This window comes from Staurois parvus, unplaced genomic scaffold (genome assembly GCF_062004578.1).
Source record: "Staurois parvus isolate SC_StPar_1 unplaced genomic scaffold, SC_StPar_1.0 ptg000063l, whole genome shotgun sequence".
NCBI classification, from domain to species: Eukaryota; Metazoa; Chordata; class Amphibia; order Anura; family Ranidae; genus Staurois; species Staurois parvus.
Window position 1 is genome coordinate 1350163 of NW_028317859.1, and position 288358 is coordinate 1638520.

The following is a 288358-nucleotide window of genomic DNA, read 5'->3' on the forward strand; positions in this document are numbered from 1 at the left end:
CGAAGCTTGGCTGGCCGTTGCCGGGGCAACCGGGATGCGTCCTGCACCGGCTTAAGAAGACCGGCGTGGGTCCCAGTGGTGTGTGTGTGTGGTCCGTCCCCCGCTCGGGACATGGTGCTGTGCGGGGTCTGAGCTGAGGCCAGACCCCACAGCCAAGACCCTGCTGAGCCCCTGCAAGCCTGCTTTGTCCCTGACAAGCTGACCGCTGTGTTGGTTCCCTGCACGAGAGAGAGAGAGAGAGAGAGAGAACAGCTGTTGGGAGGTCTGAGCTAAGGTCAGACCCCACAGCCAAGACCCCGCCTGTGCCTGCTGTTGTCCCTGGAAAGCTGACCCTTGTCTGATGATCGAGTGTCCCTGGAAGCCACCTGCTACTGAGTGTCTGCAAGCCGCCTACCATGAGTGTCCCTACAAGCCGCGTGTTGCGGAGTGCCCTGAACTGCCCCTATTGTGTGCCCTATTATTGCCCCTATTGTATGTTCACATGTATGCGTGTTCACATGTATGTATGTATGTTTACATGTATGTGACTTCACATGTATGTTCACATGTATGCGTGTACACATGTATGTTCACATGTATTTTCACATGTGTGTTCACATTTATGTATGTTTACATGTATGTTCTTGTGTATGTATGTTCACATGTATGTGTCTTCACATGTATATTCACATGTATGTATGTTCATATGTATGTAAGTTCACCAGTATATTCTCACATATATGTTCACATGTATGTTCATATGTGTCACGGTCAACCCCCCTCCCTCCCCCTTGGCCTGCTGTCCCTCTTCCCCCCTTGGCCTGCTGTCTCTCTTCTCCCCCTCCCTCCCTCTTCTCCCCCTCCCTCCCCCTTCTCCCCCTCCCTCCCCCTTCTCCTCCTCCCTCCCCCCGCCGTCCCTCTTCTCCCCCTCCCTCCCTCTTCTCCCCCTCCCTCCCCCCGCCGTCCCTCTTCTCCCCCTCCCTCCCCCTTCTCCCCCTCCCTCCCCCCGCCATCCCTCTTCTCCCCCTCCCTCCCCCCGCCGTCCCTCTTCTCCCCCTCCCTTCCCCCGCCGTCCCTCTTCTCCCCCTCCCTTCCTCTTCTCCCCCTCCCTCCCCCCGCCGTCCCTCTTCTCCCCCTCCCTCCCCCCCGCCGTCCCTCTTCTCCCCCTCCCTCCCCCCCGCCGTCCCTCTTCTCCCCCTCCCTCCCTCTTCTCCCCCTCCCTCCCTCCCTCTTCTCCCCCTCCCTCCCTCTTCTCCCCCTCCCTCCCTCCCTCCCTCTTCTCCCCCTCCCTTCCTCCCTCCCTCTTCTCCCCCTCCCTTCCTCCCTCTTCTCCCCCTCCCTTCCTCTTCTCCCCCTCCCTCCCCCCGCCGTCCCTCTCCCCCTCCCTCCCTCCCTCTTCTCCCCCTCCCTCCCTCCCTCTTCTCCCCCTCCCTCCCCCCGCCGTCCCTCTTCTCCCCCTCCCTCCCCCCGCCGTCCCTCTTCTCCCCCTCCCTTCCTCTTTTCCCCCTCCCTCCCTCCCTCTTCTCCCCCTCCCTCCCCCCGCCGTCCCTCTTCTCCCCCTCCCTTCCTCTTTTCCCCCTCCCTCCCTCTTCTCCCCCTCCCTCCCCCCGCCGTCCCTCTTCTCCCCCTCCCTTCCTCTTCTCCCCCTCCCTTCCTCTTCTCCCCCTCCCTCCCCCCGCCGTCCCTCTTCTCCCCCTCCCTCCCCCCGCCGTCCCTCTTCTCCCCCTCCCTCCCTCCCTCCCTCTTCTCCCCCTCCCTCCCTCCCTCCCTCTTCTCCCCCTCCCTCCCCCCGCCGTCCCTCTTCTCCCCCTCCCTTCCTCTTCTCCCCCTCCCTCCCCCCGCCGTCCCTCTTCTCCCCCTCCCTCCCTCTCTCCCTCTTCTCCCCCTCCCTCCCTCTTCTCCCCCTCCCTCCCTCCCTCCCTCTTCTCCCCCTCCCTCCCTCCCTCTTCTCCCCCTCCCTCCCCCCGCCGTCCCTCTTCTCCCCCTCCCTTCCTCTTTTCCCCCTCCCTCCCTCCCTCTTCTCCCCCTCCCTCCCTCCCTCTTCTCCCCCTCCCTCCCTCCCTCTTCTCCCCCTCCCTCCCTCCCTCTTCTCCCCCTCCCTCCCTCCCTCTTCTCCCCCTCCCTCCCCCCGCCGTCCCTCTTCTCCCCCTCCCTTCCTCTTCTCCCCCTCCCTCCCCCCGCCGTCCCTCTTCTCCCCCTCCCCCCCCTTCTCCCCCCCCCTTCTTGTTGTGCAGGGTGCAGCTGGGCGTGGCATTGTTACACACGTGACATCGCAGTTTTAGATTGGCTAGTCCTTCTGTCACGAGTTTGGTGAGAAGGGCGGGGGTCTGACGCCGCGATCGTCACTATAGAGATCAATATTTTGGCCAAGATATTGGTGACCCGTCTTAACCAAGTTATTCTATCACTAGTACACCTGGACCAGTTTCATGCCGGGGAAAAACACAGTGATGAACATAAGGTGATTTTAAATGAACCTACAGGCTACTCATGACGAGGTTGGCACTAGGGGGGTGGTGACTTTGGACGCGGCTAAGGCATTTGATTCGCTTGAATGGGACTACCTGTAGGCATGTTTGGAGTGTTTTGGCTTTGGGCCCCAATTCATAAAATGGGTACAACTACTGTATTATTCTACTATTGCTAGGGTGGTTGTCAACGGGTGGGTCTTGGACATTTTTGGACGCCGGTCTTTGAGTCAGCGAACTAGACAGGTGTCAGGGCAGGAGCTGGGAAACAGACAGGCAGGCCTAATAACAATGTAACACACAGGCTGACGACAACCACCACCCACAGACCGAAGTCCCTCAGGGCACGGAGTCTAAGTCCCAGGCTGCCCTTCACCAGGGCCCCTGATGGTGGGGATGGACTTGACGCAGCCAGGAACCAGGTCGCGGCCCCCGAGGCACCCCAGCTGCGGTAATGGCCACCGCCAATGGCGTGTAGCTAGTGGTAAAGACAATAGAGTAGTCGGGCAGGCCGGGTCAACAACAACGAGACAAAACGGTACAGGACAGCAGACGAGAATCACAGGTCACGAGTCGGGTTCAGCAACGGAGGGTCAGATCAAAGGAGAACACAAAGAATGGTCAGGTCACAAGCAGAGTCAGATTCCAGGAGAGTCACGAGAGTCAGAACAGAGTAACAGCAACACAAAGACACAAGTGCAAAGAGCATGTGCGGAACACAGGCTTATATGTCATCAGCCACACCCCTCTGGGGGATGGACCTCAGAGACCTGAAGGCATAAAAGATTCCCACCATGCTCTGCAGAAATCCAAGATGGATGCCAGCACATGGAGTAACATAACCTCTGGTAAAAAGGTAGGACCTTGACAACAGGGCAGCCCCTTGTCCCCCGTTATATGCGCTAGCTGCAGAACCCCTGGCCTCACTAATACGGTCGCACACTGATATTCATGGCCTTCGGATTGGCTCCCTGATGGAGTCGGTTGGAATGTAAGTGGATGATATGCTTCTATATTTGGCTGACATGGGCCCCTCCCTAATTGCTGCCTTCCATACTATATTGGAATTTAGAACACATTCCGGTTTGCAAATTGGGCTAAATCTCAGATCCTCACACTAGATACCCACCCCCTTTCCTCTGATACAGCGACGCTCCCATTGTGCAGAGTCTCAGCGATTAGATACCTGGGGATATCAGTGACCAGGGAGCCCCGTGACTACAAGCTCAATGAGGAACCCTTATTTGTGCTTCAGGAGGCGCATGTCCAGTCCTGGGAGTGACTTCCTGTGGGTGTCATGGGCAGAATTAACTTTGTTAAAATGATTCTGTTACCAAAGTTCCTATATATGTTCTGGCACTCCCCAGTACAGTTACCCCTTGAAGGTTTTCAAAACAATTGAGCGGATCCTAAATTAATTTGTGTGGTAGGCGGGCAGACACAAGCTTTCCTGGCACATTTTGAAGAAACTAACGACACATGGGGGGGAGGCTTTGCCGGATTTTCAGGGTTACTATTTGGCTGCGCAGATGTCCTATTTTTATCACCTTAATAGTTCAGAGGCTGCCCGTTACCAGGCTCTGGTGTGTGGGCAGCCGGGTCATACCCTTTGCTCTCCCATACAGGTGGTGCTGAGCGATAGCGGCTCAACCACATGTCGTTTAGATATCTTCAGCTTCGTCACGCTTTAAGAGCTCAGTTTGGAGGGGAATTTCCATGTGTCCGAGCTTTGCTGGAGGTGACTCTGGGATCCGAGCCCACCAAATTGATCTTTACTTTGTACGCTGCTCTGCGAACCAGCACTGTGTCTGAGGTAGTATCTATGGCCAAATCACGTTGGGACTCTGACGTGGACTCGAAAACCTGGGACAAAAAGTGTTGGTAAACGTCAAAAAGGTCTACCCGGAAATATCTAATAGACTCACCCTTCTCTATATTCTGCATCGCGCATATATCTCACTCCATTGTGGGTTTCCTGCTAACGTCCTGGCCGTAGCCCCCTCTGCCCACAGTGTCAGATCTCCCCTGGTACTTTCACTCATCTGTTGAGGTCCTGCCCGATTGTCCAGACTTTTTGGCTACAAATCATCAAATTTTTATATGATCACATGGGCTCACCCCTTCTATTGGATCCTGGGGTGTGCCTTTTGGGCTCCCTCCCTGACATACCTGAAGACAAATTTTGTTATCCTTCTCCAGGAAACCCTATTTTGCGCAAGTTAACTCGTTAGCACGTTACTGGATGCAGACCACCGCCCCTGCTCTACAGTTGTGATTAATAGAGGTCAATTCCGTTTTGCCATATAAGAAGCTTATTTATGTACATAGAGGCTGCTCCATGAAATTTAATAAAGTATGGGATAGGTGGCTTGCCTCTTTGGCTACTTAGGTCGCTGAAGGAATGAGGCAATCTCCTGTAGAACGTATTGCGGAGGCTCTATTTCCTACTCTTCATCCTGATTTCATTTCCCTACTGGCTCTGTGATCCCACCCAGTGCCATGATCTTGTATACTGTTGCTTTCTTTTGCAATGCCACCGCACCTCTGTCTATGCTTGTATATTATTGTCTAAAAGTTTCCTACGTGTTTAATGTTATTATTTCCATTATGTCAGCCACTATTAATGTACCATGCACTTTATTTATACATTTAATACATCCTTAACTGGGGGCTTTTGTTTCCCCTTTATTCCCTATATCCCCCTGTAACAAGTGTACACACAGTGAAGGATGCAGCCCTCCATTTTGTTAAGAAATCTCCATTTTGTCCCATCATTCTCCCCCTTCCTCTCTGAGAGCCACAGTGACATCTGATTGGTGTGAGTGTTGGAAGTGTCACAGGCAGGCCAGAGCCCCGAAGTGCCTGGTTGTCCAAGAGAGCTGTGCAATATAACACCTCATAAAAGATAACGCAGACATTCCAAGGAAGCACGAACCAGATAACACTTTTAAAATCCATTTTCCCCCTATGTCTCATATCTTGGAATATGAGAAACTTACAGAAAAACTAGGCATATCTTCAAATTGGCCACGAGGAGGCAAATAGTTTGACAGGTCACTCTCCTTGGCTGGAATACATAGGAAAGCAGAAAAGTAGATCTCTTGAACCATTCAGTGTATAATTTCATATCTAATCATTCCTCAGATGTGTCTGCATAATAATCTACCCGCGGGTGGAATATCACTTGTGCAGATGGAAAGTTATGAGTCAAAATATGAACTAGAAGAGATTTTGGCTCTAGTTTAGGCCTACGCCCAGACGATGCCTCCCTAAAACGGGGTATTGGTCCTTGACTTCAGAGACACCCCCTGCTGGGGAACTAAAAAATGGGTTGTCAGGCCTAAGAGAAAAAGTTGAAGAATTCTCCCGTTTAACATCAGAACCAACTTGGGAGGCCGCCCTTTCGCTCTGAAACTTGATCTGCTAACCCAGGACTTTGGCAAGTACTTTGACCCTCTAACTCCTGTTATCTCTTTGCTGTGCTGTTGTTCTCTGTATATTTATATATATATTGGTTACATCTTTTTTATGTAAATATTTTTATTGCACCCTTTTGACCTTTGAGCAATAAATCTTTCTTTCTGAAAGTGTTGAACTGTTTCTATAGCGCTTTATTGCAATTTACGAATTTCTGCCTCTAAAAGAGCGCTACTGTGTTTGTTTAACCGGCCTGCGGTGACCGTGTTATACAGATTATTATCTAAACCATTATAGTGTTATAGCTGATATTGCCAAGTTTCCTCTTTCTCTGTACAAAAAAGGAGGTGGTGGCAGTGTGAACGGTTATATGCATAATTAACCTGACCCAGTAACAATCGCTCCCATGCTGCCAGTACCTAGATTGTGGTCCAATTAGCTGGAAAATACATTGTGCAGTGTGCAGCTGGGTGTGGCATTGTTACGCACGTGACATCGCGGTTTTAGATTGACTAGTCCTTCGGTCATGAGTTTGGTGAGAAGGTCTGGGGTCTGATGCCGCGTTTGTCACACCCCCTCCTCTCCTTTTTTTTTCCTACCTTTTTTTTAACATTGTTATACGATTGGTATATGCTGTATCCCTGTTTTACTTTGAAAAGTGACTTTATTGAAACAAGTTAAAGAAACTTGAGGTTTCTGGAATTACCATTATCTGGAGATGAAAGGACATGTTTTGATCATTGAAGCCACGGTTTGCAGGCTTTAATTACAATGGAGCAGCTGTCGGCACTCAAGGTGGGATTTGCTAGGTATATTACAGTGAGGAACAGAAGTATTTGAACACCATGCGATTTTGCAAGTTCTCCCACTTAGAAATCATGGAGGGGGTCTTAAATTCACATTGTAGGTGTATTCCCACTCAGAGACAGAATTTTTTAAAAAATTTCAGGAAATCACATTGTATGATCTTTAAAGAATTTGTCTTGCACTGCTGAACATAAGTTTTTGAACACCTAAGAAACAACAAGAATTCTGACTCTCAAAGACCTGTTACTGTGCCTTTAAAAAGTCCACCTCTACTCCACTCATTAATCTAACTTAGTAGCACTTGTCTGAACTCTTTGACTGACTGTGGGGTGGACAGGTGTCTTTAGACGCCAACTACTACCATGAGCAAGACCAAAGAGCTGTCAAAAGACACCAAAGAAAAAATTGTGGACCTCCTCAAGGCTGGAAAGAGCTACGGGGCAATTGCCAAGCAGCTTGGTGAAAATGGAAGAGGCTAAAGACAACTGTCAGTCTCCCTCGGACTGGGGCTCCATGCAAAATCTCACCTCATGGGGTATCACTGATGATAAGAAAGGTGAAGAATCAGTCCAGAACTACAAGGGAGGAGCTGGTCAATGACATGAAGAGAGCTGGGACCACAGTTTCAAAGGTCACTGTCGGTAGAACACTACGCCGTCATGGTTTCAAATCATGCATTGCACGGAAGGTTCCCCTGCTCAAGTCATCACATGTCCAGGCCCGCCTGAAGTTTGCCAATGACCATCTGGATGATCCAGAGGAGGCATGGGAGAAAGTCATGTGGTCAGATGAGACCAAAGTAGAACTTTTTGGTCTAAACTTCACTCCTAGTGTTTGGAGGAAAAAAAAGGTTGAGTTGCATCCCAAGAACACCATCCCTACTGTGAAGCATGGGAGTGGTAACATCATGCTTTGGGGGTGCTTTTCTGCAAAGGGGACAGGACGACTGCACCGTATTAAGGAAAGGATGAATGGGGCCATTTATTGTGAGATTTTGAGCAACAACCTCCTTTCCTCAGTCAGAGCACTGAAGATGGGTCGTGGCTGGGTCTTCCAACATGACAACGACCCGAAGCACACTGCTAGGATAACCAAGGAGTGGCCCCTTAAGAAGCATATCAAGGTTCTGGAGTGGCCTAGCCAGTCTCCAGACCTAAATCCTATAGAACATCTTTGGAGGGAGCTGAAACTCCGTGTTGCTCAGAGACAGCCCCGAAACCTGACAGATCTAGGAGGAGATTTGTGTGGAGGAGTGGGCCAAAATCCCTGTTGCAGTGTGTGCAAACCTGGTCAAGAACGACAGGAAACGTTTGACCTCTGTAATTGCAAACAAAGGCTTCTGTACCAAATATTAACACTGATTTTATCAGGTGTTCAAATACTTATGTTCAGCAGTGCAAGACAAATAAATTCTTTTTAAAAAAAATTCAGGAAAATCACATTGTATGATTTTTAAATTCTGTCTCTCAAAGTGGGAATGCACCTACAATGTGAATTTCAGACCCCTCCATGATTTCTAAGTGGGAGAACTTGCAAAATTGCAGGGTGTTCAAATACTTCTGTTTCTCACTGTATAACAGCTTCTGCTCTATTGCCTGCTTTAGAAAACATATAATCCTCTGTAATGCTAGTATCACATATGTTTATTTGTAAAGCAAAGATTTAAAACACACAAAAAAGATACACACTCACCAGCCACTTTATTAGGTACACCTTGCTTGTGCCAAGAAAATATCCCCCACACCATTACACCACCACCACCAGCCTGAACTGTTGATACAAGGTAGGATGGATCATTGCTTTCATGTTGATTACCTCAAATTCTGACCCTATCTAAATGTCACAGCAACCAGTCTGCCCATTCTCCTTTGAAATCAACAAGACATTTTTGTTCACATAACTGCCGCTCACTGGAGATGCCTCGATGCATTGCGTTTTGCTGCCATGTGATTGGCTGATTAGCAATTTGTGTTACCAAGCAATTGAACAAGTGTACCTAATAAAGTGGCCCAAATTATTATTGGTCACCGAAGAAAATAACAGTAAGAATGCCCACACACACAAGAATTCTTGGTTGTCATAAATTATAGGTTTATTTCCAGAAGCAGGGAGACTTCATTCACCGATTCACAGCATCAAAAACAGGGTCACAACAAGGTTATTATTATAGTAACATTACTAATGTAAACAATATAGGGACAGTGATGATTTCTGGCTACAGTGGGCCAAGCTCATAGTACTTAAATTGCTTGGACTTTTTTTTTACCCTCTTAGAATTCCAATAAGGTTCAAACCAGCGTCAGTTAAGTGTTTACCTATCTTCTGCTCAAAGAAAAAACAACCATTTGACGCATCAAACAGTGTTCCACTTTGTATTTTACACAAAACTGTCAGAATCTCTTGCTTCCCAAAGCAATATGGTAGATTTAAAGGAAGAATCAAATTCTTTTCAATGGACAACAGTTCTTCAGCCCTCAAAATGGTTGCTCTTAGGCTTCAGCAAAATGGAAGATGGGTGCACCATTTCATCTTAAAAATCTCATATTCGGAATCCATTTTTATATTGGTTTTGTAAAATGGACATATTGCAAATGGACATTCCAATTCTGTAGAACAAACACAAGTCAAAGTGCTGAACATTTATCACAGTAACCTAGAAAACATCATGTACTTCTATTTGATGATAACCAACTTGCCACATGAACATTCTGCTGTGGACTCTTTGGGTACATTTACAAGAAATGTAATTAAATACTATTGTCATGTCAGTACTCAATAGTTTTTATTACCCCCTCCCAAGCCCCAAAAATCTATGGTGTGAGCGAGGATATAACACGGTCTTGTCAATTATCAAGCGTAATTGCATGAGGTTATTACTGCAATAATACAATTACTACCGTGTATCATTAGTGAACAAATAATGAGGTAGAAATTGGTAAGAACAGAATAAGAAAATGCAAGTGTGGGAGTAGATATTACAATCTGCAAATTATGAAACTGGTATTTTTCATCTACATTTGCCATGAACTATGTGATTTTGCCAACACCTCATAGCAGGCTTCCCATCCTCCATTTTTTTAGTACACTAATTTACTGAATAGAAGGGCTCTAACAAAACAGTTGCCAGGTACCAGTCTGTGAAGTACGAAGGATGAGGTTTCACACCAATGCATCATGACAGGAAAACAATATAGGGAGGGTAAGGAACACATCTGATGAGGAACTTAGTCGTCAAATTTGCCCTCTCGAATGCTCTCAAATGAAAATGGCAAGAATTTGAAGCCTGTTCCAATGTAGAATTTATTCTGAAATTCCACCCTGAAAAAGAGAATATGTAAGGAGGATATTTGCAAAAACATAAATATCAAATGGTAAGACTATGATCGTAACAGCCACATACGTTTTATTAACTCATAGTAGAATATGGATAGAGAAATTCTACACTGAAAGCAATATAAACCCGTCAACTGAGTTTCCGGAAGAGTCGAGCAAATATAGCGGATTTCTGAGGTCTCACATTTCCCATGCCTTTGTTAACAGAGTTTTATAAATAAGTATCACTGTATGTGCTTCTTCAGCACTGCATCCAGCTAGCTCAGAGAAACCATAGCAAGCAAAGTAGGTGGTATTCAAGTCTGCCAGCTCCTACCTTATCAACTACTTTTCTAAGGTCTATAAGATTTGGGAGGGATGATGAAGAGCCTTTGAAAAATCTAGTTTAGAATTCTGGTTTTACTTTAAAAGAAACACAGAGGCTGCCCTTTCTGACCTCTCCCTGAAAAACTCAACTGGCTGTCCAACTAAACCTCTTGGTCAATACATAAAATCATGAACACAGAAGAAGCATGCAGATAAGAACTTTCAAATGTTTACATCTACATACTTGTTCTTCATCAGAGACTTGCAAAAAACAATTACAATTTTCAAAAGGGAGTTTGACCATGGCAGCCTATTCATTTGCCTATGGCAGGTGTACTTTAAAAGAAATCTGTACTGAAAGACCTGGAGGTTACCACTGCTGACAGTGGCATGGGAATGGGAGAGCACACATGCACCTGGCTCAGACTCACTGTGAGCCACAAAGATGAGGTTTCCTTTAAATTGTATGGAAACATTAACAATTAACTTCTCTTATGTCCTTCATTTTGGGTTGTTAACATACCATTGGAAGTGTTTAGGTATATCAGCTTAAGTGCGAAAAGAATGTTGATCTAATCCAAAATTCAATGTTGTCCTGTGTCCTTTGCACACTTCCTGAGTTATTTCAAAGGCTTTATTCACATGGGTCCAGAGATGCATAGTCTGTGAATGGGTAGTGTGTTTTTGCAGTTTGAGCAGCTATATGCTGCATGTAGGCACCCATTTAAGTGTATGGGGACACAGCGCCTTCAGGAACACAGCCACTCATCCCAAGCATGCAGGTGTGGCTGAGTCCATGAATCTATACTGTCTGCATCTGAGGCCGCTCACCCGAACACTTGTCAGATTGAGAGGAGTCCAGTTGTCTGTGCAGTTGCTATACCCCCATACACTTACATGAGCTGCCTGCACACAGCACCAAGAGGCTCAAGCTGCGTAAACACATGGCCCCTTCATAGACTACAGGCCTCAGTGCCCATGTGAACTACAGAATAACTACCCTTTTTGTTGTAGAAATTCAGGAATGTAAAGATTTGGGTAGTTTAGCAATAACACTGATAAGTCCGTGAGCTGCTGTCAGCCCACTACAGGACTTTGCTGTACATCTCTGCAATACCTGTTGCTCTGCCAGATATGCACTCTACTGCTAAGTTTTTGGGGTTTTTTTTTTTGACGTGACATATGAGCTTTCTTCAGCACATGATAAAATGTTATGTGGATAGCAAGGCAAGAATGCTGGAGTTATGCCATGAATCTCTCTAGCTAGATCCAAATAAGGGAAAAGTCAATTTGCTACAAGTTTGGAAGAGCTTGACTGTGTTCCCGTATAAGGAACTGCTCTGAGCTGCTGGCTCAGTATTCAAGAGGTAGCATCATACTGTTCATCTTTCTAATTTCTCCCAGATAATCACAATGATGGCATGCATGCACATTTTGAACTACAAAACATTTATTCTGTGTACAATCTAAACCTGCGATCAGGGGCCCATGCTAGACGATTTGGTGCCCTAGCCAAAACCAGCTACTTGTTATCTGGTGTACTTCTGCCACCTAAAAGTCACTAAGCTCCCTACAATGGCATGTGCTCCATTGGCTGGGAAGAGGAGAAAGGGGTGTGGAGCAGAACAGGGGAGCAAACAGGGGCAAAGCGCAGCAGAAGGAAGAGGAAGCTGGATAGGAGGGATGGTATTTACTAGAACTATTCACCTGTATTTTCTTCCTGCAGTGTCTGAATGCTGGTGGGAGGGAGAGGAAGAGAAGATGACATTCAGCTGCTTCGGGAGGAAAATACAGGTAAAGAGTACCAGTAAAGTAAATCGTAAAATCTGGTCTGACTAATGTGTCCAGGCTTCAGCCGGACTGAAACCTGGGCACATGATACAAAACCTGGATTGTTCGAGTGAATCCCAGACAGGTCTCCCCAGCTCCTGTGGAAGCAGGAGTCCAGCAGAAGCTGTCAGGGCATGCTGGGAGTTCTGGTTCCACAAAAGCTGGTGGCTGACAGGTTCACTTTTCAGGTCATAGCAAGCCATCAGTGCCAGAACCCTGGATGTGGTGAGTGGAGGCTGTCTTCCTCAGCACATCTGTCATGGCATCTTCACACTGGCCCTAAACAACAGAGCAGAAATACCGTATATACTCGAGTATAAGCCGAGTTTTTCAGCACATTTTTTGTGCTGAAAGCGGCCCCCTCGGCTTATACTCGAGTCAACGTCTGCAGATGGCTCCCCCGCCCTTCCAACAGAAGGGAAACTACGGTAAGTACAGGGGTGGGCAGGGGGCTGCTGTCTCTTACCTGGCTCCGGTCCCACAACGATCCGGTCCAGGAAGCGCGGCTGCTCCTTCATTCGGTTCGTCCACTGGATGTTCGCGCGGCTGCTCGGCTCCGCTTTCTCACCGGTGATTGGCCGCCAGAACTGTAGCTCAGGAAAGGCACACAGGCGGCCAATCACCGGCGAGGAGGCGGAGCTGAGCGGCCCCGCGAAAATCGAGTGAAGGAGATGCAGGTAAGTGTGCCGTGCTTAGGTGCTGCTGCAACCACATATGCTGGCTGCAGCAGCACCATACTGGAACAGGGGTCAGCAAGTGTCAGTGGGAGGTATAGTGCCCCATCATTGGTGTCACTGATACCAATGATGGGGCATTATTCCTCCCACGGACACCAACGATGGGGCACTATTCCTCCCACTGACACCAATGATGGGGCACTATTCCTCCCACTGACACCAATGATGAGGCACTATTCCTCCCACTGACACCAATGATGGGGCACTATTCCTCCCACTGACACCAATGATGGGCACTATTCCTCCCACTGACACCAATGATGTGACACTATTCCCCCCCACTGACACCAACGATTGGGCACTATTCCTCCCCCCCCACTGACACCAATGATGTGACACTATTCCCCCCCACTGACACCAACGATTGGGCACTATTCCTCCCCCCCCACTGACACCAATGATGTGACACTATTCCCCCCCACTGACACCAACGATTGGGCACTATTCCTCCCCCCCCACTGACACCAATGATGGGGCACTATTCCACCCCCCACTGACACCAATGATGGGGCACTATTCCACCCCCCACTGACACCAATCATGGAGCACTATTCCACCCCCCACTGACACCAATCATGGGATACTATTCCTCCCCCCCCACTGACACCAACGATGGGGCACTTTTCCTGCCCCCCACTGACACCAACGATGGGATACTATTCCTCCCACTGACACCAATGTTGAGACACTATTCCTCCCACTGACACCAAAGATGGGGCACTATTCCACTGACACCAATAATGGGGTACTATTCCCCCCACTGATACTAATGATGGGGCACTATTCCTCCCACTGATACCAATGATGGGGCACTATTCCTCCCACTGACACCAATGATGGGGCACTATTCCTCCCACTGACACCAATGATGGGGCACTATTCCTCCCACTGACACCAATGATGAGGCACGATTCTTCCCACTGGTGTTCCCACCCTCGGCTTATACTCGAGTCAATAGTTTTTCCCAGTTTTTTGTGGTAAAATTAGGTACCTCGGCTTATATTCGGGTCGGCTTATACTCGAGTATATACGGTATGTCCCCTGGGAGTGAGGCATGGTCAACGGGGAGCGCAGCAATGGTCAGTGCAGGGTAGTGGATCACCTGGAGAACCTCCACCAGAGACCCCCACAAATACTCAGTCCACACTGAATATTGTGGCAACCCTAGGTGCGGCAGGGCAAGCAATCACAGGAAGGATGTCTTGTATGTGTCTCTCCCTGCATCAGCTGAAAGTCGATGGGAGAGGAGAACAGAGATCCAGGGCATCATTCCTGTGATAGCCCTGATCCCCTGCCTGGCTTGCTCACAACTGGATTTCCTTACTGTTTGGGTCCCTGTGTGCTTGCGAACCCTACAGGAGGACCGCTGCTACCCCGCGTCGGCAGCCCAGAGCAGCAGCAATCAGGACACCAGCACACCCTGCCCTCTCTGCAGTCGAGGTGATGAGCTGGGATCCGAGATAAACTCAGTAGCCAACAGTCCTACACCAGTCCTGTTCCCTCCAAGATGGACACCAGGAGCCTAGGGGGGTGGGGCAAGGAGGAAAAGGAAGTGGTGAGGCAAGGGTCAGCTGCACCCTAGATGGCAGTGCACCCTTGTAGTGTTTAGAAACATTTGTTTTTTTATTAGCGTTTTTACAGTACATGAAAAAAAATGCTAGTAAATGCATCTTTTTTTCCTACTGGGAAAAAGCTCTCAAACTCTACAAAAACAATTTTTTTTCTGCTCCTAAACACTGAAGCTTGAAAAACGCTTCTAGCATTAAATAGTATACATAGACAAACTATTAGCTTCTAGGAGCAAAACAAAAGGCTCATAATAGCTGCTAGGAGCTTAAAAAAATGCTAGTGTGCATGAAGCCTAACCATCATTTTGCCAGTAAAATAGCTAATGTGCAAAGCAATGGTGTTCGTACCAATGTAATTTACCAGCAATATCCTAGGGAGGGCTCTAAAAATGCACATTCAGGACTGCTGGGGAAATTATCTGCAGGTTCATTCATCATACTGTGAGAGATAAGGCAGCTGAGGTGATTATTATATGTGAGACTGGTGTAGGCAGCGCACAGGAGACAGCTGCAATATGCTGCTACCATGTTTCTTCCATTCACTGGAAGAATGACAGCTATGTCCCACAGTCTTGGGTTTCACTGAAATTCTCAGCTTTAATTAGCTGAAAAGCTGCGTGCTCACGCAGTCACTAGGAAGGGACACAGGACATGCATCCTCGGACTGGACTATAAATTTATGTGTGTGTTGTAAAAGGGTGGCTTTGATCACATTTCTTTTACCAGTGCTGTCTTAAAGTAAATCATGAAGTATGTCATGAGAAGGATACAGGGGCTGCCACTGCAACCTTCTGAAAATGCCAGGTGACTGGCCATTGCAGCTGGCTACAGAACTGACCTGGGACATGTAAATCAGCTGAGAAATTGTCACTTCACCTAGTGTCAATCTCTTTGGCTCCCTTCAGCTCTCACTTTTTGCTTCTTACAGATGAGTTTAATTTACAAATCCCCAAAAAAGGCTCTCTTGTCCAATCATGTGGCTTGTTCTGTCAATCCATCACATCTTGTATGCAAAACTAATAAAACTGTGTTGAATCAAAAGGGATATTCCCTGTGTTTTGTTGGAGAGAAAAAAAACACTAAGAAAGTATAATTGATTATGTGAGGTATGCTTTTTAATTAAAGTGGAAGTCAAGTCCACTTCTTAACTTGTACTTACAGGTAAGCCTATAATAAGACTTACCTGTACAGTGAATATCTCCTAAACTTGCACTGTTCAGAAGATATTCACACAGCATGCAGCTGGTGATGTTACCGGCACATGTGCTCTGAAGGGTCGGCACACCCATGCCGAATCTTCAGAGCGCTGTGCTGGGGCTCCCATGTGCATGTGTGGGAGTGACGTCATCGCAGCCCAAGGCCATACATAGAGCCAGAATCCGGGAACCCAGAAAAAATACTGGGTGAAGATGGATGCGCCCAGGAGCCATGGCAGCACTGTGCTGGAGGGCTCTGTGTCCAGGTAAGTCTATTATAATGTGCTATTATGCGGCGCATACTAGTACATTATGACTTAAACCTACAGGGGCCCTGTCACAGTTTGAGCTCTCTCCCCTCCGTTTGCCCGCTCAGGAATGCCCCCCTGCTGTCTCTCGTCCTGCCGCGGCTCTTTGAAGCCGAGCCACGCAGGATGAGAGGCGCGGCTCTCCTCACCTCTGCCACTAGCTTATCCCCAACCGGCGAGGCCGAAGGGGACAAGATAGCGAGGTTAACACCTCGCTGCGGAGAGGTGCAAACTGCCTGCAGAGATGTTCTGGACCGCGGCATCAGGCTGATGCCGCAAGGTCCCGGCATCCGCAGCGCGGGCACGAGAAGTTCCCCTGCTTGCGGATGCCTCCGGACAAAGGCCACGCTCACGAGAGCACGACCTGTGTCCAGAGGGGCGGGCCTCGTTGCCGAGCAACGAGGCACGCCACCCGCGCCCACCCACCATTGCCAGGACGACCGGGAAGCGTCCTGCATCGGTTTAAGAGACTGATTCCGGGCTCTTCCCGATCTCTCTTCCGCTGCCAAGCCACAGAGGGATCCCAGCTGAGGCGGGACCCTCGTGGCCATTCTGCATAGACCTCCCAAGGATAAGGGGGAGCCTCCGCAAGCTGCCGCTCTGCACACCCCAGGGAAGGGGGAGAACTCCGCAAGCTGCCACTCTGCAAAGCCCCAGGAGAAGGTAGAGATACGCCAGCTGCCCTCTGCAGTCACCCAGGACTTGGGGGGTGAATTGCTACCGCTGACACTCCGAATACTCCAGGGCTGGGAGTACTGCTGACACTCCGAATACTCCAGGGCTGGGAGTACTGCTGACACTCTGAATACTCCAGGGCTGGGAGTACTGCTGACACTCCGAATACTCCAGGGCTGGGAGTACTGCTGACACTCTGAATACTCCAGGGCTGGGAGTACTGCTGACACTCTGAATACTCCAGGGCTGGGAGTACTGCTGACACTCTGAATACTCCAGGGCTGGGAGTACCGCTGACACTCTGCTAATACTCTAGTGCTGGGAGTACCGCTGACACTCTGTTAATACCCTGGGTCAGGACTATCTGCTGTGGGCCCCACGATACTCTGCCTAATACTCTAGGGCCCGGATTACCCGCTGTTGCTGTGTGCTAGAACTACCCACTGTTGCTGTGTGCTGAGCAGGGTCACCCCTGCTGCCGTCCACTGTGAGCCAGGACATCCCTGCCGGAGCCGTGAGTGTATGCACCCGTTTTATTCCCCCTGGACTGTTCTTGAACTCTGTTCCCCCTCTGCTCCCTCCTTGGATTACAAATCACTAGAGAATCTAACTTGCCCCTTGGGGACGGATTACAATTATTTTGAGCCCTCTCCTTGCTATTTCCATACTGGGTCCTGTCCCACTCCCTGCAATCCCCCTATTGAGTGACTGTCATTTTTCTCAATAAAGCTTTGTGTGTTTGCCATCTGCCTTGTGTGTTCTGTCCTGCCTACCCGCCATCACAGCCCCATTTTGTTTTTTATTTTGGTGGCAGTTTACTACCGCTTTAAGTGTAAATATGCTACCTAAGCAGATAGCAAAATGATTTTATTGAATATGACTGAAAAAAAAAAGTCAGTCATCGGCACTCACACTAGAAAAAAACACAAGTATACATTTGCTATGGTTTGGCAATGGGAGGCAGGCAGGTGAAAAACAACCCTTGTGTTCCTTTTTATTTAGCTTTTTATGTACTTATTATCTACAGTATTTTATACCTTCTCTCCAATGAACTTTACAAAATGCAAAAAATAAGTGTTCAAAATAATTGAATAAGCGGTGTGTGTGTGAAATATCAAGGTGCTCATGCACTGTATGTAATCAAGTAGTATAGCATACAGTAAAATTTATAATATCCAGACAGTGGGAAAGCAGCACTCACCAGCCACATGGTAGCAAGAATGCATATTCACAAAATCTGTTCTACTTCGAGATCCAGAAACCACTCCCTCCCCATACATCACATGTGTCAAACACAAGGCCTGGGGGCCGAATCCAGCCCGCCAGACCATTTCCGGTGGCCCTTATACCTCTCTCCTGCAACACTCCTAGTCTTCTCCCCCACCTTGTCTCAGCAGTTGGCAGCAGAGAGGTGGACAGAACTCCTCCTCCAGATCTTGCGTTTCTCCGTGCAGCCGCAGAGAGACTTGTCTGTGTCGCCCCTTTCCACTATTTCAGCAGTCAGCAGCAGAGAGAACAGAACTCCAACAGAACCTGCACCTGTATGTGCAGCCGCAGCACCCCCTCATCACTGCCTTCCCTGGTTTCAGCATTAAGCAGACTCCAGCAGGTGACTCTTTCCCTCCTCCAGACCCTACACTTTCTTTTTTTCTAGCTCTGTCTCCATCTTCTTCCCAACAGCAGCACAAGGTAAAGGTTCCCTGTGATGTTAGGGAGAGTGGGGGACTCTTGACATATGGTGGGGGGACTCTTGACATTTGATGTAAAGGGGGGGGGGGGTGCTGGTGTGCTCTGGACATCTGCCTATAATTATTATGAAAATAATACAATTCTATGCCAGTTGAAAAGGAGAGTCGCACACAGCTAGCATCATCTAGAAGAAACTTTATTAGTTCTGTCGTGGTGTTCTATCGGTGCAGTCTCCATGTTCTGTCTGAGCAGTTTCTAATAACGATTCTTGTGGATGATAGCAGCTGTACGCTACCATCCTGTTCAGATTTGCATCATCTGCTGCATGAGTGTTAGTGGGCTCCATGTTGGTCTGCACCTGCCCTTTAGAGCTTAAAGAATGAATTAAGGTAAAAAATGTTTAGGCTTTAGAACCATTTTAAGTCTTAAGTTATTACTAAAACAAGTAGTAATCCAATGCAGAGGCAATTATTTAATATGACAAAAAGTAGATAAATTTATATAGTCCTAGAGATACAACCGACCCTTTGAGGGCAACCATAATGCCTAAGTGGCCCATAATAAAATCGAGTTTGACACCCGTGCCATGCAACGTTTATTTAATAAATAACATTTGTTGATAAAACTGTCTGCACTGCCAATAAGTCAACGGATACATGATGCATGGCGTACTTTGCACCCTTCGGACAAAGATTACACCTTTTACTCTGCGCCTCACAAACGCCATTCAAGAATTGATTATTTCTTTCTTTCGCAACAAGATTTATACGCCTTGAAGTCAGCCTCGATCGAACCGAAGATCCTTTCAGACCATCACCCGCTTATGATCTCTTTGCAATTCCTGGATACACCAAGTACTTCCAAAATATGGCGACTGGACCCATTTCTCCTAACGGACGCATCAGTTATTCTTCAGATCCGTAGTTCTTTGACGAACTACTTTCAAGAAAATGCATCCTCGGAAACATCCCCTCTCGTACGGTGGGAAGCGCACAAATGTGTGATACGTGGAATTCTAATATCTATCTCGTCTAAACGGAAACGTATGGCGCAAGCATCATTCAACGCATTATTGCACAAAGTCCGCACACTTGAGTGCTCCCATAAACGATCTATGGCATTAAGATCTTTTACTGAACTGGAGCAAGCACGTAAACAACTCAGCGAGGTAGTGGAAAAGAAATCTAAACGTAATTTTATTCTTCAACAAAAACTTTTCTACGAACATGGAAATAAGAGTGGCAAATTTCTTGCTCGGGCTTTACAATCCAAAAAGGCTGCTCGGCACGTATATCAGCTCCATTCCAAAAATGGACGCACACTGAAAACGCCGTCGGATATTGCAGCGGAATTTGAGGAGTATTACTTTAATTTATATAATTTATCCCTACCGTCCAAATCAGCAGCTGATACTAGGCCACGTGAGGTCATTATACAGTCATTCCTCACACAATATCTTCCTAAACAGATCTCTAGATCGCAAGCAAAAGATTTAGAGAGTGCTCTGACGTTAGCGGAACTACAACAAGCTATTACGCAGTTGAAACCTGGTAAAAGTCCAGGACCTGACGGTTTTACTAATTCTTATTACAAATCTTTTCTTGACGTATTAGCACTCCCATTTCTCCAGGCTTTCAATTCATTAAACACTCCGGGGCAGTCCATGCGCAATCTTTCCGAGGCTCACATTACGGTTATACCCAAAGAGAATAAGGATCCAACGTCCCCAGCGAACTACCGACCAATTTCCCTATTGAATGTTGATCTGAAGATCTTTGCCAAGATTCTGGCTAATCGTCTACTACATGTTATAGAATCCATCATACAGTCATGGCCGAAATTGTTGGCACCCTTGATATTTCTCCAGGAAATCATGTATTTCTCACGAAACGTATTGCATTAACACATGTTTTGCTATACACATGTTTATTCCCTTTGTGTGTATTGGGACAAAACAAAAAAAGGGAGGAAAGAAAGCAAATTCGACATAATGTCACACAAACCTCCAAAAATGGGCTGGACAAAAGTATTGGCACCCTTTCACAACTGCGGATAAATAAGAATGTTACAAGCATGTGATGCTCCTGTAAACTCACCTGGGGCAAGTAACAGGTGTGGGCAATATAGAAATCACACCTGAAAGCAGATAAAAAGGAGAGACGTTCACTTAACCTTTGCATTGTGTGTCTGTCTGTGCCACACTAAGCATGGACAACAGAAAGAGGAGACGAGAACTGTCTGAGGACCTGAGAACCAAAATTGTGGCAAAATATCAACAATCTCAAGGTTACAAGTCCATCTCCAGAGAACTAGATTTGCCTTTGTCCACAGTGCGCAACATTATCAAGAAGTTTGCAACCCATGGCACTGTAGCTAATCTCCCTGGTCGTGGACGGATGAGGAAAATTGATGAAAGATTGCAACGCAGAATAGTCCGGATGGTGGATAAGCAGCCCCAAACATGTTCCAAAGACATTCAAGCTGTCCTGCAGGCTCAGGGAGCATCAGTGTCAGCGCGAACTATCCGTCGACATTTAAATGAAATGAAACGCTATGGCAGGAGACCCAGGAGGACCCCACTGCTGACACAGAGACATAAAAAAGCAAGACTACAGTTTGCCAAAATGTACTTGAGTAAGCCAAAAGCCTTCTGGGAAAACGTCTTGTGGACAGATGAGACCAAGATAGAGCTTTTCGGTAAAGCACATCATTCTACTGTTTACCGAAAACGGAATGAGGCCTACAAAGAACAAAACACAGTACCTACGGTAAAATATGGTGGAGGTTCAATGATGTTTTGGGGTTGTTTTGCTGCCTCTGGCACTGGGTGCCTTGACTGTGTGCAAGGCATCATGAAATCTGAGGATTACCAAAGGATTTTGGGTCGCACTGTAGGGCCCAGTGTCAGAAAGCTGGGTTTGCGTCCAAGATCCTGGGTCTTCCAGCAGGACAATGACCCCAAACATACGTCAAAAAGCACTCAGAAATGGATGGCAAAGAAGCGCTGGAGAGTTCTGAAGTGGCCAGCAATGAGCCCAGATCTAAATCCCATTGAACACCTGTGGAGAGATCTTAAAATTGCTGTTGGGAAAAGGTGTCCTTCCAATAAGAGAGACCTGGAGCTGTTTGCAAAGGAAGAGTGGTCCAAAATTCCGGGTGAGAGGTGTCAGAAGCTTATTGATGGTTATAGGAAGCGACTGATTTCAGTTATGTTTTCCAAAGGGTGTGCAACCAAATATTAAGTTAAGGGTGCCAATACTTTTGTCCAGCCCATTTTTGGGGTTTTGTGTGACATTATGTCATATTTGCTTTTCTGCCTCTGTTTTATATTTGTTCCAATACATATAAAGGGAATAAACATGTGTATAGCAAAACATGTGTTAATGCAATACCTTTTTTGTGTGAAATACTTGATTTTCAGGAAAAATATCAAGGGTGCCAACAATTTCGGCCATGACTGTATCTCCGGATCAGGTGGGTTTTGTTCCGGGAAGAGAAGCCAGAGATAACACAATAAGGGCCATAAATATACATCATTGGTTAACCCAAAATCAACAGTCCGGATTCTTTCTCTCTTTAGATGCCGAGAAGGCGTTTGACAGACTAGCTTGGGATTACCTAGAGGCAGTTTTGATTGGCATTGGACTGCCTTTGCGCTTTTTGACCTATATTATGTCTCTATATAAAGCCCCCACAGCGCGAGTGCGAGTGAACGGACGCCTATCAGACTCTTTTCTGATCAGCAACGGGACCAGACAGGGATGCCCTCTGTCACCTCTCCTATTCATTCTTACACTGGAACCCTTATTGAATTGCATCAAAGATAATGCCAACATTAAAGGGATTTTGATCAACGGCAAAACGCATAAAGTGGCAGCCTTTGCTGACAACATACTGCTTTTCCTGACAGATCCTCATATCACGATACCTAATTTGTTACAGGATTTCAAATTATTTCAGTATTTGGCTAACTTCAAAATTAACTTTTCTAAATCCCAAGCGCTTAATGTATCATTAAAACCGGAGGTGGTTAAACAAGCGACATCAAATTTTCCCTTTACCTGGCAACGAGAAACTATCACTTATTTAGGTATCCAACTACCATCCCATCTTACCGAACTATATGCAACAAATTTTCTACCCCTCTTACGTAACATTTCCAAAGACCTTCAGATGTGGAATAAACCTTGGTTCTCTTGGTTTGGTAGAGCAGCCATACTTAAGATGAACGTGCTCCCCAGAATATTATATTTACTACAAACAATACCAATTCAATTACCAAATTCATTCTTTCAATCATATAAAACGCTCTGCTCCTCCTTTCTTTGGTATAATAAACGCCCAAGAATCAGCTTCACCCAACTCACTATGTCCAAGAAGAATGGAGGTATTGGATTACCGGATATTTCTCGTTACTACAGGTCTTGCCACCTAGCCAGATTAGTAGACTGGACCACGAATCACATTCATAAGATCTGGGTCGGTTTGGAGGCTGATTTTTCGAAGATACCACTTTCCACCTCCCCATGGCTGAAAACCGCCCATGTCCCTTCTGAATTTCGGATGCACCCACTTATAGGTCCCACTTTACGATGTAGCGCGCAAGTGTTTCAGGAAAAAGTACTTTCTTCCTCTCCGAGCCCTTTCACTCCGATCAAATTGAACCCGGACTTTATTCCAGGGATGTCTACGACCTTTCTCGCTGGGTATAGACGGGAAGATAACCTAACAGTACGTCACTTTCTCAAAGATTCTAAGCTCCGATCTAGAGAAGACATTACAAAGGCGTGGCCAGCCCTTACCTTAACGCCTTGGATGTATAGACAAATCCACCATTTTCTACGTAACTCCCCACATCTAAAGGATTATTCAAGACCGCTTACTGCTTTCGAAAAACTCTGCTTTACAGATCTCCCACAGAGGCATGTAATATCCAAATTATATTCCCTATTGGAAAGTTCCAATACATCTCACTCACTGAAGGCCTGTGCAGCCTGGCAGCATGATCTAGAAATTTCAATCTCACCTGAGGAATGGAACCACATTTACGATCACATGCATAAAGGTTCCATATGTGTTTCTACACAAGAAAGCAACTACAAAGTTTTTTCCAGATGGTATAGAGTTCCATCTGTGATTCATAAATTTGATCCTAAAGTGCCAGATTTATGCTGGCGATGCTCCCAGGCAAATGGTACTCTTCTCCATATATGGTGGGAATGCCCGCTGTTGCAGCCCTTCTGGAGACAAATTTTGGACATCATTAGACAAGTAACCACTTACACCCTAGACTTTACACCAGCACAATGTCTACTCCATCACTCCTCCCTTCCGGTGAGGATTTACCGTAAGTCCCTTGCATTACACATGTTAAATGCGGCAAAGCAGTGTATCCCTGTTCATTGGCGATCAGCCTATATTCCCACCGTACGAGAGTGGATTCTTAGGATCCAGAGGATTGCTGAAATGGAGGAACTGATCTCAGTGGCAAAAGATCACCCCGAGCGATTCAGGAGGACTTGGGCTTGTTGGACCCACTTCCAAACTACTGATACTTACCTTGGCTTGCTGAGGGATTGAACGAGAAAGATTTGGAGACACCGAAGGCCTCTAGAACTTTCACCTCGGCAATAACTCCATTAACGGTCATTCACTGAATTGTATCGCTAATTAAAAAGATGAATTAGATACAGCCAGGCTGTTACGAATAGATGTAACTGGTTTGGTTATGCTTATTTAAATATGAACCTGATCATCCAACCACTTCCCCCCCCCCCCCCTCTCCTTTTTTTTTTTTTTTTTTTTTTCTCTCCATCTCTCTCTCCCCATTCCCCCCTTCTATTTGTCATGTGCGTCTCCTCCCACCTCATTTTGATATCTCATCTCATATTCTTCCTCCATCCCCACGCTCCTCTCTTTCTTTTCTTTCTCTCATTTACACCCTCTTTTCTCATAGTCTAATTAGCTATTATTCTCATTCGGTACGGAACACCCATAGCTATACAGATGTAACAATATTCTACAACAGTAACCCACATTTTTTTTTTTGAGATGGAAATATATGTCATAGATGCCTTGAGAGGATACTTTTGACGACCACTTCAGAATCCGCTTATGTATACTTTCCTTACATAAAGCCTAGTGTATACCATAATTATCGAAAGTACATGCTACTGTCAGTATTGCTATGGTTACGTCTATCACTTTTGCCTTACTGTGGAACTCCGTCCTCTGATGTTATACAAATTAATATATTGTCTTGATCCCGTCTGCGTTACGGGAGAACGTACTAGAAACTTTGCACGGACTGCGATCCGTATCTGTCTATCATTTGTTTACCTTTCATACTTCAATAAAACGTTTTTTTTTGGAAAAAAAAAAAATAAGTCAACGGAACATTTACATATATGAAAATGATTTTTCCACTATATACAGGGAAAGACCAGCATTTTTAAGGTCTGTGGCTTTGGTTCATTATGGAGGTGAGGGTATCTAAGTGGAAATGTAGGCAGGCGGGGACAGTAACAGGATAATCCATAAGGAATAATTGCCATCTCAGTGCAGACTTGATCCCCCACTAAGATAGTTGGTCAGCTGCCTGAGCCTTCACAATGTTCCAGGATACAGGTCGGGCAGCATAAATAACACTTCTCTTGCACAGAGTTAGGAAGTGCTAGAAGCACAGGCTGGCTCAGGATTGGAAATTCTTATATTCTTAATTCTAAGAAAGACATGACAAAGGGTTTCAAGACTTACCAGTGGAGACGGAGGGCATGCAGGAAAGCGGACAGTCCCTCCATGATAAGCAGGATGGCAATAGTCAGTGCAGAGAATGCTGCAAACACCAGTACCAGGAGAATGCCTCCACCTATGCTTTTTACATGTAGGCCCACATGCATCACCATAGTCCAGAGGACCTCAGAGAGCTCTAGGGAAAAGATCAGAGAATACATATTTATACAGGGAGCTAACAAAAAAGTTAGCAACAACCTAAAACATATTTCACGTATATCTCTCCTGTCTGTAAATTATAATATTTCAGACAGATCCAGGAACTCAACTCTCACAGGCCAACTAGCATAACATCCTTCCTAATATAATACAGCACAGAGCAGAGATTGCCAGTCACTGTTCTGCGCTTGAAGTAGACTAAGAACTGAGCGATCAATGGTTATGTTCTTGAGCTCAGAGTTGGCATAACTCCATTCCCATATTTCTCCTCTATTTTTTTTTTTTTTTACTTTACTGTGCTTTCTGATGTGCTGTCTTTTTTCTATTACCCGTTTTCCATTTATTCCAGTATAATTCTTCCATCAATACAAACTGATGACGTATTAACTGTACTAGAACCAACCAGGTAGCTCTCCAGCTCCTTAAGCTTCATCTCTGTTCTGAATTCCAGACTTTTCTTTTGGAAATACAGTTATGTAATATTTTTTGGAAGCCCTACAGCAATAATTGAAAACTTATGCTAGTCATAAAGCAGGGACCAACTGGGATTCAAACCATATGTGGGCAGGCTGATTGTACCCAAGTTGATTGATCAACAGGGGGCACCTGCTACTCTAGTTACTCCTGCATTTCAGTGACAGGCGCGATTGTCACCCCAGTGCCTACACAAATGTTGTCTGCATCTTTTTCCACCCACCACCTGCAGTGCTTCTGTATTATTTAATCTGCTGGAGTCTAGTCTTGGCATCTTCTGACATCTTGTGTCCCTGCCTGCCGGTCCGCCCACCACCTATTAGACCTGTAGCACATATTTCTTTTAATGGGAGGTCATAGTTCCACTTCAAATATTCAAGTGCTTCAAGAACCAACACAGTATATGATACAGTTGTGCTCAAAAATTTGCATACCCTGGCAGAAATTGGTAAATTTTGGCATTGATATTGAAAATATGACTAATCATGCCAAAAAATGCTCTTTTATTGAAGGATGATGATCATATGAAGCCATTTATTATCAAATAGTTGTTTGGCTCCTTTTTAAATCGTAACAGAAATCACCCAAATGGCCATGATCAAACGTTTACATACCCTGGAATGTTTGGCCTTGGTACAGACACACAAGGTGACACACATGGGTTAAAATGTCCCACATCTGTGGATTTTTAAATTGCAATTAGTGTCCGTGTATAGTCAATGAGTTTGTTAGCTCTTACATGGAAGCACTGGCTAGGCTAGATACTGAGCCATGGGGATCAGAAAAGAACTGTCAAAAGTCCTGCGTACTTGACTTGGTATCAAGAGATCCCCGAACTTTCCACTTCCTAATAGGTGATTTAACAGTACTGACTGGCATATTCAAGGCTTTGGACATCTTTTTATGTTCTTTCATCTTTATAAAGTTCCATTACCTTGTTACGCAGGACTTTTGACATTTCTTTTCTGATCCCCATGGCTCAGTATCTAACCTAGTCAGTGCTTCCACGTAAGAGCTAACGAACTCATTGACTATTTATACACTGACATTAATTGCAATTTAAAAATCCACCGATGTGGGACATCAACCTCTAATTGGCATTTTAACCCGTGTGTGTCACCTTGTGTGTCTGCACCAAGGCCACACATTTAATATATTTTCAATATCAATGCCAATATTTCACAATTTCTGCCAGGGTATGCAAACTTTTGAGCACAACTGTATATAACACTGTTAACGCTATTTCCAAAAAGCAGAGCTAGGTTTCAAGGTAAAAAAATATGTAAACCCAACATTTCTTATTCCTGATATGTGCCTGCTGTACCATGTACTTGTATGAAAAAGTATCCTGTTTGTATTGCATCCTTTGTGTAAAAATCCTGGTGTTCCTGCCAGTCCCTCTGCTTTTCTATTAATAACTGACCACACTAGACATGAGAGCACAGCGTGGTCAGTCATCTAGCTGTGCTGAGCACTCAGCCTGCTCTCCTCCAATGGTCAGCCTTGTGCTGACATGCCGTCCCCAAACCCCCCCCCACGCATCCTTTTACTTGGAAGATCAGTGTACTGCTATTTCCTCTCCCCCAGCTCTTATGCAGCTGAAAACAGAGGGAATCTCGTATAAAAAGGAAAAAAATATAATTTTTTTTATATCTGTACACAGATGTTTTACCTTTCATTTCTAATTGAAACTGAATGGGTTGTTTTATAAAATAAGGGTTCACATATATTTTAAGTCATACATTTGTACAAACAAGATCATTATACTAGAATAATAAATTATATTACTTACGAGCATGGGCCAAACTCAAGGCCCAAAGTCGAAGATAAGAAGCGGTGTTGGAAATGCACCCCAAACAATATTCAATTGTATGAATGGCCTGGTGGACCACAACATCTCCAAAATTAAACTGCAGAAAAAGGAGAAAACCAAAAAATAGTTACAATGTCCTAAAATAAAGATGAGATTGTTTTGGATGAGAAGATACTTGGCAGGATGTCCCGACACATGTTCACCAGGTGCAGAGATGTGTTTGTGAACAGATAAGAACAGACAAAGTCCACTCCACCATTTTTGTGTCTGACAGCCTAAAGAACCAAATTATCCCGGAGCACTAATCATACGCACCCTGATGAAAAAATGTTTTAAAGATAATTTTTGGAAACCTAACGTGTACTACAACCTCCATTTACCTTATATATTTTAAAGAAAGAAATCATCAAAAATGGAGGCTAGGCCTTTTTATAGTAGGCAGATTTATACTTACAGTCTGAACAGCAAGCATAGCAACCTGACCTTCATCGTTATCTAACTCATCAGATGTAACCACTACAGAGTATTGTTGATAGGAGAATTGACTGGATAAATGGAAATGGAGGCGTGACATTGTATAGGGGTGAGACCATGGTGTGTCAACCAAAAAAAATAATAAAAGATATGTTTGGCTCTATTCAAAGAGTTTGAGAACTCTTATGAGTATCCAATCAGATAGGAAACATGGGAGATCCTGATTAGTCAATCTATAGTACTGCACTTAAGATTTGGCAACCTTTGTTGAATAAGACAAATGGTTGTATACCTATGATATTTTGTTTGCAGGCCTTTCGCTGCCAGATCCATTTTTGCATATTTTTGTTTGCACACGTTTAAAAAGATCATTTTAGGCCTGAAGATTACACAAAACCCTAAAACATTATATATTTTCTGAAGGCAGACACCCTAGAAAATAAAATAGTAGTAGTTCCAATTTTTTATGTCATACAATATTACCGCAAAGGTTTAAGAAATGCAAAATTACAGGAAAAAACACACTAAAGTGAATTTTGAACAAATGCAATATATTACCCAAATCTTTGCTAAAATATAAAAGACGAGGTTGCACCAAGTAAATAGATACCCAACATGTCAAACCTTATATTTGTGTGTGCCCATGAAATGGCAACAAACTTCAGTACCCTATATTTTCTATAGGCAATGCTTCAAAAGCCCCTACAGGTCATCAATTTAGTGTTAGAGAGGTTATCTGTGGCTAGAATTATTACTTTCATTCACACAAGCGCGGCGATATGCAACATGTGTATTGCAATCAGCTTTTTCCTGCGTAGGCACCCCTGACGCATGTGTTTATATTAGTACGTGCATATATGTGGGGTGGGGGAGGGGGCCTCAAAATTATTTTGGTGGGAGAGGTTATGAGCTTGGTTGTAACTTTATTTTTTAGCAATAAGAAAAACATTTTTTTGTTTAACAAAGTCCCCTATGGGATGATTATTAGGGGACAGGTTCTCTTTAATGAGACATGCTGGGTCTAAAAGAATGTATTGCAATGCAAATTGTATTACATCCTCCCCAACTAGGATAGCCAGGGAAAATGACAAGGTGGCCTGGAAGTGACACCATATGCAACGCTTTCCAGTTCACAGCAAGAAAGGAGGACAGCAGGAAGGGGGGGGGGGGTGTGGAAGCAATCCACCTGACAGGCAGAAGTCTGCTTATCAGTTTTACGCACAATCCCGATGGCTGTAGCCACCGGATTGTGTGTAATAACCCCCTCTGTCAGGTCCTAGCAGCAAAATAATTAATGGAGTAATGCCTGGTCTACACATTCAGTTTTTTTGTTCAACCCAGCAGGCTGAGCGCAAAAAGAAAAAAAAAAAAAAAAAAAAAAAAAAAAAAAAAAAAAAAAAAAGATCTCCCCTGCTGTGCCTTTGTGTTCTGACGGGAACTCGCCTGCCCTACTCTGCCAGAACACACTAATCAGCACTCACAGCCGTTGGCTGCCAACGCTGATCGGATGCTGGCTTTCCACCATGTCCCTTCAACATAAGCTGGTCCTTAAACCGGCTTCTATCTGAAACACAGCTGTACACATGGTCAGAACGTCGGCTGATTCCTGTTGAACCGGTCAATATTTGGGCCATGTGCACCCAGCTTAACAGCACTATTATGGATATGTTTTCCAAAATGCCTACATGACACCCCCAATCGGAAGATTGGTCCTCTTATTTATTTGGGCCATGAAGCATACATAAGTGATCACAAGCCCTTCCCAATTACCTCCACTTCGCTGTATTAAAGAGTCAATATTACAGTCACAGTCTCAGCAGCAGAGTGGTAGAAATGACAGTGGTAGGAGTAATGTCACATTTCTACATTTTGCTTCATGGTCCTCAAAGTTGTGCACCTCAGAGTACCACCTCATGAGGGACATACAGATTTGCTATCTACCTATCTATTCATCCATCTTTTATAGCCACATGATTTGAGTATCCCTATTTTTATAAAAGGAAGGTCCAATTATAGTTTTATATCTTTATATATATTTTATCCTGAATGGTATTTGTGAACATAGCCTCTTAAAGGTTCATTATGATGATCTAAAATAATTCTTCAGTCTCTTCTGGGGCTCACATACCAAAATATCAGAATAGTAAGATATCAAAGCACTCAATTCCTAATTAAAAAATGTTAACATGTTCTGAGAAAAGAATATATAACAAGAAAATGAAGTTGCCAGAGATACAAAAACAAACTGGAAGATTTCGGTCATATCTTCCAAGGATGGAGACTTGCAGAGACCATCTCTTCAGTAAATGCATAGCAAAGAGACTTAGTCACTGGTCACACCACTGCAATTTAAAATCTTGTGGTTTAAAATCTTGTGATTTGTGTGCAATTTCAGTGCAATTTCTGAAGACTTTATTGCTACTTGGGAAGATTTTCAATGATTTCTTACAATTTGCAGTGTGATTTCTCTAATATTCTATGTATGTGAAATCGTAGCAAAACTGCAGAAAAAGTAAAGCAAGAACTACTCTAGAAATAATGCTGCAGCAAATCGCAAATGTTAAGACACTGACATTCACATTCATTAGATGCCATTTCAATTCCCAAATCGCACTGGTATGACCGGGCACTTACTGCAAGAGGAGAATAGTGCAAACTCCCCATGAGTTTGAAGATTCTCTTTGCTTTATGAGCAGTCATTTTGGATTGTTGCGGGTAAAATAAGTATTGAACACGTCACCATTTTTCTCAGTAAACATATTTCTAAAGGTGCAACTGACATGAAATGTTTACCATGTAGGTATCACAAGCAATCCATACATACAAAGAAACCAAAACAAAAAAGTTCAGAAGTTAAGTTATGTGTAATAAAATGGAATGACACAGGGAAAAAGTATTGAACACATTAACTAAAATTTATTTACTACTTCATACAAAATCCTTCAAGACGCCTGCTGTATGGAGAAACTAGTCACATGCATTGCTCAGGTGTGATTTCGTCCCATTCTTCCACACAGTCTTTAAATCTTGAAGGTTCCATGGGCCTCTTCTATGAACTCTGATCTTAAGTTATTTCCATAGATTTTCAATTGAATTCAAGTCAAGTGATTGGCTGGGCCATTCTAGCAGCTTTATTTTCTTTCTTTGAGACCAATTGAGAATTTCCTTGGCTTTATTTTTGGGATCATTGCCTTGCTGAAATGTCCACCCTCGTTTCATTCTCATCATCCTGGTAGATGGCAGCAGATTTCTATCAAGAATGTCTTGGTACATTTTTCCATTCATCCTTCCTTCAATGACATGACATTTGCCAGTACCATATGCTGAAAACAGCCCCACACCATGATGTTCCCACCTCCAAACTTCACTGTTATTGTGTTTTTGGGGTGATGTGCAGTGCCATTTGTCCTCCAAACTTGGTGTGTACTATGGCATCCAAGAGTTCAATTTTGGTCTCATCTGACCAGACTTTATACTCCCAGTATTTCACAGACTTGTCTAAACGTTGTGCAGCAAACTTTAAACAAACTTCAGCATGCTTTTTCTTCAGCAAATGGAGTCTTGCGTGGTGAGCATGGATATAGGCCATGGCGGTTGAGTGCATTACTTATTGTTTTCTTTGAAACACTTGTGGAGATCTTCAGAAAGACCTGGAATTAGCAGTTACAAATGGTCCTTCGCTCAGGACAACTCTTCTTTTCACTCGTCTGTCAGAAATATTGCAAGAAGCACTTGGTCGTGTCCAGTTTATGGTGAAATGATGTTCTTTCCTCTTCCGGATTGTGGGGCTAGTAGTCCCACGCAACATGAAAAAATTGCACAGGCTGTTGCTTCTTTGTTGCTACCCACCATTACTCAGGCAGTAGACACAGCAGTAAATCAGGGTATAGAACAGCTCAGAAGAGATCTGGGGGAAAACGCCAAACGCATAACCGAAGCTGAACACCGCCTCTCAGACTTAGAGGACGAGTTTCAAGCTATGCAGGCGAAGTCTACACAATCCAAACGAGTGCAACAGACCATCCTAGATAAGTTGGATGACCTAGAAAAAAATCGCAGGAACAACCTCGGTGTTGTAGGCCTCCCAGAATCATACAATTCAGGTCTATTAACTGATATCTGCTCTAAACACATACCCGCAGCACTGGGGATCACGTCACCTTGCCAGGTCAAAAGGGCACACAGATTAGGTGCACCCTCAAATGATAGACGCACGCCGCGATCTACAATCATCAAATACCTTAATTACGCCGACCGGGTAGCCATTCTCAATTCATTTCACAACTCACGCTACCTACAACTGGACAGCTTTTACTGTTTGCCGACTACTCGCAAGAGGTATCTCGCAAATGCAAGCCGTTCCAGCAAATCTGTGCTACATTATTTCAAAAAGGGGTTAAGTTCACCCTTGCTTACCCTGCCACACTTCGCTTCACTACGCCATCAGGGGAATCCAAATCATTCACACATCCAGAAGAAGCCCTTCTCTACCTACAAAATCACCTACCTGAGTTCGTGCGCCCCCAACAATCACCACGAGACCCCGGCCCGCGAGATCAGCGCAGTCCACGAAAGGAACCACCAAAGCGCCAATGCGTCAATTTTACTGCAGCAAAACAAAGACCACCCTGAAAGTTGAGACTTTCCTCATTCGCATACCTACAAACTGGTTCTCAGGCTCTCTCTCATTCCCGTTTAAACTGTTGCAGTTGCATTGTTCATGCTGTGTTTTATTGCACCTTTTGGCTGCTGTGCTACCGTCGATGGTGGGGTGAACTGATCCCTCTTTCCCTAGTGGCTCACACCACTATAGGGGGCCTCCCTTTCCTAGTACCGGACATTGTAATTCTTCGGTACAGGATATACATCCAATCATATCAGGTAACGCAGGCTAAGACTAGGTGACAACATGTGGGATAATGTGAAGTTCAGGATAATTGTGCAGTATATTGTAATTTTTACTTTTAAAATAGACCCCTGTTGGGCCACCCTGTTATTTGTATATCTTCCTTTCCTCCTTTCTTCCCTTCTCTCTCTTCCCTCTTCCTTCCTCTTACCCAGAGACCCTACAACACCTTATCTTCTCATACAGCACTGAGAGAATATGGAACATAATGCTGAGTCCGCGGACCTCCCACCATTTCAAAAAGATACCAATTCCTTTCTAAATACCCTTGCACCAACGTATCCATGATTCGTGTGATTTCATGGAACGTTAAAGTTTGAGTGCCACATAAACGCATGGCAATTCTTCGCCATCTCAAACGCATGAAAACAGACATTGCATTCCTCCAAGAAACCCATTTAAACCAAAAGGACTTTACGAGTATGAATAAATTATGGGTGGGACAAGTGCTGGGATCACCATCACCCTCTGGCAAAGCAGGAGTAATCATCCTCTTACATTAGCGGCTCACACCCGACATTATAACAATCACCACAGATCAGGAGGGATATTATGTCGCTGCTCAAATCAAATTAGACTCCTCCCTTTTGGTACTGGTTAATATCTACGCCCCAAACTCCTCGCCCAAACCATTCTTGCAAGATCTGTCCTCGAAATTGTCGAATTTTATGCACCTTCCATTGTTGCTGGAAGGGGTTTTCAATCAGTGTATGAATATGCGGGAAGATAAATTAAAACCTTTTATTCCAAATTGCCCATCTACCTCCACCTCCCCATCAACGCTCACACTATTGAACAACTTTACAGAGGCCTTACAACTCACGGATGTGTGGCGGCTAATACATCCAGAAGGCAGAGAATTCACCTTATACTCTCCTGTACACCATACCCTATCCAGAATTGATTGCTTCTTCGTAAAACCACATGCTTTTACAAAACATCAAGGATTCTGCTGTACATGATATAGCAATCTCTGACCACTCCCCGATTTCCATATCCATACAACATACGCAAAGCAATCATCAATCACGTACCTGGCGTTTCCACTCGTTCCTAGCAAATAATCAGGTCTTGCTCTGGGTATTAAATACTGCCTGGAACGAGTTCTGTGAAACAAATGCAGAACACCAAAGAAACCCTAATCTTTTCTTGGAGACGGGCAAGGCAGTTCTACGGGGTAGAATAATAGGTTCGCCTCCACCTACAAGAAAAACCTTCTCTGAAACTACATAGTAGCAAGCCTCCGCCTAAGACAAGCACAGAAGGACCTCGCAGATTTAAATTCACACGAAAATACGAAAGCATGGTCAGAGGCCAAACACTACTTTGATACATGGGCAGCTGCCAAGGAAGCCACACATCAATTACATACCGACCTGCAATTTAATAAATTTGGCAACAAACCAGGAAAGCTGCTAGCACGACTATGTAAAAAGCCATTCACGCCTACTCTCTTTACATCTCTAAGGGATGCGCAGGGAACATTGAAAAAACGATCCTCTAGACATTTCCATTTTAGAAAACTTCTATAAAACTCTATATGGCCCAGATCCTATAGACACTACTAAAGCCACCTCCTTCTTAGACCATACCTCGTTGCCACAGTTGGACCCATCCCTACTCCAGGCTTTAAACGCTCCCATTACTCAGGCGGATGTATTGCTAGCTAACCCGACAGAACCTGGATCATATCGTCCAATATCCCTGTTGAATCTCGACGCAAAACTACTGTCAAAAATGATCGCTTCTCACCTGGCAATTATTCTACCAACACTTATCACCCTTCCCAAGTGGGTTATGTGCAGGGACAATCTGCAGCCACGAACATTCGGAAGATAATATCCGCCTTGAGTCAAGCCTCTAACGGTACACTCCAAGACACTTCTATAATCTCATTAGACACCGAAAAGGCTTTTGACAGCATGAATTTTGAGTGGCTTTTCTTAACATTAAGGAAATTTGGATTTGAAGGTCCTTTTATGCATTTGATTCAAACCATGTATTCATCTCCTACAGCCCGATTTATTAGTAGGTCACATATCCAACTCCACAGGGCACTAGACAGGGTTGCCCTCTATCCCCGTTACTTTTTAACTTGGCCCTAGAACCGTTAGCACGCTTCCTTCTATTCCAGTCTGAACTACATGGTATCACAATCGGGCGACAAGAGCTAAGGCTTGCGGATGACATTTTAATTTTTACCTCATGCCCATCCCTCGACCTGCCGTATATTCAGCATATCTTCTCCTCCTTCCGCCTTTGCTCAGGGCTCCGCATACATTTTTCAAAATTGAGGTGCTTCCATTATTCCACCACCGCCTCCCGGAATGGACGCAAAACTCGATGTTTAAAATCGCTACTAAACATATGAACCTATAAACATATAAACCTATTTAGGCATAAAGATATAGAAACTAGCTTCATCCTTATTTCAGCTAAATTACACGCCCACGATAAACAAAATTATTGGAGAGCTGGAGATGTGGAAGGACTTACCGCTTTCCCTCCTGGGCAGATCTCACCTTTTTAAGATGGTAAGTTTCCCGAAACTTCTCTACCCACTACAAACCCTACCTCTTCTCCTTAAACACAGCGACATAACGAGGCTGAATCGGGCAATATCAACGTTCTTATGGAAAGGCAAACGTCCCCGCATAGCACTTGCTAAATTGTTCCTACCAAGATGCGAGGGAGGCTCAAACCTCCCAAATGTTCGAATTTATAATCTCTCATGTCTGCCCCATATAGGCCTCGACTGGCTTACCCAATCTTCCAACTATTCCAATTACCACCTGGAATCCGCACTAGCACATCCCTATGATCTCCCAGCCTTATTTCACTCCAATGTCAACTCTCTGCCATCCCACCTAAAACATAACCCACTCATCCGCGATACCCTTATTGCATGGAGGGAAGTCAGGCGTAAACTAGGGGTTTCTCCGTGGCTCTCACGCTTTCTTCCAATTCACCATAACCCTTCCTTTCCTTCCGGGTTCCCCAAAATCTCTCAATAGCGTTCTACAAACCTATGGACTTCCAGCACACCATTTCTTCTATATGCTTCAAGTACGGAACTTTGTCAACTCCATTGCACCTACTAAATCTACTAGATTTCAATCGACGTTTACTGATGTCTTGGCGAACTCTTGAAAATATAACATCTCAAACATATACAAACCGCTGAACTTTCTATATGCCAAACCTTTCGACACCATTAAGACAATTAATGCTGTGAAATCCTGGGTCAAAGACTTCAATAACACAATTACAGCAGACCAATTATTATCAGGCTTCAACTCCACGTGTGCTTTCAATACAACGAATTCTGGCATGAACAACAATTGAAAATTCTACACCGTGCCTACATGCCTTGTCTCTACTCCAAAACTGACCCGGCACGGTCTACCTGCCCTTTATGCAAAACTCATAACCTTCAATACAACATAGATTCTGGCTCTGCCCTGCTATTTCCACATTCTGGAAGCAAGTGGTCAATTTCATATCCGTCATCACCACATTTCGACTACCCATCCACCCTCTTCCGCTACTCTTCGGCTTTATGGAACAGCCTGTCATTGGTCTTTTTTCTTCACAAACGTTCTCCTTTAGAAACAACAAATATTGGATATCAACATGCCTTCTAATAGCAAGACAGGTCATTCTCCGAAAATGGGTCTCCAACTGCCCTCGAACTATGACGGACATCAAACAAGAGCTCAACTCTCTTCTACGGCTGGACAGATTCTACCTAATCACCTCCCCGACTACTTCAAAAGAATCCCATTATTTCCGAAAGTGGAACTCCTATATTACAGGATCCCTATCTGTACAGGAGCAGGCCTTTTTTACTTAGAAATCCAACCTTCTAACCCATCCAATGAAACCCCCCCACGAAGCTGACAGATTCGGAACTACTATGTAGCCGACTAGCTGACCGAAGTTTTAACTACTAAGTTGGTCATATATAAAATGATTTACTGTCACTGATCTTCTCCTCTTCTGCCATAACTCCCTTTTCTTCCTCACCTAAACTTCATCTTGACACTTTACTTATTTAATTACTCTTTTGACTTAGGCTTATATACAAGCTCGACATTATCACCTCAACACAGACTCACATCAGGCATTTGGAGGGTGGCGTTGTCTCCACATTACGCATGGTGGAACCCATAGTTATTGGCTGGTGATTACTACTTGCTGGTCACCAGTTACTCACTACTACTCACGGATTTTCCTCTCCCTGTTATGCTTCCCCCTCAGTCTTTCATCTCTCTCCAGTCTACCTTGGCCCCCCGGGTAAATTTCTTTCTTTCTACTTCTTTATGTTCCTTGAATCCAGCTGCCACACCATCTTATTAACATTCTCCAACATTCTCCTCAACGCTGATTACCAAATCTGTTCACGCTCTCCCCCCTCTCCTATTTTCTCTTTTCCTACTTTACTTCCCCTTTATCATCTTCCCCTACTCCCAACCCCCAAACTCCTTGACAATTCTCCCCTCTTTCTCTTCTTTTGGACATATTATTGGTGGGCATCAGATGACATATACGTGCACCTTACTATTCCACATCATTTACTGACAATCCACAACATTAAAACAAACCTGGATTACATAATTCTCACTAGCTATTACTTTTACCCTATCTACACACAAACTTCTTATCTACCACTTTTTCATACTACTTTTTTCGCTAACCAACCCAACCTCGATACCTTAGTATTGTATCAATGCCTTTTTCTAATTGCTGCCATCACACTAAGGTCATTTTATTTTTATTTACCGTGCCATTATATCTTTGATTAGAAACAATGCATCATTGAGTCATAACTGTCTCACCATTTTACTATTGTTTTAACACGTTAAAACCCAATAAATATTCTTTAAAAAAAAAAAAAGCATCCTTTACAAATGTCTCTATATGTGCATATTCAAAACTTCGTATGTGACCAGAACAAACCACTCCAAAAAGCCCTTCCCACACACCCTTTGGTTTGTCAAAGTGGACAACAGGCTGAAACATGAGAATACTCTGTGCTATTGCCTTGTATCTGTTGTAGCTGAGAGGTAAAAAAAAAATAAATGAGGTCTCAGATCAGAGTCGCTGAAAGAGGACATGTCTGCAGTAGCCTGTCATGCATACAGGGGCATCAAACATATACAGTATTTCCTCATGTCCAAGGCTGTATTTAACATGCAGGGCTCCTGTGCTGTCATCTAACAGAAAGCTGGAAGAAGCAGCAGGACCCAAGGGCACACTGGCAATTCTACTTCAAGACAAGGACTTCAACTCAACCTAGAGGGTTGGCTTAAACCATGGGTGCTCAAGTTGTGGCCCTCCAGCTGTTGCAGAACTACAAGTCTCATGATGCATTGCAAGGCTGACAGTTACAAGAGTGACTCTGAGATAGCTGGAGGGCCACAGGTTGAGCACCCATGGCTTAAACTTCATAGCCTGAAACTCCTACAACATAACTTATAATTTTTTCATAGAAAAGGGAAAGATCAGTATCCAGTTGTATAGAAATGTTTAGAAAAAGTAAGAATTGCAGGTTATTGTACTGCAGCCATACAAGACCTAAGTGTCAATAGCAATGTTTAACCTCCCTAGCGGTATGATTATGTCCATATTTCTGTGCTCAAAGCAGTACATTTTTTTGCATGGAAATATGTATTTTTTTATTGTATGCCTGTAATTTTTAGGAATAACTCACTGAAATCTGTCCGAACAAGAGTCTAGTAAACATCCCTTGTTACAATTTGAAACATGAAATCATAAATTATAATTTAATAAATAATCATAAAAAATAATATAATAATAAATGTAATTCAATATTATAATCAAACCAAAAACACTGAAATTTGAAATATAGCGCCAAGTTCGCACATCACTGAGCAAAGTCGCAAAATCGTTTTCAGTGTCTGATGACGAATTTCCCCACGAATCATCACTCAATTCTGCAAGTGGTTCTAATTTACTATCGCTGTTCTCTAGCTGGTCCAAAACCGTTTTTGACATAAAAGGACGCTTTTTGGACGCCATGGACATTTCTCAGTTTCCAGGCAGAAAGAACAGTAAAAATGCAGGCAGGGCACAGGACAAAGAACTAGGGACAAAATGTATATGAAATGGTTTGATACAGTAATGTTTTACTATGCGATTTTAGTGTATTTAGTGAATGTCACTTTTTGTAATTTTCAAATTTGCCACCAGTTCCATCCCCTGTACGTCCCGACGCTCGCAGGGGACGGAACCCAGATGACAGATGCCGGCATCTGCCGGAGGACATTGCCTGGGGCACTGCAGGAGGGACATCGTGGGAGCGCAGGACAAGCTAAGTGAAGAACAGATCCTGGAGCGGCGCCGCATGGTAAGCCCAAGTGTAGCGCGGGGTTACCGCTTTTGGTACTGAAACTTTACCCCGAGCTACACTCGGGTATACCACCAGGGAGGTTAAAGGGTTTCTGCAATCCTAGTGTCCATATTCACATAGCTGACAGATGTAAAGAAATCTGCCAATTGGCAAACTTTTTATTTTGTCAAATGGTTTACTTTTTATCACAAAACACTGTGGAAGGTATTTCAGGACTTCACCTATTGATGACAGACATGGCATTCTATTATATTAAAGACAGATAAAGAAAAGGAATTAAAGATAAACAATACACTGTGCATGTGGTTCTCATCGAATACTGCCTCTAATGTAATTCTAGACATACACAGCTACACAGAGTTTTGTTCATCTGGCTATGTATATGACAATGCACAACATTTAGCAATGATCCGCAGCACGCATACTGCACCACAGAAGAAGTGAAAGGCCATGTACTGACACACAAAAAGCACTCTCAATCTAGCATGTTCTATGACACAAAATATACACATATCATATATACGTTACAATTTATATATATTATCTTTGCTTTAAATTGCTACAGTCACATTAAAATTGCAGCTCCCCTGCTTTCTTTTTCTCCATATAGCAATTTGTTCCTTTTTTCTAATTGCATGTTATCACTTTTCAACAACTATCCTCTGCAAATTAGGTCTATCAGGATGATGTTTCTGTAATTTTATTGTACACATAAAATCTAAAATATGCTTTTCAGGCCAATAAAAAGGAACTGCCTGTTTGTTCACAAAAGGTTTGCTTGGAAACTAAGGAGGTAATGAAAATTGTCTTTATAGAAAAAAAAAAAAACAACTCAAATGAATCAGATTCAGAGGAAAGCTGCAATTTTAGGTCAGAAATTGCTAAGCAACAGGATTAATGAATGAAATGAAAGATTGCAGAAATGTCATGGATTACTCTGGGAACCCTCGCAAAGCCCACCAAGTGAATGGAAGAAAATGGTTAAATTGTATAATGGTTAAATTAAAATGATGATTAAGCTATATTGCCAAGTCTTCTTGTCTGATTGAGGGCATGCATAACGGACTTTGACTCTTACCACTTCCTCCACGGCAGGCTTGAAATAATATAAATCCAGATTTAATACAGGTTTAAAAGAGAAAGAAATACAGGTTAGCCATAAATATTACTTTAAAACTTCAGTCCCTCTATGAAGGTTCTTAAAAAAATTAAGAGAAAACACATCAAGGAATCTACTCTGAATGTTACCTTACTGTATTTAGAAAAAAAAAATAAAAGTTGTTACATATAGAACTTGATAAACCCTTGTCTACAATGGAAAACAAACAGTGTTTGAATTGGTATCTTACATTGATTAGCAAAGCACGTGTCACTTACTACGATTAAGAATAGAGACTCTATAATTGTCAAGGGACAACATACAGTACTGAAATTACACACCAACACAAGACCAAATGATCGCTGCTTCAGATGTGTACATAAGTAAATATAAAAGGATACTATTATGAACACTATACATTTGTAATAAATTGATTTTATAATGAATTAAAAAAAAAAAACATTTTAAAAAGGAACATTTTAAAGTAGAACTAAAGTCAAAACTTTTTATTCATTTTGCATAGAGTAATGGAGAGGTATAATCCTTGGCAGGTTTTTTTTTTTTGCTTAATTTTTCTGTCCTAAAGCCACAACAGGAAGTAAAAGGAAATCTCTCTACAGTGGGGGATCTCTGGTTGTCACCAAAACTAGATAAAAAAATGGAAATGACGGGCAGGCGGTGGTTCTTTCGTTCTGGGAGGACGTCATATGACATCCTCCCACTCTAACTGCATGGAAGATCTTCACTCTATTCCTATTCTGGTAAAAACTGAAAATTTGGAATTTTCTTTCATTTTCGCTTGTTGATATTGGCCACCAGAACCAATAGAGAGGGTAAATCTCCTTAAAGGGGGCACAGGCTGCAATAAAAACTTGCCAGGTGTTCTAATCCCTCTCCATTCTAAGCAAATTATAAAATTTAAAAAAAAAAAAAGTATTACTTTTAAAATATACTTTAACCACTTGCCTACCGGGCACTTTCACCCCCTTCCTGCCCAGGCCAATTTTCAGCTGTCAGTGCTGTCACACTTTGAATGGCAACACTGTACTCATATGAAATTTTTATAATTTATTTTTTTTTAGACAGATAGTGCTTTCTTTTGGTGGTATTTAATCACCCCTGGGTTTTTTATTTTTTGCAAAACAAACCAAGAACAACTGAAAATTTTGAAAAATAAAAGTTTTTTCTTAGTTTCTGTTATAAAATTTTGTAAATACGTGATTTTTCTCCTTCACTGATGTGCGCTAATGAGGCTGCACTGATGGGCACTGATAGGCTACACTGAAAGGCAGTACTCATTAATGGCACTGATAGGCGGCACTGATAGGCAACACTGACTGGCACTGAAAGGCAGCTCAGATGGGCACTGATATGTGGCATTGATGTGCACTGGTAGGCACGGATATGTGGCACTGATGGGCACTGGCAGGTGGTATTGATGGACACCGACAAGTGGCACTGATGGGGCTACACTGATCATCAGTGCCCTGATGATCAGTGTACATTTCCCCTCTGAGGAATGCCGATTACCGGCTCTCCTCACGAGCTGTCAGCATGACAGCTCATGAGAAGAGGACTGCCGATAACCGGCATTTCCTTATTTACATGCAATCAGCTGTAATTGGACACAGCTGATCACATGACAGAGCCGACATCATCGGCTCTTTCCGCTGACCCGTGACCCGCTGTGTCCTAGGGAAACAGCGCACCACCAATCGACGCGCGGTTAGAGTGGGAGGATGTCATATGACGTCCTCCCAGAACAAAAGAACCCCTGCCAGCCAGCCGTCATTTCCTTATATGGCAGGCAGGAGGTGGTTAAGGGAAAAGGGAGTCAGTCAGGAGAGAAATGTTTAAGCTGCCAAGACTCCCATAGTTATTAACCATTAGCCGCCCGGCCAATGGCCGTTTGGCGGCTTCAAAAGTGTCTCTGCACTCCGGGTGCACGCCATTTGGCGTGCTCCCGCACATGTGCAGTTTGCGCTAATGCAGAGCGGCGCAGCAGTGCGATCTGTCACTGGCCGTGCACCTCGGACACGGCCGATGACAGATCCGAGTACCGGCTCCCGTTGCTGGTACCATGTGACCTGCTGTGACCAATCACAGCAGGTCACGACAGTTGTATACAATGGATGGCTTCATTCATGAAGCCATCCATTGTATACTAGTGCCTAGCTGTGAATGGTCACAGCTAATCACATGCACATGTCATGTGATTAGCTGTGACCAAATCACAGCTAAGCACAAAAAAAAAAAAAAAAAACCCTGAATGAATCGATTTCATTCAGGTAAATGCTTGCTTATAGCAAAGTAATTCTTTGCTATAAGCAAATTGTGTAAAAAAAAAAAAAAATACTGATCACTTCCCCAAAGTAGTACAATGTTACTTTGGTCATAGTAAAATATGAAAAAAAAAATCTTAAAAAAAATAAAAAAAAATGTAATAAAAAATTAAATATAATAAAAAAAAAAATATATATATATATATATATATATATATATATATATATATATGTCACCAGTCAGTGTCCCTGTTCACCGCCATGCCAGTTATATGATGACGCTGTACTGCACTGGTGACAGTATGTAAAAAAAAAAAAAAATAGTGAAAATAGTGAAAATAATTTTTTTCATTTTTTCATTTTCCTAAAAATTATGACAAAAACATACAACTTCAAAAAACTCGCCATGCCTGTTATGAAATATGTCAGACTGTCTACTCTGCAAAAAGGGGTCATTTGGGGATATCTGTACTGTTCTGACATTCTTGGACCTCAAGAAATTAGATTGGCTGTCAGTACTTCAGGATTGATCAATATTCAGATATATACCATAGTTTGTGAACTCTCTAACTTTCCTACAAACTAAATAATACATCCTAATTTGGGTTATTTTCACTAAAGACATGTAGCAGAATACATCTTGGCCTAAATTTATGAAGAACAATTATTTATTTGCAAACTTTTATAACAGAAACAAAGAAAAACGTGGTTTTTCTTAAAAATTTTTGGTCTTTTTTTGCTAATTTAGCAAAAAATAAAAACCCCAGTGTTGATTAAATACCACCAAAAGAAAGCTCTAGTTATGTGAAGAAAATGATAAAATTTTAGTTTGGGTACAATGTTGTATGACCACGCAATTGTCATTCAAAGTGTGAGAGCGCTGAAACCTGAAAAATGGCCTGGGCAGGAAGGGGGTAAAAGTGCCCTGTATGGAAGCGGTTAACCTAGGTATACACACACAGGGGATGATTTACTAAAACTGGAGTGTACAAAATCTGGTGCAGCTCTGCATAAAAACCAATCAGCTTACAGGGTTTTTTTTTTTGGCAAAATTTAATTGAACAAGCTGAAGTTAGAAGCTGATTGGCTACCATGCACAGCTGCACCAGATTTTGCACTCTCCTGATTTAACAAATCAACTCCATTATTTTCTTATGTTCAACTTGGTTCAACCTGGTTGAACGAAAAAAAAACAAAACAAACAACAGATCCCTGTATCAACACAACAATGTGTGAGGCAGGGATCTCTTCCATTCTGTCTTTGTATCCTGACAGGAGGACTCTCCCCCTTCCCCCTACTCAGAAGTCACAGATCAGCGCTTGCATCCATTGGCTGTGAGCACTGATTGTATGCAGGTTTCGTCAGAAGCCAGTTGTTAGACCAGCTTCTGTTTAACAGAGATCGGTATACATGTACCGAAAGCCGACCAGTTCCTGCTGAAACTACTGACTTTGTAAGTATTGTGTTTAACAAATAGCTGAAAAGTTCAATGGTGTAAGTGGAAACTTATCTGAGAAGCAGAACATGTTCATTGCTCAAGGAACCCCTAACAACCTCAGGAGGACCCTAGAGTTCCATAGAACCCTCGTTGAGAATCCCTGATCCAGAATGTACTATGCATACTGTTAGAGTATGTCACTGCATAATACCACATGCTTACACTGATTCTTTTCCATCAATCAAAATTATATAGCACTGTGTACATATGTATTTATATTTCCCTTGTTTGTAGTATAGCTGTGGTATCTAAAAGCTTACTGGCAACATAAAGAAAATCTACATAGAACATTTGAGGGACTGATATTTCAAAGCAATGTTGTTGTCGTCACACAGTACTAGGAACAGTATCTTTAAGCAATAAACTCCTTTGGTGGAAGTTGGCCTTGCAACACATTAGGAACTGATGCTCTGCAAGCTCCTCCAACAGCAAAGGAGTAAAGGACCAATATAATAAATGATTACCTCTTCGCCTTCTTCTGAGTGCATGGACAGCTGGTCGTGCTGAATAATTTCGGCATCTTCTTCTGTGGGCCCGTTACCAACGCGGATACCTCCAAAGTTATGCGTACCCTGGATTAGTGGGTGTGGGGAGGGGTATTTATAAATCAGGGTCAAGGCTCTCGGCCAATCAGCATGCTCTTTTTCCCCATCCCAAATGCAACCTCTCTTCACAACATAAAAATGTCATAAACCTCCCCCATAGAAGCAGTAATGGCTACAATTGGTTTAGATATAAAACTTTATCCATCTTTATAATGTAATACATATGATCCTATGTAATCAAAATGCTATAAAGAGAAACCCTGATTTATAATTTAATAGCGCCAACACTACCTGCCACATCTGAGATAAGAAGGGGGTCTGCCTATTCACACAGCTTAAGAGAAGTGTGTCCGAGTCTCTTATCCCAGAACATGGTGGTAGAATTAACCTTATTAATTTATAAAACACACCAGGAAAAGCTAACCCACCCTCTAGGAAAGAGAACATGCTGGAATACACAGACAGTTCAAGTAAAGTTCAGAGGAATTTAAAACAGCTGACAACTCTATTCCTTATAGTACAATGTTGGCTGCATATAAATGACATATACAGTGGCTAACAGAGGTCTCCCTGTCAGTGCCTTTATATTATATGAAACATTGCTTTCTACCGTGTTGGCCAACGGTCAAAAATATTTTGTTCTCATCAGAAGAATCTTATGAATAAGAATATATTTTGTGTGACACCTTTTAACAGCAAAAGGTAAAAAAGTATCCCCACCAATCAAGTCTACAGGTTGCAATATACTGTGGCTAACACCTACATTCCCAAGAGAAAAAGGATCAGGCCATGCTGGATATTTCACCTAAATTCTCATCTGTATTCTCTTTCCTACCTCCTCCACAGTCATAATAATGGATGCATGCCAAACGGAGGTTGCATATTTATAAATTTAAAGCAGAACTAATGTTTTTTTCTTATATTTTTTTTAAACATGAAATTTCTACACATCCCTATTAAATCGTGTCCAGGTTGGGCCAAATAAATTATATATTATATTCTGAACAAGCAATAAAAGCACTTTGAAACATTAATGCTTGTAGCTATAGGCATTGTGGAAAAAGACATCCTCAAAACTCTTTGTAACTTGGCTCTTTTTTGATTTCTTTATATCCATACTGCCAGCCCTCTAATGTAAACACACGATGCAACAGGAAGAAGGGTCAGCCGCACACTGGAGGATTGATGAATATAGTGTATATTTATTGATCTATTGGACACACAAAACACCAGGACATGAATATAGGACCTGATTAAGCACAAGATCGTGTGAAATGCATTAACAGGCCCTTTATTCATGTCCTGGTGTTTTGTGTGTCCTATGGATCAATAAATATACACTATATTCATCAATCGTCCGGTGTGCGGCTGACCCTTCTTCCTGTTGCATCGTGTGTAGTGGCGAGCCAGAGCCTGCACCTGTCGTGGATTGATCTGGATTGTTTGCCTGAGCAGTATACCTGTTCTAATGTAAACACACAGCAGATACTTCTAAGAGCCCAATCAGGTCCGTCTGTCAGTTTTTCAGGCGGACCTGATTGGCTGGTCCATGCATTCCTAAGGACTTGTGTCCTCTTACATCCACCAACTTCTGGGTCTGATCAGGCCCACTAAATAAAAATGGAGGAAGACTGCATTCTCTTCCATTTGGGTGGACCAGATCAAGGGCAGCCAGGTGTAGGTGACCGGATCAAGGGCAGCCAGGTGTAAACAAACAGCGAAGTCCATTTACCCCCAGCCGCCCATAAAGCAGAACGGGGTCTATCTGTGTCTACTCTGCAAAAATTGAGTAGACACGAACCTGTCATCTGTCCCGCTCAGGTAGATCCCATGATTGTCGAAACAGAAGGTGCCCTAAGCTGCTAAAAAGTGACTTAAAAACTTGACTTTAGAGTTTTTGCTGTTATCTTTGAGGTTTACTGAGAATGAAATGCTTCCTGGTACAAGAAGCAAAAGAAGTCAAGAATGGTTAGTTTTAAGACATGTTTACTGTTGGTTCATGTCACTATGCACCTATATTTGCATAAGAACAGAAGTATACACTGTACATAACACCGTGGTTCCTTATTTTCTAATTGTTTGTTGATGGGAGCATTTTGTAATGAAAGTTATGACTGACTGATGATAGAGTCAGAGAGAGGGAGGATTAGGGAGGTGATGGATTGCCCAATTACAAGCCCAGTTCATGGCAAAAATTTAAAAAAAATATTCCTACAGAGGACTTCTTGTGCAGGAAAAATAATGTCAGTTCCCTCAAATGATACCACCATGTCTGCATATCAACTTGCCCTGTTATAGCTATAAAGCAGATGGTGATACCACAGGGTATATTCATATGCTGAAAATCTTGACACTCTGTTAATTTTACATTTTTGTCATGTTTTTTTCTGCTATTTGCTTAATCCTTTCATGATCAGAGGTCATTGATGCCTAGATACATTATTCATCCTAAATACATTAAAAAAGTGTCAGCATGCACTGATTAACTAGACAACAAATTTGAATACTAAATTTAAATTTTTTTTTTTAGTATTTATATATCATGAAAGGAAATACAGTATGTTGCATTTGGTATATTATAAAACATGCTCACTTATGTATTATATGTGAAAAACCTGCAAAAATTAAAGTTTTTTCCTACACTAATCTTATTCTGAATTATTTACAGCGATCACATGATTGGGAGCTCTTGGATTCCAGATCATCAGCCTACCAGCACTTAATTTCTTTACAGCTAATAAGAAATTAAAACTGGTTGGATTGGACACTGCAATTCATATTCAGTATCTCATATTTATCTGACTCTAAAATTATATATTTTTAACTCCTGTTCATAAGGGAAAAAAAAAAAAAAAAATCACCATGCATTCCTTTTAATTAACACAAAAAATATATTGGACACTTTATTTACTCGATTCATCCTAAATACATTAAAAAATTGCCACTGAACACAGGCGAGAGACCAACTCTGATTTCCTGAAGGAGAGGTTGTTCCATCAGGGTGACTATGCAGCAACAGTTACTTGAAGTTCACAAAGTAACTTGAAGCTAACACACAAACAGAAAACAGAGAATTTTTTAAATGTTTCTGATATCAGCTCTATTATCTATCAATTTGTTTCTCTTGTTGCTTACAAAATATATTTTCTTTATCGTACATCATGGAACACAGAGCATGCTATTCATGACTATGTGGGTTATAGGCCACCTATAGGTCAATGGACACTGGCTGACCAATCACAGAGGAGGTAGTCCCCTATATAATCCCTCCTATACAGGAAGTACCTCCGTTTTTTCACCAGTGTCTGTAAGGTGGTTGGTCACTGAAACTGTTCTTGTGCTCTTAGAGCATACCTGAAAGTTCAGAATGGTTCCATTAGAGAATCAGGGATTTTTGGAAGGCTATGAGCTAAAATGGATGGTACCAGAGCCTCACTGGATAAGAAGAAGAATCTGCCAGGTTTTGCCTGTAATGCAGCCTTATGGTGCTGGACCCCACGCAGATGGAACCATGTGCAGTTGTAAATCTGACCAAGGCTCAACCAGCAGGGTGCTATGATAGTCCAAGGCAGTAGTCCCTCAGCATGGAGACCTCAAAGGTCTGTATGACAATGCCTGCCGTGATGGAAGTCAGATATTTAAGATAAGAGATCTCCTTTTTTTCCTCTCTGTAAGGAGAAACAAACAATAGCTCTAATTTGGAAGGAAAAGGAGAGGAGTGCAGCCAGAAACGGAAGTCGGCCATATCTGGTGGCCAGGACACATGTGGGCTGCTGAGAAATGTCTTGTGGCCGAGACACAGAACAGGCTATTCTGTAGGGGCATGTAAGTATTTCTAAAGGGGGAAGCGTGGACCAGTCAGTCAGGAGCTGCCCTAGGTGGCTCATAAGGCAGCATTTGCATTGAGTGTTTTTTCAGCACACTACTTGCATAGCTGTATCATTGTGATCTGTGTTACTAGTGGAGGTGCACAAGTTTGCGCTATCTGAAGTAATGTCTTCCAGAAAGTGGAGTGGGGGAGGTGCAGCAAGAAAAGGCACTAATGTACCACCACCAGGTCCTGAGGAACCTAGCCGAAGGTCTGCTGTAATACACTCTCCTGGCAGGCCAGAAGCAACTTGGCAGTCTGAGCCGCTGCGCCTATCTGGCATTGTGGTTTCTACTGGGGCTTCTGCCTCAGCATATGTAATGAAGGATGATCTTGCTTCAGCCCTAGCAGGTTTAGAAGATAAGATCGCTGGAGGATTGCATCAGTTTCTCAGGGGACTAAGAAGCAGGATAGATCCCTGTCCCTAGAACCACCAATCATGGAGCAGGAATGGGTGGAGCCTGAGGAAGAGCTGGAGGAAGGTCAGGAAGTATAATTTCTGTCTGAGGAGTCACAGTCTGAGAAGAAGCAGGAGGTCTCTGCCTCCTAGTCTTAGATTTTTTAGTCCAAGACCTCAATGATATGGTACGGTCTGGACAGGTTACCTCCAAGGTTACTTATTCTTTCATGGGCTCTTTGAAGCCTTCACAGATTAGGGGCTGCCTGTAGTGTATGCAGCTGTTTCATCCCTGAATAATTCTTTAACATGCCCTGTGGATAATGTCCAGGTTTTCAAGGACCCAGTGGATAAGGAGCTGGAGTCTCTCCTTAAGGCCTCCTTCTCCCTGGCAGGCTCTGCCATACAGCCAGCTGTGGCAGCTATTGGCATTTGCCAGAGTCTTTCGGACCATGTCAAGCAGCGGATTGGAAGACCATCAGTGCAGGGGGAATGCTCGGCTGAGGATTTGGAGGATGTTCTGCATGCTTTGTGTTTCGCGGTTGATGCTCTTAAAGTTTCAATGCAGCAAATTTCTCGCGTGGCCCTTATCAATGCACATGTGCAGGGTTTTGTGGCTGAAGAGTTGGTCAGCAGAACTGCCATGCAAAAACTGTTGGCACGTTTTGCCTTTTATGGGGGCCAGTTGTTTGGATTTCCTCTTAGAGGGTAGAAGAAATCCCCCTGAAATCTTTTTGTTTATATTTCCCCAAACACCCTTCTTTTAAAGGTGTCCGGGCTTCGGTTGCTGGCCTCTCATCTACCAGGCAGTTGTTTCGCCACACACACAGGTCCCAGCCTGCAGGTGCAGATCTCAGAGTCAAACCAAAGGAGGCCCTGGGTGCAAAAGTCGTCTAAAAGAGATCCAAAGTCCACCTCCTTATGAAGGGGTGCTCCCACTTGTTCGGGTGGGGGGAGGCCTTTGAATTTTGCGGCCGCATGCAGGGCTCTAATCCAAGACAAATGGGTCATTTCCACAATTTCTCTGGGGTACCGACTAGAATTTCAGGTATTTCCCTCTCCCCGGTTTCTAAGAACAAATGTACCAACAAATCCATAGAAAAGAGCTTTATTTCAGGCACTCGATTGCCTTTTGGCTCAAGGAGCAATCACGGAAGTTCCAGCGGGTGAAAGGTTTCAGGGGTTTTATTCAAACCGGTTTACAGTCCCAAAACCAAATGGGGATGTAAGGCCCATTTTGGACCTCAAGGGGCTAAATACGTTCCTAAATGTCTGATCCTTTCACATGGAATTGGCTTGGTCAGTAGTGGCCTCCCTACAGGAGGGAGATTTTTTAGCATCCATAGACATCAGGGACGCATACCTGCATGTACCAATATTGCTCCTGAGTTGGGGCTACTCAGAACTCGGGGAGTATTGGTCAGAAGTTATCTAGGCGATCTCTTGCTCAGAAAACGGTTGGTGCCAGATCTGAAGCAGGATGTGGTCCTCACGATGCAGATCCTGGAACAGCTGGGCTGGGAGCTCAATCTCAAGACATTGGCCCTGGAACCAGTGCAAAGGCTGGAGTATTTGGGGATGGTCCTACACAAGGTTCAAAGGTATTTCTGCCTCCAGGGAAGCGTTGCACCCTGAGAAATGAGGTTTTCAGTTTGAAGGCCAAGGGGTATCCTTCATTTTGCCTCTGTATGAGGTTGCTGGGGAAGATGGTGTCCTCGTTCGAGGCTATTCCCTATGCTCAATTTCACTAAAGACCGCTGCAACGGTGCATTCTGTCTGTTTGGAACAAAAAGATTCCGGCCCTGGATTACTACATATCTCTGTCTCCAGAGGTGCAGAAGAGCCTGCATTGGTAGTTGATAACTGACAATTTGGAGAATGGAAGATCCTTTCGGCCAGTGTTGTGAAAATTGGTAACCACCGATGCCAGCCTTTCAAGTTGGGGGGCAGTTCTGGAGGAGGCCATAGTTCAGAAACACAGGCTTTCACAGGAAAGGGTTCTTCCCATCAATGTCCTGGAACTTCGAGCAGTGAGGCTGGCTCTGAGGCATTAGACATCCAGGCTTCAGGGTTGGCCTGTAAGGATACAGTCCGACAATCCCAAAGCAGTGGCATACATGAACCACCATGGCGGTACCAGGAGACTAGGTGCTCAGAAGGAGGTGAACTACATTCTGACCTAGGCAGAGAGATATGTTCCAAGTCTGTTAGTGTTCATTCCAGGTGTGGAAAATTGGCAGACGGATTATCTCAGTCGCCGGCAGTTGATTCCAGGGGAATGGGCTTTGCATCCCCATGTTTTCAAGGAAATCTGCCAGCAATGGGGTTGCCTAGATGAATATCTATTGGCATCCAGGTTCAACAACAAGGTTGGTCTTTTTGTGTTCAGACCGTCGCGTGGCAGGGGTAGACACCTTAGTGATTCCTTGGAACCAGTTCTCACTGATTTATGCCTTTCCTCCGATCGAGCTGCTGCCGCATCTCTTATGCAGGATTCGGGAGGAGTCTATTCCGGTGATACGGACTGCTCTGTCCTGGCCCAGGAGGGCCCGGTACGTGGACATAGTGAAGAAGGCAGTAGACGGGCCGTATCCTATATTGCTCCCAGCTTTATGATCGCTAAAATAGAAGGCGTGGCTATTGAAACCAAGATCCTGAAAGATAGGGGAGTGTCAGATTCTGTCATCCCCATCATGTTGTGTGCTAGAAAGGTAGATTCTAGGAACATTTATTACAGGACCTGGAAGGCTTACATTGTCTGGTGTGAGGTTCACAATGGCACCCACGAAAGTATGTGATTGGCAGGATTCTGTAGTTTCTTCAAACAAGGTTGCAGAAGAATTTGTGTGTTGGTACCATTAGGGCCAGGTTTCAGCATTAGCTATTTTTTTTTCCCCCCAGAGGCCCATTGTGTCTCACTCCTTGGTCCACACGGTTTTAGAAGGAGCGATACGTATTGCTCCTCCTGTCAGGTTGCCTTTGTGTTCTTGGGACCTGAACTTAGTTTTGGAGGTTTTGCAAAAGCCACCATTTGATCCTATTGGAGAGATTATTTTGGTCCAGTTGACTCGTAAGGTGTGGTTTCTAGTGGCAATCACTTCTGCTCGTGTCGGAGCTGGCAGAACTGTCTTGCAGAGAACCATTTCTGGTTTTTAATCATGATAAGGTGGTGTTGCGACCTCCGTGCTTTTTACCAAAGGTAGTTTCTGCTTTTCAACTCAATCAGGGCATAGTTCTGCCTAGGCCTCAGTCAGCAAGAGAAGGATCTCTGCATAACTTTGATGTGGTTCGTGCTGTAAGGGTCTTCTTGAAGGCGACAGCACAGGTCAGGAGGTCAGATGGTCTATTTGTGCTGCCAGAGGAACCTAGGAAGGGGCAGGCGGCATCCATGGTGACTAGTTCTCATTTGGTTTGAAAGGTAAAGTCTCACCCTTTCGGGTGAAGGCACACTCCACCAGGAGTGTGGGGGCATCTTGGGCAATCCTGCATCAGACATTAGTGGCTCACGTTTGCAAGGCCGCTACGTTGTCTTCGGTTCACACATTCACAAGGTTCACAGGTGGATGTCCAAGCCACAGAGGATTCTGCCTTTGGCCGCAGTGTTTTAAGGACGGCTGAGAAGGTCCTGAGGGTTTATTGACGGTGGCTGTCATAGTGTCACCCTCCCCTCAAATGTATGATTGCTTTGGGACATTCCACATGTCATGAATAGCCTGCTCTGTGTCCCGTGATGTACAGTAAAGAAAATTGGATTTTGATTCTATATACTTTGAAAAAATGAGAAACTAGCGCTGCCTGGAGTATAATATGCACAAATATCTACCCTACAAAACATAATGAAGTGTGCATGAAAATGAAAATAAATGATGCCACGTGGGTGTGGCATAACACGTATGGAAGGATCAGGAAAGTGACAGTGTTTGATGCCAGTGGAGTGAACGCTGAGGGATGTATGATTATTGCTATCTGCGTGATGTACTACTGGCTAAATACCTATGTGGTCGGATCATGTGATCTATGGCTAGTTATTAACCTGGACCGGAGAGGCGCATGGGTGGAGCAGCTGAGGCTAGAGGTCTGCTGCTTCTGAGCGTTATTAGACCTGTCAGGTCTTACCCTGAGGTGAGAGGCCATCTATGAGTATAGTGGTTGTTTAAATGAAGATTCACTATTTTTGAGCACTAAGAGCATGCAGAGCTTTATTTCACATTCTTCATGGTGAAGCACATACAGTGGGGCAAAAAAGTATTTAGTCAGCCACCAATTGTGCAAGTTCTCCCACTTACAAAGATGAGAGAGGCCTGTAATTGGCATCATAGGTAGACCTCAACTATGAGAGACAAAATGAGAAACAAAATCCAGACAATCACATTGGCTGATTTGGAAAGAATTTATTTGCAAATTATGGTGGAAAATAAGTATTTGGTCACCTACAAACAAGCAAGATTTCTGGCTCTCACAGACCTGTACCTTCTTCTTTAAGATGCTCCACTGTCCTGCACTCATTACCTGTATCAATGGCACCTGTTTGAGGTTGTGGACAGGTGTCTTTTATACTGATAACAAGTTCAAACAGTCACACTCCAAACTCCACTATGGTGAAGATCAAAGAGCTGTCGAAGGACACCAGAAACAAAATTGTAGACCTGCACCAGGCTGGGAAGACTGAATCTGCAATAGGCAAGCAGCTTGGTGTGAACAAATCAACTGTGGGAGCAATTATTAGAAAATGGAAGACATACAAGACCACTGATAATCTCCCTCGATCTGGGGCTCCACGCAAGATCTCACCCCGTGGGGTCAAAATGATCACAAGAATGGTGAGCAAAAATCCCAGGACCACACGGGGGGACCTAGTGAATGACCTGCAGAGAGCTGGGACTAACGTAACAAAGGCTACCATCAGTAACACACTACGCCGCCAGGGACTCAGATCCTGCAGTGCCAGACATGTCCCCCTGCTTAAGCCAGTACATGTCCGGGCCCGTCTGAAGTTTGCTAGAGAGCATTTGGATGATCCAGAAGAGGATTGGGAGAATGTCATATGGTCAGATGAAACCAAAATAGAACTGTTTGGTAGAAACACAACTCGTCATGTTTGGAGGAGAGAGAATGCTGAGTTGCATCCAAAGAACACCATACCTACTGTGAAGCATGGCGGTGGCAACATCATGCTTTAGGGCTGTTTCTCCGCAAAGGGACCAGGGCGACTGATCCATGTACAGGACAGAATGAATGGGGCCATGTATCGTGAGATTTTGAATGCAAACCTCCTTCCATCAGCAAGGGCATTGAAGATGAAACGTGGCTGGGTCTTCCAACATGACAATGATCCCAAACATGCCGCCCGGGCAATGAAGGAGTGGCTTCGTAAGAAGCATGTCAAGGTCCTGGAGTGGCCTAGCCAGTCTCCAGATCTCAACCCCATAGAAAACCTTTGGAGGGAGTTGAAAGTCCGTGTTGCCCAGCGACAGCCCCAAAACATCACTGCTCTAGAGGAGATCTGCATGGAGGAATGGGCCAACATACCAGCAACAGTGTGTGCCAACCTTGTGAAGACTTACAGGAAACGTTTGACCTCTGTCATTGCCAACAAAGGATATATAACAAAGTATTGAGATGAACTTTTGATATTGACCAAATACTTATTTTCCACCATAATTTGCAAATAAATTCTTTCCAAATCAGCCAATGTGATTGTCTGGATTTTTTTTCTCATTTTGTCTCTCATAGTTAAGGTCTACCTATGATGCCAAATACAGGCCTCTCTCATCTTTTTAAGTGGGTGAACTTGCACAATTGGTGGATGACTAAATACTTTTTGCCCCACTGTATATGGATTTTAGTAACAAAAGAGACTTATATCCCAGACTTTCATTTTGGAGCATTTATCATATTCAACTATTTTTTTTTGCTTTTTAATGTTTTCAATATTTATTTTCATTTGAGGTGTCATTATTTACACTGTATTCATTGTATGCTAGATTTCTAGAGAGGCAGCGCCACACATTTTATTTGCTTATTTTTCTACATACATACCTGTAAAATCCATTTCTTGGAGTACATCACGGGGCACAGAGGTCCCACTCCTCTTTCTGGAATGGAATTGCTTGCTACAAAAACTGAGGTACTTCCTGTATAAGAGGGGTTATAAAGGGAAGGACCTCCTCTCTGATTGGTCGGCCAGTGTCCATTCACCTATAGGTGGCCTATAACCCACATAGTCATGAATAGCCTTGCTCTGTGTCCCGTGATGTACTCCAAGAATTGGATTTTACAGGTAAGTATGTAGAATAAAAATCCAATTTTTATAGCAACTAAACAGTGGCAGCCATCTTGTTTAATACAGTTGAAGCTTTTGTCTCTCTCTTGAGATTCATCATCATTTAAGCAGCTTCATTTTAAAGTCTAAAACCAAAACTTTTTTTTTTTTTCTGCTTTAGTTTTGGATAGAATATGGGATGGTGAAGACACTTGCTGAAGGGTTTTGGGGTTTTTGTGTGTCTACTTGGGGAGATTTTCTTTTACTCACAACAGGAAGTGAGAGATCTCTCCAAAGTAAAGGAAATCCTCTTAGACAGTAGTTAATGGAAAAGATTTGCCCTCTATTCCTGTAGCAGGGGCAGCTTAAAATATTAGAATTTTCAAAACTTTCAGTTTTGTTACAATGGTCACCTGGATAAACAGGAAAGGTACAGTACATAACCCCCCCCCCCAGCAGGGGCACAGACAGAAAAACAGGACATGACAGCATGTCATACACTTTATGGAACCTTGGACATAATTACTAACTGCTACAGAAACCTCTAAACAGACACTGTAAATGCCAATTAAGTCACTATTTGAATGCTGAGTTTTTTGTGTGCACATATCCCCAAAGACTTGCCTGCCAACTGAAGCATATTGATATCCATTACAGAAAAGTTGGATACCAGGAAACAATACCGTACTCAGGAAGATGCTTTTTGGTTTTTTTTTAATCTCAAGACACAGGGGGTAGGGTAGTCTATGAGTTCTGAAAGCCAAGACCTGAAACAATTACAGAGCCTATGTTATTGTAATAAATAGAACCACATCTTTACTGTGTCCTATATTGGATAGACTTCTGAATCTGTCCCTCTGTATAAATTTGTTGAACTGTTAAATGCTGTGTATCTGTTGAAATGAAAGAAATCTAAACAGAAAACAATAGAAGTTAAATGAAAATTTGCTAAACCAATTTCCATTTACTGATGGTGTCCCAGGGACATTAACATACACTGTATGATGGCCATCTAAAAACCAGAGAAAGTGACGATATTATCGAATGTGCATCTTGTGTATATTGCTACACTTAAAGGGTCCCACATTTTTTCTCTGATGTGTTATATACTGTTATGGGGTAATAAAACAAGTCTAATACATTATCCCACCTATTTAAAGTGGGAATAAGGGCAAAACCTAACTAATTCTAAACCTACTCCCACCCACATTTCAAGCTTGTAAAGAAAAGATCGCTATACCTACCTATTTTGTAGCTGCTCTGGTCCAGACCTGTGCTGAGCTGCCAGTGGCGGCTTCAGTGTGCAGAAGAGGCACAGGCCCCATAGTAACTATATGGGTAACGTCACTCTCCAGCCATTGTCGACTTTCTCCAGCACACAGAGGTTGCTGCTGAAGACCAGATCAAAGCGGTAGCAAAATAGGCAAGTATAGTGTTCTCTTTTTTTTACAGGGCTAGATAGATTAGGCTTAGAATGTGGCTGAGAGTAGGCTTGTAGTTAGTTAGGTTTTGCCTTTACTTCCACTGTAAAAATGATCTGTGATTTACCTTTATAGTTTCATCACAAACACAGTTTGCTTATTAGGGTATTCAGTGTCACCCACAATACCCATCAGTAGATTCTAGAGCTATCATTTATTTACCTTTAGAACTAAAGATAATGTTAGAATCCTTTTCACTTCACTCAAAACTGAAAATTCCAAATGTCACAACAATCAACAAAAATCCAGGATCTCACGTTACATAGAGATTATGTGGTCAGTAGACCACACAACATTGAAAGTTCACCTTTCGTAACAACTTACACCCATATTCAGAGAGTACCATGTTACGATCAGACCGCCCCCCCGCTCCATGCTTTGACAGCTAGCGGGGGGATATAGCTATCATTCACAGATTATGTGGTCAGTAGACCACACAACATTGAAAAATCTTAAATTTCTCAATGTGTTAATACTGTAATAGTTTACCAGTTTAAAGCTATATATTTTTAAGTAAAATGTGATTTTGGTTGTAAATCCTTGGACAACTGGGGTACATTTCCTAATGGACATGTTTGCTTATACATTTAAGGCTGGAGGGACAGTTAATGTGAGTTGGGGTAGATACAGCTTTAACATGCCCTGTACCTGTGATCACCATTAGGATGGAATATCGCTACTATCACTCTGAATTCTTTTCAACTGCATATAAATGCAGCAACAAGCTAAAAGTATTGGAGAACACATCCTGGCAAATAATATGAACACCTAAAGGATGAGTTCACCTTTCGTAACATGTTACACCCATATTCAGGGAGTAACACGTTACGATCAGACCACCCCCCGCTCCGTGTTTTGACAGATAGCAGGGGATCTAGCTGTCAAATTTAAAAAAAAAAAAAAGCCATGCAGGGCTCTGCCCACCCAGCTGCGTCACTCATTCACAGTCCTCTGTGAATGAGAGACTACAAGTCCCGACTGCCTTAGTGGATGTAGGCTTGTAGTCCTTGAACTACCACGGTGCTGTGGAGCACCGTGGTAGTGAATTCATTCTTCTGGTCAGTATATCTGCTTGCGCGTACATCCTGTACGGGTAAGCAGATATACTGACAGGTCTGCAGGAGATCTGCATGGCACCAGCGATCTGCTGATTGCTGGTGCAATGCTTTACAGACTCCTGCAGACAAATACAAATATTGGATTTTTTTTCTACATAACTTGTAAAATCAATTTCTTGGAGTTCATCACAGAACAGGCCATAATAATGACTGACTATGTGGGTTATATGCCACCTACAGGTAAATGGACACCAATCAAACGGGAAGTCCTCCCCCATATAACCCCTCCTACACGCAGTACTCAGTTTTAGAAGCAAGCAATGAAAATCCAGAAAGAGGGGAGGGACCTCTGTGTCCCATGATGTACTCCAAGAAATGGATTATACAGGTAACTATGTAGAAAAAAATCCAAATTTTCTTTATCGTACTTCAGTGGGACACAATGCAGGCCATAATAATGATTGGGGAATGAATGATGTGGGATGTCCCAAAGCAATAACCTTGAGAGGTAGGTGACATCACAACCACTATCAACATCCCAAATGGAGCTATTCAGCTGTTCGTAAAACACTGCAGCCAAAGGTAGAATCCTCCAAGGCTTTGACATCCACCTGGTAAAACCTTGTGAATGTATGAACCAAAGACCATGTAGCAGCCTTGCAAATCTGAGCAACTGACGCCTGGGGGTTTATTTACTAAAGCTGGAGAGTGCAAAATCAGACTCACTTCTGCATAGAAACCAATCAGCTTCCAGGTTTCATTGCCAAAGCTTCATTGAACAAGCTGAGGTTAGAAGCCGATTGGTTTCTATGCAGAAGGGAGTCTGATTTTGGACTCTCCAGCTTTAGTAAATAAACCCCCTGGTGTCAGATAGCTCAAGATTCCCCCACACTCCTGGTAGAGTGTGCCTTCGCCCGAAAGGGTAGAACCTTGCTTTTCAAACTATAGGCTTGAATGATTAACTGACTTAGAAATAGTTGATTAGGATGCCACCTGTCCTATCCTGGGGCCTTCCAGCAAAACAAACAAGGAATCAGCCTAAGCTGCGCCGTCATTCTCAAAATGACCCTTACTGCCCGAACCACATCCAGGGCATGCAAAGATCTCTTTTTGCCGACTGAGGTCTTGGAATGAATGAAGGCAGAACAATGTCCTGACTGAAAAAGAAACTAGAAACCACCTTTGGCAAAAAGGACGGATGAGGCCGTAAGACCACCTCATCCTGATGTAAATCCAAAAATGGTTCCCAACAAGAAAGAGCTGCCAACTCCAATGCCCTTCTTGCTGAGGTGATTGCCACCATAAACATAACCTTTCAAGTTAGAACAATGGAATTTCTCTGATAGATTCAAATGGTAGTTTCTGTAAAACTGCCAAGACCAAGTTCAAGTCCCAAGAACACAGGGGCTGTCTGACAGGAGGAACAGTACGCATCACTCCCAGTAAAAAAAAAAGTACAAACCAAAGAGTGAGAAGCAATCGGTCTTTGCAAGAAAACAGCCAAGGCTGAAACCTGACCCTTAATAGTACCAACAGCCAACTTTTCTACTCCTGATTGAAGAAAAGACAAAATTCTCCCAATCAAATATTTCCGGGGGTGTCAATTTCAATCCTCACACCAAAAAATATATGCCTTCCAAGTTCTATAATAATTGTTCCTAGAAACCAGCTTCCTAGCGTCAAGTTCAGCAACCTTAAAACTGGGTGCAATATAGGTCCCCGAGACAACGGGTCTGACCGATCTGGCAGAGGCCATGGATTGCCTACTGCTAGCCTGACAATGTACGCGTACCAACATCTAATGGGCCGGGCTGGTACCACTAATATCGCCGGAATCACCTTGCCTCGAAGCCTGTGTAATAGCTGCAGGAGTAGCTAAATCGAGGGAATGGCATAGTATAGGGAAAACTGATCCCATGGTATCACTAAGGAATCTACCACTATCGCAAGAGGGTCCCGCGTCCTGGACACAAACCTGTCCACCTTGCTGTTGAACCTGCATGCCAATAAGTCTACGTCCGGGTCAGCCCAACGCTGGCAGATTGCTGAGAACACCTCAGGATGCAGAGTCTATTCTCCCGGAAACAACAGCCGCCGACTGAGGTAGTCTGCCTGCCAATTCTCTATCCCTGGAATGAATACTGCTGACAGAACTGGAACATGCCCTTCTGTCCAAGCCAGAATGTGATCTTCCTCCTCTCCTCCTGAGCCCTCTGGCTCTTGGTACCGCCTTGGTGGTTGATGTATGCCACTGCTGTAGCATTGTCGGACTGGAGCCTGACTGGCCAACCATGAAGCCTGGTCATCCAATATCCTGAAGCTTCGATGCAGCTTGCCCTGAGATATTGATGGCAAGGATCTTTTCCCACGGCGACCTGGTCCCATTAGAACAGCCCCCCCAACCCTGGAGGCTGGCATCGTTTGTTACCAGCTTCCAAATCACTTGTGGGAAAGATCTTCCCTTTTCCAAATTCTGAGTTTCCAACCACCAATTCAAGTTTTGCGGCACCCGGGGGGGTGGAGACAATGCGGTACTTCAGCGCTAAAATCTTTTTGTTCCATGCCTGCCGATAGAATATTCTTCTGCAAAGGCCTTGAGTGGAACTGCATATAGGGCACTGCCTCGAATGAGGACAACAACTTCCCCATTAACCTCACACATAGTGACGAATGGAAGGATACTTCCTGCTCCTCCAAAGTATGAATTGCAAGGACCACATTTTTTCTCAGGCTTGGACCAGACTGACCCCTGAGCAGTAGATCATCCAGATAGCTCAAAATATATATATATTCCCTGCATTCTGAGCAGCCCCATAACTGGAGCCAGAATCTTTGTAAACACCCGAGGAGCCGTGGTTAGCCCAAAAGGTAGTGCCATGAACTGAAAATGACTAGTTTCTATCGCAAACCGCAGAAATGTTTGATGAGCTGGAAATATTGGCACATGCAGGTATGCGTTCTTGATGTCTATGGATACTAGAAAATATGCCTCTTGTATAGATGCGAATACTGACCAGACTGGCACCATCCAAAATGAACGAATCTTTAGGAACCGGTTCAGCCCCTTTAAGTGTAGAACAGACCTTACATCCCTATTCAGCTTTGGAAGTATGAATAGGTTTGAATAAAATCCCTGGAACCTTTCATTCACTGGAACTTCCACAATCACGCTCTGGGACAACAGCCAGTCAAGTGTCTGAAACAAAGATTTCCTTCTCAATGGCTTCATGGATACATTGGACCATAAGAAACGGCCATAAGAAACGGGGAGGAGGAATTCCCCTAAAACTCCAGTTTGTATCCCTGAGCAACTGTAGCAGTAGCAAGGAAACTGCCCTCAGTCACATTCCAACACCCCACGTGGTTTTCCTCATATGGCCAGCGGCCTTCTCTGCTATTACTTATATCAAGTGAGACCATTGATGACATCTACAAGTTTTGGCTCCCTCTGGTGGCGCTTTAATTTGCGCTATCTGGTTAGTGCAATCTACATTTACCCACCATACCACTGATGTCACGGTTGCCAACTGGTTATTGTTGATTGACTTATTTCACTATACGTACTTACACTAACCCCAGCGTGCTGTATAACTTTTTATTAAAGTACGAATCACCTGATTATTCGTTTTTGGGTCATCTTATCCACCTGAGAGACGTTAAGAATTAATGACCTACTACTAAGATCACAGCTGTATGATCAACATTGTTTACTCCAGCGCTGCATGCCATTTTGTTTTCCTAGAAAGTTTGGGGGTGTTGCCTTTCATGCCAGCTGCTTTGTTCACATAGATCCAGCGCTCGTTTTATTATATTAATATATAACTGTAGCAGTGACCCACTTGTCGTGGATCAGCTCTTTCCAGATTTCCGAAAAAAACAAGTCTTTCCCCCACCCTCACAAAAAGGGGGCGCCCCTTCATAATGAAGCAGACTTGGAATCTGACCTGGCAGGCTTCTGCACCCAGGGTTTTCTTTTGACCCTAGCCCTGAAATTTTCCCCTAGACGCAGAGCCCAGTGTATGGCGAAATGCTTACTTAACGTAAGAAGCACCAGCCATCGAAGTGCCTGGCCCCTTAAAGGTCGGACATTTGGACTCTCTTAAAGAGTGAACTTTTAGTCAGGGACCAACCTTCACCCATCACGGCAGGCCCTGTCCTAAAGACCTTCAAGGACTCAATCCCCCTTTTTAAATGGGGGCCACTGCCTTGGACCTGTATATCACCCTGCCGGAAGCGCCTCGGTCAAACCAAACTGCACAGGGTTCCAAAAAAGCAGTCCAGCACCGTAAAGCCGCGTTACAGGCAAAACCCTGAGAATTCTTCTCCTTATCCAGCAAGGCTCAGGTACCATCCATTTTGGCTAACAGTTTTTCTAATGGATCCGATTGAGGCTGTTGACTCTCAATAGAATCGTTCCAGACCTCCCAGTATGCTTCAAAGCACATGCAGCACATGTTCAGTGAATATCCACCTTACAGACACTGCTGTGTAGGAGGGGTTATATGGCGGAGAACTTCCTGTCTAATTGGTTGGCCAGTGTTAATTCACCTACAGGTGGCATATAACCCACATAGTCATTATTATGGCCTGGTCTGTGTCCCGTGATGTACAATAAAGAAAATGCTAATTTTTTTTTACCTGCAAAAAATGTGCATTTAATATTTTTTTTACTAAATGGTGAACTTATCCTTTATAGAATATGTAACCCAACATTTCCCATTCCTGATATGTGCCTGCCGTACCATGCACTTGTATGAAAAAGTATCCGGCTCTCATTGTATTGCCTCCTGTGTGTGAAAGCCCTGGTTTTCCTGCCAGTCCCTCTGCTTTCCTATTAAAAACTGACCACAGTAAGCAGGAGAGCACAGCGTGGTCAGTTTTCTAGCTGTGCTGGGAACTCAGTTTTCTAGCCTGCTTTCCTCCAATAATCAGACTTGTCCTGACACACCTCCCTCTGCCCAGCCTCTCACTGGGAAGATTAGTGTGTTGCTGTTTGTCCCCCCCCCCCCCCAGCTCTTAAGCAACTGAGAACAGAGGGTATGTGATCACTTCTTGAAATGTCTTTCATTTCTACATTTCTATTTTAAACTGAATGGTTTATTTTACAAGGTGAGGGTTTACAGTCTTGCTTCACACTACTGCGACCTGAAAGTCATGTGACTTTGCCAGGCGACCTCCTGGCGACCTGAGTACTACTTTGATGCGACTTTCACGTAATGCCTGGGTAATCTTCCTGAGACCAGATATAGTGAATGCAGGGTCCTGGGTTTAGTAACCCAGATAGAAGTCGCCTTGAGGTAGTACAGGAACCTTTTCTAAAGTTGGAGCGACTTCAGTAGTGCTAATTAAGACAGCTCTCATTGACTAACATGGGATTTCACATGATATGCGACTTGGGGTCTCACAAGTCGGATCCCAAGTCGCGGCACTGTGAACTGAGCCCAACACACAGATGCCATAAACTATTAAATATTTGAACGGTTTGTTTACTGTAACTTCATGCATTTCTATGATTTGTAAACAACTAACTGCTGTTCTAAATTATATGACTTTCTGCTATTTGTCTGTTTGGGATATGTATACACAAAGCAACATTCATAAAACACAAAGCCAAAAATCTAAGAACTGTAACTGTTTTAAACTCATAAGTGCTTAACATTAAAAGCGACAGGTATATAGTATTTAGGTATGTTAAATTCATACATATCACAATTGCAGGGAAAAAGAAATAGAAACTAAATTTTGATAAATGGACATACACAAATTATATATGCCCATTTCACGAAAAAACTTTGGCAGAAATGTTTATTTCCTAATAAAACTACATCCACCTAAAACAGAGATGCTGCTTATAACCATTCCGTGAACCCAGAAAGAATCCTTTCCAGCTCAGATCCCTTTCACTCACAACATGTTACTGTATATATGCTATGAATATAATGGGCAAGGCATTTCATATTGGTTTCCCCATTTATTCCTAATGGGAATGCAGAATGGAGAGAATGAACAAATTGCATGGAACAAAATTGTGCAATTATATACCGTAGTTTAATTTTTGACATCATGTAGTATAATAAGTTTAGTGAAGGGCAACTACTGATGAAACATTAAATTAACTGAATTTATTTGCACTTTTGGGGCAGGGACTGGTGAATAATGTTGGCTTCGATGTTCAAGTCTAGTGTAAGTTCAACTCGAACATCGGCCATTCATGTGTTCGGCGAGCAGCCCACCAAGTGCCCCACAATGCACAGTGCATTGTGAAAGCCATGATTGGCCAAAGTCATGGTGACTTTGGTCAATCATGGCTCACAGCTAAGTCCACGCCCCACACTATATAAGGCTGCTTACACAGCAGCCTTGTGTAGTGTGTTGCTGGACACTGCCAAAGACAGAGGAGAACATTCTCTCTGAAAACATTTTTTAAAAAAATATTTAAAAAAACAAATAAAAATAAAACAAAAAATACCAGGCCCTTTAGGTCTGATGGGAAAGTTAGGAAGTAAAAAATGTAAAAAAAAAAAAAAAAAAAAAAAAAAAGGGCACGGGGTTACCCCTAAAAGTTATACTAGGCCCTTTAGGCCTGGTAGGATGTTTAAGGGGAACCCCACCCCCAAAAAAGGGAGAGGAAGCATGGGGTGCCTCCTAAATTTCTACCAGACCTTTGATCCGAGCACAGGCATGGCAGGGTAGGAAAGGGGCGGGGGATGATTGAGTGCCACTCCCTCCATGTGTCCCCATGCCAATGGGGACAGGAGCCTCTTCCCCACAACCCTGGCCCAGTGGTTGTGGGGGTCTGCAGGCATGGGGGCTAATAAGCATCACGGTACCCCTTTAAATAAGGGGGCACCCTGATGCTGCCACCTCCCCCTTATGAATGAATAAGGGGTACTTGTACCCTTACCCATTCACTAAAGGGCTAAATTTAGAAAACAATAAAGGCGCTGATGTCACCGCTAGCTCCACCCAATTGTTTACATCTGACTGGCAAATGTCAGACCTGTCATATTGAGGCAAGTGTTTGGCAGCTGCGGATGAGTTGGTGGGTGTCAGGGTCTTTTTTATTTCGCCGAGTCAGCGGTGTCAAGATGAGAGGTATGTAAAACAGGTCACCAGAGAGGATATAGTGTATTCTATTGAATAGGTGCCAAATTTAAAATCTTTAGAGATCTTACAGTGTTTTCCATAGGGTCCCTGCAAAAGACACAGGGATGCTGTTTGAGACTAGCAAACATGTTTAACTATCACATACAATAGGTGGTTGTAGCTAACTCAGTAGAGTTCTTCAAAAAAACAGCTGGATGCATTTCTACGTTGACAATGCAAGGAGTTTTCTTTGGTTGGTTAAATGCTCAGATGTCCAATCTGAATAACTATGTGATTGTGCGTATAAGTTGCAGCTACAGAATGCAGATCCCAGGCAGCCCACTGGAGCCCCTCTGAATGTTAGAAGAAGCTTGTGGATTAAATCATTTGCTGGTAGTAACATAAACCTTAGCAGTCTGTTTTAGGTGGAAATACACAAAGGTCTTAGGGTCCATGGGTGGATGCAAAGGCACCATACTGATTTTGGAAATATTCTGCCTTTACACATGATCACTTGACAAATCTAAAAAGTTAAGAGCCATTCCCATCTGCAATGTCACTCTGTTCTTAGAGATAAGCAGACCCCATGTAACAGTGCAGAGGTAAGTAGTGGCTCAGTAACAAAACACACATTTTCCAAATACTCACCAAATGTTTCCTCCTTAAGTACTGTTGGCGTAGCATAAAAGGTTTTAGGACCAGCATCCACGGCACGCAGAGCATAGCACAAACAACCAAGAAACACTGCAGTCCTTTCTAGAAGACAAAAAGAACACAATCTGCTTTTAAGAACTAAAACACACACATAAATTGGAATAAAATTGTCTGACCCCCTGAAAGATCCTAGCTATTGTAAGACAGCAACCCCAACATGGTATTGGCCAACAAGGTAATAACAGTAAACTCCTGTGAAAAGCATGTGGATGTGTGGGTGTGCATCTGCCATGCAAATCTCTCAAGCACTTGTCCTGTATTTTTCTCACTCTGTCAGAGATTCACAAAAGACATTTATGCATGTGACTCAGGATGTGCAGAGAGAACTGATACTTGCAAGGTATAATAAAATGATCACTGGGTCATAGAAATTAGTGATATCTACACACTGGAAAATGTCTCCATCCCGGCTAGCAAATCACTAGCTTTTCATATACATTTTTCATGGTATGTGATCCTAAGGCTTCCAATAAATTGCTTCATAGAAACAATGCTCCCAATTTCAAGCACTCAAACATGAGTCAGGTAAGTACCATTATGCGTTATGGCAGGGAATTCCTAGCCCATCATTTTTGGGGATAAATGTTCATAGTCTCCAAATGCCAAGTACTGCACAAAAATACTCAGTGTCTGCAGGCAACTAAGGTGATGAGAAGTAGCCCAATTTAAAGGCAGGATACAGTTTTATATAAAGCGTACTACTAAATCACTGAAAACAGTCAAATCAAAGCTCTCACCTACTTTCCTTGTACAAGCAGCTAATATGAAACTCTGATGCTTGATATTTTCCCCTACCTACTACATCACAGCAGCACATTTTACACAGAGCAGAATATTATTGTACTGCCTCCTATTAATACAAATAAGAGACACTCCAGCTACCTGTACTAACACAAGGCTAATGCAAGACTGGAGAAACTCTTATTGCTTAATGGGATGAAGGCTTTGTTTTTGGTTCAGACTGGTTAGAATATGATGGGGAAGGCAAAGACACATGCAGGAGTTAAGATTCAAAACAGTGTATAGCTTTTCAGGGGGCACTGGACAGGCTATAAGATATTACACAGCATCCTCCCCACAAACCCACACCACTACATTGCAGCCACTCTGGGTTGTGTTTGCAAAAATGATACTTTTCGGGCAGTACTTCCCACCATTGTCAAAATGCAAAGCATCGCAGCATGGCATGTGTACACACCTTCGCTGCCTTTGCAGTTTAAGGGGAACTACTGCATTTGTTTTTTTTATGGCCTCCAATTAACCGATTAAAAGACGTAGAATCCCAAATTAATTTATGTATTGAAATAGATAAGTCCTTCCTAAAGTGCATCTGAACCCAAGAAAGAAAAATTAATGACAGCAGTTTACTAGTCCTTAGATGTGCTTGCTGCATTAGCTTTCCTTTTTCCACTTTCCTTTATTTTAACCAGGTGATCCTGCAAGTAACACATTTCTTATCTAAGGGTGACAACATTCACTCCGTAGTGTATGTATGCTGAAAAAGTGTTGTCATCCTAGGCTGCACTCCTGATTCAGACTGCAAACGCCTTATCCTCTCTTGTCATTTTGCAAGAGTTGTGTGTTCTTTAGTTAACAGAAGACAGCTTAGAAAGCTGAAAACATTGCTTGAGGTTTCAGTTGAGTGCACAGGAATATTAAATATTTTCTGAAAGCAGTAAACAGTGGTACATGCAATTGTTTATGCCACACAATATTTACAAAACTATTTATCCAACCATATTTTTAGTAAAAAACATGCTCAAAATAATTTTAGTGCGCACAAACACAACAGAATTCCCATTTTTAAAGAAAAATCTAAAAGATGAGATTGAGTTTAAAAAACAAAACAAAATCACACACACACACACTTTGGCCCATATATGGGCCAATTCTAGCTTTTTCAGGTATTTACCAAAACATATTCAAGCTATAATTATATAATGGATATGGGCTGAAAGTGCACACTCTATTTGAGGGTATGTACATCCAAATTGGAGGAAGGATTTAGCAAGTAAAGCTCTTAAGAGTAGCCATCCCCCCTTTTTCAAGAGACCAAAAGTAACTGGACAATTGAATCAAAAGCTGTTTCATGGCCGGGTGTGGGCTACTCCTTTGTCATTTCTTCATCAATTAGGCAGGTAAAAGGTCTGGGGTTCATTCTAAGTATGGTATTTGCATTTGGAATCTATCGCTGTGAACCTACATCATGCATTCAAAGGAGCAGTCCATGCAGTTCTGGAAAAGCATTCTTTGGATGGATGAAACCAAGATGAATCTGTATCAGAATGACAGTAAAAAAAAAAAAAAAAAAAGTATGGAGAAGGCTTGGAACAGCTCATGATCCAAAGCACACAACGTCATCTGTAAACCATGGTGGAGGCAGTGGGATGGCATGGGCATGCGTGGCTTCCAATGGCACTGTGTCATTGGTGTTTATTGATGATGTGACAAAAGACACAAGCAGCCGGATGAATTCTGCAGTGTTTAGAAATACATTGTCAGCCCAGATTCAGCCAAATGCAGCAAAGTTGATTGGACGGTGCTTCATAGTAAAGATGGACAAAGATCCAAAGTACACTGCAAAATCAACCCAGGAGCTTTTGAAGGAAGAGAAGTCGAATATTCTGCAATGGCCTAGTCAATCACCTGATCTCAACCCAATTGAATATGCATTTCACTTGCTAAAGGCAAAACTAAAGGCAGAAACACCCACAAAGAACAACTGAATGCAGCTGCAGTTAGAGCCTGGAAAAGTATCAGAAAGGAGGAAACCCAGTTATTGGTAATGTCCATGGGTTCCAGACTTCGGGCAGTCATTGCCAGTAAAGGATGCTCAAAATATTAAAAAATGAACATTTTATTTATGATTATATTCAATTGTCCAATTACATTTGAGCACCTGAAAATGTAGGGACTGTGTATAAAAATGGTTGCAGTTCCTAAAATTTGTACTTGATATTCATGTTAAACCCCTTGAATTAAAGCTGAAAGTCTGCACTTAAAATTCATTTGTATGGTTTTTTTTTAATTTATTATGGTGGCATACAAAGCCAAAAGTATGAAAATTGTGCCGGTATCCAAATATATATGGACCTGTGTGTGTATATTTTCAGCCTAAAAATTGTACATGAAACAGTGGAAAAAATATGATGCTCAAAGCGGTGCATAGATGATGCTTTAAACCTTTACAGACCATAAGTTAACCATAAATGAAAGACCTAGCATTTTCACACCACTCTTACGTGCATGGCAATGTGAAATATGTGCAACTGTCCTTTATATTTGCGTGTGATGCTGGTGTGGGGACTGTTCATTTGCGTGTGATGCTGGTGTGGGGACTGTTCATTTTATTACATTTATTGTTTTTTTTTTCCTTTAAAACATTTCTTATTACAGTGGGGCTGATAAGCCTGGTATGTGACAGCACTGGGCAGGTGACAGGTACTATTGTCTCCTCTGCTCCCTGCCTAAGCAGCTTGAGCTTAAAATAGCTTTACCTATAAAAGTGATCGGGTGGCTTTACAGCTGCGCAGACCACTTTTAGTTGAAAGCCAAAAAATCTGTTGATTACATCTAACACAAGCTCACAGCTGCAATAACGAGGGACACTTCCTCAGCAGAGAAAGGGTTAAAAACAATCCTCAAAAGTTAGTTATTTGATATGGTGATAAAGATCTGGATTTGACCCAAAGGATTGTGGAAGATATTGTAGATTTTCTGTATAATAAAATCCTGCACTTTATCTAGAGATGACAGCTTGACAAGAAGCAGGAAAGCCAAGGTAAATTTGAGAAATTATTAGGGGAAAATAGGCTTAGTAGCATAGACACTCACATAGATTAGGTTTTGGTTGTATGAATACAAGGCTTCCTGAGGCTGGCCAAGTCAGAGAGCATGACATTACCAACTTGCATCTCCGCTTCAGCCAATCAGAGGAAGCTTTAAAATTCATTCACAGTATACAAAGCTGCCTATGAATGGCTGAGTGCCGCTCAGATTGACTTTTCTTCCAGGTGTAAGATGGGAAGTGTCTGTCTCTCAGCCGGAACACAGTACTGTTTACTCTATGTAACATGCAGTGCTTAGAGCCAATGCAGCACTTAGTGAAGGAAATAGTTTGTTTTGGACCAAGCTGGCCTAAATGAACTATTTAAAGTGTCAGTAAACATGGAGATTGACTTTAATGTATGTGTCATTCTTCTGTATTCTTATCTGTGTACAATATCATTTTATTACACAATATTAAATGTCTCTTTGCTCTGCAACCACGGGAAAGGTTTATTATTGAATTAATGTACTTTTTGAGCAAGTATTATCAATGCTAATCTTTTTACATAGGTAAAGTGATTAGACTGGTAGGTCATGTGGTCATTTTACCCACAAATACTACTTAAATGGGAGTTCTTCAAGAAACTCCTTTGGTTTCTTATAACCCATTCCCATGTGAATACTGGTCAACTGTTGTGCATGCTGGGTATTAATCACTGTTGGTTATTACAATCAATAAATAGCACATAATATGCTGCAGTTTTACAATAAAAATACTTGCAATATCTTTAGTGACCTAAAAAGGCGAGTTGACCATTACTGACCTGTCCACTATACAGCATAGGAATATTGTTTTTGTTATCATTATCACTATTGTAGCTGAAGAGGAACATGTTGATGAAATGAATAAGAAGGCTGGGTGCTATCTTGGATGTTGAGGCATCATAAGCACACCACTTGTACAGGATGAGTATGACTAGGTATCCAAACAGAGACGCCATGAAGATCATTTCTGGGATAAATCCCAAGTAAATGTTGAATGGCTTCTTAAAGTATCTGAGAAGATAAAAAGGTTGATAAAGCTTTGTTGTTCACTCCATATTAAATTCAAATTAAAGGCTGACAATGTACAGTTGTTTTAGGACAAGCACTGTAAAATATTGTCAAAACATCCTATGGCACATGAATATCAATGGTTCATAGTGAGACGAAGCAAACATTTAGGGTAGTTATAGGATGTAACCATAATATGTAAGGCAAGCCATAGATGATGCAATTTTCTTTCCTTCAACATGGGTTGCAGGAAAGAAAAAAACACTTGAAATCTCTCCCACAGCATTATGTTCTGCTCTCAGAGAGCCTTCCAGCCACTAGCAGTGATCACATGCAAAAAATACAGCAGGCTAGTTGTACTGAACTTGATCAATGAATTGGCTTCAGTACAATCAACCAGTCTGCCCATAGATGGATTGAATCTTGGACAGTCCCTGAGGAACTGGCCAAGATTCGATCCATCTAGGGCTGCCTTAAGTGTCAAAATAGCAATCAATTGGATGCTCCTGGTTACTGTAAGGCTCTAAGCTGACTTTCCCACATGTATTCCCATACTAAATATATTATATTGCTAGAACACATTAGTTGTATAACATCTAGATATAATTTTGTATTACTTTACTGTATCAGAGAAAAAATACGTACATATGGTTTAGTAGGCTGAGAGTGACCCCAAAAAGCATATGTATGACACCCAGGACAACCGACATTTTCATCTTGAAGGAATTTAAGAAAGTAAGCTTGTTGGTTGCAATGCTCCAAATCTGCAATACAGCCATAATGTCATCAACGTTATGATAAACCTTAAATATACATCAACTCAACTCCAATAAATGTTCAGTGTTCTGCCCATATTGTTGAAAATAATGTATGTAATATACTGCAATGTTATGTGATGTGGCTGCCATCTAGTGGTCAGAGTTATTATTATGCCTAGTTATATCAGGTCTTGATAGGAAGTGGTAATTTTCACATAGAGACAGTAACCTTTAACCTGGAACTTCCTATCCTCCATTTCGTGACTGCTTCTGGATCTAGCAAGTAGCATACAGTGGAGTTCTGAGCTATTCCTGGACTTATGGCGGAATTGTCCGTGAGTACTCTCACTGATGGGATGAAGCGGTTTTATAATGTTTAATGTACTGACACATATGTTTTGTTTGTGCTTATGTTGTAGTTTTACAAAGTTATTCAGAACAAAGAATACATACAGATCTGATGTCTCACGTTTCTTGACTAATGAATTATTGTTAGACTGTCTGACTAGTGTTATACAACAGTTCAATAACGGGAAGCAAAGCATTCAGTATGAATAAAGGGGCAAGATCTTACCGGGTCAATACCAAAAGGATATGGGCCATTAAACACTCCATTTACATTTGGATCCAGCTGTAGAACTGGTGCATTCTTGAGAAGCTCTTCTCTACACAGCAAATAAACATGAAAATGAGATTAGTAGCTAATAAACCATTCTTATTTAATTACAGAAACTGAAATACAGTATCTTCGTCACAACACTTCAGTATATCTAAAATCAGTCTAACTCATTCAGACTTGTCAATGGACGTAAAAGGGCTTTAAACTATTCAAAGCAGAAAAATCTCTTTACCCATAAGTCATGTACCTTTCTTATGTAACAGGAGATGGCAACTGTTTGCCCTTGCGTTTTTCGCTTAGGTCTTTGGGTGGTCAAATCTATGGGCAGCTTTTAAGCTAATAATCACACACAGTTCCAACTACAGAAGTGAATCTATTGCATATTTGAAGTAAGCTTTCTGATGCATGTTCTATGATCAAGAAGTAACCATTGATCAGAGGAAAAACAAAGTTTAGTGTACGAGTATGAAGTGGAAGGGCAACACCAATGTTCAAAAATAAGGGTGGAACTCCTTATTTAACCACTTCAGCTCTCACACCTGTTCACCCCATACGGACCAGAGCACTTTTTACAATTCTGCAATGGACCCGTTTGTTCGGCCATATCTTTGTCATTACTTAGTCAATGTTGATTGGGAAAGTGAAGTAACAATACTCTATTTTTACTCCTTATGCTGCTAGCATTAGTAAAGATTTAGGAAGGTATAGTATATTTGTCTTAAACTTTATTTTTACATTTCTTCAGTTACTTCCTGGCTTCTATGCCTAGGCAAATGGTGTCATACATGGCAGGAGTCTTCGGGAGGGGAGAAGGGGCTTTCTCAGCTAAGCACAATATCCTGTCCTAAGCATGCTGTGCTAAGGCAATAAAGGAGAAATTATGGTGCACAGAGGTGAGGTGGTTCCAAAATAATACAGTATGGATTATGAACAAAGTGTCAGATGCCTGCAAGGCAAATTACATATGTATATATACTTTTAAACGTATACCTCCATGCTGGAGACAGGCACGGGTCAAATATAAATTAACACAGTTAAAAGAATCAATCATATAATGTCCATAGACATAATCAAGTCTTTAAAAAGTCACTAAGTGTCAAATAGCAGTAGCCATCCTATAGAGCAAAGCCAACTCTACACGCAAAGACAAAAACAAGAAAAACAGGAGGCGCCAGTCTAAGTGCAGTAATGAGGTGCTGTATTTAATAATATAGGAATAAAAACATTTACAAGAGGCAAGAAAATGACAAACTCATCTGTGTAGGGGGATGTGGTCACTCCTCTCCGTCCTGCAGGCACCGCCGGTCATACACCTAGGGTGCCATGGATGTAAGCTGGGACAGTGTGGAGCCATATATCCTGGTTGGGAGAGCACAGGGATGTCATGGGGTGCAGCAGAGCCAGTCCAACACCATTTGGATCAGGGAGAGCCCACATTGACCAGCGTGGAATGCACCGGCGGAAGGGACATAACCAAAAGAGGCAGATAGCCAGATGTGGAACACAGAAGATACCAGGAACACAGGCAAAGGACACAGGCTACGTGCTCGGAGCCTCTAGCTTCTTCTACAGGCTAGATTGTACATGCAAAAAGTGAAACCTTAAATAGAGACATGCCGTCATCGTAGAACAACAATACTCAGCAAAAATTAAAGGGGCAGTAAAGTAGCGGTGTTGAACAAGAACTCATCAATTGAGACAATATGTAAAGAAAGGGGAAATATATGAAAAGGAATATATAAAAGGAGATATATGTAATAAAATTAATAATGTATATAAAAAAGAAAATATAAATTATAAGAATGAAATCCAAAATTAATATTAACAATAATAGAGGTAGGACCACATTAGCGTCTATATGAAGAATGTACAACATGGATAGAGTTACAACATTAGATGAAATGTAGTACGAACTGCCTTATTATAGAGGGAATAAAGATAATGCAAAGAAATTCCCAGACACTGAATGTGACTTTTAGGGGTGGGGGAACCGCTTGGTCAGCTCATGTCCCCCTCATTATGTTTAACCCACCCTGTGCCTGTTTAAGGGGTACAGGGTGTGTATGTGAATGTCTGAGTCTTGTGTATAGTGTGTGTTCCTTTGTCTAGGCCACATGGCTGTCCATTGTCTGTTTGCCATGTGCTACCCCCCATTGTGCTGTGTCTTCCTGTCCAGCCAACTATTATGGGATGTACTGTTTGTGTATTGGTGTGGGGGTTGGTCAATATCCTTTGCCGCATGGCTGCATCCCATTGTTCTGTGTCTGGTTGGATGGGGAGGGGTGATGAGGTGTTTCCTGCCTATACTGTAGCCCTTCCCACTGATAGGGTGGGCTGATGATGTGTTTCCTGTCCCTGGTTGTCTTTCCCCACCCTCTGTATAAAACATGTTGTTTGTGTACAATAAAAGTAGTTGGCTTCCTGTTCTAGGAAGAGCTGGGTGCTGTCTGTTTTCCTGAGAGATTTCAGGGTGTGGTCCGTGGATGGTGTTTGGACAGGGGAAGCTGCGGGATAACGGAATATACCCAAGTGCGGTCGGGTACCGGTTCTGTTACACTGAATGTATACAAAGAAAACTCCCAGACACTCTGAATGTATAAACAGAGAAAATCAGCGCATACAGATTCCCAAATCCTATTGGCAAGGGGCACAAGATAAATGTTCATAAAGTCCAATGTCATAAATGCAATATAGTGCAAATGAGTCCATATAGCACTAGGGCAAGCTCTTGTAGCTGTAGCAGGCTTTGTGTGAAGATAAAAAAGAAAAAACAGTGCCTCTAAGTGCAGTTTGTAACAATATTTATTGGGAAGCAATGTAAAAGCACTCACATTGTGTAAAAAATAAAGCTCAGGGAAGTGGAGTAATAGCAGAGTCCATTGCAGCGAGGCACTTTTTTCTTTCTTATCTTCACTATCAATGTAGAAGCACGTTAGTGTGTATATTTTTTTTACAAACATCCATTATCCTAATGTCTTGTATCGAAAACCCAGAAATAACAAAAGTCAAATAGCCCCCAGATAGTTTAAACATATACCAGATGTCAAACCACAAATTACACTCAACCCTTTGATTGGAATGCATCAATGTACAAAGGCGTTTATATTTTATTTCTTTATATTCTCTCTCTCTCTCTCTCTCAAGTTTACATACCCTGGCAGAAATTGTGAAATTTTGGCATTGATATTTAAAATATGACTGGCCATGCCAAAAAATGCTCTTTTATTGAAGGATGATGATCATATGAAGCCATTTATTATCAAAATAGTTGTTTGGCTCCTTTTTAAATCAGAATTATAACAGAAATCACCCAAATGGCCATGATCAAAAGTTTATATACCCTGGAATGTTTGGCCTTGGTACAGACACACAAGGTGACACACATGGGTTAAAATGCCAATTAGAGGTTAATGTTCCACATCTGTGGCTTTTTAAATTGCAATTAGTGTCCCTGTATAAATAGTCAATGAGTTTGTTAGCGCTTACGTAGAAGCACTGACTAGGCTAGATACTGAGCCACGGGGATCAGAAAGAGCTGTCAAAAGTCCTGCTTAACAAGGTAATGGAGCTTTATAAAGATGGAAAAGCACATATAAAGATGTCCAAAGCCTTGAATATGCCAATCAGTACTGTTAAATCACCTATTAAGAAGTGGAAAGTTCAGGGATCTCTTGATACCAAGCTAAGGTCAGGTAGACCAAGAGAGATTGCAGCCAAAACGGACATAAGAATTGTCCGGGATTCAAAGGGAAACCCATAGGTAACCACGAGAAAAATACAATATATATGACGGAGGAAAGGCAGGACAGGACAGAACACACAGAGTGGATGGCAGATGCACAAAGCTTTATTGAGACAGACGGCAGTCCTTCAATACGGGGGGTGGCAGAGAGGGTGGATTTGCCACTAAATGGTAACGAGGGGGCCCCACCCACTTATAGTCCACCAGGAGAGCCAAGGGGGTGTCCCTGTAACAGAGGTAGTCCGACACAGGAGAGGGGTGCGAGGAGTCACCACCGCAACAGTTCAGGTAACAGTGGGGAAGCAGATACTCATGGATCCAACAGGGTGCCTGGTCTCCCAGGGGTAGAAGCAGAACGCAGGTACATGTGGAGTCCGGATCAGGCGGGTGGCCTCTGGCAGACAGGCTGTGGTAGTCTCTCCCCCTTCTGTGGGGTCTCTGTGAGGCTGGGGAGTAGACTTGCAGAGTCTAGTCAGAAAGGTCTCGCCGGAGCTTGAGATCCTTTGCTGACTGCACGACGGAATGAATAACGGAGCTCCTAGCATCAGCCTCTTAAACTGCTGCAGGACGCTCCCCGGTCGCCCCTTGGCAACCGGGAGGGGGGGAGGTAATACTAGACCCCAGGGAGAATCAGGCTGGTTACAGGGACATCCTGGGGGGCAGGGATGATGTCTGCATAGATGAAAAGTTGGGAGATGTGCAGAGAGCTCCCAGCCAGCTTGCCGGGAGGGAGGGGGCCCAGAGTAATTTGATTAGGCCATTTGGCCTAGTGACACAGGGGACAATTGGAACAATACATAGCAGGACTCTGAGGGCATGTGATACAAGGCATTAATGAGGGGATTAATAATTGGCAGGCTCCCATACCGTGACAATATATATATATATATATATATATATATATAATCCTTTTATATATGCATTTTCATATATTTCCCCTTTCTTTACATATTGTCTCAATTGCGGAGTTCTTGTTCAGCACCACTACTTTACTGCCCCTTTAATTGTTGCTGAGTATTGTTGTTCTACGATGACAGCATATCTCTATTTAAGGTTTCACTTATTGAATGAACAATCAAGCCTGTAGAAGGAGATAGAGACTGAGCACATAGCCTGTGTCCTTTGCCTGTGTTCCTGGTATCTTCTGTGTTCCACATCTGGCCCTCCGCCTCTTCCGGAATGTCACTTCTGCCGGTGTGTTCCATGCTGGTCAGCGTGGACTCTTCCTGCTCCAGATAGTGCTGGACCAGCTCTGTTGCACCCCATGACATCCAGGTGGTCTCCCAACCAGCATATACGGCTCAACACTGTCCCAGCTTACATCCCTGGCACCCTAGGTGTATGACCGGCGGTACATGCAGGACGGAGAGGAGTGGCCACATCCCCCTACACAGATGAGCTTGTCATTTTCTTGCCTCTTGTGAGTGTTTTTAATTCTATATTATTAAATACAGCACCTCATTATTGCACTTAGACTAGCGCCTCCTGTTTTTCTATTTTATGCCTGTGCTAAGGGCGGATGGATTCCAGGAAGCAAATGCTACATAAATAATCTGCCCTTAAGATGGTCACAGCCAGAATGGCTAAGGAGTGATTTTCAAAGTGATTTCTCGGCAAAATCAAGCATTGAGACATCAATGGATGGGGAGCTTGTTTTGATTACTAAAAATTAAATAGTGTTCTTGTTTTGTGGTGCTGAAATACAATGTAGATCCGTATTAAGATAACAAAGTAACATGTATATTGGGTTTTTTTTATTTTTTGGTACAAACAAGGCTTTTTTTTCTTGCAACTTTTTTTGTGCAATCCTTAGTCAATAAAACATAACGAATTGAAAGAAAATTAACACTTTTTTTTTTTTTAGCAGTGTTAATTTAAAAATAAACCATGTAACTGCTGATAAAAACATGCTAATTTTATTTGGTGCTTTGTCCTATTTAAAATGACACTAAAATTATGATTCTAATAGAAAGCATTGCAAAGTTCTTTACAAATGAAATAAAGTGTTTTTTCTTCAATTTTGCACTTTTTAAAATGTGAAACACATAAATATACAGCGGGTAAAAATATTGAACACGTCACCATTTTTCTCAGTAAATATATTTCTAAAGCTGCTATTGAAATTAAATTTTCACCACGTCGGTAACCATACATACAAAGAAACCAAAACAAATAAGTTAAATTAAAGTGGTTCTAAAGGCTCAAGGTCTTTAACCTTCATGCATTCTATCATGAAGGTTAAAAAAAACCTTCTCTGTGCAGCATCCTCTCCCAGCCCCCCCTAATATCCCTAAGCCCCCTCTCGATTCAGCGATGTGCACTGGAGTCTCTGCTATCCCGGGACTCCCTCTTCTCATCAGCTGAGACAAAAGCTGCTGTCAATCACAATTAATAAGAGACAGGAGGGCAGGGTCGAGCCACGGCTCCATGTATGAATGGATACATAAAGCAGCACTTGCCCACATAGCAAGCTGCTTGCTGTGGGGGCACCCGACAGGAGGGAGGGCCCAGGAGCACTGGCAGGGGACCCGAGAAGAGGAGGATCCAGGTTGTTCTTTGGAAAACACAGCACACAACAGGTAAGTATAGGACTTGTTTGTTATTTTTTCTTTAAAAAAAAAAAAAAAAGCTTTTAGAATCACTAAGTTATATGTGATAAAATGGAATGAAAAAGAGAAAAGGTATTGAACACGCCAGCTGAAATTTAATGCTTTGAATAAAATCCTTTGTTGGTAATGACAGCTTTAAGATGCCTCCTGTATGGGGAAACTAGTCGCATGCATTGCTCAGGTGTGATTTTGATCCATTCTTCCACACAAAGTCTTTAAATCTTGAAGGTTCCGTGAGCCTCTTCTATGAACTCTTTGTCACGATCCCTGCCACCAATATGTCACGATCGTGGCGTCAGACCCCAGACCTTCTCACCAAACTCGTGACCGAAGGACTAACCAATCTAAAACCGAGATGTGACGGGCGTAACAATGCCACACCCAGCTGCACCCTGCACAACGATTTTCCAGCTAACGGAGCACAATCAAAGCACCTGCAGCCTGGGCGATGGTTACTGGGTCAGGTTAATTACGCAATTGACCCTTCACACTGCCCCCACCTCCTTTTTGTGCAGAGAAAGAGGAAACTCGGCAATATCAGCTACAACACTCTAATGATTGAGATAATCGTCTGTATAAAATGGTCATAACACAGGCCTGTTATACAAAGGGTTAAACAAACAGTGTTCTCTTTAGAGGCAGGGATTCGTAAATTGAAATACAGAGCTATAGAAACAGTTCAACACTTTCAGAAAGAAAGATTTATTACTAAAAGGTCAAACGGGTGCAATAAAAATATTTACAGAAAAAAGATGTAACTAAGATATATATAAATATACAAAGAATCATAAATATACAAATAATTTAGAGCAAGAGGGCACGTATCTCCCCAGGTGGTATTGATGTTAAAAATGGGAGACGGTTTCAACTTCTTTCACTCTTAGGTCTGACAGCCTTTTTTGTAGTCCCCAGCAGGGGGTGTCTCTTAAGTCAAGGCCCAATAACACGTTTAGGGCGTGTAGTTATGGGCGGATGCCTCAACTAGAGCAAAAATCTCCCATAACTCATATTTGGCCCATAACTTTTCATCTGCACAAGTGACATTCGGCCCGCGGGTAGATTATTATGCAGACAAGTCTGAGGACTGATTAGATATGAATTATGAAAGTGTACACTAAACGGTTCACGAGATCTATTTTTCTGCTTTCCTGTGTGTCCGAGACAAGGCGAGTGACCCATCAAATTGTTCGCCTGCTCATCGTCCATTGACGATATGTTCGGTTTTTATGTAAGTCTCTCATATTCCAAGATATGAGACATAGGGGAAAAATGGATTTAACAGAGGTTATCCGATTCTGTCACCTACACGGAGTTAGGTTTTATGAGGTTGGAATCTCTTTCAATTCCTGAGAAAGCTTGTCTTATCTCTTCCGAGGTATGAAATGGTACAGCTTTCTGAGACAGCTAGGCACCTAGCTCAGAGATGCCTTGGCCTGCCAGTGACCTACAACCAGCACACACACGCTGGCCAAATGTCTCCTCTCAGAGAGGGAGGGAGTGAGGGGAGAAAATGGATACTCTTAACAAAATGGAGTCTGCGTCCTTCATTGTGTGCTGCGCACGTTTGCGACACTCTTATCTTTAGTTCTTTCCATTGATTTTCTATTGGATTCAAGTCAGATGATTGGCTGGGCCATTCTAGCAGCTTTATTTTCTTTGAAACCAATTAAGAGTTTCCTTGGCTTTGGGTTTGGGATCATTGTCTTACTGAAATTTCCACCCTTGTTTCATCTTCATCATACTGGCAGAGGCAGCAGATTTTTATCAAGAATGTCTTGGTACATTTTCCCATTCATCCTTCTTCAACAATATGAAGTTTGCCGTTACCGTATGCGGAAAAACAGCTCCACGCCATGTTTCCATCTCCAAACTTCACTGTTGGTATGGTGTTTTTGGGGTGCCATTTAACCTCCAAACATGGTGTGTATTATGGCATCCATACAGTTCAATTTCTTTCCACTTCCAAATTATGGTCCAACAGTGCTCATTGAAACTTTCAAAAGTTTAGAAATCCCTCTGTAACCAATGCCTTAAGTATGTTTTGAAACAATAAGATTGTGAAGGTCTTGAGAGAGCTCTTTGCTTTTACCCACCATGAGATGTTTCTTGTGTGATGCCTTGGTAATGAGACACCTTTTTATAGACCATCAGTGGAGACTGAACCAGCGAATAATAATTAGCACCGACAAGAGGCAGGATTGCTTTCTATTTATCATAGATTTCAGCTGATGCATTGGCTTTCCATGCTTTGTTGCATCTCCCTTTTTTCTTGCGTTCAACACTTTTTCCCTGTGTCATTCCATTTTATTACACATAACGTAATTTATGAACTTATTTGTTTTGATTTCTTTGTATGTATAGATTGCAAGCCTTGTTACTGACATGTGGTGAAAAGTTTGTGTCAATATATTCACTGAGGAAAATGGTGACGTGTTCAATACTCTATTTGCCCGCTGTATGTTAAATGTGTAAAAATATTAAAGACAAAAACAAATAATAAACCAAAAAAATTAGGTTAAACACAAATAGAAAACCTCCATATACACTATGCTATATCCATAGTTGAATATAAAAATAGGAAAGAACAAAAAAAAAAAAAAAAAAAAAAAAAAGAAGAATAGTGAGTTATTAGGGATGATTATAGTAAACTACTGGTTAATAAAGGGTTAAACAGAGGAACATTTTAGCAAACAAAAAAACACATCTGCAGATCAATGTTCATCCCTCTGGTCTGCAGATGAACAGAAAGATAGAAATGTGACAATATGTTACAGTGCACCATTCTATAGTCTGAACAAGTGTTATTTAGAAACACTTGGAATAATAGAAAAGAAGAAGCTCCCCCTGATGTCCAAAAGAATGCACTTTTGATGGTAGATTAAGAGGCATTTATTGAGAATAATGACAAATACATCAAACCAAAGCATTTCTGGAGAAAATACTCCATTCTTCCGGGCTGGTTTTTGCACTCTATTAAGTGGGAAATATTCTAATGCTGGTTCTTTATTTTACAGGTTTCGGAGGAAAAACTGACAGTGACAGCTGTCGTTTGCTGCCCCTGGAATAACAGCCATCACTCTGTCAGATTTCCTCCGAAACCTGGAAAAAATATAACTGGCATGGGAATCTTTCCCATTTAATAGCGTGCAGCAACAACCCTAAAGAAGGGAGTCTTTTCTCCTGAAACACGTTAGTTTGATGTACTTGTCGGTATTCTCAATAAATGCCTCTTAATCTACTATCAAACGTGAATTCTTTTGCATATCGGGGTGCTCCTTCTTTCCTATTATTCCAAATCTACGTGTGGAAACGGCTTTAAGGCTGTACCAGAAAGGCAGTAGCCCAAACCTTAAGAGGGTTTACAGCCAGTATCCAACATTGGGCACAACCAACTGAAAAGAGACATCTCCATACCCACCCACACAACCACCCACCTACAACCACCGACTGATCCGTCAGTCCAGTGCAATCTTCAACACAAACATGATTTATAAACACCGTCAGACTGTTTTTTGGGGGTTTTTTTGACAGCTGAAGCTGCTGACCTTTTCTGTGTACACAACAATGCTGGCTGACAATTGTTGTTTACTGGGATGGGGTCCTGGCAAACAGGCAGATTGACTAAGCCTGCTAAGCTCATCCTGTGTACAATGATAACCTTTTTTAGGGCGTGTTTAGCACACCCAAAGTTTGCAATTACGAGGAGTGTTAAAGTCAAACCGGGACTTTTTAGTTTATATAAAAACAAATTTCAAGGAGTGGAAACTGCATCTATTTTTCAACATACCCAGAGTTTAGCGAATGCCTGGAAAGCTTCAGCATAGAAAGATTTGTCAGTATACCTGAACCATTCAAGGACAACCTCCTTCAATTTATCATCAGTGCTGAAATGCTGACCTCCAAGGAACTCTTTTAGGGGTCCAAACAGGTGGAAATCACTCGGAGAAAGGTCTGGGCTGTAAGGGGGATGTGGCAAGACCTCCCAGCCGAGTTGCTGAAACGTGCACATAGTGCGTTGAGCAGTATGCGCTTGTGCATTGCCCTGGAGAAACAGGATGCCCTTAGTGATCAAACCAGGAGTTTTTTCCGCAGACGCGTATGCACATCTCCCAGAACACGACAGTAATATTCACTGTTCATAGTAGAACCACAGGTAAAAATCCACATGAATAACGCCACGTTTGTCCCAACAAACACATGCCATCACTTTAACTGCAGACGCAACTGTTCAAAATGTCTTTGATCGTGTTGAGTCCGCATGCTTCCACTGCTTTGATGCTCTTTTTGATTCTGGAGTGAAGGGATGTGCCCAGGATTTGTCACATGCAGTGATGTGATCCAGAAAATCCTGACCTTCCCAGTCAAAACACTCCTTCAACGCACTGCAGGCTTCAACTCTTCTGTGCTGGTCAAAAGTGGAAAATTGTCATGGTACCCAGCGTGAGCTATCTTTTAAAAAATGCAAATGTTCATGAATGATTGTGTTCACCGTTCCCATGGAAAGATTAGTCTCGTGTTCCTTACTGTACCATGAGCACACAAACACTGTTGTCTGATATCTTGATTAACGGTCTCTGGATTGGCTGCAACATGTGCACAGCCTATCAGTAATAGGACATACTTGCCACTTACTACTGCATGTAGTACCGCCATGCTAGCATACCTTTTTATACCTATAAAATTAAAGTCCCAGTTTGACTTGAACGCCCCTTGTAGTTAAAGAAAACCATACTTATCAATTACTTCCTGACACATACGTCCAGTTTGCCTTTGGGCTGGTGAACATTGGTCTAACACTCCAGGAGGAACCAAACATATTCAGAGCCTTGGAGAAGCAGTCATTGTAAATCAGGCCGGTGTAGACAGAGAACAAGCCCATCAGCAGAATGATATATCTACCACTGAACACCATGTTAAAGAGCTGTAATCAGAGAATAAGACCAGTTAGATTATAGGAATGACACACACAAACTACTTTTTCACATACAACATGAATTGTCATGGAGGTTGATCGTTTTGTTTATGGTACTGTAACAGCAACTGAGCCAACAGCACTCACAAAAATCAACAGCGTTAGGAAGACTTTACCTCTGTTTCCCACACACAGGTAAGCTTCAGTTAGAGATGCAAATCAGTGAGATAAATACAATACATATTGTTTTACAAGAGTAGGATAGACAAGATGGGCTATGGGGTAGTAGAACTCTACGAGAATTTAACTGATCTTAATTTAAGTTAATTGTATATTTGAAGGTGTGCATTAGTTATTTTAATTGCAATTGCTTATAAACATCACAGGGTTAAAAAGCAAAAATGTTAGAGCAATAATTTGGGCCTCTATTTATATGTTGATTTTTCCATTTATTTTAACCACTTGCCCTCCAGAGGATTTACCCCCCTTCCTGACCAGGCCATTTTTTGTGTTATGCGCTGTATTACTTTAACTGACAATTGCGTGGTTATGCAATGCTGCACCCAAATGAAATTTACGTTCTTTTTTTCCCCACAAGTTGAGCTTTCTTTCGGTGGTATTTGATCGCCTGTGCGGTTTTTATTTTTTGCGCTATAAAAAAAGACCGACAATTTTGAAAAAAAAAACAAATTTTTACTTTTTGCTATCAAACATGTCCAGTAAAAAAATTTAAAAAACAAATCAAATTTCACCATAAATTTAGGCCAAAATGTATTCTGCTACAATGTCTTTTCAAAAAAAAAAAAAAATCCCAATACATGTAAACTGGTCTATGTGAAAGTTATAGCATTTACAAAAGGTGGTATATATACACCGGGATTTTTTATTATTATTTTTACTAAGAATGGCGGCGATCAGCGACTTATAGCAGGACTGCGGCAGATATTCGACACTGGGGGGGGAACTGAATTGGTGTCACTGATATCCCTAGTGACACCAATACAGTGATCAGTGCTAAAAGAAATAACTGACACTGTACTAATGGCACTGGGCAGGAAGGGGTTAACATGTGGGGCGATCAAAGGGTTCACTGTAAGCACACTGCTTTGGATTGCTGCACATAGCCATCCAAAGCAGTGTGCTCGAGCTGACAGGGAGGAGATCCTTGGTAATCACGGGCCGGGACCCAGTGATTGACAGCCCCATCCGCAAATGACAGCTTGGGTAGGGCATATTTTATTTATATATATATATATATATATATATATGTATTTTTTTTTTTTTTAACTTTTGTGATAATTGGACCCCCCAAGAATGAGCTCAATAGGCTTTCTGAGCTAATTGAACATTTTTCAGGACACTAAAGGTCCCTTCACACTAGTGCAGTTTGTTTAACACAAGCGTGTTATCAAGCATTGTTTTAAGGCAGCCCATTAACATGAAGGGACTGCCTAACGCACCACAATGTTGCATTACAGGTGCATTGTGAAGGTGTGCTGATGTGCCATTCAGAATGCATGGCACCTAAGCATATCAACACATGTTACAGTAATGTAGTGAGATGAATGGGCCATATAGCTTTTTCATATATAATAATGCAGAATTTCTTAAACACTTGAAGACCACACCTTCTCCGACACTTTTTGTTTAAAAAAAAATATAGAATGTTTAGGGATTCTAAGTAATTTTCTTGCAAAAAAATACAGATTTTTACATTTAAAGTAGAGACCCTAGAGAATAAAATGTGTTGCAAAATTTTATCTCACATGGTATTTGCGCAGCAGTTATTAAAATACAATTTTTATAGAAAAAACACATTTTTTTTAAAATTTAATGCACAAAAACACAATATAATACCCAATTGTTTAGTAAAATATTAAAGACGTTGTTACTCTAAGTAAATAGATACCAAACATGTCCCGCTTTAAAGCTGCACATGCCTGTGCAACGGTGACAAATTATGTAAATGTTATTACCCATAGGCAACGGTTTAAAAGTCTTTACAGGTTACCACTTTAGATTTATACAGGAGGTCTGGTGCTAGAATTACTGCCCTCTATCTGAATTCACTGTGATACTTCACGAGCTGGAAGATCGCGGTTTATGAGCACACCTTTGCTTGCGAACACAGGGGGACGGGTGCTTTAAAATGATTACTTTATTGCTATCCCCAGTTGCAGATCCCCAGCATCAGGTACTATTTACTGAGAGATCTGGCTTCTATTAGACCCCATATGTCTCCTCTGCCCTTCATAGCATCTTATCACAACAAGACTGTTGTGATCAGATGCTTTCCCAATTTAAAAATGTTGTTGTTTACATCCTGCAAAACAGGAAGTGATGAATGCTCATTGCTTCTGGTTTCTGAGACCACAGAGATGATCAAAGCCATTCCAGTCTGGACCGCCAGCTGGACGTTCGGCTCTCCAGGTGGGATGGGAGCCATGGAAGCTGGAGGGGAAAGGGAACGTCCCCTACCATTGCTTGTAAAAGCAGACCAGCGGCTTAATAGCCACTACAATTGCTTTTATAAGAAAGCTGACCACTGGCTGAAAAAAGCAAGTGAGTGAAGGCGGGGAACTGTGTGTTACTTGGTTACAGAAGCAGATTGTGTAGGTCTGATCAGCAGCACCCTTTTTGTTCTACTTTGGAGCGGTGTGAAAAAAGATGGGTCTTCTGTGGTTTCAATGGGCTAAGAGAGTGGTGAAGAAATATTGGTTCGCCTGGAGCATCATTTCTTGGAGAAGAGCTTCATTGTCTAACAAAACGTTATTTGCTGTTCTATTCATTTAGACAGCAATTGGATCTGGTGAGTGTGCATTTAACTCAAGGTGGAGATCAAACACTATTTAAGTTATTGAAAAAAAGTCACAAAGAAAAAGACTGTCCTTGAATATTGTGTTATTATTTGGACTGTTCATTCCTTTTGTGTTATACACTTGTCACGGGTGTTGTTTTTATTTTACTTTCATTTATATTTTATAAGCGCTGCAAACCACTGTATTTTGTATTAGCCGCTACGATTGCTTTTACAAGAAAGCTGACCACTGGCTGAAAAAAGCAATACAGGGATGATGCCTGCAGCTGCAGGCATAATCACAGTATAACCTCTTGAAGTCCAGCAATGTTCCTGCACATTGTTGATCATCAAGTGGTCTGCCACCGCAACCATAAACATTAAAAGGAAGATGACTGATTTAGGAGTTACTACGTTACGCATGTTGCTCTTTGCTTTATACAAGTACAAATGCTACAATAACATGCTAACATACTACTATTGCTTTTCTCCTAGTAAATGCTGGTTGCCTGGCTGTGTGAATACCAAATAAGCTGTCACAGCCAGACAATTTGCATTCTCAATAGGAAAGGTCAGCAAGGATAGACAGCATGTTTCTCTCGTGATGACAAATTCCCTTCAAAATGGGCCTGAAGTTCTTGACTGAAAAAATAGGTCTTGGTACTCTCTCCATACAAAATAAAAACAGTGAAGTGTAGCTAAGAGCATCTTACTTCATTGTCAGATTTTTGGGACAGAATTCGACTTTCCCTCACGACCATCCATACTGCAAACAGTGTCATCAATGTGCCATGGCCAAAGTCACCAAACATTACAGCGAACAAGAATGGGAAAGTAATAATTGTATATGGAGCTGAAAAGAAAATAATTCAAGTAAATATACTCCATCAACTTACCCTACACACAGAATACTACAAGCATTTCTAGTCTTATTGTGCTTTTAGATAAGAATGGGATTACCTGGGTTTATTTCACGGTAACTGCTAATACCATAGGCATCTACCAGATTTTGGAAGCCATATGTGAACTTGTTTGTCTTATTGTAGGTTGGTGGGGTCTGATTTGTTTGCATCCTATTGAGGATGGAAGGGACAGTTGATCCACTGTGTTCCTAAAAGAAGGATGGATTTCTTTTAATCTGTTAATCACATTAAATTAACTCTTGCCAAATAAATCATCCAAGCACAATGCCCATCTATGTAAGATATAGGCACATGCACATATAGTTAGGCGAATGGGTAAAATAAATGTGTACTTACGGTCCCTCTCCGAAGAGCGAACTGAATGGAATCCAAATCGGCCACTGGGCACCATACTTCTGCGATCAGACACTTCTGTGTGACATCAATATTACAGAGATTCAAAGTATGGTAAATAGCTTTCATTTTCCGTACTTTGATGAACCATACTCGAATTGTTTTTGCTGCAGCCTGGAGGACACGCTGGCGATGGTCTTCTGTTTGATTGAGAACCTTGGCATTGCAAAAGAAGTAAGATGAACTTTGCTGTAGAATACTTAAGCCTAAACGTTAAATGCAGTCTTATTTAACCACTTCTTTAAATGCAGTCTTATTTAACCACTGCAGATCTTGTACCTTTATACCACTTATGGACCAGAGCAATTTTACATTTCATGAACGGTTTATTTTGCAATATTTTTGTCATTACTTAAGATAGCAAAGTCATACATAGATTGTATTTTGGGGACAAACTAGGCTTTGGTTTAGCAATTTTGTCTTGCAAAAACAGTTTCATTTTCTATGTAATTTTCAGGCAAAAAGAAAAAATAAACTTTTTTCAAGTTTTATTAGTGTTAGTTTTAAAACAGTAGCCTTACTGTAAGTATTAGTACACATTTTCAGTGACATTTTTCTATTAACGTTCATTGGCAAGATATACCAAACCAACATACTTCAACTTGGTACAAGCCATAGTATTCTTATGTGTTAAAAAGTGATGAGGAGGCTCATTAAATGATAATGGCCTAATATATCCCCTAACAACCACTAGGTACAAAAGGGGGATGATTCCCAAATTCAGAAGGACAGCTGGAGTGAACCTGCAAAGGGGACTCAGGAAGTGAAGGAGGAAGAGGACATAAAAGGGTGAGTGGCTGCATTTTGACAGTAATTATAGGCTAGGAATGGCAGCAGGGAGAGAGGAGGTGAGGAGAGAAGAGCTGAACCTAAAGATATATTCTAGAAACTTTGCTGAAGTTTTTTTTAGGGCATTATCTCCACTATTTAAATTCAAGAGGTTAATAATTTTGGTTAATAATTTACTGTTATTCAGCCTTTAGTGTAACTTCACCCTAAAAGGGAAGTGCTACTTTAACACCTTTTTCCCCCCTCCTCTCCCACTTTGAAGATCTGCTTTTCTTTGGGGAGCTGGTACTGACACCCACTTCTTCTCTGACCACATAGGCAATCAGAGCTGAAGTTCAGCTCCCCCCCCCCCCACCTTCTGGGACACGTCACAGGTCAAAAAGGACGCAAGTTCATTCACAAAGCGCAGCATGACTCACGCATGCAAATTGGGAAACAGGCTGTGAAGCCGCAAGGAGTCACAAGCAGCTTCCCTTAGTAAACATGCCGGCTGGAGACCCAAATACCGGCAAAAGTACGGGCCTGGGTGAGCACAGCGTTGAATCCTTGAACAGGTAAGTACCCTTTTTCTTTTTTTTTTAAGTCAGCAGGTACAGCATTTGTAGCTGTTAACTTTTCATATATGTTTTTTATTTTGTAAGTCTGAAGAACAACCTTAGGAGCCATGTAAACTGCATATTATATTTACAGACTAGATCTGCTTTGCATTTCCAGTGGCACTCCAAATTTCCTGAGATCAGAAGCACTAACCTCCACACTGACAAAAGTCTTGCCACTCATTCTTACAACTGCTACATCTTGGAGGTGAAGGATCACTTGAATGAAAGAACGAAAAGAGTGAAAGAACACAGCAGGGCGCCAGATCAGCGTGGATTAAAACAGTAGAACTTTAACACAAGAGCACTTAAAATTCTCCACAGTCAGCGTCCTGGATAAGTGCAGTGTACAGAAACAGCTCTCTCCAGGATAGTGGAGCCGACGATCGCTGCAAAGCATGGAGAGAGACCCACTGGAGATGGAGTCCACGGCAATGCTCCGTGCAGGCAGGATGGTAGGGAAATCTGACAGGCGCCGTAGATTGCAAGTGGGCGGGCCGCAACGTGTTTCCAAGGTTCTGCCTCCTTTATCAAGCAGCTCTCCCCAGGCCTTGCAGCAATCATCCGCTCCACTATCCTGGAGAGCGTTGTTTCTGTACACTGCACTTATCCAGGACTCTTGCATTAAAGTTCTCCTATTTTAATCCACGCTAATCTGGTGCCCTGCTGTGTTCTTTTTGCATGCTTCTGAGAGATTCCCCACATCCTTAGCAAGGAGCTGCTGGTGATTGTGTGTGCTTCAGTCCCATCGTCCACTCCTTCCCCACTCCACAAACCACTTGGAGGAACTGATCATTTGACATATGCCATTTCCTGATAAACTGTTAGTTTGGTCATATTGTATTCAGTGACTATTCTCACCATTTCACCAATCCCTGTGAACATTTTCATAAGCATATTATCTACACCATATTCCATCATCTTGTGAGCGCTGGATATGCTTGCCATTTGTACAAGGTGTTGTATATACAGTCCAAGTCCTTCTCAGCGTCTCAATGTCCTATATAATCCTTATAGTAAAACCAAACATGACATTTAGTCTTCTTATTCAGTGTTCTTCCTTCACCTGTGATACAACTTTCTTATTCCACTTGTAACCTCAAAAGAAAAATTAACCGCACATAGTGAGGTGACTTACAGTTTTACAAAATTAGGCTAGGAAAGGTTCCTCTGGCAAAATACTTTAGTAGGAAAAACACCCTCTAAAGCCTTACCATTTGCAGATCATCAATTCTTGTGTTTACTCCAGCAGCCATTTCTTTGCGCTCCTGAGGGGTCTCTGGACAAGGATAGAGAGAAGCACGGAACCTGTGAAAATCAAAAGGGATGTATTCATTTACAAAAGGTGCAAAGCAAATACCACAAAACATTAGAAAAGATATTGATATATCAGGGACATATTTAGAAAATAAATCAAAGTAAAGTAAGCTAGGTGCTAAAGGAGAAGTGGGTCCAAAGCTCTTTTGGCCACACTTCTCCATTAGGTCACAGGAATGCATTTAGTTCTGCACTCCTATAAACTGTATTCAGTTGACAGCGGGCTAAAGCCTGCTGTTGACAGACATCACTGAGCCGGTCCAGGCTCTGAAGAGATGCCGGCTTTAAAGTCGGGATCCACCCAGATTCCTGACCGGCAGCTAGCTGGCTCAGATCGATGCTTCATCTGATGTAGCTTTTTTTTTCTCTCGAGTTTCTCTATAAAAATTTGTTTTCCTATAATATTGTGTGACATGTAGATCAAGATTTTTTTCAATTATTAGCTTAATAAAACAAGAATAAAAAGGATTAAATCTAGCATAATCCACACACTCTTACTGACAGAATTAGGATTGCCAATTGTTTGCGTGTAGGCAACGCAATATTTCAGTAGATCTACAGTAGCTACAAATCTTCATGATTATTTTTTTTTCTAAATTGTATCTAGCTCTAGAGTTGCTGTGTAATTGTTTACAACTATATATGTATAACTGTTAAAGCTGGCAATATTTAGGCTAGTTTCAAACTTCTCAAAAAGTCACTCACCCAGCTACTGGGTTACATATTGCTGAAATCACTATGACTCAATCCTAAAAATAACCTTTTTTCGTTTGTCACCTTTTGGTCTGTTAAATAAATCAGCTTAAATGGTTTTTACATATTTTTTTCGCAAGAGCAAAAATGCCAGTTGTTCCTGCCAGAAATCCTGTGAGCTAACGTCCTGTGCTCTCTTGCCTTAGCTATACAGTAAAGCCGGCCATAGATGAGATGGAGCGATTTTCTTTACTGCAACCATGGATGGAAGGAAATAAAATAATTCAATTCCCCACGAACACAGTGTTGATGGGGGAAACCCTCCCACAGAGCCATTGTGTACTCTTGGGGGGGGGGGGGGGCGAACAGACAAGGGAGCCATCCCACCAGGGAAACAGTCATTAATGCTAGCAGCTATAATAGCAACGATCACATGTGAAGTTCGGCAGGCTGGTTGTAACTAAGCTGATCGATCAACATGCCCAACTGCCCACACATGGTGTGAATCTCGGCCAGTCCCTACTGAACCAGCCAAGATTTGAACAGACTATGGCCAGCTTTAGCATTGTTCCCAACTATGTTGAAGAACAACAAAACACCTCACCCATAGGTTATTGAGGAGAGGGGAGGTTTTCGGTTGCCCTGTCCCAGAGTGACAATGCTGCTCCTCCACAGATACAGTACAGAAAGTCAGCATTGTCACCCTAGTAAAGGAAGTTTGACTTTCATTATCAAAAGGTATAAATAAATGAAGTAAAAAAGCCTGAAAAAACGAATATAGTCACCACATCTAAAGACTAGTAAACTGCAATATATAAAATTTTTTGTCCTTGTGTTTAGATACAAATTTACTGTAGCTGTTACAATATTGTTCATGTGACATAGTTCTGTATCTTTGTGAATGTTTAGTATTGATAACAACATCAGCAAGATAATCTACGAGCACATAAATTGTAACTATCTTTTCCTTTTACCAATGCCTGGTGGTAGCGGTCTTTCGAAACATTCTCAACACTTTCAAACTTTTCAGCTCTCTCTTTTCCAATGTGTCAGGTTGAGGCCCCATTCACACATTTTGTAGCTTGTAGCTCAATGCTCAAAAATACTCAGTAAGCAAAATCCTATTCATTTCAATGGCCCCTGTTCACATCTGAGCATTCTGTCGCTTGCAGAAAAATGCCTGTCATTCCAAAAAGTACATGAGCTACTTTTGAGGCAGAATTGGTCATTTTTGCCGTCATAGACTTAAACAGGAATGCCTGAAAAAAAGCTTTGAGCGTTTTTTATCCTATGTTAACTGATCTCCTTCCCCTAGTGATTTCCATTGGCTAAAACAAAAAGCCTAAATGTGAATACACATGTAAAATGGCTGTATAACACTTGCAAAAACGCTCAAAAAAGCACATATAAAAACTCCTGAAAATTGTTCTGCCCAGGTGTGAATGTAGCCTGACTGTTGATATGCAGAAGGCAAGAAACCTGCCAAAACCCTGAGATCACTGGGATGAATTAAATGGTCACGATGGTCCAGGAGGTGGGACTAACTAGCGTGTAGGTCTGTGTGAGAAGTGCACTGCTTTTTGCTCATTATTAAAATCATACTGTGTATAGTCAAATGAACAGCTGGTATTTGGTTTAAAATAAATATAAATGAATAAAAAAATGCAGCGCAGCAATATGAACACAAATATAGTGCTAATAATATAAAATGTGCATATATGAATAGTGAAAACAAAAATTGTGTTTGTGACAAATATGTGCTACACCAAATGTCTTACCAACGCATACACATAGTTACCCATAGAACTGCACATACCAGTGCTGAAATGAATGGTGCACACAAATACCCAACAAAATGTTCTTAATAGTGGACTGTCCCTTTAGAACTCAAATGTCTTCACGTGTGCTTGTGTGGTATATCTCCTATCGTGATCGAATATCTGAGATTTAAAGGGACAGTCCACTATTAAGAACATTTTGTTGGGTATTTGTATGCACCATTCATTTCAGCACTGGTATGTGCAGTTCTATGGGTATCTATGTGTATGCGTTGGGAAGAAATTTGGTGTAGCACATATTTTTTGTCACAAACACAATTTTTGTTTTCACTATTCATATATGCACGTTTTATATTATTAGCACTATATTTGTGTTCATATTGCTGCGTGCATTTGTTATTGGATTTATGGTTTACATGTGGGAACGCATTATATGCTAGCCGCACTATTTGTTTTTGTAGTTCTATTGTGCTGAGGGTTCTCTATACACATTTGAAATAAATATGTTGACTGAGTGAGCTAAAAAGGTGTTTCTGCGTTAAACACAGAAAGCTGCAGCACAATAACAATACGCTTCCAATTTGTGATATATTGGATCATGTAGATTGTAAAACTAGAAAGGTTACACATTAAGGCTTACCCCTCACAGATCTTCTTCACTCTGTTCTTCAGCTGATCTCCTTGGAAGAATATGATGAAAACAGATTTGTGAACGCTGTCACCCTGTAAAATGTAAGCAAAGAAAAACATGACTATACATTGTCTCTGGGGCACCAAGACTTCCCTATGTAGGAAACATTCTCAATAGGCACTGTTTATTTTAGGGTCACTGAACAATGGCAGAAAAATTCAGGGACTTTTAACATTCTAGGCATACACTTTCTGTAATGTAGTCCACAGCAGTCTCAGATCGGCAGATATTTGCTGTATTCTACTTTTATCTGTTAAAACTGGTCACCAGGTCAGCTTAAAGCAGTATTAAACCCAAAAACAAACATTTAGTATTACAACTTACCAATTCTTAGAGGTGATGGCTGCATTCAATTTCTTTTTTAGGCTTTTTGCTATTTTCATCAGGTGCTCTGGCCAGTAAGTCTGTTGTTTTTCAACAGAACAAGCTCACTTGCAGTTACAGGAATGAGACAAACCATTTATCACTGGCAGGGCTGCTTACAATGATTAGCTTTTACTTATTTATGTAAAACATTTATCCCAAAAGGAAAAAAAGCAGTTTGAAGTAACAGTATTAGCTGGAGTTCAGCTGTAATTTGTTATTGTATTTAAATATGCTATTCCATCTAACACTCCTCTCCCCCCAGATTGACAATGCTGCGGTCCAAATGTGCCCATATGCTCCTTCATCCAGAATGGGGGTGCTCTAAAACAGGAGGAGCGTTACTGGCCAGGTCACTAGGTGAAAAAAAAGAGAAAAAAAGTCTAAAAAAGAAAACTAATGAAGCCACCACATCTAATGATTGGTAAGCTGCAATATATTAGATTTTTGGATTTGGGTTTAATAATTCTTGAACTCTGGGCTGCTTTGAAATGTACTCATGTAGTGGGGTCCTCCTCTGCACTGGAAATAGGTTAAACGTTCATATGGCTAGATAGGAGAGTACACATACTTCTCTTATTCCTCACTCCTGCAGGCCTCCTGGCTGCCAGCCAGTCTCAGCTCCATGACATCATCATGCCCACATTTAGGAACATCGGACAGCAATTTTTACTACTACTATCTGTTGTCCCATGAGAATATTTTCTCACAGTTTATGCTGAACTTTCATGACAAAGTAAAAAGAAAGGTTAGAACGTCTGTCATTTTTAAACTGCTCGGTCTCAATTGGCAATATATCTTTGCTTCCTTTTGCTTTACTATAGTGACACAAAATAAAAATTGAACATATTGCAGCTTACCTGTCCTTAGATGTGGTGGCTGCAGGAGTTTTAGGCTTTCATGTATTGTTGATTATTAGTAATTTTTTTATTCAATAAGAAGGAGTAAGAGCTCCTTTACATTTGTGGTTGACAGGACAGTATAAAGAGATGGCTGAGCCACGATTTTACTGCCCCAAGTCTCTTTCTTAAACTGCACAGTTGGGGGTGTACACATGCCACAGCCACCAGGCTTTGTGGCAAAAAAAACAAAACATCTGTCTTGTTTGGTGGTCAGTATCGACCAAACAACCCAATCAAGTGAATCGGCCTACACCACAACTGCCTGCAACTGTGGTGGTGAGGAGGCGCTATATGTATATATATATATATATATAGTTTCCTCGCTGCATATCAATTTTCCTCAGAAAGGCGATCTACTGTAGATCACTCGCTTTATATAGCCTCCTCACCGCCTGTTTTAACCCTGTAAATGCTGCACCCACATGTATTACACTCGCTTGTCTAAATGTGACCAAAATAATAAAAAAGAAAAAAAAAAAAAGGGGGGGGGGGAACCCAGGGGAGAGGTAGCATGGTAAACTATAGAGAGTCTGAATTAAAAGCAGGGGGCATGGAATTGGATCCACGTTCCTATACCCTACAGAAAATGTTAAGCTTTCCAAAGAACATGACTTGTGCAACCCATACTTGACTTCCATAATTGGCAAAGTCTGGGATTTCCAAGCACAGGCAATTCTCCATCTGGCCACAGTAAATATATGTGTAAGAAGTTTAAATTGGATTTTTTTGTACATACTTAAAAGGCGGTCTCAGGCCTCAGAAGGATTATTGTTAAAAGGTTAGACCGGTACCCATGTATGTCATTTGATAAACGCTGATCCAAAATTGCTGCACCATTAACCAGACCCACAGGATATGTTTAGAAGAATCTACAGCCTGACAGTTGCAAAACATAAGGGAGAGCAGTTTGGAAAATAATGGGAAATACATAAAAGGATCAGGTACTACCAAAGGAGGAGTCTACCAAGACGTGCTGAGTTACTGGCTGTATTGGGACAAAATCGGATTGCAGTCTTCAGCTGCCATATGCACGCCCAGTTCTCCCTCCCATTTGAAGGCATCAGAGAGAAAAATAGAAATGTCATCAAAATAAAATAGACTACTGTAATTGGTCCCAACCCCGTGGATTATTTAGCAAGACACCCTTTAATGCTGTGAGAAAGGAGAAATGTCAGGTTTTTCAGGCAACTGTGATTGGAGGAAGTGATTCATTTGGAGGTATTGAAAGACTTCCCCCTGCAGGGGTCGTCTCCACAGGGAGCCAACAGGTCAATCATGACCTCGGTTCTGCCTCCCCCTAGCCTCCGCCGAGGGGCCCCCCCCCTGTGGGAGGGGGGGGCTTAGGAGACACCATGAAGGGGGGGGGGCTTAAGAGACACCATGAGGGGGGGGGGCTTAAGAGACACCATGAGGGGGGGGGGCTTAAGAGACACCATGAGGGGGGGGGGGGCTTAAGAGACACCATGAGGGGGGGGGCTTAAGAGACACCATGAGGGGGGGGGGCTTAAGAGACACCATGAGGGGGGGGCTTAAGAGACACCATGAGGGGGGGGCTTAAGAGACACCATGAGGGGGGGGCTTAAGAGACACCATGAGGGGGGGGCTTAAGAGACACCATGAGGGGGGGGCTTAAGAGACACCATGAGGGGGGGGCTTAAGAGACACCATGAGGGGGGGGCTTAAGAGACACCATGAGGGGGGGGGCTTAAGAGACACCATGAGGGGGGGGCTTAAGAGACACCATGAGGGGGGGGGCTTAAGAGACACCATGAGGGGGGGGCTTAAGAGACACCATGAGGGGGGGGGGCTTAAGAGACACCATGAGGGGGGGGGGCTTAAGAGACACCATGAGGGGGGGGGCTTAAGAGACACCATATGGGGGGGGGCTTAAGAGACACCATATGGGGGGGGCTTAAGAGACACCATATGGGGGGGGCTTAAGAGACACCATATGGGGGGGGCTTAAGAGACACCATATGGGGGGGGCTTAAGAGACACCATGAGGGGGGGGGGCTTAAGAGACACCATGAGGGGGGGGGGCTTAAGAGACACCATGAGGGGGGGGGGCTTAAGAGACACCATGAGGGGGGGGCTTAAGAGACACCATGAGGGGGGGCTTAAGAGACACCATGAGGGGGGGCTTAAGAGACACCATGAGGGGGGGGCTTAAGAGACACCATGAGGGGGGGGCTTAAGAGACACCATGAGGGGGGGGCTTAAGAGACACCATGAGGGGGGGGCTTAAGAGACACCATGAGGGGGGGGCTTAAGAGACACCATGAGGGGGGGGCTTAAGAGACACCATGAGGGGGGGGCTTAAGAGACACCATGAGGGGGGGGCTTAAGAGACACCACGAGGGGGGGGGCTTAAGAGACACCACGAGGGGGGGGGCTTAAGAGACACCACGAGGGGGGGGGCTTAAGAGACACCACGAGGGGGGGGGCTTAAGAGACACCACGAGGGGGGGGCTTAAGAGACACCACGAGGGGGGGGGCTTAAGAGACACCAGGGGGAGGGGGGCACAGAGAAAACTACAGTGGGTGGGATTTTGATGAGAATAAGACAGGGGACTCTTCTTTGGGGGATGGGAAGGCAGAGGACAATTTGTGGGGGGAAGAGAACACTGCTATGGGGCAAGGTAGAGGACACTAAACAGTGGGGGGGGGGGTGATTTGAAGGGGGACAGAGGACACTAGTTTTGGGGCCGTATAGGGCACTACTGTGGAGGAAGGGAGCAAAGGACACAGCACTGGGGATACAGGACACTACTGTGGGGGGGAGGTGATGGTAAGGGGGTAGAGGACACTGCATTGTGGCAAACAGGACACTACAGTGGGGGGTGATGTAAAGGGGTACAGAGGACACTACGGGGGGGATATTTTTTTCATTTTTAAAGGGAGCTGCCTAGAACCCCAACCATCCCTCCCCCCACAGTATCAGTGGACGCAGCCATAGTGGCCACACAGGGTAGACTTCAAATATGTCTTATTTTTGTTCTCCATTACATGATGATGATGGATTGATGAGATTAGTTATTTACAAAAGAAAGATAAGATAGTTTTTTCTGTCTTTTCAGATCAATAAAAGTGACAAGGATACCACATTTCTGGCAAAATCAACAAGTATGTTCTGTACTCTCTAAAAATGGCATTATACCAAAAAAATAGAACTAATACAACTACCACATCTAGGGACTGGTGAGCAGAAACAAATTGCATTGCTGATTTTGGATTTACATATAGTTTTAAAAAAATCTGGAGATCTACTTTTAACACTGCAATTGGATATCGGCTGCTGTGGGGTCATAAGTTGAACTCTGCAGAATTTGAAACTTTTGAAAAGCCTTTTAAGTGCAGGGATGTGCCAAAAGCAGCATGTCCCATCTCTGGTGTGTGATAAAAATACAGACAACTGTATGATCTCTCTGAAGTACCACCAGTGCATATGCTAACAGATGTGATTTATCACAGAAGCAGCTGTGTGGTCTTCTCATACAGCAGAACACATCACAAATGCTGACATGTAATGGTCTCCAGCTATTGACAAGAACAATCACAATACAGACTACTATGCAGACAATCTCGAAGGCGAGGAAATGGTGCTTCCTTTTCACCTATTTAATATAAACCTACACTTTAAAACAAGCTTTTGGTTTGTCCTATGTGGTCAAAGCCCCCATCACAAAAGTACATAATTATCTTTCCTTTGGTCCCAGGATAACAAAAAATGGTACTTCCAGGTATTGAGGAGCATGTGACTCACTCTTTCCTCTCATTTGACTGGTGGCCGATGTTAGTACTAGCAAAGTCACGTGTGTGCGGGGACAGAGTCCTCCCCATACATAAGCTTTAATTGGAGCAACTCAAACCTACACAGTCTTACAAGGTTTACTTTAGGAGGAAATCCAGCCTACCCCACACAGTTAACAGACAAGTACCAGAATGCTTGTCTTGTTATATATAGACACAAAGCTGTAAGTAACTATGGGTAAGATGATTTGCTCAGTACTATGTCTTCCTGCCTGCTTCATATACAGTACCTCAACTGACCACCTCCCTCCAATGAGCACAAGATGCCCCATTCACACCTGAACCATGAGATTCCAAGTCGTTCAGGTGTGAATGGGGCCTAACTTGCAGAAACAAATACAGGCGTGTGTCCTTTTTAGCAGATCCCCATTTTGTGCTTTTATCATAATCCCTAAGATACTTGCCCACCTTCATGCAATAGTGCTAAAAATAGAGGAGAATTTATAAAAACTGAAGCAGATGTGCATGGCAACCAATCAGTTTCTATCTTTCATGTTCAAAGCTTAAAAGGCACTGTACACTTTCAACTGGTTTTGTTGTTTTAACTAGGTATTAGTGTTGTTATGTTCCCTGTGTTGTTTGTTTGCCTTACCTCATTTTGTGATTGCAGTTTGTAGTGAAATGGCTGATTGATTCTTCTATGTCCATGTATTAATTCACCAAGCTTGTCCCTATTTGTTAAAGGGAGAGGCCTCATGTTTGAGCGCAAACAGACTTCTGACACTGGAATGTGAAGATTTACTCTACTGTGGGCATTGTGTACAGGGCAACAAATGACACCATGCAACTACATGATCAATGCACATCTTATGCACGTAAAAAAACACAAGGTGTGTGTAGGAAGGTTAATAATGTCTATAAATGAAGAAGCTAAAAGGGAGAAGCTGCTGCAGATTCTGTGTGCTCCAGTCTTGATAAATTCCCCCCAAACTAGTGCATTTTGGGAATTATGTTTTTCGGGGGGGGGGGGGGGGGAAGAACAGCATTATTCTGGTAATTCTCTGTTGATTAAGGCCCTTTCACACTGATACATTTTTCCTGTGTTTGTACCTTGCAAGAAAAAATGCAAGAAAGTTGTTTCCCTTTAAATCCCAGGGGCTCTTCACACCATTGTGTCGCGGGTGCGGAGTATTTTAAAAAAAGTCCTGCATGCTGCAACTTTGGTGCGGTTTTAAAAACAATGCACCAAAAACACAGCTCCCTATTGAAATAGATGGAAGACGTGGCTAAAAGGTAACAAAAATACATCAAAAACACAACACGTTTTGCATTTTTGGCAACCAAAAAAAATACCAAAAATGCACTGGAAACGCATCTGAAACACATCAAAATCATGGTACAAATGCATATGCGCTTTTACCGTGATTTTGCCACAGAGGAGTATGAAAGGGCCCTAACAGTGTGGTATAGTCCTGCATAAGCCGGCATCTCAATGGTAATACAAATCAGAAGGATCACAGTATTTCATTTTTACTCAGGTATATTGATGCTCAATTTCTACGTTTAAAAACTAAAAGAATAAATTGGCTGGCTTCTGTCCTCAGATGAGGAAGCAGCTGCGTTAGCGCTACCCTCTACAAATCCTGATCCTACTACGACACATGACCTTGCATGTAACCCGATATGAATGAAAACCGTTACATACATATCAACACATATGTATATACACTGGCCAGTCAGTGTTCCCTGGCACTGTTCCACTAAACGTCTTATCTCCAGAGTCCGGCAGTTTATTGCACACAACTGAAAGCTTTGATCTGGCACTGGCTATGGGCACTACCCACCAAATGTTCTTCTCAGATAAGCAGTGTAATTACAATGACTCATACACAGAGAATTTCTCCTCTTTGTCAGATCCACAGATCTGGCTCCACTTCTATACTGTAATCCAGAAATAAAAACATACTAATTCAATAAACCTCTTTGCAGGTGCTGTTACTAAAGTGCCTAAAATGTGTGGATGCATAAGAAATGTATATTTTTTTTAGGAAAGACATAATATGCAAACACAGCACAGACACCATTGTTAAAATTACAGAAATCTGTAAACTACAAAACAGATAACTGTGTTTATTCTGAAGTTAGCAATACACCCCCCATTTTCTCTTGTTCATCCTGAAAATCAATAGAAAACTCCATCCGCACTGAACAACGTGGATGGAGGAATCTCCACTACCAATGAATGCATTCTGACATCCATAACACCAGCGCTGTCTGAATACCTGAACATGACTGCTTCCTATCAGATGATTTTCCACCCAGCTCTGTCGACTTTTAAATGTGCTTTTGTCATGTCAGGGTAGTGCCGACTGGGCCAACCTTGGCTGGAATTTAAGTCAATTCCTGAGAAATGGGCTGAAAGTTGAGCCCTGTGTGGGGCTTGCTACGAGGGATCATAAAGAAGAGGAGTCTGGAGCACCAGTGGAAGACCCCAGAATCAGATCAGTCTAAACAGAAAAAGGTTTACATCTTCAAGCCCATAGGCATGAATTTCTGTCTGTTTTTCATCTGAAAACTAACAGATGAAAAACCCGTGTGAAAGGGCCCCAACTTTTGGTAGGTGTCATTTCTAATAACATGTCACTGCAAAGAACAAATGCTTACCTCTCCTTCTGCATGTGCCTTCAAACGTGATGAAGAAGAATCGCTGAAGTCTCATGAGAAACTGACACTTCCAGTAGTGTACCCAATGTCCTGTGTCCACAGATGCACACAGTGATTCCTCCGATCAACCCCAATGTCAGTGCTGCATCTCTGCAGGGACACCTGGTATTAGAATTTTTGAGCATGCAATGCTTTAAAGTAGGCATCACTAAATGGTGGAACGCAGTCCCGATCCAGACCGAGTCACTGTCCCAACTGGACAGGCAGTCACACCATTTGGGAGCCAGTTCTGTCCCCCAGCCTTTGCTACTGTCATGATCACAGCAGCACTGCATAGAGGGTGGAAGCAGGAGCTGCCTGAGATAACTTTCCAGATTAACTAGCAGGTGATTGGTTGCTAGGATCACTCTGTGTCCTAGCAACCAATCACCAGCTTGATAATGCAAAGTTATCTCCAGCAGCTCCCACTCACGCCCTTCATCCGTGCTACTGTGCCTCTTGCTCTCAGTCTGTTCTGCCTCCCATTCTCTGCTCTGTGTACCTTTGTGAGGTAGCAGAGTGAGGGGGCACAGGTATAAGTGTATGTGCAGAAAGCTCTACTCTGTGAGAAAGGAGGGTCTGTGATGTGAAGAGGGCAGGAAGCACTACTGTGGGGGGGTGAATGTAATGGTGCAGAGCGCTCTAGTGTGTGTGTGTGTACTACTGTGGGGGAGAGGGGATGTGAAGGGGGGGGGCAAGGGAGGACACTACTGTGGGGGACAGTGCTGTGTGGGGGTGATGTGACGGGGCAAAGGACACTACTGTGGGAGTGGACCGATGTGAAGGGGGCAGAGGAGAACACCACTGTGGGGGATGGGGAGGGGGGCAGAGGGCACTGCTGTTGGGGGTTAATGTTGATGGGAAGGAGGGGTTCAATTCAATACTCTACTGTGACGGGGGTTGAGGACACTGCTGTGAAGTGGGGGGCTGTGATGTAAAGGAGAGGGGGGGGGGAATTGTGATAAGCAGGGTTGACGGAGGACTAAAAACTGTATTGTGATATAAGAGGAGAGGGGCTGTGATGTGAAGGACATGTCATTGGACAAACATGTGACTCAGACCTTTGCTGCAAAAACATTTTACTGATCAGATCTCTGTTAACTTTAATTAAATACGCCTGTTTTATAATGTAACTGTGGCCTGATTGTGGACATTAAAATAGTTACATGTTTCTTAACAAGCAGAAAATTATTTTTAAAAGGTTATCACTGCCCTCTGTAGCTGCAGGCACGTTACAGCAATTCATCAAATCTCATAGCAAAGGATTGTCTAAGCCATCTCAGCTTACTCACCCCACCAGGTCAACAGTGATAGCCTTTTAATCTCGAACAGAGAATAGGTGCTCTGGGAGGGGGAAGAAGGGTGACCTGAGCTGCCTAGGGAAGGAAACGTTTTAAGGAAAATTTGTTCCATAGTGCCTGCAGGTACAAGAGTCAGTGGTGGCTTGTTTTGAAGCGGATTTTCTACTCATTAAAAATATGAAAACCGTGAATGACCACAGCCTGGCCAGAGTAACATTTCAGTTTACTCATAATGCATAGTGTTCCCGCAAGTCATTCAATTACAGTAAATAAGGCTCATAAATAATCTCAAAGTTATTTTAAATATGCTACAAATCTCATACAAGACCTTAGTGTCTCTGATATGAAGACCATATATGTCAGTTACTAAGTAATGGAATGATATTAGAAAGAGGTTGTTGTCCATTGTCAACATCTGAGGTACAATCTTATGATTTATGAAAACTCACAGAGCAATAAAAGGATGACCCCTGGATTTTCTAAAAGCCAAAGAAGACATCAGGACAGTTAGGCCATTAGTTGTGATAATGACATAGTAAGGTGCCAGACAATGAGAAAATGTAACTTAAAAGTGATCCTGAAAAGTTATGAATGTAAATATACTAGATTAATTCCCCACTCCGTGCCATTATGGAGCCAGAAGTGCATGGAAGATTGCAGTTTCACAAAATCAAAACGAAGGCTGAACAACGCAGAAGCTGGAGCTTGAGACAATGCACTCCCATTTAATTTTGCCAATACTGGAACTGCTAGTCTAGACCCAGTACAGGTATATCCTGATAATTAATGTTGGCTGCAGAGAATGAATTTGGGAGATCATACAGCTCCTGTGTTCTTGCCCATAGCAGTGCTTCCTACAACAGTCACCCATTGGTATAATTTGGACTTTTTAAAATTGCAGTCCAAACCAATAAATATTTTGCTCCTCGACAGACTTTTAATTCTATGTGCATGATGATACACCAAACACAAAAGTGGGCTTTCCTGCCTGTTGCACTGCTATTGGGTCAGTGGGTGTCACTGTGCAACAGTGAGACCTGCTAGCATTAATCTGACAGCTAATGATCAGACCATTTTTTGTGTTATGGCGCTGCATTACTTTAACTGACAACTGCGTGGTCATGCAACGCTGCACCCTAATGAATATGTCCTTTTTTTCCCCCACGAATAGAGCTTTCTTTCGGTGGTATTTGATCTCCTGTGCAGTTTTTATTTTTTGCGCTATAAACAAAAAAAGGCCGACAATTTTGGGGGAAAAAACTATATTTTTGACTTTTTGCTATAAGCATATCCAATTAAAAAAATGTAAAAATCAAATTTTGTCATAAATTTACAGCAAAATGTATTTTGCAACATGTCTTTGCTAAAAAAAAATTTTTCAATACGTGCAAATTAATTGGTTTACATGAAAGTTATAGCGTTTACAAATGGCGGTATCTATACACTGGGATTTTTTTTTCTACTAGTAATGTCGATCAGCGACATATCAGGACTGCGGAGCGCATTCTGACACTGGGGGGAACTGACTTGATATCACTGACATCCCCAGTGACACCAATAAAGTCATCAGTGCTAATAAAAAGCACGGAAACTGTACTAATGACATGTGGGGCAGGGGTTGACATGTGGGGCAATCAAAGGGTTAACTGTGTGCCGTTTTACTTGGGACTGTGTCTGTGTGCTTCACTGTAAGCTTTGCAGTGTGCAGGAGCTGACGGGAGAGAACGGTTTTGTTTACCAACATTCCTCCTCCCCGTCGGAGATGCTTGAACATCACCGGGCGCCTTTATGCAAAATCACGTATATATACGTGATTTTGCGCACCCGTGCCGCCCTGTAGCAGTAGTTCTGCTATAGGGCGGACGGGAAGCAGTTAAAGCAGTATTAAACCCACATAAAAACATGTATTGCAGCTTACCAATTCTTAGATGTGATGGCTGCATTAGATTTTTTTTTTTAGGCTTTCTTTCTTCATGATCAACATGTATAAATACATCAGTGGTTCATATAGTGAACTTGCTGTTGAGTTATTCAACTTAAAGTCATCACAGAGAACAAGGGGGCTTTCTTTATGTCTGTAGGAAAAGAGATTTAATCTCCAAGTACGAAAAGGCTTCTTCACAGTAAGAGTTGTGAAAATGTGGAATAGAATCTCTCAAATGATTCCAGCTCAGTGGATTGCTTTAAAAAAGGATTCCTTTCTAGATACACATAATATAACTGGATACTAACATTTATAGGTAAAGTTGATCCAGGGAATATACGATTGCCTTTTGGGGGATCAGGAAGAAAGTTTATTCCCCCACTGGAGCAAATTGGATCATGCTTTGCTGGGGGTTTTATTTGCCTCTCTCTGGATCAACTGTGCGTATAGGATTATGTATATCCACTTAAAGCATAGTTCCAGTTGAAAAAACAAAAAGTGTAGCTGCTGACTTTTAAAATACAGACACTTACCTGTCCCTTGGTCCAGCGGTTTCCTCACCAAGACTGGTTTAACCGGCCGTCTTCTCTCCCTGGTGCCAGCATCTTCAGTGGGGGCACCTGGCTGAGACAGCTTGCAGCTTCACAGCCGGGTGCCCACTGCGGATGCACTAGAAGCGCTGCACTTTGTGAATGGCCCCGTAGTCTTCTGGGACCTGTCACAAGTCCCAGAAGACTACAGGGAGGAAGGGGGGAGGACAACTTCCATTTTCGATCGCCTTAGGAAATCAAAGTGGAAGTGGGAGCAGGTACCTGTTGAGTTCGAGTAGCTGCTCCACCCCCACTCCCCAAAAAAGGTGCCAATACTTAATGAGGAGTGGGGGACAAAGGCTTAAAGCAGAACTTCACCTTTTGGGTGGAGCAGGACCAGACTTTTTTCTAGCACTTTTTGTTCACAGAAAACACAAAAGGGTTTTTTTTTAGCTAGAAAATTACTTAGAACCCTAAAACATTCTCTATTTTTTTTAAAAGCAGAGGCTCTAGAGAATAAATTGATGGGTTTTGCAATTTTTTATGTTACACAGTATGTGCGCAGTGGTTTTTCAAACGCAATTTGTTGGGGAAAAAAAAACACTTTTTTTGAATTTTAATGCAAAAAAAACCACCATACCTAACCAAGTTGTTTTGTAAAATACAAAAGATTACACTGAGCAAAGAGATACCAAACATGTCACGCTTTGAAATGGAGTACTACAGGGCAAAGGCGACAAGTGATGTAAATTTTACAATCCATAGGCATCGCTTTAAAATCCTTTACAGGTGACCATTTTAGATTTACAGAGGAGATCTGATGCTAGAATTACTGCTCATGATCTGATGTTCGCAGTGATACCTCACGTGTGGGACGATTGCTGTTTGTGCTGCGGAACCTACACGTGTTCACCTTTGCGTGCAAGCACAGGGGACGGGAGCACATTTTTTTTTTTCCTCTTACACTGTCACTTTAAAAAAAAAAAAATTTCTGATCACTTTTATTGCTGTCGCAAAGAATGCAGACATCCCTTGTGACAGCAATAAGCATGTGACAGGTACATAACTGGACAGTCTTTCTGGAGGGATCTGGGGTCAAAAAGACCCCAAATCCCTCTTCAGCTCTTAAAAGCATTCAGTTACACCAAGATCAGTGTGACTGAATCCTTTTATTTTTAAGAAATGATGCCGTTTATTTCCGAGTATGTCAGGGCATCACTTCCAGTTTACAAAATATTGGAGCTGAACAAAGCCAGTCCAGTCTTCATTCGGCTCCGTGACCTGCCAGCGGCAGCGCCGGTTGATCAAGACTCATCGGGGGATCCTGTGAAAGCAACAGAAGGCGTGGGGGTGGGGGGTGCGGTGGTTACTTGGTTGGGGGGAATGTCCCCTCCCTCTGCTTGTAATAGCATTGTCTCAGTACAACCACTTGTAGACTGGTAGCATATCATGTACGTAACTGTTTGGCAAGTGGATATGGAGGTTTTCGACTTGTGTGTATTTTGTTTTTTTTCTCTGTCGGTTGAACTGCATGGACTTTTTTTTTTTTTCAACCTGATTAACTATGCAACTATCTTCTATTTTAACTTGTTGATATGGCCAGTAAGTCTTTTTTTTTTAAAAAAACAAGCTCTCCAGCAAATGTATCAGTTTACTGAGATGACACAAACCATTTAACAATGACAGGAGTGCTTACAATGGTCATCTTTTATTTATCCCAAAAGATAAAAAAAAGTTTGCTGTAACTGATTATACAGTGTGAGCTGGAGTTTGGCTTCAATTTGTTATTTTATTTAAATCTGCTAGTATATTTAACACCCCCCCCCCCCAACTGACAATGCTGCGGTCTGCTGTGCCCCCTGTGCTCCTTCATCCAGAGTGGGGACACTGATACAGGAGTTGTTTTAATGACCAGATCATCAGGTGAAAACAGAGAGAATAAAGCCTAAAAGAAAGAAAATTAAATGCAGCCACCATATCTAAATGATTGTCCAGCTGCAATTTATTACATTTTTGGTTTGGGGTTTAATTCTGCTTTAAGTAATTTTACTTAACTCCTCAAAAAGTATTTAACACTATAAACCAGTATCTATCATGCCACGTAGAAGCCATCTACAAATGAAGACAGATTCAAGGCTAAAAGCCACTTCTCAATATATCTGCATGGTGATGAATAGTGGCAGAGAATTGGGGCTCCTTAGAGCAGCTGCCTTAGTGCAGATAGACAGGATACTTTCCTGTGTTTGTGTGGTGGATACTCTGATAATATGGAAGGAAGTCAATCTGTTAATCAGTGGAGACTGACCTCACTAAGAAAGCACTTCCTCAGCTGCACAATGAAGAATATGAAATCTCACACAGAAAAGACTACCAGGCATAAACTGCACCATATACCTTGGCACTCATCTGTGCTGCAGAACAAAAAGCATAATTTCCCCAGTTACTTACCGGTATATTAAAAAAAAAAAAAAAAAAAAAAAAAAAGGCATAAATGAATCCTTCTGTATTAATACTTATGAAAAGAGAGTGATTGGGCAAGACTGAGCTATTAAATCGAAGAAGATAGGAAAACGGAAAAACAGTTACAATTAAGAAAAACCATGCTAACATTGACTAGGTCCTTTGCATGTGTAATTTATATAAAACATTTTAGTTTTCAATACTAAAAGGCTTTGCACTATGACAGGAAAAACCGCCCATGATTCTAATTGCCTTGGTGCCCAACCTGTGGCCCTTTGGCATTTTTTGTGCAGCCCTTGAGGCCCCAGTAAACACTAATTTGCATTTCTCTATTGCCCTGTTATAGCAATGATTGATGGCAGTCATATGTAAAATGCCTCCAGTCTATGACTGTCTTCTGAAGCATGCTAACAGTCTCTGAAAGCCTATCGCAGCATGTCCACAGTCTCGGAAAGCCTCCCGCAGCATGTCCACAGTCTCGGAAAGCCTCCCACAGCATTTCCACAGTCTCTGAAAGCCTCCCGCAGCATGTCCAAAGTCTCCGATAGTCTCCTACTGCATGTTTACAGTCTAAATGTCTTCCGCAGCATGTTCATGGTATCGAAGTCTTCCGCAGCATGTTCATGGTATCGAAGTCTTCCGCAGCAAGTGCGCAGTCTCTGAAAGCCTCCCGCAGCATGTCCACAGTCTCTGAAAGCCTCCCGCAGCATGTCCACAGTCTCTGAAAGCCTCCCGCAGCATGTCCACAGTCTCTGAAAGCCTCCCGCAGCATGTCCACAGTCTCTGAAAGCCTCCCGCAGCATGTCCACAGTCTCTGAAAGCCTCCCGCAGCATGTCCACAGTCTCTGAAAGCCTCCCGCAGCATGTCCACAGTCTCTGAAAGCCTCCCGCAGCATGTCCACAGTCTCTGAAAGCCTCCCGCAGCATGTCCACAGTCTCTGAAAGCCTCCCGCAGCATGTCCACAGTCTCTGAAAGCCTCCCGCAGCATGTCCACAGTCTCTGAAAGCCTCCCGCAGCATGTCCACAGTCTCTGAAAGCCTCCCGTAGCATGTCCACAGTCTCTGAAAGCCTCCCGCAGCATGTCCACAGTCTCTGAAAGCCTCCCGCAGCATGTCCACAGTCTCTGAAAGCCTCCCGCAGCATGTCCACAGTCTCTGAAAGCCTCCCGCAGCATGTCCACAGTCTCTGAAAGCCTCCCGCAGCATGTCCACAGTCTCTGAAAGCCTCCCGCAGCATGTCCACAGTCTCTGAAAGCCTCCCGCAGCATGTCCACAGTCTCTGAAAGCCTCCCGCAGCATGTCCACAGTCTCTGAAAGCCTCCCGCAGCATGTCCACAGTCTCTGAAAGCCTCCCGCAGCATGTCCACAGTCTCTGAAAGCCTCCCGCAGCATGTCCACAGTCTCTGAAAGCCTCCCGCAGCATGTCCACAGTCTCTGAAAGCCTCCCGCAGCATGTCCACAGTCTCTGATAGTCTCCTGCTGCATGTTTACAGTCTAAATGTCTTCCGCAGCATGTTCATGGTATTGAAGTCTTCCGCAGCATGTTCATGGTATCGAAGTCTTCCGCAGCATGTTCATGGTATCGAAGTCTTCCGCAGCATGTTCATGGTATCGAAGTCTTCCGCAGCATGTTCATGGTATCGAAGTCTTCCGCAGCATGTTCATGGTATCGAAGTCTTCCGCAGCATGTTCATGGTATCGAAGTCTTCCGCAGCATGTCTGCAGTCTCTGACAGCCTCCTTCTGCATGTCCACAGTCTTTGAAAGCCTCCCGAAGCATGTCCACAGTCTCTGAAAGCCTCCCGCAGCATGTCCAAAGTCTCTGATAGTCTCCTGCTGCATGTTCAGTCTCTGACCACCTCCTGTATTATGCCATAGTCTCTGACAATATCCTGTACCATGTTTTCAGTCTCTGACCATCACTTTATTGTATCCACAGTCTCTGCCATCTCTTCTATTATGTCCACAGTCTATGACCATGTCCTGTACCATGTCCACGGTCTGTGACCATCTCTTGTATCATACCCAGAGTCATTGACTATATCCTGTTGTGGGTCTGCTGTTTCAGACACAGATTATTCACATGTGGTCCTTTGGTGATGTCATATCAAGAAAGTTGACTACCACTGTGCTAATGGCTGCTTTTTCTGGAAGAACAGGCAGGTCCCATTTGGTAAACTGACAAAGAGCAAATCACTGTGAGAAGCTTCAGATTAAGGCTGTCATTCTCCAAACCCAGAAAAAGATATACAGCCCAGGAGTCAGAAAAGCTCTGAGGTTTCTCACACAGGTATTTTATTGTGAACTACAGTATTTCTTTTAATAACACCATAATACATACAAGTTACCTAAAAAAAAAACAAAAAAAAAAAGCCAGATCAATAAGGTTCTTTAAAATACAATGCCATCTAGGTTTTCGGAGTTGGCTGGGTTCAGTGGACACTCATGTTTCCTGACTTAGATTTAATGCCCTTGCTTCTAAAATGTAGAGTACTTATTCAACTCCTGCCACAAACACACCACAGTGTCAAAAATGCTACACTACTGTCTAATATTCAAAAAACACACTACAACAGAACACACTTAACAATAAACACATAAGGCATTCTCTTACCGTCACTGGGTCTTCCAATGGGTTTTCAATCTCTGCCTGTCGAAGGAACACATTGCCACGGCAAACGCGCCATAACATCCTCTCAAAAGTGGGGATCCGCTCTCGGTTAATGACTCCAGCAACAAAACTGTAAATATATCAGTTTATTATGAAATACACAGGTTACATTTTATTAAGAGGTGAGCTGCAACTGCAGTGATATACTTAAAATTTTAAAGTAAAAAAAAACAAAAAAAAAAAAAAAAAAACTTTAAATTAAAAAAAAGATTAGAAGAAGCAAACAGCTTGATAAGGTGAGGAACATATTCAAACTTTATAAAGAGAAAATTATATTTAGAAGACATGCTGGGAGAAAAGAAAAAGTTTGTTGCTGGATCAAATCCCTACATCCAACAGTCATGTTATATCTATAGTAGGCTTAAGTTCTGTGTAGTTAGGTATAACATGTACAGGGGCAGACTGACCATTCGAGCACTCGGGCAGTGCCCGAGGGCCCGGGGTCAGTAGGGGGCCCCATGAGATGCCCCAGGTACTTTTCATTGGCTTTTTCATAGGCTTTTTTGGGTGTGGGGGAGGACACAGGGGCCCCATGATCCCCTATTGCCCGGGGGCCCCATGAGTTGTTAGTCCGCCCCTGAACATGTATGTAAATAGTATAAATGTAAAGGACAATTGCACATACCCTAGTCTCAGCGGGGCTCCTCTTCCCATCTCACTGGGCTCCAGGAGAGATGACGACTCTTCAAGCAGGTCAGGATCCGCCATCTGCTGATGATGATGTAATTGAGCCTGAATTCACAAACCAATTAATAAACTAATCAAAGCAGTTAGTGGCATGCAGGGGCCATGAGGAGCAGATGTTACAGCCAGGAAGAAGGTGGGACACAAGGATCAGGGGGTGACATCTATGTATCAAGGCAAATGCACATTAGAATTTTTTTTTTCTAATGTATGCTATAATGCACATGTTCTATAGACTGGACAACCATGTGGAGCCAGATAGCCATTGTAACTTAAAATAAATAAATAAAATAAAATTGGTAGTACCCCTGGTACTCAGTTCAGAAGTTTATCTGGTCAGCCTACTTAAAATGGCTACTGGCTCTTCAAACAATTAAAGTAGAACTAAAAGGCAACATGTTTTCATTTTGGTTAGAGTAGAGCAGGGTTATAAACCATCAGGTTTTTTGTGCCATCCGAGTCCTTTCAGGGAGATTTTCTTTTACTTCCTGTTCCATAGCCAAAACAGGAAGTGTAAATCTGTCCAAAGTCAGGGAATCCCTGGTTGGTGACAACCCAAAATTTGGGATTTTCTTTCACTGTCACTTTAGAGGATAATGGTAAATAGGACAAACAAAGAGAGTTAATCTCCCTAATGGGCACAGGCAGCAACAACAACCTGACAGGTATACTAATCCCTCACCACTACAAAACTGAAAAGAAAAATTTTACCTAGTCATATTTTAACATACAGTGCCTTTAAAAAGTATTCATATCCCTTGAAATTTTCCACATATTGTCATGTTACAACCAAAAACGTAAATGTATTTTATTGGGATTAAATAGGTTAAATGATAGAACAACACAAAGTGGCACATAATTGTGAAGTGGAAGGAAAATGATAAATGGTTTGCAACATTTTTTACAAATAAATATCTGAAAAGTGTGGCGTGCATTTCTATTCAGCCCCCTTTACTCTGATACCCTGAACTAAAATCTAGTGGAACCAATTTCCTTCAGAAGTCACCTAATTAATAAATATAGTCCACCTGTGTGTAATCTATTCTCAGTATAAATACAGCTGTTCTGTGAAGCCTTCAGAGGTTTGTTAGAGAACATTAGTGAACAAACAACATCATGAAGACCAAGGAACACACCAGACAGGTCAGGGATACAGTTGTGGAGAAGTTTAAAGCAGGGTTAGGTTATAACAAAATATCCCAAGCTTTGAACATCTCACAGAGTGCTGTTCTATCGATCATCCAAAAATGGAAAAAGTATGGCACAACTGCAAACCTAGAGCAGCCAAGAGGCCCATGGTAACTCTGGAGGAGCTGCAGAGATCCACAGTGCAGGTGGGAGAATCTGTCCACAGGACAACTATTAGTCATGCACTCCACAAATCTGACCTTTTTGGAAGAGTGGCAAGAAGAAAGCCATTGTTGAAAAAAAGCCATATGAAGTCCTGTTTGCGAGAAGCCGTGTTGGGGACACAGTAAACATGTGGAAGAAGATGATCTGGTCAGATGAAATCAAAATTGAACTTTTTGACCTAAAAGCAAAAAACACTATGTGGCGGAAAACTAACACTGCACATCACCTTGAACACACCATCCCCACCGTGAAACGTGGTGGTAGCATCATGTTGTGGGGATGCTTTTCTTCAGCAGGGAAGCTGGTTAGAGTTTATGGAAAGACGGATGCAGCAAATACAGGTCAGTCTTAGAAGAAAACCTGTTGGAGTCTGCAAAAGACTTGAGACTGGGGTGGAGGTTCACCTTCCAACAGGACAACAACCCTAAACATACAACCAGAGCTACAATGGAATGGTTTAGATCAAAGCATATTCATGTGTTAAAATGGTCCAGTCAAAGTCCAGACCTAAATCCAAAGGAGAATCTTTGGCAAGACTTGAAAATTGCTGTTCACAGGCACTCTTGATCCATTCTGACAGAGCTTGAGCTATTTTGCAAAGAAAAATGAGCAAAAAATGTCCCTCTCTAGATGTGCAAAGCTGGTAGAGACATCCCCAAAAGACTTGTAACTGGAATTTTAGTGAAAGGTGGTTCTACAAAGTATTGACTCAGGGGAGCTGGATACAAATGCACACCACACTTTTCAGACATTTATTTGTAAAAAATTTGAAAACCATTTATCATTTTCCTTTCACTTCACAATCATGTGCCACTTTGTGTTGGTCGATCACATTTTGGTTGTAACATGACGAAATGTGGAAAATTTCAAGAGGTATGAATACTTTTTAAGGAACTGTATCTGTGAGACAGAAAAGTCAATGATATTGTTAGTAGGAGGAGTACAAATTTAGAATGTACTGATAATATGTACACGATATTTAAGGAAGTACTCTGCATTAATACATAGACCCGGGGGGGGGGGGGACTGGGGGGTTGGCATAGGGTACTTCTAGACAGTAAGGTGTTTGGGGCTGCAGAATAGCAGTGTAAAGGATTTGGGGAGAGCTCAAAATTATACCCATGAGCATACAAACGTAATTTATAGCTCATTTAATTGTTCATCAATCACTGAAACCTAATGTGTAGTAGAAAATGACTAATTTACTGTACTCAGCATCTAAAAGAAACATATAAGGCCAGAAATATGGGAGTTGAAACTGCTAACTTGATGCAAGGTTCAAGACTGTCATCCTAATCCTGATTCCACTACTTTGAGTCACTAATCTGGGAAAGGTATGTCATCCCAGATTACCAATTCTCTCTAGGTATTAATGCCAGGTTCTGGAAGACAATCTACAAACTTGCATGTTTATAACATACCGACAATGGTAGTTTCTAGATTTCTATCCTCACAAGGTAATTTAAAGATACTGGGAAACATTGTATAAATCCCTAGAGCCACCAAAAAGCAGTATGGTTGGTGTTTATGTCCGTTGTTAACCTGCACAACAAAAATGACTGCTAAAACCTAGCTCACGTAGACACCTCTACAATATCCTCTAAATATAGCCCACTGCAGCTATAAATAATCACTGTACCAACTTTACTGTATCATATAATCACTGTTTAGCAAACAATAATCACTGAATGTGAAGGCAGGAACCATTTTTGAGGTAAGATCGCCCCTCCGTATCACTGCGTTATGTTGTTTTGTTTCTTTGGCACTAACTTTAATTCTCTCGTGCTTTTAGGGCTTTTCTCTGATTCTTTAAAGCAGTATTAAACCCAAAAGCAAACATTTACTATACTGCAGCTTACCAATTTTTTGATGTGGTGGCTGCATTAGTTTTCATTTTTAGGATTGCTTTCATTTTCGCCTGGTGATTTGGCCAGTAAATCGGAAAGCTCTCCTGCAAATGTATCTGTTAAGGCCTCATGCCACTGGATGTTTGGCCATCTCTCCTGGACGCCTTTCTTCCAGGCAGCATCCGCACATGGACACATAGGCTAACATGCAGGGGCGTTAAGAGGCAGAAAAGAAATAAAGACAGTCAGCCCCAACGGCAGCATTGAAAACATCCAGTGTGCATGAGGCATTAAAGTGGTTCTAAAGTCTTAAGGTTTTTTTCTATGTATGAAGGTAAAGAAAAAAAAAAAACTCTGTATGCAGCAGCTCTTGCAGCCCCCTCAGCCCCATTCCGATCCAGCGATGTGCCTCGGCTCTCCCTCCTCATAGGCTGAGACAGCCATTGGCTCCTGCTGCTGTCAATCACAGCTAGTGAGCCAATGAGGAGAGAGGTGGTGGGGCCAAGCCGCAGCTCTGCGTGTGAATGGACATGCAGAGCAGCAGCTTGGGAGCCCCCATAGCAACCTGCTGGCAGGAGGAAGGGGCCAGGAGCTCAGGAGGGGAACCTAAGAAGAGGAGGATCCGGGCTGCTCTGTGCAAAACCACTGCACACAGCACCAAGTAGGACATATTTTTTTTTCCTTAATTTGCCTTTAATATCACTTTAAAGTGCAAAGACAAACCATTTACCACTGATGGGGGCTTACAAAGACCGGTTTTTATTTATTCATGTAAAACCTTCATCCCAAAATTAAAAAAACAAAACTGTTTGTGTAACTACTTCTGTGACTGCAGTATGAGCTAAAGTTTGGTTTCAATTTGCTATTGTATCTAAATCTGCTAGTACATCTACCCCCCCCCCCCCCCCTCCCCAACTGCCAATGCTGCTGTCCAAAGGTGCTCCCTGGGCTCCTTCATCCAGAGTGGGGGCACTCTTAATACAGGAAGTGTGGTACTGGCCAGATCACCAGGTGAAAGAATTCTAAGAATAGAAAACTAAATCAGCAACCACATCTAATGATTGATAAGCTGCAATATATTACATATTTGATTTTGGTTTTAATACCACTTTAGGCTGTTCACCTGGTCTTTCAGAGCTAGAAATGAAAGGAAAACCATTAAAGTGTTTCTAAATGCAATTTTTTTGTATTAAAATAATACACGTTATACTTACCTGATCTGTTGTATTGTATTGCACAGAGTGGCCCCAAACGTCTTCTGAGGTCTCTCACTGGCGCTGTCAGCTCCTCCTCTTCTGTGTCTCCTTGCTATGGGGGCAGATGTGCAGGCTTGCTCCTGAGCCAGGTTGTGTGTGTGTGTGTATTGACACAAACAACACACAGCGCGGCTCAGCCCCACCCCAGGCCTCTCTGCTCACAGGATTTCATTGACAGCAGGAGCCAATGACTTCAGCTGCTGCTCAGTCCTCCTGAGAGAAGAGACAGAGTAAAAGGACTGCAGCCAGGCACAGCACTGGATTGCAGCACGTGACAAAACATTTTTTACTTTGATACAGAGACTGCATTAAAGGTAAAACGTTTTCGCTGTAAAAGCGCTTTAAGGCTATATTCACACTAGCGTTGTGTGCAGGCGGCAGAAAGGCGTTTGGGAAGCATTTTTACCGCTTCCCAAACGCCTCGGACAATTCTGCACATTGCAGCACATGGTGCTGTTCTAACGGGAGCGTTAGCGTCGCGGCACGGCAAAATGGACGTCTCTGGTCGAATCAGGAGGCGTTGAAGCCTCCTATTCTAGTCTATGGTGCCGCTCCGCAAACGCCCGGCCGGCGTTTCCGGTGTGATTGCGACGCGGTTGCGGAAACACCATTCAAACTTCATTATAGGTGTTTGTAGGGCATTTTTAACGCTCGGCAAATGCCTAGCAACCGCCGCTGAATCACGCATGTGGCGTTTTCCGAGCGTTAAAAAACGCCAGACCAACGCTTGCCAAGCGCTATAGGGGCGTTTGGCAAGAGTTGGTAAAACAGTCAAGTGTGATTGAGCCCTAAGTGTAATGGGTCATCTTCAAATGTAAGCACCTCCCAATGTTATCAGGGAACCAGCTGACAATGTAAATTAAACAAAGTTGCACATTTGGCTTGTGTGCTGATCAGTACAAATATTACACCAGAAAACCTAGAGAAAAGTGAAACCTTTTCCCTTTGGGGCTTGCTCACACTTGACTAAATTTCTAACTGCTCAAAAACACCCTTATAGTGTTAGCATGGGCATTAGACAGTCGTCAATGAACGTTAGTAAGGGCATTTTACAAGCTTTAAAACCGCTCCCCAAACACCCTATGTGCGGTTTTTAGGCGTTTTACAAGTTTTAAAACCGCACCGCGATCGCCTATAATAAACTCTAATGGCATCAGATCCTCCTGACTCAATATGAGGCTTTAATTTTGAAGCGATGCTAACACTTCATGTTTTGATAATGTGAACAGCACTGTGTGTTGCCCATAGTATCATTTCCATAGGCATTTTGAGGAGTGTTAAAAAAGCCCCTGTGAACTAGGTCTGTTTGCAAGACCTAGTTCACACTGGCTTTGAAAGCAGATTCTGTTTCTACTTCCCAGCAATTAAAAGACTGATCGGTCTTTCTCCAGATTTCCTAATCCTCATTCCCAGAGGGTAGTCAAAGTTAACATTATAGACCAAGGTCATAGAAAGTATTTCTCATCAGAGGACATAAAAAAAAAAGCAATAAAGAATGGCAAATGCATTTTTTCATTGGCTGTAGTCAGATTCCAACTGCAGTAAGGACTATTAAACAGCTCCAGTCCAAAACAGTAAACATTTACATGAATGTATTGTAAATTGGTTCAAATATATTGTAATAATGTTGTTTGTAATTGCTAAAATCAACCTAAACCCTCAATATAGAAATGAGCTTCCCTGGCAATCCCGAGAACTAGAAATGTCTGTTTTTCAGCATGAGTTATGCTTTCCTGGAGAGATGAAGAAGGGAGCCATGTGAATACCAGCAGTAGTGTTAGGCCTCATGCTTACTAGGCTCTTCTGAAAGCCTTCCTGCTGACAGTAAACAGTGTTAAAGATGCACTTGGGCTAAAGTTCACACTAGCTTTGTTAGCAGGCGTTAAACAGGCATTTGGGAAGCTTTTTTGACGCTCCTCAAACGCCTATGAAAATTCTACACATGGCAGCACACAGTGCTATTCACACTGAAACGTTAGCATTGCGGCAAATTGGACGCCTCATGTCAAGTCAGGAAGAGTTGAAACCTCCCATTCACGTCTATGGTGATGCTCCTCAAACGCCAGGCAGGTGTTTGCGAGGAGGTTGCAAGGCATTTGTGGAGCGTTAATACCATTAAACTTCATTAGAGGCATTTGTGGTGTGGTTTTAACACTTATCAAACGCCCATCAAACGCCTCAAAAACATGCATCGGTCATTTAAGGAGCGTTAAAAAAGCTTCCCAAACATCTAACGCCTGTCAAATGCTATAGGGGTGTTTGGCAAGAGTTAGAAATTAGTCAAGTGTGAACGAGCTCTTGATGCTACATTTAGATGCGTTCAGGCACATCAAGTGTTTGGGTGTTCATTTCATGTCGGGCATTTTTTCTGCTCAAAAGCTCCTCTCCTGAATGCGGTTTTGGTACATTCAGATTTCTGCCTCTAAATGTCTGTATATGCCTATGTGTGCATGGACACAAAGGTTAGCAACAGGGCCGGTGCTAGACTATTCTGCACCCCAGACAAGACCAGCTACAGTGAAGGAAATAAGTATTTGATCCCCTGCTAATTTTGAATGTTTGCCCACTCACAAAGAAATGATCAGTCTAAAAATCGAATGGTAGCTGTATTGTAACACTGAGAGACAGAATAGCAACAAAAAATTCTAAAGAAATGCATGTCTAACAAATTATGCACTGATTTGCATGTTCATGAGGGAAATAAGTAGTTGATCCCCTATCATTCAGCAGGATTTGTGGCTACCAGGTGTCTTCATGCAGGTAACAAGCTGAGATTAGAAGCAGTCTCTTAAAGGGAGTGCTGCTAATTTCATTTTGTTACTTGTATAAAAAAAAAGACACCTGTCCACAGGAGCAATCAAACAATCAGATTCCAAACTCTCCACCATGGCAAAGACCAAAGAGCTGTCCAAGGATGTCAGGGACAAGATTGTAGACCTACACAAGGCTGGACTGGGCTACCAAACTATCGCCAAGCAGCTTGGTGAGAAGTGACAACAGTTGATGCAATCATTCGCAAATGGAAGAAACACAAAACACCTGTCAGTCTCCCTAGGTCTAGTGCACCATGCAAGAGCTCACCTTGTGGAGTGTCAATGATCATGAGAACAGTGAGAAATCATCCCAGAACTACATGTGAGGATCTTGTCAATGATCTCCAGGCAGCTGGGACCACAGTCACCAAGAAAACAATTGGTAACACACTACGCCGACAAGAATTGACATCCTGCAGTGCCCGCAAGGTCCCTCTGCTCAAGAAAGCACATGTCCAGACCCATCTGAAGTTTGCCACTAAACATCTGAATGATGCAGAGGAGGACTGGTTGAAAGTGTTGTGGTCAGAGGAGACCAAAATCAAGCTCTTTGGCATCAACTCAACTTGCCATGTTTGGAGGAGGAGGATTGCTGCCTATGACCCCAAAAACACCATCCCAACTGACAAACGTGGTGGAAACATTCTGCTTTGGGGGTTTTTTCCTGCTAAGGGGACAGGACAACTGCACCGCATAAAAAGAGACGGAGGACGGGGCAATGTACCGTCAAATCTTAGGTGAGAACCTTCTTCCCTCAGCCAGGGCATTGAAAATGGGTTGTGGATGGGTGTTCCAGCATGACAACAACCCAAAACACACGGCCAAGGCAACAAAGGAGTGGCTCAAGAAGAAGCACATTAAGGTCCTGGAGTGGCCTAGCCAGTCTCCAGACCTTAATCTAATTGAAAGTCTGTGGAGGGAGCTGAAAGTTCGAGTTGCCAAACATCAGCCACCAAACCTTAAGGACTTGGAGAGGATCTGCCAAGAGGAGTGCGCTAAAATCCCTCCTGAGATGTGTGCAAACCTGGTGGCCAACTACAGGAAACGTCTAACCTCTGTGATTGCCAACAAGGGATTTGCCACCAAGTACCAAGTCATGTTTTGTGAAGGGGATCAAATACTTATTTCCCTTATGAACATGCAAAATCAGTACATCATTTGTTAGACATGCATTTCTTTTGAATTTTGTGTCTCTCAGCATACACCCCACAAAAAAAAAAAAAAATTAAAAAAAAACCAGTAGAAAATATGAAATCAACAAAACATGAACCTGGTAAATTTCTTTTAATTTGCAAAAATAAGTGCCATAAGATGCTACCAGTACAAATATTAAAGGCAAAATATATATTAACCAAATATTATTAACTGTATTATCAGACAGAGAAACCGCAAAAGAAAAAAAAAAAAAAAAAAAAAAAGATAGAATTACAAAATTGCAGTGTTCAGCAGCTGCCAGCCAGCTTGCAGTAAGGGACTGAGTCTGAGAGAAACAGTGGAAGGAACAGAAGCTCAGCTGCTACACTGGCCCTAGACACCCGGCATCTTCCTCTGTCCTTTCTTCCTCCCCCTCTGCCACCGAAGGACACACGATCAATCCCAAACGGTCAATCAGCATCCGCTCCCCGCACACCGACCATTGTCCACCCCCCTCCTCCTCCTCCTGTCACCTCCATGACCCGCCATCCTTCTAGGCTCAGCTCATCTCTGATGGCTCCTGCCGGGGTGTGGAGTCCAGGCAGCCTCCCAGCATACCACCTCTTCCCTCTCATACACATCGGGCCCTGATCATCCTACTCACATAGGGTTAACCCTGCAACCAGAGCATGCCCCTGCCTATTGATTGGCTCGAGCTGTGTAGAAGATGGAGCAAGCGCTGGACACGCCCCATTTGGTCACTAGCCAGCTCCCTGTTACTGGGACGATGTACCAAAGATGTACGGACTGATCCGCCGATCAGACACTGTTGACCACCCCGGGGTCCTGGGCTAATGTTACCACTTCCCATCCTAGGGAGAGCCGTGCCACTGCTACATGGAATACTGTCATATATAATACGGAATATATATAAGTACTAAATGGTCATGTGTGTGGACAGGCTGTGAGACAATTGTGTAAAGATACCATCATTCCCAGAGTATGAGGAAAGAGGGACTTTGCAAAGAAATTAAGAATTCATACAAGAGGTTAATAAGCCACAAAGAGAGAGTGACGACCTGTGCTGTGCCCAGGCACCCCTGGGTGGCAGTGCACCCTAGGCAGCTGCCTAGTTTGCCTAGTGGAAGCGCTGGTCCTGGCTAAAAAAGTGACGTTTAGGGCCAGAAAAAACACTAGCAACATGCATGAGGTCTACCAGATAATATACTTTCTCTGTGAACAGAATCATATAGTGAGAAACGACTGTAAATAAGGGAGGTTAAGTTTAAGCACTTGATGAAAGTATAATAGTAAAAAAAAAAAAAAAAAAAGTTTAAAAAAATGTAATTAAAAACTATTTCATTTTCCCCACATACTGTCACCAGTCATTATCCCTGATCACCACCACACCAATTATATGATGATGCTGTACTGCACCTGTGACAGTATGTAATGAATACATAAATTGAAAAAAACTGATTTTATTTAATTTCCTAATTTTTCAAAAAAATGGTGACAAAAATTAAAACTTCAAAAAACTTGCCATGCCTCTTACTAAATACCCTAGACCAGCGGTTCTCAACCTGGGGGTCGAACGACACTTTCCCAGGGGTCGCCTAAGACCATCGGAAAACACATATTTCCGATGGCCTTAGGAACCGAGACACCGCTCCTCTATCCGTCTCCAGGTGTGGGCGGGATGACATGCCGTCCCTGTCATCTGGACACACCCCCGGGATCAATCCTCGTCGGTGATTGGCCGCCGGAACTGTAGCTCAGGAGAGGCGCACAGGCGGCCAATCACCGGCGAGGAAGTGGAGCTTGGAAAGGAGGAGCCGAGCGGCACCGTGAAGATCGAGCGAGTGAAGAGGAGGAGAGCGGCCGGAGAAGGAAGACATCTGACCGGTAAGTGTCTATACCATGGGAGAGGGAGGGAGCGAGCGAGCCCAGGCTGGAGCAGGGGTCAGCAAGGTAAGTATCATTGGTGTCAGTGGGAGGAATAGTGCCCAATCATTGGTGTCACTAATACCAACGATGGGGCACTATTCCTCCCCCCACTGACACCAACGATGGGGCACTATTCCTCCCCCCACTGACACCAACGATGGGGCACTATTCCTCCCCCCACTGACACCAACGATGGGGCACTATTGCTCCCCCTGATACCAATGATGGGGCACTATTCCTCCCACTGACACCAATGATGGGGGCACTATTCCTCCCACTGACACCAATGATGGGGCACTATTCCTCCCACTGATACCAATGATGGGGCACTATTCCCCCCACTGACACCAATGATGGGGCACTATTCCTCCCACTGACACCAATGTTGGGGCACTATTGCTCCCCCTGATACCAACGATGGGGCACTATTCCTCCCACTGACACCAGTGATGGGACACTATTCCTCCCACTGACACCAATGATGGGGCACTATTCCTCCCACTGACACCAATGATGAGGCACTATTCCTCCCACTGACACCAATGATGGGGCACTATTCCTCCCACCGACACCAATGATGGGGCACTATTCCTCCCACCGACACCAATGATGGGGCACTATTCCTCCCACCGACACCAATGATGGGGCACTATTCCTCCCACCGACACCAATGATGGGGCACTATTCCTCCCACCGACACCAATGATGGGGCACTATTCCTCCCACCGACACCAATGATGGGGCACTATTCCTCCCACCGACACCAATGATGGGGCACTATTCCCCCCACCGACACCAATGATGGGGCACTATTCCCCCCACCGACACCAATGATGGGGCACTATTCCCCCCACCGACACCAATGATGGGGCACTATTCCCCCCACCGACACCAATGATGGGGACTATTCCCCCCACTGACACCAATGATGGGGCACTATTCCTCCCACTGACACCAATGATGGGGCACTATTCCTCCCACTGACACCAATGATGGGGCACTATTCCTCCCACTGACACCAATGATGGGGCACTATTCCTCCCACTGACACCAATGATGGGGCACTATTCCTCCCACTGACACCAATGATGGGGCACTATTCCTACCACTGACACCAATGATGGGGCACTATTCCTACCACCGATACCAATGATGGGGCACTATTCCTCCCACTGACATCAGTGATGGGACACTATTCCTCCCACTGACATCAGTGATGGGACACTATTCCTCCCACTGACACCAATGACGTGGCACTAGTCCTCCCACTGCAAAATTACAGTTATGAAGTAGCAACGAAAATAATTTTATGGTTGGGGGTCACCACAACATGAGGAACTGTATTAAGGGGTCGCGGCATTAGAAAGGTTGAGAACCACTGCCCTAGACTGTCTACTTTCCAAAAGGGGTAATTTTGGGTGATATTTGTACTGTCATTTTCAGGCCTCAAGAAATTAGGCCATCAGTACATCAGGACTGATTAATTTTCAAATATATAACAGTTTGTAGACTATAAAACTTTCAAAGACTAAATACTAACTTTGGATATTTAAAAAAAAAAAAAAAAGCAGGACTACAATTTGGCCTAAATTTATGAAGAAAGGTTATTTAATAGCAAAACTTTGATAGAAAAATTAAGAAAAGCATGCTTTTTTTTCAGAATTCCTGGTGTCTTTTCATTTATATAGCAAAAAAAATAAAAAAGCCCCTGGTGATCTAATACCACCAAAAGAAAGCTCTATTTGCGTGAAAAAAAGGATATTCAATTTCGTGGGTACAGTGTTGAATGACTGCGCAATTGCCAGTTAAAGTAGCAGTGCTGAATAGCAAAAAATGCTCTGATCATGGAGGGGGTAAAACCTTCTGGAGATAATGTGGTTAATATAGTGTTGTGTGACTGCAGTGGCATGCACTAAAAATTTTTCTGCATCACAGGGACTGATTCATGTAGACTACCTAAAGATATAATATATACAGCTTTTTAGTTTTAAAACTTTGAGGGGTATAAATTTCCTTTAAACAAAGTATTCCCGGAATCCTTTACATTTTAGACTTATTCTGCAGCAATAAATGCCTTCAAATACAACACCAACACACAGCACGAAAGATAAAGAGATAATCTGTATTAAAGATAACATCAAATAAACAAAAAAAAAAAAACAGATTTTTACTGCTGTGCAAAGACAACATTGCTGAAATAAAATAAATACATAAACTATAAAGCAATAAATTATTAAGGAATCCAGGATATAGTTAGTAGAATTATTATTCCAATGATTGTTGGATATACAGACTTTTTGAACTCTGCTGCAGAATTCCTGCCTAGTAAACATTTCTCATCAAGTAACAAGAATGCAGAGAGAAAGACAACGTGTCAGCGGATTTTTTTTTGGTGGCTAATCCAAAAAATAGTCAGAAAAACACAAATTTGCCCCATTGTTTGAGGAATACTGCAATTTTTAAAAAGCGGATTTTAACTTCATTTTCTTATGCTAAAATCTCCTCACAATAAGGAAAAAATGGTTTCCCGAATTTGCCACTGCAGAAATTCAACAGGAAGAATGAATCTGCATGAAATGAATCTTAAAAAGCCGAATAGCAGAAATGTGCCTGGAAACCTTAATAGTAAGTGCTTGGACACAATATGATAGGCAAAAAGAAAAAAAAAAACACGACAGTGAGAGCACTGCTGTAGCAGCAAGTCAATGTTGTAAGTTCATAATGACAACCAATAAAAACATAAAATGGTAATAACGCAGCAGTATCCCCACACCTATAAGTGCTTAGAAAAAAAAAAAAAAAAGGGCACAAAGAGTTGGAGTCCCAACATTATCAATTTATCTTAGGTGCAGGGCTACAACTTCAGGGAAAAATGCCTGTAATGATATTCACAAAACACCACAAATACTATGGCAAGACAACGATACTGCATCCTAAAAACCCTTCAACACATCCAGATAATAACAGTTATATAATTTAACATGATGACCTGAATGCTTTAGGCACAAAATACACTATGCCTTAAGGAGCCAAGTATTCCATTCATTAAAATCAAGGAATGGAAATGTAGAAATATTACTGACAAATGTGAGATATCGTAAACAATCTCTTTATGCAGAAAACCAGAACTCTATTCTGGCTACTCTTCCCAGTTCTGTCATATGCAGAAGACATGTTCACTAAACCACTACCCCATAGCAGAGTTTCTCATTCTAGGGTAAATGTAGGTCCTTAGGTTCTTCTAACCTGCTCCTGCTTGCCCTATTAAACTCAGTATGGCAATTTGATGTATTAGTAAACAAAATCACATACAATACTAAATGGATGAGCTATATTTAAATAATTTATGGGACTTTATAAAAAAAAAAAAAAAAATACATTTTCTGGGCAAGAACAATAAATGCAACACACGAGATGGATCCAGTACAGAAGAAATGAGATGCCAAACTCCCGCAACAAAAAATGAATTGATCCATTAATCAACCTCTGCCCACAGGGGTTCAATAAAAGTTTTTAATAGCAGGAGTTTGGTATGCATCCTCCATTCTTTTGTATTGAAATTTTACAACAGGAGTGGATAAGCTGAGGGAACACCTGCACTCTAGGACAGTATGGAAGTACAAGTGGTCCACCATGAGTATAAAGACTTGTACGCAGGTAGCTTTGATGTGCATACAACAGATGGTGATAGTTAAATATTTGCTGTAATGTAGGGAGATAATAGAAAAAATTCCCCCTGCAAGGTTTGTTTGGTTTTTTTTTTAATTTTTACCAGTGAATTGTGGCAAGGAGAACAGCAATAATGAAGACTGTGGAATAGGGCCAAAGGGTCAAATGATTTTCAAATAAATTTATTTTATGCACTGTGAGCCAAATTATTGAAAATTCCTTGAACTAGAGAAAAAAAAAATTATCAGATCCCAAACAAACTATATTTAAAACTCCAAAAGCAGCAAACTCTTGCACCCATAGTTTAAGCGGAACTTCAGTCCGCCCCCTCTACAGCAATGCCATTATGGCACATGCGCAGATGTTCCAGCAGGATCTGCCTGTCCTACAGGTCCTGGCAGAGCCCACCAGCACATCTCCACACATGCAGATGATTTTCTGTGCATGCAGCTGGTCGAGGAAACCAGCACAAATGTTACATTTTCTCATTATAACCCTGTCACTGCCAGAGCCATTTTTGCACATGTTTATAAAAATCATAAGCCTGATTCAACAAAACCCCAAAACATATATTTTCTGAAATTTCAGACCCCTTAGAGAATAAAATAGTTGTAGTTACAATTTATGTCACACGATATTACTGTCTAGGTCTAGGAAAACGTACTAAAGTGAAATTTAGGACAACAAAAAACTTAATAAAACTTAATATTTGGTAAATCCTAAAAGATAAGGTTTCACTGAGTAAATAGATACCAAACATGTCAAACCTTAAATTTGTGTGCACCTATGAAATGGCGACAAACTTCAGTATCCTATATTTTCTATTGCTCTCACTCTGGCGTGCGCAATGATGTGACGTTTATCACAATCGATATTTTCACGCATAGGCACCCTTGCCGCATGCGTTTACATTCATACAAGTGTAAAAAATGTTTTCACTTAACTTCTTTTTTTCCCTCACATAGGTGACACAAAGTCCCCTATGTGATGATTTTTAGGTGACAAGTACTCTTTAATGAGACATGCAGGGTTTGAAAATCTGCACTCTGTTTTTATGTAGATTTTACACAGCATCATAACTTTTTTGAATTGAGGCTGTACTTTGACAGCTTTCTGTTGGCCTGTCCCAACTTTTTTTGAGACGTGTTGCTGCCATCAGTTTTGAAATTACCTTATTTTTTCCTTAAATGGCACATTTTATCAGTTTAAGAATTTGATATGGTTTCTGTTTTCTATTGTAAATAAAATATTGTATGAGTTTATGACATTTGCAAATCAATGCTTTCTGTTATGTAGATCTTCCACAGCATCCCAACTTTTTTTTGGAATTGGGGTTGTATTTCTAAAACACACAAAATGTATTCCTGCTGTCCTCCAGGCCTTCCTTTGTAAACGGATATCGAACGGTCTGCTATGGAATATAACACTTGGTAAAAATGTAATAAAAGGAGCCTGAATGTTTAAAAATGGTTGTTAGAGGCATTTCAGTCTAATACCGGTTCTAGAAAAATTGTTTATTTACAGGTATGTCTTTTTATATTCTGTGCTTTCTGCATTGGGATTGTCCAAGATCTCGGACCTGTGATTAAATATCACTTTTGTCCATTAAAAAAAAAAAAGAAGACTGCAAAAAAAAAAATGCCAAGAAAAAAGAAAAAAAAAAAAAAAAAAAAAAAAAAAAAAAAAAAAGAGTTATAAGGATGCAGCCTTCATTTTAAACTGATTAACTGAACTGCTTTATTAGAAGCAACACACAGAAAACAAGGATGAAGCAGTGAGGGGGAAAGGGGTGTTAGTGGTGAAGCCATAATGCCACCTGCATGCCATTAACCTCTTCCTCAAAAGCAACACAATCTATTTTGATTGGCCTGATCTGCACACCAATCAAAATAGTAATCTATTAACAAACCTTAATACTTCTTACAGATCTCAACCTGCTACACATATAAAAGCATTATCCTAAAACTGAGCAACATTCAGGAAATCTTACACAGCCATTAGCAAAGAGGGGGTTGGTGGGTGTTCATTCTGCACTTACCTTACATGAAGTTAAAACACACCCACCATGTTTAAACCTCCCTATAATACAACTAAGATTAGCAATCTCCGAAACATGAAAGCAAGAACATTAAACCCCCACAAATGTGCCTAACCTAAATATTACAAGTCAGTCCATCAAAATGTTAGATGCGAGTTTAAAGCCAATGTATATCCATTTTTTTCTTCATATTGGATTGAGTATGGAAGGGATAAACCCCTGTCAGATTATATCTTAGCTGTTTTGTACCACTGGGGAACTTTTTCTTCATCTCCTGTCCCAGAGACACAACAGGAAGTTAGAGGAAATGTCCAAAAGAATAGCCTTCTTCACCTAGCGGATTGAAATTTGGATTGGGCAGGCTGGTTGTACAGAAGTTGATCTGTCGATCGACTTCTGTAAAACCAGCCCGTAGGGTTTTTTCCGTCAATCAGTGTCACTGGCTATAGCCAGCAACATTGTTCACTGTATTCTGATAGTGGGGAAATCTCCCCGCTGTCTGAATACAATAGCGCCGCTGGAGAGATTGCTCCATCAACACAGAGTATGTTGATGGGGGAGTCGAATCATCTATAGCCTGCTTTAGACATTTGTCCCTTAAAATAGGTGTCCCCATTAAAAGACTTCTCCTTACCTTTTGTTCTGACCTATAGCTACACTTGATACACTTAAAGTGAAACTCCAGGCAAACAGCTAAAGATACAGCCAACTACATACAGTATATATGTGTACAATCTTACCTGCAAAAATTTTTTTTTTTTTTTTTTTTTTAATTCTGGTCAGCCAATCTTTACAGATCCAGCATCCTGGTTAAGCTTTGTTGCAGCCCAACTACAGGATAAAGTCTGTCCAGCTAGCTGGGAGCTGACCCAGGTAGTTGTAATGTTAAACCAGGAAGAGACACGTGGTTACCAAGATAGTACAGCTGTGTGTATCACAGGAATGGCTACCACCTGTTGATTCTGGCAGCACTTGTTCCCTGTTCTTGGTGGTAATGAGCTGTAGGCTCTTAAAGTCTCTCCAGTGTGCATGCCTCCGTTCATTTGCTACTTCTTCTGTCTACTCCCTGCTTACTGTGAATTTTACTGGCTACATTAGCAAAGCCCAGGTCAGAGGGCTAACTAAGCCAAAGGGGTTTACATGTAGTAGTGATGTTGCTTCAGCTTTTTTCCGCCCCCCCCCAGGCCATGTAGAGTGGAAAGGAGCAGTTGGTTGAGCTACTGATTCACCCTGCAGGCAAAAAATACTTGCCTGACAGCTCCACTTCACTCTGCATGGCCTGTGAGGGGGGAATTGAAAAAAAGCCGTAGCTACGCCACCAGGATGTGTGACCTGATCCAACTGAACCCAGCCCAACCTGGATTGAGCGGAGGTGAAGAAAAAACACAAAAAAAGTCATATGACCCCAGAGGCGAAAGATCAAAAAGGTATTACGAAAAGGCCCCTTTCACATGGCCCGGATAAGTTTTGCTCAGCGGGGGATCTCTCCACTGATCTGCTGCTGAGCTGAGTGGAGCAGCTGGATGACAGGTCCACGTACGCACTGCTTATACTGAGCTCACATGGACGCAGCCCGCTCTGCTCTATAGGCAGTCAGACGCAAACAGACCAGCTGTCCATTTACACTTGACTGCCCTCTGATCCGATCAGAAGAAAAGGAACAGATCCCCTTCCATTTATTTTTGCTGGATCGAAGCAGAGGTAGCAAGGTGTAAATGGACACAAGTCTGTTTACATCCGACTGCCCATAGAGAAGAACGGAGGGTCTACCTAAAAAACAGACAGGCCGACCCGATCAGAGAGCTTGTGTGAAAGGGGTGTTTCCTCTATAAATTAATTGCTGGTGGTATGCCCTATATTTTAGACAGGGGAAAACTATCCGGGTCTACAGCTACTTTGGAGATTGCAATGGGTTTAGTTCTTTCCTTGCTTCTTTATTCCTTTGCATTCTCAAGTTCAAGTAGGTTAGCAGTATCCTGATGTGATGACTATAACTAGTGTGCAAAACGGTCAACAATCACAGGTATCTTGCTCTAAGAGATATACAAAATAAATGTTTGGAAGTTAAACTTTCTGGATTCAACCATAAGCTTTAAATGACAGTTTTGGTGGACTGACCCTTTAAAACAAAAATAAAACCCAACAATGTAAGCATGAAAAGCTGTGGAGAAAGTAAAAAGTCAGTAATGCATGAACAAAAAGAAATTGTGCAATAACAATGAAAATGAGAATACAAGACATTATGGGGTTAATTTAAGCGCTGCATAGAAACCAATCAGCTACCAGTTTTGTTTTTTTGTCAAAGTTTAATTGAACAAGCTGAAGTTATGCAGGCCATAGATGGGTCGAAAATCGGCCGATTTTCGGATCGTTAGTGGGCTATTTTGGCAGATTTTTTTTTATCGGTAAAGTTGGAAAAAAACGGCCGATTTTACCGATAAAAAAAATCTGCGCATGAGCAGGGAAGAGGAGGAAGAAGAGGAGGAAGAGGAAGAAGAGGAGGAAGAAGAGGAGGAAGAGGAGGAGGAAGAGGAGGAGGAAGAGGAGGAGGAAGAGGAGGAGGAAGAGGAGGAGGAAGAGGAGGAGGAAGAGGAGGAGGAAGAGGAGGAGGAAGAGGAGGAGGAAGAGGAGGAGGAAGAGGAGGAAGAGGAAGAAGAGGAAGGAGGAGGGATGGTGAAGAAGAAGAGGAGGATGATGATGGTGAAGAAGAAGAGGAGGATGATGAAGAAGAGGATGGTGAAGAAGAGGATGATGATGAAGAAGAAGAGGATGATGATGAAGAAGAAGAAGAAGAGGATGATGATGAAGAAGAAGAAAAAGAAGAAGAAGTAGGATGAAAAATAAGAGGAATTCCAGTCCAGCAAAAAGTGTCCCTTTGCAACATTGTATCTATTTGTTTCCGAATAAAAACATCTGTATCCTAAATGGAAACAAATAGATACAATGTTGCAACCGCTGTAAAATGTCAAGGAACTGTCAAAGAACTGTCAAAGAACTGTCAAAGAAATAGCGGAGCTCTCTGCAGGGACACTTTTTGCCGGCTGTAGACGGGATGAAAATCGGCCGATTTTTTTTACCATTGATGGTAACGTCGGCCGCTTGAATGACCGATTTTTCGTTTTTTAAAAGAAAAATCTGCAGTTTTTCTCCCCGTCTATGGCCTGCATTAGAAGCCGATTGTCTACCATGCACAGCTGCACCAGATTTTTTCACTCTCCAGTTTAAGTATATCAACTCTTATATGTTGAGATATGTTGTATGTAGACATAGGGAAGGAAGCAAAAAATGGGAGAGTAAAATCAGTAAGCAGGCACCAAAGAGGGTGATTGGAAGGAATCTGGCAGAGATAGCAGGTGATTAAAGCGAACATGGATATCCAGAAAGGAGGAAAAAAAAAATTAAAAAATAAAGCAAGATACAAAATGAAAAAAAAAAAATGCAGACAGTGAGTTGATAAAACAGACCACAGGCAATGACAGAGATAGGCAAAAAAAAAAAAAAGAATGGGAGGTGGGAAAGCTAGAAAAATAAGATGCAGTCAATAAAAACAAGGGTACATGAAATGACCAGGTGGAAGGAAACATGAAGTGAGGTAAAAAAAACCCACAAAAAAACAAAAAAAAGTTACAATAGTGGAACCAAAATTTCAATAGTGCAAGATGAAAAAGTAGTAACATATCAGTAGTAAAAAAAAAAATTGGATTGAAGAAAAAACAAAATAAACACTCATCAAGACCACAGGAAAAAAGCAGAAGACATAAAGAAAAAAGTGCGACTGGAGCAGACAACGCTAGTGTGGAGTCACAAAAACTAGAGCAAAGAAAACTGGAGCAGTTGTCCCTGGCAACCAATGAAGTTTAAAATTTCAAGTTGTCTGCTAAGGGCACATGCACTGCTACAGCTTCTATTTTCTTGACTCTGGTTTTAGTACATGAGCAAAGCTGACACAGCGACCTGGAAATATACATAAGTAAAAACTAGCAAATATTTTAACATAAATAGTAATTAAGCTAAAACCAGTGCAATTCTGTCCCAACATATTTGTGAACACTTGATTGTTTAATTCTTTATCGCACTGTATCAAGTACACAGATATATAAAGATGATTCATTAATCCTCTGTCAGCTTTAGCACTTCTAATCTAACACAAATGACCTTATGAGAAATCAAAGTCTAGGACAAAAAGAAAGCAGTAAGTGCTAAAGATCAGGACACAATATAACAAGCAGCTGCAATCCTACATGAATAATTTGTAGTTCAGGAAAAACTTGCATATTTCATATACTCGTTTTCAATTGTTCTGGTGTACAGTAAGTTACTAAATTAGGAGACAAAAACGCTGACCTCATCAAAAAACTGCTGAGTTTTGCGCAGAATGTATTTCAACTCCGTCAGCTCCAGGAAATTTCTCTTCAGCGCCTCTTGATTTGTATTAATCTCTTTCAGCTCATTCTCAATCTTCTCAAAATTGGCCTGTTAGTTGAACAGACAATGATGGTATTATTAAAAAGAAAAAAAAAACTAAACTACAGACCAGTATTGTTAGTAACTATGGAATAAACATGCTGCCTTAATATTACTCCTTTATGTAGCGCTTACAGTTTTTCTGAAACATTTCATAAAAAACACTGAAATATTTTCATTAGACCAAAAGAAATATAGTAGCAACAGTAACATTTTTAACAGCACCCAAGACTGCTCCTGCTGTAACCTGCACACCTTAAAGTGGTTGTAAAGTTTTACCTGCAAGTAAGCTTATGATAAAGCCTACCTGTAGGTAAAATGAATATCTCCAAACGTGCACAGTTTTGGAGAGATTTGCTCTTTTTTAGAACTGGTGCATTCAGCTGTCCTGTGGCCCGAGACTCTGCGCGCTTCCAGAAGCAAGACCAGGTAAAGATGGAAGCCTCTGCAGCAGTGACAGCGTGCCGCTTGAGGGCTTCGTTTTAAGGCAAGTCCTTCCTTCATAATGTACTACTATGTGATGCATACTAGCGCATTAAGACATTACCTTGCAGAGGATTTTTTTTTTTTAAGCTGTGGATACTACCACTTTAAGGCTGGGTTCACACTGATGCAGTGCAGAATTTGCAGCATTTTCTGTGCGAATTCCGCACCGCATCAGAATTGCACCCCGTTCATGCAAACCGATGTGGGTGTGTATGTTAACAACACCCCCAAATCGATCCGCAAAACGTGGTGCGATGTGCAGAATCGGATCGCATAGGTGTGAATACCCATGCGATACGATTCTAGCGTAGACCCAAAAAGGGGTCCTGCACCTTTTTCCGGGTGCAGTGCAATTTGAGCCATACAAAAATGTCCTGTGAATCACATGCGATGTACCGCATCGCATTAGTGTGAACCTAGCCTAAGCCCTGGTTCACATACAGTTTCCCTGCATCTGCGCTACTCGTGCACATTACCCCATTCATTTGAATGAGCTGCTGTACCCACTGAAAAAAGGTCCATGCCCATTTTCAGAAAATGCGACCGCAGGGAAATTGTATGGTGCAGTGCAAATCCCAGTGCGGCTGTCGACCCTGTTCATTAGGCTACGTTCACACTAGCCTTGTGTGCAGGCGGCAGAGAGGCGTTTGGGAAGCGTTTTTACCGCTTCCCAAACGCCTCTGCCAACTCTGCACATTACAGCACATGGTGCTGTTCTAACAGGAGCGTTTGCGTCGCGGCAAAACGGACGCCTCTGGTCGAGTCAGGAGGCTTTGAAGCCTCCTATTCTCGTGTATGGTGCCGCTCCGCAAACGCCCGGCCGGCGTTTGCGGTGCGGTTGCGACGCGGTTGCAGGGCGTTTGCGGAGCGGTAACACCACTCAAATGCATTATAGGCGTTTGTGGGGCGTTATTAACGCTCGGCAAACGCCTCGCAACCTCCGCTAAACCGCGCATGCGGCGTTTGCGGAGCGTTTGCCGAGCGTTAAAAACGCTCCGCAAACACCGGACCAACGCTTGCCAAACGCTATAGGGGCGTTTGGCAAGCGTTGGCAAAACAGCCTAGTGTGAACGAGCCCTTATAATGACAGGTCACCAGTGGCCACATCTATTTGCGGCTGTTCGCACAGACAAGGATTACCTGCGGCGATTGCTGCACAACACTCTGATTTCTGCTTTTAGCCATAAGGAAAAATGCAGTTAACTGCAGATATTGTGAATAGGCCCTTAAAACACAAACCTCCACTGGGTTGCATAGTTAAATAGATTGTAACAAAGGTTTCTTTGCTGTATAAATATTTTTTGGAACCATTTTCTTACTGTGCATCAGAGGACAAAAGAAACGTTGTTATATTTTAACTTTTTTTTTCCCCCCCCACACAGTTATGGAAATTTACTAAAACTAGTGCACTCAGGATTTGGTGCAGCTGTGCATAGTAGCCAATCAGCTTTTAACTTTGAACAGCTCGTTCAAGTATTTTTGACAATACAACCTGGAAGTAGATTGCATTATTTTATATGTGATTGCCTATATTCCACTTTTTTTTTTATAAAGGATTTTTACATTTAGGTTTTTTCTAGGACCATCATAGTCATTCGATGTATAGATGTATGTGTACGATAGTATTTTAGGTTGTTCTGAATTCTGCCCTGTAGTCTGCTTGTAGTTGCTACTATGTCTGCTGGCCAAGCCCTACATTAAAACCACACTGCACTGCTCAATAATTATCCTGTTTAAAACTTCCATGTTACAGTCGATGGGCAGGCTTGACAAAAGATGATGTTTTCCTTGAAATGCATTTCCATGCCCATGTAGCACCGTTTACTACGCAATGTGAGTCCACAGACAATGTGAACGTATCTGATCCAGTGCTACTGAGCAGCTGTCATCCTGTGATCCCCTGTACACCATACTCTGTGGATGTTATCCATGATGGAAACAAGCTACTTCTGTGTATGTGTGTAATTGTTCTAGTCCAAATAAATGTACTCAGCTTTCAACTCCAATTCCTGTGCCATTGTTCAACTTTTCTCTTGTATCAGCTTTTGATCTCCCGGATTGGTGAAAGGAGCTGAAGGACCAGCACCAGGTTGAATCAAGTGCTCTTACTTCTGTTTTAGACCTGGCTGGCCCGTCCTCATTTTGCGCATGCCCACTATGGCCCGTTCATTCTTATAGGAGAGATAGAGCAAAACAGCTGAAGGCTGCCCATGAGAATGGCTACCCATAAAAATGAATAGGGCCATAGCACACGTGCAAAATAAAGACGGGCAGTCCAGTCCATTTAGACAATAAAATAACTGGGTAGAGGCTAAAGATAAATATAGGCCCAAACTGCATAAGCACAAGGATTTGGAGGTTTCATTGTCCTTTAAAGCACATTTTCTGCTTGTCCAGAATATGTAAATATTTAAAAAAAAAAAAAAAAAAAAAACTGTTGTAAAGTTTTTTTTTTTTCCCGAAGGTATTTTTTTCAAAAAAAATTTTTTTGTGCAGAACAGCCCTAAACCTCTTCTTCTAGGGTCCCCTGATGTTCTTCTAGGCTCCTCCTCCTCTACATGTTCCACCATAGGAAGCTACTTCCTATGGTGGCACACATGTGGGCTCGATCCTGAGCTGGGCTGAGGGTGTCTATTGACACACATAGCGTGGCTTGGTCCCGCCCCAGCTCTGTGGATTTGACTGACAGCAGCAGGAGCCAATGGCTCATACTGCCAAGCCTGTGAGAGACCGGAGAGAGGAGAGAAGACTTACAGAAGTGTACAGCGCTGGATTGATAAAGGTTTAGAAGCATTTTAGGTGTCCACAGTTCTTTTTATAAGCATTCTGTCCTTATTTGGCTTCTCTCTCTCCCCATATCAAACTTGCCAATCTTAACAATTTTCCACATTGATTAACATACTATAAAAATGCAGACCTATTAAAAACTTAAACTCACCTCAAGGTCAATCATGTCCCTTGGAAAGGGTACTTCTGGGTTCTCACCAGTGTCAAGAATGGGGATATTTGCCTTCTTTATCTCTTTCTCCACAAACCCTATAAAATGATATCATTACAATCATTGTACTTTTAGACATCTCTAAAACAAGGACCTTAGTGAAATTGGTAAACAGTACAAGTCTATCTCAGCCTGCTTTTGACAGAAGGGAATTAATAAACGTGATAAAATGGTACATTCTGTCCTAAGGACAGACCTTCAAGCTAATAATGTGTATGCAAATTCTTAAGAACTTTGCATTTGCTCACTTTTGATCCATTAAATATGCCATTAGAAGAAGTTTTGTCGGACAAAAAAAACAAAAACTGTTGATTTTATTAGAAATTCGGAGCGGTCCTGTGTCCTGTGCACACTTTGTGTGTTATCTTAACCACTTGCCTACCAGGCACTTATACCCCCTTATTTACCAGGCCAATTTTCAGCTTTCAGCGCTGCCGCACTTTGATTGACAATTGCGCGGTCATGCAACATTGTACCCATATGAAATTTTGATCATTTTTTTCTCACAAATAGAGCTTTCTTTTGGTGGTATTTAATCGCCACTGGGCGCTTTACTTTTTGCGCTATAAAAAAAAAAAATGCAAAAAATTTGAAAAAAAAAAAAGTTTCTTGGTTTCTATTATAAAATTTTTCAAACAGGTATTTTTTCTCCTTCACTGATGTGCGTTGATGAGGCAGCACTGATGGGCACTGATAGGCGGCACTGATGGGCACTGATAGGCAGTACTAATGAGGTGTCACGGATAGGCAGCACTGATAGGTGACACTGATGATGGGTACTGATAGACGGCACTGACTGGCATCACTGCTGGGCACTGACTGGCGGCACGACTGGCACAACCCCTGGGCACTGACTGGTGGCACTGACTGGCTGTACTGGTGGGTGGCACTGGTGGGCAGCACTGGTGGGTGGGCACAGGTGGGTGGCACTGCTGGGCACAGGTGGGTGGCACTGCTGGGCACAGGTGGGTGACACTGCAGAGTGGCACAGGTGGGTGACACTGCAGAGTGGCACAGGTGGGCGGAATTAGTGGGCGCACTGCTGGGCACAGGTGGGCGGAACTTGCGGGTGGCACTGCTGGGCACCGATCATCAGGGCACTGATCATCAGTGCCCTGATGATCGGTGCCGATCCCCGCTCTGACAACTGCCGGTTCTCGGCAGTACTTTCCTCACGATCTGACAGCGTGAGGAAAGTGCAGCCGAGAACCGGCACTTGCATTTCCCTCTGATCAGCGTGTCATTGGACACCGCTGATCAAGTGGTAAAAGGCCGCTGTGATTGGCCTTTTACCACATCACGTGATCAGCTGTGTCCGTAGGACACAGCGATCACGGAGATCGCCGGGTGCGCGCCCCCTGGGGCGCGCAGGAGAGCGCGTTCTGGGAGGACGTCATATGACGTCCACTCAGAACTGGCCGGCCGCAGTGCAGCCGTCATTCGGCTATCTGCGGTCGGCAGGTAGTTAAAGAGCTCCCTGATTTCATATATCAGATTACAGATTTATTAGTGTTATATTGTAGAGATCTGAGATAGTTTAGCAAAAGACACTGGGCAGGGCTGACACCATTCAGTCCACAAAAATGTGTGTTGTTAGTCCACAACAGGGTTTAAGAGACAACAGCATTTCTGGCAAATCACAAGGTATTTTTCTGTACCTATATCTCTTAAAAGGGACAAACCATGGGGTAATGTACATGTACTGGAAAGATATACTGCGGGGTTTTTTTTTTTTATTTTGCCTACACACTTTAAGTGGAACTTTACATCTTGAAATCTGGTGACATATGACTGTGATGTAAAATAAGAACCTGTGGAAAACACTAAGGGCTGGTTCACGCCACAAAAACACACTCCACATCTATTCCGGAAGCATTTCTGCATGCGCTTTTTAAACGCATTTTTGATGATTTCTGCGTTTCCGGATGCATTCTAGATGCTTTTTTGCTTCTATTTTGTGATTTTTTTTTTCACAGTACTGGGGTCCATTGCGTTTTCAATGTGGTTTTGATGTGTTTAAGTGTCTTCCAGTGCATTTTTTATTAATTTTACTGCATTTCAGTACAGTTCTGTGTAAGAAAAATGCAGCAGATTCTATGTTTTTTTTCTGGAATTGCAAGCACTGGTATGAACTATGTTATTGAAAACCATGTAACCCACTTTCTATGAGTTTTGGAAGCAAAAAAGAAAGCACTAGAATGCATGTGGTGTGAACTAGCTCTAAATTTAATTGTTAGCACTTTCCCTGCAGCTTATTTTCCCCTCTTATGGACTTGAAGCCTAACTCCAGACAACACTGAGGGGTTTTGGAGTGGTGTATAGCCAACATTTTTTTCATGTTTTTATAGCCATCTTCAACCCCACTGGGATTTAAATATTTTAAAAATATATGGTACAGTAGCAACAATATTTGATCCCCTGCAGATTTGCCCACTTACAAAGAAATGAAGGGTCTATCATTTTTCTTTATCATAGGTGTATTTTAAATGATAGAGACAGAATATCAACCAAAAGTCCGGGAAAAACACACGATACAAAATGTTACAAATTGAGTTGCAGTTCAGTGAGTAAAATAAGTATTTACCAACCAACAATAATTCTGGCTCCCACAGACTGGCTACGTGCTCATGTGCTACACAGATTAGTTCTGTCAATTTAAAAAGGTGCTCCTAATGACAACTCGTTATGTGTATAAAAAAAAGACACCTGTCCACAGAATCTGTTTTTTCCATTTAAACCTCACCACCATGGGCAAAGACCAAAGAGCTATCAAAGGAGGTCAGGGACAAGACTGTAGACCTGTACAAGGCTGGAATGGGCTACAAGACCATCAGCAAGACATTTGGTGAGAAGGTGACAGCTGTTGGAGCAATTATTTGCAAATGGAAGAAATACAAAATAACCATCACTTGCCCTCGGTCTGGAGCTCCATGCAAGATTTTGCGTCATGGGGTAAGGATAATCATGAGAAAAGTGAGGGATCAGCCCAGAACTACACAGGAGGAGCTTGTGAATGATCTCAAGGCAGTTGGGACCACAGTCAACAAACAAACCATTGGTAACACAATATGCCGCCATGGATTGAAATTATGCAGCACCTGCAAGATCCCTCTCAAGAAGGCACATGTACAGGCCCATTTGAAGTTTGCCAATGAACATCTAAATGATTTAGAGAAGGATTAAGAGAAAGTTATGAGACCAAATTGAGCTCTTTGGTATTAACTTGACTTGCATTGTTTGGAGGAAGAAAAATGCTTACAATGACCATTAACAACACCATCCCTAAAGTCAAGCACAGAGGTGGAAACATTATGCTTTGGGGCAGTTTCTCTGCTAAAAGGTGCAAGTTGACTTTGCCTCATTGAGGGGCCAATGAATAGGGCCCTGTATTGTAAAATCTTGGATGAGAACCTTTTTCCCTCAGCCAGAACACTAAAAATGGGTCGTGGATAGGTCTTCCAGCATGACAATGACCCAGCCAGTCTCCAGATCTTAATCCTATAGAAAATTCATAGAGGGAGCTGAAACTTTAAGTTGCCAGGCGACAACCAAGAATCCTTAAAGATTTAGAGAAGATCTGTAAAGAAGATTGGACCAAAATCCCTCCTGAGATGTGTGCAAACCTGGTAAAAAAAAAACCACAAGAAACGTCTTACCTCTGCACTTGCCAGCAAGGGTTTCTCCACCAAGTACTAAGCCATGTTTTGCTTGGGGATTTTTTTTAATCAATCATGGGTTATCTAAATGATCTCTTGCTCAGCGGTCGGTCAGTGCCAGGTCTGAAGCAGGATGTGGTCCTTACGATGCAGACCCTGGAACAGCTGGTCTGGGTACTCAACTTCAAGAAGTCTGCTAGGAGGCAGTGCAGAAAGGAGAGAAGAGAAGCACCTCTAAGTGCAGCAGGCCACTTTAATATAGCATAAAAGTAGGAACACTCACATGTAGGTAGATTAATACAGGCATGTTAAATGTAAGGTGTTGAACACCAGGTAGAACGGCTGTCACTGGTGCCCACTGTATCCGCATCTCACTGAAGCAGCGTGGTAGCAGGAGAGAGACAGCTGTGGAGCCGGCCGGCGTACACTTACTCCTCAATGGCAGCTGGAACGCACGCTGGAGCGCACCACCGGAGTGGGCATGATGACGTCAGTGACCAGGATGCAATGCGATGCGTTTCAGAGCATGTGCTGGCCTCTAGTGGCGGAAGCACGCTCCTTTGTCAAGCAGAGAGAAGGCATCTTTACTTATCAGACTGTTCCGGACTTGGTCCCAGTATTTGCGCTGATTATTATTTCTCTTTTTTCAGGAGCCAGTGCAGAGCCTGAAGTATTTGGGGATGGTCCTAGACACAGTTCAGACAAAAGTATTTCTGCCTCCAGGGAAACATTGCGCCTTGAGGAACAAAGTTTGCAGTTTGAAGGCCAAAAGGTATCCTTCAATTCGCCTCTGTATGAGGTTGCTAGAAAAAAAATGGTATCCCCGTTCGAGGCTATTCCCTATGCCTAATTCCACTCCAGACTTCTACAAAAGGTAAGTTTTGACTGTTTGGAACAAGAAGATTCCGGGCCTGGATTACTGCATATCTCTGCCTCCAGAGGTAAAGCGAAGCCTGAATTGGTGGTTGATGACTCACAATTTGGAGAGAGGAAGATCCTTTTAGCCAGCGGTGTGGAAGTTGGTAACCACCGATGCCAGCCTTTCAGGTTGGAGGGCTGTCCTGGAGGAGGCCACGGTTCAAGGAACATGGCTTCCACAGGAAAGGGTTCTATCCATCAATGTCCTGGAGCTTCAAACAGTGAGCCTGGCTCTGAGATATTGGACATCCAGGCTTTAGGGTTGGCCTGTAAGGATTCAGTCCGACAATGCCACAGCGGAGGCATACATCAACCACCAGGTTAGTACCAGGAGTCGAGGTGCTCAGAAGGAAGTCAACTACATTCTGACCTGGGCAGAGAGATATGTTCTACATTTGTCAGTGGTGTTCATTTCAGGCGTGGAAAATTGGCAGGATGATCTCAGTGATTGGCGGTTGATTCCATGAGAATGGGCTTTGCATCCTGAGGTTTTCATGGGAATCTGCCAGCGATGGGGTTGCCCGGGCATAGATCTATTGGCATCCATGTTTAACAACAAGGTCAGTCTTTTTTTGTCCAGGGTAAGAGACCCTCGTACAGCAGGGGTTGATGCCTTAGTGATTCCTTGGAACCAGTTTTCACCGATTTATGCCTTTCCTCCGATCCAGCTGCTGCCGTGCCTCTTATGCAGGATTTGGGAGGAGTCTATTCCAGTGATACGGATTGCTCCGGCCTGACCATGAAGGGCCTGGTATGAGGACATAGTGAAGATGGCAGTAGACGGGCCATGGTCCCTGCCGCATCGGCCAGACCTGTTTTTCAAAGGTTCTATATTGCACCCATTTTTACGGTCGCTAAATTTGATGGCGTGGCTATTGAAACCCAGGTCCTGAAGGATAGGGGAGCGTCAGATTCTGTCATCCCTATCGTATTGGGTGCTAGAAAGGTAATTTCTAGGAACATTTATTACAGAACGGGAAGGCTTTCATTTTTTGGTGTGAGGTTCACAAATGGCACCCACTAAAGTACCGTAAGTGATTGGTAGGATTCTGTCATTTCTTCCAGAAGAAATTGGCCCATTGTGTCTCACTCTTTGGTTCTCACTTTTTTTTTTTTACAGGCAGTGATGCGTATTGCTCCTCCTGTCAGGTTGCCTTTGTATCCTTGGGATCTGAACTTGGTTTTAGAGGTTTTGCAAAAACTACCATTTTGAACCTATTGGAGAGCTTTCACTGGTCCTGTTGACACGTAAGGTGTTGTTTCTAGTGGCAATAACTTCTGCAAGAAGGTTGTCGGACCTGGTAGCTATATTTTGCAGAGAACCATTTCTGGTTTTGCATCATAAGGTGGTTTTGCGACCTCATCCATGCTTTTTACCAAAGGTGGTTTCTAGTTTTCATCTCAATCAGGATGTAGTCTTGCCTTCATTCTTTCCTTAGGCCTCAGTCAGCAAGAGAAGGATCTCTGCATACCTTGGATGTGGTACGTGCTGTAGGGATCTTCTTGAAGGTGACAGCACAGGTCAGGATGTCAGATGCTCTATTTGTGCTGCCAGAGGGGCCTAGGAAGGGACAGGTGGCATCCAAGGTGCCTATTCCACATTGGATCCACCAATTGATCATTCAAGCCTATGGTTTGAAAGGTAAGGTCCCACCCTTTTGGGTGAAGGCACACTCTACCAGGAGTGTGGGGGCATCTTGGGCAATCTGCCATCAGGCGTCAGTGGCCCAGGTTTGCAAGGCTGCTACATGGTCTTCGGTTCACACATTCACAAGGTTCTACCAGGTCAATGTCAGAGCCACAGAGGATTCTGCCTTTGGTCGCAGTGTTTTACGGGCGGCCGAGTAAGTCCTGAGAGATTATTGATGGTGGCTATCATGGTTTCACCCTCCCCTCAAATTTCTTTGGGACATCCACAGTCATGAATAACCTGCTCTTTGTCCCGTGATGTACGATAAAGAAAACTGGACTTTTTCCACATACTTGCATGGAAAATCCATTTCTTTGAGTACATCACGGGGCACAGAGGTCTCGCCCCTCTTTCTGGAATTTCATTGCTTGCTATAAAAACTGAAGTACTTCCTGTGTAGGAGGGGTTTTATAGGGGAGGACCTCCTCTCTGATTGGTTGGCCAGTGTCCATTCACCTATAGGCGGCCTATAACCTACATAGTCATGAATAGCCTGCTCGGTGTCCCATGATGCACTCCAAGAAATGGATTTTACAGATAAGTTTGTAGAAAAAGATCCAATTTTTACTCACTGAACTGCAACTTAATTTATAACATTTGTATCACGTGTTTTTTCTGGATTTTTGGCTGAGATTCTGTCTCTATCATTTAAAATACATCTATAATAAAAATTATAGGGTAAACTTAAAAAATCTGCAGGGGATCAAATACTTATCTTTGCCACTGTATATTGGTAACACAGTACACTTTTAAAGAGGTGCTTTATGTAAATATAACAACTACTGATTCTTTCCAGATGCAGAATTAAGCAAATCAGCACTTTACTAGACTAGCAATCTCGAATAATTCGGCTTTGTGCCTGTCCACATTCAAATTTATGTAAATCCAAAAATTGTGAATTAGTATATTTGACATCATGTGAATTAGTATATTTGACATCATGTCTCCCTGTATACAGGTTTCCAAAGTATATAGTTTTTTGGGAACTGTAGCACAGTTTAGAGGTGTGCACGATGAAAAAATTAGTTTTGTGTCTTTTTTTTTTTATGTTAATAATTTTGTTTCATCATATATAATTATATTAGAATGATTTGTTTTCTGTTTTCGTATATTTTTGGATTTGGTATATTCAAAATTTCTATTCCTTTATTTTCTATTCTATTTTTTTCTAATCTATAAAGCAGCCTAAGTAAAAATCATATTTCTTTTTGTATACCTTACTGTACTTATTTCAATAGGTTTCCTTTTTTAATTCAAATTTATTTTCGAATTTGAATAATTTGTTTCAGATTTCGCTGAAATTCGTCACTTGCACATGTCTTACCCAGAAATGCTGACAATTACAAACTAAAAATGCTAACACACTGCCTCACCATTAGCAACAGGATGCCACCAGTGGTGTATTCATTTCCTGTGCCCTAGGCAACACAAGAATCGAGCGCCCCCCACTAGCAGTGCCCCCCCCCCCCCCAGAATTAACCTGCACAAGAAACAGCCAACCATCCCCTCCAGCAGCGTGCAGCCTCCTCACCAGGTCCCCGTCCCAGCCACTTCTTCCAGAGGTGGTGCTGCCCCCCTAAAAATTGCTGCCCAAGGCAAATGCCTTGTTTGCCTTGCAGTAAATATGCCGCCGGATGCCATGAAGGAGAAGAAATGGCAGGCTGACAATATTGCTGGAAATTATGAGGTAGGGGCTTAGCACTCTCAGCCTGCAAAAGGTAGTCCTGTTAGGGTTAGGTTCTACAGGCAAAAGATTTTGCAGTAGATTTCAGAAAAAAAAAAAAAAAAAAAAAAAAGGATTAGCTAAAAGATATAGGGTCATCTGGTAACACTTTTCAGACTGCTTACATACATAAAATGTTTGAAACTGGAATTCACTGATGCTGCCCTTGGTAACGCAATTCATTGTGTTTCTGTGGTTTCTTCACCCTCGTAAACTTTGAGTGTCAGAGGCTTTGTGTAGTATGCCTGTACTGGCTCTGATGTCACCAAGTGTTCAGCTGCAGCCTGTTTCCAACGCCTGAAGGTGCATTTGGGAGAGTGCCTGCACATTATCAGTGACAGCAGCGAGTTCAGTTCCTTAGTACAGGCAATGAAATCTCAGAGCGGTCCTTGCTATCATTCACAGCACTGGAGCCTTCACAGGCAGCAGCCAAATTCCATGTTGGGCCAGGAGGGGGCAGAGAGCAAAGTGAGGGCTGAACAGAATTATCACATTGAAGAAAGCTACATTGACAAAAAGTAATAGTTTACAATTTACACTTGCTGATGCGGTCTTATAAAAAAAAACAAAAAAAAAAAAACACTTTTATGTGAGCAGCTTGAAAAGTGCTTGATGACGACAATGTCTCTAAGAAAACTGGATCCCAAACCCACTCAAAAATACATTTAGGGTCTACATGCAGTTTAAAGAGACCCTTGTCACTAATCTAAATAATTGCAGGTATAGGTACATAAAATTAAGCATTTAAAATGCTTACTTGTAATGTTTTCCCTTTCCTCTGAAGGTATGCTGTGGTACCTGGCACCAAGCCGTCAGTAGCAGATCCTTTAAGTCCTGTAAGTTGCAAGGTTGGGCCTCCATGTATCGGACTTGTTTTTTCCAACACAGATACTCCATTGGATTTAAATCAGGAGAAATTGGAGGTCAAGTCAGCACCTTTCATTGCTCCATGGTCCATATCTGATGCTCACTGTAGGCATTTTTGGCTGTGGACACGGATCCCCATGGGCACCCTGATTGGTCTGTGGCTACGCAGCCATAAATGCAACAAACTGCAATGCACGGTGTGTTCTGACAGCTCTCAATTGGAACCAGCAGTAACATTTTCAGCAATTTGAGCTACAGTAGCTTTTGTAGTGGATTGGAGTACGTGAGTCAGTCTTCGCTCCCCTTGTGCATCAATGCACTTTGGCTGCCCATGACCTTGTCACCAGTTTTCCTTCTTTAGAACCACTTTTGGTAGGTCCTGACTGCTGCACACATCCCACAAGATCTGCCGTTCTGGAGATGCTCCCACCCAGCCGTCTAGCCATTACAATTTGATCCTTGTCAATGCTGCTCAAATACTGGGGCTGTGGGGAGCCCCCAATTTTAGTGTTGCCTAGGGCAGCACAAGGAATAAATACATCACTGCTGGTTGGACAATTGTGTCGGCTAAATAAAACAGTTTAATAACTTTCTTCAGTCCTACTAGGCAATAAAGAGGAGGCAACTGATCTACAGTCATGGCCGAAATTGTTGGCACCCTTGATATTTCTCCAGGAAATCATGTATTTCTCACGAAACGTATTGCATTAACACATGTTTTGCTATACACATGTTTATTCCCTTTGTGTGTATTGGGACAAAACAAAAAAAGGGAGGAAAGAAAGCAAATTCGACATAATGTCACACAAACCTCCAAAAATGGGCTGGACAAAAGTATTGGCACCCTTTCACAACTGCGGATAAATAAGAATGTTACAAGCATGTGATGCTCCTGTAAACTCACCTGGGGCAAGTAACAGGTGTGGGCAATATAGAAATCACACCTGAAAGCAGATAAAAAGGAGAGACGTTCACTTAACCTTTGCATTGTGTGTCTGTCTGTGCCACACTAAGCATGGACAACAGAAAGAGGAGACGAGAACTGTCTGAGGACCTGAGAACCAAAATTGTGGCAAAATATCAACAATCTCAAGGTTACAAGTCCATCTCCAGAGAACTAGATTTGCCTTTGTCCACAGTGCGCAACATTATCAAGAAGTTTGCAACCCATGGCACTGTAGCTAATCTCCCTGGTCGTGGACGGATGAGGAAAATTGATGAAAGATTGCAACGCAGAATAGTCCGGATGGTGGATAAGCAGCCCCAAACATGTTCCAAAGACATTCAAGCTGTCCTGCAGGCTCAGGGAGCATCAGTGTCAGCGCGAACTATCCGTCGACATTTAAATGAAATGAAACGCTATGGCAGGAGACCCAGGAGGACCCCACTGCTGACACAGAGACATAAAAAAGCAAGACTACAGTTTGCCAAAATGTACTTGAGTAAGCCAAAAGCCTTCTGGGAAAACGTCTTGTGGACAGATGAGACCAAGATAGAGCTTTTCGGTAAAGCACATCATTCTACTGTTTACCGAAAACGGAATGAGGCCTACAAAGAACAAAACACAGTACCTACGGTAAAATATGGTGGAGGTTCAATGATGTTTTGGGGTTGTTTTGCTGCCTCTGGCACTGGGTGCCTTGACTGTGTGCAAGGCATCATGAAATCTGAGGATTACCAAAGGATTTTGGGTCGCACTGTAGGGCCCAGTGTCAGAAAGCTGGGTTTGCGTCCAAGATCCTGGGTCTTCCAGCAGGACAATGACCCCAAACATACGTCAAAAAGCACTCAGAAATGGATGGCAAAGAAGCGCTGGAGAGTTCTGAAGTGGCCAGCAATGAGCCCAGATCTAAATCCCATTGAACACCTGTGGAGAGATCTTAAAATTGCTGTTGGGAAAAGGTGTCCTTCCAATAAGAGAGACCTGGAGCTGTTTGCAAAGGAAGAGTGGTCCAAAATTCCGGGTGAGAGGTGTCAGAAGCTTATTGATGGTTATAGGAAGCGACTGATTTCAGTTATGTTTTCCAAAGGGTGTGCAACCAAATATTAAGTTAAGGGTGCCAATACTTTTGTCCAGCCCATTTTTGGGGTTTTGTGTGACATTATGTCATATTTGCTTTTCTGCCTCTGTTTTATATTTGTTCCAATACATACAAAGGGAATAAACATGTGTATAGCAAAACATGTGTTAATGCAATACCTTTTTTGTGTGAAATACTTGATTTTCAGGAAAAATATCAAGGGTGCCAACAATTTCGGCCATGACTGTATTTGCGGCAGAGATCTCAGATTATCAGAATGGAATGGATAAGTGCACAATATTGTTTACTAGGGCTATGTGCCAAGGAATTTAGTAATTTTAGTGTACAAGGCCAGAGTACACTATTATTGCTGCCATTAAAGAAGCAGGGTGGTTAGGTAGTTAGAGTGGTCCCTCTGTACTTAGGAAAAGCCAAACAGATCTAAAACTTACGTAATTTTCGATCCATTTCTTCGCATCTTCTAACCTCATTGACAAATTTCCTTTGGAAAACATTGACATCAGGATTCAACTGACAAAAATTAAAAAAAAAAAAAAATATGACATGGAGAAAACAGATCTTAAAGTTAATATGCAATGCATTCATAAAATATTCAGACTCCTTCACTTTTTCAATTTTATGTTGCAGTCTGATACTACATTTTAACTTAATTTTTTGTTCTCATTAATCTACGCTCGGCACCCCATAATGACAAAGTGAAAACAGAATTTGATAAATGTTTTCAAATTTATGAAGAGGGAAAGACTGAAATATCACATTGGTATAAGTATTCAGACCCTTTTCAACAACACTTGAAATTTAGTTCAGGTGCCTCCCATTTTTCTTGATTGTTGCTGAGATGTTTCTACACCTTGATTGGAGTCCTCCTGTGCTAAATTAAATTGATTGGACATGATTTGGAAAGTCACACACCTCTCTATAAAAGGCCTCACAGATGACATTGCATAGTGTATAAGAGCAAACTCCACAAGGTCAATGGAGCTGCCTCCAGAACTCAGAGACAGGATTACTACAAGGCACAGATCTGGGGAAGGCTACAAAAAAAAAAAAAATTGTACTGCACTGAAGGTTCCCAAGATCACAAGGTCACAGTGGCTTCCATAATTCTCAAATGGAAGAAGTCTAGCACAACCAGAACTCTTCCAAAGGCAGTTCGCCCAGCCAAACTGAGCAATCAGGGGGATAAAGGCCTTAGTATGAGAGGTGACCAAGAACCCGATGGTCACTCTGACTGGGCTCTAGTGATCCTGTGTGGAGATGGGACAAAGTTCCAGAAGGAAAACCATCACTGCAGCCCTGCACCGATTTGGGCTTTGTCGCAGAATGGCTAGATGGAATCCTTTATTCAGTGCAAAACACTTTAAAGTCCGCTTGGAGCTTGCAAAAGTAGTATCAGGCTTCAGATTAACAAAACTGAAAAATGTGAAGGGGGTCTGCATAATCTGAGTGCACTATATTTTAGAAAAAAATAGAAGGAAGCAGAACAGAAAAATACATACTGAAAGCGTTGAATGTTACATCTACTGATATCAGTGAAACAATTTATTTATAACGAACATCCTTCTCCAGCTTCTTGCTAATTGCAAAATTAGATCTCCCATGGTTCCCTGCAGTGCTCCCACTGTACTACTGTTCTGTCTAAGGCAGTGTGAAAGAGCACATCCTCAAGCAACTTTTAAATGTGTGTTTCCCAGAGAGGGCAAAGACTTTCATTATGTAGTCTGATCATTACTTAAGCTTGGTAAACACATACTAAAAGTTGGCCGGTTGAGCAGGAATAATATTTTTTACATTTAGCAGCATTTTAAATAACTTATCGGTCTGGGATTAAATTAACACTTGTAGTATGACTGCGCTGAATGTTCACACAATTTTAGTACGTGTACCGTTGTCTGTTCACCAGAAGTCGGTCTAACAACCTGCTACTGTCAAACAGTCTTGCTTTAAAACCAGTATTTGATCAGCACTTGCAGCCAATTTCTGCGAGCGCTGATCAGTGTAATCTGATTGGGGGGGGTAAGGGAAATCCCCCCCCATCAGAGTACAATACCTTAGCAGGAGAGATCCCCGCATCACACATATTTTTTTTTTTTCTTTCAACCTGGTAATTGAAAGGAAAAAATGTGAATACCCAGTTTTACCCTTGTTGACTCTAAACTCAGTGCATCTGAATATGATGCTAAAAAAAAAAAAAAGGTAAAAGTATTTATGGGGACTATATGTACGGAGTATTTTAAAGAAACAGAGTGAAGCTATTAAAAACTAAAAAAAATTTTCTGTATGTAATTTTTGTGTCTCTACTGTAGAAGTTTGCCTTTGACCAGGCAACTTGTTGTAGAAATAACTGAGTGAGGAGAATTATCCCCAGTGGGGACAAAGATAACATTTAAAAGCTGCCAGAAGTTGAATCCTTTATCAATGTATCTAAAGTATATATCTTTTTTTATATAAATATATATAGTTGTAGAGACCAACTCAGGAGATACTGTAACATATTTGGGACACAAAAGGTACTTTATTATTTTAATAAAAAGGAAAAAAAAAAAAAAAAAAAAAAAAAAAACCACACCTATTAAAACATGTTATACTCATCTGCTCTGTGCAGTGGTATTGCACAGAGCAGCCGCAATCCTCCTCTTCTCAGGGCGGCAATCTTGGCTCCTCCTTTTAAACGTGTATCTCCATAGCAAGCCGTTTGCTATAGGGGCACACGGTGTTCGCTTGCTCCCGGGCTTAGCCTTGCCCCCACTTCCTCCTCACTGCATTTGATTGACAGCAGCAGGAGCCAATAGCTCCTGCTGCTGTTCTGAGTCCTGTGTGAAGAGGAAGAGAAGGGAGATTAGATGCCGCCATGCACAGTATTGGATTTATTCTGCCCTCTCTTCCTCTTCACACAGGGAAGGGAGAGGACAGATGAATATAAAACATTTACCTTAACACAAGGAATGTACTAAAGGTAAAAAAAATGTGTTTAGCTTTAGTATCACTTTAAACATGGCTGGCTGAGATACACCAAGACAAACATCAAAATGTCCTAGGAATGGTTTCAAAATGTTGAAAACTAAAAAGGGCTTTATTTGGCAGCTCAAAACCATGACTATGATCCTGAAAAGCTGCATTGAAACATGTTAATTGGCTGATTATTAGGACTACACAGAAATCAACTAAGCAGCTACAGATGTTATGCATGGTGACAAGGATTCACGTTGTCTGGAGCTGCGACTTCCTCCCATTACCAGTTTTTGACAACGGAGTGATGACTTGTTTAAATAGACAAATTAAACTTTATTTCCATTTCAGCAGTGGACATAGTATAACACTTTTCACATACCTACAACTGGAAACCCATTTATATCTCACGGGCTTTTGAAGTTCACCAACAGGATGACAGCATTTTATTGCATGAAAAATACTTTTCTCCCAATAAAGCTTTTCATTTAAGATCATCCTCCTAGCAAGCACAATGACAATAAAAGCAATTTATCACTCATCACTATGAGTAACAGGAAATGTTTTTCCTTTACATATTCCAAAGTAGTGTGAAGCATCAATTGACTATTGAGAGCTGTTCCTTTTTTTTTTTTTTTTTAAAGACAAGTCATTGTGTAGAGGGCATAACAAAAAGGCAATTATGAAGCTTTTACATTATAAAAAGTTTTTTTCTGATTAGAACAACTGATTAAAAAATACTTACATCTCGGAACTGCACTTTTCCCAGCTCGCCCAGTTCACTGACACAACAGTAGGCAGCTTCAGACTGGAGAAAAAGCTGTGCCAGTGTCATCTCTTCACTCCTGAAAAGTTCCCCCATCTTTAAAGATTTGTCTGCTGCTTATCCTAAAAAGGAAACAATTTACATGACTATGCAAGTTTTGCTGAACCACAGTATTAGGATGCAATTCTAAAAAAAAGGGTTTCCAGATTTGACTAAAAAAAAAAAAATTGACCCTTTCTTGTGGTTTCCCTACTTATACTTGAAAAGCAGGAGCCCTCGCACCATCAAAAATGAAAAATGGTGAACAAACATGGAGCACAATCTAAACACAGAAAAGTGACAATCCCTAGGTATTAATACAATGGACCGAGAGTCTGCAGGCACTCACGTCATCAGCAGACAAGTAAAACAAGTAAAAACAATGCATTGGATTAAAACCATAAGTAGATCAATCAGATTGTGATAAGGCACAGTGACCTTGGTAAAGGCAGCTATAGACCATGCGATTTTCTTTCACAGTCAGTGTTGATGGAGGAATCCCTCCCGTGCAGCTATTGTGTTCAACCCACCAGGGGAGTGGGGCGGGAGCAGTCTCTGAAAGGAGAACACAGCGATTATTGGTAGCAGCTATAGCCTCTGGAAATAAATCACATGAACAAGCCAACATGCTGGTTGTACCCAAGTTGTACAATTGAACTGGGTACAATCAGCCTGCCCATAGATGGTTCAAAACTCAGCTGAGATTCAAATAATCTATGGAGTGGTACAATTACCAAGGTTTAATTTTTTGCTTCATAAAAAAATAATATGCTACAAAAGGTCATCACAGTGGCTAAGTGGTTAGCACTACCACCTGGCAGTACTAAGGTCGTTGGTTCGAATCCAAACCACGGCACCACCTGCCTGGAGTTTGCATGTTCTCCCTGTGCCTGCGTGGGTTTCCTCAGGGTACTCCGGTTTCCTCCTACACTCCAAAGACATGCTGATAGGTTAATTGGATCCTGTCTAAATTGGCCCTAGTATGTGTATGTATGAATGTGAGTTAAGGACCTTAGATTGTACGCCCCTTTAGGGTTAGGGACAGATGTGAATGCACAATATATATATATATGTGAAGCGCTGTGTAAATTGACTGTGCTATATAAGTACCTAAAATAAATAAATAAAAGGTTAGTGGATTGATGGATCATCACATATCTACTTGCACTGGGGTTCCATTCAGGATAAAATGGCAACACATCACACCAACGCATGTATTGTCAATTGCCGCTTGTACTACAACGCAACAGTACAAATGACCCTAAAGGGAATCTGGTGGGACAGCTGTTATCTGTCATAGCCACCAGCTCTTACATAAGTAATGCCTGTTCCTGGACAAAGCACATGTCTGAAGCATCAAACATTGGATCTGAAACAATCGCCACTCCAGAAAAAAGGCAGCTTCAAGTGCTGTGTTCTTTGGTAAAATCCTAATAGGTTCTCTTTAAAGTTCATTTTCAGTAAAAAGAAAAAGCACAAACAAAAACAGAAACCTCATAAGTAGTTCAGACTTGAAAAAGAGATTGTTTAACTTTTTTGCCTGTTACAGTAATACTTGCACCCATGGAGCGATGACTGTGGTACAGATAGATTTGGCTAGATGAACAAAGACTTGTTTTATTGTCTTATTGTTGACTTAACCAAACTAACAGTCAACAGAATATCAAATTCTTCCCACAAAGGACCCCTACAGTACATCAAACCTATCAGATTTTACACCCAGACGACACTAAATCAAACTGTATCCCTTAAATTAATAAACAGAACCAAGCAGTGTGCTACATGAAAATAAATATCAGCAAAGTGGGTGTATGAAATATGAAAGTAGTTATATGGTCAATATTTTTCTAACTAACCATGTACAGGCATTCACTCTCCCCCATGCTTTTTTTTTTTTTAACCCATTCCTTTCCCACTTACCTGTTATGCCGAGTTGTTTTTGATTTACATACTCACCTGCCCAGAGAATCCAGCATTGTCCTGCTGTGACCTGCTGCTCAGGTGACACAACCTACAATGGATATAAAAATGTCTACACACCCCAGTTAAAATGTCAGGTTTCGGTGATGTAAACAAAATGAGGCTAAGATAAATCATTTCAGAACTTTTTCCACCTTTAATGTAACCTATAAACTGTATAACTCAATTGAACAACAAACTGAAATCTTTTAGATGGAGGGAAGTAAATTAAAAAACTAAAATATGGTTGCACAAGTGTGCACACCCTTAAACCAATACTTTGTTGAAACACCTTTTAATTTTATTCCAGCACTCCAGTCTTTTTGGGTATGAGCCTATCAGCATGGCACATCTTGACTTGGCAATATTTGCCCACTCTTCCTTGCAAAAACACTCCAAATCTGTCAGATTGCGAGGGCATCTCCTGTGCACAGCCCTCTTCAGATCACCCCAAAGATTTTTGATCGGATTCAGGTCTGGGCTCTGGCTGGGCCATTCCAAAACTTTAATCATCTTCTGGTGAAGCCATTCATTTGTTGATTTGCATGCATGTTTTGGGTCGTTGTCATGTTGAAAGATGAAGTTCCTCTTAATGTTCAGCTTTTTAGCAGAAGCCTGAAGGTTTTGTGCCAATATTGACTGGTATTTGGAACTGTTCATAATTTCCTCTCTTTCTTGACTAAGGCCCCAGTTCCAGCTGAAGAAACACAGCCCCAAAGCATGATGCTGCCACCACCATGCTTTACTGTTGGTATGGTGTTCTTTTGGTGATGTGCAGTGTTTGTGAGCCAAACATATCTTTTGGAATTATGGCCAAAAAGTTCAACCTTGGTTTCACCAGACCATAATACATTTTCCCACATGCTTCTGGGAGACATCAGATGACTTTAGCCGGGCTTGGATGTTTTTCTTCGTAAGAAAAGGCTTCCGTCTTGCCACTCTGCCCCATAGCCCAGACAAATTAAGCATATGGGAGATTTGTCACATGTACCACACAGCCAGTACTTGCCAGATATTCCTGCAGCTCCTTTAATGTTGCTGTAGGCCTCTTAGCAGCCTCCAAAACCAGTTTTCTTCTCTTCTTTTCATCAATTTTGGAGGGACGTCCAGTTCCTGGTAATGTCACTGTTGCGCCGTATTTTCTCTACTTGAAGTTGACTGTCTTTACTGTGTTACAGTGGAGCATATCTAATGCCTTGGAAATTATTTTGTACCCTTCTGACTGATAACTTAAGAATGAGATCCCTCTATGCAGACCGACCATGGCTTTTGCTGTAGGATGCGACTGAGAAAATGTCAGGAAAGACCTACTAGAACAGCTGAACTTTATTTGGGGTTAAGCAGAGGCACTTTAAAAATGATGGCAGGTGTGTACCGACTCCTATTTAACATGATTTTGAATGTAATTGCTTAATTCTCAACACAGCTACATCCCCAGTTATAAGAGGTTGTGTACACTTAAGCAACCACATTATTTTAGGTTTACTCCCCCCCCCCCCCCCCCCCCAAAAAAAAAAAGATTTCAGTTTGCTTTTCAATTGAATTGTACAGTTTATAGGTCACATTAAGGTGGAAAAAGTTCGGAAATGATTAATCTTTGTCTAATTTTTTTACATCACAGAAACATGACATTTTAACGGGTGTGTAGACTTTTTATATCCACTGTAGGTCTCAGCATCATTTTCTTCTCTGATGTCATTGGGAGCTTGGCTTCCTCTTCCAAGTTCAAACTGACACCCCCTGATGACGTGAGGCTGTTGTGTGTCCTGTTCATGCAGCACAGTGGCTAAGTGGTTGCACTTCCACCTAGCAGCATTAGGGTTATCGGTTTGAATCCCAATCACGGCACTACCTACATGGAGTTTGAATATTCTTCTGTGCCTGCGTGGGTTTCCTCCTGCACTCCAAAGACATGCTGGTAGGTCAATTGGTTCCTGTCTAAATTAGCCCTAGTATGTGTGAAAGTAAGTTAGAGACCTTAGATTGTAAACTCCTTGAGGGCAGGGATTGATGTGAATGGACATTATGTGCTGCATAAAATTGACATCGCTATATACACTATGTTGCCAGAAGTATTAGGACACCCCTCCAAATCATTGAATTCAGGCGTTCCAATCACCTCCATGGCCACAGGTGTATACAATCAAGCACCTAGGCATGCAGACTGTTTCTCCAAACATTGTTAAAGAATGGGTCGGTCTCAGGAGCTACACGAATTCAAGAGTGGTACTGTGATAGGTTGCCACCTGTGCAAGAAGGCCAGCTGTGAAATTTCCTTGCTACTAAATATTTCACGATCAACTGTTAGTGGTATTATAACAAAGTGGAAGCAAAATGTGAAAAACAGCGACTCAGCCATGAAGTGGTAGGTCACGTAAGATGACAGAGTGGGGTCAGCGCATGCTGAAGCGCACTTGTCAACTGTCTGCAGAGACAATAGCTGAAGACCCCCCAAACTTTGTGGGGCCTTCAGATTAGCACAACAAAAGTGCAGAGAGAGCTTCATTGAATGGGTTTCCATGGCCAAGCAGCTGCATCCAAGCCTTGCATCACCAAGTGCACTGCAAAGCGGCTGATACAGTGGTGTAAACCACGCCGCCACTGGACTCCAGAGCAGTGGAGACGTGTTCTCTAGAGTGACCAATCACGCTTCTCTGTCTGGCAGTACAATGGACGTATGTGGGTTTGGCAGTTGCCAGGAGAACGGTTCTTGTCTGACTGCATTGAGCCAAGTGTACAGTTTGGTGGAGGGGGGATTTTGGTGTGGGGTTGGGCTTGGCTCCAGTGAAGGGAACTCTTAAGGCGTCAGCATACCAAGAGACTTGGAACAATTTCATGCTCCCAACTTTGTGGGAACAGTTTTGGGATGGCCCCTTCCAACATCAGTGCACAAAGCAAGGTCCATAAAAACATGGATGAGCAAGTTTAGAGTGGAGGAACTTGACTGGCCTGCACAGAGTCCTGACCTCAAACCGACAGAACACCTTTGGGATGAATTAGAGCGGAGACTGCAAGCAATACCTGACCTCAAAAATGCGCTTCTGGAAGAATGGTCAAACATTCCCATAGACACACTCCTAAACCTTGTGGCCAGCCTTCCCAGAAGAGTTGAAGCTGTTGTAGCTGCAAAGGGTGGGCCAACTCAATAATGAACCCTATGGACCAAGTCTGGGATGCCATTAAAGTTCATGTGCGTGTAAAGGCAGGCATCCCAATACTTTTGACAATATAGTGTAAGTACCTGTAATAAATAAAATACGTGCCATTTATATGTCAGATTGCTTCAGGAGAGAGTAAGATGTCATTCTTGCATGGGTGAAAATGGTGAATGAGATGGACTGAAAAGTTAAAAAAAAGAAATAAATACTTTTTGCTGTCTTTGTGGAGGGAGAGGAGTGCAATGATGCCCAAGGCATCTATTCAGTGAAGGTCCTCTTTGATTAAGACATTTTATACCAAAGTTCTTAAAAAAGTGCATAAATAACTGTATGAAGGGGCATCATCAATTAAAATACATTTTACATTCTTACCTGAAGTTCAATTCCAGGCAATGGGGTTTTTTTTTCTAAAATCGGGAGAGTGCAAAATCTGGTGCAGCTGTTCATAGAAACCAATCAGCTTCCAGTTTTTTTTTTGTCAAAGCTTAATTGTACAAGCTGAATGGCTACCATGCACAGATGGATCAGATTTTGCAGTTTTAGTAAATCAAACCCTATGTATCAGGGAATTCCATTTAGCCAGCTTGCTAAACATGCACACATCTTTAGTCACAGCTCTGCACATACAGTAAGGCTCTTCACATGGGGCGGACCTGTCAGCAGATTCACTTGCTCAGCAGGGGATATGCCCACCTATCCCCACTGAGCAAGCAGATGACAGGTCTGTGTCCACTCCGCTTATGCAAAGCGGACACGTACACAGCCTGCTGGCCTCTATGGGCTGTCATCTGATCCCAACGGATCCCCTCTGTCTGTTTTTAGCACAGGATCAGATTGGATCCAGGCTGGTATAAAACGGACACATGTCCGTTTACATCTGTTACTCCAGAGAGAGCAATGGAGCATCCAATCGGATCCGCTTGAAAAAAAACGGACAGGAGGATCCGATCTTTCCACTCATGTGAAAGGGGCCTAAAGTCGTGGCCAGGCATGCACCGGTGCGCTTGTCTATTCATGTGCTTTGCAATGTGCATGCCTACATTCAGTGTTGTGCCAGATGGCCTAATTAAGGGATACTCTAGCTTAGTGTCGGTGCTGAATGGTCTTCAGCTTGTTCTTCATGATTTGACCTGAGTCCTGTACAAGATTACAGTTACTGTCCTGGCTCTTCCGTTACTGAATCTCAGCTTCATTCATGACCTTGATTCAGTTTAGCTTGTGATCTTGTACTGCACTGCCTGCTAATTGCTGACCCCAGCTCTCTTTGTGACTCCGCTACCATCTCTGATTCTGTTCTACGCAATCACCTACCGTGTTTCCCCGAAAATAAGACACGGTCTTATATTTTTTTTGGCTCAATAAAACACACTAGGTCTTATTTTCAGGGTAGGTCTTATTTTTTAATGCACAGTTTGGACGGGAGTGCAGAGGTGAATTGACAGGCAGTTGTGGATGAGAGTTACTATAGAGAGGGCCAGCTGATGACAGTTGTGAGTTGCAGTCAGGTGTTGCAGAGGTGAATTGACAGGCGAGTCTCAAACAGGGTGCAGAGATGAGCCACAGACAGGGTGCAGGGGTGAGTTGTGGACAGGGGATGCAGAGGTGAGCTGTGGCTGAGGCTACAGGGGCAAGCTTTGGACAGGAGGTGCAGAGCAGAGATGTAGCCTTGGGTTTGCAGAGGTGGGTTGAAACTCAGCTCACCTCTACACCCCCCCAGCTGCAGCTCACCTATGCACCATGTCTGCAACTCACCTGTAAATATACCTCTGCAACATCTGACTGCAGCTCACCTTTGCACATCCCCCCATCTTCCTCCACTTCCCTCATATGGTTAGCTAGCTTTACAAAAAACACAGCTGTCAGCAGCCGGCCCCTCTCTATAGTAACTCCCGTTTTAGGTCCTATCTTTCCACACAGTGCACCAAGTGCACTTACTCACCGCTCCACCACTTCCCCACTGGCCGGTGATCACCCCTGGGGCATTGGCTTCCATGCATTAGGCTGCAGGATGAGCTGCCCCACCCCTACACACACTGCATACTGCACCTGCAGATATCTGTTCCTTCCCTGTCCCACAGTGAGTACAGAGGTAGGGAAGTTCTGTGGGAGTGGATGGTGCTGTCACTTACAAGAGGGATTGCAACTTGCAAGCACAAAAGCTGCGTTTCTTTGTTTATAAGAGACAGTAGATATTGGTGTGCACAGGGCCAGTGCCGGAGGTGGCGGAACAGTATTCCGCCACGTTCTGGCTGAAAAAAAGCCCTGATCACAACTAGGTTTTTTTTTCAAGGTAGGTCTTATATTTTAACAATTCCCAAAAGTAGTACTAGGTCTTATTTTCGGGGTAGGTCTTATTTTCGGGGAAACAGGGTAGTACCAGCTCTGCACTCCTCTATAATCACCTACAGTTGTCAATACGTATCTCTGCTGCCTGCCTGATGGGATCATTGATGGATCTGAACCTGCAGCCTACCAGAGTTCCCCTTTAGGTTTTGCTAATTTCCATCTTGGTTCTGCTGATCCTTTGACTGACACTTCTAACTGTATGCTCTGCTGATCTTCCTAGTCAGTATCTCCAGTCCCAAGGTTTTGCAATCCACTTGTCTCTTGGCACCATATGGTTTACTCCAAGGATGCTCGAGCAGGTGATACAAGCGAGGCTACCCTTATGATTTCAGTCTCCTATCAGGTGCCTGGCAATGTGAAACTAAGTTGATGAGCACCTGGCACTATCCAGTAAAACACTGCAGCGGTTCTAAAAGCGTCGTTTAGAACAGCAGGTAAGAATCTATTGATTCTTTGCAGGCTGTGTGCAGGCCTTGTGAATGTAGACTAATGCAGGCCATAGATGGGGAGAAAAACGGCCGATTTTTCGTCCGAAAATAAAACCGGCCGATTATCTTATCGTTAGTGGACGATTTTGTCGGCCGTTTTTCGTGTATTTTGGACTTTCAGATTATCGGTGATGTTGGAAAATTTTCGAAAAACGCCCGACTTTATCCTCATTGATGGTCAAAAACGAACGATCGTTTTCCGAAAAAGGATCACAAAGGCCACAAAATGACATCATTTCCCGTTATAGGTTACTCATTAATCGGCCGATTTTCGTAATAATTGGTGGTCAGGTAAGTTTTTTTAGACCGACAGATAGTTCGTTAATCGGCCAAAAATCTGCCGTTTTTCTCCCCATCTATGGCCTGCATTATTCTGCCAAAGTCAGCTCACATGACAAATCAAGGACACTGCATTTCTGGTAAGATCATGAAGTATTTTATGTACTTGCTAAAAGTGTTCTTAGCCTGAAAAAAGAAAAACTAATGAAGCCATCACAGAGAAAAATGATACAAAGTGGCATAAAAAGTTTGGTGCCAATTAGTGTTGGGCTGAATGTTCGACTCGAACATTGACTGTTCATGTGTTCACTTAACACAAGAATATGGACGTTTGGCGGGCTGTTCACCTGCTGCGCTCCACAATGCACTGCGCCCTGACAGTGCATTGTGACTGGTCAAAGCAATGCGCCTGACCATTGAAATCAATGGAAACCGCTGCAAAAACGCATTAAAAAAAAAAAAAAAAAAACAGCCACAGTGCATTTTTGGTGAAGTTTTTGAGTCACATGACATATTAAAAATGAACCGCAGATGCAGTAAGCGAGCGTCAATAGCAAACATGCACTTTTTTCCGTGGATCAGTGTTAAAGTAGCCTTATAAAGATCCACATTTACCTAAACAGACATCTTTTTATGCATGTGCTTTGTTTAATAAAATCACCCCATGTATACAAGTATACAGAAGTTCATTAAAGTTAATTATAAAAAAAAAAAGGTGATCATTATATTCATTAGAGCATTATACACCTTAAGTAATAATACAATGAAACATTTCCTAGAAGTCTGGTGACTTCAAACATGCTTGGGACAAACATAAATCTATGCTCAGGCAAAAAAAAAAAAAAAAGTTAACTCCCCCCAAAAAAACACGGGCAAACTCAACAGACCACTAGGTAATTTTTCTGCCGTCACTTTTCTATGTTTTTATGACTTTAGGAAGGAAAATGAGAAACTATATGGACGATGTGGTTTTTAGTGAAAGCTGATAGTTTAAAGCAATTTCAAGGAAACAACTTTTAAGGCCATCCACAGTACATAGTCATCTTAATGTGCATCTTCTGCATAACCATATGAAGCAAGCTGTCCTGACATGTTTTGCAGACAAAAGGAAAAGTGTATAAACCAGGAATCTAAGATCACTTGAGAGCAGTGTGACTAACCAAACATGGGTAGGCCAGCTTGCTGCTGGGTATATAAAGACATCACATGTGCAGCAGCTGATCTCTCAAATAAATAGAAAGCAATTATCTGATTAATCACTGCTCAGCAGCACTGCAATCCAACACCATAAGCAATTACCAGTTGAATAATCATCCAGACATTTAGGCTACGTTCACACTAGCCTTGTGTGCAGGCGGCAGAGAGGCGTTTGGGAAGCGTTTTTACCGCTTCCCAAATGCCTCTGCCAATTCTGCACATTACAGCACATGGTGTTGTTCTAACAGGAGCGTTTGCGTCGCGTCGCGGCAAAACGGACGCCTCTGGTCGAGTCAGGAGGCTTTGAAGCCTCCTATTCTCGTCTATGGTGCCGCTCCGCAAACGCCCGGCCGGCGTTTGCGGTGCGGTTGCGACGCGGTTGCGGGGTGTTTGCGGAGCGGTAACACCACTCAAATGCATTATAGGCGTTTGTGGGGCGTTATTAACGCTCGGCAAACGCCTAGCAACCGCCGCTAAACCGCGCATGCGGCGTTTGCAGAGCGTTTGCCGAGCGTTAAAAACGCTCCGCAAACACCGGACCAACGCTTGCCAAACGCTACAGGGGCGTTTGGCAAGCGTTGGCAAAACAGCCTAGTGTGAACGAGCCCTTAAAATTAAGATTCTGATTGGTTAGCTTGTATGACTTGGGTCTCATGCAGACAGGTGAATGAGGGCAGATAGGTTGCTGCTTTCATATGCAGCAGCACTGTATGCTATGACCACATACAAACTGGAGTTAGATGTGGCCAGAAAGGCCATCCCTGGATGTAAACGGCCTTCATTCAGAGTCCGTGTTCTCATCAGTTTCTGGAACCTAAGCCTCCATCAGGTTTATTTACCTAAAGAGTAGAGGCTATTAACTTTTCACATTTTTTGTTAGTGAACACGCTGCTCTGTTTGAACACCCAATTATGTGCAAGGGTAAAAATATTATCAGTTATATACAGTATTTTTCTAGTATGGGGGGGAGGTCTTCAACTTTCTAAACAAAGGTTCAGTTTACAGTCCTTCAAGCTTTATGGGGGCCAGACTGTGGCCAATCAGGGTAGAAAATGTCCTAGGGCGATTTTTTGGTATCAGTGGGAGGAGTCATACCCTACAAAGGATGTCAGTGGTTGTAATAATGCCCCACCATTGGGTGTCAGTGGCAGTAAATAGGCTCCATTGTTGGTGTCAGTAGTTGCAATTAGTGGTGCACCCAAATGAAAATTCTGGTGCCGAAAACAGATACCGAAAATTCAGAATGCATGTGGCCAAAAACTGAAACCGAAATGTCTGCAAATGTGGGGGTTGGGAGGCTCAAAATTTTTTACTTTAATGTGTATTTTTTTTTTAACTTATGATTTTATTGCAATCATATAGGGGACCAATACTCCCCTATGCGATAGTATATGAGTGACAGGTCCTCTTTGTAGGGGGGAGGGGGTGGAGGGGTTAGTGTGTGCAAGGAGGGGGCAGGAGTGCAGCAGTGTAGACACTCAGGCTCCCTCACTGGCTGCCACTATATGTCAATGCCAGTTTTTAAATGTAATTAACAGCTTTTTTCCCCCTTCTAGAAAGAGCTGTCATTCTCCCCACCACTAAAGGAAACAAAAAATGGGCAGAGTCACCCAGTGATATTACCCAGTGACCCCACCCCTTTGTTTCCTTTAGTGGCGGGGAGAATGGCAACTCCTTCTTGGAGCTTTAGCGAAGGAAAGCGGTAGCTCACTGTATACATTGCTCCTCTTCTGCCTTTAAACAGCCGCCCCTCCCACCCCCCATTCTGCAGTACACACAGCCCCCTGTATCGGCTAAATTTTTCCTATTGGCAAAATGCCGATAGGGCTATTTTTGAACAATATGTTTCAGCCGCTGAACTTTTGGTGCATCCCTAGCTGCAATTATGGCCAATTGTTGGTGCCAGTGGGAGAAACAGTGCCCCATCATTGGCGTCATTGGATGGAATAGTAAATGGAAAAAATCCCCATCATTGATAGTACTTATGGCCAATTGTTGGTGCCACAGGGAGAAATAGGTCCTCATAAGTGGGAGAAATATTGCCCCAAAGGCAAGCAAAAGGCCACATCTGGCCTTTGGGCCGAAGTTTGGAGACCACTGGTCTATCCTGGTCTACCAGGATAAATTGTGCCTTTGGGCACAAATAAATGGTGATCCTGACAGTCCCTCATTTACTTTTCCAAACTAACCATGCTAAGCACAAAAACAGATATGTGCTAGCATGGGGAGTTGGTATTTCAACCGCATAGCCATACTTAAGCGCACACCCATACAAAGGGGCTGAACGAAAAAAGACTGAGGAGCTATTTTTTGTGGATCAGAATCACAGAGGTAATGCTCATACAAAAATCCCCGTTTAGTTCAGAGTTGTTATTTATAAAAAAAAAAGAGAAATTGATTATTTAGTGTGAAACAGATTGCTAAATAATTAAACATGGTTTAGACTACCTGCAATCTTCTACTTTGGAAATGACCACTGAACACATTGATAGTCACTGTATACAGCACATAAAAAGCCATAAGAGTTCCAAGGAGCCATGGTGCAGAAAAACAAACTACTGCCTAGAATCCATGCTGGAACTCAGCTATGCTCATTTCAGCATTAGTAATGGATTCTAACCTAAATTCTTTTATTAGGAAAAAAGAGGAACTGTTCAGTTTTCCAATAAAGCACAAACAACTATAACTAATGCATGGCATTAACACATACAATACCTCCATTATATTCAGGCCACTTCTTGAATCCTAGTTACTATTTCTGACTTGTTTCATCCAAAAGAAAAAAGGTTTTGTTTGACTAAAGCAGAGAACTCTATAATTACAAGTGTTTATAGAAGATTTATTGGTAGAATAAACGGATTTGTGAAAACATTACTAAAAAAAAACAAAAAAAAAAAAACTTTATACTGTGACAGCTGCTCTAAACCAGCTGTCTGAGTTTGCAGAAGAAGTCTTGTAAGACCTGTGCAGAATTTCTAGTGCTGCAGAAAATAAATATTTTAGAGGGTTAATGTGGTATTAAATCCAACAGCAAACATTTATTATATTGCAGCCTACCATTTCTTCGATGTGGTGACTGCATTAGTTTTCTTTTTTAGGCTTTTTCACCTGGTGATCCAGCCAGTAGGTCTGTTGTTTTTCAACAGAACAAGCAGTGCTGCAGATGTAACAGAGGGTTAAGATAAATCATTTACCATTGACAAGGGTGCTTACAATGATCAGCTTTTATTTATGTAAATCCTTTATCACAAAAAGGAGCAAAAAACTGTTCCTGTAACGGTTTTCCCAGTTGCCATCCGCCCTATAGTTTTAATGCTACAGGGTAGGTTCCCTGCGCAAAAATCACACACACAGCTCCGATCGTGGATAGGGGTCATGCGTGCCCGCCAACGCTGTGATTTGGTGCAGCACCAGTCAGCAGATTTAAGCCAGTGATGTTTGGCCTGGATCTGCTGAGTGATCACTGCCCTATCACAGATCTTTTTGTACCTGTGTTTGTATCATTTCCTACGCCTGTGTATTGTAATCTTCTCTCCCTGGGCACATTCCATTCCAGAGAAAGAAGATCCACTGACAGTAAAAGCACTGTAGGTTCCATTTAACCACCTGATCGCCACCAGTTAACCCCCTTCACTGCTCTGCCACCAGTGTCATTAGTACAGTGTACATATTTTTATTTATTTTTTTTGCTGATCACTGTATTCGTGTCACCGGCGACTTCAGCTAGCGTTAACGTCAGTTAGCGTCTCTCCCAGACAGCTCGCCACTACATCAATCACCACATTTAACTCTCTGATTTCCAGGAACACGCTCACATACACAATAAATCTCCATTGCTACTATAGTGTCTGAATGGATAAATATCTTTGATCAGATCAGAACTATATCAGCGTTCGCAATATTATAGTGTTCCCAAAAAAGCAGCATTAGCAGGATCAGCCCCAGCACCTGCTAACACCTGCGTTTAGCCCCTACACTTAACCACCCCCCCATTCTCCCCCAGCAAGTACAGTGTCAGTAGATCATTATCACTTGATACATTGCACACAAAACTGCAGGGTTAGCAAGATCAGACCTGATCTCTGCTTTCACTAGCAGGTACATTTTTTGTAGCTGTTCAAGCAGTCCCTGACAGCCAGGTGCTCTTTTTCCCGTGAGTCGCACTAGATACGTATAAATTTAGTGGCCAAAATGTCCAACGAAAGGTACACTACCGTACTATGTAGTACGTCCCAGGAGACAAAAGGATTAGTCTCCCTTTGCCTCATGCTCTTGCATGAGCAAAAATTCACAGCTGGTTCCCAAATCCAAGATTGCGATACCAGGGATTTGTAAAAATGAGAATTAACAGCTGTGGGAAAACAGCATTGGAATCCATGGACTGCTAAGTACCTGATTTTTAAAAGTCAGCAGCTACAGTGAAATTCCTCTTTAAACCACTTTAATACAGTGCTATAGCCGAACGATGGCTACAGAGTGGTTCTCTCATTCTGGGAAAGAGTCTATAGACATCCTTCCTAAAAACACGCATCAGACGCACTCTGTGACACAGCTAATCACAGATCGTGGTAAAGGGACAATAACGGGGGGGGGGCATGGCTAGCATCACATGCAGTAGGACGTGTGCCTAGATAGCTCTGCTGGGTATCCTGACTTTCCTCCTGATAGGCACCACGTTCTCCGACCAGATTTGCCTCCTTGGTCCCTGGGATAAACTCTGACTCTCCTGCTTTCATTTGCTGCCCCTCTTCCCCTATTCTGTAATGGCAAAGCAAGGAAAAGAGGCCCGAACCTTGCCTGAGTTGGCTGGGCAAGAAGGCGGTACCCTGCTCCATGCAGCAAAGGAGAAACAGAGGAAGGCTGCACATACGTTTTTTGCCAAACCGCTCACCAGAGAGAACTTACAAAAACAGCTCCTGGACTCCAACGCTGATCCGGACTTGGGCTCTACAGGTAGTGATTGGACCCCCTCAGCTCTAGCAGACCAGGAAACCCCATCCTGCAGCCCCAGAGTGAGTATCCTATCCTCCATGTCTAATATGGCACAGCCCACTTCACCTGGTGATGATAATCCTGAGCCTAACCTTAGAGAGATTCTCTCAGCGGTCACTACTTGCACCTCATCTATTGTGATCTTACTGGGGAAGTAAAAGGGATAAAAGTGGAACTGTCCCTGGTGCGTAAAGATATGCAAAAGCTGTGGGACCGCACTGCTGCATTGGAGGAGAAAGTGAGCACACTGGAGGATGACTGACAACCATTACACAGGGATGTGCGTTATGTGCAATTAGTCTCTTCTACCAACACCTCTAGATTGGAGGATTTAGAAAACAGATTACGCTGAAATAAAGTGAGAGCGGTCAGAATTCCGGAACGTGCAGAAGGTAAAAATCCTGTAGCTTTTGTTGAAGCCTGGCTAACCTCCACCTTTGGGAGTGATGCTTTCTTCCCCATGTTTGCTGTGGAGTGTGCACATAGAGCTCCTCCTCACCCCTGTTTTGCTTACTCAACTACTGGGACAGAGATACCATTCTTTTTAAGGCCAGCAGCAAAGGCAATATGTCGGTTGACAATGTTCAAATATCCTTATTTCCAGATTTCTCAGCAGAGGTTCAAAAGCAACGTTCAAAATTCCTGGATATTAAAAACCAGCTCCGGGCTCTAGGCCTTCAATATGCCATGTTATATCCGGCTAAAACTTAAGGTAATTGCTGAAGACACATCTCACTTTTTCGACAGTCCTAATGCAGCCATGAACTGGTTGGACGGAGCGGAACATCACCTTGCGAATCCTCCTGGAACATGATCTTGGGGACTCGGATGATCCTTGGTGCCTTGAACTCAGCTCAGTAGTACGGGGGGGTACTGCTACCAAAATTCCTTTTCCCTCATATTGGTGGTCTTTCCCCCATTTGATATCCCCACACCTAACCACTGAGGATCTATTCACAATTATTGGCTACTGTGCAGGATCGTGCTAGTCTCCGTGGTAGGACACAGTGGACCCAAGATATTGGGGATATTGCTGGAGACGCCTGGGATGCTGCCCTGGAGTCCGTACCGGTAATCTCTCTCTCTCTCCCTCACACAAATTATCACAATTATTTATTCTCCATCTGGTTTGTAGGACCATAGCAACTGCACCAGTGGGGCAGGAGAGACTCCCCTTATTGCCCAAGATGCAGGGTTGCTCAAAACTGTACAGGTACGGGAGGGAGGTCCTACAGACCATTTCTCTAGTATCACAATATACGGTTTCCCAAGATCTCTTAAACTTATCTGTTGGGTGCTTTGGATCAGGAGACACTACAACCCGGAACTTATACCATAGTTTCTAGGCTACTATATCTGTGTGGCAAGGCTGGTTAGATGTACCTGGGCTTGCCCCTTCTCAATTGTTAGTAGACAGGCTCTTGCAGGTGTGATACCCTACTCTAATGCAGATAACGCCATATATCCCTCAGGAAGTGATCGCGTATACCCATAGACCTTTTCACAGTGTCCCAGGTGAACTATTCATTTATTCAGGTTTCTATATTATGTATTGTCAAGGTAGTTATGGCTCCTCATATTTCAATGCTGTCTGTTTAATGCTTCTGATTTTCATATGTCACTAGATCTGCGCATCCAAGGTTTAACACCGTTTACTATGCTGATTGTATCTTCAAGATCCTGTAAGCATTGTTCCCATTTTTCATTTTCTTTGACAATAAAAGTTGTTTGGCAAAAAAAAAAAAGGGTCAATCACAGCGGCCCTTTACCATCTGTACAATCACATCTGATCACATGTAAATGGACTTGCCAGTTATTGGCAGTCTTTTCCTCACACACGGTCTGTGTGAGGAAGAGACAGCCAATACCCAACAAGACTGTTGGCGATCTATTTACACTGATAATCAGGGCACTGATCCTCAGTGTCCTGACAATCATTGCAGCCTATCAGTGCCGCCTTTCAGAGCTTCCTCATCAGTACATTTCAAAAATGAAAAAAGTTTGTTTTTTTTTCTAAATTTTTAGTCTTTTTTCATTTAGCAAAAAATAAAAAACCCAGTGATTAAATACCACCAAAATTAAAGTGGTTGTACAGGCTTTTTTTCTGAAATAATAAACATGTTATACTTACATGATCTATTCAATGCCTTCTGTATAGAGCGGCCCCAAACCTCTTCTTCTGGGGTTCCCTGCCAGCATTTATGGCTCCTCCTCTTCATGCAAGCCCCCAAAACCAGCCACTTGCTATGGGGCACATCCGTGTGCTCAATCATGAGCAGGGCTGTGCGCGCCTATTGACACATACAGCATGACTCAGCCCCCCCCATCCTGCTCATTGATTGACAGCAGCAGGAGCCAATGGCTCCCAGTGCTGCCTCTGGGAGCAGAAAGAGAAGAGAGCCACTGAAAATCGGCAGTGCTGGATTGAGATCAGGCTCAAGTAAGTATACAGATAGGTGAGGGATACATGGACATTTTTTTATCTTCATGCAGGGAATGCATGAAGGTAAAAAAATATCTAGCGTTTAGAACCACTTTAAACTGGCAATCTACCTTGCAATGATCCACCTTATTTCTCTATAGATAGCCACCCATACAAAGCCAGATCTTTTGCAGACTATAAATCTAAACGCCATATTTTTAGAAAAGGTGTAGATATACAGTATATGTACACTACACAGCATTAGATACAATTATAAGTCCTTTTGTGTTGCTGTAATAGCCAAAAAATCCTAGATGGATCAAAATGCCAGGATTACTATGAAAATGGTGCATCTGTGTTGACTTACAATTCTTGTCATCCTCATTTCAGCACAATTTACTAACTCAGAACATTTACTCAGCTCAGTAGTTTGCTTATTGATACAATGGTGACTGTGCCCTGGAGCTAAAAACAAACAGGAATGTCAGCTTCTGTATTTCTATCCTGAATAGTGCTCTTTAAATTGGAACTGAAGCAAGGATAAACATTTAAAACAATTTAAAGTGACCTAAACCCATCAATTTAACAATTTCAAAAATCACTTATTTAAGGCATGTCAGGAATGAAACTGCCACATTTGCTTGTGCTCTCAGCTAAACTGTCAAACCATCAAATGTCTGGTGTCATAACTGATCACATGTAACAATGCAACCACACCAGGAAGCAATAAACCATATAGGCTAATCTTCATATAATAAATAGGGCACTATATAATATAATGCAGGCCTCAAAATTTCCACTCACCTCGCATTTGGCGAGTGGAAATAACATGGGGGCGAGTGTGTACGCCGGGCTGCGTAAAGCAGCTGCAGCAGCTGGGCTGACCCTCGGGCCAGGGCCGCTCACCAAGTCTCTCCATGGCTGCTCAGTTCCCTCTATGGCCATTGGAGCAGGGGGTGGGAACTAGCAGTCACTAGACCCATGACTGTGAAGGAGGAGCCCCTATGGCCTGATGCCGGATAGCTGTCTCTACTGCCACCACACACACCACTGGGAGCTGGCCCAGACCAGAAAAAGTGAGTGAGCGCTAGCCTGCCAGTGAACACTTACTAGTAGAACAAAAATGTTAAGAATTTGTAAAAACTCAGTTTAACTCTGATGAGACATCATGAGAGGATGCTTTAGTGTACTTATAGAGCTGTCTGATCCTTCATTTTATCTTCTAACATGTTGTCCTCTGTTCAGCATCACTCACTTTGTGAGACAGAGAGAGTTCTTGCCAAGAACGGTCTGTCTCTTTCACAATGTGAGTGAAATTCTTGGACCCAACATGGTGACCGGCATTAAGGTTTGGCCCAGTTCACACTGCCATGACAGGGCATATTGCATGTGATTCGCGCAGAAATCACACTGCATTCCTGTACAAAATCGCATGCGAATTTTGCAGCAATGCAATTTGAGCCTATTCATTTTGTACGGCTCAAATTGCACCGCATCCCTACCAAAATGGTGCGGGAAACTTTTTTTGTCGCACCAGAATTGGATCGCATGGGTATGCACACCCATGTGATCAGATTCTGCAAATCACACTGAATGTTGCGAACCAATTTTGGGGTGTCGTTAACATACACACCTGCAGCGGTTCACGTGAATGGAGTGGGATTTTGATGCAATGCTGGAGATGCATAGAAATCAGCAAATTCCACACAGCATCAGTGTGAACCAGGCCTAGGCCTAGTTCACACTGATGCAGTGCAGAATTCACACTGATGAGGTGCGGAATTCGCACAGATTTTTGTGCTATTCCAGCACCACATCAAAATTGCACTTCGTTCATGTGAACCACATAAAACATTTCAAGAGATAATTTACGAGGGTGTGTTTAGGGGTGGAATTAGGGGTATAGCAGGGTAGGGGTTGGGTGGGACAACTGGTAGCAAGTAACTTTTAAGGCCTGGCTACTAGCTCAGGGCTTAAAATTTTGAGCCCCAATATAATGTAATGTAGTCTCTGGTCCCACTCTTATGGGCTGCTAGCAGTCCACTGGAGAAATGAAAATGGTCACAAAGAAAACTATATGTTGCACACTAATAATCAGAGGGTGTCCATGACTGTAATAAAGGGTGAGGAATAAATGATCAATCTTGCTTCCAGAGAAAGTCTATATAAAAGCCATTTCATGGCAGTAAGGCTACGTTCACACTAGCGTTGTGTGCAGGCGGCAGAGAGGCGTTTTGGAAGCGTTTTTACCGCTTCCCAAACGCCTCTGCCAATTCTGCACATTACAGCACATGGTGCTGTTCTAACGGGCGCCTCTGGTCGAGTCAGGAGGCGTTGAAGCGGCAAAACGGACGCCTCTGGTCGAGTCAGAAGGTGTTGAAGCCTCCTATTCTAGTCTATGGTGCCGCTCCGCAAACGTGCGGTTGCGGAGCGGTAACACCATTCAAACTGCATTATAGGCGTTTGTGGGGCTTTTTTTTAATGCTCGGCAAACGCCTAGCAACCGCCACTAAACCGCACATGCGGCGTTTGACGAGCGTTAAAAAACGCTCCACAAACGCTGGACCAACGCTTGCAAAACGCTATAGGGGCCTTTGGCAAGCGTTGGTAAAACAGTCAAGTGTGAACAAGCCCTTATATAGTCACTATAAAAATGCAGTCCTATGTAAACAAAAGATCACATCCAACCTCTGTACAAAAAAAAAAAAAAAAAATGTATCTCAGCACTGGTGGTGAAGGTGGAATCTGTGATCACATACCAGCTGGAAAGGACACACTGGACAGTAGCTGCTGAACCCTATGAGGATGTCGGAAGTGACGAAACGCGTCAGGGCCGGGACTGTGCAGCAACCGGAAGTGACGAAAGCGGAACCAGAAAGGATATGATTGGCGCCATTGTGTGACATTCGGCGGTGGGGAGAGCACTGCAGGGCTTCACTATCTGCAGCATTTTTGAGCTTGAATTTCTTTTATTCTTGTAAGTGGCTATTTGGGCTTCTCTTTTGTGTTCTTTCCCTTACATAACCATTTGGGAGGTGATCATAGAGGAGGAAGAAGGGTGTTTGTCACCATTTTCAATGCCTTTATATCTATTACCAACCAATCTATGGAATGATACCTGTGCATCCTGAAGAGAGTGACATCTTGATGTATGGGAGATGGTTATTGTTTTCTTTAAGTGATTTGGCCAACAATGAGTGTGGGGGGCATATTCATTTGATGAGTGAACACCCGAAAGGGGGGACATTTCATTTTGTACACGTGGTGAACATTCTTGGAGAACTTGAAGATTTATGTGGGTTTATTATGTACTTTTTTACATCAAAAGTCATATTTTGATATTTAGTTTTGTTTCATTCACTTTATGATGTTTTGCGCTACTTAACCACTTTAAGTTGTTCCTTTTTTTGGTCACACTGGCTGTTGAAGACCCGCAGAAGCGCTTCGTAGTGGCCCAGTGTGTAACAGCCCAAGGAGACACCAAGAAGATGGATGCTAAGTGTGGTATCCAAGGTCCGGGCGTGATGTAATCAGCAGCACCATGATCGTCGGGGGAGTGGTCATGGGAACTCTCTCACCAATAGGATGACGTGTTTCAAAGCACCAGGCTTCCTTATCAAATCCGGATAGGTGAGAGAACAAAGACATTAAGTAGATGATGCGAGTCACAAGGGGAGAAGAAAGGACCAGCTGATAGGTTCACTGACTCGTCCACCTTTGCACCCACTGAGAAAATACCTCTCTGAATTGTGCCTATGCCAAGCAAGCGGCCCCCTTTGGTCACCAAGCAGCAGGACCCAGAGGCTAGTGGCAATCCAAGCTGGAACCATGTAAATTGGAAAAATACCCACACTCAAATTTCAGCTGTAAACCAGCTAAAAAGATTCCAGGCGCATAAAAAGAAGAAGTGGTGTGCAAAATTGTACAATTCATTTTCTTTAGAAGTCAGCCACAGCCTAAGCAGACAAGCCTATCCCCTTCCAGCATACTGGTCCCCACCACGCAGTGGTCTCTCTGCAGAGGTCTAACACACACTCCTGTCAAGTCAAACCTATACCTAATCAGCAAGGTGTATGCTCCCTGCTGATTGGAGAGCTCTAGCAATGGCTCAGCAGGAGGCCACTGCTTCCACACAAATACAAGGGGCCCTTCTCCACAGCATGCTGCAAGAGGACAGGTTTTTCTACTTCGGTCCTGACCATTTCTGAAAAACACATATGGTAAGCTATTGTAGGCCTTTTGTTTTGATGCACCTGGAATTAGCCAATTTAAACTGAAAGTTCAGTTGAGCATTAAAAATACACATCTCAGAGGAGAGGCTTTTGTTTCCACAGCTAACAGTCTCTGAAGTGCTCCGACTTTGTTTACATGTCTTTCTGCTGCATAGATTTCAATGAGCTGCCCATACATCAATTCAGGGACAGACCAATGGAAAGCCCATTGAAGTTAAAGCAGACGCTTTGCACTTATGCCTTACTGCACCCAAGAAAAATACAAAGCTTCTGCACTATATAGGGTACCAGTAACTGGAATAAAAACGCCATATACCGGTTGTTGGTACATGTTGCATTAACAGACATTTCACTTTGCATTTACAAGTATTTTGTACTTTGAAATGTGCCTGCCTCCAACGTTTGGTTGTAACCCTTGAAGAGGGGAGCTGGTCTCCCATCCCTGGACACTTTCTGTGTATTGGTGTTGAACATTTTTTGAAATATGTATCTTTAAAAATAAAAATGCCACATGCTAGTGGACCAACAGAATGTTCACTTACTGTCTGTTCACACTGAACCCACCTTTGAAATCATGCAACTTACCTTGAAGTCACATAACTACATGTCAGTGCAACTTCAGGCGCAGATGTCTATGCAAGTCGCACCTGAAATTGCAAAAAAAATAAAAAAATAAAAAATAAAAAAAAAATATATATATATAAGTTCACCCAACTTGGCAAATCTCTTTGGGTTCACAAACCCAGGGCCAGCCTTCCTTTTTGGTGAGCCCCTACCACTCCCTCTCGTTACAGTAACCCATCTGCCTACCTGATAATCCTGATTAGCCCCTCTGCATCAGTCCCATTAGCTACCTGCTCAGAGAGCAGAAGACCCCTTTCAAGGTTGTCGGTTCTGCCCAGTGTTGCAACTTGCATCTCCAGATCTCTAATGCGAGCTTCCAGAAGGGCAACCCGCTCATATCTGTCGAAGTGGTATCTATCCTGGAGCTGTTACTCCATTGCTGCATACATGCGGCACACTGCACTGTACAAAACCTTCCACCCTGCTAGCACTCATTATCCCAGTTACAATATTACTAATAGGAAATATCAGTTGTCACTTACAGGTTAGCAGACTCCTGTTTTTTTTTTACGCCACTTAAATCAAATGTCCACTTTGTCAAAGGTCCAGAGAGCAAAATACAGGCAAGCTCAAGAAGAGTGAGCTCTACATGAAAGTCCTACGGACACAGCTGATCACGTGATGTGGTAAAAGGCCAATCACAGCAGCCTTTTACCATGTGATCAGCTGTGTCCAATGGCACAGCAGTTCACCGGTAAATGCAGTTGCCGGTTGTCAGAAAATAGACTGGCACTGATCATCAGTGCCCTGATGATCAGTGCCCAGCAGTGCCACCCACCAGTGCCAAGCAGTGCCGCCCACAAGTGCCCATCATCACTGAAAAAAATTACCTGTTTGCAAAATTATCTAATAGAAACAAAAGAAAAACTTTTTGTTTTCAAATTTTGTTGCTTTTTTTTTGTTGCAATTGTCATTCAAGGTGCTTCCAGCCAGCAAAATGTGCCAGACATTGAACCAGCAATGGTTCTAAAGGTTTAAGTTTTTTTACCTTCATGCATTGTATGTATGAAGGTAAAAAACCTTCAGCGCTGACAGTTCGTTATGAGAGGAGAGCCGGTAATCCGCATTCCTCAGAGGGGAAATGTACACTGATCATCAATGCCGCCTGTCAGTGCCCATCAGTAATGTCTGTGAATGCCCACCAGTGATGTCTGTCAATGTCCATCAGTGCCACCTACCAGTGCCCATCACTGCAGCCTCATTAGCGCACATCAGTAAAGGAGAAAAATTACTCATTTACAAAATTTTATAACAGAAACGAAGGAAAAAACTTTTTTTCCGCAAAAATTTTCAGTTGTTTTTGGTTTGTTTATCAAAAAATAAAAAACCCAGTGGTGATTAAATTCCACCAAAAAAGCTCTGTCTCAAAAAAATTATCAAAATTTCATATGGTACAGTGTTGCATGACCGCGCAATTGCCAAAGTGCGCCAGCGCTGAAAGCTGAAAATTGGCCTGGGCAGGAAGGGGGTGAAAGTGCCCGGTAGAAAGTGGTTAAAGTACTGTACAGTAAGTGTACACTAGGTGTGAATTCTTATTACCAAAGGTAAGTTAGTCTTGAGACAGATGCCAGCGATCCTGTGACAGGGATCAGCATTCTACTACTGGCAGAACTCTTCTCTGCTTTGTAACTGATTGTCTTCACAAAAAACAACTCAAACAGCCAGCCATCACCAGTGATGGGAGTGAGAACAGCAGGCCTGTCATGGCACAAATGGTGACCTGCACCTCTTTCAAACAGCAAGATACATTGACAGCTGCCACGAATAATCTTGTCCAAATAACTATATAGATGAAGCAGCGCATTTATATAGAAATCACCAAATTACAAATGTGACCAATAGGAATGAGAAAATGGGTCATAAACAGTACATACCGGTATAATGAAAATGCTGTGTTGGCTGATTACTTGTGGTATTTATCTTACTTTTCTTCAATCTCCAGGGCGACTTTCATGCAAAATTAAAATCCATGAGAGTCTAAGTCACATTGAAGTCACATCAAAGTAGTGCAGAAACCTTTTAAAAAGTTATTGCAACTTGAGTCACATTGAAACAGCTATCACTGAAATGACTGAGTTTTCACTTGCCATGTGACTCTATGGTGTTGACTTACGAAGACTGAAGAGAGCAGAATCTGGTGCAGCTGTGCATGATAGCCAATCAGTTTTTAACTTCCGCTTGTTTAATTATGCTGTGATGAAAAAAAACTGGAAGCTGATTGGTTTGCATGTAGAGCTGCACCAGATTTTTGCACACTCCAATTTTAGTAAATCAACCCCTATGCGTCACAAGTTGCATGCCAAGTCGCAGCAATGTGAACTGGAGCTAAGAGTGCATTATTTAACAGATTTAAATATTTAAGTTTTTCATGTTTTGCATTTAAAATTTAGGGTTTCATTTTAATGTTATTTTAGCACAATTTTTTTCACACACGAATGCTGCATTAGAGGAAGATTTTCTATGAATGAAGATACAGGGAAATATTGAGAATTTATAAAAAAACATTCCTAAGTTGGCCATAAATGGTTACAAATTCAGCCGCTTAAGCAGGAATAGGATGAATCTTGATCTCTGTTCAACAGGAGTCAATCGTTAGATTGACTTCTGTCAAACAGGAATGTTGGAAAACTTTCTGACAGAGTCCTGCTGTCACAATACAATATCCCAGCAGAGGGGATGATTCCTCTATATGCCTCATTTGGATGGTTGAATCAGTTCTTTTTTTCTCATTTAACCAACTGGCTGAAAAAAAAAAAAAAACCCTAGTCATAAAATAACATTAAAATTTTAAGTGCAAAACATGAAAAACTGAAATATTTAAAATCTGTTAAATAATGCACTCTTAGCCCCAGTTCACATTGCTGCGACTTGGCATGCAACTTGTGAAATTGGAGTGTGCAAAATCTGGCATGGCCAGCATCCACCTGGTAGGATATCATACATCTGTCATTCTACAACGCTCATATTAATCCCAACATGTTGGGAAAAAAAAAGTCCTTTGACATGCTGGCTGCATTAGTCTTTCAGTTATCTTTTCCTTTATGAAAAAAATAACGGTCACGTCTATACTAATTTCTCCATGGTTCCTGGAGCAGACAGGATCTGGTACAGCTTTGTATGGCAACCAATCAGCCTTTTTCTCTGCCTTTTTCAGCTAAGCTTTGAAAATGAAAGTTATAAGCTGACTGGTTGCCATGTACAACTGCTCAATTCCCCGGATTGTATTATTTGGAAAGAAATAAAACCTTTTATGAACGAGAACCTGAAAAGTGAGCTCCCTATGTCTAAGCAATTGTGAGAAGTGAAATGCGTTGGTGGTATCCTGGCACCAGATTGCCTGTTTGTGCATGATTTGGGTTTAATAAATTAGAAATGAGCTTTTATAGCGAGTGGCTCTCCATTTTGTTTTGGAGGAGTATTCAAAAAGTTATGTGCAGTAGCTCACAACTGTGGAAAGCCAGCTCCTGCATCCAGGAGATGAGAGAGAAAATTAGCCTGCAGCGGAGTTTTGTCTGTTTATACTATATTGGCAGAATTCATCTTTAAATGGAACTAAACCCTCCCATCCTTTACAGCCAAGGAAGATGGCATCTTAGCCTCAGTTTGATCTGCACGTGATCACTTATGACACCAGTCATTTGACAGTTCAGTTGAAAGCACAACCAACCATGTTTAGGGGAAACAGTTAAAGCAGAACTAAACTCATCAATTTAACAGTTTCAAAAACAGTAAAATTCACAGCATCCTGGGAATGCTGTTACATGTCAACCAAACTGTAAAACCATCAAATGGCCGGTGTCATAACTGATCACATGCAGCACCACGGCAGTTGCAGATCAGAAGGAGGCTAAAATGGCAGCTTCCTTGGATTAAAAAGGAGAGGAGGGTTTAGTTCTGCTTTAAACTCCAAAACAAAAACGTACCAATTCTAATGCTAGACAGACACTAGTCAAAAATCGTTTGAATGGGTTTTAAAAAAAAAAAAAAAAATTAAACACATGGTCATGAGAGTAAATAATATTGTCAAAATGTAATGACGAAATTTTGACCGGTTAATCATTCAATGGACATAAATGAATCAGTTTTTCATCTGTTATTCCTTCTGGGTCACATAGGTACAGTATCAACAGTTACATTTTAACGTGCGGGAAACACATTAACCTTTCAATTTATTGCCTGTTCAGCAGAAGTTTTGCAAACTTTTCCTTCCACTTTTTGGCTCAAACACATCACAATTGATTTGTGCTCATTAACTGGACAAAAAATGAACTAAAACCAAGTGATTCTGACGAGCAGCCAAACAAAAAAACAAACAAAAAAAAAGAAGAAAAACATTTTTCCACACTAAATCAACTTTTCACTGAGTAACTGAAACTACACACACACACTTACACGTACTCATAACATGTACACAGTGTAAACAGAACAAACACACTATGTGAAATATGAACTGTCCAAATGACAGATTTTTTAATGATTTTTTTGTCTAGTGTATGGCCACCATAAGATGTGGTGGCTGCAACTGATTTGTTTTTCCTTTATTTTCACTTGTTGATCTGGCCAATAGGTCTGGTCTTTTTCACTGTACCTTGAGGCCTCTTGCACCACTGCAGCTTGAAACAGCTCAGTACAACATTTTTCTTTATGGAGGTAAAATGTAGCTCATTATTTACAATGTGCCTTTGAACACAGGCGCATAAATAAGCGCTGTGTGTGACGAAACGTGGTGTCCCACCCCTGCCCTTCTCACCAACTCGTGACCGAAGGACCAGCCGATCTTGCACAGCGCTGTCACTTAACAATGCCACTCTCAGCTACGCCCTGCACAAAGATTTTCCAGCTTGCGGAGCCACAATCTATGTGCCAGCAGCCTGAGAGCGATTGTTACTGGGTTAGGTTAATTATGCAATTAACCCTTCACACTGCCACCACCACCTTTTTTACAGAGGAGGAGGAAACTCACAAATCCTAGCAGTAACACTATGATATTAGCATAAACATCTGTAATACACACTGTCACCACAGACAGGGTTATTCAGAGGGTTATTACATACAGTAGCACTCTCCAGAGACAGGGATTCTTTAGTTTGCATTAAAAGCTTTAGATACAGTTTCAACACTTTTCAGAATTGGATTTATTACAAAAAAGTCAAAAATGGTGTAATTAAAATATTTACAGAAATAGAGGTTACCAGGATATAAAGAGAACAATAAAGCAACAGAGAAAGGAGTTAAGAAGGCAGAATACTTGCAATGGCCTTGGTTTAAGCAGAGTCCAAGTGTCTGAGCAAAAAGGTTTCCTTGGCTCTCAAGTCCGTTAAGATAATCTTGATTGATGTTAAATGAGAGCTTCCTTCTCCAGGCCTGTCAGTCTTTTTCTATGATATTAAAAGGGTGTCGCCTGAGAACAGCTGACCAATCATCCAGTTTGGGGATGGGTGCTAGGCGGCCCCTAAGCTAATACCCAAGTCCCAACTGGAGTTTCATACTAATATTAATAACTTCCAGTATGTGCAGGTGGTATTCTAGCAACTGGCAGATTAATATTCAGAATTAGATTTCAAACCCAGGGATACCAAACACAGCGTTATCCTTGTCACTCAGGAAGGAAGAAACTGATTTCTTCTCTCTCCTAGGTGCTAATATAATCATTCATGATCTTGCTGGGCTCACATAAAAATTATATATCCAAATATATGCCTAATACTAATGTGCCCAGTTCCTGATGAACTTTATGAATTGTATGTGAAATGGTTATATGTGTAATAGACGTTTTATGGCACACTCTGTATCCTAGAGCCCTAATAGGTCATGGCTGACTAAGTTATTGTTTAACAATCGGGCAGAGGAAAGTGGTTTTCAAAGCAGACCTCCTGCACCAGACTAATAAGCGGTTTACAGCTCTGGAGCTCATCTATCTGTGTACTATTTAAGATAAGAGGCCCTTTTGCAGTCCATTCAACTTACAGCTACAAATTCAATTTCAAGAGGGAGGAGAGGAGAAACAAAATGGCTGAGGCCTAACAAGATAGCTGTTGTGTACAGCGTCCATGTCTCTATTGCGCACAATCGTCACACTGTGTATTCGGCATTAAAAAAAGTAAATAAAATCAATATTTTTGGTCAGTAATTTACACTGCCTACACGCATATGCACACAAATACGCGCATATGAGCATAAATAATAATGAATTTTTCCTAACAGTATACTGTGCACACAAATGCGGGAACGCACATATGCACAAAAATATGTGCAAATACACATAAAACAAGTGCCTGAAACTATGTTAAAAAATGTAGATGCTCAAACATCATTACTGTGTGCAAGAGGCCTAAAGATTGTTACCCCAACATTTTTTATTCCTGATGATGATGTGCCTGCTGTACCACATGCTTGTAAGAAAAAGCTTCCGATTCTTTTTTCATTCCTTTGTGTGAAATTCCTTGTGTTCCTGCCAGTTCCTCTGCTTTTTTATTAAAAACTGACTACACTAGGCATGAGAGCACATTCATCCCTGCATGGTCAGTTTTCTGGCAGTGCTGGGAGCTCAGCCATCCTGTACTACAATGGCCAAGATGTATTGTCAGGTTATATGTTATGCCACCAAGATTACAGACATAACACACATGTTGCTAAGCAACCTCCCCACCCCCTCAGCAGCTGTCAAATTTGTTACTTATATCTGTTCGCACAGCCGCATCCTTTATTCATGGAGTTCTGTGAATGAATAAACCGTGGTAGACAGACTTGTAATTCTCAGTTCAATACAAATGTAGTGATCACTGTACTCGGAATCCATTGACACTTCCTCCAGCTCTCCAACTGAAAGGCCATACATAAGGGCAGGGGAGCTGGAGGAAGAGCTTACAGGAGCCTGACCTGTGATCAATGGATCGCGACTGCAATGCTTTGCCGGCTCCTATGGAAAATTTAAATAAATACATATTTTTATCCTGCAAAAAATATGTGCATGGATTTTTTTTTTTTTTTTTTAAAAGGTAAACCTAGCCTTTAGCAGATCAAGCAGTCCAGAAAAAAATGGCAGTTAGAGGGTTGAGACAAAATTTACCATTGTCAGGGGTTCTTACAATGGTCAGCTTTTTTCACCTATGTAAAAAGTTTAAACTTGAAAGGAGAAAAAAAAAAAATGTACCTACTCAAAGTGTTAGCTGGAGTTCACAGCTTTAATTTATTAGTTAACACTGCCCTCTCCTCAGACTGACAATGCTGCTATCCAAAGATGTACACTTTATATCTTCATCCAGAATGCAGACACCCCAAGACAGGAAGGGGGTTATTTACTAAAACTGCATGGTGCAAAATCCGGTGCAGCTCTGCCTAGAAACCAATCAGCTTCCAGGTTTTGTTAAAGCTTAAAGTTGAACTCCAACCAAAAGGGGGAGCTCTGCTTGTCTTCCTCCCCCCCCCCTTCTCCGCTGCCACATATGGCACCTTTTAGTGGGGGCTGGGGAAGCAGGTACTTAGTTTTGACAGGTACCTGCTCCAACTTGTGGCGAACTGATCCGGATGTTCGGACCCCCCCCTTCTTCTGCAGACTGCGGCCCAATTACAAAGCACGCACATGCACAGTAGAAAATGGCAGTGAAGCCATGAAGCCACAAGGCTTCACTGGCAGTTTCCCTTAGTCAAGCCAGCACCCGATAGCCGATGAGTTTTAACTCTTGGGGTGGGGGTCAGAGCTCCTCTTTCATTAAACAAGCTAGAAGCTGATTGGCTATCATGTACAGCTGCTCCAGTTTTAGTAAATTCCTCCCAAAGTATGTTACTGGCTGGGTTACCAGATGAAAATAAAGGGGAAAAAAAGAGACTTCAAAAAGGAAAAACTGCTTCAGCCACCACATTTATTGGCTGGTAAGCAATGTATTTTTTATATTTTTATTTTGCATTTAATGCAGGTTTAACTATACAGTAATAACAAACACATGATCAGAGTGTCAAGTGAGACATGTAAAATGATAAGCAGATCTCATAGGCTGAAATTGCACTGCATCCGGATGGCATGTGAATTGCACAGGAAAGCACAATGGGGTTTATTTACTAATGCTGGAGAGTGCAAAATCTGGTTCACTTTTGCATAGAAACCAATCAGCTTCTAACCTTAGCTTAATTAAACTTTGGCACTAAAACCGGGAAACTAATTGGTTTCCATGCAGAAGTGAGCCCCGATTTTGCACTCTCCAGCATTAGTAAATAAACCCCACTGTGCTTTCCTGTGAGATTCACATGTAATCCTGGTGCAGTGCAATTTCAGCCCATTCATTTGATCCAATCCTTGTTCAGATTGCTCTTCAGAAAGCATTTGACAGACAGTAAGGTGGTGTACCACATCCTCACCACCAGTGTAACCGGCCGTTAGGCCACATTTACACTACTGTGCAGGCTAGTGAGTGCAGTGCTCACTTTTTCTTTTTTTTTTAAACTTTATTTGGAATGTCACATAGTGAGGCTTCATTCATAACACAGCACATTGCGCTACTGTACAGAAACATGCAGTGCCATCAGAGAAATGCAGACATGCTACATTTTACTTAACATCTCATCACACCACCAACATGGCATGAATGGGAAGAGTGTTTTGTATATGAGGTAGCAGTGTTCTGGGTTTATCTAGTGCAGAAAACCACCGGTGGCTGCACATTGTGCGAATGAGCCCTTACTGCAGACGTAATTATTTTATTTATTACAGGAACTTATCTAGCACCATCAATTTCTGCACTGCCTTTTCATATACACTATATTGCTAAAAGTATTGGGACGCCTGCCTTTACACATACATGAACTTTAATGGCATCCCAGTCTTAGTCCGTATGGTTCAATATTGAGTTGGCCCGCCCTCTGCAGCTATACAGCTTCAACTCTTCTGGGAAGGCTGTCCTCAAGGTTTAGAAGTGTGTCTATGGGAAGGTTTGACCATTCTTCCAGAAGTACATTTGTGAGGTCAGGCACTGATGTCGGACAAGAAGGCCTGACTTGCAGTCTCTGCTCTAATTCATCCCAAAGGTGTTCTATCAGGTTGAGGTCAGGACTCTGTGCAGGGCAGTCATGTTCCTCCACCTCAATCTCACTCATCCATGTCTTTGTGGACCTTGCTTTGTGCACTGGTGTGCAGTCATGTTGGCACAGGAAGGGGCCATCCCCAAACTGTTCCACCAAAGTTGGGAGCTTGAAGTCACTGAGCTCCAGAGAGCGACCCATTCTTTCACAAAGGTTTGTAGAAGCAGTCTGCATGCTTAGGTGTTTGATTTTATACACCTATGGCCATGGAGGTGATTGGAACACCTGAACCCAATGATTTGGATAGGCGTCCCAATATTTTTGGCAATACAGTGTATATTGTACATTTACATCAGTCCTTAACCCTCAAGGGGCGTACAATCTAAGATCCCTAACTCACATTCATACACATACTAGGGCCAATTTCAACAGGAGCCAATTAACCTACCAGCATGTCTTTGGAGTGTGGGAGGAAACCGGAGTACAAGCACAGGGAGAATGTGCAGCCGGTGCTGTGGTTGGGATTTGAACTGATAGACCCTAGTGCTGCAAAGCAGCCATGCTAACCACTTAGCCACTGTGCTCCCCCATATTTACTTTGATTTCATTTTGAAATTAAAAATGATGCCTTTAAATAGGTTAAAAAAAAAAAATCAATCAGGGAGGCCATGGAGAGGGTTTTGTATGTTGGATCTGTGAGCACTGATACGATTCTATGGATAATGTATGACATGGGATGAGGACACCAGATCTAGAATGGGCAGATAACCAGCTTACATCTAGGGGCCCCCAGACGACGTTAGGGCCCAATGCACCCGACTGCTGAGCCTTGTAGTCCCACACCTGCTGGTTTTAGGCCAGTGATGCAATATTGTACAATACAATGGTCAGTGCTCACACCCAGGTGACAGCCATAGGTGTATGTATAGACCGTGTACATAGAGTAGGGGAAGGCGCCCCCCAATATGTTCTCTCCCCCCATTTATTCTACAATAATCCTACCTTATAGATGAGAGCCCAGCATCAGCTGCTCCTTCCCCTCTTTCAGTCTACAGGACAGCCGCATGACGTCACCACACCAGCCCACAAGCAACAGCGCCGCCATTGGCTGTCAGGGAGAAAGGAGGCGGGGTGCTACTCGTCGAGCTTTAGGGAAGGTTGTCATGTCTTCCCTTATCATAGTGTTCCCGGACAGTCACCAGCTCAAGTTCTCCTGCGGGGTGGATGACCAGGGTAGAGTTATATTCTGCCTGCTCTGTGTGGGCAGGGATATAGCGAGACTCACACTCTTTTATCCAATATATGTATATCCGCCTGTCATGCCCATAACCAATATGGACGCTGGGATCAGAGAGGAAGGGTCACATGACAAAGCTTACCAGAGAAGAAGGGGGATGGGGATCTGCCGCATTGAGGAGGGCGGAGGTCACATGATTCACGCCAGGCTGATGACGTGATTAGCTGTCAGTTGTCGGCGGTGTGTGGAATGTGGGATTTCAGGACCTTACTGGGCATGTTTAAGGTGGTTGTTAATTAACATGTCAGATAAAACATTCAATCCTATAAATTGTATACAGATAGCTATTGGCTGATCTGCACTTCTCCAAAACACTATTGTACACAGTGAGCTTCTGTGCTGAGGAAAGCAAATGTTCTTCAGGTACTGGACACTTTCATTGCTTGATGTATAATGTGCATATTGTTGGTGAAACTGTCTACTCTGGTACTATGTCCTTATAATGACTGCGTGCCTATTCAAACAGAACTATGCATCATTTATACACACACGGGAAAGACAAAAAATACATGGTGCAGGTACAGGGCTGCTGTTAGAAACCATGGGGCCCCATACAGCCAACCTGGCAGCCCCCCCTTCCAAAAAAACACAGTTTACTGTGCTTCAGTTATGAATGTACATAGTGATTGGTACTGAGCACTCATGGTGTTCATTCGGGAAAGGAAGAGGCTGGTAAATGTGATCCTGAAAGATCTTATTGTGTGCTTGCAGCTGCTGAAATGTTGATAGGTGTGGTGTGGGGCAATTAATTACTGGAACTGATCCCTTGTATGGCTCTCTGTGCAGCAGCTGAAAGCCAGCGGGAGGGAGAGGAGAAGAAGCCAACTTTCAGCTGCTGCAGAGAAAGTCATACAGGGGATCGGTTCCAGTAGTTATCCCCTCCCACCATACCAATCATTCTCCCTGCCCACATCCAATTCACCCATCTGCCTGGGCCCCACTGCTGGCCTGGGCCCTGTACACGAGGACTGGTGGTTCCCCTCTTATCCACAGCTTTGTGCAGATGGAAAAGTGACCCCATGTTTCATGTTAAAAGTGGAAGTGATTTAACACACTACTTTGTGTGATAAGACTCACAGCTATCAGGTGGGAATCCTCACTTTCACCATTCACTTCATGCTCTACCAGTAAGACAGAGTCGTGTCAGATCTTACTGAGCTTCAAAGAGGGCAAATTGTTGGTGCCTGCTTAGCTGGTGCCTCTGTGACTGAAGTTACCAATTTATTTCCCATGTTGCGAGGTACAATATCAAAGGTTATAACAGAATATACCATTTCCTGGAAAACGTCTGATAAACATAAGCGTGGTCAATATGTCCAACTGACTGAAAGAGACAAAAGGACATTGTGCAGGATTGTGACCCCGGAATAAGAAAACAACTGCTGCAAAAGTGAGTGCAGAGCTCAATCTCAGTCTTCACGGGACAGAGATTGAGCTCTGCAGTCACTTTTGCAGCAGTTGTTTTCCTATTCCGGATTACAATCCAATGTCCTTTTGTCTCTTTCGGTCAGCTGACCATGTCGACAGTGCTTATGCTTATCAGACGACGTTTTCCCGAAAATTGTATGTCCCATCATAACCTTTCGTACTGTACCTCGCATCTCCTTCCCACCTGTTAGCTACTGTAGGTGTGTCATCACACAGGGGAAGCAAAAGAATGTTACATCACATTTCAACCGGAAACGTCATCATTTTCACACCTGCAAATCATGTAGTGTTATAATTTTATTGTCTAACCCAGGGGTGGGCAAACGTTTTGACTTGAGGGCCGCAATGGGTTCATATATTGGACCCGGGGGCCGGACCAAGAGTAGATGAATGATGTGTATGTGTCATCCATAGTAAGTATAGTAATATTCCCCCATAGTAATTAATCCCCCATATAGTAATTCATCCCCCATAGTAATTCATCCCCCATAGTAATTCATCCCCCATATAGTAATTCATCCCTCCATAGTAATTCACCCCCCATAGTAATTCACCCCCCATAGTAATTCATCCCCCATAGTAATTCATCCCCCATATAGTAATTCATCCCCCACAGTAATTCATCCCCCCTATAGTAATTCATCCCCCCTATAGTAATTCATCCCCCATAGTAATTCATCCCCCCTATAGTAATTCATCCCCCATAGTACTTCATCCCCCATATAGTAATTCATCCCCCCTATAGTAATTCATCCCCCCTATAGTAATTCATCCCCCATAGTAATTCATCCCCCATATAGTAATTCATCCCCCCTATAGTAATTCATCCCCCATAGTAATTCATCCCCCATATAGTAATTCATCCCCCCATAGTAATTCACCCCCCATAGTAATTCACCCCCCATAGTAATTCATCCCACATAGTAATTCATCCCCCATATAGTAATTCATCCCCCATAGTAATTCATCCCCCATAGTATTTCATCCCCCATATAGTAATTCATCCCCCATAGTAATTCATCCCCCATATAGTAATTCATCCCCCATAGTAATTCATCCCCCCCATAGTAATTCATCCCCCATAGTAATTCATCCCCCCTATAGTAATTCATCCCCCCTATAGTAATTCATCCCCCATAGTAATTCATCCCCCCTATAGTAATTCATCCCCCCTATAGTAATTCATCCCCCATATAGTAATTTATCCCCCATAGTAATTCATCCCCCATAGTAATTCATCCCCCATATAGTAATTCATCCCCCATAGTAATTCATCCCCCATATAGTAATTCATCCCCCCTATAGTAATTCATTCCCCATATTAATTCATCCCGCATATTAAGTCCCCAAGTCCCCCCTGTGTCAATTCACTTACCTTTGCTCCTCGCGTTCCTCTCGCCGTGTTCCCGCGCCGTTCCGGTGTAGCATGAAAATCTGTCTCCTATGAGGATCTGTCCCCCTCGACGTATCTGCGCATGTGCCAGTTTCAGGCATTAGCAGCCGATCGGCGATCTCCGGCACATGCGCAGATACGTCGAGGGGGACAGATCCTCATAGGAGACAGATTTTCATGCTACACCGGTCTTCAGGGCGGACTGTGAGAGGAGCCTAGCTCCGCGGGCCGGATTAAAAGGTCTGCCGGGCCGTATACAGCCCGCGGGCCATAGTTTGCCCATTGCTGGTCTAACCCCTATATATATATATATATATATATATATATATACACACATATATTGTAACAGTGCAGGGCCCTGTCACAGGATAAAAACAGGTAGAAGTGATCTGGTAATGGACACAGGGTGTGCACATGTGCGAAGTGCAGAACTGCGGAGTGTAGATTTTGAGTGGAGAAAACTGCTGTTGCAGGTTTCTCTGGATTTTGATATTTCTGGATGGGGTTCCATAGTTTGGAGATTTGAAAGTGCCTTGGGAGAGAAGAAATCTCCAATCCAATGTCCAGAGTTTGAAGTCAACCAGCAGGGTGTGGGTCCAGGTGCTCGCAGCCCATATAATGATGGTTTGCGGGGGGAGTGGAGTGTAGTTGGGGCAGTGGCTGTCACTGAGTGGCTCTGTGTGAGACAGATGCTGTGTCCGTTTATGGAGTCCAAGGCTGAGTGTATTAAAGGAGTCCAAGGCTGTGTGCATTCAAGGAGTCCAACGCTGTGTGCTGAGACTAGCCAGTGGTCTGGAAGACCCATATTAGCAGAGGTACTGCTAACCAGCAGTGCTGATAAGGAGTAGCCAGGAGGCTTGGTAACTTTTCATTTGTCTTTACCATTGGAGAAGAACCCCTGTGTGGGAAAGCTTATTTTGGACTTTTGTAATTTTTATTTCTTGCCTTTTAATAAAAGTGGGCTACCAAGCCCTGAAAAAGAGTTTGACTAGCGTGGACTCGCTTGGAAAACATCTACCACTAGAGCTAATCATCCCAGATATATATATATATATATATATATATATATACACACACACACACTAATTAACCATCCACCATAACCTCTCTGGTCATGGACTCCACTAGACCTCTGAAGGTATGCAGGGGTATCTGGCTCCATCAGTAGAGTGGGATCTTCATGGATCAGACTTGTTTTCCAGCACATCCCACAGATGCTTGATTGCTTAAGATCTGGAGAATCTGGAGGCCAAGTCAATACCTCAAAATCATTCTGTTCCTCAAACCATTCTTGAATTCATCAGACCAGGCCACCTTTTTCCATTGCTCCATGGTCCAGTTCTGATGCTCACCTGCCCATTGTAGGCACTTCTGGCTTTGAACATAGCTCAGCATGGGCTCCCTGACTGGTCTGCAGCTACAAACTGTGATGCATTGTATATTCTGACTAGTAATGGGAAGGCCTAGGGAAAAACACAGAAAAATCATAATAAAATGGGTTTGGGGGGGTCCAAAGTGTTTTTTTTTTCTTTACGGGAAAATTTTAACTAAATAACATGAAAGATTTCTAAGACTTTATGTAAAGTCTTAAATTATTGAAAGTTCTCTCCTGCTGAAGACAAGCAAGCAATGAAGGAAGTATTGCAAACCATGGCTTCCCAAAAATACACAATCCCTTCCTTTATGGAGAAAATGACACCTGAAAATCAGGAGAACATTGATCAAGCTCTGCATAGAGCAGTATATATATTATGAATAATGCTTTTATAGACCCTGCATTTCACCTTCCCATTGTAACAAAATTACTTTCAATTTGTAAAACTACTCCACACTGAATTTTTTTTTTTACTTTTCTGAAAACGTAAATTGTTTCCAGGAAAAACACAGAGGGAAAAAATGTTTGTTTATTTTTTTTAAAGGCTTCAAGATTTCTGGAAATTTTACATCTCTAGTGTCTGATACCTTTCTATTGGAACCAGCATTAACTTTTTTCAGCAATCCTAGCTACAGTAGCTCTTCTATTGGATCAGACTACACAGGCCAGCCTTCACTCCCCACATGTGTCAATAAGGTTTGGCTGCCTATGACCCCATTGCCAATTTGCTGGTTTCCTTTCTTGGACCACTTTTGGTAAGTCTTCTTGACCACTGCAGACCGGTAACATCCCACAAGAGTTGCAGTTTTGGAGTTGCTTTCACCCAGTCATCTAGACATTAAAATTTGGCCCTTTTCAGAGGCACTCAAATCCTTACACTTGCCCATTATATCTGCTTTCAACACATCAACTTCAGGGACAACATGTTCACTTGTGTCCAATATATACCACCCACTTTCAGTTGCCATTGTGACAAGGTTATCAATGTTATTCCCTTTACCTGTCAGTGGTCATAGTGTTATGGCTGATCAGTGTAAATGAGATACTGTACATAGATGTGAGATCTGGAAACACAGTAACAAATAACATCAAATACTGTTTTTAATATATACTTTTGTAGCACTACTCCCTTAGGAGTCGCTAAAAGATCTGGATCCCTCTATAGTCCTGCATAGCCAGGCAACACACACTTCCACATCCACACTTGCATCCAGAGTCAGAAATCAGTCCTTGAGCTTTGGCTTTGTAGTTTTTTTTAGGGGATTTGAACTAGGATAGGGTTAGTGGTATACTGGACGTCATCTCCTGTTTTCTGCTCCCCTCTTCCCCAGTCTGCATTCACCACTTCCATACACAGGATCTCTGTTCCTGATCCACCCATGTGTTCCTTTTCTCTACTCCCCCCTCCACAGCGTGCATCACTGCTACCATTCAGACAGGATCACAACTCCAAATCCAGCCATGTGCTCCAGCTCTCTGCTCCCCCCTCCACTATCTGATCACTGCTACCCTACAGACAGGCTCTGACCTCATGATTCAGCCACGTGGTCCTGCTCTGTGCTCACCCCCTCTTTCATTTGCATTCAACATTGAGATATACATCTGCCACAATGTTAATTTGCGGCAGAACTCTTGGGGACTGCTTGTGGAACCCAAGGGTTCTGCAAAACCCTGGCTGAGAAACACTGCTCTAGAGACACTGCATGCAGATACCTTTACACCTCAGTAATCTGAAATCTTTGCTTTGAACAGTACCACAATCTATCTGTTTGATTTCATTGAATTACTAGTATTCACTAATGTTTATAGGCCCCACCATTGCTAGCAGATGACAACGGATACTACCATATCAGGAACTTTAAACATCACAAGACTCAAGTTGCAATCTCTAGTTAAAGGGAACTCTTCCCTTTTAAGGCCAACGCTATTCAAATTGGGGTACTTATATCTATTTATAACGGAGTATAAGTTTACATAATTCTCTGCATTCCCTATTGTGGCGCTGGTGGTCTGGAGGGAGCTGATAAGTCAATAAGCCCTTTCTCCTACTGCTGGTTTTGCAATTAAATGGTTGAAGATTACTACTCATGACTATATATGTTAAATGTTGCCAATTGATTATTTCTATTTCCTATTTTATTTATTTGTATTCTGCTTTATTGTGTTACCTGGAGTTTTATATCCTAAACCCATTATTTCTGTAGCCTACTCTTTTCAACAATTTAATATAGAGGTGTTACTAAAGAACTGTATCTCTTGCATTATTATTCTATGCTGTTGAAATATGTTTGAACCCAGAGTGTCAGAGGTCAAGGTAACCACTGGGGACAAGCATTATAAAGCGGCCCGTGCGGGGGGAGCCTTACATGTACTTTTATCACATAGGGAACAAACATATTTTTAAGACAAGTTCTCTTTAACTAGTTGCTGACCGCAGGTAGCCGTATGACGGCTGCACTGAGGCCGGCTGGCCAGTTCTGACGTCCTCCCAGAACACGCTCTCCTGTGCGCCCCCAGGGGCGTGCACCCAGCGATCTCCATGATCGCTGTTTCCTACGGACACAGCTGATCACGTGAAAACCTTTTTTTTCAAAACTTTGCTCTTTTTTTGTTTCATATGGGTATATTGTTGCATGACTGCGCAATTGTCATTCAAAGTGCGACAGCGCTGAAAGCTGAATATTGGCCTGGTAAGGAAGGGGGTAAAAGTGCCCAGTAGGCAAGTGGTTAATGAGATATCAGGGGTCTTTTATACGCCCAAAGGTAAACACATAGAGGGAGATTTGCTAAAAGCTGGTGCACACCTGATCTGGTGCAACTGAGCATAGAAACCAATCAGCTTCCAGGTTTTATTGTCAAAGCTAAACAAGCTGAAGTTAGAAGCTGATTGGTTACTATGCTCAGCTGCCCCAGATTCTGTGTGCACCAGTTTTCTTCCTGTATACCACCATCCTAGAGCTTCCCCCCCATATTTACCCTGCCAGACAGGCCAGCTAGAAAGAAATGCCTTCTCTTGCAAGAACATGTGTATACTTGTATTCTTATCAGATAACTTAAACGATGTATAGGACAAAAATTGGATTGTGATTGTCCTCCTAAGGCTTCATGCACACTGGATGTTTTTGCTGTCTCTCCTAGACACCTTTCCTCCTGGCAGCGATGTTTTGGCAGAAAAAAACGCTTGAATCTTGTAAACTCATGCAACGCATTTAGGTGTGTTTAGGTGCATTTAGTCACATCAAGCAGCACATTTGGGCGTTAATTTATTTGATTAGCCAAAATAATTATTTATTCTGGCCAATTAAATTAATTAATGCTCAGTTGCTAAATGCAACTAGATGTTCAAACGCATTTACACGCATCAAGCGGTTTTTCAGCTACAACGCCACTGCTCCTGGATGCACTGGTGTGTGTTTGTGTTGGGTGGGGGGGGGGGTATATGGTGCTGCCATTAAACACCCCTTCCACTAAACTCTTCTAAATTCCTATGTGGACATGGACACCTAGATTAACATACAGGGGCATTTAGAAGCAGAAAAAAAACCCCATACGTCCCTAAGAGCGGCGCTTGACCAAGGCACCAGCTGATCTTACATACTCCCTATTGGTGTTCATTGCGAGATTCACAAGCTTACTATGGATGGTAGTAAACTCAATCCATTTTTTGTGTTTTTCTGTATTCTGTTCATGTTTATTTCTTAATTCTTGCAGTTGCATAACATGCCATGTATCACAACTGGTAAAATAATTTGTGGTCCGTATCTTCTAGAGAATTTCCCTATTATTTTTACAGTACATTTGCAGTTTTGTTAAGCAATATACCTTCTTTCTAACCGCAGCTATAGTCACTTTCTGTTTTTCATTATAGTTAGAAAATTAGATTCCCTATCCTCTTCTGTTGGACAAGGGTAAGTGATAGGGGGTGTCACCAAAAGGGGCACACACAGAAATATTTATGCATATCTATGATCAAAATGTAAACTCATATAATAATTTTCACATTGTATTTTAATTATTTCTAGCCCACTCCTATTCATCTGCATGATCTTGAATTCTGTAAACTACCTTGAATTCTGCCTTCTGAACTACAGAGGTGCTGGGGGAAGAGTTTCAGGAGGCAGAGTCAGTACAGGAATCACTGCTTGCAGGCAACGAAGTACCATGGGATATGTAGTCCTTAGAAATTAACCACTTGTCTACCCGTCACTTATACCCCCTTCCTGCCCAGGCCAATTTTCAGCTTTCAGCGCTGTCACACTTTGAATGACAAATGCAACACTCTACCCAGATGACATTTTTATCATTTTTTTCACACAAACAGAGCTTTCCTTTTGTGCTTTTTAATTGCCACTGGGGTTTTTATTTTTTGCACTATAAACAAAAAAAGAGAAAAGTTTTGAAAAAAAAAGTTTTTCTTTGTTTCTATTATAAAATTTTGCAAACAGGTAATTTTTCTCCTTCGCTGATGTGCACTGATGAGGCTGCACTGATAGGCAGCACTGATGGGCACTGATGAGGTGGCATGGATAGGCAGCACTGATGGGCACTGATAGGCTGCACTGATGAGGTGACATTGATGAAGTGACACTGGTGGGCATTGATGAGGAGGCACTGATGCTGCTGCACTGATATGCAGCAATGATGGTCACTGATAGGCAGCACTGATGGGCGACACTGATGGGTGCAACTTCTGGGCGGCACTGATGGGTGGCACTGATGGGCACTGGTGGGCAATACTTCAGGGCACTGATAATCAGTGCCGATCTGCTCTGTGATAGCTGCTGGCAGTACTTTTCTAAATCTGTGACAGCTGTATTTACTCTGTGATCTGCTGTGTCATTGGACACAGCTGATCACATGGTAAAAGGCCGCTGTGATTGGCCTTTTACCTCATCACATGATCAGCTGTGTCCGTTGACACAGCAGATCATAAAGTAAATACGCCGGAGGGCGCATTCTGGGAGGACGTCATGCGACGCCCTCCCAAAACTGTGTAATCGTTCTGTAGCTGTCATTCAGCTATAGAGTGGTTACCAAGTGGTTAAAAGCACAGGAGAAGCTGCAAAGCATGCAGCGAATCCAGGAAGTTGTGAAAAGAAGTGGCAAGCAGACAGGCAGAACTCACAACATGAAAGGAGATATTTCAAGTAAACTATTTGTATTGTCATTGCAATGCTGGTATTATCAAATCAATATGTACAGTTGTGGCCAAAATTATTCAACCCCCAATGCTGTAAAGGGGTTTAGGGACTATAGTGTACATTTGGAATTGTATTCAGAATCAAATCCTACAAGGACGTTGTAACTACCCAAATGCAACTAAAATGACATCAATTGTTTATGTAATACAGTAGTAAATGGTTCTTATGTGGTTTCTTCATTGCCACAATTATTCAACCCCTTAAAGACTACCACTCTGAAGAACAGAGGTTCATACAGGTGCTTTCCATCAGGTATTGAAAACACCTGTGGATGTCACCGAGCAGCAATCAAGCATAATAAGCACCAATTAGGCAGCTTTAAAATGACTGTGATACTCAGCTCCTTCTAGACATTTACTGGTGTGGTTACAAACATGGTGAAGGCAAGAGAATGGTCCAGGAAGACAAGAGAAGAGGTGATTTCTCTTCACAGGAAGGGCAATGGCTATAAGAAGATTGCAAAGATGTTAAACATACCAAGAGACACCTTAGGAAGCATCATTCGCAAATTCAAGGCAAAGGGCACTGTTGAAACGCTACCTGGTCGTGGCAGAAAGAAGATGCTGACTTCGACTGCTGTGCGCTACCTGAAGCGTAGAGTGGAGAGAAGTCCCCGTGTGACTGCTGAGGAACTGAGAAAAGATTTGTCAGATGTGGGTACAGAAGTTTCAGCCCAGACAATAAGACGCACACTGCGTAATGAAGGCCTCCGTGCCAGAACTCCCAGGCGTACCCCCTTGCTGTCTCCAAAGAATAAGAAGAGTCGACTGCAGTATGCCAAAAGCCATGTGGACAAACCACAAAAGTTGTGGGATAGTGTTCTGTGGACTGATGAAACAAAATTAGAACTGTTTGGGCCCATGGATCAACGCTATGTTTGGAGGAGGAAGAACAAGGCCTATGATGAAAAGAACACCTTGCCTACTGTGAAGCATGGTGGAGGGTCAATCATGCTTTGGGGCTGTTTTGCTTCTGCAGGTACAGGGAAGCTTCAGCGTGTGCAAGGTACCATGAATTCTCTTCAGTACCAGGAGATATTGGATGGAAACGTGATGCAGTCCGTCACACACCTGAGGCTTGGGAGACGTTGGACCTTTCAACAGGACAATGATCCCAAGCATACCTCCAAGTCCACTAGAGCATGGTTGCAGAGGAAAGGCTGGAACATTTTGGAGTGGCCATCGCAGTCACCAGACTTAAATCCGATTGAGAACCTCTGGTGGGACTTAAAGAAAGCAGTTGCAGTGCGCAAGCCTAAGAATGTGACTGAACTGGAGGCCTTTGCCCATGAAGAATGGGCGAAGATACCCGTAGATCGCTGCAAGACACTTGTGTCAAGCTATGCTTCACGTTTAAAAGCTGTTATAACTGTAAAAGGATGCTGTACTAAGTACTAAGATTGAATGTCACTTGGGGGTTGAATAAAACTGATAATGCTGTGAGCACAGAAAAGACATTTGTGGTTATTTCATTATAACTGTTATGTTATATTTGTCTGACCTACAAGTGCCTCTTTAATGTAAATGTAAGCAAGATGACTGAATGATCAAAAGCAATGTCAAACTGGCCAAAACACTCAATTTCAGTGGGGGTTGAATAATTTTGGCCACAACTGTATATGTTGTGACCATACATCTCCTTTAACCCAACAGAGTTTTTTTAGTGTTCCACAATTCTAAGCCCATTCACTAAAATTTCCTACAAGCGTTAACATGTTATTGTAATTTCAAAAGTTACTATAAAAGATTTATAAGGCTGTCAGTAAAATAATATCTGATGACCCTGTCATAAAGGTCCTTGTTAGAGTTCTTCCTGTTACAGGGTGACAACACTCTATCACTATGTAAGCAGGTGTTCACCTTTAATGTATGGCCACTTCCCTCTTGAGGTATGTGTGCTCCTCAGTAGCCTAGCCCTGTCCCTTTATAAGGTGGGAAAAGGAGCTGTTCAGTGGTTGGTGTGCAGAGAGAAGAACGAGATGCAACAAGAAGCAATATTGGAGTGGCAGCGAGTCCCCTCTGGGGAAGGGGAGTAATGAGGAAGGCCTACAACCTAAAGAGGAGGCGATTGAGGACTCAATTTAGTAAGTAGTAACATAGCAACCCCTCCTGTATAGTTAGAGAGGCTTTAGACCTGTACAACTAGGATGTAGATGTTTTGTGTTGTGCACCTTGGACTCTAGTTACCCTAGTTTGGAATTACTCATACCGTGTGTACTGAACCGTGTTACCAACCATGCGGAATTATGGAACTGATTTTCTGTAAGCCTTTTTGATATTTCAATGAAAGTTTTATTAAAAGCCATTAAAACGCCTTTTTCATAAAGCAGATGATACGAACCCGGCTATTAATTGGACAGCCCATAAGGCCTCGGTCAGGGGGTTTATTATTCAACTCTCCTCACGACTTAAAAAAGCTCATAAAGATTTAATTTTAACTAAAACTCAAGTATACACTGACCTTGTTACTCAACACAAACAGAATCCCGATCCGGATTTATTGGTCAAACTTGACCAAGCCCGATTAGAACTTAACCAATGCCTCACTACTACCGCTGACAAACAGTTACGATGGTCTAACCATAAATTTTTCACTTGGAGAGACAGGCCAGGTACTTTATTGGCATGCAAGCTATCTCCCAAACATTCCCAAATAGCTCTCCCTAAACTCAGACTAAATAACGTTACTTTGTCTCAAGATCCCGGTAAGAGTCTCCAAAAGTTTCATTCTTTCTGATCTATACGGCTCGTCTCAGGGAGATACCTCTTCCTCTTCCAACAACTTCCTGAACTCTGTTGTTCTTCCTTCTCTTCAAGAAGCCCATAGAGACTCAATGGAACAGCCTATTTCTTGCGAGGAGATTCGGAATGCCCTGAAAACTCTCGCACCTCATAAATCCCCAGGATCAGATGGCCTTCCTCATAACTATTATAAAGCTTTCCCTGACCTTTTAATTCCACATATGGTCCACTATTTTAATTATTTACAGGATGGAGGACTAGTGCCTCCCGATGAAAATAAAGCATTCATCAGTATTATTCCTAAACCCAACAAATATGCTACTGTAGTTTCTAATTATCGACCTATCTCCTTAATTAATTGTGATCGCAAGATCCTTACTAAAGTCTTGGCTTTACGCCTCCATAAATTTTTGTCCCTTTATATTCATGATGATCAATCAGGATTCATCAGCGGTCGACAAACTCTGGACCAAATTCGTCAGAGTTTGGCTTTGTTGTCAGCTCTACAATCTAATTGGGACGAATCCTCACCGAGGGAAGTCCTACTGTTATCATTAGACCTCCATAAAGCATTTGACAGTTTATCTTGGGACTATTTATTTCAGATGTTTGGTAGGTTTGGGTTTGGCCCCTCTTTTATGACTTTAATGCGGGCTCTTTATTCTAATCTTTCAGCTCAGGTTTCCATTTGTGGATTTAAATCAGCTCCTCTGTCTATTGAGCGACGTACTAGACAGGGCTGCCCCCTTTCCCCTCTACTTTTCGCTTTGGTAATGGGACCACTTGCCATTGCTATACATCCTGATCCTACAATTTTTGGCATCTACTGTGGCCAACGAGATCATAAATGTGCCTTATTTGCTGACGATGTCTTTATGTATATATCTACCCCTCGAACATCTTTACTTAGTCTCCTCTTATTTCATCGTTTTTCTACAGCCTCTGGTCTTACTCTTAATTCCTCTAAAACAATTGCTTTATATATTTCTCTACCTGATTCGGAGGTTCAATATCTGCGGGACAGATTTGCTTTTCAATGGGCCTCTCATTCTCTCCATTATTTGGGGATTCCTCTCACAAGCTCTATCTCATCGCTTTATAAGGCCAATTACCCCCCTCTCTTTAAACGACTTAAAACCGACTTACATGATTGGGAGGATCTTCCTTTATCCTGGTTTGGTAGAATTAATTCTATTAAGATTACCTTTTTGCAGAGACTATTATATTACTTTCAGACTTTGCCAATCATGGTACTCAAACGGGAACTCTTAATTTTACAAGCAGCAGTCTCTAGATTTATATGGAAAGGAAAACGTCCTCGGGTTAACAAGTCAACTTAATTTTCCCTAAAAAAGCATGGCGGTTTGGGACTTCCTAATCTTCTGATTTATTTTCAGGCGAGTCAGATGTCACAGTTCTCTTGTACTACCACTAGGGGTTATGTTCCCCAGTGGGTTGGCATTGAGGCCTTATCTTGCCATCCCTATGCTATTGGCACTCTCATGTGGCTTCCCAGTCGGTTGCGTCCTCCTACGTTATCCTACTCTTTAACGGTATGGGATAGATGTCGGGCCCACAAACCTCTCTATTCTCTACATACCCCTTTAGCTCCAGTCTTTTGTAACCCTGAGTTTATTCCTGGCCTATCACCATCTACGTTTCAGTGGTGGCTCAATAAGGGGTTTTTTTTGCGTATTGCGGACTATTTAGATGGACTTCGTCCTCATTCTCTCCAATACTTTTTGACAAATTGCCAGATGCCCTCCAGTGAACTGTTCCATTGCCATCAAATTATATCTTTTATCACTCAAATTACTTGTAGAACCCTGTACACTCACACCTCTAGAGATCTCCTGTGGGGCTACTGGGATGATTAAAGGTGGATTATCCATTATTTATGCTTCCCTTGTCTATCCATTTACTAAGCTATCCTATATGACTCAGTGGGAAAGGGATTTGAACAGTTCTTTAGATCTGGACACTTGGCGGACTACGGCCAATGCTCTATCTAAAATTTTGATTAATACTACTCTTATCAAATCCAGTTATAAAATGCTTCTTCGCTGGTACCTAGTTCCTACACATCTTGCTAAAATGTACCCACCTGTGTCCCCTAATTGCTTTCGACACTGCGGACAAGAGGGCACTATGCTCCACATATGGTGGAAATGTCCGGTGGTTCATAGATTTTGGATCCGAATATTTAACATCATTTATTCGGTAATGGGAATTAATATCACTGGAAGTAGCCTTATTCAGTTTGTTGCCCACTGATATTCCCAAGAAATCAGTTAAATTAATCTTTTATCTTCTGTTGGCAGCACAAATTAATATAGTTAGATATTGGAGACAGTCATCAATTCAGCTAGACTCGGTCAAACAGAAAGTTAATTGGATTATGATAAATTATAAATTTACGAGTATCGTTAATAATAATACTTCTAAATTTGAGGTTACATGGGAACCATGGATTAGATATATTTCTATTATCTAATGGACTTATAGCTGGCCCTCTTCTCTTCTCTCTTTTCTTTTCTTTCCTTCCTCCTTCTTTCTTTCTTCTCTTTTGTTTTTTTTTCCATTGTATTTTTTACTCTCTTCTTTGATTCCTCTGTTCAATTTTTTCGGTCTCCTTATTTTGTCAGATGGCTATCTGAAACTGCCCAGGTTTACTGACCAATGGAATATGTGCTACCCTACTGGGGCTGTGTCCTCTTGTTTACAGCATCATTGGTGGCTGTATTCTTATGTGCCTATATACTCTGTTTGTTTCCCAAAACTCACCGTGTAGGTGGGCTATGTTTCCTATTTTTTTGTATCTACTTTCTACAGTTTTTGCAATAAAAATATTGAAATATAAAATGCCTCTTTCTTGACCAAGACTGTGACTGCGGAATAAGGAAACCACTCAGCTGAAGGTGAGACTGTGGACCAATGCTGGTTCTAGGGTGGTTCTGCGCCCCCCCCTCCAACATTTCAGTTGCGCCCCCCCAAAGCTTCCCAGTCACAACCCCCTTCCACACCTCGCTCTATGTGCAGCCATCCCCCATCCCTGCACTGTACATACACAGCCTGAGCACAGACAGCAAGACCTCCTCCTGGGTTCCTCCACAAACTACACAGAGCTGAAATCCGATTCCCTTACACACAGGTACAATCTGCACAGTATTTAGCAGCTGCACTGCCATTCTGACCAGGAAATTTCAAATGTCAGAATTGCAACGTAGTAACCAACTACACACTATTCTGACATTTTTTACTGCACCCCCTAATTAGACAGACTAGATCTGGCCCTGTTGTGGACAGCCAGCAGAGATAGTTTTTGTGGAAGTGAAGAATTGATGGTCCATGAAGCTGTTGGTAGTTAGAGGAAATAGTCACCCTCCTAGTGGTGCAAGTACAGTATAGCTCTTCCTTAGTATGTCACGCACTAGATGGCCATGGCCCCCATGTACTGTGAACTACAAGCATTTGGTCAGATCATGGAGCCCTAAGCTGTACCCACAATAATATATATGCCCGTATACTAGGGTGAATTCCTGGCACTTGGTGAGGTGTACAGCTCTGGGAATGGAGATATCTGGAGATATGGTCTAGGACTTGTCCTTGTACACAGGGAGGACAGTGTTTGTAGACTGCATTGAGCATTGATTGGATGTCTTGGTTTATTGTAAGGCCCTGGCTGCATGGCACAGTCACAACTAGCAGCTAGGGGGCACTTACAATTATCTCCCAATTGTGCTCTTGCTTTGTCACCCAGATGTCTGATGTCTAACGCACACTGCACATGTATGATCCACTGTTGTCATCATCAGGAAACCCTCACGAGAAATGCTATGCAACCGTTGCTTGAATGCATGTATGTAGATAGGAGGAAGTGGCTGCAAAGTGGCTGCATAAGATGAGCAGCCCCGAGATGCAGCAAAGGCTGAAGAAAAAGGTAAAAATTATTTTCTACAGCCCTTGTTCATGTTACATTAAGGGGCATTTATCAGTTCTGTTGCACAGCAAGGCAATGCTAAACAGTAGCAATGAAACAGATGATGCACCATGATATTACAAGGTTATAACTGGAGTCATGAATTCCTCCATTAGCTTCTCTAAAGTAGCATTGTGACAGAATGAAACCTGCCCCAGAATGGAGAAATGTGGTGCACTCCAAACAGTATCAGACCTTTAATATTTGAGTTCTGCAGTGATTTAAGAAGAATGGTACCAAGTCATAGCAGAGAGTATAGATCACGTGTGCATAATACGCTCCTTTTGTATTGGTCACATACTGTAGATACAGAAATGCTTACAGCATCTTCATCAGGTAACACTGACCATTGTTACACAATGAAGGATGTAGCCAGGGCTTATGGCACCCTAGTGGGACACAGTGGAAGTGCACTAGCTAATGCCTAAATTAAAAGAGAAGTATGGATAAACAAAAAAAATGTATACTCACCAAGGAGGATGCAGCATTGGGCCATTGCTACACCTGCCTCCCATTGGCTCTAAGACTGAGAACTAAGCAATTAAAGTCTTCTAATCGCTGAGTTCTCAGTGTTCTGTGAGCAGAGAGCTGGTGACTGTTAACTATTGGCTCTCTGCTCTGCCCCTCCAGCACTCCTTGGAGTGCTGAGCTGTGGTGGGGGCGGAAGCGGCTGGCTCAGGCTCTCAATGACTCATTAAGAGACTGAGTCAGCTGCCAGTCCAGCCTTCTGGGCAGATCCTGACCATATGGTAGGGATTATTTCAGAGGCTGGACCAGCTCTGGGACATCAGCTGACAGCAGACTTTAGCCTGCTGTCGGCTGAAAATGGGTCATATGAGTGCACAACGAACTGCTTTCCTGTGATCCCCCGGAGACAGACAGCCAAATGGGCTTTGGCTATACTTCTCCTTTAAGGGCAGGAAACTTTGGTTATGTGAAATCAGCATTAAAGCAGATCTCCCAACCTTAGAAGCAAGCAGCACCTGCACAATTATCTCTCTTTAACCCATGGCCAAGCTTGTTACACTGATAACACTTAACTACTTAGAGTTAGAGTTAGAGAACACCACTTTCCAGATGTGCAGCATTTAGGGACTGGTACCACAGAGCCTGTACCAGTCTCCACCATCTCAGCAATTCCTGTCACCTCACTCCCACTGACATGTCTGACTGTTGCTACTGGATACAGGAAACACACTTCAGTATAACTACATGCTTGTTCACTTCCTAGAGGCCCCTCTACAACTCTCTCTCCCATGTATCCCAGGCTAGGTCCCTGGATATGCTGTGCCACAGATCTGGTCCCAGTATGTGGGGAGCCAAGCATAACAGCCCTTCACTAGCTGAGTAATCGTCACCCTTGCCAGTCACCCATTCGCAGGCTGGTTGGTTGCCTTTAGTAAATGATACGAATACAGCTGGCCCTATTGCCAGTGGCAATAGAGCCAACACTAGACAGCATCCTACATGCTGGACTCTCTGTACTGTTAGTTCTCTAACTCTTTAGTCCCCTGATGTAAGCCCTGCTCTTTTGATATGCCATGCATGCACCCCTTTAGAGAGACATCAGACCATACAGATTAAATGAACAACAAAATATATTTTCTGAAGAAATTCAGAGTAACAAGATTCAGTTCTCAAATGACTTCTTCACACACATTCCTGTACTCTAAGTCTCCTATAAAGTGACTGTACCTTAGGCAGATAGCAAGTTCATAAAAGGAATCCTTTCAAGGCAAGAGTCAATTTAGACAATAAATCCAAAAAAGGCAGCAAGTAATCCCTCAGATTCCATGATTTGGTGATAATTCACAAGAAACAGGAAGTTCATGACTGGCAGCTAAAAGCCCATGAAAATCCTCAGGTTCCCCTACCCATAGTCAACCCCAACTGGGCCCCCCAGATGGGAGCATAGACCGACAGAGTAATGGCTACAGTACTGTGCAAAAGTTTTAGGCAGTTGTGAAAAAAATGCTGTAAAAGAAAAATTCTAAACATGTTAATAGTTTATTTTTATCAATTAACAGAATGGAAAGTATATGAACAAAAGAGAAATCCAAATCAAATCATTATTTGGTGTGACCAGCCTTCAAAACAGCATCAATTATTCTAGGTACACTTACACACAGTTTTTGAGAAAACTCAGCAGGTAGGTTGTTCCAAATATCTTGGAGAACTAAGCAAAGATCTTTTGTGCATATAGTTTGCCCCAAATCCTTCTGTCTTTTCATGTAATCCCTGACAGACTCCATGATGTTGAGATCAGGGCTCAGTGGGAGCCAAACCATCACTTCCAGGACTGAACTTGTTCTTCTTTACACTAAAGATAATTCTTAATGACATTGGTTGCATGTTTGCAGTTGTTGTCCTGCTGCAGAATAAATTTGGGGCCAATCACACGTCTCCCTGATGGTATGGCATGATGGATAAGTATCTGCCTGTATTTCTCAGCATTGAAGACACCATTGATCCTGACCAAATTTCCAACTCCATTTGCAGAAATGCAGCCCCAAACTTACAAGGAACCTCCATCATGCTTCACTGTTGCTCACAGACACTCATTATTGTACCACTCTCTAGCCCTCCAGTGAATCAACTGCCTCCTGCTATAGCCAAATATATTACATTTTGTCTTGTCAATCCAGAGCACCTACTGCCATTTTCTGCACTGCAGTTCATACGTTTCCCTGCATAATTGAGTCACTTAGCCTTGTTTCCTTGAGTCATTAGCCTTTTTGGGTGCAATTCTTCCATCTGGCCAGACTTCTCTGAACAATAGATGGGTGTACCTGCATCCCACTGGTTTCCACCAGTTTTGTTCTGATGGTACTCTGGATAGCTTCCAATGTTGAAGGAAAGTAAGCATGATGTGTCCTTCACCTGCTTCATTATATTTCTTTGGCTGACCACTGTGTCTATGGTCCTCAACATTGACTCTTTCTTTGTACTTCTTCAAAAGTGCTTGATGAATTGAATTGATGCAGGTTTGAAGCCAAGGGGTAGTCACATAAAATATTGATTTGATATAGATTTTTCTTATGTTCATTCACTTTGCATTTTGTAAATTGATACAAAATAAACAATTAAATATATATTTTTGAAAGAATTTTTACTTTACAGCATTTATTCACACCTGTCTATAACTTTTTCTGTGCTGTACATCTTACCAGTCTTTCCCCAACCAACCTTGGGCACTAGGTGATCCCCTTTTATGTGGTACAATCTGCAGGGGGCGGTAACCTTACTAAAAAGTGCAGGAAAAATGTTAACTCTTTCTGCTATTGTACAATAAATTGATTGCTTATTGCCGCGCCCTAAATGTGAGATATGAATACTTCCAGAAATAATGAACCTTCCAAATCAACCTATTACAACTTCAAAATAAATAAATAAATAATAAAATGTGAAAAAAACAAAAAAAGTGAAAGAAATATAATATTAGTAATTTAAATAAGAAATGAATAGTGTCCAAAAAAAGTCTATATAAATGCGATTAAAGTTGATTAGTCAAACAAGATTGCAGATGGATTCTTGCTGGAATATAGATACTTATATGCGCTCACCTTCCATTAAGCCCACTTCAAGTTAACCGAGTCGCCATGGGCGCTCGTTTCGCTCCCAATATAGCGAATCTATACATGGCACAATGGGAGGAGGAAAAGATATTTTTGAATCAAAGAAAAGAAATACTATTATACCACAGATTCATAGATGATCTTATAATGGTATGGAATGGGGATGAAGCTACATTAATTAAATATTATGAAAATCTAAATAACAACCAAAAAAATATAAATCTTAGTTGGAATATAAGCAATAAGGAGGTCAATTTTCTAGATATTTGGCTAATAAAAAATGGATCAGAAATATATACAAAAAATTATTTAAAAAAACCCGATAGAAACGCATATATTGCCACCAATAGCTGCCATTATAGGTCTTGGATAAAAAACATACCAAGAGGGCAGTTTATGCGTTTAAGGAGAAATTGCACTAATACGGTAGATTATAAAGAACAAAGTAAAATCCTAATGAAAAGATTCATTGATAAAGGGTATAGGAAAGAAGAAATCGAACATGAAAGAAACCAGATAGAATTACTAGATAGAAAGATCTTATTAGAAAATAATAAAAAGAAAGATACAGAAAATACCAATATATCTATGATAATGCCGTTCAACAAACAATTTAAGGATATACAAAAAACTATTAACAAACATTGGGATATATTGATATTAGACAAAGATCTCAAAAACATTATTCAAGACAGACCAAAGTTCATATACAAAAAAGCTCCTAATATCCGTGATAAAATTGTTAAAAACATATTAGATTCACCCAACGAAAATGCTAAACCCACATTTTTTCAGGGTGTAGGCTTCTACTTTTGTGGTAGATGCTACAGCTGCAAAAGAACAAAAAGTAACCCTAAACGCAGGTCAGAATTCCAAAATCCCAGTAATGGTAAAATATATAAAATCGATCAATTCATATCCTGCGATACAAAAGGAGTTGTATACGCTTAAAATGTCCTTGTAACTTGATATATATCGGAAGAACTAAAAGAACACTCAAAGAACGCATTAAAGAACACTTTTATAATATCAATAAAGGATATAAGTATCATAATGTGCCCCTGCATTTTCACAATAAACGCGCAGACAAACTAGAATTTTAGGACATAGAGAAACACAGCAAACATTGGAGGGGAGATAACTTAGTAAGAGAAATCAGCAAAAAGGAATCTTACTGGATATACAAAATGGATTGTTTGGCCCCTAAAGGCCTAAACAAAGAATTCAATTTGTCATGCTTTTTAAGTGATTATTAGAATGAAATAGGTTAAATTTTGTTTGATTTAATATGCTTCATAAAATTACCATAAAAATATATTAGTCCCTTTATATTATATCCCAAAGTATATGGTAGGTATATATACACATATATATATATATATATAGAGAGAGAGAGAGAGAGAGAGAGAGAGAGGGCGCATGCGCGGCCAGCTGTGAAGGTGGACGTGCAGTGAGACAGCGCCGTCCACCCACCAGCCTATATGAGGCACAAATCGGCCCTGGGACTCCATAACAGCATTGCACCGACAGTATAAGGTGCCCGACCATCCGCAGACATGCCGAGGAGGAAAAAATCCCTGGATCAGCCCGGAAAGCTGACACAATTCTTTCCGGCCGTCAGGCTGGGAATCCAAGATGGCGCCCGCGGCTGCAAACAGGGAGACAGCAGCAGCGTCCAGCAGGAGGACTACAGGGCCCAGCAACAAGACTCCAGGCTGCAGCACTCGCTCTACCCTGGGGACCCTGGTGAGTTGTCACCCCCACTGTCCCCTACATCACGCAGCCCAGCTAAATCCAGGCCACGGCTAGAACAGGACCCCAGCACACTATACCAGGCCTCAAACCCTCCATTACAACCACCCCACACAGCTATGCCTGACATAGACGCATTCCCTGCGTCGGACCTACCTCTGACAGAAATATGCATGAAAAACATGCTCACGTCTTTACGCCAATCTCTACATAACGATATCTTTATGCCACTCAACCAACTGTCAACTATAGTACAACAACAAGAACACAGAATCAGCCACATTGAGAATAGCATGGGAAACATAATAACGGCGCATAACAACTTAATTGATGCGCACACAGAGCACTCGACCGACATTGAGCAAATCAATCAAAAATTAGCCGATTTAGAAGACAGATCACGCCGCAACAACATCAAATTCAGAGGAATTCCCGAATCTGTCACCAACGATGACTTAATCCCATACATACAGCAATATATCAAAATCCTCCTCCCATCACTCTCTGACTTAGAGATCGCAATTGACCGTGCGCATCGCCTACCTAAACCCTCCTTTTTACCAACATCCACCCCTAGAGATGTACTAGCCCGTATTCATTTTTTCCATGTGAAAGATAAAATTATGTCGGCGGCCCGAAATCCACCGCCGCTCCCACCATCGCACACAAATCTCCGCTTATATGCTGATTTATCTAAAGCTACCCTCCTTAACAGAAAACGAATGATATCCATCACCAAGGCCCTAAGAAACCATGGCATAGCATACTAATGGGGGTTCCCCACCAAATTAACGGTGCGGCAACATGGTAGAATTTTCACTATTAAAACACTGGAGGCAGGCCTGGTTCTACTGAAAACCTGGAATATCCTCCCTGCGGAACCGCAAGAACCCGCGCATAGCTCTATGGAGGCAACATAGTCATTACAGGACATATTTTTTTCTTTTCACTAAAATATGTTCACACTTTCTCCCAGGAGCCACTTCTTCATCTGATCTGTCTGGCGTTTGGCCTAAATTCTGCAAAGTTCGTTTAAAACAGTTACAACTGGTTTGACCCCCTCCTGGCGGTCAAGCCCACCCGCACCCCCTGGTTTTGAGGTAGCAATGTTGGCTACTCGAGGTATTTGCATTTTTCGCAAATTTTTTTTTATTGTTCTTTATATCCTTACCCCTTCCCTACCATGGCACCTTTGGATACCCACTCAATACCCAAATGTCACTTACTTCGACATACCTTGGAATACTCCCCTCAACGCTCCGATTGAGTCACAAATCTATCACCTCCACTTGAATGCCTATTCTCTTGCAAAGTACACAATCATATGCTTCTCCCAAACACCACCTCAGGCTACGAAAAAGCGTGGAACCATGATTACAAATGATTAATTTTACATCATTCAACGTCCGAGGCCTAAATTCGCCATATAAACGTTCATTACTATCTAGAGAAGCACGGAAGTCACAAGCGGACATACTCTTCATACAGGAAACACACTTCGCTACCAAAAAGACGCCCAAATTATACCTTCATCGTTTCTCTCATATATTTATGGCATCCAACCCCAAAAAGAAGAATGGAGTGATCACGGCCATTAAGGACTCTCTTTCATTCCGTATCTTATCACAGAAGGCGGATGCACTACGACGCTTCCACATTTTAGTGTGCCAAATAAACGACAAGACCCATACATTAGTGAATGTTTATGGCCCGAACTGCAAACAGCTACGTTTCTACCGTAAACTTTACAAAACCATCTCCATACTTAAACAAGGGAAACTCATCATCGGTGGCGATCTCAACATTATGGGAAACTCGGACATGGACTCATCCTCCACTTCGAAATTCACAAAACCTACTCTTAACCAGTTTCTGCACGACAACGACCTTTATGACATCTGGAGATGTCAACACGGCTCTGAAAGAGACTATACTTATTACTCTCCTCCACATCTTTCATACTCACGAATAGACATGTTTATCACAGACAAATGGACACTGCAACATGTGACAACATCCAAAATAGGGACTATAACCTGGTCGGACCATGCTCCAATCCAAATATCATTAGACGACGACCAAAACACAGCGCTCCCACCCATCTGGAGACTTAACTCCTCACTTTTAACAGCACCGGAAAACCAGAAACGTATCCAAGAAGCTCACAAGCTCTTTTTTGATACCAATACCACCCATGATATATCTATCACCACACTTTGGTCGGCCTACAAGGCCTACGTGAGAGGTATCCTCATCCAGTTAAACTCCCGCACTAAGAGACAACGTTCCCAACAAATTGACCAGCTCATGACCTCCATCCGCTTAAATGAAAAACTCAACAAACAGCATCCAAATCCCGCTACAACAGCGACCCTAAACTCAGATAGGAATACATTACGCACCATTTTACTGCACGCATACGACACCAATCTGCAAAAAACAAAAGCTAAATTCTATGCACTCGGTAACAAAGCAAATTCACTCCTTAGTAAAATTATCAAACAAAAACGACTTAAAACCAAAATATCCACAATCCGACATCCTACTTCGCACAACACTCTGACAAACCCACAGGATATCGCCAATGCTTTTGTGGCCTACTACCAGACATTATATAACCTAAAAGATGACACCAATACGACCCAACCTACGACACAATCAATAGAGCAATTTCTACATAACACTAATCTCCCACGCATAACCCCATCTCAACTTGAATCTATCTCTCTACCGATTTCCCCTGCTGAGATCGAAAAAATCATACGCACCCTTCCTCTGAACAAATCACCAGGAAACGATGGCTTCACTAATGAATATTACAAAACATTTGCCCCCAACCTCACTCCGCATCTATCCCCCCTTTACAACCATGTCGCTACCTGTGGAGAATTCCCCCAAGACATGCTACAGTCAATAATTACTACCATCCCGAAACCCGGTAAAGACCCTCAACTAGTACAAAATTGCAGGCCAATTTCGCTCCTCAACACAGATATAAAGATATACGCTAAGATAATCGCCCTAAGACTACTCCCTTACCTACCGACTTTAATTCATCCAGACCAAGTAGGATTTATTCCTGGTAGACAGGCTCCTGACGCCACCAGACGGATCATATCCCTGGTACACCACCTTGAATTAGATACCCAACCCTCGCTCTTACTATCGCTTGATGCAGAAAAAGCGTTTGACCGAATCCATTGGCAGTTTATGACGCATACACTCCAAAAATTTGGAATATCTGATTGGATGCTATCGGCCATTTTGTCCCTTTACTCTAAGCCATCAGCCAGAGTTCTAACTAACGGCACACTATCTCAACCCTTCTACATTTCAAACGGAACTAGGCAAGGCTGCCCACTATCCCCTATAATTTTTGCTCTACTCATTGAACCACTAGCAACCAACCTTAGAAACGACCCCAATTTCACGGGAATTAAATGCCTAAAATCCGAACACAAGATCAGTCTATTTGCAGACGACATTATCCTAATGGTTACTAATCCATATAACTCCCTCAACACCATACGAACGCATATCCAAAACTACGCATCCATATCTTACTACAAACTCAATGAGCCGAAATCTTCCATACTGAATCTACACACACCTGAGATTACCCAAAGCCTAATTTCCAAACACTTCCCCTTTACTTGGGAACAACTTAGCATCCCATACCTGGGAATTAAACTGACTGCAAAGACCAAGCAACTATATAATGCTAATTTTAAACCACTACTTGAATCTATTCCGCAAGAGATTAAAGGACTACGCACCACTACTCTCTCGACGTTAGGCAGAATGGCGACAGTTAAAATGTGTATATTACCCAAGATACTCTACATCTTTCGCACGCTCCCTATCCCAGTCCCTCACATCTTTTTTACAAAACTTCAGGCACTATTGAACAAATTTCTTTGGAACTCGAAAAAGCCTAGATGTGCCACAAATCTTCTAATCTGCCCAACCTCCAGAGGCGGAGCGGGCCTCCCACATGTGAAATCATATTACCTTGCCGCTCTACTTGATCAGCTCTTCTTCTGGTGGCAGCCCACAATAAACAAAACATGGACTCTTATGGAAACTTCCTTATTCCTACCGCACACCTTGTCAGACCTATTATTCATATCCCGCGGAGCACACCTTACACACCCACATAACCACCCTTGCATATTAGCCTCTCTAACAGCTTGGTATGACTTTATTTCTCATACCCAATTACGTAAGGACAACCTTCAAATTCTCACTCCGCTTTCATCCCTACACTTCCTCTCTCCTCATTTAAACCTAAATCTATGGATAAACCATGGAATACTTTACATACAAGACCTGTACACTAACAATAAACTACATTCCTTTCAGACTATTCGAGAAAAATACCGAATCCCGGCTACTGAATACTTTACCTATATACGTATAACCCATACCCTCTACAAGGCGAATGTACCACTTAACATAAAAATCCCAGCAACTACACAACATTTCTTACAAAAAACAACCTATCCAAAAAAAGGTATTTCAACGTTTTACACGGCTCTAGTTGAATCACAATTTACTACACACACATCGTCCCTAGCAAACTGGGAAAACGTAATCCACCAACCTATATCTCTCAGCACTTGGGAAAAAACTTTTGCCATTACTTACAAATCTTCAAAGTGCAGTTCACACTGGGAAACATATCTGAAAGTACTCCACCAATGGTACTTAACTCCCGTTAAGCTAGCCTCATTCTATCCTCAACATTCCCAAACCTGCTGGAGACATTGTGGCGAAACAGGTTCTCTTCTTCACTTACTGTGGGCATGTAAATCCCTGACCTCTTATTGGAACCAAGTTTTTCAAATAATCTCTTCCATCACAAAGACTCCAATAACCCCAAACCCAGCTCTAGCGCTCCTCCATATTGGAATAGACAAAATTCCACTATCCTCACGCATTATTACCATACACATTTTGTCAGCTGCAAAGCTCAATATCACCAGGCTATGGCGATCTATTAACACTCCCTCTTTGTCCCGACTACTGACCGATCTTAACTTCCTATGTGAAATGGAGAGAAGAACAGCCCTCCATAATTTCTCATATCACAAATTTGAGACTCACTGGACTCGATGGTTACACAACCCCAATTGTTCAATAAAATGATTCTATAATATTCACCCACGCTACATGACTCTGACACTTTAGGTGCCTCTACCTCCCCCTCTTCCCCCCTCTTTCCCTTTTCTAATCCCCCCTTAATATACCTACCACAGTTTCAATAAGGTTCACAAAATTGAGCATACCTCTCATGTAACTGAACCAAGACTTTGCAACGTACTTCGGCCAACTGGCGGGGTACCACTACTCCATTTTCTCCTACCCATACAATGTTTTGTATTAATTGTGAACCTCTTTATACCATTGTTTTCAATTATTCTGTATGTTTCAAATTTTTCAATAAAAAATATTTAAATATATATATATATATATATATATATATATATATATATATATATGTGTGTTGATATATCTATTAATTAAACTCAGTGTATTTTGACCAGCCAAATTAAATACTAAGTAGTAGTGGTTACTATAATCCACCTACCATAGTGACCACATGTTGTTGTGGTAATAATTATCCATCTCATTATATGCTAGTTAATTTAATAGTTGGGTATTTTATTGATAGTAATATATAAGTATCACAAATATTTTCTATTCTTTAATGTTGATTATCTTTTATATATACATAATTGCATATTTTTATTTGTTCCTTATATATATATAATTTTTGTGCATATTTGTTTTAGAAATGTGTGATTGTCTTCTGCGTGGCTAACTACTCATTTGATTTATACAGCCCATAGAAAGAGGGTTTATAAATAGAGGGGCAGTAACTGTCAAAAGTTATCTAAATAGAAAACAACACTGGTAACAAAGTTTCTATCAGCTTGAATACACCTGTGCTTAATCATAGCTTAATATGTAGATTGGACCCCAAAAAGATGGCCGCGACCATCCAGACTTCTAGAAAATGGCGCCGTATCACTATAAAAGAATCCTTAGTATGGTGATTGTTCTATCACATCCCCCGGACGAAGCCACGTGTCCCTGTGGCGCAACGCGTTGGGGAGGGGCTTTGACGTCACCACAGCAACCCGACTTCACGGTCGGGTTGCTGTGAGTGAGTGTGAGCAACCACGCAGGAGACCTGTCACAAACGCATCTAGCGGTTTCACTGATTTTAACTCAGCGCTTTTTATACTGAATACTTGTGAGTGCATAAGAAGTAGTTGTGAATAAAATTGTTCTTTTAAAAAACGATAAGGCACCTTGTACCTTTTTCTTTCCCACTATACCAACGAGGAATAATACAAGGAGATGAAGCACTTTTTATTGCCATAAGAAAAAACTAACCCACGGACCCACAATCATCTATAATCAACCATCAGGAGTATCCAAGGGAGTCTCTAAAGATATCCATCAAGGATAAACATCACAAAGCTGTGTTTGCCCAGCAGTGGGCTTAATGGAAGGTGAGCGCAGATAAATATCTATATTCCAGCAAGAATCCATCTGCAATCTTAATTGACTAATCAACTTAAATCGAATTTATATAGACTTTTTTTGGACACTATTCATTTCTTATTTAAATTACTAATATGATATTTTTTTCACATTTTTGTTTTTTGAACATTTTATTAAATATTTATTTTGAAGTTGTAATAAGTTGATTTGGAAGGTTCATTATTTCTGGAAGTATTCATATCTCACATTTAGGGCGCGGCAATAAGCAATCAATTTATTGTACATTACTACAAAACACATTTATATGAGGATGTGAATAGATGCCTGCTGACCTATATATTTATTTATTATACCTCAGTGGCTCGCAAGTAATTATATATTATTTTAACTCTTTCTGCTAGTTACCACAAGCTCAGTAGGTCAACAAAGGACAAATATTTAAAAAAATACCTCATAACATTAGGTTTGCACAAATACACATATGACCTGAGGAATACAGAGCAACTCAATTAGAAAAAACCTCAACCCTTTGGAAGCCCCTGCTTACAAATTGCTGATGAAAGAGCTCACCTGACCGTGAGTACTTTATAATAAAGCTTCTGTTTAGAGTGAAAATTGGTTTCAAATCAATCTCAGAACTTTGCAAATCTGTCATAGATGGCTGCCCAGTAATACAAGGGAAAGGGTCACAAATACACTATAAATCTGTTACTGAGATTTTGATAAGTGAGACACAGCCTGATGTGCATCTAACTGTATCACTGATTTCCCTGATAAATGCTTCCAATTGTGCTTAGCAAATGGGAGACTGCATGTCCTTTGGGTGCTTGCACCATAACAACCAAAGACACTGTGTGACCGAACCAACCAGCTTAGTAACACTGTTCTGTGTACATAGGGCAACATTACTAAGCTCTGCAGAGGAGCCTTAGCCTCAGTGCAGCCCCTGCCCAAGTGGTTGCCTCATGTTATATGACACCACACATTATGACAAACTTACCTTTCAAACAAAGCCCTCCAACAGTTTGCTGTAACTGCTACCAGGGCTTCCATCTTCACCCAGTCTTTCTTATGGGTTCATGGGCTTCGGCCGCAATAACGTCACTCGCGGGACAGGAGCAACACAGCGATTTTTAGCGATACTTATCACTTTTAAGCCTCCATTTATTTAGTTATTTATGAGCAACACAGCACTCTGCATTTCATGGTGCACTGTGGTCCTAGAATGAAGAGCAATGCATGGTGCACAGTGCACATTTAAGAAATATTCATTGTACATATAGGTAAGCCTGACTGTAAACCTACCTTACAGTGGAGGAGGGGAGGGAGGGTTCTCAGCTTAGCCAATGTCTGAGCTAAGGTCAGATGGATTCCAGGAAGTAAATGCTACATGAATCGTCTGCCCTGTCTCAGCCATGTAGTGAGATTTGGTAATATCACTACTGTGATGCCACTGCTCTGGAGGCAAGGTATGAAGAAGCAAAGACTGCCCTGCCTCTATCAAGGTGGCCTTCTCCACACAGAGAAACTGAGCAGAACCACATATTGTAAGTCAGTAATAAGAGAAAGATCATCTTCTGGGATTTAACAATGGCTTTAGGAAGTCCTGCCCCTAGAAAGGATGTAGTGGACAGAGCGAAAGAGGGCATGTCCTCTCAAGTAGGGAGACATTCAATTGGTCCTTGGGCACATGGAGAACATGCAAAGGGTAATTTGAGTGCGAAAGCACCACAGCACACCTCCTTACCTTGAAACATTTCTATGTTGGACAGCACAGTGGCTAAATGGTTAGCACATCCGCCTGGCAGTACTAGGGTTATTGGTTCAAATCAGAACCACGGCACCACATGCCTGGAGTTTTTACATTCTCCTTATGCCAACGTGGGTTTCCTCTGGGTACTCAGGTTTCCTCCCACACTCCAAAGACATGCTGGTAGGTTAATTGGATCCTGTCTAAATTGGCCCTAGTATGTGCATGTATGATTGTGAGTTAGGGACCTTAGATTGTACGCCCCTTTAGGGTTAGGGACTGATGTGAATGTTCAATATATGTGTAAAGCGCTGTGCAAATTGATGGTGCTATATAAGTACCTGTAATAAAAATTTTGACCCTCTGTGTGGTTCTTTGATAATATGATTTGGACTTGCTGATACCTGAGTGTATAGAAGTTTGCCATCATGTGTATGAAATTGTAGCTTCCAAAATTTTGTCAGGTTAATGCATTGGGTGTTGCAACTAAGTTTTATCACAGTAAAGAAACTTGGAGAAAATTAGATTTGCCCCAATTCATATGTGTGGAAGACAGTAGCATGTAAAATTAGTATAATTGCTGTTCTGGGGACAACTCTCTAAGACGAGAATTCCCCTCAATTTGTGAGATTTCTTCCAACTTTTAGTTAAGGAAAATGCACTCATTGGTACAAAGACATCAAAAAATAAACTAACAGGGTTTCACCATTGTCTACTGTATTCAAAATTTAAAAAAGTTTTGACTAAACATACTCTTTAAATATGACTATGGTAAAAATTTCCTACTGAAATAATTGGTAGATAAACCTTTCCATATACTGGCATTTGAAACAAATATAATCCTGTTGGCTGGCTATGGATGGGTAGAATTTTGAACAAAAATTTGTAGGAAAGGAAAGTTCTAAGAAAATTTGTTTGTTTTGCTAATCGTTAGTGGGACAAATCGTCATTTTTGACCACAGTGATGAGAAAATTAGAAGGAGCTGGATGGAAAATTTTTCTTGAACGAACAAATTTCTAACAGTGTACTGTATGTGGTTTTTGTTCAGTAGAGTCCATTCATTCCAAAATCAAATGTTAAAAGCATATGAAATCTTTCATACGACATTCAAATGTTCTGAGAACTTTTGTAAGAATATTCCTAACACGTTTTCTAAGAATTTTCATTCAAAATTCTATCTATCTATGGCTAGCTTTAGAGACACTCTCAAGGAATCCAGCTGCTACCACAATAATGGGAGCACATTATCTTCTACTAGAAATCTGGTACCAATGGCTTAGTGTTCTGTGTGGGGTTAGCAGAGATGACCAGGAATTGGCAGTACATAATCATTTGAAGAACTCAGTTTTAAGAGCCTGCACTTGTTTGGTTAACTTTCTTAGTGCAGTATGTAGTAAAGGTATGTTGTATTTCACACAAGTGCCTAAAGTGTAAAGCAGGGTCAGCCAATAAAGACAACAGAGGTCAAAACAGGATTATTTATGGTTAACCACCCACTTTTACTGTTGTAAACCTGTCACAAGCTCATGCTATTCAAACTGAACATATAAAAGAAAATAGCACAAGCAGAGATTACCTTTAGTAAAATAAAAACAGGATAAGTGCAAATCTTTGCATTGCCTGTAAGGCAAGCATTCAGACTTGAGCGATGATCCTCGTTTTGCTACTTTTTTTTGAGCGTTTTCAAAAGTACAGGCAAAAACATGCATTTCTGCATTCCAAGAATGCTTTGGCATGAATGCAACAAAAAAATTGAGCTTGGCACTTCTCCCCACTGGTGAATGATACAGTTTGTGATGCGTGTTTTGCCATGTTTTATGAGCTGTTTCAAAAGCACAGGCAAAAACATGCATTTCTGCATTCCAGGAATGCTTTGACATGAATGCAGCCAAAAAGTTGAGCTTCACACTTCTCCCTATTGGTGAATGACACAGTTCACCACTTTAAGGCTGCATTCACACCTGAGCAATGTGACACATCGCTTTTTTTCCCCTGCATTTGTCTCACAATAGCATAGGATAGTCCATTCACTTGAATGGGCTACCATACATGCAACAAGGAGCACAGCTGGGAGACATCTGTCAACCTGTAAGGGAAATGCCTGAACATGAACCTTTATGGCAAGGTAACCAGGTATTGTTTAATTCAAGGGTGTCAAACTATCAGATGTCAAGGACAACTCCACCATCAGAAGTAAAGAGTCCCCCACCCTTCCTTACATCACAGTGCACCCCCTTACCTTGTGCTGCTGCCAGGAAGAAACTGGTAGTGGAACTGGAAAGCAGTAAGTGCAGGGTCTGGAGGAGGATCAGAGCAGGGCTGGTGTCAGTTGCTAGAGTCTGCTGAATGCTGAGATCAGGGGAGGCGGAGATGAGGGCATGCTGCGGCTGCACAGAGAGACGCAGGATCTGTAGGAGGAGTTATGTCCTCTTTTCTGCTGCTGACTGCTGAGATGCTGGGGGCTGAGAAGAGCTTCTCCGTGGCTGCATAGAGAAGAGCAGGAGTTGTCAGTGGAGTTCTGTCCTCTCTGCTGCCAACTGCTGAGACAAGGTGGGGGCAGAGACGTGGGGTGTGCCACAGCTGCAGAAGAGGTATGAGGTCCACATGAAATTGCCTGACAGGCTGAATTTGGTCTTGTGTTTGATACGTGGTTTAATTAAATACTCGCAATGCGTTGTTCACCAATCGCTTAGATGCACGTGATATGTAAGGCCTCATTCACACAGGGTACTTACGCAAATTCACCCCTCCATCCAAGTGGGTTTCAGTAACATTTTGACTGCTGAAGCCAGATTGAAAAGTAGATATGTTTATTATACAAGCATGTAGTTAGACCTGCAGGCAGGGGCGTATCTGCCGCGAGGCAAACAAGGCAGCTGCCTTGGGCGGCATTTTTCAGGGGGGCGGCATCGCCCCCAGGCAGAAGGGACCAGTGCCAGCCGTCTCGTGTGTGATTAGGCGGGGGGACGGGCTTGGCTGTGGTCGGGAAGGGGGGAGGCTCGGCTGTGGTTGGGAGGGAGGGTAGGCTTGTGTGTGCTTGGGCAGAGGGGCGGGCTCGGCTGTGTTCGGGAAGGGGGCGGCTTGTGTGTGCTCGGGCGGGGGGGCGTTCTCGTATGTGCTGTGGAGGGGGGGGCGTTCTCATGTGCGCTCGATCAGAGGACCGCTCGGCTGTGCTTGGGCGGGGGGACGGCTCACCTGTGCTTGAGCGGGTATGGCTGTGTTCAGGAGAAGGAGGCAGACTCGTTTGTGCTCGGACGGGGCGGCATTCTCATGTGTGCTCGGATGGGGCGTGGCTCGGCTGTGTTCGGGTGGTGAGGCGGCTCCCATGCCACTGCCCTGTGTTGTCATTGTCAGCTCTAATGGGGGTGGGGAAAGTACGTGATTGGTTGCTAGGACATCAGCGGACCTAGCAACCAATCAGGTGCTTGCCCCGCCCCCAGGCCATGACATTCAGAGGAGGAGGGCGGCAAGGACAGGACTTCTTCCAGCTCGTGTAGCTGCCTGGAGGAATGAATGGAATGGACCCTAGTAAGGGTCCATTTTTGGGGACCAAATTAAAGAGAATGGGCTCTATGAACCCTGATGTAAGGTGGGGGACTCTGAAGACCATAATGTATAGGGGGACCTTGATGTATTGGTAAAACTTTTGGGACTCTGATGTAAGAGCGGAACTTATTTAAGAAAGGGTATCTGGGTCTCTGGGGGATCCTTATGTATGGGGAGGGTCTATGGGTGGGGGGACTCTGGACTCTGACTGTGAATACATCAGGTGGACCCTGATGTATTGGTGGGGACTTTAGGGACCCTGATGTAAGTGGTAGGGACTATGGGGACCCGGATTTAAGGAGGGGGGCTCTGGGGGACCATGATGTAAAGGAAATGCCTATGGGGACCCTGATGTAAGGTGGGGGGGACTCTGCAGACCATGATGTAAAGGACTGACCCTGATGTATTGGGGGAGGGACTTTTGGGATCCTAATGTAAGGAGGGAGGACTCTGGGAAACCTAATTTAAGGAGGGGGCTCTGGGGGACCCTGATATAAGGGGATGGGCTATGGGGACTCTGATGCACATAAGGTGGGGGGACTCTGGAGACCATGATTTAAAGGAAGATCCTGATTTATTGGGGGGGTTTGGACCCTAATGTTGAGGGGGGGACTCCGGGGACCCTGATTTAAGGAGGGGGAACTTGGGGACCCTGATGCAAGGGGAGGGGTTGTGGTGAATCTCTCCTGTATCCTGTCTGCAGTCTCTGACCGTCTCCTGAATCCTGTTCTCAGTCTCTGACCGTCTGCTGGGGTGGAGCTCTAATAGGAAGAGGTGGGGCCTAAAGTGGAAGGGGTGGGGTTTACAGATTTAGGGGTGGGCCCTAAACAGGAAGGGGTGGGACAAATTTAGATTTTTTGGAAATCTATTACAATTTATATGTCCTAAGATGGGTGGGAGCCTAGCTATCTGACTGCTTTGAAGTTTCTGTCAGCACCTGTGGTAGTGAGCCCTTGTAGATGGTCAACTTTGGGTTCCCCAGGGCGTGGAGTCTAAGCCCCAGTCTGCTTCTTCACCAGAGCCCCTGATGGTGGGGATGGACTTGCAGCAAGCTGGGACCAGATCGCGGCCCCCGGGTATGCCCAGCTGAGGATGAGGAGACCGCTCGTGGGAGCAGAGTACAATGGGAGGAGACAAACGGAAATCCGATAGACTATCCGAGGTCAGGACGGGCGAAAAACAAGCACAGGCAGAGAACGAAGTCTGGGTCGGTACACGAGTAGTCAATGCAGGATACAGGCAATAGGAGCTCAGACAACTAGGAAGTTGCTCAGGCAAAGTGGGCTAGACTGAGCATGTCTTATATAGACAAGCAAACTAGGAGGCGGGCCAGGAAGTGATGGAAGGAAAGGAAATAAAACCCAGAGGATAGCAGACAACACCCATAGGTGAGCACAGACAAACCACACATGTGAAAGGAATCAGGAGCAGCAAGGAGGTAAGAATAAACAAACAAGAGGTTAACTTGTGAGTTTCATTCTGGTTTCTGGTGGAGTTCATTGAAATGTAAATGGTCAGTCACTCAGGCATGTTACTTCCAATAGTTCCTTTAGATAGCAATCTTACCAACTGGAGGTGTAAGTAGCATTCTAACACAAGAAATACAGCTGTTACACAATAAGACTTCTAATAACAAAATATACATTCAATATATCCACTTAATGAAAACTAAATGTTTGATATATAAAATGACTATTCAGTTTTCCCTCACATTCCCTCCTCTTGGACATTATACTGTCCAAACAATTATCCCTTCCTAAAAAGAAATTTGAGAAACATATATTTGCTATATCAAACAATTTGTACATTAGTTGTGAACAGTTGAGTTCTTGACTAATCACAGTGTAGAGGTTCATTTGGTGACAATTAAAGCTGTATAGGGCCTAACTAGATGTGGATATTAGGGATACTGGGAAAATGGAACAAACGTAGGATTACTAGGTCTCATTACACATATAAAACCTAATATAAGATATATTTTGAAGAAGATAAGACTTAGTTTACAGTTCCATCCCTCCTTTAAAGGCAAATTTGTCTTTATTTGGTTTTGCAATAAATAAAACAATACATAGTAAAAAAGAAAGAATTATGAGAACATCAACAATGATAAGGGTGAATAGGAACATTCGAATAGGAATTAGCGTAGTCTATGAATGCGGAAGATATGGGTCGTAGTCAAAGAGGGGGCATCCCCCATCAGACGATATTCAAAGATGATACAATAATTCCTTAGCATCTAAATGAGAAACCCTTGTAGAGAGTAATGGAAATGGAGTATTTCGTCGGGGTGGACCCCTTGGTCACCCCCTTAGGGCGTGTCAGATAGTCAACTCTGGGTGTATGCCTGGAAGCGTTGAGCATGACTCCTTAAAATACCATCAGGGGCGCATAGATTTCGCAGGCGTGAGGATGAGGAGAAGTGGAGCCAGACTGACCACAACAACTTGTGTTTATCGAAGGTGTCGTTGTCGAATGCCAACATCTCCTCCATGCACATGGTATCGTTTAGCACCGAGACCCACAAGGGGACGGGCGGGGGGGGTCGTCAACCTCCAGAAGAGGGGTATCAGTTGGTGGGCCGCAGATAGGAAGAAGCGCAGCAAGCTTTTCTTCTGATTAGCTAAAGAGCCCGGGAGGATCGAGAGGAGGGCTATTTCCGGTGCGGGGGTCAATGATTCACCGTGAATCTCGTCATATATGGCAAAGATCTGTCGCCAGTAAGGTTGTATTAGGTCGCAATCCCACCAGATGTGGAGCTGGGTACCGACCGCTTTAGAACAGCGCCAGCACAGGTTCGGTGTGGAGGGGAATATTTTATGTAGAGAGAGGGGGTCCCTGTACCATCGAGCGAGGATCTTAAAGTTCTTCTCTTGGAATAACAGCAGATGGACGACTTATGGGTGAAGTGAAATGACTTGGACCAGTCTGCGTCCTATATGTCTCTGCCCAGTTCTCGGGCCCATGCCCTGGTGTAGGGTGGGGGTTCGGGGTGGAGAGTGTCGTGAAGAGATTTATATAGGGTGGCTAGGACATGTCTAGGCAGACTGGGGAGAGAGCATAGTCCCTCAAACTCAGTGAATGGTCGGTAAATGTCGGGGGAGATGTGTAGGTGGTTGCAGAAAGTGGATAGTTGCAGAGTCATCAACCAATCCCAAGATCCACCCCGGAGGAGCGGGAGACCTGATTGGGGGCAGATGAAGTCACGGGCGACGGGCCAAGAGGTGCGCGTGAAGGGGCCGATGGCCGCAGCGCCTACACTCTGGGGTAGGGCCGGGTTGTCGAACAAGGGTGATAGAGGGGAAGGGTCGGATAACACTAGAGTGACCATGCCCCGTCTGTACCACAAACACAGAGAGGCCAAGGTCAGCAGGGATAGGCCAGAGAGACGCCGGTGTTCTCGGTTGTAGCCCCACAGGAGGGCTCGGAGGTTGACCGGGGAGAGATCCTGTTCAACCATGCAGGAGGCCTTGCGTAATGACCTGGGGAACCAGTCTAAGATTCGGACCGTCAATGTAGCTTTGTGGTACAGCTCAAAGTCCGGTAGACCTATGCTGCCCTTGGACTTCGGGTATGTGAGCACTCTGTGTTTTAGCCTTGAGAGGCCTTGGTGCCAGACAAATCTGATGGACAATGATCGTAAGGAGAGAAAGAAACTCTTAGGGACGGTGATTGGTACGGTCTGGAAGACGTATAATAATTTTGGTAGGGTGTCCATTTTGAGGGTGTTGATGCGGCTGAACCAGGGGAGGGCTGAAGTGCCCCAAGACGCCAAGTCTTTTCGGATACTAGAAAGGAGGGGTAGGTAGTTGAGAGAGTACAAAGCGGTGAGGTTCGCGGGGATCATAATCCCCAGGTATTTAATGGCCGTTGGGCGCCATTGAAAAGTAAAGCTGGAGCGAACGTTTGACAGCACATGGGCAGGTAGAGATATGTTTAGGGCCTCGGTTTTGGAGATGTTGAGTTTAAAGTTACTAAAGAGGCCGAATCTACGGAACTCATGGAAGAGACAGGGGAGTGATATGTGTGGTTGTTGGACATAGACTAGGAGGTCATCCGCGTAGAAGGATATTTTATGGTGCGCGGAGGGAGTGCGAATGCCTGTGATTGAGTCATTCGCTCGAATGGCTCTCGTGAGGTGTTCCATTATCAGTACGAAGAGAAGGGGCAAGAGTGGACAGCCTTGTCTAGTCCCATTCGAGATAGAGAAGGGTGGGAGAGTTGTGCCATTGACCAGAACCGTTGCTGAGGGGCGGGAGTAAAGTGACATGATCCAAACTAGGCACCGAGAGCCCACGCCTATCTGTTCCAGGGTAAGGCGTAGGAAACGCCAGTCCACGCGATCGAACGCCTTCTCAGCATCAAATGACAGAAGGCATGCCTTTAAGCCATGACGTTTGATGTAAGATATGAGGTGGATGGTTTTGGAGGTGTTATCTCTGGCCTCGCGGCCTGGGACAAACCCCACCTGATCACGGTGAACTAGAGTGGGAAGGAAAGGTGACAAGCGGTTCGCTAGAAGCTTTGCGAAGAGCTTAGCGTCTAGGTTAAGAAGGGAGATTGGGCGATAGCTACTGCAGAGGGATGGGTCTTTATTTGGTTTCGGGATGACCGAGATGTTGGCCGACAGAAAGGCCGGGGAAGGTACATTCTGATCGTCGATGGCGTTGAAGGCTTGGGATAGAAGTGGAGCTAGAGGGGCAGAAAACGTTTTGTAGAAGCAGGGGGTGAACCCGTCCGGGCCCGGGCATTTACCAGATTTCAAGGCCTTAATCACCCCAAGGACTTCCATTGTTGAGAAGGGATCTTCCAGGGCAAGGATGTCTTGTGTGTCAAGGATCGGCAGCGCCGTCTCCTCGATATATTGGGCCATGTCTGGAGGGGAGCCGGCGGAGGGGGTAATGGGCTGCGCCGGGTGGAGGTTATAAAGATGAGCATAATAACATTTGAACGCGGACGAGATTCCCTGGTTATTATAGATTTTGGTGTTGTCGAGTGCCTTTATGTGCTGGATCAGTCGGCGATAAGGGCGCGGATGGAGAACCCGTGACAGGTGTTGCCCGCATTTATTTGCTAAAGTGTAGTGTGTATTGCGTGCTTTATCTCATGCCACCAGCGAGGAGGATTCCAGCAGCTGGAGTAAGTCCCGGCGGGCGTTAGACAGATCCATCGCGGTCTTCGGGTCTAGCGTACTCTTGTGGGAGGATTCCAGACGCGCGATGAGCAAGAGCAAGCGACGCGTCTCCGCCGATCGGGCTTTTTTTAAGCGCACGCTGTGTTTAATGAGAACCCCTCTGATGACACATTTGAGCGCTTCCCATTGGTTAAGGGAACCGGTCGTGTCTGAGGAGTGATCAAGGACAAAGTGTTGTATGGTCTGTGATACCTCTGCGATACACAGGGAGTCCTTGAGCAAAGTGTCGTTCAGACGCCAGGAGAAATGGCGCTTCGATGTCGGTCGGTTATGGATGGCCAGGTGTATTGGGGCATGGTCAGACCATAAAAGGTGGCCGATGGCGGAGGAAGTCGGGTGGTCGAGGAGAGATTGCGATACAAAGAAGTAGTCAATGCGACTGTATGACTCGTGTGCCGGGGAATAGTAACTGTAATCTTGCTCCGATGGGTGTTGGGTTCACCAGATGTCCACTAGGTGTAGGTCGTGAAGGTGCGACTTAATGAGGGATAGGGTCGTCGCAGGGACAGAAGATTTGCCCAAGGAAGTGTCAAGTTCCGGCAAGAGAGCCACGTTAAGGTCTCCTCCGACTATGTAACAAGGACCTCCAAAATCAGATAGCTTGATGCTTTAGCTTGAGGAAAAGGTATCGACCCGCTGGGTCGATGAGTGAGTTCAGGACCTCTGGGTTGAAGGTGTGGTGGAAGGCGATCGACACCCCCCATGACCTAGCCAGTTGGTTAGTGCTGTGATACCAATGAGTAAAGTGGCGATTACGGAGAGCTGGGATACTATCCGCGTGAAAATGGGTCTCTTGGAGGAGCAGGATCTGCGAGCCGTGCTTGTGGAAGTGATATAGCATCTGGCTCCTCTTCTCCGGTGTGTTTAAGCCCCTACAGTTGATGGAGGAAAATTTGATTGGAGTCATAGTCGGGTCGTGCGACAAGTGGGGGCGGGATGCGTCACCCAAAACGGTGCCTAAACCCTCCCTGGGGTTGGGAGAAGGGGAAAGAGAGAGAGAAAAAAAAAGGGGGGGATGGGGAGATAGGGGCAGAACAAGAAAGAAAAGTAACAAAGAGATCTAACAGACAGACAGACTGTCTGGACACGCAAACAGTGTAGTGTAAAATACACTGAGGGCCTAGGTGGGGAACGTCACAGGCGCAAGTGTCCGATCCTGACCCAAGCCCCACAGGCAATTGGCAACTTCAAGGGGGGTCCCCCCGGCTAGGGGGGACCCCCCCTGATAAAACATCATCAGCGAACCCTCCATCATACTTGTTACAAATAAACAGTTGGGCCCCCCCTCTGGCATGTGACGATAGGGTAGATGAACCCAACCAGGAGCTAACCAGGTAAAGATTTAGGTAATTGGGGGGGGCCTAGGGCCCCTGTGACTAGGGCCAAAGGAGTCCCAGTTTACCACCGCAAGCAGCGGCGGGGTCACCTGAGGAGGGTCCTCCCGCCACAGTCCCAGGGTCCCGCTGACATCAGGCACAGGTATATGAAAAGCGAGGAGAAAGAAAAAAAGAAAGGGCAAAAAAGATTTTAAAAAGTTATAAATTAAAAAATTGAGAGTCAAAATTTAAAATTAAAAAAATTTAAAAAAAGGCACAAAATCACTACAGCGAAAAGAGCACACAGTGAGAGAAACGACTCAGGCAAGGGGGGACAAGAATGGCGGGCATGTTTCTAGTTATTCTGGTAGTGGTCATCCTTCTAGGTTCTTCTGGGAAGAGGACCCAGCGCGTTTCTTCTTTTTTTGATTGGACCGCTGCCCTGTGGGTGGAGGTGTGGGTGGGGGGCTGGGTAATGGGAGTTGGTGAGGCCAGTCTGTCCATCCCTCCTTTAAATTATCTTACATTTCCCTCTATTTGCCTAATCTTAGTTAAAGATTTCTTTCTAGTTCATATTTCTCCTGATTTATGCATCCAATTTACTTCTGCAGAAAAATCTAATTTTGCTTTATGAAGGCTGAAAAATACAAAACATTAAATAATAAATATAACAGAAAACTAAAAATCAAAGGTCTAAAAAGACTGTGTATTGGGCTAACAGTTTATGAACGCCAAGTCTTTAGTTGATTCCTCCAATGTATCCTTGACAGCTAGTCCTCCATAAGACTCTTCTGCAACACCCAATAACTCATACAATGTTTATACATAACATTCTCCTCTTCAGGACCATCGCAGTCCACATGACAAGAAACCTTCGGTAGGTGTGCAGATCTGTTGCAATTATAGCAAACTGAGCTTTGACTTATATTCATAGACAGTTGAAATGATAAATATGAAAGATGAAGATGGCGTCATTCAGATTGCTACAACATTAGATATTTAACAAAAATGCCCATTAAGCGATGGCGTTTTTATTTTTCTGCAGAAGTAAATCGATGCTATAGAGAAAATAAGACCTAGAAGAAAAGAAATACATCTTAATACAAGGAGAAACCATTCTCACTTACTATAATGTGTTACTCAATCGTCATCCAAACTAACTACACTATTCAGAATTAAATGAAACATTTGTCATGAACAATAGGCTATCCCAAAAGGGGCCTATCATGTATGGCTGGGATCAGTGACCTTAAAGTTGACCAGGAACATGTAAGCACAGAGACAGGAGACTTGGAGAGCACAGAATACAGGATTTACAAGAATGGCAGGAGTACAGTTCAGCACTGGGGTGCTGATCTTACAGGCAAACTTGACGTAAAATGCTAGTAAGAAACATTTGTAGCACTGGGGTTCAGGGATCACAGGGAATGTGCACAGGATACAGCTGATGTATCAATAATTCTAAGACAGGAAGGATACCCAACGGTACCATCTGGGGAGAACACAGCATGTCCGCACATGCAACAAGGTTGGGCCAAGGCGCAGAGCCTAAGGAACCGCTTTGTCTTCTCCTGAAGGTGGAGCTCCTGAAGGTGGAGATGGGTTGTACTGCAGACATTCCCCAGGTTGCAACCCTCGTACTCACCCAGGCAGACAGCTACTGGGAACTAGCAACGATAAATAAGAACTCCGTGTAGCGATGAGGCACAGGGATCACTAGACAGTAGGGAGCTCAGTTCAAGCTGAGAGGTATGCATGGAAACACAGACACTGGGAACAGGAACAGATGGACACACAAGACAACTTGAAGTAGGTAGCAAAGCAGACAAACAGGAGTCTCTGAGAGCAGGTAGAGATGCACGGTGAGACTGAACAGTTAAAGGCTTGAAATATACTCGGAGACACAGAGGCAGACTGCTAGGATCTTTAAGGTGTAAAGCCTGAGGCAATGAGCCAAATTAGAATAAAAAGAGATATCCTGGCTGGGTGTGTAGCTCATTAACCACTCCCCTGCCGCCCTATAGCAGATATACTGCTACAGAGCCACAGGGGTGTGCAAAATCACATATATATATACATGATTTTGTATTTCCGAGGTTCGCGGCCGCAGCTGTCAATCACCGGGTCACGGCCGGTGATTACCCGCCAGTGCCCAATGATTACCTAGGATCTCCGACGTGGAGGAGGCTTGTTTACTAACAGTCCTTCTCCCTATCAGTTCGGGCACACTGCTCTCGATGGCTGTGCACAGCACAGTCATCCAGAGCAGTGTGCTTACAGTGAAGCACCTCCCCAGTAAAACACTCCCAGCACACAGTTAACTCTTTGATCTCCCCTCATGTTAACCCCTTCCTGCCCAGTGTCAGTACAGTTTCAGTGCTTTTTTTTTAGCACTGATCACTGTAGTGGTGTCACTGGGGATGTCAGTGACACCAAGTCAGTTCCCCCAGTGTCAGAATGCCTGCCACAGTCCCACAGTCTCGCTGATCGCCGCTATTACTAGTGAAAAAAAAAAATCCAGTATATATACCGTCATTTGAAAACACACATAAACCAATTAATTTACACGTATTTGGATTTTTTTTAGCAAAGACATGTAGCACAATACATTTTGGCCTAAATTTATGACGAAATTTGATTTTTTAAATTTTTTTACATGTTTAATAAAAAAAAGTCAAAAATATTGTTTTTTTTTTCAAAATTATGTTCTGTAACTAGTCCTACCAAGCTGGGTGGGAATTGTGCTGACATGGAGCCCGTCAGGAAAGGAAAATTACGGTAAGTATCTGTCATTCAATTTTCTGTTTTCCTGACAGCTCCATGTCAGCACAGCTGGGAACTAACTAGCCACACAGGGGAGGGATAATGCTACACACTCCTCAATTCTGGCTAAAAAGCAGAAGCCAGGATGCCTCTGCCAAACTCAACTATCATTAAGACTGCTTCTATACAGTAATGAGCCATGAACGTATATATTGCCCCCCATGTAGCTGCCGTGCAGATAGTGTCTGGGTACACTCAGCCTGCTGCCGCTCACAAAGTTGAGCCCTTTGGGTGGACAGAAATTACCCCCCCCCCCCCCAGCACAGCCGATCCTTTCAACTTGTAGGCCAGGGAGATGAGCTTCACCAACCAGGAGGTAATAATCTTGTTGGAAGCCATAAAATCATTACACACTCCACCTGGAATGACAAACAAGTGCTCCAACATCCTGATGCCAGATGCCGCCTTAATGTTAAATTTTAAAGCTTGACCCACATCTGATGGGCTAACTTCTTGGGTACTCCCCAAGAGGGATGTAGGAAGGACAACTTGCCGTGTGATATGGATTATGAAGCATCAGCATGAGTACCATCCTATCCGGGATGAACGTAAGACAGGGTTCTTTAAACCCCAGGGCCGCTAATATGGGCACTCTTCTGGTTGATGTAATCACCACAAGAGTGGATCCTTGGCACTCATTAGGAGGAGCAGAGGGTACCAAGGCCCCTTCAACAAATCTTGGATCACCACCAGAACTATCACCTTCCCCTGCCACAGCCTCAGCCTCAGCAGGAAGCTGAGAATCACAAGGAGAGACAGAAAGGCATAAGCTGTCCTGGAGATCCACTCTATGATCAGCACCTCCACCCCCATTGCTTGTGGATGCTGGACCCAAGAATAGAAAGCAACTTTATATCGACTGAGGATGTGAACAGGTCTACCTCTGGAAGTGATTAACAAGCTTGTTAGATCTCGAAAGACTTGCGGCAGTCGGGGCTATTCATTGTCATCCAGGATTGTCCTGGACAAATTGTTTGCCTAAAGATTCCCCCAATCGGGCATATAGGCAGCAGATAGCTGCAGGATATTGCCTTAGGCCAACTCTAGAATCAGAGGAACCTCCTTCAGGAGGGAGACACTAAGTGCTCCTTTGTTTCTGGATGTAGGTTACAGTCATTGTACTGTCTAACTTTACCAGGGCAGGTCCACCTTGGATGAGGTCACTGAAGGCTAGGAGAGTCTGAAATTCAGTTCTTAACTCCTACTTTGTTGATGTCTTACTGCACCACCAGCCACTAGGTTGTCAGATGGAAATGAAATTGCAGGAAATTCTGCTTTTCCAACTACAAGTTTTGGCTCACTTCCATACAGGGTGTAATCCATATCTTCTGACATCGGCCCTCTTTCTGCTACCAGTCCAGAAACCCAACTTGATAGGGAGTGACAGTTCAACTGAGTCTACCCGACCCGCTGGATCTGAGATATGAAGGCTGAAAGATCTCCCAAATATGACCTGAAATGCCTACTTTGAGTGACTGTGTCCGTCACGAAAGTACCTATGTCCAAGGAGGGACCACCAAGTGCCCATAATACATGTATGGTTAGCACAATTCCCAAAATACCAGAAAGCATCCTGACATGAAGCTCTTCTCTGACTTCTTGGATTATGTACTGGCCATTTCTTTGACTCCCAACCAGAAATGCAGAAGCTTCCCTCTCTGGAGTGAGTGTGGAAACGGACTATTGAACTCCAGTCTCCTTTAACTCAACAGATGTTTATCTTGAGGCAGGAAGTCAAACTGACCACTAATAATTCAGACGTCACCTTCCAAGATCAAGAACAATGCAGTTATTGAGTACATCCTTGAAGACCACAGCATCTTCTAATGTTAAAGTCATGTATCTGGCCAATCCCATAAGAGACACACCGACCAAAGGGGTGAATCAAAACCCTTTACATCCTGCTGTGACAACATGCTCCAATCTGTAGAACAGGCACTTGATTCAGTCACCATACGGGAATTGTTAAGCCGTCCTCTGGAGGCACTTGAAATACTTTCACAGTTTTGCTTCTATTTAAATCAATTTCATCAACCTTACGAAAGGAGGAATCAACAACCTGGACAAAGGTCATCCTTATCTTCTTGTTCAGAAAGGACTGATGAGGATTGATTGGCTTGAGAACACTCTGAGATCAGTTATAATGGCCCTAAAAGGAAAACTGGACATTGCCAGAATAGATGGCCTTGCAGAAGGCGAATTCAGCAATTCCTTTAAAGTTGCTTGACCACATGCTCAATTAATTGTGACAACTTGGTCACCATCATCTTAATCATACAGTCATGTTTGTCCACATGTTCTATGGACGCATCTGGCAAGGGTTGATTTGACTGAGAAGGTTCTGAGACTGCTTATTGGCAGAATATATGACCCCTTTACAAGGTGAGAGGAAGCAACTCCTTTAGAATGTATTGACCACATGGTCAATGAATGTGATAAATTATTGTGTGTCAACTTTATTTCTGGTTGCTTGAACCAGCAGGGCGCACACAGTCATGCTCACCTGAATCTTCTTTTGGAGGATTCTGAGGAGGATTGTTTACCTGGAAGGCTAGGAGACTGCTCATTGATAGAACAGATAACCCTTCCACAGTGTGAGGGAAAACATTCCTTTAGAGTGTATTAGCCTATGTGACAACCTGTTAGGTGTCATCTTTATCCTTGGTTGCTTGAACAAAGCAGTATTCATGCAGTCATGTCCGTCCACATTGTCCTCTTTGGAAACTCTGAAGAGGGATGCTTTGCCTGGGAAGGCTAGGCAGCTTTTTATTGCCAAACCAGATAACCCTTCCAAGAGTAAGTGGAAACCATTAATTTAGTGTATTGACAATGTGTTTATTGAATGGGACATCCTGTTAGGTGTCACCATCTCTATCTGTAAGGGAATCCCGGTGAGACGATTGGCGCACGGTGAAGATTGGCGCCAGACGTACTATTTAAAAGATGCCTCTGCCTGTGCTGAGTGCTGACTGGTCTTCAGCTGTTCCCCGTTTCCTGCTTGTTCCTGTGTGATTTCCTTGTTGCTGACCCGGCTTGTTCCTGACCTGACTCTTGATTACTTTCCTGCTTGCTATTTGTTCCTGACTTTGGCTCTGCTCCTGACTTTGACTTGCTTATGATTTGGTACCTCGCTGTCTGCCCCTTGTTGACCCCAGCTATTCCTATGACATTGCTCCTGTCTCCCATCCCAGCTTCCTGCCTTGCTCTGGTGCACACCTGGCGACCTACCATACCACCTCTGCATATCACTACTGTTTCTGAATCGGAGGTTCATCAGTCTTCCAAAGTCTCCAGCTACAAGAGCTGCAAACAACATCTGCTGGTGCTCTTGTCCCCCTGATCCCTAGACACCCTCTGTTCCACTCCAGTGGGGTCAGGGCTAGTTGCACAAGTGAGGCCGACATCGTCATTTCAGTCTCCAATCAGGTACGTGACACTATCCCTGGCTGCTTAAACCAGCAGGACACAGAGTCATGCTCATTCGCCTCTTCCTTTTCATAGAGTCTGAAGAGACTGTCTTGCCTGGCATGGCTATGAGACTTCTAATCGCTAGAACATATAACCACAGGGTGAGTGGAAACAACTCCCTTTGATTGCACTGGCCACTTAATAAATGTGACAACGTGTCATCATCCTCATTTGTGGTTGCTTGAACAAAGCAAGTTTCATATTGTCATGTCCATTTGTCTTTTTCCCTTTGGAGAGTCTGAAGAGGCTGTTCTGCCTGGGAAGGCTATGAGACGGCTCCTTGTTAGAACACATAACCCCTTCACGGGGTGAGTGAAACACTTACATTCATGTTTATCTGTGTCTTCTTTTTTGAAAAGTCTGAGAAGGGTTGTCTTGCTTGGGAAAGCTCTGAGACTCATTGCCAGACTAGATAATCCTTTCACAGGGTTTTGCCTGCTGCTTAAAGCAGCTAAAAAAAAGCCACACAATAATTTAAGTAGAAAATATCTTGCTTAGTAACAAACCCTAAAGGGTTAACCACTGCTAGAGGGATGTCGATACTTCAGTCTGCAACTATAGCGCTGAAGTCACCAGGTGGTTAATGAACCAAAATTGGTTCTGCCAGAGAATAGGACATGATGAAATTGTTTTGTTAAGAAAAGGTAGGAATCTGCATCAGAACTACAATAATATTCTGCAATGTATGCAAGTCATCCAAGGGAATTGTCGAGGACATAGAGACTTTTTTTTTTGAGAAACTGGAGACCACAAACAAATATTAAAGGGATGTCCTATACTCTTCTACCTTCTCTGGGAATGCTGGTCTTTTGAAGGGGTTGTCATAATGGCACAATAGTAAAACAAGTATGAGAAGCCACCAACAGGTAATGCCATGCATGAACAGACAAAGTATTACTTTGTACACCTGTTATGCAGAGTACTATCTGTGGAGAAGCTCAGTGTCTGCACAGTGGCTACAGGGAGCAAGGCACAATAATAGCCAGCAATGCAGCATTCATTTGGATAGAAAGCATTTTTACATTTAGCTCACCTAATCTCCGCCATCCGACTGTAAACACCAGCACTGCACGGGTGTGCGTGCCTAGAGACTCTGCTTACACCACTGCCCACTTCACATGGACCCAGCGGATCCCAGACAAGACTGTTAGCCATGGTAAAAGCCACCCCAAGGACCAGCAGCTGGGCTCTGTAGATTATGGGTCATTTAGCCGGTACACTAGGGACCGCGTCGAGCTGAAACCCAAACGAGTGGACAGAGAGCCAGCCCTTTAGACCAGCCAGGCAGAGGAGCACACCTAGGTTCTGCACATGGGAGAAAAAGAGGAACACTGAGGCTGCAGGTGGGCTCAAATTTATGAGTTAGGTCCTGGAATTATGGGGGGGACCCTTACCAGCTGACATGGAGGTGTCAGGAAATTTACCTATGCAGTGAGTGTGCCCTCACTATCCTCCCATACTACTGCTAGTCCTGCATTGTACATGATGACATCAGTCAGGCAGCGATATGAAGCAGCTTTGGGGGGCCAGTCGCACAGAGAGGAGGAGGCCTGCAGTAAGGTAAGTATCTGTACTTTTTCCTCCCTCCTTAGCCATACGAACATTTATCCTATGCTGTGTGTGTGTGGGGAAGGGGGGAGAAGGAGCCCCATAAGCAGTGTGCTAAGGGCTGCCGATACCGGGGGATTGTCGGTCCCCCTGTAGGGGGCCCAGGCGCACAGGGGGCCTGACATTTTTGTAAGTTATGTTATGTTTGTGTCCGCTAATAATGGTTTTAGTGTATTTTTTGTCAAAATATAATTTTGATATTTCGGGAGGGGGGCTGTAAGGTAGGCTGTATGGGGCTCCTGGACTTTTAATATCAGCCCTGACTGTCTGGGCAGAACTAGTGATCACTTGTAAACTAGACAAGCATGGCTGCTTGTCCCCTGTCAGTACATTGCCATCTACTCAAAGCAATAAAAGCTGCCTTTAGTGTCAAATGTGTAATCCTGCTCCAAACAGCTAAAAAGGTAAAAAATTTATATTTTGTTCAGGTATTATATTCAGGTATTTGACTAAAAAAGTGGAAATACACTTTCAGGTATGTGTGGTTTGGATTTTACACAGGGCTAAAGACTTCTGTCCTGATCTCAACTGACATTGCTCTGGCTGGCCATTGGTGGGAGTTTCTGATATGAATGCTAGCTGAATAGTTTACTTTTTTTATAATGCCTCATGTCACCAGATTTCATTCCTATGTTCGTGATACTATGGATCTACTTAGACAAATAGAGGATGTTGATATTCCCCCAGATGCACTGCTCGTTACCATTGATGTGGAGGCTTTGTACTCCAGCATCCCTCACGAGCATGGCGTCAAGGTGGTACATACGTTTCTTATGGAACAGGATAGAGCTCATTGGCCATTTAACAAGTTTAATCTTAAACTTATATATTTCATTCTTATGCATATTCGGTTTACTTTTTTGGATTCCCACTACCTCCAGTTGCAGGGCATGGCCATGTGAATCTGCTGCGCCTCGGCCTATGCCAATCTGTACCTGGGGGGTGGGAACTTGAGATCGTTTCAGACGAATCGTGCATTATGTATCTTGGCCATGCGTTATGCTGGCTAAGATATATTGACGATATTTTGCTCATCTGGACTAGGTCAGTCCAGTTACTTCATGAATTCATGGCCAAATTGAATTACAACAATTACAATCTTCATTTTTCTATGAATTATCACACAGATTCTATTTTATTCCTGGATCTGTCCATAGGCAAGGACGTTGATAATAGTTTGGTTACCAAACTTTATCGGAAGGCCACGGCAGGAAACATCATTTTACATGCCGCAAGTGCTTATCCATCAGCTTTTATTCAAAGCACACCCTATGAACAGTACATTAGTTTAAGTTGGAATTGCACACAACTGGAGGATTTCAAACGGCAGGCCACTCAATTGAGGGAGCATCTCCTTATGCGTGGCTATAGAAAATCAATCCTGCGCAAGATGGACATTCAAACTTTTCCAGTCTTAACCAACCCAATCACACTCCTCGGCTGTGAAATTTATCACCAAATTTTCAGCCCAGCATTCACAATTAAGTTCACTTCTTCAGCAACATTGGCACCTACTTCTTGAGGACCCAGTATTAACCAAATATGTCAAACAACAACCAGAGATAGTCTTTAAGAAAACGCCATCCCTAGGAGATAAAATCACATGTAGTCTTTATAGACCACAAATGACCCTCAAGGTTTACCTGAGAAGCATTTTTCAATGCGGCCGGCGCTCCTTTTGCCCGTGGACACAGCAGGGCATGCATTTCTATTTACTCAATGGGGAGTTCTTCGCTCCATGCTTTTATGCTAACTGTGATACACAGGGGGTCATCTATCTTATGCTATGCTCGTGCGGGGCTTTCTATGTTGGGAAAACTATTCACCAATTTATATTTGAATTGGTTTTTTGAACAATTTTTCAATAATAAGTAATACAATACACTTTTAGACTTTCTCGCCCCCTTTCCCTAAGTGTGTATGTTGGAGGTTGTATGAGCAGCTGCTAAGGTGACGAGACAACGTTGTCTTTTTAGTTTGGTGAAGTTATGGTGGCGATGTGCTCAGCTTCTGTGTATATACTTGTGCAATGCTTTGTTTTTTTCTGATAAAGCTGCATGGTCCCACATGAAACTATCTTTGTTTGGGGAACGCTTTTCCCTATGCACATATGTATTGATTAGAACCTAACCTTTGTCTCACCACAAAAGCGGAAAAACAATAACGCTGGATGAATCATACATTTTTCCCGTGGTGAGATAGGCCGGCTTCCCTATTGGTGCATAAACTTGCTCCTAAGCATGTACATTCGGCGCTTCCCAAACTTAGCCTCGTGGGGGGTCCCATCACACAAGATCCTCAGAAGATCTTTCAGGAATTTCATGATTTCTATGCTTCCTTGTATGGTCAACCCCAGCCAGCTAAGTCCTCCTCAGTCAAAAATTTTCTAGAGACATTTTGTCTTCCTTCCCTTACTGAGGCCCATAGAAAACTTATGGAACAGCCTATTACTGAAGTGGAACTTGGCAAAGTCATGAAATTGTCATCGTCGCATAAATCCCTGGGCCCTGATGATCTTCCAAATAATTATTATAAAAAATTTTCTGAACACCTTCTCCCCCATATGACTCTTTATTTTAATCAGAGGCAGGAGATGTTTTATGTTGGGCAACTAAGGCCTTATGTGCTTTAGATTCGGCAGAGATCAATTCTTCTCAAACTTTTTTAATTCTAGAAGACAATTGAATAAAATACCTCTAACAGAGACTTTATGGGCTGCCCAATTAATAGCAGGAGTCGTATCTTCTGCTTTATTAATTGCAAAATAAGATTTCAAATGTTCCCCTACATCTAGGCAGTAGGACTCATTACTAAGTAAAGACTCATTTAGACGCCAATGTGGTTTGGCCAATTTTGGCTGTCAAATTAGAAAGCGTCAGCATTACCGGGTCGTGGTCCAACCAAGGCGTCAAAACTATTATGGCTGAGTGGAGTTTAGGGAGCAATTCCAAGGGAAGGAAAATATGATGGATACGAGAATAATGATTATGGGCGAAGTCACAGTTGATTGATTTAAGTTTACCTGTATTCGATTTGTCAAGTGTATGATCTAATGCTAGATTTGAATCCCATGCCAAAATAACATTGCTTTCCAGTTCAGCATAAAAAGATATAAGTAGGGATTGAAAAAAGGCCACTTGCTTCATGTTAGGAGCATAGTAGATAAGAAAAGTGACCAAATTACCCCCTAAGTGGCCCTTAACCAAGAGGAAATTCCCTTCCTTGTCCCTTATCACTTTAATTTCGGGAAACGACAACTGTCTAGAAAAGCGCTACTCCTCACTTCTTTTCAGAGGCATTAGCAAAAAAACAGACTGGAAAATCTCTGTGAATATACCAAGGTGTAAAAGAAGGAGCAAAATGCGTTTTTTGTAGAGCAAAAATATCAGCTGCTAGGGATATTTTTAGACGCTTAGAAGGGGAGCCCATCCCTTGAACATTATGAGAAAGCAATCAGATCATGGCATTATGGGGTCTTAAGGTATACATGGAAAGCAAGCAATACAATTATAATTAGACAAACTCACCCACCAACACGGGATATCAAGAGTCCAAGATCGTCTTAGGAATCTCCAGTTGACCCTCAAATAGGAGGAATAGAAGAAATTTAAAAAAATAAAAGAAACAGAAAAAAGGAAGTGAGAGATGCCAGAGCTGAGGGATGTAAGATAGTAAAATATCAAATATCCTAGAGACAAGGTCAAGGAGCGGAAGAGTCACCACCAAGGGTAAGCAAGGGAGAGAGTCTGTCAATTAGGGACAGTGCATAGACTCTTCCGGGCACCTTGGGGTCCACAAAAAAACATGTAAGAGGTTCCCGAAGCCACAGCATCATTATACAAAATATAAGCAATTCAAACCATTAAGGAAGAAGAAAATGACATTGCTAAAGTAAAACATTTCAAAAAAAGGCTTTTCAAAACGTGTGAAGGCCAGCATCCTGCATCGGGACCACTGAGAGGCCTCCGCTGACCGAAACATCAACTAATAGAAAACAGAGGCCTCAAGACACCCGATGTGGAGCTGCAGATTTCCTCCTAGAAACAGAGAACCAAAGGGGTGGGAGTGGCGGCAGTGGTTTATTTGCTTTGGACTGGTATTGTGAGGAGGGAGTGAGGGAGATGAGGCCCAAGTTCAGCAGAATTTTTTCCCCTTCAAGGAATGTGGAAAAGGAATAGGATTTTCCGTTGTAGAAGAATTGTAGGTGAAACGGATAGTTCCATCTGTAGCAAATGTCCTTTTGGATTAGGGGCAAGAGCAACGGCTTGAAGGCTCTCCATTTTTGAATGGTCATTTGAGAGATGTCTGCGAAGACTTGGATCTTGTAACAGTCAACTTCCAGATCTGGGCGTTTCCGAGCGTAACGCATCACTGCCTCCTTTACCGTGAAGAAGTGAGATTTTACAATAACATCCCAAGGAGGTCTGTACAGCTTTAAAGGGACTAAAGCCCTGTGGATACAATCTATTTCAAGATGGATCTCATCGATAGCTGGTACCGCAGCACACATAAGGGAATGGGCGATGGAGGTGATATTTTTTACCGAAGCCCTCTAATGCGATAATTGTCCCGCCTAGCCCGATTTTCAATATCATCTATTTTATTATAAGCTGCATCCAGGTGATCTTGTAAGTCAGCAACCATGTTAGAATTTAGAGTCGCTCTGTGGACGGTCTCATCAACTTTAGATTCATTATTCTCCAGTCGATTTCCCAGCTCTTTAAAATCTTGTTTCAGATCAGAGGCCAACTTAGTGGTAGCTTTATCTAGTTCTCTCTGAAGTAAATCAGCAAAATGAACTATTCACCAATTTAGACAACGAATTAAAGATCATATATATTACTCTAGTAATGGTAAAATCCTAACCCCAGTTAGTAGACATTTAGAATTGTATCATAAATTTGACACCTCACAGATAAGATTTTTGGTTTTGGATGTTGTTCCCAAGGACCTACATGGTGGGAACTGGGATAAAAGAATACTTCAAAAAGAAATACTGTTTATTGAACGTCTCAATGCTACCATCCCCCAGGTATCAATGAAATTTTGTCCTATAAGCCTTTTCTGTGAAATACTAACTGGCGGTTTAAGGGACTAGGCAGAGATCTAGGAGTCTATTGGGATATTTTGATACATTTACAAACTCTAAATGCTAGTAAACAAGTTTCAAACTTTTTGGCACTTCTAGTAAAATTCTGGAGGAAAATGTTTATGGAATGTATATGTTTTTAAGACAATATTTGTTAAATGCATGGATAAGATAAAAGTTATATAATGTGCAAAGGGAGTATGGAGGCGGAGGTGGGTGTTGGGTCTAGATATGCAGCCGGTGGGGCCGCAACACATGGCTGGCGGGTGTACATGCATGGCTTTGAACATGTTGGTCTCTCCCCTGCCATGTGCTGCAGCCTTCCCATGGAGGGTTGGGGATTGCCTTTCCCCACCCTCGACTGCGCACGCTCAGGTGGGGAGGTTTGGCCCTCTGGTGGCCAGCCTCTCCGCACATGCGCTGTCTTCCATAGTACCGTGTTTGGCCTTTGGGAGGGCAGCCTTCCAGTGTGCATCCGCTGGTCCCTCGCACGTGCACAGTTGCTCTGGCCGGATCATATGCCACCTCAAGTGGCATGCGCGCCCTGATCGGGGGTATTTAGGGCTATGCAACGTGACGGTGCTTGTGGAACCATTTCTGTGGCCTTATTGTCCATGACATAGACATCTTTTACTGGTATGACAAACATGCTTACTATATTAGCATTGGTACAGGGAATTATACGGGGTGTTACCCACCCTCTCTCTTTTTTCCTGTTTTTTTCCCTTTTCCAGCAAATTACTAAACTCACCCATATCCAGGGTCTGTTTGGAGATCAACCAGTACCATTCAATCATATTGACCTAGTAAGTGTATTTTCTGTATACCACGTTTGGTTATGCCCCACTTTGAGTGCATTTGGTACATACAGTAGATGCATTACCGCATATTGTTGTTATGTTTAGCAATTTGCTAAATAACACAATTTTGGTTGATGGTATCAGAATTCAAAAGTTACTCTGTTTCTAATAGATTACAACGTTATTATATGATGTTGCCCCTGCCTCCCTGATGTGCCTCCATGTCTGGATACCCATTTTGACGCATCTTGTCTCTGTCCAATGACTAACTACATTATTTGTTTTTATCACAAGCAATTGTAAGTGGATAATTGTTTATTTCATGATTTAGTATGTACATATGTTCACTTTCATCTTTTTGATTATATTCCTACATATATGAGGACCCCGGACAGAGACTGCGGTAGAAGGAAATGGAGGCGGCGGAGAGTGGGTTATAGATCAGCTAAGATGGGAGAGAAAGCCCGACCCCAGTGCTACTTCAAAGTAGAGATCAATCGGGAACCTGCTACTTAACCACTTGCCTACCGGGCACTTATACCCCCTTCTTTACCAGGCCAATTTTCAGTTTTCAGCGCTGTCACACTTTGACAATTGCGCGATCATGCAAGATTGTATCCATATGAAATTTTTATCATTTTTTTCTCACAAATAGAGCTTTCTTTTGGTGGTATTTAAACGCCACTGGGCACTTTACTTTTTGCGCTATAAACAAAAAAAGTGTAAAAAATTGGGAAAAAAAGAATTTTTCTTTGTTTCTATTATAAAAGTTTTCAAACAGGTAATTTTTCTCCTACACTGATGAGGCTGCACTGATGGGCACTGATAGGTGGCACTGACAGGCACTGATATGCAGCACTGAAGGGCACTGATAGGCAGCACTAATGAGGTGGCACGGATAGGCAGCACTAATGAGGTGTCCCGGATAGGCGGCACTGATAGGCGGCACTGATGATGGGTACTGAAAGACAGCACTGATAGGTGGCACTGACTGGCATCACTGTTGGGCACTGACTGGCGGCACTGCTGGGCATTGACTGGCGCAACTGATGGGCACTGACTGGCACAACCGCTGGGCACTGACTGGTGGCACTGACTGGCAGCACTGCATTGATGGGCAGTGGTGGGTGGCACTGGTGGGCACAGGTGGGTGGCACTGGTGGGCACAGGTGGGTGGCACTGCTGGGCACAGGTGGGTGCACTGCTGGGTGGCACTGCTGGGCACTGGTGGGCAGCACTGCTGGGCACAGGTGGGTGGAACTGGTGGGTGGCACTGCTGGGCACCGATCATCAAAGCACTGATCATCAGTACCCTGATGATCGGTGCCAATCCCTGCTCTAACAACTGCCGGTTCTCGGCAGTACTTTCCTCACGCTCTGACAGCGTGAGGAAAGTGCAGCCGAGAAGCGGCAATTGCATTTCCCGATGATCAGCGTGTCATTGGACATGGCTGATCACGTGGTAAAAGGCCGCTGTGATTGGCCTTTTACCACATCACATGATCAGCTGTGTCCGTAGGACACAGCAATCATGGAGATTGCCAGGGGCGCGCCCCTGGGGGCGCGCAGGAGAGCGCTTTCTGGGAGGACGTCATATGACGCCCTCCCAGAACTAGCCGGCCGCAGTGTAGCCGTCATTCGGCTATCTGCAGTTGGCAAGAAGTTAAAGGTGGATATCCATTGGTGCTGACCTGATTGGAAGCCGAGTGTAAGTGAAACCAAGGAGCTGTCCTATTTTGCTGAGAGGGTCCCACTGAGAGGTCTGGAGTCTGTATCCAAGGCATACTGAGTACCTGAGAAGTGCCTCATCCATATCAGTTCCTAGATGACCGCTAGTGCCCCACTGAATGTCATATACATACGCAATTAAACTGTGCATCTGGTGAGTGCAAGCACATCTCTTTTCTAATCCACAGAGTCATGAGCACCTTATTAATGCAACTCCAGTTAGAAGCAACCACTATCCCCAGACACTGGATGTTTTTAGGCACTTGTAAGGAAAAGTTGTCTCTTTTTGGACTGCTATATGTTTATATTGTGCGTTTACCTTACTGTTTTTTAGTCTGATTTAAGATTACGCACTATTGTCACTTTATTGCGCTTATCTTCAGCGCTCTGATTTGTTTATTATCACCTGTCACTTTGCATTTAATTTTATGTGAGATATATTTATATTCATATTGGATTTAGCGCTGCATTTTTGATCTATACCTACATATACATGTCAACAACTAAAATTTTGTTTTATCATGGATGCACCTTTCTCTAGCTCCTGAGGAAGTGACAGAGAGTCGCAAAACATGTAGTCCCACTGTTCAGTTGAAGTTGTACTAGCTCTTTACTATGACAATATATCTGTGTTCAATCAACTACAAGGTTATGCTTATCATCTGTGATTTGGTTCAGTACCTTTCAGGTTATATAGTCATTTAGGAGCAGTAGGATTTCAAATTATATAATCATTGGGGTGCAAGTTTTCCTTATTCTGTAATTGTAGTACATATTGAGTATCATTTTTTAGAAACAAATGTTTTCTGTTCGTTGTAACTATGTGATTTGTCAATAAAGAGTATTGAAATTTTACAATATTTTGATGTTTAACCACCGCCCGCCCGCCATATAGTCCAATGACGGGCAAAAGGTGGTTTTCTTGTTCTGGAAGGACGTCATATGACGTCCTCCCATTCTCACCGCGCATTTGAGGCTCAGGAAGCCTGCAGCGCAGCGATCGGCCGTGCGCTGTGTCCCTCGGACACAGCAGATCACCGATACATGGAAAGAGCCGAAGATATCGGCTTGGTCATGGGATCAGCTGTGTCCAATCACAGCTGATCACAAGTAAACAGGAAAATGCCGGTTATCAGCATTTCTCTCCTCTCAAGCTGTCACGCTGACAGCTTGTGAGGAGAGGAGAGCCGGTAATCGGCATTCCGCGGAGGGGACATGTACTCTGATCATCAGGGCACTGATGATCAGTGTTCCCTGATGATCAGTGTAGCCCCAGCAGTGCCACCTGTCAGTGTCCATCAGTGCCTTGTGTTAGTGCTCATCAGTGCCACATCAATGCCACATATCAGTGCCTACCAGTGCACATCAATGCCACATATCAGTGTCCATCTGAGCTGCCTTTCAGTGTCACCCATCAGTGCCAGTCAGTGCCACCTATCAATGTCACCTATCAGTGCTGCCAATCAGTGCCACCTATCAGTGCGCATCAGTGCCGCCTATCAGTGCCAGCCAGGGCCGCCTATCAGTACCCGTCAGTGCCGCCTATCAGTGCCAGTCAGTGCCGCCTATCAGTGCCATATATCAGTGCTGCCTTTCAGTGCCCATCAGTGATGCCTGTCAATGCCCATCAGTGCCACCTACCAGTGCCTCCTCATCAGTGTCCATCAGTGCAGCCTATCAGTCTCCATCACTGCAGCCTCATTAGCGCACATCAGTGAAGGAGAAAAATCACTTATTTACAAAATTTTATAACAAAAACTAAGAAAAACTGTTTTTTTTTTCACAATTTTCAGTGGTTTTTGGTTTGTTTAAGAAAAAATAAAAAACCCAGAGGTGATTAAATACCATCAAAATAAAGCTCTATCTGTCACAAAAAAATGATAAAAATTTCATATGGGTACAGTGTTGCATGACCGCACAATTGTCATTCAAAGTGTGACAGCGCTGAAAGCTGGAAATTGGCCTGGGCAGGAAGGGGGTGTAAGTGCCCTGTAGGCTTGTGGTTAAGTCCATTCAGTTGCAACCACTTTTTGAATAGTTTTCATAGGATGTGGCACAGTTTGAGTAATGCATCCATAGTACCACCCTATTACATACGTTTTATTCATAATGTCTGATATCTGGTCTCCAGCAGATCAATGAGGTATCAGGAGAGCATGGGGAGAGTAAGTGTCTGCAGTGGTTATTAACCTCCCTGGCAGTATGATTATTTCAGATTTTTGGTGCTGAAAGCGGTACCATTATTTTGCATGGAAATTTGGTGTTTTATATTGTAGGCCTGTAATTCTTAGGAATAACTCACTGAAATCTGTCCGAACAAGAGTCTAGTAAACATCCCGGGTAGGATAAAACTTGAAGCACAAAATCATAAATTATAATTTAATAAATAATCATAAAAAATAATAATATAATAATAATAAATTTAATTCAATAATATAATCAAACCAAAAACACTGAAATTTGAAATATAGCTCCAAGTTCGCACATCACTGAGCAAAGTTGCAAAATTGTTTTTAGTGTCTGATGATGAATTTCCCCACGAATCATTATCACTCAATTCTGCAAGTGGTTCTGATTTACTATCGCTGTTCTCTAGCTGGTCTAAAACCGCTTTTGACCTAAAGGGACGCTTTTTGGACGCCATGGCAATAAGAACAGTAAAAATGCAGGCAGGGCACAGGACAAAGCACTAGGACAAAATGTATGTGAAATGGTTTGATATAGTAATGTTTTACTATGTGATTTTAGTGATTTTAGTGAATGTCACTTTTTGTCATTTTCAAATTTCCTGCCGTTCTGTCCCCCCGTACGCCCCGACGCTCGCAGGGGACGGAACCCAGAAGACAGATGCCGGCATCTGCCGGATTACATTGCTGGGGACACTCCAGGAGGGACATCGCGGGAGCGCAGGACAAGGTAAGTGATCGAGGGATCGCGGAGCAGCGCTCCATGGTATTCCCGAGTGTAGCTCAGGGTTACCGCTTGTGGTACTGAAACTTTACCCCGAGCTACACTCAGGAAGGCTATGTAAACATGATATTTTGTATTGAATGTTACTTTGTGACCAAAGATACCACCACTAGAAATGTTATCATGTGATCTCTGCTAAAAGGAAAAGGAGTCAATTTGAACTCTGTCATTGATTGGTGACCATAATTACTCTTTAGAAAAAGATGTCACTGTGCACACATAAAAGGTCAAGTGAGCTGTTTTGGTTAATTTTTTTCAGAGCTGTTAGTGTAATAGTTTCTGTCTGGTATGGTCAAAATGTACTCTCCCTAATTTTGCCCCTTAACATATTCCCCTAAATTGTCCACTTTTGCAGCAAAATTGGGATAATAGCTATTTTATATTTTGTTCCCATGCTCACAGTACAACTTTTACAAAAATATTACATTGGGGTTGATTTACTAAAACTGGAAAGTGCAAAATCTGGTGCAGCCAGAAAGAACCCTAGAAGCTGATTTGTTTTTATGCAGCTCTGCACCAGATTTTGCACCATGCAGTTTTAGTAAATCAACCCCATTGCTTACATTTTTAAAGAAGAAATGGTCATGTACGTTTTGGTCAATGACATCACCTGGGTTCAGCTTTCACTTTTCCTTACTGCTGTGGATGAGGGGGAAGCTAATGAAGCGTGTGCTGTGTTCCATTAGTTTCAGGGGATGGCAGAAGAGACATCACGTCACTCTTCAGGTTACTCTGAAAACCTATAAAGGCTTCAAAGTGATGCCAATGTACAATTTTGGTCGCCATTTCATGGGTATGAACAGTTTTGACATGATGATATCTATTTATTTGTTGCAACCTCATTTTTTTATTTTGCAAAAAATCAGTAATTTGCATTTGTGAGCACTAAAATTTAAGTAATTTTTTAAAAACATTTGCATTTGATAAACGTGCACAAATATCATGTGGCATAAAAAATTGCAACTACTACCATTTCATTCTTCAGGGCCTTTACTTTCAGAAAATATATACTGTTTGATGGGTTTTATTAGTCTGCAGGCCTGTGTGTTTTAACATGTGTGAAAAAAACAGAACAAATGGTGCCAGTCTATGGCCTGTTGGGGCCTGGACCGCTCAGTGGGGGGTAGGTGGCAGATGAGCAAGTGAAGCACAATCTGTATTTGCTGCTGCTCGCGTTGCCACCTGTGCTCGACCTCCTGTCGGGTCAGCACTAAGAGCTCTGCTGTGGGCTGCGTGTGTGGGGATCTGGGTTTAGCCATCCTTGTGGGGGTCTAGTGCCTTGTGGCATGGGGTGGCAGACTCTTGCATCCTCTTTCAGTACAAGCTGATAATGTCTTTGATGCATACTGGAGAGTCTAGTCTCAACCATTAGTAGATGAACTGCAGTGCTCGCGAGCAGTATAAGTAGGATGCAAAAGACAAGGTGGGCCATGTATAAGAGCACAGTGACTAGCAATAGTTTGCCTGTGAGTGCATCAATTTGATGTTAAAGTAAGCCTCACCTGGGCTTATACCAGACTTAAACACTAACTAGATGACTTATAGCTTGCTATAGCACTGTCCAGGCCAGAGGTCTCCAACCCCCAGATCATTGGTAAGGAGAGGTTTGGCTGGGGAAACTCCTATTGAGTTGCACCCCCCGCATCTATGGAGGGGTTATCTTTCGCAAGGCCATTGGCTGGTGCCAGGGAGTTTGGGGACTTCTGCTGTAGACAACTGGGTAAAGAGTATGTAAACCTGAAAAATGAACTTCCTCTATTTGCTTCATTTTGGTCTGTTAAATATAAGAAGCATTTGTTATATTTGTTCTATAAATGCAAAAAAACAGCTGTTGAACTTATCAAACATTCAGAGTTGTCCAGTGTCCTTTGACAGCCCGAAAATCAAAGTGAAAAAATGATGCAGCAGACTAGTCCATTTTGCTGAAATTTCATTGCAGCAACTCAAAATGGTCCTCAGTAGTTTGTATGGCCCCCATCTGCTTGTACACATGCCTGACAACATCGGGGCATGTTCCTACTGAGACGAAGGATGATGTTCTGGGGTATTTCCTCCCAGATCTGGACCAGGGCATCACTGAGCTCCTGGGCAGTCTGAGGTGCAACCTTGCGGCATCGGATGGACCAAAACATGATATCACAGAGGTGTTCTATTGGATTTAGGTCAGGCGAGCGTGGGGACCATTCAATGGTATCAATTCCTTCATCCTCCAGGAACTGCCTGCATACTCTCGCCACATGAGCCCAGGCATTGTTGTGCACCAAGAGGAACCCAGGACCCACTGCACAAGTGTAGGGTCTAACAATGGATCCAAGGATTGCATCCCGATACCTAATGGCAGTAAGGGTGCCATTGTCTAGCCTGTAGAGGTTTGTGCGTCTCTTCCATGGATATGCCTCCACAGATCATCACTGACCCACCACCAAAACAGTCATGCTGAACAATATTACAAGCAGCATAACATTCTCCATGGCTTCTCCAGACCCTTTCACATCTGTCACATGCGCTCAGGGTGAACCTGCTCTCATCTGTGAAAATCACAGGGCACCAGTGGCGGACCTGCCCATTCTGGTGTTCAAAGGTAAATGCCAATCGAGCTCTATGGTGCTGGGCAGTGAGCACAGGGCCCACTAGAGGATGTCAGGCCCTCAGGCCACCCTCATGAAGTCTGTTTCTGATTGTTTGGTCGGAGACATTCACACCAGTGGCCTGCTGGAGGTCATTTTGTAGGGTTATGGCAGTGTTCATCCCGTTCTTCCTTGCACAAAGGAGCAGATACCGGTCCTACTGATAGGCTAAGGACTTTCTACAGCCCTATCCAGCTCTCCTAGAGTAACTAACTGTCTCCTGGAATCCACTCTATGCTCTTGAGACTGTGCTGGGAGACACAGCAAACCTTCTGACAATAACACGTATTGATGTGCCATCCCGAAGAAGTTGGACTGCCTGTGCAACCTCTGTAGGGTCCAGATATCGCCTTATGCTACCAGTAGTGACACTGACCCTAGCCAAATGCAAAACTAGTGAAAAACAGTCAGAAAAGATGAGTAGGGAACAGGGACAGACTGACAACTCATGGGGTCCCCGGGCAAAGGGGATCATGGGGCCCCTGTGTCCTTGCCCACACTCAAAAAAGCCTATAAAAAAGGTACCAGGGGCATTTCATGGGGCCCCCTACTGATCCCAGGCCCTCAGGCAGTGCCCGAGTGCTCGAATGGTCAGTCCACCCCTGGTAGGGAAAAAAATGTCAGTGGCCTCCACCTGTAAAATCATTCCTGTTTTGGGGGTAGTCTCATTATTGCCCATCTAGTGCACCTATTGTTAATTTCATTAACACCAAAGCAGCTGAAACTGATTAACAACCCCCTCTGCTACTTAACTGACCAGATCAATATCCCAGGAGCTTAAATGACTTGATGCTATACTCGAATTAAAAAGTGATTCTTATTTTTTTGAGCAGTGTATATTGTACATTCACATCAGTCCCTGCTATCAAGAGCTTACAATCTAAGGTCCCTAACTCACATACATACACATACTAGGGCCAATTTAGACAGCAGCCAATGAACCTACCAGCATGTCTTTGGAGGTGGGAGGAAACCGGAGCACCGGGATGAAACCCACGCAGGTACAAGGAGAGCCTGTAATTAAAGTGTCTTAGCTTCTGAAGGAAGGTCTACTATAGTACTATTTTGAATGCACGTGTATGCTTGATAATAGGTTTCTCTTTATAATTATTAAACAAGCATTCTTTTATATATGGCGTGCTTGTTTGTTATATTTACCATTTGAAGGACAGCTTTAACCTAACTTCACTGCAACTGTAGTGGCCTCTCTTGGCTTTATGCCAAACAGGGATATCTAACAGTATTACCTTGATAGTCTTTATATTATAGTATAGTGAAAAGTGAGGAGCAGTAATAGTAGTAGTTGTAGTAGTAGTAGTAGTAGTAATTTACAGGAATCTAGTAGTATAGGCTTGAGCTTAAAGAGTAACTCCACTTTCATGGGAAAAAAATGGCAAATACAAGAATATAGTACATACAATTGTTACACAAGTCCTATTGTATAAATGAATGTTATTAACCACTTCCCTACCAGACCAGTTATGACATTTCTCCCCTACATGTAAAAATATTACTTTTTTTTTTATTACTAGAAAATTACTTAGAACCCCCAAGCATTATGTATTTTTTTTTTTACCAGAGGCCCTAGAGAATAAAATAGTGGGTATTGCAATTTTATATGTCACACAGTATTTGTGCAACAGTTTTTCAAACATATTTTTGGTAAAAATCCAGTTTATGAAAATGTACACAAACAAAACATAATACCCATTTTTGGTCAAATATAAAAGACAATGTTACACCAAGTAACTAGATACCTAATATGTCACGCTTTAAAATTGTGTATGCCCATAGAACGGCACCAAACTACGGTACCTAACAATCTCCATAGGCGACACTTTAAAAGCCTTTACAGGTTACCAATTTAGAGTAACACAGGAGGTTTGGGGCTAGAATGATTGCTCTTGCTATAATGTTTGCGGCAATATCCACTTGTGTGGTGCAAACACCATTTACATATGCGTGCGTGACCCACAATCGTGTTCACCTTTGCATGCGGGCACGCAGGGATGGGGGCACTTACTTAATTTTTTAGTTCATTTTACACTGTCCCTTTCATTTATTTTTCATCACTTTTATTGCTATCACAAGGAATGTAAACATCGCCTGTGATTATTATTATTATTAATGTTATATAGGACTTATATAGCAATAAAGAGTGAATGGTCCTTTTTACTGAGAGATCTGGAGTCTATTAGATCCCAGATCTCTCCTCTGCCCTTAAAAGCTTCTGATTACAGTAGGATCGGTGTGATCCGAAGTTTCCCAAGCCAAAAATAGCTTTGTTTACAAAACCGGAAGTGACAAAATCCTTCTTGGTTCCGGTTTCTAATACCATAGAGATGTCTGGGAATGTTTTGGTCCCTATTCAGCTCTATGGTAAGCTGGCAGTAGCACTGGATTCAGTTTCGGGCTCCCCGATGCGAAGGGAGAACCCGGGAATGCACCTGAGAACAGTGGTGGAGGGCACCCCTCCCACCGCTTGTAAAAGCAATCCACTGGGCCAAAAAAAAAAGATACTGGGATGATGCCTGTAGCTGCAGGCATCATTGCAGTATCTCCACTCATATGATGTCCTATGGATAGGAAGTGGTTACAAATTATTTTCCTTTTCAGTCTGCAGCACTGTAATTTTCTTGAAAATACAATGCAATATGGCAACCTGGAGGCAGGGGCGGACTGACAACTCATGGGGCCCCCGGGCAATAGGGGATCATGGGGCCCCTGTGTCTTTGCCCACACTTTGCCCACACTCAAAGCACACCCAAAAAAGCCTATAAAAAGGTACCAGGGGCATTTCATGGGGCTCCCCACTGACCCCGGGCCCTCGGGCAGTGCCCGAGTGCTCGAATGGTCAGTCCGCCCCTGCCTGGAGGTGTTCTGTACACAGATGGTGTACAGAAATCCCTCAGAAATGTAACTTCCTGCTTGTGCGACTGGCTTAGTAATTTTCCCAGAACTCTGCACTAAGATACAAATCTGATTTCAGGCACCCCCTACAACAAAAATGTTATTTTTCGTGAGATACTTCCAAAGGAAAAATCACATCTAAAGGGATGCAGACCCTGCGATTTTCCTAATTAGAACCCTGCAAATGCAGCAGCTGATAATTATATAGCAACTCACATTCACTCTGAACATGGACACAGACAAACAGCTATTTCTTTAGAATAACAAAATGTAGGAATCTGCACCAAAGTTTGTTAAAATCCCTGCAATGTAGATAGATCATCCAAAGGGGAATATCTATTTCTCAACAAAACTGGAGTTACTCTTTAAAGTGAAAGTCAGGCAACAACATCTGTAGTAACCCTTCACCCTAATTAATCTTCACACCTTTGCCTCACATAGTCTCTTGCCTGAAGCAGCATGAATGTCAAAGCCATGCAAAATATGCAATATGTACAAAAGTTCTTACCAAGCATGCATCTTCACTGTGCATACATAGATTGAATAAGATTCATGGTGATACAATACTATCTGCCAGATGGTAATTTGTAGGCTCATCCCCTGGTGAAGCCCAGGTTCTGGGAGACAGGGCACTTTTGAATCAGTAATTCTCTCGATGTTATGACTTCGTTATGACTGTTATCTGCTTCTTGCAAGGTCTACTTCATTTGGTGTGAGTCTGGGGACTTCCACCCTAGATTCTCTGTAGGACAAATCCTCTTCTAACTTTAGCTGGGTCTGGACCAGGTGTCAGACTTCAATTCTGTTTCGGAGGCTGCACCTCGCACTCTTTGTCTAGGACCTTTGTACAGAGGGTCTCCCATGTACCGTAGTTATTTTCTTTTAAACCATGAACAAATGTGCTAATAATTTTTACTTTTCAGATTGCTCAGGAACAAGACAAGTTTAGATTTTTGTACACGCATTAACAATTGTAGTGTTAAAAAAACTCAACCATAACCACTGTTGTTGGTAATATGCTTTCTTTTTTTAAAGAAATAAAAAAGGCCTTAAACATAAATGAGGCAGGGCAAAATACCTTTAGCATGAATAGGCCTCACGTTCAGGACAGTGCCAGTAATTTTCTTGCAATAAAAATTATAGCTTTGCAGCTGAGGAACAACTACAAAAAAAACTTCTAGTAAGAGCACAACACTATTTTAATTGAATAGGCTTCAAATTCAGAGGCATGGCAGACGTTTTCTTGCAATAAAAGAAGGAGGGGTGTCAGTAGGTGGTCAGGCTGCCAGTAACTGAATATTGAAATTTAACTAGCATTACAACCTTAAAAATTGATTTTGTGCCATCCGCAGCAGCTGAAATGAAGTCTTCTGCAATCCAGCCTTATTTATTTTGATAAATGTCAGCCAGCTAATGCTGTCTATGGACAGACAGAAGCACTTCTCTGTGACAAGTCTTCCTACTGTACTGAAAGCCCACTTGGATAGCCTACTTGCAGCAGGGCAGGACAGTGTTTCCAAAGTATGTTAGGCAAGCTCATACCAGGGGTCCATTCTGGACACCCAGAAGTACATGGAGCTTTCCCCTCTTGTTAGTCTATGTGTCCATTCACACATAGGCTTTTAGATGAGTTTAGAGGTAGAAAAAAAAAAACAGCCAGTTAGTCGAGCAGTGGTATTTTGGCAGAAAAAACACTTGATGCCCATAAACACACCTAAATATGTCTTAACATGCCTAAGCACTAGGTGCATTTAGTGCTTGAGCGTTAATTCATTTCAACGGCTAGAATAAATTATTATTTTAGCAAATGAAATAATTTTTTGCCCAAGTGCTTGACATGCCTAGATGTGCCTAAACATGTTACACACTTTTACAAGCTTTAAGAGTTTTCTCTGCCAAAACGTTGCTGTCAGCAGCATAGGCTTCTGGGAGAGTTGTAAAAACAACCTGTGTGAATGAGAAGTTAGCATTTGGCACCGGCAGCTATGTCTGGGCTCTGTGACTTGAAAACTCAATGCAAAGCCATACCAAGGCTGCTGCTCTTGCCAATCCTTAGGTGAATGCCAGCAGCAGAGAAATGTTGCTTAGCAGAGGGGTCCAAGCCCACGTTGGGAAATATGGCAAAGAGGCATTGTCAAAGCACCTCTTTAAAATGATGCAGTTTATGCTCCCTTTAGGATGGCAGCAGCCTGGCCGCTTTGTTCTTCTACCTGGGATCCAATAATATGGATACCTAACAGTGGTCGTTCTTAATCACCTGAATGCATGGGTCCTAGCATAGGCATTGGAAAATGAAGGACTTCAACCTCCAGGACAACTTTGCCCTCCAACTGCTCACCCCTTTTGCAGAGTCAATTCACTAAGAGATAAAGACTGCATGAAATTTTACACTAAAATAACTCATGCAGTATTTCACTCATAAGCAAGAAATTACTTCTTTTTTTTGTGATACTTAGTGCATATTTCACACCTTATTTTACTGCAGACTGGACCTCCGGATGCAGGAGGAAGTGAAACATTTAGTAGCAGTATAAGTAACATTGTTAAGTACGACAGCTCCAGCTCAGAGAAGCCAGTTTGTCAGGGAGCTGGCACTCATCAGCTTCCTATTAACTAGTGACTGCCCTACTCATTCAGCTGCCTGGCTAACAGGTGAATGTAAGCAAAGGGGTTGGGACAGTGTTTAAAGTACCCCTTACTCATTTACATGGAGGGGGGCAGTATCTAGGGGCCTCCTTATTGTTAAAGGGGGTTTCCTGATTCCAATAAGCTCCACCCACTCACAGAACCCTGTGACAAAAGCAGTGCCTGACCCCTGCCATTCTCACCAACTCGTGACAAAGAACTGGCCAATCTCACATTGTACTGTCACTTACCTAGCTATGCCACCCTCAGCTGCACCCTGCAGAAAGATTTTCCTGGCTTCCTGACCACAATATAGGTGCCAGCAGCCTGAGAGCGCTTTGTTTTTACCAAGAAGGAGGAAACTCACAATCTTATAAATAACAACTATGATTTTAGGATAAACATCTGTAACACGCACTGTCACCACAGACAGGTATATTCAGAGATTTATACTACAGTAGCAATAGCTTTTTCTCTGACATCTAGGGGGTGATGTCAGAGGCCATCTGATCTATTAAGTGGTTGAGGAGTGGCCATGGGGTTATCACCATGTTTATGACTGTATCTTGGCCCTCCCTTACACACAGTTTTATACTACTAATAATATATTCCAATATGCACAGATTGCATTCTGAAACCTGGTAGATTACTGTTCAGCATTATATTTTGTGTCCAGGAATACCAAACACAGAGTATATCGGATGGGCCTGTCACTGAGGAGATAGAAGACTGATTTTTTCCTTTTCTAATGTGCTAGCTTAGTTAAGTATAATCTCAATTTGTTCGGTATGGTATTCTTCATTCAAATATATACTTATTATTGATGTGTCTTGGTCCTGTCTGATTTTATGAATTGTGTGTAGTTTTTTAAATGTTGAGTTGGGCAGGGCAGAGGGTCTCCAAAATGTCACTGCAAGCCTGACTGCTTTACGATCCCCATTCTATGGCACGCTATGTGTTCCTGGTGCTTTAATTGCCTTACAACCCATGGGTGATAGAACTGAAGGATTTTGTCATAGTTTTACAATAGGTCAGAGGAAGTGTTGATCTGTAGATTTTTTATGCTCAGCAGAAATTAAGACATTCTGCCAGAACTCAGCTATTTACAGCCCTGTGTCTGTGTGCTGGTCTCTGCTGTCCCTAAGTAGAGATAATAGGCTCTTTGAAGTGTGTTAAAAGGGAGGGGGCAAGGTCACTGTCCTATGCTTCTTCCCATGACAAAATGGCTGAGACCTGAACAAAATGGTTATTGCATACAGCTTTCATTTGCCTAATGCGCACAACCATTACAAGCCCTATAACCACCCGGCTAGGGTTTTGGGGAAGATGCCCTTGTCCTCTACAACATTGGGACAAGGTGCTTTGCCAGGGGGTCCGCCCTGGTAAGGTAGCCCCTCGTATTCAGAGCATGTGGTTTGATATGGTTCATGAAGGAGGGCACCTGTTCCTCCCTCTTTCTTTTCTAGCCTGCCAGGCTGCATGCTCAGATAAGGGTCTGGTAAGGAATTTGAGAAGAGGATCTCACATTGACAGGAACATCTTCATTAGAGGCAGCGGCAGTGGGCTATAAGTTGGAGGTAGCAGAGGTAGCTGCTGTAAAGAAACTGAGAAGCAGACACTGGGAAGAAGTGAAGATAAATCTCCTAAACTGGAACAAAGACAGCAAAATATAGTCTAGAAAGAGGTTCTTAACTTTCCTAAGTCTACTTGAAAATATATTTTTTTCTACACTTTTACTAAGTTCTGTTCAAGTCTAAATAATATTTTGAAGCACTGTGAAGTAATTCATATTCAAGGCTCATAGCATAAAAATATAGGTGGTTTTAGTATATTTTTCAGCAGCTCAGCTCCCTCTGTTCCTCCTATCAACAGTGTTTTGGCAGCAAGCTCGGACTGGCCATAGAGCACCCCAAGCATTTGCCCAGTGGGCTGGGGCTGTTGAGTTGCATGTTCTGATGGAGAGTCTCAGTCTGGTGGTGGTGGGAACAGGGCAGCTAAGGCCTCAGATCCCCTGTATCTAAATCCGGCGTCCCAAGGGTGCGGGCAGACTGAAAGTGCCTTGCTCCGCATAACCTGTGTACATAGCGGATGGGTGGCCCTGGAGACAGAAGCTGCAGGGAAGGTGGGCAGCGAGGGTGGCTAGGACCAAGAGCCCTGAAGGGAGAAGACCTGACCCCCAAGGAGCTGAGCAGCAGTGGGCACCACATTCCCAGCACCCTACAGAGCCTGGACTCATTCTCCAATCTCCTCTGTGCTCCGCGACGGCAGACTGACTGGGGGCCTGGAGGATGAGGACTAACAGACGGCACAAGCAGCCAGGGACCACTACCCAGGTCAGTCTGTCTATACAGCTACTGCTGGCATGGAAGTTACCGGGCATCACACACATGACACACCTACCTACAGAAGGGACAGCAGATAGTGACAGGGTCAGTGGTCTCTAATACCCCCCTCTCTCATCCCCCCTCTCTCCCTCATTCCCCCTCTCTCTCCCATATTCCCCCTCTCTCTCCTTCATCCCCCTTTCTCTCTTATCCCCTCTCTCCTCCACCCTTATCCTCCCTCTCTCTCAACCCCCCTCTCTACATCCCCCTCTCTCTCATCGCCCCTCTATCTCTCACCCCCCTCTCATCCTCCCCTCTCTCTCTCTCATCCCCCTCTCTCTTTCATCTCCCTCTCTCTCTCCCACCCCCTCTCATCCCCCACTCCCTGCATCTCCCCCTTTCTCTCTCATCCCCCCTCTCTCTCTCATCCCCCCCTCTATCTCATTCTCCTACCCTCCTCTCTCACTCATCCCCCTCTCTACCATTACCCCTCTCTCTCACTCATCCCCCCTTCTCTATCATCTGCTCTCTCCCCCGCCATCATCCTCCCTCTCTCTCTCATTCCCCCTCTCATGTTCTCTCCCTCTCTCTATCCCTCACCACCCATCTCTCACCCCCACTCTCTTTCCCCCCATCCCCCCTCTCTCTGTACCCTTAAGTTGAAGTTGTTACACTGAGATTTGGTGTTGGGATAAGATTGGGGTTATATGATGTTGTTGGTTAGATTCAATTTTTGATTTACAGCTATTCTGAGACAAAAGGTAAGCATTAGGTTGAAGTCAATGATTATGTTTAGTGGTGATGCAAGGTTCTACATTGGGGTAAGTTACTTAGTTTTTCAGCTGCAATAAATTGGGTTTTGGAGTGTAATAAATTAGGCGTATGGTGTAAATGTTGCATGCTGCTTGAAATTCATTTTAAGAGGACAAAATCTAATGTACTAGCCCAAGTACACCTAGATAACCATTAGGCACACTAGGCACATGCCTGCAGGTGCCACAAGTTATATAAATAATACCCTATACCCAGGGGCGGACTGACCATTGGGGAACTCGGGCACTGCCCGAGGGCCCGGGGTCAGTAGGGGGCCCCATGAGATGTCCCTGGTACCTTTCATAGGCTTTTTTGGGTGTGGTTTGAGTGTGGGCAAGGACACAGGGGCCCCATGATCCCCTATTGCCCGGGGGCCCCATGAGTTGTCAGTCTGCCCCTGCCTATACCTGATATTCTCACATGTTGAAACAACCCTTTATCCGTGTCCTCTCCCATGCTCTGGTCACTGCCATTTTGTTACTGAACAATAAAGTTAAAGTTTAATCTGCCTATATTTTGCCCATTCTGGTTTCTCCCCTTCCCCCTTCATTAACATGCTGATTTAATTTTAAATAACACCTTTCTGTTTTTCATTATTTACATTATTTTAGATCCAGTGATGTCATCTGTGATGGGTCTCTGCGCTTCACTATGCTCTGCAGGCAGATCATGGCTGAAAGCATTGGCAAGGAAGGTGCTGAAATGCTTTCAGGAGGCTATATAAATCACCATGCTGGCCCATCCCATCAGTACTACAAACAGTGAGCTTGCTCTTGGAAGGAGTTGCGTAAATATAAAAATGACAGAATGTAAGGGTGCCAGCCTTGCCACCTGCCACTCAGTGTCTGCCTCCTAAGTGCTATCATGTAAAGTCAGCCCCATTGTACAGACCTTAGTATGTTGTAGGTAGCTACCTAGCAATCTCCTGTCCCCTCTGCCTTGCAGTCTTAGAGTGGTAGTAACCTCTCATTTCTATTTTTACCTACAGGTAAGCGTATAATAAAGCTGACTTGTAGGTAAAATGAATATCTCCTAAACCTGCACCATTTAGGAGATATTCTACAGAGCAGCAGCTGGTGATGTTCCTCTAGAGCAGTGGTTCTCAACCTTCCTAATGCCGCGACCCTTTAATACAGTTCCTCATGTTGTGGTGACCCCCAACCATAAATTATTTTCGTTGCTACTTCATAACTGTAATTTTGCAGTGGGAGGAGTAGTGCCACATCATTGGTGTCAGTGAGAGGAGTAGTGCCACATCACTGATGTCAGTGGGAGGAATAGTGCCCCATCATTGGTGTCAGTGGGAGGAATAGTGCCCCATCATTGGTATTAGTGACACCAATGATGGGGCACTATTCCTCCTACTGACACCAATGATGCTGACTCCTGCTCCAGCCTGGGCTTGCTCCCTCCCTCTCCCATCTACAGCCAGCATACCTGGCTGCAGCAGCACCATCTGCACGCTACAGACACTTACCTGTCAGCTGTCTTCCTTCTCCGGCCGCTCCCTTGCTCAATCTTCTTTGATCTTCTCACTGCTGCTCGGCTCCTCCTCCTCGCCGGTGATTGGCCGCCTGTGTGCCTCTCCTGAGCTACAGTTCCGGCGGCCAATCACTGGTGAGGAGGCGGTGCTGTTGAGTGATCCCGGGGATGTAGCCAGATGACAGGGGCGGCATGTCATCCCGCGCACACATTGCGTCCAGGGAAATGTGGACGTATCTGCATGTGGGCGGACCCGCCTGGAGACTGATAGAGGAGCGGTGTCTCGGTTCTTAAAACCATCGGAAATATGTGTTTTCCGATGGTCTTAGGAGACCCCTGTGAAAGGGTTGTTCGACCCGCAAAGGGGTCGCGACCCACAGGTTGAGAACCGCTGCTCTAGAGCTGTGTGCCATAGCTGAAACTCCTGCGCATGTGCGTGAAGTCATCGGTGGCTCAGCCATTCAAGCAGCTGCAGCCTGGGAATGGGAGAGGAGGGGTATGGGGGGAAGAGAGAGAGGGGGGATGAGAGGGGGGGAATGAGGGAGAGGGAGGGGTGTGGGGTGTTCAGAGAGAGGGGGGATGGGGGGAAAGAGAGTGGGGGTGAGAGAGGGGTGATCACTACGGTTGAAAATGTACACTGATTTGACCCCACAAACGATTAGGATATCGAACGAACGTTCATAAAAAAGGAAAATTTCAAATGAAGTTGCACTATTCTATAGTCAAGTTTACTTTCTCTTGCCAGGCTACATTTTTTAAAATTTGATCTCAGCCTTGCTTAATAGGGATTGTATGTTTTAAAAGGTTGATAAAATCTTTATACTGGTTTTGGATGGATATGTTGGTGTGTGTGTATTGCACCCATTTTTGTCTCTTTGGTATACCTGTGGATGATTTTAAAATAAAATTTGAAAAGATAAATATTCCTATGAAGCACACATATGTTTATTATGTCACCTTCACATTCCAGTACAGTTTGCAAAGTATCATGCACAACAGATGTATCTGACGGGCCACCTAGTGGTTTCATAGTGTATCTTCAAACGAACCTATTTAATACTAGTTTCAGTGCTTGTTGTCTTTTCCATTTACAGAACTTTTCTATTTTTTAGGCCTCATTTAGACTTGTGTTTGGTGGACAAGTCAATAGGGAAGTGCGGCAAATGCACCTGCAAAGCACAGAGTTGCGGCATAATTGTTGGCAAAAATGGGGTCAAAACAGGCGGTGAGGCAGTGCTGCACCGCTACCTCACCGCCTGTCAGTAGACAGTGCAATCCGAAATTAGATAATTGAAAATTAGATAACTGAAAGGTAAAGGGTCTTTGCCCATTAACCACTTGAGCTCCAGAGGATTTACCCCCCTTAATGACCAGGCCTCTTTTTGCTACTCGGCGCTGCACTAATTCAACTGATAATTGCGCGGTCATGCAATGCTGCACCCAAACGAAATTTACGGCCTTTTTTTCACACAAATAGAGCTTTCTTTCGGTGGTATTTGATCACCTGTGCGCTTTTTATTTTTCATGCTCTAAACAAAAAAAGGCCAAAAATTTTGAAGAAAAACAATATTTTTTACTTTCAGCTATAAAAAATATATAGTAAATTCAAAGTTGGTTATAAATTTAGGCCAAAATGTATTCTGCTACATGTTTTTGGTAAAAAAAATCCCAATAAGTGTATATTGATTGCTTTGTGTGGAAGTTATAGCGTCTACAAACTATGGTATAAATGCTGCAATTTACACCATTTTTCTGCTATACAGCGCTGCGCTAGTTTAACGGACAATTGCGCGGTCATGCAATATGGTACATAAATGAAATTTACATCCTTTTTTTCCCCACAAATTGAGCTTTCTTTCGTATTTGATCGCCTGTGCAGTTTTTATTTTTTGCGCTATAAAAAAAAAGGCTGACAATTTTGAGGAAAAAAAACAATATTTTGGACTTTTTGCTATAAAACATGTCCAGTAGAAAAAAAATGCAAAAATCAAATTTAGTCATAAATTTCTGCCAAAATGCATTCTGTGACATGTCTTTGCTAAAAAAAAAAAACCCAATACGTGTAAATTAATTGGTTTACGTGAAAGTTATAGCGTTTACAAATGGCGGGAAAGATACTGGGATTTTTAGTTTTTTTTTTATACTAATAATGGCGGCGATCAGCGAATTATGGTGGCGATCAGGGACTTATGGCAGTGACCAGCGACTTATGGCGGGACTGCGGGACTACGGAGGACATTCTGACATTGGGGGGTACTGACTTGGGGTCACTGACATCCCCAAAAACACTAATACAGTGATCAGTGCAAAAAAAAAAACACTGACACTGTACTAATGGCAATGGGGAGGAAGGGGTTAACTTTATTTTGCAGGGAAGGGTTATATGAGTGAGGGGAGTGTTTTACTAGGGGGCGGGGGTGTGTACTGGACGGGACAAGGCTGATCGAGAAAGAGAAACTGTTCTTTCTTGATCAGCTCATCCTCGAGCTGACAGGGAAGTGACAGACAGCACAGCTACTGCAGCTGTGCTCTCTGTCACTGTTTGCCGCCGATCGCCGGGACATAGCCGTTAAGGAGCGGCTGTGACCCGGCGACTGACATCTGCGGCGGTGATCCGCGGGACAGATAGGGCGGCGGCGCGCCTCGCACGCGCCCCCTATTTGTTTACAAAACACATGTTTTAAAACGTGGTTTTGCCTGCGAGTGCCGCCCTGCCGCCGTATATGTACAGTGGCTGGGCGGCATGTAGTTAAAGACAGCTTCACCTCTGCAACCATGTTACATGTTCCACTTGTATTTAAGGTACTTGTATTTAAGGTGGAACATGTAACATGTTTGAGCACCTGCCTTCTCTCTCCCCTATCTCCCCTCCCTGTGACAGTAGACAGGGGACCTTCTCCACGCACCTGCTGTCACTATTTAAAAACAGTGCAGTCATGAAGGGCTCCATCGACATGGCTGCATCATTCATTCACAGCGTTCTGTGAATGAACTATAAGTACCATCAGCCATTATGGCTGCCAGCATGTATTTCTCAATGAACTGTGGGGGAGCCAGTGAGCTCTCTCGTAGTTTATTGATTCTTTCTGCAATTCAGTAACTGCCGGAGCCTGGCATTGCACCCACGATCTGCTGTTCACAGGTGCAATGCTTTACAAGCTACAGTTTTTAAAAAAATAATACATTTTTTTTATACCTGCAAAAAGATGTGAATTTATTATTTTTTTTATAAAGGTGCACTTATCCTTTAACCACTTGACAGCCGCTCTATAGCCGAATGACAGCTACAGCGCAGTTGTCCAGTTCTGGGAGGGTGTCATGTGACGTCCTCCCAGAACACGCCCTCCCACGCGGTCCCAGCGGTGCGCACCTGGTGATCTCCATGATCGCTGTGTCCTATGGACACAGCTGATCATGTGATGTGGTAAAAGGTCAATCACAGCAGCTTTTTACCATGTGATCAGCTGTGTCCAATGACACAGCAGATCACCGGGTAAATACAGTTGCTGGTTATTGGCAGCACTTTCCTCATGCTGTCACAGCGTGAAGAAAATACTGCCGATAACCGGCAATTGTCAGAGAACAGATCAGCACTGATCATCAAGTGCAACAGCGCTAAAAGCTGAAAATTGGCCTGGGCAGGAAGGGGGTATAAATGCCCGATAGGCAAATGGTTAAACAAAGGGATTTTGATCATTTGTCGTTCCCTCATCAAGTCTTTGTAATCTGCTTTTAGTAGCAATACAATGAGGGTATGTTGGACAGGTCTGTTAATGTGATTCTAACCAACTCTTCTAGGGTCCCATGCTGGTGCTGTCCACTCTTCTGTGTCTGTTCCCGTAGCAAGTTACTTGCTATGGAGGCAGACATGCTCTCAAGCCAGACTGTCTGCATCCATAGACACTGGATTGCTGGATTTTATTGTGCCACTGGCTCCCACTGCTCTCAATTTGTCCTGTGAGACCAGGAAGAAAGAGCAGCGCTGTTGCAGGCAGCACTGAATCGATGCCAGTATTTGGAGGGGGGGGGGACAAACAGTTAGTGAAAGGTTTTGGATGGATTAAGGTAAAAAAAACCTTGTGAATTTAGAACCACTTTAACTCTGATGACCGCTTCCATTCTCACTCTGTGCTTTGGACTTTTGTACACAAGCTTTGTTTTCCTGTGTTTAACCACTAGCCTACAGGGCACATATACCCCCTTCCTGCCCAGGCCAATTTCCAGCTTTCAGCGCTGTCACACTTTGACTGACAATTGCGCAGTCATGCAACACTGTACCCATATGAAATTTTTATAATTTTTTGTGACAGATAGAGCTTTATTTTGGTGGTATTTAATGAACTCTGGGTTTTTAATTTTTTCTTAAACAAACCAAAAACCACTGAAAATTTTGAAAAAAAAAAGTTTTTTCTTAGTTTTTGTTATAAAATTTTGTAAATAAGTGATTTTTCTCCTGTACTGATGTGCGCTAATGAGGATGCAGTGATGGGCACTGATAGGCTGTACTGATGGACACTGATAGGTGGCACTGATGGGCACTGATGAGGAGGCACTGGTAGGTGGCACTGATGGGCAATGACAGGCATCACTGATGGGCACTGAAAGGAAGCATTGATATATGGCACTGATAGCTGGCGCTGCTAGGCGGCACTGGCTGGCAATGATAGGCGGCACTGACTGGCACTGTTAGGTGGCACTGACTGGCACTATTAGGCGGCACTGATAGGCAGCCCTGACGGGCACTGATAGACGGCACTAATGCACACTGATAGGCGGCACTGCTGGGGCTACACTGATCATCAGGGCACACTGATCATCAGTGCCCTGATGATCAGTGCACATGTCCCCTCTGAGGAATGCCGATTACCGGCTCTCCTCTCCTCACGAGCTGTCAGCGTGACAGCTCATAAGGACAGAAATGCCGATAACCGGCATTTCCCTGTTTACATGCGATCAGCTGTGATTGGACACAGCTGATCACATGACCAAGCCGACATCTTCGTCTCTTTTCGTGGATCGGTGATCCGCTGTGTCCGAGGGCTCCCGGAGCCGCGTTTTCGCGGTGAGAATGGGAGAACATTATATGACGTCCTCCCAGAACGAGAGAACCGCCTTGCGTCCGTCATTGGACTATATGGCGGGCGGGAGGCGGTTAACGTACATCCAAAATGCAGTTCAAAGTCAGGTCAGCAAATTCTCATTGATTTCAATGGAGTCCATGACAGTTCAGAAGCCATGTTTGACCTGCTTTTGTGTTCCAGTCCTTTTAACATGCTGCTGGGGTGCATGTAGATTGTGAACAAAGCAGGTCACATTCAGCTTTTTCTTGTTAAATGCTGTGCTTTGCATTTGAGCAGTACTACGTTCAAATGGAAAAGGCTGCATCTGACATGAACGCACATTCGCCCATCTGCCCAAGCCAGCCCTTCTTCTTAGTCCAGACAGGTGCATAGACGTATACACCCATATTCTATTCCTCTTTTGGACTGACCCACAGGGCATGCTCAATTTTAGTTTTTTTCAGGTATTTACCAAAACATATTCAAGCTATAGTTATATAATGGTTATGGAATGAAAGTGCACACTCTCAGGTTTAATTTGCGCGTATGTACATTCAAATTGGAGGAAGGGTTTAGGAATTACAGCTCTCAAGAGTAGCCATCCCCCCTGTTTCAAGGGACCAAAAGTAATTGGACAATTGAATCAAAAGCTGTTTCATGGCCAGGTGTGGGCTACTCCTTCATTATTTCTTCATCAGTTAAGCAGGTAAAAGGTCTGTAGTTGATTCTAAGTGTGGTATATGCATTTGGAATCTATTGCTCTGAACCTACATCATGTGTTCAAAAGAGCTGTCCATGCAAGCTGTCCCACTCACTGCACCTACCCTGCCTTTAACTCTGCAAAGAAGTCCTCTGTAGAAACTGCTCCCTTCTCTGTTCCATCCTCCAGCTCTTCTGTCTTTAGCTGCTCCCTCCGTTTACAGCCCTGCATTTACTTGCAGTGCTTTAGTAACTAAACCCAAGAAGAAGCGAAAATTCTTTCCAACCAGTACCATCCTGCCAGTATCCAAACTGGCCAGCCTGCTGTCTGAGAACCCGCCTTCTGTTATCCCGCCTGATGACCAGACGCCTGCTCTCCAGCCTGATGCCTTGATGCCCGCTGTCCAGTCCGATGCCTTGATGCCCGCTGTCCTGCCTGATGCCTTGATGCCCGCTGTCCTGCCAGATGCCTTGATGCCCGCTGTCCTGCCAGATGCCTTGATGCCCACTGTCCGGCCAGATGACCCGGTGCCCGCTGTCTTGCCAGATGACCTGGTGCCCGCTGTGGAGCCTGATGCCTTGGTGCCCGCTGTCGAGCCTGATGCCTTGGTGCCCGCTGTCATGCTTGATGTCTCTGTGCCCGCTGTCCAGCCTGATGCCTCGGTGCCCACTGTCCAGCCTGATGCCTTGATGCCTGATGACCCAGTGTACGCTACCCAGCCTGATGATCCTACCCAGCTTGATGATCCTACCCAGCCTGATGATCCTATCCAGCCTGATGATCTGGTGCCCGCTACCCAGCCTAATGATCCTATCTGGCCTGATGACCCGATGCCCGCTATCCAGCCTGATGCCCCGGTGTCCGTTATCCAGCCTGATGCCCCGGTGTTCATTATCCAGCCTGATGCCCCGGTGTCCGTTATCTAGCCTGATGCCCCGGTGTCCGTTATCCAGCTTAAGGAACCGATAACTACTGCCCAGCCTGATGACCCGGTGCCCGCTGCCCAGCCTGATGATCCGGTGTCTGCTGCCCAGCCTGATGATCCGGTGTCTGCTGCCCAGCTTGATGATCCGGTGCCTGCTGCCCAGCCTGATGATCCGGTGCCTGCTGCCCAGCCTGACGACCCGGTGCCTGCTGCCCAACCTGACGACCCGGTGCCTGCTGCCCAGCCTGACGACCCGGTGCCTGCTGCCCAGCCTGACGACCCGATGCCTGCTGCCCAGCCTGACGACCTGGTGCCTGCTGCCCAGCCTGACGTGCCTCTGCTCGCTGCCCAGCCTGACGTGCCTCTGCTCGCTGCCCAGCCTGACGTGCCTCTGCTCGCTGCCCAGCCTGATGTGCCTCTGCTCGCTGCCCAGCCTGATGTGCCTCTGCTTGCTGCCCAGCCTGAAGACCCGGTGCCTGCTGCCCAGCCTGACGACCCGGTGCCTACTGCCCAGCCTGATGTGCCTCTGCTCGCTGCCCAGCCTGATGTGCTTCTGCTCGCTGCCCAGCCTGATGTGCCTCTGCTTGCTGCCCAGCCTGATGTGCCAGCCCCTGATTCCCAGCCTGCTTCTGGAAATCCTGTGTCCAGCAACCTGCCTTCCTGCGGTCTTCTGCAAAAAGATAGGTCTACCAGCAGGAACCCAGCCAGTCACTTGACTCCGGCAGTGGGATATCCAGCCAGTTACCTGACGCGGGCGGTGGAACATTTTTGCCAATTAAGGACTGTTTGGAGCGTCCTGAGGCCGCTCCTTGAGGGGGGGGGGGGTACTGTCAGGAAAAGACTCTCACCGCTGGTGGTGCTGGGGCTCACCTGCTGTGTGGGCTGCAGTACCAGTGCTTGCCAGCAGGGGCTGTCAGCAGCCAGGATCTCACTCCTGCAATCAAGCCATCACCTGAGGCTGTTTGCAGGAGGTGTATTTAAGCAGTACCAGGCCTGCAATCAGTGCCTTGGTGTTTTCCCATGTGCCCTGTTGTCCTGATCCTGTTTCCTGTATCCTGTCTTCTGCCTGCTTGACTCTCCTGCTTGACTCTGACTCTGCTAGAACTCCGCCTGCACCGACCCTGGCTATTCCTGACCATTCTCCTGCCTGCTCCTGTTGTACTTTATCTGCCCGATTGTTCTTGACCCGGCCTGCCTGACCAAATGTCAGGGCAGGAGCTGAGGAACGGACAGGCAGGCCTAATAACAATGTAACGCACTGGCTGGCGACAACCACCACCCACAGACCGAAGTCCCCCAGGGTGCGGAGTCTAAGTCCCAGGCTGCCCTTCACCAGGGCCCCTGATGGTGGGGATGGACTTGACGCAGCCAGGAACCAGGTCGTGGCCCCCGAGACACCTCAGCTGCGGTAATGGCCGCCGCCAATGGGCGTGTAGCTGGTGGAAAAGACAATAGAGTAGTCGGGCAGGCCGGGTCGACAACAACGGGACAAAACGGTACAGGACAGCAGACGAGAATCACGGGTCACGGGACGAGTACAGCAGCGGAGGATCAGATCAAAGGAGAACACAAAGAATGGTCAGGTCACAAGCCGATTCAGATTCCAGGAGAGTCACGAGAGTCAGAACAGAGTTATAGCAACACAAAGACACAAGACACAAATGCAAAGGGCATGTGTGGACCACAGGCTTATATGTAATCAGCCACACCCCTCTGGGGGATGGACCTCAGAGACCAGAAGGCATAAAAGATTCCCACCATGCTCTGCAGAAATCCAACATGGATGCCAGCACATGGAGAAACATTACCTCTGGGAAAAGGTAGGATCTTGACACCACTCCACCTCTCCAGCCCTGACTACACTTGTACATATTAATATTAGTTTAAGGTTTGGTTTTTGTTTGCACTGCGTTTGTATATTTTGTGCAGCTCTTAATAAATGTTATTATTATTTCATCATTTCTGAAGCCTGCTGTTCCCTGTGTCAGTCCACACATCTCTGGTCATACCTGGATCTCTGACACTTTGAAGTAGACCGTCGCGTGGGTGAGTCAGTACCTTCAGTACTTTTATACACCAAACAATCATAAAGCAAATTGCTTTAACCAGTTGCCTGCCGCCCTGTGACATAAATGTACAGATTTGAGTAGATAAGATGTGACCTGTAGAAAATATGACAATGTAAACTTTGTTTCATTCCTTGTCATTAAAGAAATATTCAGTCATAGGTATTCAGAGACAGATGGTCACAAATTAGCATCTGAAGGGACAGAGCTTCCTCTGGAAGTGACACCTGGGTGCCAGTAAGATTTGTCTATAATCAGACTTCCTGAGACATCTTCCTGAATCCTAAAAGAGGAACGCAGATGTTTTGGTTTCATGACACCAGGGGGGCTCCGATGTGTCTGGGGAGCCCTGACAAATATACACAGATCAAAGGAGTAGATTTCATCTCTCATAAAAGCTAAAATATTAGTTGCAGAGAGATGAAAATACTTCCTTCTGATTGGACACTCTGTAGGCTACATCGGCATGTAAAAACTGTATTTGTGACCTTTGTAGAATGCCAGAAAAATGCAGGAAATGGTTATGTGGCGCTGGATTGCGATAGCTGAACAGTGATTGGTACTGTCGCGATCGGACTGATGCGCTGGTGTCAGAAATTCAATTCCCGACTTGGTGATTCAAACCGTTCCTGGTCCAATCGGCTTTGGGCATTTGAGCACCCAGAACATCCTGTGGGCGGGTACAGGAACACCCCCCAGAGTGAATTGGCGTAACACTGACAGGGGAGAGACCTGTGTGTAAACAACACAGGTCTCTCTCCTGCCAGCAATAACATGCTGCTGTGTATTTCTCTGCACAGCAGAGAAATACACAGCAGCATGTTTCCCAAGTAAAACACACACAGCACATGTTGTAAAGCAGCACACAGTTAACCCTTTGATCACCCCAGATGTTAACCCATTCCTGCCCAGTGTCATCAGTACAGTGTCATTGCTTTTTAGTAGCACTGATCACTGTATTAGTGTCATTGGGATGTCAATGGCAGTTAGTCAGTTCCCACCCAGTGTCAGAAAGCCCTCTGCAGTCCCGCTGTAAGTCGCTGATCACCGCCATTACTAGTATAAAAAAATAAATACAAATTCCAGTATATATACCGCCATTTGTAGACGCTATAACTTTCATGTAAACCAATTAATTTACATGTATTGGGATTTTTTTAGCAAAGATATGTAACAGTATACATTTTGGCCTAAATTTTATGAAGAAATGTGATTTTTTTTTTTTTTTTACTGGATATGTTTTATAGCAAAAAGTCAAAAATATTGTTTTTTTTCATAATTGTTGGTCTTTTTTTGTTTATAGCGCAAAAAATTAAAAATGCACAGGTGATCAAATACCACCAAAAGAAAGCTCTATTTGTGGGAAAAAAGGACATAAATTTCATTTGGATCCAGCATTGCATGACCATGCAATTGTCAGTTAAAGTAACGCAGCGCCGTATCACAAAAAATGGCCTGGCCAGGAAGGGGGGTAAATCCTCTGGAGGGCAAGTGGTTAAGATGGTGCTTGTGGAAAAAATAACCTCTTAGAGGATACCACTGACATTCCTTTAATACAAGGTGCAGGAAGTTTGGCTCATCTAAGTTATGATCACAACTTCTGGTAATGCAATTGTTATAGTTCCTTTTTGAAAGCTCACACAATAGCCTTAATGATTATGTTGTAACCAGCACATTCTCTCAAAGGAGTAAGTTATTTACCTACGAAAAACAGATCAGGTATTAACCCTATTGTCACCACTGGACTTATATACACTATATGGCCAAAAGTATTGAGAAACCTGCCTTTACACGCACATAAACTGTAATGGAATCCCAGTCTTAGTCCGTAGGCTTCAATATTGAGTTGCCCCCCCCCCCTCCCCTTTGCAGCTAGAACAGCTTCAACTCTTCTGGGAAGGCTGTCCACAAGGTTTAGGATTGTGTCTATGGGGATGTTTGACCATTCTTCCAAAAGCGCATTTTTGAGGTCTGGCACTGATGTCGGACGAGAAGGCCTGGCTCACAGTCTCCACTCTAATTCATCCCAAAGGTGTTCTATCAGGCTGAGGTCAGGACTCTGTGCAGGCCAGTCAAGTTCCTCCACCCCAAACTCACTCATCCATGTCTTTATGGACCTTGCTTTGTGCACTGGTGCGCAGTCATGTTGGAACAGGAAGGAGCCATCCGTGAACTGTTCCCACTATGTTGGATGCATGAAATTGTCCAAAATGTCTTGGTATACTGATGGCTTAAGAGTTCCCTTCACTTGAACTAAGGGGCCAAGCCCAACCCCTGAACAACAACCCCGGACTATAATCCCCCCTCCACCAAACTTTACACTTGGCATAATGCAGTCAGGTAAGTACTGTTCTCCTGGCAACCACCAAAACCCAGACACATCCATTGGACTGCTAGACAAAGAAGAGTGATTGGTCACTCCAGAGAACATGTCTCCACTGCTCTAGAGTCCAGTGGTGGCTTGCTTTACACCACTGCAACCAACACTTTGCATTGCACTTGCTGATGTAAGGCCATGAAGCTCTCTATGCAGTGCTGTTGTGCTGTTGTGCTAATCTGAAGGTCATACAAAGTTTGGAGGTCTTAGGCTATTGACTCTGAAGACATTTGGCGCTGACCCTGCTCTGTCATTTTACATGGCCTACCACTTTGTGGCTGAGTTACTGTTGTTCCCAGTTTCTTCCACTTTGTTATAATACCACTAACGGTTGAGGGTAGAATATTTAGTAGCAAGGAAAGTTCATGGATGGACTTATTGCACCGATTGCAACCTATCACGGTACCACGCTTGAATTCACTGAGCTCCTGAGAGCGACCCATTCTTTCACAAATGTTTGTAGAAGCAGTCTGCATGCCTAGGTGCTTGATTTTATACACCTGTGGCCATGAAGGTGATTGGAACACCTGAATTCAGTGATTTGGAGGGATGTCCCAATACTTTTGGCAATATAGTGTGTTTATTACAATTTAAAGTGTATGTAATCCATCATCTTGTGAAACAATACACTCAGTTTAAAATAGAAATAAAAGTCAAAATATTTGTGTATAGATCTAAAAACCATTATAAATACCTTTTCCCCTTTTTATAAGTGATCTCATACCCACTGTTCTCAGCTGCATAGAGAGCTGGGGGGTGATAAACAGCAGGATACTGATCTTCCCAGTGAATGGCTGTACAGGAGGGCGCGTCAGCACAAGTCTGATCATTGGATTAGCTCCCAGCACAGCTAGAGAACTAACCATTCTGTGCTCTCATGCTGAGTGTAGTCAGTTTGTAATAGCAAAGCAGAGGGAATGGCAAGAACACCAGGGATTTCACTCAAAGGAAGCAATACAAAGAGAACAAGGTACTTTTTTATACAATTACATGGTACAGCAGGTTGTTAGAAATTCTGTATATTGCCTTACAAAATAGACAGTGCACAGTTCATATGTGCTTTTCTGCTTCTTTGAAACAAGGAAACAGGAAACTTTATTCAGAGAAAATACGAATATATTAGATGCAGCTACAAACTTATAAACGCTGCCATTTACTGGTTAAAGAATATATCTCTACTGAATGCTGATGTAGTTGTCACATACATGAACACTGTATTCCAACACCCCACTCAACAACTACTCTTTATATTAGTCCTATTTTGGATCTCAGTTCTGATCCACATTTGTTTCTCATGGGTTGAAAGTTTTTGCATCTCATCCCATGATTCTGGCTCTGGTTTTAATGCTACACAAGCAACATAGGACAGCTATTTGGCTGGAATGCCTTTATTGCTTCTGCTGGATTTCCAGATTGAAGCCTTTTGTGCCCTGGTTTATTATTTTACAACATTTGGATAGTCTGTGTTCATTTCTGTTTCTGTGCCACTTTGTTGCCTATCTTCATGTGACAGTGATGTGGAGTTTCCCTCAGTTTGAAGCATTTGTGTTGGTTCATGAAATTGTTACCACACTGAAGTTTCATCGACAATTACATTTCTACTAATGGTTACCTTTTTTGTGTCTTGGTGTAGAATTCTGTTTCCCTATTGAGATTCATTGTACCCACAAGTATTATTATGAAGCATTATGGGTGGAACTGCACATGAAGGTGCGTACTACAAAGGTAATCATTGGAGTTTGTTATAGGCCTCCCAGTGTTAATGAGGAGGTGGAGATTCAGCTCCTTTCCAAGATCGAAAGGGCTGCAAGGGCTAAGACAGTGATAATAATGGGAGATTTTAACTACCCAGAAATTGACTGGAGTATTGGTACTGCAGGAACAGTTAAAGGGCAAAAATGTATAATCTTACTACAAGACAATTTTATGGTACAATTAATACTAGGAATGATGCTCTGTTTGACCTGGTAATCTCAAACCATGCAGAGCTTATTATGAATGTTCAAAAGAACATCTGGGTAGCAATGACCATAACATGAATTAATTTATTGTTAGCTGTAAACAGCAAGCACATACAGGAAAAATAAAACTGCTCAATTTTAAGAGAGCTAATTTCCCAGGCTGAGAGCTGCTCTCCAAGACTTGGGACAGCGAGGGAATATTGGCATTGATGAACACAACACAGAAATGGGAGTTCTTCAAAAGACTGTATGTGAACATACTGCAAAATATATTCCCATGGGAAACAAGTTTAGAAAGCTAAAAATCAAACCTATGTGGCTTACGGCCAAAGTTAAAAAAGCTATAGATCATAAGAAAAGATCTTTTATTAAATATAAAATGAAGGCACACTTTCATCATTTATACATTACAAAGAATATAACAGAATAAGCAAACAGGAAATAAAGGCCACAAAAATTGAAAATGAATGACAGATTACAAAAGATAGCAGGACTAAACCCAAAAAAATCTTCAAATATATTAATAGTAAAAAGGTCCGGTCCAAGCATGTAGGCCCTTTGCAAAATAAGCTAGAGTGGGTGACAGGTGACAAAGAGAAGGCAAATTTATTAAATACCTTCTTCAGCTCTGTGTATACAAAGGAGCATGGGGGAGCTCTTGTCCATAATGGGCATGGTATTGACACAGCCCCAGATGATCCACATTGGCTCACAATTGATATGATCCAAAAATATTTAGACAGAATAAAGGTGAATAAAGCAACTGGACCGGATGGCATACACCCACGGGTCCTTAAAGAATTGAGCTCTGTCATTTCAAAGCCATCATTTCTAATTTTTAGGGACTCTTTAATGACTGGCATAGTACCACTGGATTGGTGAAAGGCCAATGTGGTGCCTATATTTAAAAAAGGGTCAAAATCTTTACCAAGTAATTATAGACCTGTTTAACTTCTATAGTTGGGAAGATACTGGAGAGTTTAATAAAAGACCACATAGATGAGTTCTTGCTGGAAAAAAATATTTTAAGCAACAGGGAGCATGGATTCATGAAAAACAGAAGATGTCAAACAAATCTGATTTCTTTTTATGAGGAGGTGAGCAAAACCTTGGACAGAGGGGTGGCAGTGGACGTGGTATACTTGAATTTTGTAAAAGTGTTTGACACAGTTCCCCACTCAAAAGGCTAATGTGTAAGGTAAAGTCTACAGGGTTGTAAAAATCCGTATGTAAATGGATAGAAAATTGGCTAAAAGATTGTATTCAGAGAGTAGTGGTTAATAATTCAACTCTGAATTGTCTAGGGTCATCAGTGGTGTACCCCAAGGTTCAGTGTTGGGACCCTTATTTTTTAATATATTTATAAACGATATATGGTCTGGGATTAAAAATCCCATTGCAGATGACACCAAGCTGTGCAGTGGAATAACGTCCTTACAGGATGTCTCCAATGTACAAGCCAACCTCAATGCTCTGTTTAATTGGGCAACTATGTGGCAAATGAGGTTTAATGTTGATAAATGTAAGGTGATGCACTTGGGGGCTAAGCATATGCATGCATCATACATACTAGGGGGTTACAGCACAGTGGCTAAATGGTTAGCACTTCCGCCTGGCAGTACTAGGGTCTTTGGTTCGAATCCCAGCCACGGAACCACCTGCCTGGAGTTTGCATGTTCTCCCTGTGCCTGCGTGGGTTTCCTCCGGGTACTCCGGTTTCCTCCACACTCCAAAGACATGCTGGTAGGTTAATTGGATCCTGTCTAAATTGTCCCTAGTATGTTGATGAATGTAAGTTAGGGACTTTAGATTGTACACCCCTTGAGGGTTAGGGACTGATGTGAATGTACAACATATATGTAAAGCACTGGGTAAATTGACGGCGCTATATAAGTACCTATAATAAATAAATACAATTGGGGGAATCAATGGTGGAGAAGGATCTGGGAGTTCTGGTAGATCACAAGCTTAATAATGGCATGCAATGCCAAGCTGCTGTTTCTAAAGCGAGCAAAATCCTCTCTTGTATTAAGAGGTATACAGGTGAAAAATTAGAATATCGTGCAAAAGTTCATTTATTTCATTAATGCAACTTAAGAGGTGAAACTAATATATGAGATAGACTCATTACATGCAAAGCAAGATAGTTCAAGCCGTGATTTGTCATAATTATGATGATTATGGCTTACAGCTCATGAAAACCCCAAATCCACAATTTCAGAAAATTAGAATATTGTGAAAAGGTGCAATATTCTAGGCTCAAAGTGTCCCACTCTAATCTGCTAATTAAGCCATAACACCTGCAATGGGTTCCTGAGCCTTTAAATGGTCTCTCAGTCTGGTTCAGTAGGAATCACAATCATGGGAAAGACTGCTGATCTGACAGTTGTGCAGAAAACCATCATTGGCACCCTCCATAAGGAGGGAAAGCCTCAAAAGGTAATTGCAAAAGAAGTTGGATGTTCCCAAAGTGCTGTATCAAAGCACATTAATAGAAAGTTATGTGGAAGGGAAAAGTGTGGAAGAAAAAGGTGCACAAGCAGCAGGGATGACCGCAGCCTGCAACAAAGGCCAGCTCAGTAGATTGCTTTAAAAAAGGCCTTGATTCTTTCTTGGATACACATAATATATCTGGTTACTAACATTTGTAGGTAAAGTTGATCCAGGGAATATACCATTTTCCTGGTAGTCAATTTTGGAGATAGCGTGCGGCCATAATTGCACTCCCCCAGTATGTGGTTGGCATATCTGCACCAAACAGCATGGTTCTTCCACTCTTACATGAAGTACTGTTCATTCTTTCTGCAGACCAGTTTTGTTTTGGGTTGTATGGTACAGTAGTTTGAATAATTATGCCATGCTTTCTGGAAATCACCTGTGTGTTATCACCTGTACATTCAGTTCCATTGTCTGTGTGCGATACACTCGGCATTTTGACAAATTTGTACAAACTTGAACCAAATACTGTTCAAGTTTCTCTGGTACTTCACTACTGTTGTGTGACAGATATAATTTAGTGTACCTGGGGTAATCATCTATAAAAGTGGAAAAATGCCTCTTCTTTCCTGGAGTCAATTTTTCTTTTGGACCGCAAACACCTGAATGAATTAAGTCCAGAGGTTATTTTATCTTTGCTGTTACTCTGGTTTGGGAAGGATTTTCTTGTAATTTTTCCTTTTATACAGCTGGTGCATTTCATTGTTTGATCACATGGACTAATTTTTATTCCACTTGCATAGTCATTCTCAGTTAATTTCTCTATTATGTCAGGACTTGTGTGCCTAAGTCATCTGTGCCATGTGTGAATGCATTTTGGATGTTTTTCCTCCTTGGCAGTATTAACTACCTCACTGCAGTTCAGCTGACACAGTTCATCTGTAATTTTAGCCTTTGCAAGTAAGATATCCCCTTTTGTGATGGCACAATTGTTACCTTGGAAGGTCACTACACTGCCTTGTTTTGTGAGTTTCTTTACTGATAAAAGATTAATTTCCAGAGCAGGGACACACAGGACATTTTTCACAGGTATCTTTCTGGGGACACTCTAAGAAATAGGACAGTAAAGAAAACCCTTGTCTATTCCTTCTGATGCCATTATTTGCCCATTAGCTTTGGTGTTTTTCCTGTTTTACTCTGGTCAAGATGAATAAAGACATTTCTGTCATTTGTCATGTGACTCGTAGCTCCTGAATCAACACACCATGCTTGCAAAAATGAGATGCAACTTTTGGATTGAAAAACATACTTATTATCTGAAGAAAATCAGCTTCTTCTGTTACACTTTTGGCCTTTTGTGATTTAGTTTGTTTTGCATTCTAGCTTTCCAGATTCTACAATCTTTTTTAAATGGGTTTGTTTCTTGCGCACAAAATAATGAATGTGTTGCATATTACAGTTTCTACCCCTATATGTCATCTTTAAAGCAAACTCTGCACTAGAAACTATCACTAGTAATACCTTATGTTTTATGCTTATATTCATCCACAAGCTTACCCTTAACATATTTCAATTTCAATGTCAGTTCATCATCTGGACATGCCGCAAGTGCTGTGACAAGCGTTTCATGACTTTCTTGTAGACCAATATGTAATACGTAGTGCTGTGGCATGAAAATATTTAATCTCTTTCTCTTATACCTCTCACGTATTCAACCATTTCCAGGATGTGCCTTATGTAATCCTGCATATCTTGGCCTGTACAAAGAAACTAAAACAAATAAGTTCTGAAATTAAGTTCTGTGTAATAAAATGGAATGACACAGGGAAAAAAGTATTGAACACACTAACTGAAAGTTATTTACCAACAAAGGATTTTGTATGAACTTTTAATGACAGCTTCAAGACACCTCCTGCATGGAGAAATTAGTCACGTGCATTGCTCAGGTGTGATTTTGGCCCATTCTTCCAAACACAGTCTTAAAATCTTGAAGGTTCTGTGGGCTTCTTCTATGAACTCTGATCTTTAGTTCTTTTCATAGATTTTCAATTGGATTCAAGTCAGGTGATTGGTTGGGCCATTCTATCAGCTTTATTTTCTTTCTTTGAAACCAATTGAGTTTCCTTGTCTTTGTGTATGGGATCATTGACTTGCTGAAATGTCTACCCTCATTTCACCTTCATCATCCTTGTGGATGGCAGCAGATTTTTATCAAGAATATCTTTGTACATTTTTCCATTCATCTTTCCTTCAATGATATGAAGTTTGCCAGTACTGTATGCTGAAAAACAGCCCCACACAATGATGTTCCCTCCTCCATGCTTCACTGTTGGTATGGTGTTTTCGAGGTGATGTGCAGTGCCATTTGACCTCCAAACATGGTGTGTATAATGACATCCAAAGAGTTACATTTTGCTATCATCTGAAAAGGCTATATTCTCCCAGTATTTCACAGACTTGTCTAAATGTTGTGCAGCAAATGCTAAAAGAGCTTCAACATGCTTTTTCTTCAGCAATGGAGTCTTGCATGGTGAGAGTGCATACAGGCCATGGTGGTTGAGTGCATTACTTATTGTTTTCTTTGAAACAATTATACCTGCTAATTCCAGGTCTTACTGAAGCTCTCCACAAGTGGTCCTTGGCTCTTGGAAAACTCTGATAATTTTTTTTACTCCTCTGTCAGAAATCATGTGAAGAGCACCTGGTTGTGGCCGGTTTATGGTGAAATTATGTTGTTTTCACTTATGGCTTTGGCCTCAGCAGTGCTCACTGGAACATTCAGAAGTTTAGAAATCCAAACCTTATGTAACCAATGCCATCAGTATGTTTTGCAACAATAAGGTTGCAAAGGTTTTGAGAGTGCTCTTTGCTTTTTCCCATCATGAGATGTTTCTTGTGTGACACCTTGTTAATGAGACCTTTTTATAGGCCTTCATTTGAGATGGAACCAGCTGATATTAGCTTACACTGACAAGGGCCAGGATTGCTTTCTAATTACTGATAGATTTCAGCTGGTGTCTTGGCTGGCTTCTCCATGCCTTTCTACACCTCCTTTTCTCCATGTGTTCAGTACTTTTTCTCTGTGTCATTCCATTTTATTACACATAAGTTAATTTCTGAACTTATTTGTTATGGTTTCTTTGTATGTATGGACTTCATGAATTGTTACAGACATGTGGTGAAAAGTTCATGTCAATAGCACCTTTAGAAATATATTTACTGAGAAAAATGGTGACATGTTTCATACTTTTTACCCACTGTATGTACACACAAGTCACATTGGACTGCTCTGGAAAGGGCTATGATACCAACCCACCAGATGTATAGCAAACAGATCCATTGCATATGTTATTACATCATGATAAAGGCATAGACTGTTGAGGATTTACTTTCAATGCATTTGCAGATGGGCTTCTTCAGGAAGGGGTGTTCAAGAAAAATATCTGGGTAATTGCTTTGTGAGGACTATGAACCACACCACATCCAGGACTCACAAGAGGAAAGAGGGGGTAACACAATATAATGAAAGAACATATAGATCGCCATCAATGTGTTACATAGCATCTGCTTGTACGCACGTGCAGTCTGCTTTCTCCACTGTGGGTGGTGCTCTACCGGAGCGGTTCTGCAGCTGGAAAGGCGGTCAGGAGAAATCTGGTTTCTTTATCATTTCCTGGCCCATGGAAGCAGCCTTCTAGTTGTTTACACTGGATTCAGGAGACCTCAGTGGCCATCTTGGGTCAGCAGAGTTTTTTAGATGCCTGCCCCCAGACTTTGGCTTGCTTTTTGGTGAGTGGACAGGGTAGGGAAAGAGCACCTGTCTGTCAGGGGAAGTGATTAGCGGCAGGGAAAGGTTCTGCATGAGTAGGGACAGGCTAGGGACATGCCATCCTGCATCAGAAGCTGTCCCCTTTGGGTTCAGACAGGCCAGGCTGCATTCTACCCTCAGAGACAGAAGCTATTGGTGCATCTTGCCAACTGTATCCTCCAAGCTACACAGAACTGTGAGTGTTCCCCTGCGTGGTGTTCTCCCACTGGGTATTTTGTATACAGGTGTACCTCAGTTTACGAACACCTCAGTTAACATAATTTTCGGTTTACGAATGAAAATCCATTGAAAATAATGCCTTGGTTTACAAATTTTTTTACAATCTTTTTTGGTAATACGAAGTGTATGTCGGTGCTGATTTTTAAATGCAATTGATGGGTTTTTTTCTTCACTATAGCTCACAGAATTAGCTGTCACTTTCCCCGGAGTTAAAGGAAACTTTGTTTTTTTTAGGGAACTAAAAGGAAACATTGTTTCTTTTAACTCAGGGAAATAAACTAAAAGGAAACTTTCTCTTTCTTTTAGCTGGGGGGAAAGTGACAGCTGAATCTCTGAGCTATAGTGAAGAAAAAAAAGCGGTAATTACATTTAAAAACCGGCACCATAATAAATAAAACAACATGGTGGGGTACCCCTGTGACGGGAGTGACTTTGGGTGGGGGGCCCATGGAACGCAGCCCCCTTTGGAGGGGTGGGGAGACCCCTGTTTCAGCTCCCCATATCCCTACAAAGTATAAGTCAACCTGTGCCTATTAGGGGTACAGGGTGGAATGTCCTGATATTGTGTAGACATGTATTGGTTGGGTCTTGGGGGTTGTTCATTGTTTACTGCCATGTGGTGCATCCCATTGTTCTATTGTGTGTCTTGCTTGGGAGCAAAATATTATGGGATGTATGTGTTTGTGTATTGGCTTGGTGGGGGTGTCTGCTGATGTGTCTCTGGTTGCTAAATTTGGTTTGCCCCGCCCTGTGTCCATATGCAGGGAGGTGGGTTGTTCCCTTGAATGTTTATATCTTGTGTTTGTGTTAAAATAAAGCAGTCCATTTCCTGGTTTCGTTCAAGAGTGGTATCCGTGGATCTATGTTTGGACAAGGAAGCAGGAATCTTACAGAAATACCCTAGTGCAGTTGGGGTCCGGTTCCGTTACATTGGTGGTAAGTGGTGGGATTGTGCTTCCAAGCTGTGAACACGTCCAAACCACCTCCGGGATTCAAGATCAGGAAAGGAGACGTTGGTCACCCCAGTGGAGATATGGACCTGGCATCAGAGTTCCCAGGGCTGCTGCTGTTCGTTCTTGCAAAATACCCCAGGACTGTGTCTGTGGATCAGTACCTGGAGCTCAGGCAGCGGATTCGGGTGCTGCTGTGGAGTGGAGCCCTCCAGGTTGCTGGTATGGACAAGGGCAAGTGCTATGGGGTTGCCAGGGGAACGGGCTAGGAACCATCGGATGTTACGGATGCCATTCCTGGGAGAGCGACCCCAGGAGCAATGGGTGACTGAGTTGGACAGGCTGGTCCAGCAGGAGATAGATCTGGACAACAGATATCGGGCTCTGCAATGGTACACAGAGCAAAAATATTTAGGGGTGTCAACAGAGTGCTCTCCAGAGGGATATGACTTTGGTGGCCCTGGATTGCTGTGGGAGAGCCTTACGGATCTTTTTGTGTTTGGCAATGAAGGAGAACCTACCCTTGAGGACCTGCGAGAAGACATAGAGGCTATGTTTGGTCTCACAGGGGTCTCAGAGCTTGAACCAGATCTGGAATACCTGCTGATGAAAGAACAGGATCTGGAAAAGGCATACAGGCAACTGCTAAAACATGTTCAGCAGCATGCCCAAGAATCAGCAGTGGAAATTCCAGAGACTGGGGATTTGACTGACTTTTCTGCTGAGGAGGAACCAGCCGGGGAGCCTTCAGCAGAAGAGCTGGCAACAGGGCCAAACATTACTGAACTCTGTCCAGCACTGGTAACATCTTCTGAGTTCCATGGACAGGAGATGGTGAACCCCTATCACCAGACACCAGTTCCAGAGACTGGGGATTTGATTGACTTTTCTGCTGAGGAGGAACCAGCCAGCGAGCCTCCAGCAGAAGAGCTGGCAACAGGGCCAAACATTGCTAGGGTATTGCTGAGCTCTACCCAGTACCAACAACAGCTTCAGTCTCCCTGAGAGAAGAGGTGGATCACCTTTCTCCTACACCACTGACAGGGACATGGGATTTCCTGCCAGCAGCATCTTTGGAGGTAGAAGAAACTTCTCCAGCTGAAGCGATGACAACCGGACAGAGGGTCCTGTGACGGGCACGGCGTCAGACCCCAGCCCTTCTCACCAAACTCGTGACCGAAGGACTAGCCAATCTAAAACCGTGCGTCAAGATGCCACGCCCAGCTGCACCCTGCACAATCGATGTACCTGCAGCCTGGGAGCGTTTGTTACTGGGTCAGGTTAATTACGCAATTAACAACCAATGATTCATCAGCTGTCAGCAGGGATCCCCACTGACAGCCAAATGTAAGCCAAAGAATTACCAACAATTACAAATTTTAAAAGAAAATAGCGTGGGGTCCCCCCAATCCTTACCAGGCCCTTCTCCGAGCATGCAGTCTGGCAGGTCAGGAATGGGGGGGGGGCAAGTGAGCACCCTCCCCCTCCTGAACCATACCAGGCCACATGCCCCCAACATGGTTGGTTCTTTGGGGCAGGGGAACCCTTCCTCAAAGCACCTTATCACCATGTTGATGAGGACAAGGGTCTCTTCCCCACAACCCTGGACTGTGGTTGTGGAGGTCTGCAGGTGGTGGGGCTTACCAGAATCTGGAAGCCTCCTTTAACAGGGGGGCCCCCAGATGCCAGCCCCCCACCCACAGCTGATCACGTGATGTGGTGAAAGGCCGATCCCACCGGCCTTTTACCACGTGATCAGCGGTGTCCAATGACACGCTGATCACAGGGAAATGCAAGTGACGGTGTCAGATCGTGAGGAAAGTACTGCCGAGAACCGGCAGTTGTCAGAGCGGGGATCGGCACCGATCATCAGGGCACTAATGATCAGTGCCCTGATGATCGGTGCCCAACAGTGACACCCGCAAGTTCCGCCCAGCAGTGCGCCCACTAGCCCCGCCCACCCGTTCCCAGCAGTGCCCCCACCTGTGCCCAGCAGTGCCCCCACCTGTGCCCAGCAGTGCACCCACCTGTGCCACTCTGCAGTGCCACCTACCTGTGCCCAGAAGTGCCACCTACATGTGCCCAGCAGTGCCACCCACCTGTGCCCACCCACCTGTGCCCACCAGTGCCACCCACCTGTGCCCACCAGTGCCACCCACCTGTGCCCACCCACCAGTGCTGCCCACCAGTGCCACCCACCAGTGCAGCCCAGCAGTGCTGCCAGTCAGTGCCACCAGTCAGTGCCGCCAGTCAGTGCCCAGAAGTGATGCCAGTCAGTGCCGCCTATCAGTACCCATCATCAGTGTCACCTATCAGTGCCGCCTATCAGTGCTGCATATCAGTGCCGCCTATCCGTGACCCCTAATTAGTGCTGTCTATCAGTGCCGCCTATCCGTGCCACCTCATTAGTACTGCCTATCAGTGCCCTTTAGTGCTGCCTATCAGTGCCCATCAGTGCCGCCTATCAGTGCCCATCAGTGCCGCCTCATCAACGCAAATCAGTGAAGGAGAAAAAATACCTGTTTGAAAAATTTTATAAAAGAAACAAATAAACTTTTTTTTTTTTTTCAAATTTTTTGCACTTTTTTTAATTTATAGCGCAAAAAGTAAAGCGCCCAGTGGCGATTAAATACCACCAAAAGAAAGCTCTATTTGTGAGAAAAAAATGATCAAAATTTCATATGGGTACAATGTTGCATGACCGCGCAATTGTCAATCAAAGTGCGGCAGCGCTGAAAGCTGAAAATTGGCCTGGTAAGGAAGGGGGTATAAGTGCCTGGTAGGCAAGTGGTTATTCAAAACCGCAAATAAATAAATAAATGGCCCCTGAAGTAGATCCAATGTCAATCATGATGACCTCACTGAATGACCCCTGCCCCCTTAAGACATCATGGACCAGGGCATGCTGAGTCTGGTCAGGTTTATCTCTAAATCTGGGGAGTTGATTGCTCCTGCCTGTCTCTAGATGAAGATTCCAGAAATAGTATTGAAGGATTAATATGATTATTCTTCTGAGCTCAGCTATCCCTGAGAGGGGGTGCCCTGAAGGTGTGGCTGGGGATAAGATAAATGCATGGGAGAGCCTGTTCTGAGATCTCTTCTCCTAGGGCCTCTGACCTGGAAGACAACCGGTGTTACTGAGGAGCTACTAGATGCATGGTTGAAGGCCTGGAGGAACATAGATTTAAATACATTTTCTGAAGGACACTACTTTAGGAAGCCTTGACAGAGAAGGCCCCCATTCCTTACCCCTTCCTCTGGCAGGAGAGGTTTGTCCATCTATACTGTTTAGTGTGGATGAAGGAAAGAAATACACTCACCGGCCACTTTATTAGGTACACCTTGCTAGTACCAGGTGGGACCCCCTTTTGCCTTCAGAACTGGCTTAATTCTTCATGGCATAGATTCAGCAAGGTGTTGGAAACATTCCTCAGATTTTGGTCCATATTGACATGAGTTACTGTTGCCTTTCTATCATCTTGAACCAGTCTGCCCATTCTTCTCTGACCTCCGACATCAACAAGGCATTTTCATCCACACAACTGCTGCTCAATGGATATTTTCTCTTTTTTGTACAGCAATTCTCTTTAAAGCCTAGAGTTGGTTGTATGTGAAAATCCAAGTACAGTTGCAAGAAAAAGTATGTGAACCCCTTTGAATTACGGTGAGTTTTGCATGAATTGGGCATAAAATGTGCTCTGAACGTCATCTAAGTCACAACAATAGAAGAACACAGTCTGCTGAACATAATACTACACAAACATTAGATGTTGCCATGGTTTAATTGCACATAACATGTAAACATTCACAGTGCAGGGAGGAAAAAGTATGTGAGGCCCTAGCTTAATGACTTCTCCCAGAGCTAATTGGAGCCAGGAGTGAGCCAACCTTGACTCCAATCAGTGTGATGATATTGGATGTGTTGCTGACAGCTGTCCTGCCCTTAAAAAACACACACCTGTTTTGGGTTTACTGGTTTCAAGAAGCACTGTCTGATGTAAACCATGCCTCACAGAAAAGAGCTCTCAGAAGACCTACGATCAAGAATTGTTGACTTGCATGAAGCTGGAAAGGGTTACAAAAGTATCTCCAAAAGCCTTGATGTTCATGTGTCCACGGTAAGACAGACTGTCTACAAATGGAGAAAGTTTAGCACTGTTGCTCCTCTCCCTAGGCGTGGTCATCCTGTAAAAATGACTGCAAGAGCACAGCGCAGAATGCTGCATGAGGTAAAGAAGAATCCCAGAGTGTGAGCTAAAGACCTACAGAAATCTCTGGCACATGCTAACATTTTTGTTGACACATCTACAATAAGGAAAACATTAAACAAGAATGGAGTACATGGGAGGACACCACGGAGGAAGCCATTGCTGTCCAAAAAGAACATTGCAGCACGTTTGAAGTTTGCAAAAGAGCACCTGGTTTTTCCACAGCACTACTGGCAAAATATACTGTGGACAGATGAAACCAAGATTGAGTTGTTTGGGAAGAACACACAACACTATGTGTGGAGAAAAAAAGGCACAGCACACCAACATCAAAACCTCATCCCCACTGTAAAACATGGCGGAGGGAGCATCATGGTTTGGGGCTGCTTTGCTGCCTCAGGGCCTGGACAGATTGTTGTCATTGATGGGAAAATGAATTCCAGAGTTTATCAAGACATTTTGCAGGAAAACGTACGACCATCTGTCCGCCAACTGAAGCTCCGCAGAGGATGGGTGATGCAACAGGACAATGACCCAAAGCATACAAGTAATTCAACAAAACAATGGCTGCAACAGCACAGAATACGCCTTCTGGAGTGGCCCAGTCAGAGTCCTGACCTCAACCCGATTGAAATGCTGTGGCATGACCTTAAGAGAGCGATTCACACCAGACATCCCAAGAATATTGCTACACTGAAACAGTTTTGTGAAGAGGAGTGGTCCAAAATTACTTCAGATCGTTGTGCAGGTCTGATCTGCAACTACAGGAAACGTTTGGTTGAGGTTATTGCTGCCAAAGGAAGGTCAACCAGTTATTAAGTCCAAAGGTTCACATACTTTTTCCTCCCTGCACTGTTATGTGCAATTAAACCATGGCAACATCTAATGTTTGTGTAGTATTATGTTCAGCAGACTGTGTTCTTCTATTGTGACTTAGATGACATTCAGAGAACATTTTATGCCCAATTCATGCAAAACTCCACGTAATCCCAAGGGGTCCACATACTTTTTCTTGCAACTGTAGATCAGCAGTTTTTGAAGTACTCAGACCAGCCAGTTTATGGCATTGACATGTTCAATGCCACTTAAATCCCCTTTCTTCGCCATTCTGATGCTCGGTTTGAATTTCAGCAAGTGGTCTTCGCAACATCTAGATATCTAAATGCATTGAGTTGCTGCCATGTGATTGGCTGATTAGCAATTTGTGTTATCAAGCAATTGAACAGGTGTACCTAATAAAGTGGCCAGTGAGTGTATATTTGTGTATGGCCAGCTTTAGTCCTTATTGCAAGCCCCTAGTAAGAAAGTAAAAACTAGTTTTAAAAGGGAGCACAGAAAATATGTGAGGGAATATAAAAAGGGAATATAAGGGGCTTTTGCTTTAAATAATTCAAAATGGCTCATAGGTTCACTTTATATAACAAAGAAATGTAGTCACATCCAATGATTCTGTGGCTTGCTTCCAAGCTCTACAGAAACAATAAAAAGGAAGTGGAAAGATTCAATCATTGAACCTTGTTGATGCCAAGCAAAATTTTCTACCTTGAGATATACAGTAGTAAACCTGCTAACTATCACGGCTAGCCTTGTTTTCTGTTTTGCAGCAGTATTTATAGTGATTGTAAAGGTTCTATGCATGAAGGTAAAAAAAGTCTGTGCAGCATCCCCCCAGCCACAACTAATACTCACCTAAGCCCCCTCTCAATCCATCGATGTGCACTGGAGTCTCGGCTATCCCAAGACTCCCTCTCCTCATTGGCTGAGGCAGCCGTTGGCTCCCACTCCTGTCAATCACAGCCAGTGAGCCAATGAGAAGAGAGAGTGGGCGGGGATGAGTCATGGTTCCATATGTGAATGGAGACATGGAGCAGCGGGTGCCCCCATAGCAAGCTGCTTGCTGTGGGGGCACCCGACAGGAGGGAGGGGCGAGTAGCTCCGGCAGGGGACCCGAGAAGAGGAGGATCTGGGCTGCTCTGTGCAAAACCACTGCACACAGCAGGTAAGTATAGACATGTTTGTTATTTAAAGTGAAAAAAAAAAGACGAGCCTTTATAATCGCTTTAATGGATTGCATTTCTTGTTATAACTAAGTTGTATTTGGTGAATGAAATTGTTTCACTAGCCTGAACTAATATCATTAATGTCACATTTTCTAGGAAACTGAGAGATGATTGAAGCACAATGCACTACTTATATCATGCCTCTGTACTCCTACTGGTTTCAAATCAATTATTGATAAGGTGATGGATCACAGAATACTGCTTTAATATGACAGGTTCACTTTGATAACTCACTTATTGAAATTACAAAAACAAATATTTATAGCCCAAGTCTGGGCAAAATGTTTGTAAGCTTCTGTTTTTGTTACTTCACCGTAAGATGTACTTAGTTTCCATGGTTGAATGATGCTACTCAACAGCTCCCACTCTCAGATCCCTACAACATAAGGGCTAATTATTCTATAGTCCAAGATAAAAACCAAGAAAGCTCTTAGAAATACCACAGGAAGTGTGAAGACAACATAGGACCACCCTGAATGTATTACAGGATGATAAAAGTTTTTTTTTGCACTTATCAAACAAATATTTCAAAATGTTTCCAAAGGTTTATTTAATGGACCCAAATGGAACATATAAGAGAAATTCAGTGTTAGAGTTTACATATACCTTAAGTTTCAGGGAGAGTTAGTTTTAGGTTAGAGTGATGATTAGTGTTAGGTTTCTGGGGGATTAGTGGTTTTATGTTAGAGGGAGGGTTAATGCTAGGTTACTGGGAAGGTTAGTGTTAGGTTAGAGTATGGGGGTAGTGCTAGTTTACAGAGAGGGGTTAGTGTTGGGTTAGAAAGAGGGCTATTATTATGTAGCACTACCCCCGAAGGGGCTGCTCGATGATGCTTGTTCCCAATAGTTTCCCTGACCTAGCAAGCCTCCCAACATCTCTGACACTCTGGATTCAGACATATTTCAACAGCAGAGAATAATAATACAAGAGACACAATTCTTCAAGAACACCTCTAAAAGAATAGACCACAGGAATAATGGATTTAAGGTACACAACCTCATTTAGCGAATAAAATCTGAACACTGGTACAATAGAGACAATCAATTAGCAACATTCAACAGATTATACCATCATGAGAAGTAAGCTTCAGCTAATTAATTGCAACACCAGCAATGAGAGGGGAAAGAGAAGGCTTGTTGACTTATCAGCTCCCTCTGAGCCACCAGCGCTACAATGAGATATACAGAGAATTATGTAAATATATACTCTGACATAAGTATACACTATATTGCCAAAAGTACTGGGATGCCTGCCTTTAAACACACATGAACTTTAATGGCATCCCAGTGTTAGATCATAGGCTTCAATATTGAATTGATACAAAAGGGATGTGGCAGTCCATGTATGTTTGATGAGTTCCAAAATGGCAGGGGTGAAGGTAGTCCAGTAGGCACTAAGTAAAAGCTGCGTAGGAGCGAAGCATAACTCTGCAGAAGGGAAACAAAGAAACACAGCGCCTCTAAGTGTGTACTGTGAAGGTATTTAATAGAAAGATAAGTAGTAACTCACATCTTAGAATATAAAAACAGGCTCATGGGTAAGAGCTGAGACATCTGTAGCCAGATGTTGTTGTGTGTCTGAATCAGAGAGGAGATCGATTGAGTCCGTCAGCAGGTGGTGCTGTGCATGTGCAACATGGATGGTAAGTCTGGTGGAATCTCCAAGGTGTCTGCCAGCAGATGGTGCTGTGCATATGCAGCATGGATTGTGGAGCCTTGGAGAGTCTTCACGATGTCCGGGATCATCACATGTGGCGTCTGACATCATCAAAATGCGACGTGTTTCTGAGCATGTGCAGGATGAGATGAGTGTTGGTGCGCTCTTTCATCAGGCAGGACCTGTTTTTATATTCTAAGATGTGAGTTACTACTTATCTTTCTATTAAATACCTTCACAGTACACACTTAGAGGTGCTCTGTTTCTTTGTTTCCCTTCAATATTGAATTGGCCCACCCTGTGCAGCTATAACCGCTTCAACTCTTCTGGACAGGCTGTCCACAAGGTTTAGGAGTGTGTCTATGGGAATATTTGACCATTCTTCCAGAAGCATATTTGTGAGGTCAGGCACTGATGTCGGACATGAAGGCCTGGCTTGCACTCTCCGCTCTAACTCATCCGAAAAGGTGTTCAATTGCATTGAGGACAGGACAGTCAAGTTCCTCCAACCCAGACTCACTCACCCATGTCTTTATGGACCTTGCTTTGTGCACCAGTGTGCAGTCATGTTGGAACAGGAAGGGGCCATCCCCAAACTGTTCCCACAAAGTCGGGAGCATGAAATTGTCCAAAATATCTTGGTATGCTGGCGCCTTAAGAGTTCCCTTCACTGGAACTAAGCGGCCAAGCCCAACCCCTGCAAAACAACCCCACACCATAATCCCCCCTCCACCAAACTTTACACTTTGCACAATGCAGTCAGACAAGCACTGTTCGCCTGGCAACCACTAAACCCAGAAACATCCACTGGATTGCCAAACAGAGGAGCGTGATTTGTCCCTCCAGAGTACATGTTTCCACTGCTCTAGAGTCCAGTGGCCACTGCATCCAACGCTTTGCATTGCACTTAGTGATGTAAGGGTTGGATGCAGCTGCTCGGCCATGGAAACCAATTCCATGAAGCTCTCTACACACCTGTCAGGGACCATCGCGACGCATGGGTCTACACAGGCGTAGGTGTCTGCCAAGACGTGTAGGTGGCAGGGCACTAGGACCCAGGCGTACCTGTCGTCTTGACAGTACTAGGCAGGCACTAGGACCTAGGCTGCACCTGTCAGGTGCAGGGCGGGCTATTTAAAACAGCCCTGCACAAACACTTGTTGCCGAATGGTCTTTGTATGCTGTTACCTGTTTTGTGAGTATCTTGATCTGGATTGTTTGACCTTGCTGCCTTCTCCTGTCCTGACCCTTGGCCTGCCTGACTCTGCTCCTGGATGTTCCCCTTTAAATCTGATCTTTTGGTATTGACCCTGCGTGTGACCCGACTATCCTTTGCCTACCGTTTTGTACCTCACCGACCCGCTAGTTACCGACCCGGCCTGTATGACTCTGATTTAGCTCATCCATCCATCCATCCCGCAGGGATCACTAGGCTCCCTCACATCAGACTCTTAGCCCCCTGGAGCTCCTGTCAGACTCCTCTACCCCGGTTGGAGATACCTAGCAGCTGCGACCTGGTACCAGAGCACTTCAAGTCAATCCCCACCATCAGGGGCCCTGGTGAACAAGTGCTCCGGTGCTTAGACTCCGCACTCTGGGGAGGCTCTGCCAGGGGATTGATAGAGGTGCTGTCAGGCGGTCCATTACAGTACCATTCGGCCCTGACTGAGTCTGGAGGGAATCCTTCCCCCTTTGAAGTGATGTGTCAACATTTGTCCGCCCTGACGCAGGCAGTAACTGCCCTGCAGGACAACTGCGCCCGATTGGAAGATCGGTTTGACACTTTAACTGTGTCCGGGGATCCCCCTCAGAGCCAGGCCTTAGCTGTTGACGCTGAGGTAACTTCTGGATCGCCCATAGGGGCTGCGGCTGCAGCTCCACCAGCCGAACCCCGCGTGCCCATGCCTGAACGTTTTCGGGGAGATCGAGCACGTTTTAGGACATTTAAAAATGCCTGTTACTTATATTTTGACTTACAACCTCGTTCGTTTACCACGGAGTCGGTCAAAGTAGGATTTGTAATTTCCTTGCTGCAAGACGAACCCCAGGATTGGGCCCTTAGACTAAGGGAAACGCAGGACCCCCAATTGCAGACTTTGGACGCATTTTTTAAAGCCATGACGACCCCCAATGGGCGGTTTCGGCTGAAACCACCCTTTATGCCCTACGACAGGATTGTCGAGCTGCGGAGGAATATGCCTCCGAGTTCAGGCGATAGATGGGGGACACGCATTGGAACGACGCAGCCCTGCGTCACCAATTTCGGGTCGGACTCTCGGAGGGGCTTAAAGATGAGTTAGCCCGGGTTGGCCTCCCCGAGTCCCTAAAGGATCTGATCGACCTGGCGATACAAATTGATCGCAGGTTACGGGAACGCCGGTCTGAGAGGACAGGTCAGGGTCAAGGAGCTACTTGGACACCCTCCAGGGGCACAGGTCACCCCGTTCCTGCTGATGTTCCACCAGCCGTTCCCACTGACACTTCTGAGCCTATGCATCTGGGATTGGCTCGGCAGGCCCTCACCCCCCGAGGAACGCCAGAGAAGACGTGCCAGGAACCTGTGCTTTTACTGCGGGGAAGCTGGACATGCTGTGCGGAAATGCCCAGTAAAGACACGTAAGTCACGATCTACAGTTCCTTTGTCTCTGAGTAACATAAGTCAATCCAGTTACTTAGCGGTACCCCTCTTGTTTCAGCTTCCGGAAAGAACCGTGGAGACCACTGCAATCATTGATTCGGGGGCCTGCAGTTGCTTCCTTGATCTTGGTTTTGCCCGCCAGCAGGGGATACCACTACAGGCCAGGAAATGGGGGCTTAATTTGTTCTTGGCTGATGGCTCTCAGATAAAATCAGGTTTAGTTGACCAAGAAACCCCTCCCATACTCACCACCATATTGGGCTCCCACCAGGAGTTGTTACATTTTGACGCTATTGCGTCACCCCTTTTTCCAGTGATTCTGGGGCTTCCATGGCTGCAGGCCCACAACCCCCAGATCAACTGGAAAACCGGGTCTCTTAGTTTTTCCTCTGACTATTGTCAGGAAAACTGCCATGCCTCGGGGCCCCGGGGCCCCAAAATCCTCTTATGTGCTGAGGAGTATGCTAGCTTAAGACAGGTTGTGCCAGCAGCATACCACGGGTATTTAGATGTGTTTAGTAAACGGGGGGCTGACACATTACCCCCACATCGACCATATGATTGTCCCATCGATTTATTGCCAGGTTCTGAGATCCCTTTTGGTCGTATCTTTCCACTGTCTGAGAGAGAATTGGGGGTATTGAAGGAGTACATTGAGGAGAATCTCTAGAAGAGGTTCATCCGCCCTTCCACTTCACCGGCAGGGGCGGGTATTTTCTTTGTGGAGAAAAAAGACAGAACATTGAGGCCCTGTGTGGATTATAGGGAATTAAATCGGGTAACCATTAAAAACCGCTACCCCCTACCGTTGGTTCCCGAGTTGTTTCAAAGCCTAAGGACAGCGGTCTGCTTCACGAAGCTGGATTTGCGTGGGGCATATAACTTGGTACGCATCCGGGAGGGGGATGAGTGGAAAACAGCCTTCCGTACTAGGTTTGGTCACTTTGAGTACCTGGTCATGCCTTTTGGACTATGCAATGCCCCGGCTACGTTTCAGCATTTTGTGAATGATGTGTTTAGAGATTTCTTGGACATTTTTGTTATTGTCTACCTGGATGATATTCTGATTTTTTCCCCATCCCTAGACATCCACAGAAGCCATGTAGTTAAGGTCCTGGAGAGACTGCGCTTGCACGGCCTATACGCCAAGGCCGAGAAGTGTAGTTTTGAGCAGCAGAGCATTTCCTTTCTGGGTTTGATCATCTCCACTGTGGGGATCGCAATGGATCCCCAAAAGGTCTCGGCAATCCTTGATTGGCCAGCTCCAACCGATAAAAAGGGCGTCCAAAGGTTTATTGGATTCACCAACTTTTATCGAAAATTCATCAGGAACTTTTCAGGTCTGGTCTCCCCTATCACGCAGTTGACTAAGTCAGGAAGTCGCTTTAAATGGACATCAGGAGCTCAAGAAGCATTTGAGACCCTGAAGCGACTATTTACCACCGCTCCCATTCTGGGTCACCCGGATACGACACTGCCCTTTGTACTAAAGGTAGACGCATCCGAGAACGCAGTAGGATCCATCTTGTCACAAAGGAAGGGGCCCAAAGAACTGCTACACCCAGTGGCGTTCTTCTCTAGGAAACTTACTTCGGCAGAACGCAATTATGACATCGGGGACCAAGAACTGTTGGCCATCAAGACCGCGTTGGAGGAATGGAGATATCTACTGGAAGGAGTGGCGCACCCAATTTTGATTTTCACGGATCATAAAAATCTTGAATATTTGAAAACAGCCAAACATCTAAGACCACGCCAAGCCAGATGGGCCCTGTTTTTCTCGCGATTCTCATTCCACATCATGTACAGGCCAGGTTCAAAGAACACAAAGCCAGATGCCCTGTCTCATATGTTTGAGGATCCTGAGGAAGAACTCAAACCGGATACCATTCTGTCTGCTGGAAACTTTTTGGCTCTCCAAACGGAACTGAGAGCTAAGTTGCAGGACGCATCTGAGGCTTGTCCCACAGTGCCAGGAGTACCACTCTCCCGCGAAGAAGGACTGATACGGAAAGAGGGGCTGATTGTGGTTCCAAAGGAGGTGCAGACACAGGTATTAGGGCACTGTCACGATCACCCAATGGCGGGGCACTTCGGAACGGCAAAAACATTGGAACTGCTTAAACGCACCTTCTGGTGGCCTGAAATGAACAAGGACTGTAAACGCTACGTGGAATCTTGTGCGATTTGCCAAAGGAATAAACCAACCAGGAACAAGGCTTGGGGGCTGCTACGCCCACTACCCATTCCCACCCGATGTTGGCAGAAGATTGCTATGGATTTCATAGTGGAACTACCTCCATCCCAAGGACATACGGCAATTTTCGTTGTAGTGGACAGACTTTCAAAGATGGGCCATTTTGTACCACTGAAGGGGACCCCATCAGCAGAAGAGACCGCCAGGATCTTTATCAGAGAAGTAGTTAGGTTACATGGGGTTCCTGAGGATGTGGTATCCGACCGGGGGGTGCAGTTCACCTCCAAATTTTGGAGGGCCCTATGCAAGGCCCTGGGCATTAAGCTCTCGCTTTCTTCCGCCTTCCATCCTCAGACCAACGGGCAGACAGAGAGGACCAATCAGACGTTAGAGCAATATCTGAGATGTTACACTTCATTTGTACAGGATGATTGGCTGACCCTCTTGCCCCTGGCGGAATTTGCATTCAACAACGCGAATCACTCTGCTACAGGACAGTCACCGTTTTTTTCGAATTATGGGTTCCACCCCACATTCATGCCTGACCTGATTGCGGAAAGCACGGTCCCAGCTACCCAAAACATGATGGATTTTTTTTCAAACAATAACAAACGATTACAAGAAGCCATGGCTAAAACCCAGGAAGACAACAAGGAGGCGTTTGACAAAAAACGAAGGGGGGAATTAATATTGCAGCCTGGTGACAAGGTCTGGTTAGCAACGACTAACCTAAAATTGCAGTGCCCATCTAAGAAATTAGGACCAAAATTTTTAGGCCTCTTCCAGGTTAAACGCATGATCAATGAGGTAGCTTATGAGCTGGTCCTTCCTGAGACCTTCAAGATTCATCCTGTGTTCCACGTCTCTTTGCTGAAACCAGTAGCCACAGACCCATTTCCGGATTGGGAATCCAGGCCCCCAGAGGCTATTATAGTAGGGGAACAGGAGGAATTTGAGGTAGAAGCAATCTTGAACTGTCGGAGGAGGAGGGGCCAGACCCAGGTTCTGATTTAAGTGGAAAGGCTATGGTCCTGAGGAGAATTCTTGGGAACCCGCTCAAAATGTTCATGCTCCTAGACTTATGCGGGGGTTCGTGCATGATCACCCGCAGTGGAGAGATCAATTGGACACCCGGAGGGTACCCATAGGGGGGGGCAATGTCAGGGACCGTCGCGATGCATGGGTCTACACAGGCGTAGGTGTCTGCCAAGACGTGTAGGTGGCAGGGCACTAGGACCCAGGCTCACCCGTCGTCTTGACAGTACTAGGCAGGCACTAGGACCTAGGCTGCACCTGTCAGGTGCAGGGCGGGCTATTTAAAACAGCCCTGCACAAACACTTGTTGCCGAATGGTCTTTGTATGCTGTTACCTGTGTTGTGAGTATCTTGATCTGGATTGTTTGACCTTGCTGCCTTCTTCTGTCCTGACCCTTGGCCTGCCTGACTCTGCTCCTGGATGTTCCCCTTTAAATCTGATCTTTTGGTATTGACCCTGCGTGTGACCCGACTATCCTTTGCCTACCGTTTTGTACCTCACCGACCCGCTAGTTACCGACCCGGCCTGTATGACTCTGATTTAGCTCATCCATCCCGCAGGGATCACTAGGCTCCCTCACATCAGACTCTTAGCCCCCTGGAGCTCCTGTCAGACTCCTCTACCCCTGTTGGAGATACCTAGCAGCTGCGACCTGGTACCGGAGCACTCCAAGTCCATCCCCACCATCAGGGGCCCTGGTGAACAAGTGCTCCGGTGCTTAGACTCCGCACTCTGGGGAGGCTCTGCCAGGGGATTGATAGAGGTGCTGTCAGGCGGTCCATTACAACACCGTTGTGCTAATCTGAAGGCCACACAACATTTGGAGGCCTTTAGCTATTGACTCTGCAGACATTTGGTGACTTCTGCACACTGTGCGCATCAGCATGTGCTGACCCCGCTCTGTCATTTTATGTGGCCTACCACTTCATGGCTGAGTTGCTGTTGTTCCCAGTTGCTTCCACTTTGTTATAATACCACTAAAAGTTGAGCATGGAATATTTAGTAGCAAGGAAATTTAATGGATGGATGTTTGTAGAAGCAGTCTGCATGCCTAGGTGCTTGATTTTATACACCTGTGGCCATGGAGGTGATTTGAACACCTGAATCCAATGATTTGGAGGGGTGTCCCAATACTTTTGGCAATATAGTGTATGTAGATACCCTAGCTTTAGTAACAATGGCCTTAAAATGGAAGAGGTCCCTTTAGCTAAAGATTGCAGCTTGAGTCCTGTGGTGTTAAAAGTTCCTGATATGATGGTATCTGCTGTCTTCTGCTAGCAATGGGGGGGGGGGGGCATATACAGTGGTGAGTAATGGTAATTCAATGAAAATAACAGGCTGTGGTAAATGCTCAAAGCAAAGATCTGGTGACAGAAAAAGGTTGGGCATCCTCCCGCTCACCAATCATATGGATAGCAGGGCCTCCTAAGAACAAGAGTTCTTGCACAGGCTTGACTGTTCACAGGAATGTGCAGAGTTACAGCCTGATAGCGTGTCAGTGCGGCGAGCAGTGATGTCTGTGTAAGGAAAGGACAGTGACAGTCCCAGTGCCGAGAAGACTGATGCTATCCTGGTGTGGCGATTAGCACCACCACTGTGCTGAACTGATGTGAAGACTTCACTGCAGTAAGCCTGCAATCTCTCTCTGTAGTAGAATGGCAGTCCACCTGCATTCAGTTCTGAATCCTGTGCCAAGAGAGTGAGTCTATCCTTTGCTGTAGAATATACAGTATGTGCTTTCCAAGCATCCTTGTTCGCCATCTCTGTGTTAGATGTAATTCAATAAGCATACAGTATATATTGCCTATATGACTACAGGTTCCAAGATCCTCTGCTGTCAAAACTGGATCTACTCTGCTAACAGGAAGTGATGTAGATGTCCCAGTACTGAGCAATATGGGAAAAAGGAGGGCTAGCATTAGGTTACAGGAAGGCTTAGTGTGAGGATCAGTGTTAGGTTACAAGGAAGGCTAGTATTAGGTTACAGGAAGGGTTAGTGTGAGGATCAGTGTTAGGTTACAAGGAAG

At 43.3% G+C, this 288358-nt stretch overlaps 1 protein-coding gene across 7 annotated transcripts; it reads right to left on the reverse strand.

Moving 5' to 3' along the window:
- Positions 1 to 8738: 8738 nt before the first annotated feature.
- On the reverse strand, positions 8739 to 180847 carry ATP6V0A1 (ATPase H+ transporting V0 subunit a1). 7 transcript variants are annotated; one of them, XM_089668774.1, is made up of 23 exons: positions 180690 to 180810; positions 149414 to 149530; positions 148916 to 149058; positions 145653 to 145731; positions 134266 to 134363; positions 130722 to 130850; positions 110262 to 110368; positions 109580 to 109706; positions 92983 to 93065; positions 89769 to 89862; positions 87113 to 87325; positions 86814 to 86964; positions 86567 to 86706; positions 82902 to 83065; positions 71749 to 71839; positions 71062 to 71180; positions 70188 to 70419; positions 65530 to 65637; positions 44649 to 44756; positions 40383 to 40400; positions 27531 to 27648; positions 25070 to 25241; positions 8739 to 9989 (listed from the first exon to the last, which is right to left on the reverse strand). In XM_089668774.1, the coding sequence occupies exons 3-23, from the start codon at positions 149030 to 149032 to the stop codon at positions 9896 to 9898; spliced, it is 2562 nt and encodes an 853-aa protein (XP_089524900.1). In that variant the 5' UTR covers positions 149033 to 149058; positions 149414 to 149530; positions 180690 to 180810; the 3' UTR covers positions 8739 to 9895. The 7 variants fall into 7 exon arrangements, with proteins under 7 accessions (XP_089524900.1, XP_089524903.1, XP_089524899.1 ...); XM_089668777.1 differs by lacking the exon at positions 149414 to 149530 and having other exon boundaries at positions 110262 to 110344; positions 180690 to 180847; XM_089668773.1 differs by lacking the exon at positions 149414 to 149530 and having other exon boundaries at positions 180690 to 180847.
- Positions 180848 to 288358: the final 107511 nt, after the last annotated feature.

Excerpts from the sequence above, each read along its gene's own strand:
- ATP6V0A1 (XM_089668773.1), bottom strand. The coding sequence starts at position 149,032 with ATGGGGGAACTTTTCAGGAGTGAAGAGATGACACTGGCACAGCTTTTT. Across the intron at positions 89,863-92,982 it reads GTGAAGAAGATCTGTGAGGG|GTTCCGTGCTTCTCTCTATC; the intron begins GTAAGCCTTAAT and ends TGATTTTCACAG. Across the intron at positions 25,242-27,530 it reads CTTGAGTTTGGCCCATGCTC|AGCTCTCTGAGGTCCTCTGG; the intron begins GTAAGTAATATA and ends TCTTTTCCCTAG.